A 274,059-nucleotide genomic window follows, 5' to 3' on the forward strand; every position below is an offset into this window, starting at 1 on the left:
CACATCAAGAAAGACTTACTAAACCCTACCTAACAAAACAGAGTAGTCAGCATATGCTGGGTAATGAAGGCAGAAGCGATAGGTTAAAGTGGGATCACGGGCAGTGAAGCAAAGGACTTGTGGATGCCTTACTCTAAGAAAAGCCATGCTAAGGACCTGCCTTCATAATACAGCATGAAATTGTCATTCTGGCAGTCTAGTAAGCTGTGTTTCACACTCGGAGAGTGCTACCTACCCAGAAACAGCAGGACATATTAAAAAAGTGCTGTAAGGTAAATAAGGGGAATATAAACAAAGTCCTTTTCCTATATCTCTTAAAGAAATCTGATCTTTATGCAACTCTTCAAGGGTTCGAGGTGGGGACGGGAAGGCTGTAATTTTTTTTTTAATTTGACTAAGTCATTTTAAGGTCATTTGGATAAATACCATGGGAGTCAATGTTATCTGTGAGCTGCCTGACAGGCTTTGTGTTGGACAAAATCCAAAGCACATGATCCGTAATGTCTCATCCAAGACCCACTGTGAAGATACATCCTTCAGTAGAGAAAGTGATACAGGGAGGCAATTTCTGGCAAAAAAAAATTCCTTTCTCATCATGCAATCATCTCTCTTTGGAGAAGTCATACTTAATTACAAAAAGCACCCAACTTTTGTGGTTCTCGGTCTTTGAGGATACAGAGAGATGACTTGCTGTCCAGAAATGTTGAAATCTGTATTGAATATGGGCTTTTGAAAGAAGAACTCTGTGTATGCCAAAGCATTCACTATGCACAAAAGGGTTTACGCGTGTGAATTTAACACAGTGAATGGTTCCCCTTGTTAGAAACCCCAGAAATTACCGTGAGACTGGAAGCAGTCCTAGGATGCTTTCTGGTGTTGCGACGGTTTCCTACTCCAGCCCCCGTCAGCTTTTTATCACTGATGAAATGGAAAGCAGTGAACCGGGCATACGAAATAAGCCACCTTTCTTTGGCTTTCGTTTCAAATTATGATTTTTTTTTTTTTCGAGTTTGGGGATGGGTCGTGTAGCACGGTATCGATCCCTTCTTTCAAAACCCGGAGGAGGAGCAGCTCTGCAGCCTTCACCGCTGCTGTGCTCCCGGCAGAGCCGCCCTCTTTCGGCGGGAAACCTCCCAATGGCACCAGCTCTGCTCCTTCCCCTCCTAAACACTGCGTCAACCTGATAGCTCAGTAAGCACCAGATTATACTACACTAATAAATTTCTTGGCAAAGGACTTGATTTGGCTCCATCTAGTTCGATGAAAAGTGGTTTATTAAGTTAAGTCAATTTGCTTACCTAAAATTTGCTGAATATGTTCTTGCAACATCACATGTTGAATGTCCTTTTAAAGGCTTGTGCAAGAACATCTGTGAACCTCCTGTGTCAGAAACATCTCATCAAAAGTATTAGTCCCTTAGAACATTTTCTGTTCAGTTTCTCTGGGGCTGCTGCAGAATCTAGCAATGTGAAAGCTGAACTGGAAATAAATCACGAGGAAAAACTTGCACATAAAATCATGCTTTATAAGTGAATAGCAATTCTAGACCTGATAGAGGATGCAAACCAGACCATAAATTAATCCATTAACATTTTAAATTAGCAAATCGCTCTGATTTTAGAAAGTGTCAGCTTCTCGCTGCTTTACAGAGGCTAACTGGTAGCGATAATCAGCACCAAATGACCTCACTGGCCCATTCAAAAATGACCAGCCTGCATTTCCAGACCAGTACAAAACCGGGCAGATCTGTACCCATTCGGGTCAAACTGGGAATGAGATTTCTCCGACACAAGGAGCAGCTGGCTGTTTGCAAACATCCAACTTTACAGCAGCTTTTCCGGCAGGCCGATCTCCTGCAGCTGCCAACTGGAGGAGATGGAGATACTGATGCTCTCTGCCAACTCCTGGCTGGCAATTTTTCTACACCGCAGAAAACCAAAGCATTTTGTGAACTCTTCTTGTCCCACAGCAACCCTAAAAGAGCTGAGGTGTTAAAGTATTTATTAACATAATTGATTCTCAGGGTTTCGAACATTAAAATTTAAAGGGCAGAAACCTGAAAACTGCTTTTAACGCACAGGTAGGTAAAACCTACCAGCAGGCCTTCTCGGTGCTTTCCTACTCCTCATACACATGTGCTTGCAGCGCTTAATTGCAATGCGATCACATCTAGGACTAAAAAGACTGGCACACTCTCAAGCAGACTATTTAAACTGCCCAGCTGGAGATGCTAGGAAATCGCGGCTCCACCTAGGTTTTATCTGCTTTTAGCTGCCTGCCACTTCGTGAGTCACAGCCCTTGTGTACTCACAGCTTTGAATACCTAAGCCCCGTTTTCAAGCACAGAGCCTTGCTTGACCCGTGATAGCAGCTGTGGCTTCAGCGCTTGCCCCCTGCCTTCTGCTGCTGGCTCAGACACCCTACGCTGTCCCTTCCAACCCAGGGGCACAAGCGTGGCTGCGGCTGCACAGTGAGGTGCCCGGGGGGCCAGCTGGGCTGAAAAGCGCTGGTCCTCCCTTTCTCCCCATTTCGCCTTCGCTGTTTTGCAGCTGGATACATTCCCCAGGCTAGAGCCCTGCACCAACATTGACAGTGGGGATCACACAGAGGCACCAGCTGAAGAGGAGGAACAAGGGACTTGGAATAGCATTTGCTGAAGGGAATCACTGAAAATACGACCATCAAGTAACACCCTGCAGAAAAATAAATTTCCTTCTGCTCACTCATACACTAGCAGACTTCACAATCACTCCCCAGGGTTGACCGAGTGAAATGTTTATTCCATAAACCCAGCAGTGCCGAGGTGGGGAGAGACACCTAGTCACTCCCTCAGCACTGCCAGCACCAAAGTGCAAAGCAGAACATGAAGCACCAGGGGCTTCTGGTACCAAAGCGTTTGGCACCCACAGGCTCTAGATGTCTAAACACAGAGACAGCCAACAGGTGAACAGGCCCTTAGGAGAAACTACCACGAAACTTGGGTCACCCTACTTTTCACATGCAGCCACATTCACTGATCACTTCAACAGCTGCATGCAACTCTCGAGCCAAGGACTGCTCAGGGGTCCACACATTTCAAGGCAAGAAAGATTGAGATTTACATGTGGCACAACTTAAAAAAGTTATCAGCAGGCTATTTCTGTGAAAAAAATGCAAAAATCTTTTTTGATAAAAGAATTACAATCTTTCATCACCAATGAAAAATGTTTAGATTCTTCACAGGCTTATGAGTGTCTGCAAGCTTGCACTGATGCCCCCCATTTCTACTATTAGTCTAACTTTGTCTTACAGCTGTGAATTGCTTTTAGCATGTTTAGCAACTGCCTCTTTTCTGTCTCAAACAATCTTTCTTGTTTGTCATTATACATCTTCTTATTCATCTTACAATTGTTTTCCATTTTGGAACAACTCTGAAGTGCAAGTGCAATTTTTAACCCATTGCTATAACACAGTACAGTATTATCTATACACAGAATGCTGATTTTTGACAGACACTAATTCAATTTTCTTGGATGCATATACAACAAAAATCTGACCCCTGACCCCAAACTGTATGCAGTTTTCAACATCATCCAGCATTCACATTCAACTGTTTTTACTGAAAAGCAATTAAAGAATATTTTCATCCCTTCCAGTAACAGCAAGTTTAAAAAGCAAGTTGCTTTTTAAAAAATTGTTTTGTTGGTTTTTTACTTTCCATTTTATATCTAGTGATCCACAGCACACATGAAATGGTGGTTTGCAATGAATGAGGGTGATTATTCTTATTTTACAGGGCAATGGACAACATTGATATTCCCTGGCACAAAGGACAGATTTTGTGCCAGGAAACCATCACATGAAGTGTTAAAAAAAACCCAAAAGCATAAGCATGGCACAGTTAAGGTGCTAAAGTACAGGAATTTAACAGCACCTTTCCAAAAGCAAAGCCTGAATTTAAAAACCTTTAAGAAAAAAATACAAAGTATATCAGAGAAGGTGTAAATTTAAAATATTGAGTGGTGAGAGAGAAACAAAGAACAGGTAATCAAAGATGCATGCATTTCTGTTCCACTAAGAATGGTAGATACAAGACGACCTCTTTGCTAGAAGAGAAGGAAATACATAGCACAGAGAAAAAGCTAAAACAGGAGGCAGTATTTGTGGTAATGTTTACCATAAAAGGGTAAAAACATCTTCCAGGTAAAATACAGAGTTTGGCATTAACAGAAAATGTTTGTTACATAGCAGCTTCAAAAGGTGGCTTATGGCTGGTATCCACTGATGTGACCCAGAAAAAACAAAATAGAAAGAAGAGGAAAGATGTTTTTGAAACTGTTTGAAAATGGCAACAATGTTAAAGAAAATAGCAGGGATTGAGTAATTTCATTTTTGTTTCAAGCCTGTGTCCTGCCAAAGTCACTTAAATAACAGGAAGTGTTTGCAGCACATAGCTGTTTATCAAAGTAAAATAGGTAAAGAGGGAGCCCAAGGGTAGTGGGACTTCTAGGAGGGAGCAACGATTGGAAGAATAGTGCAATGCAACACCTAATTCAGTTAAAAAAAAAAACTAACAACAACAACAACAGCAGCAGGTTATGGAGTAGCTCCAGATAGACTGAACTAGATTAGGGTTGGGGCTCCAGACAGAACCTACTCAAATTGAATGTTGCCCAAAAAAAAAACCACCAAAAAACCCCACCCAGCACTCAGGCCCTGAAATAGGGAAGCTGTGAATATGAATAATCCTTTGGCCTATACAGGGCCTAGAAATTAATGCAAATATCACAATTTACTTAGCAGAAGGGGAAGTAGTCTAGTTATATAAAACAATTCTCAAAATAAATTTTAAAGAATGTTCGTTGAAAAAAATAGATGTACGCCTAGCTTCATTGACAATGAAGGTTTTATTAGCTTTAAAAAAACACCATCAAAAGAAACCTGTCCTATTGATGGAAGAGCCATGCCACCCAACTTTTCCAATTTTGTTAGATATAATAAATTAAGGAATTACTCCCACAGACAGCATCAGGAGAAAGCATTTCATATTAAATGGCCCTCACGTCTCTCCTCAGAAGAGATTTTTCTAGGGAAGGAACTGCTAATAATTAGGCCATCTGCCACAGTACTTCAGTATCAGAAAGACATGAAAATCTGTCATAGCTCTAAGCCTAACCAACTTCAGTGTTATTTTTACTGTTTCTCCAGTGCCACAGCTGTGTACAGCATTCTACAGACTAATACAAAATGGCAGGTTGCTGCTGAAGGAACTGACAGCCTGAATTAAACACGATGTACCACCATACAAGTGAGACTGGAAAGCCTTTTTGAGAAAGGGCTACCAGAATTTAAAAAAATAGAAGGGGGATGCTTTCACTAGCTACCTAATTAGCATTTTATATAGATACACATGTAGTCTTAGAGTTTTCTGCTAGAGTAGCTTTTTTTTTTTAAATTACAGGCAATTAGCTACATAAATACATTTTTGGGTTGAAGGGGAAGATAGTGTTGTAAAAAACAGACACTTAGGAAAAAAATAAATCAGTTGTATAATGCATATATGAACAGAGAAGATATCCCAGCCAGAGCTAATGGAAATTAGCTTGTCAAAGAGATGACTAGGCAAAAGGCAATTAGGGAAGATAAAGCTGTAGAATGAAACCTCCAAGCTAAACTTTGAACCTCAGGCATGGATGGTGATCACAGAGTTACAAGACAGGGTGGGAAGCAGTGTAATTGATAAAAGCAAGAAGGCAATATAGAAATCAGGAGACGAAACAGTATTGTACCCAAGGAAAAAAATCCAAAAAGTAATGCAATAGGAAAATGATGTCCACAAGGCAGATAACAGCATCTGTGTGGGGAAGACAAGAGGTCGAGCTTACTTAAAGGGATGCTGAACAGAGAGACAGGGAAGTAGCAAAAGAATTTCAAGTTAGCTGCATTCAGTTAGCAGCTCAATTGTCAAATGGGAAGTAATCATGTGTTATTTGAGGATCGTTATGTTAAAGGCCTTAAAACTGAAAATCCTCAGAAAAGGATTTTGAGGTAAGAGGCATCAAGATAGAATCCTAAAGGACAGAGAGGAATTACTTATTCAAAGTCTGATGAGTCTTAGTTACTACATACATGATATCATATGTATAAAAAACATACTAAGGTTTTAATGACCCACTCATTTAGTCAATATAAGTACTTCCCTCTTACATTTTTTCTATGAAATAGGCTGAAACAAAAATTTTTAAAAATTCTGAAGTAGCATGCTTGTTTTACTTTTTACTACTTTAATACTTAACTATTTCCTCCCATTGCCTCAAATTCTTGCAAGAGTATAAAAGCCTGCAATAGTGTACTATTTTTCCAAACTTTTTTCATACTACGATTACTTTTTTCATAGCTATTTTGGAAGACTGACTTTAAAGATGCAGATACTTTTAACGTGAGTTAAGGGCTGCCTTCAAAGGCATTAGAGCAGAATAACATTGTACCCTCTAAATTCATCCTATCTGTTCTGCAGAAGTTTTAGGGAAACCTTGCTCACATGAGTGCAAAAGCTTTATTAGAAGGCAACCATGAAAAAGACTCGGAGCTGCAGCACATGCAATTCCCTGCCTTTCAAAGCTTCAGCTATTAAACCCAAAGACATTTCAGAACTCCAGAGCTAGATAATTTTCTTCTAACACCTTCAAGAGCACAAACTCACCCCAACTGTGGCAGCAGAAAACTTCCAGAGCCAAACATACAAAGGCCTTACGCTGTAAGGTAATGGGAAAGGTAAGATGGTAAATGCACAGATGGGAGTCTGGACATTCACCTGGGCCTGCCAGAGAGCCTGTAGCTGCTGCTCAGTGCTCAGCTGCCATCAAACGACCACAGTGAAAAACACTCTTTCAAGGACCATATTGCAAAGCTTTTCAGGCTGCACAGAAACCTCCTATTTTCCAGCAGTGATTTGGACTCCTGTCCTCCTCTTCTGTATAGTGTAGACACAGCACCAACCTTCCCCTTCTCCTGCGTGAATTCTGCTATCTCTATGGGAAGAGGCTAAAAAAAGCTCGAAAGAGCCAGTAGTGGGTGGAGTGATTCTGTTTTTCATACAGTCTGTTGTGCAACAGCACCATCCAGCTGTCAAAAATAATAATGAAACATTAATGCCACTATCCAAATTTGGTCCTCATTCCACAAGCAAAATGATTACACCCATTAAACAAAACAAAACCCACAGGTCTTTTCCCTGCTTCTGAATTATTATATTGGTTCATTGTGTTACATTTTCTGGGTTAGTACACAAGACTACTTCAGCAAAACTAAGAATTCAGCCCAGTTTATTTCTGCCCAGTAAGAGTGGCAGGCTACAGCTTACATCAGTGTTTCAGTGAAGTACGGAATGTAAGCTCTCAGGTATGAGGAAAAGACCATTATCTTTGGCACACAACCAAAGACAGTTAATCACACTACAAAAATTAATGGAAAACACTCAACCATTTCATACATAAGGGCCTATGTTTTAGCTATCGTAACTTACCACTCTTGAGCTTCAGTATTGAAAGCAAGAACAGCAGCCTCTAGTGAAGGGGGGAAATAACGATGAAAACTCAGACTTAACTAATGGATTACTCTAGAGAGGCATTATGACTTGAGGAAGAAAACTTCTTGCTTTCCAAGATTTTTCATGAAGTTGTATTCTTTGACAGTAACTATAAGGCACATGCAATGGAAATAAAGGAATAAATGGCATTCCCTACAACAGATGACTCACTGCCTGAATTAAATCCATAAGGTCACTGCTTAAATTGCCCTCAGTTCTTCACTAAACTCAATTTTGTCCTAACACCTGCAGGGAGCTTACCATGTGTGTCCACTGATGATCGGGAACTCTAATATTAGAATACTGTTCTTGCATTACATTTGCCTTAGCCTGTCCTGTGATCCCACATTCTTGCATTGTTTGATACCTGGAAGTAGGGAATGAATCTCCTTTTCTGACTTTCAGAAGTCCAGTACTGCTTTACAAACACTCTACAAAGCAGTACAGGGTACCTATTAAAAGATAAGTCAATCATCCTTTACAAGAAAACAAAACCAGTGGGAACTTTCCAAGTAAATATTGGCAGGAAAAAACTGTAAATGCAACAATTAACCTAGCAGAAAGGGCACTTCTATACTCAAAGAAAACTTGAAAGGAAAACCTAAGGTAAATGACTTGACTTTAAGGAGCTTGAGCTTATGTAAGGAACAATCAGCAAAATCACACCAAGAGAAGATGCTGTTTTTCTTGCATAGAACTAAAAAATACAGTAGATCTTAATGTAAGTCCAAAACGTAAGAGCACAGCAACAGGAAAACAGCAAGCACTAGAATAGTAGCCAAAGGCATAGGAGCAAAGAACACGCCCAAAGATACAGCAGAGGTGCCAAATGACAAATCTGTGCCAAGTAGGAGAGAAGGTGCCCTTAGACAAGCAAGGCAGCAAAACCAGAAGAGTCCAGAGAGACAGCCCCAAGAAGAAGGGGACAATCAGCTCCCCCAAAACTGCAGATGAACAAGAAGATCGAAGAGAAGCATGGACAATGGGGAAGTGTTATGGCTAAGTTCGACTAATGAAAGCAACGAGTTCTCCTCTCACCAAGACAGGGAGAACAGAGAACACAAGACCTCCAAGAGGAGCTGTATTAGAAAGTCATTGCAGGACTTCATTAGATCAGAGACAGAACAAAGTTACTAGGGAAAAAAAAAATGTTGGAATGAGAACAGACTAAAATGCTTAAATTGGTAAAAAAGTATTGGTGCCAAATGGGGGGGGGGCACGGGGGGGGGGGGGGGGAGACTGGTATGTAGGAGGGTACTGGAAGAAGGTGGCAAGGAGGTGGTGGACAAGAAAACCTTTGAATCTACAATGAAAGTTTCTTCTCTGTTCCCCCCCAAAAAAGAAAAATGTCAGCAAAGTTTGAATTTTAAGTGCAGAGAAAGTAATTTAAAGAATCTGATGATCTTCACTGAAGAAAGTCTATTTCCCTTGCCAGGAACTGACTAGAGAACTTGTGACACGGCTTGGAGGCTGCACAGCTCTGCTCAGAGAAGTGCGTGCTCAAAAGGCATAGAGTTACACATTCATTCCAGTAACAGAAAGGGTATGATCCATCAATTTCAGAACTCAGATGTCTAAGGAGGACAGACAGAAAGAAGAGGAAGAGGAAAAGCAGATCTCCCTTAGTTTCTACTCAGGTCAAATAACAAGGGGAAAGGTGGAAACAGCATAAAAATCCCACTAAGCATGGAAATAGGCCTCCAGTGGAAAGAAGCAAGACAAGCCAGGCAGAAGGAGAAACAGGAAGCCGTGTCGTCTTTCCAAAACAGTCTAAATAGAGAGACAACACTTTTACACCATCTTCCATGAGGTCAGCCAGAGTTCTGCCAACTTGATCGCAGTAAGTCCTAAAGGACTTCACATGGAACTTGAGCTCATGACAGTGTTTTTTCTGTTTTACCACAGGGTGTGAGCTTTTAAGCCAGGACACCTGAAAGCACTAAAGGTAAGAAAACTGTGTTACCACTAGACAGCAACCCATTTACACTTACTAGTTGTTCAGTTTAGTTAAGGAATCAATCCCACTGAAGATTAGAGTACCTGTTCAAACTGAGTTTTGTAGTCTTGTATGAGTAAGCATTTCCAAACCCAGGGCTTCAGCTGTCCAGAGAGTCTTAGATAGACATACTATAGTTAAACCTGCCATGTCACTCAGAGTATATGTTTACATGTCTACAAGTCCCCCGGCCTCCCTGCCAGCAAAGTATCTACTTACTATCCACAGAAGGTACTATTCAGTGCAGACCTGAGGAGTTCAGTTCTATCTTCATCAACCTCTCTAACCTTGTAACAAGCAAAGCTTGCAGATCTGATTTATTGGAAGCTTCTGCTGTTACTGCTGAGTGCAGCGGCAGACCTAACGACAAGCTTGTTGGATTTGGGATTTTAGTTCATGAACAGTCTTATTTAAACCCAGGACACATAATACAACTCATGGGAAAATAGCGATAGGATCATACATGATAAATCCAGAATATTAGGCAGAATAGCTGGATACAAGACACACATGGCACATACCAGTCTCTCAACCTGCTTCATCCTTACAGCTACGCTGCAACACTCACCGGCCCCCTCTTTTCAAACATACTTTCTGTGAGTCCCATTAATTTTATATTTCACAGCAAATTAGTTTCTACTTCCAAAGTGTCTAGACATAAGCTGTGTTGATACCCGTGTCTTCCAGTGAGAGGCCATGTTCCTATGACAGGGAATATGAAGAAAACCAAGAAGTTCTATCCTAGAAAGCTCACACATTTCAAAATTTAAGAGCTTATTTTAATCCAAGATACAGCAACTGTAAAGTCCAGTTCATAGAAGGGCAACTTGCTGCTGATAAGTCTTCATATGTGCAATGAAAACAGTCAATGCAAGTTTCTAGTCAGTAGGGCTTCCCCATTGATTCCAACATTTTCTTTCTTTCTTCCGCTGAGGGCATCTCTGGTCTCACACCATTTCTTCTCCTTTGCATCATAATATCATGCTGAAAATAGAAGAAAGTGACAGTGAGAACACAGATTTCTCAGAAGCCTCTGCCTCTGAGCTCCAAATGAGTAAGGTTCTTTAATAGAAGTACTCTTCATATATCAGGAGCCAGATATGTAAGTCTGATTAGCTGATAACTAAATGTACTAGTATTTAATTGAAGATATCTGACAAGTTTACCTTGCTGCTTCAGAAGACAGTGAAATGATAGTATTCCCATTACACTATATAAGACTAATGTGCAGCTGTCTGTAAATAGTTTTTTGGTAGTTTGCACAATTATTTAAAGGCTAATCTAAGACTCTTTACTACTACAACAGAAGGAAAGAAAATAGCAGACAACAGTTCAACTGCACAAAGTTCCTATGATACTTTTCTACTGCAAGAAAAAAGGAAATAAGGACACCACCAAATAAGAATGAACTCTTCCTAAGCTTTATCTTAGGTTTTAACTTTTTACTTTAGTAAACATGACCCAAACCAATGGAAAAACAGATTAACTTACCTCAGAATTTTTTCATTACATCCATTTAAAACAAAACTTATTACTAGAAATATCTGACTCAAATTCAGAAGGAAACACACCAGGTCCTGCAAGAACACTAACTCACAATCTAAGAAAGGGTAAACTCAGGAGAATCAAGTGAAGAACTTTGATGTGCATCTGCTTAAGTCTTCCAGCAACACACACGGAGACTACCTAGGCCTGTAAGCCACCGTAAAAACAGCAGCAGTCAGCACTAGCTAAGTCTGAAGAGTTCAGAAAGCAGTGTGTCAGAAATAACATACTTAAAGCAAAGCATGGAATAACATTTAGAAGATCTGCCGCACTTACCCAGAATTTTCTGCAGCTTTTGTACTTCAAAAAATAAGCAGTACACATATCCTTTTTATAGTTGTTGTCATCCAAACATTTTCTAGAGGCATCTGTTTCCTTTAATAGGGAAAACATACTTCAGAGCTGAGGGAAGTTACTGTACTCAGTGTCTAAAAATTCTAACAAGTCCCAGAATATCTATGAAGATAGGAGGCAGCTTCTCAGATGAAAGAATACTATCAAAGAGAGCAGAGGAACATCTATCACAGAGGATAATCAGTAATTCCAAGCAATGACTTCATTTAGAGATAATAGACATTAGTACTCTTCAAATAGTAAGGATAGAGTCCACAGAAGAGTTGTTTACAAGGATGCTTGGTGTAACCCACAAAAGGCTTTTAAAAATCAACCAAGCTTGTCTAACCAGGATTTCAGGCTCTAGTTTTAAGGACAGAAAACTGAAGAGATTGCTATCAGTTGTATTACTCCTATTTATGCTGAATTACTGGTTGTTATTTCACACTTGCTATAACAGATGATTTTCAGCTTTCCCCATCTTCAGACTCTTTAAGAAACTTTATGCAAAATGCCAATGCAAGAGTGCTATCCATAAAAAAAATCCCCTAGAAATTGCATTATTTAACATTGAAACATACAAACAAAAATCCCAGTTTGATCATCTTACCGCTACACATGGATTTACATCATGGTCTCTAAGCTGTTGTGCATGCCTGGACATTCTAGACAGATACTTGTAACTTGGCTAGAAACAGAAAAGAGACAGGTTAAGTATCTACTTTTAATAGCAACTCGGGATTAAGTCTGAACTGCAGCATGTAATAAAGGCCTTCCAATAACACACAGAGTTTGGTTGTCTTTAAAAAAAAAAAAGCACCACCACCACAAAACTTCTTTTGCAAAATGTTATTTCAGAAGCACTAACAGCAGGACAACTCAGGCAAGTTCAGCCTGTCACCAAGACCACTTACTCCTTGATAAATTCCTGCAGAGAATGAAGCCACTGCAGTGACTCTCATACCAACCTGTCATATCATTGAGGAAGTGACCGTGTCTAGGAGAAACAGCTCCACAGAAGCCCTTTGCAGCCAACACACTGTAGACACTTCAATTAGTAGTGTGTGGGAGCAAGGCACAAGTAAGCTTTTCCAGATTTGTGCCTACTCCTTAGCTGGATCACATCTCTATCTTCACTGAGCTTTCCCAGGTGTAACAAGTACCCAACCATCTCCTGTGTTGCTGTATCAGATACTTAACAGAAAAAGAAATGGTTTCAACCACAAGGAGGGACCAGATCCACTCATACTGTGTATGACAGCTTGAACCACGTTTTTCACCAGTTTAGTAGTTTGACACTGACTCTAGGAACTGTAAGCTTGAGACACACAGTTCAGTGCCAAGAACCTACACTGATCCAAGATGATGGCATCAAGAGGAACAGTAGACCCTCATTCCCTTTACTACTTCCCATACGTTGCCTCTGGCAGACATATGGCCATGCAGGTATTTGTTCCAAACAAATAGTACATCTAAAAAAAATTAATGTTGACCAGATGACTGAGCCAGCGCAAGCAGAAACACAGGGGTGAGGAAAAGAGCTCTTTGCAGCAAATTAAAGTACAGCCGATTAAGAAAACTGTGAAAGAACATCCTTGCTTGATCTTTGTTTGGTTTGGTGTTTGGTTTTTTTTTTTTCCTAAAGACATTGCTGCTAATTCTAAACTTAAACCTGTTTCTGCTCACATTAGAGATTGATAACTGCAATTCTGCAGTAAAAAGCCAGTTTGCTTGGTATCAGCAAACAAACAAAAAAATCAAATACTGCTCTTAGTAGCTCACAGACAGAAAACAATGTTTTAGAGGAAGGTTCTTCTTTGGGTAGGAATAAGCTATTCCAGGTGAATAAGCCTTAGATTTTACATCCTGTGCAAGTATATTCTCCTGGTGCTTGGGAGTATTTTTTTGCATTCCGCATTATCTTTTTCTGCAAATGGGCCTTTTAAAAACCAGCATCAGGAAACCCTTCCACTTCCCTTTGAGAACTATCCAGCATTTAAGTTAACTTTACAAGCCAGGCAAATGTTTGCTTTTTTTGTGGGTGCAAGAGGATTTTTGATCAGGCACTTCCAACTTAAATGGAAACACAAGCATGTAGAACATTAGCATCATCCAGGCTTCACAGAAGTAGGGGGGAGGAGAAGTAGAAGGAAACAAAAGCAGCATATCACAATGCCTCATTTAAGTCAGACACATAATTTTCAGAGGTTTGTTTGTGCCTGCATTACAACTCTCCCTCTCTCATCGATATTAGAGGTGTAATACCATCTAAGCAGACACGTCTCAAGGTGTACAGTATTAGACTGACTTCAGCCTTATTCTCTGAAAGAGTATTCCCGAGTCGTAGGATGTGTCATCATCAGCGTTCATTACACAAATGGCAATTAGCATTTTCAGTTTGATTATACTACCAGAGTCTGCAACCATGCCCAGTTAAGGAACAATGCACACAATACATTAAATACCTACTTAATGAACAGGCAGTTCAGGTTCTCATGAAACTGCTTAGTTCAGAGTAGGTAACTGCTTAAACACGCTTAGCACTACCAAAAAGATCTGATAGCTCCCGCACATGTTCCTCGCTCCCCCTCTCCGAAGTACTTCAGGCTTTGAAACATTATCAGCTAGAAGGGCAGGCAGGTCACACCGAAACGCTGCTGTGGGACAGAAGCAGCAGTCGAGCAGGAAGAGATCTTTCCCCCCAGCTTTTGCACATGCACAGGCTTCCTTCCCTTCCTGCTTTCAGATTACAGGTCTGAGCCCAACCACAACCAAAGGCTTGTCTATTCCGCAGGTCTTAATTACGCTTTAACACATTAACAGCTGTAAACTGTACCACAGAGAAATACGTTTGTTGCTAGCACTCTTTAACCCTAGGGCTTTTTCAGTTCATAAACCATCAGGATATTTTTCCATGGGCTCCCTCCCATTGAAAAGCTTTTGGCTTTTTTAAATGCATATATACATACAGCACTGCTAATTATGCCGCCATACAGACCAGCTTATTAAACCTTAAACCCTGGAGTGAAGGCCGTATAAAAATCCTACGGTTTTTATCGCTATTACAGCAGGACAAGCAGGGCGGGGGGAGCGGAGGCAGCCGGCGGGTCCGGGCGCTCGGCAGGGCTGAGCTGCCTCGCCCGCCTCAGCCTCCAGAAGAGGGCTGGGGGGCAAGTCAGGTGCAGAGGGGGCGGGCGGGCTGCCACGGGGCCGGCCAGCGCCGGGGAGGCGCCGGCGCCCGGCGCCCACCACCCAGCCCCTGCCTCCCCTCACCGGCGGCGGGGGAGGGGGGGGGAGGCCGGAGGAGCCCCGCGTCCCCTTCCCCCCGCCTCGCGCGGGTAACGGCCGTCGCCCCAACGGCCACCGGTGCCCAACGGCCGCCGGCCGGCGCGCGCACAGCCTTCCCTCAGCACCACCTGCCGCCAGAGAGCGGAGCCCAGGCCCCGCCGCGCCGCCCCGCAGCCCGGGCCCCCCGCGCCGTCTCCCGGCTGAGGCAGGGCTCCCGCAGCCCGCGGGCAAAGGGCGAGCGAGCCTTCCCTCCCGCCGGCGGGGGAAGGGGAAGTGGCGCCGGGCGGCGGGCAGGGCAGGCGGAGGGGCAGCGCGGGTCGCCGGCGGCGGCGGCACTCACCTCCGTCGCCGGCCGTGTCCGCGGGAGCCCGGGGCGGGAGGGGGCAGCCCGTCTCCAATTCGAAAGACGTCAGCGGCTCGGGCAGCCCGCTTAAGTACGGGCGCAGCCTACCCCGCTCCCGGCCTCGCGGCTCCCCCCGGCCCAGCGCCGCCGCCGCCCACGCCCCGGCGGCGCTGAGTGGCAGGGCCGGGCGGCCAATGGCGGCGGCGGCGGGCCCGCCCCGGCCTTGAGCGGCGCCTCCTTCCACCAACGGAGCGGGCGGCGCGGGCGGCAGGCGCCGGCGGCGGGGCGCGGCCGCGGCCCTGACTGACGGGGGGAGGCGTCCAACCCGCGGTGCGTGTGGGCGGCGGGCGGTGTGGGCGCGGCGTGTGCGGCAGGCTGGGCTGCACCGCAGCGCATACACTACAATGGCTGCTGGAAAGACGGGAAAGCAAACAATTTCCAGGCCCGCCGCGTCCAGCCCGAAATATGGGGAAAAAATTACAGAAAAATCGGAGAACACTGTAAAGGGTGGAAACGGGGCGCAGAGGGGATGCTGAGGCTCCCGCGGTGAGTCTGCTGCGGGTTTGGGGGGCAGGCGCCGGGGTTTAGCAGGGAAATATCAGGGTTATTTAAATTATGAAGGGGGAGGAGGAGGAGGAGGGGGGAGAGGAGAGAGGAGCAGCGAGCAGTGAGGAAAAGTTTGTGTTAACCATCCCTCCCTTCCATCCCTCTCCCCCCCATCTCCCGCAGCCCCCCACCGCCCCGCGTCGGACCCCCCCGGAGGGGGAGAGCCGGGGAGGCGAGGCGAGGCGAGCGGTGCCCCCCCTTCCCCTCCCTCGGAGGGAGAAAGAGATGATTTTCAGAAAAAAACCTCTCTCAGGAGTTTCCTCCACTCCTCCCCTCCCTCCCCGCGGCGCTATGTTGGTTCGCGAGCGAGCGGGCGAGGCAGCGGTCTGCCCGGGGGACGGCAGGAGGGCGCGGGGTGCCCGCCGCCGACCCCCGCGGCGGGCCGGGGCCGGGGCCGCGGCGGCGGCGCGGGGCAGGGGCAGGGGCAGGAGCTGGGCGGCCGCCCCCTCCCCTCCTCGCCTCTCCGGAGCCTGTGCTGTGAAGGCAGTGACAGCGGCGAGAGCGGCGAGAGGGAGCGGAAGACATTAGAGACCGCGGTGCCGAAAAATGAGGGAAAAAATTAATATAAATTCGCCCCCCGCCTCAAACCGGCCGAATTTCGCACAGAAATTTCCCCCGTGGACCCGGCTACCCGTGGGGTGTCCCCCGGACCTGGCGGCTGCCTCTTTGGGGGGATCCGGAGTGACTTTGGGGCACTCGACCCCCCTTCCCCGTCGTTTTTTGGACAAAAGTTTTTTTTTTCGTAATAAAGAAACGAATTTGCCTGCTCTCCCCCTCCGAGTGGCCCAGAAGCTTTTCCCTTCCCCATCGGTGTGTGTTTAGAGAAAAGTGTGAACCCAAGTAAGTGCTGAGTCGTGTTGCATTGGGGAGGGGGGTTTGCTAACTGAAAGCAGGAGAGATCCGGAGAGAGAGAGAGAGAGAGCAGGGACAGCTTGTTGTCAGTATCATAAACAACCAAAATGGAGGGAGAACTGAGGCATATAACAAAATAAAAATCAGAAAAAAATGCCAAAAAATACCTAAAAATCGGGGCTGCTCCCCCTTTTCTTCCTCAAGGTAACAGAATAAAACCCATGTCTTCCCGAGACCGTTTTAAGGTTTCAGGGAGCAAGGAGTTAATATTTATTATTTTTTTTGTTGATGAATTCTTTGGAAAGGCAAAAGCCTTTTATAACTCGCCACCGACAATGAGAAAACGTGAAAATCGCTTTCAGGGGAGAGAGGTAGGGGGAGATGATAGTGCAGAAAGTGCATAACTTGGGGGTAATGTGGAGTGATCCTAGATAAGATAAATGCTCTATGTGCTGCTTTATAACTTCCTTTTTTAATGCCTTTTTTTGTATGTTTGGTGGGGGTGTGGGGATGGGGGCTCTTGTCTTTTCCTCTTTTTTTCCTTTCTTTTTTTTTTCTTTTTTTTTTTTTTTTTTTTTTTTTGGACCGGAATGTAATGCCTTCGTAGTGTCACTTTCCTGATCTAATTAGGATGTGTGAGGCAAAGAGTAAACCTTTCCGGTTTATAAAGTGCATTTTCGTTGCCTTTGAATTTCAAGTTTTCCTGGTGGCTCCCTCCTCTATTTAAACTGGATTCTTCAGAGTAGTGTGGGGTTGAGGTAATGCTCCATAGGGAAAGCAGAGAGGGCTCAGGGGCAGGGCACCTCTTCTGCGGGTGGTTGCTGATTTCCCTGGCACGTTCAGTTCACCTGTTTGTCTCCTACAAAGAATGTATTCTGCAGTCTCCTCGTTTTATTTATATAAAATAATGATGCCTCATCTCGCCTCACATTGAAGTTAATGCGAAAGTGCTGCTGATGTTGGTTCCACGTGGGATCAGGGACATAGCAGGGCATTTTAAAGAGACAGCTGCTCTTTTCCTGGGGTTATCATCACCTCTGCAGCACCTCTGCCTCTAGCAGAGGGATGGTTCGTTGTTTTTTTTTTTTTTAATGGAAAGGTATCAAATCGGCCCTGGTCGGATAAATTAAGGCAGAATAATAGGAGAAAACGTGCAGATTCGTTTGGATCAAAGCAATTCTTTTGTGTGTAGCAGGTCTTCAGGGGAGTTTTCTCGGTGTGTTAATTAAAATGCTGTGTTTTGGAGAGCGTTTTTTGGAATGGCTGTTGCAGAAATGAAATAGTCTCAGGTTGTTTAATATTAAAACCTAGTGCTGGTCTGCTAGCTATGAATTTCCTGGGAGGAGACCTATGTGCATAGGGCAATTTCACAGACATTTTGTAAAAGTTGTGAAGTGCATCATTTTTACTTTGAATAAATTCAGTTTTCTTGGGGACACCTGGGTTTGTTGAAAAGTATTGTAAAGCTTCTTCTATACTTAAATCTTCTGAACAGTCCCAAAAGGTTTTGAAAGTAGTGAAAATAACTGTAGGTTTTAATTGGCCAGGCTAGGGGCTTTTTACAAGTACACCTTGGCTGTGTAATTATAACATCACTTGGAAGAACTGCCTCTGGCTTTGTTTAAAAAAAGAAAAATCATCCTAACTGCGGTCTGGTGTCATGTATATGTGTGCATGTGTGTGTGCATGCATGTTTTTTAGCATGGGTTCTGGCTGATACAGTTTTTTGCTTAATTTTTAACTTGTAAATGTTTAACTGTAATGATGTGAAATGCTCTGTTTGTCCCTATTATCTCCTTTGTATTTTAATTTTCAGTGAAATATCCTATTTAAAAAATTAACATTGCCTCTTAACATGGCAATTTGATATCTTTATGAGGAGCTATGATGTCTCCTTTACACGTGCCTTGTTTTTGTAGCCTTTGTATTTAATTCTAGATTAAAAATTGAACACAGGTATGTGGTCCTCGAGAGGGAAGATGGGGTACTGAACTTGCAGGGAGGCTATTTCAGCAAATGTTTTATTTGAACATGTGGAAGTCGAGCATCAGTTGTGATAGCCCTCTGTGTTGAATAGCACGTGTTTGCAAATGATCTCTACCTTTTCTGCAAGAGTGACCAAAGAAGCTGTTGTACAGTGGTTGTTGAGTAGGGTAGTCTTGTGGTTAGAGATTTTGGAAGAAATCTCGAAGTTTTCCAGTGACTCACAGTTGTGAAAATTAAATCACATTAACTAATCTTAGGCTAGAAAAAAAGGCTCATTAAGGAAGAAAAATTAATCAGTTTGTATAAAGGAATGAAATTGAACATTTTTCCAAAGCTGTCTTTTATGGTTTAGAGATCTCTTTTATAGGTAGCAAGAATTCATACTTCAAAGTTCCTTTCCAAATATTTCTTACACTGATCTCTTCTTTTTATTGATTGAAGTAACATTATCCTGAAATGCATAGAAATTTGATAAATTAATAGCAGTACACCATGTGTTGGTGTTTTTAATGTACCAGGGTAGATAGATAGTAGTAGATGTACAGAACTAACTTTAATAAACTAGTTAATGGTACTGAGAACAGTATTTAAGAACTCTTCAAATACTGTGTCTGTGGCCATCAGTATGAAGTGTTTAAGGTGTTACTACATTTTTACCTAATTAAGAGCTTCTAAATCATTAGTATTGTAATGCTGAAAATAGGTATAGGTGCTGGTAATAACAACATGAAAGAAGCGCATGTTGTGCAGTATCTTTCTTGACTTACAGTTATGTATTACAAAGTAAATTCAGTGTATCCAACCAGAGTACAAAACTCAGGACATAGGGAGGAGGAGGAGGAGGAGGATAGGGTGTTCTCACAGAATTTGATACTCTTCTAAACTGGGTTTAATTTTAAGGTATAATCCAGATGGTGATAATAATAGCAGAAGATAAATGTTGTTTAGGATTGTTTTTCACAAACTTACTTAATCTCTTTTTGTAGAAAACAGAATTCTTCTTACAGAGATGATGTGGTGTTTAATAAAAACAGAAGTAACTTTCAAAGCTTCCTTACTTCTAAGAGTTAAGATGATCTTCTCTATTATATGTTGCTCTGGTTCTATACATGATTCAGTGTGATTTTTTCAAGATTTTCTAAAATTAAAACACCTGTGGAAACAAATACTATGGGCTGTTGTTGGTAAAGTTACCCTACTTTTTGTAGGTAAACTGGGGAGCTGTAAATGTATTAAAATCCTTCTTAGATACTTACCAATCCTATTCAATAGTGTTTAAAAGTTAGTAACTACAGTATTCTACAACAGTACAGCAAATACAGGAATCTAAATTGACATGCATTCACCTTTTCTCGAATGCTTAGTTCAAGTGTGTCTCTTGGTGTGTACTTTTCATTTAGTAGTTATCCTGAAAAATGAGTTTCCCAATGTAGAACTTGGAGATTTAAATTAAGAAACTTTTTAAAAGTTTGTGTAATTCCAAAAGGCACTGCATACAAAGCGCAGCCACTTCTAATGGTCGTCCATCTCTGCAGCTAGTCAGTCAAAATGGTGCCCTTAAGTCTCCTCCTTCGAGGGTAGTGTGTGTGTTTTAAAATTAATGGGTTAAAGAGGGCACTGCTCATGTTCTAAATAAACCACTGTTTGTAACTGTTCAAGGTTATTTTGTTAAAAGAGATGTTTTATTTCAGAGTCTAAAACATAAGTTTTTTAAAATTTTGTGTCTGTAACCTCTTATACCTTTAAAACCAGTTTTTGTCAGCAAATACATTTTGGGGAGGGTTCTTGAACAAGTTTATCTGTTTACCAAGGGGAGATATTCTGGAAAATGTGAAATATGTTAGAGCAATTAGATCATTCTCAAATCAGTGTAGAGTTAAAAAGAGCTAGCAGCCACCACCACTGAAGTGATAGAGCACTTGCTCTCAAGGAGATATTCTACAAATATCTGCTACTAGTGAGGATTTAGCTGGCATTACTTTTGAAAGAAATGTGCAGTATCTGTCCACTGAACTGTTAAGCATCTTTAACCAATTACTAAATGTTTAGGTAGCCTTAAAAAACTATTTAAAAATAATTCAAATATTAGAACAAAGTAACATTTTGTATTGATCAAATGTAAAATGTTTAAAATTCTGAAGGGTAGGGGATTTTTTTTTTTGCATTTATATGAGCATTTAGATAATAGAGAGTTGTGTGTTTTTCCTGCTAATCAAAAAATCACATCTAGAATTTAATTTAAATTTATTTTGATTTTTAAATTGTGAGAACTTGTAACTTGAATGTAAAACATTGATTAACTCTCAATATAATCACTTATAGAGCTGCCTATATTTTATTTTTATTTTTTCAAGGAATATAGTGACCCTTTATCTGAAATTGAATAGATTGCAGTTACTAATGCATTTTAAATGAACAGTTGTCCAGCAAACATCAAATGTGAAAAATTCTAATTGTACTCAAGTTTTGAAAACCTCATATTCAACAGAGCTAGTCACCATTACTGCAAGTTCATTTTTACTTTTATTTAGATTGGCTTGTTAAAGTATTTTTTTGTCTACTTTGGTATCAGTGTTCACCTGTTATTGTCTCATCTTAGAAGGATGAATTAGCACAAATGAATAGAATTAGAGGGTTTTTTAAAATTTTTTATAAGATACAACATGCTTTTAAAAATAGTTATGTGATAACAGTTATAAAGGATGGGGCCTTCTCATAGGATATATTAAAATTGTTAATATTTAAACGGACCCTGCATGTCTTGTAAACAGTTACTGTAGGATCATGGCATTAAAATTAACCACTGTACATAGCGGGGTTTTGAGATGACTACATAAGTACATACTTGACAGTGAAGAGTGGGAAAGCTTATATAGTTATTCTCATGTTGAAGGAATAAATCAGTTTCTATTATAGCCTTCTTTGTAATAACTTCTGTCCCTTTCCTAATGCACTGTCTGTCCAGAGTGTAGAGATACCTTGTCAAATACAGTAAAATACGTGGCCAGAGTGATGGGCTATTTTACACACGCCCAACCCTGGCAGTTTTGATAGACTTACGGGGGGCACGAAGAGAGTAGAATGTGGCCTGATGTGCATAATTTGATTTTATTTGTTTAAAGGAAAGGAAAGAGGAAGAAAAACCCAGGGCTGACCTAGTATAAAACCAAAAGCTGAGATAGATAAAACAAATGAATGTAGACAACTGTGGCTGTAATACACAGAACAGTAACTCCAAACTCTGAAGTAAAATAGCTCAAATCAGCTTTGAGAAGTCAAGTGGGAATCAGGAAAGTAAAACCTAGCGTTGCCATCAAATGCAATTAAGAAATAACTATGTAAAGGAACTTGGAAAAATGCAAAAAGTGTCTGTTACAGTAAACTGAATCGCTATAATCTTCTTTTGCACTTAATGTGCTAAATTCCTCTCTCAAAGGAGAATATCCCTAGAAATCAGATTAGAAAGTGTTTAAAAGGAATTATTTGTCAAAGGTTGTTTTGGTTTTTTTTTTTTTTTTACTTAAGTTAGGATAACTGATAATCTCTTCCATATTGTTGTAAATAATACTTTATTTTATATCATTTAACCATGCAGATTGCACATAGACTTATGTATCGTACAGGTAATTTACCTGGTAGCCTGACACTGTGTATCACTAACTTTCACCCTAAAAGCTTTTCTTTATGGTTGTGGGTCACATTACACTTTGGAGACTGCCCACTCTGAAGTATTTATCACTAAATAAGATGTAGATGGCTGATTATGTCTTATGCGCATTTGCTGTGAATTGCCAAGTAATCGAAAAGCAAGGACAATGTCAGAAAGCTTATCTTGCCGCTTCATTTATTGAGTATGTATTTGTGTACTACAGGGCATCATACTTGATAGTGCATGAGTTCTCTGAAAAGCCCTGCAAATCATCTGATTCTAAATTAATGAGATCTCATTGCACTAAATGTTTGAACACCAGAAAGACCCTGTATATGCAAATCAGATTGTACTGTCCCAAGTGCTTGTCGCTTCTAATAAAACTGTTTATTGTGTGGTATATGTATTTATCATGAATGGTACATTTATAAGTAATACAAATATACACATGCACATTTTAAGGAAACATCTGGCTGTTTAGGGAGAATGTCATGTCTTTTGAATCAGTTGTGATATAGGAATTTTTTTTTTTTAAGAGACCCTTTTGAAGGAAAGGCAGAAAGAGAGATTCTGGCAGTTTACTATTAAATTTTAATCAAGCCTGTATAGTTAGTAATAAAAGATTTACAAGTTTGTAAATGTTACGTTTCTTCAGACTCTTACTGTCACATGTGGAATTTTCATTTATACTAATTGTGCATTTACTACAGCTGCCTACATGCAAGGGTTAATAATAATACTGTACTTATCACATGGAAGTATAGATACAATATAAATGTGTAAAAGTGGAAATTGTGTACAGCTGTTCTTATGTTTTCGTTGGATGATACACTACAAAGGCATAAATTTATGGTGTTAGCTACCTGTTCTCAGTTACTGGTGCTCATCCCCTCACAAGTACTTTAGGAAGAGTGAGTATTAAACTAAAATAAAAAAAATGTAAAACCCTGTCAGGGTTTTGTGCTCTGTTTAAAGCTAACCATAGACATTGTTCAAGCTTATTTTCTTCACTGGCAGTTATTGTGGTCAATACACGCATAATTTGTTTCATCTAGGACACTAGGAAACTGTGAACCATGTAGCTTAGAGAAGAGCTTAGACATAGCTGATCACAATAAACGCCAGTTAATTTGAATCTGTAGATCTTTTTTCCCCCTCTGTGACTTGACAGTTTTTCTTTAATTCTTTTGAATACTGGGATTGTGTTTAGACTAAACCACTTCTAATTATACCCCAGCACAAACATATAGCTTATGGCTATATTTTAATCAGTTTCAGAAAAAGTAATAAAAATATTATTGCATCTGTCAAAGGATGGTGTTGCTACATGCTATTTTAAATGGTGTTTAAGTACAGTTATAAGCATACCAGTACAATGAAATCAGCTCTTTTCCTAAACAACAAAGTTACATTATTTGTTACTTAAAAAGTTACCAAGAATCATAATATGTTAATTATCCTAATTATTCAGGCTGTTTTTAATATGTGTTGAAATGGCTTTAAAAAGTATATATGAAATATTTATATCAAACTCGTTTAATTTCTCATTACTTGTAAAAAGTAATGTTTTCCCAGTTGTAATTTTAAAGGGTTTTTGTCTTAGCTGCACAAGTATATCCTTTTCTTTTGGATACACTCTTTTCTGAACCCAGCAATTCTTTCACTTATTTAAAACTCTTTCATTCTCTCAGAATGAACTTGTGTCCCATTAAGTGTTGATATTTATCATTTTTGTAATCAAAAGTTGTGCTGAGGAGTGCTGTGGAATTAATTTGTGCTGATGATGCTACAAGTATAAAAATTGGGTGTAGAGTAAGGTGGGAAACTTAATCATAGTGATATTTGGATGATGGGAGTACTCCCAAACTGGATGAACTTTTAAACTAGCCTATGAGGAAAAGATGTCAGATTTTGCAGCCTTGTAGCATTAATCAAATGTTTGGTATCATTATTTCTCATAAGAAATACTCAAACACAATCCTGCCATCAATTGCTGTAGAAGGCAAACAGAAATATAGATTATACTTTCAGAAATTATAAACTATGAAATAAGTTTCTTGGGGGGAAAAAAATGGTTTTAGAGGTCTCCCCTGTAGTATAATAGTATTTTACCTTTGAAAACTTCACCACTTCAGAATATTTGAGAACAAGTTAAGTCCATGTTGAGTAATACATTTTGGTTTCTAGTACAGCTTTTATCTATGCATCATGTAAAACAAACTTCTTACTCTTCATTGTACTTAAATATTTGTACTACAAGGAGAGTTCATTTAAGCAGTTTGTAACTGCATTGATTACTCATTCATTTGATTGGAGTAGAAAGGTGCTTTAGTTTGGGAAGGTTGAATATGTATTATTATTTTCTATTTTTCTGTAGTTTGCCTGATAAAAATACTGAACATAAAAGGAGGCTGCATCTTTCTTCAAGCCTTGAGTGAGAAGGGAGGTGTGGTCAGGAAGGGGCTCTGATGACTTAGACCACTGCCCCTCAGTCTCTCAAAATATTTAAATCCTATGAATTTGTGGTTTCAGTCGCACAGTAGTGTTGCAACCTCAAAACTGATAATACATTCAGTTATCTTGAGATGAACTCCACAGTTCTTCATTAGGCAGGCTGAATTCCCTAAAGGTTTTGTCTGAATAAGTGAGTATTGGGCTGTTTGTTCCAGTTTTCATCAGGAATCAAGCTGTAGAAAGTCTCTCAACTCTGAGCAAACCCTCAAAGACTTCATGGGTGCCCTAAACCTCCCCTATTTCTGTCATAGTTTTAGTTGTTAAACTGCGGTTGAAAGTCAAATAATCCTTTCTGCTAAGCATCTGACTTTTATCATAAAGGAGGTAGTTTTGATATTTGGTGGTAGTTTTAGCATAAAGATTTTATGTAGGTAGCTTAGCAAGAAAGCTTGAAGGCAGGCATAAATTTGCTGTCAAGTTGCAAGTGCTCTGTAACTGTTATGTGAAGTAGTACTTAAATCGCATTTGTTTCATTGAGATAGTAAGACTCGTAGTTGGAAGAAGACGGAGCTTAACTGATTGGTTAATTCTTCCTTCCCAAATATATGTAAAAATTTGCCACCGTTTTTGCTGCCAACAGTACTCTGAAGGTTATCCATCCATATATATATATATTTTTTTTTTTTCCCCCAAACTTTTTGTAACTTAGGCCTTTGTGGGAAGGTTAAGAGGTCTAGTGGATGGAGATCATGTATTTGTATCCCTCTTACGAATGAACTGTTACTTAGCAACTTTGTAAATTCATGATGTGATTTTTGCGTTTGGGGGTACATCTGAGAGAATATGTAGTCAACAATATGTATACTGCCCCCTGCCCCATGCATGGCAAGGCTCAGGCCTGAAGAGCAAATATTCTATATTCTTGCTTTGGGTGTTTTTAGACTGGTTATGTGGAGATAAAAATTTATTCCCCCCCCACCCCCCCCACCCCCCTTGCATTCATCAGTTGTTTAGGAATTCTGTTTCTTGATATTTTTTGAGTGTGTTGCAGTGGCTGGCAAAGTTATTAAATGACCTGAACTACAAAATTTGTAGATAGAAGAGGGAGACTTTTTTTCCTGTCTGATCTTGACCAGATTATTTGAAAGTTTCCTTGGCCTCTTCAACAATGCTTTGCTATAAAACAAAATAAATTAAATTGAACAAACAGTCAATAAAAATGCATGTCCCAGGTTCCTCTGGCAAAGCTTATTAAAATCCAGTTGGATGCTAACAGTTCTTCACTGTGACCTCCAAGATATTCAGCCTCTACTTCATGCTTTCCAAATATCACTTCCATCTATCAAGTTCTAGGTAGGTCATTAGTAAATGTACAGTAATAACTGTATAGTCTGTAATGCTGACATTTTAAGCCTGTCTCAGAATAAGAGATCTATGTTAAAGTTGAAATGCTTCTCAGGGCGCAAGTGGTATTTCCCCATCTGTTTTTTTTGTTGTAACATGCATTTGAGATTGTTTCAGGTGGCACTCACAAAAAGGAGTGATCTTTCAGGTTGTCAAGAATCAAGCTGTTCAGGGTTTTATAGGTTAAAACCAGTATTTTTTTAAGCATCATTCGGAAACTGGTGGTCATTGAGGGTACATCATGGAACAGTAGAGTCATGTGCTTCTCAGCAGGGGATGCTGCTTAATGATGGAACTGCAATGTCCTGAATGTGGAAGGAGCAGACCTGCAGTGAAGGATTGGTCTCTTTCTACAGTGTGAACAGGGAACTGCTTTACTCTGGCTTTTATAAATAAATTACTTATTTGGAATAAGATCAATCCTTCACTCGCTGACTTTTTCATTTTTTCCTGCAGTATCAGAAATGGGCACTTCAGGATGATTTTTACAAGTCTGTCAACTTGAAAGGGCAATTAATGTAACCGCATATGAAGTTAGAGTATTTGAAAAGGAAAAAAAATCCGTTTACTAAAGATCTTGGGAAAATATTTAACTGTCTTGAAAGCAAAAAAAATAACTACTATACTAATCTGATGATATTTTCCAACCAAGTAAATAATACTTAGATGTCATGGGAGATTCATTTAGCAATAGCTTGGATCCCTCAGTAAGGAAATGTGTGTTATAGTAATATATTTATGTAAATAATATATAATGTACATTTAGAAGAATGTAGTTTTCGGTAACAAAGCTATCAGAACTTGATTGAAGCAAAAAAAAAAAAAAAAGTTGTGTCAATGTACATCCATAACTTCTTTTTTTGAGGTAAAAAGGTTAGGTACCTAGACATGCATAGGTATTCGGAACCCTGCCATGATTATTTCTGGGAGCTGTACAAACACAAAGCTCTTCTACTACATTCAGATAGTACCTGATAAAGTGCTTTCTAAGGTTAGTGAGTTTGTTGGTTTTGTGGGTTTGAATTCAGAATTAAAAGTGACCTATAGAACAGTGATATGGTGCTGACTCAGTAGCACACAGTATTTTAGTCCAGTGTTGGAAGTGCGTATTATAAAACCTGAATGTACATGTTACATGTCTTTGGAATTGACTTTGTAGTAATGTGGATTATACCTAGGAAAACAAGTGTTTTGTTTTGTCAGAATTACCGTTTCCCTGTGGTGTATTTGCCTTTAATTGAATTCTGCTCTGTGATTTTTTTTTTCTTTTTGTTTGCATGGAATTGTGCTCATGCTTTTTCCTCCAAATAAATACAAATGGCATTGTACTCCTGCTGTGATTATTATGCATAACACCTCTGACTCAGCAGATCAAAAGTTATGTTTATTGGAAAACAGAATTAACATTTTATAATTTTTTTAAGACTACTTAAAAATAGCTGTGTCAAAAGAGATTATTCCTTTAACGTGCTAATCCACAAAGCCATCATGCATCATTCTGTAGGCAATGTTTTTATTCCAGGCAGCTACCTCTTACTAGAGTCTATGTGAAAGGTTTCAGGTTGTCACAGAAATATACCCATAAACTTGAATTCTTAAGGAGAGGGGCTTCTTTAATAGAATGCCTAATATGTGCATTATCAAATTGCAGCCTTTTTTCCAAAGAATTGTTTTCTATGTCAGCATGGTTTGGCCTGCTTTAAGGCATTCTGGTTATTCAAGACAAATGGTTGATTAAAAATGGCATATGCAAAATCCTTTTCTCAGTGTGGGGGGTAGGAATTCCTAATTTTGATGTAGAATATTATGTTGTGATAGCCAAATACCTGAATGGAATGCTATACTGATTATGGGAAAGATAGAAGAAAGGAGGATGAGAATTTATGCCAGCTGGATTGGAGACTCTGAGATTCATCTGGATTAGTAGTTTCAATTGCTAATCTTGCCCCGTGTTCCTCTGTCACTTTGTTTTCTGAAGTTGTATTTTCCTCGTTCAATTTTTGTCATTGTATACTGTCACTGTGTAGAGAGTCACACAAATGTGGGAAACAGCAATACTGACTTGGCAAAAAATTCTGTCAAGTGCAAAAAATGCAACAGAAAAATATAGTTCTGCCTTTTGACTTCAGAAAACTTAGGTGTTACTCGTAAGAACAGTAGATATGTGTGTGTTAGTCTGAAATTTGACTGTAGGTTGACGGCCACTGTGTATATCAGCGACTAGAATTTTTAGGTGTTAAATACCGATGTGAGGAACTTGCTTGTACTTGGTTGAATTACAGTGCAAAGTTTGCTGAAACAGCTTAGCAATAACCATTTTAATTTATTTTTACACATGCTAATTCAGAACGGTACAACATGAGTGAAAAGTTTAGTTGTTACTACTTGATACTCTGTTCTGGGTAGTTACGGAGCTCTATTTAATGTTATCTGACAGATTAGAGTATTTAACTTGAAAGTGTGCTGCTGCTCGACTGGCGAGCTGGGACATTGCCTCCTGTGATCTCCTACTGGCAAGAAGTCCGGGAAGACCATTTTAAGGCAACCTTGGCCGTACTTGAAACTAATAGAGTTAGGTAAGGTTTGACGTGCTGCTTTCTTCTTTAGGCACACTGAAACACCTTTTGCAATTTGGGCCAATATATTTTTGAACTGGAGAAGTTTGTTTCATATAATCTAAAAGACTGCTCGGTTTTGGTGCAATTAGCTCTGTACCTTGAAGTATGATTCCGTGGAGTTTTTGTTACGCTGGTAGTCTTATCAGCACGTATGACCAGAGTATAATACGGTGTGTCGTTGATCACTTCCGTATACAACCATCTGCAAAGGACAGTGCTATAATGAGACGCAGGGAGAATATGGGAAAGAAGATAGTATGTGATACAGAGTAAAATGAAACGTCGTAGGGCCTACGCTGAGGATGCAGTGACAGTCCGAAGAAGATTATCCTCAGAGTGTTTTGCTGTAAGGCTGTGTACTGTTTGTGATAGGACTTCCTACGTAGTGCCGATGGGGTATGTTAATACATGAAGTATTTTCAACAAGGCGTTTTATGTATCAGTAGACCGAAGTGCTGCGTGAAAGTAACTATGCCAGTCTTCATGTAAATTGTTTTTAAATAGACTGTTGAATAAGGTGGTGTTCTGAACAGTCACAGTTTAAAATCCTGATAAGGAGGGAATTGTTGTAAAGTGTTTTGTTCCGAAGCTGTATACTGAATCGTCCTGGCAGATAGAGTTCTTTGTTCTTCCAGGGCTGGCTTTTCACTGAACAATTAGATGAAGTTACCTACATTTGAACTGACTCCTGAAGTTAGCCTAACTGGAGTGAAAGCGATAATGCTGAAAACCGGTACATAAATCACTTTGTGGAGCTGGGTGGTTATAACTGCATTAGTAAAAAATATGTTCTTTGACTCACTGGTATAAATTTAAAAAAAAACAACAACAACAACAAAACACCTAGGGAGTTTTGTGTGTGATTAGGATAGGGTATTACTCAATTTGTATGTAGGGCCAGTGCAGAAACAGAGAATGCCTCTAAATTCAGCAAGTGGTGTGTGTTGCTCTAAAGGCAGCAAGTGACTCATGTGACTGTCTTAGCAGCTGGGCAGCAAGATTAGAGAGCTACTATGTACACATTCCCTTACTGAGGGGTCCAGGCTATTGCTAAATGAAGTTGTAGTCCTGCCAACAACTGAATAATGAGCATAAGAAAATATAGTAAATAAGTGTGTCATCAGGTTAGTGCGGTCGTTATTTCAGACAGTTGTTAAAGTGAAGAAAAAAACCCAACTTTTCCAAGATTCATATTTAAAAGATTTTTGTCCTTTTTTTTCCAAACGCTCTAACTGCATATGAGATTACATGTTAATTGTCCCTTTCAGTTTGTAGATTTACAAAAGTCATCTTGAAATGGCTGTTTCTGACACTGCAGGGAAAAAAAAGAGAACGTTAGTGAGTGAAGAATCTTATTCCAAAGAACTCATTTATTTGTAAAAGTACTAAAAATATGCTTGTATCATGAAGTATTTTGATTTGAACTGAAATTGGCAAAGCGTATACTTTTTGGTCACTTGCTAATTTGAAGACTTATTCATGATGTTATTCCTCATGTATTTCCTAATTGTAAGAATTTGGGAAGTTTGTTCCAAATTGTCTTTAAGTTTTCTTGGCATGCCAGTATGGATTAGTGGAATATGTATTTTTTTTATGTTTTTTAAGTTTTGCTAATAGAATTTTTTTTTTTTTTACTCAGATACTTGCTTTTCTTAAGAAAGTTGCTAAACATTTGTAATGCTTTGTCCTTTATATATATGTATTTACACTTACACATTGCTATTTCAACTATTATTTATGGATGTAAACTCAAAACTGTCACCCTGTCAAACACCTCTTTAGGACTAACCCTCATAAGAACTCCTTTCAGTCTGGAAGACCAGAAGACATACGCTTGACTGTTGCAATCAAGTAAATTGATACAGAAATCAAGAAGACAGGAATATGAAGTTCCTTAGTGCTATTTATAGTGTCAACTTTCAGACCATAATTATGTTTTAAAGATGAGAATGTATGTACTGAAGAGGAGCTTTTATATTTAAAACGCCGACACAGATAAGAGGTCAAGCCCATGATAAATTACTTACAGTAAAAGAGGAGCAGAAGAGTGTGTGTTCCTAGCCATCCTCACTGTGTCCCACTGCCCTCAAAAAGATTAAACTGTTTGTTTGTTATTCTGCTTCAGGTTTTCTGGATCTCTGCTTTCTCTCTTTTCCTGTCTAGTAATGACTTGTTTCTCATCTTGTTATTTTTTCATGTTTATTCCAAGCTTGTGCAGTTTTCCTCAACAACAGTTTTCATTTAGATCTCTAAGAAAAAATGGAAAGCATAAAATAAGGTTGTCCAGAGTTGTCAGTGCATATGAAAACTACCTTCTCAAGGTGGACCATCATTTTAATAATACTTCAAAACATCTTGCTGATCTGGCCCTTTTCTTTTTTCATGTGTTTAAATTTCTTCATAATCGGGTCTCTTACTGTTTAGTACTTTGAATTCTTTGCTTTATAGGAAATGTTCAGTTTGGGTTTTGTTTTGATTCATCCTCTCCTGAATGTTTCATTACTACTTTTTTTAATGTACCGTTCTCCCATACCAGATTGCTTTTCTACTCTGCTTTCATCATTTTTCAGTCACGTATTACTCATCAGTTGCAAAAGAAAAATGTTTGTGTTCTTATTCCTGCACCGCTTAGTCTGATGGTGCTCTGTGATATAGGAGCACTAGGAAACAGAGCGATACTTGTGTATTGCTAAGTAGTTCATAGGGAAAGCACTAGCAGATTGTGGCCAAGGATATACCTGCAAAATATGTTGATCCTCTGACTATTTGAATGCTTCAGTGAATTCTCATGTGCTGTTCTTAACACATTCCTTGAGATGAACCATCAGAAACGTTCATCTGCCAACAGTTTCAGGTCCTGGGTCTTGCTGCCCCGTGTTGTGTGCCGCAGCAGCTTCTTGGGCTCTGACTTCTCGCCCCCCAAGGAAGAACTCTGTCGTAGTGGAGGTTGTGTTGAGCTGCTTCCCTTTCTTCTGCAGCGTGCTCTGTTTGTTTAGAGCACCTTTTGCACAGCTGGAAGAATTATATAAAATAAACAACTGTCCCGGGAGGATATTTGTGTGAACTTGGACTTCGGCTTGTTTGTTTGTTCCTTTCAGAATTACGCCCAAAATTTCTTAGCCACAAATTTGTGCTGCTCCACTGAACTGAAGAGGGGAAGCATCTTCTCATGGATTCTAAGGAGGAAAGCTCTTAAGCTACCTCTAGCCAAAAATACAATATTTTCTTTAATAAATTTGATTTCCAAATGACCAAGGAGGAACAGCCCAGCAAGATCAGCCAAAAATATCTCTTATTTGTGTGAGATTTCCTCTTGTAAGTAGGCATGGTTTAAGAAAGGAATAGGAAAGATTCTTGCTTGATACAGTCCTTTTCCCCCTGCTCCCTCATGCCATTCCATCCTTAGGATGGGGAATCATCGTGGTGTTTGCTTCTTAGCAGTGTTAGAAAAACATGGATATTTTGAAGAATTTGAGGTGCTGTTTCTGATGCTACTTCTGTCCTTCTGGTGGGAGTTTAGCAGTGTTACTGTGGTGGCGTGTGCCACCTGCCCAGTATGCTTTCCTTTGACAGGAAGGCTACAACTAAGAAGAAAAAAATGGTTTGGGGGAAGTTGGTAGCTGTTTTTTAAAAAGCTCAGCCTGTGCTCTCTGACAGCTTTTCTTAGGGCTAGAGTTGTAGTCTCACCGCTTTCCTTGCACCGGGGGACGCCTGGCAAGTTGGCTGGAAGTTGTAAGTTGATCAGAAGTAACTCTCTAGCTCTTCAGTTTCAGATGTGATCTTGCCATTTGGTTCTTTTAAGGAATGATGAGCTTCCCAGTGATGAGAGAGAATTTCAGTAGTTGCCTTTGGAAAGAGAGAAATCTTCGTTCTGGTATCCTCTGAGAAAGCAAGCCTTCTGGGGCAAGCTGAAAAGTAAAGCATGGGAATGGTCGGAGCCTAGATAACTGAAGCGCTCTTCTCCAGTAACTATAGATACTGTGGTCTTTCACAGGAGAGCAGTGGACAGGAAGAATGTTTGTTTCTAAGCACTGATGACCGGGTAAGAATAAATAGAGCTAAAGGAGGCTTTCGGAGTTGTGTTGCTTTGTTCATGTCTTAAAAAAAAAAAAAAAAAGTAGTAGCATCCATTTTTAGGATTCAGTGTACTACAGGCTGAAAAGGAAAACAGCAGGCATCTGTCCTTCCCCTGACGAGCTTACAGCATTACTCGAAGGAGGAGAACGGAGACATGTGGAAAGGAAAGGGGGAAAAGCAGTTAAAGTACTGGTGGTTTCATATATGCACCCTGTTTAATTTTGTATGTTAATTTAACAACAGTGGTTGACAATACTGTTTTTAAATAAAATAGTAAATTCAGCTCATTTACACAAAGGCGAGTTACGTTCCTCTCAGTCATCACCATGGGTGCTCCTATGCTATCCTACTTTTCAGGCCCTGGATCACTGAAGGCAAACACCCCGTAGGATGCTGGTTCTCAGAGCTGTATGTATCCCGCAGATGGGAGTTCACAAGCCAGTTTGCTGGCTGGAAACTTATACATGGATCTTGACAATGGAACATATTTATGCAGAGTTCTGGTATGCTCTCTAGCACGTTTGATGTTTTGCTTCAGGCTCTGGATACTTTGAGAAATCCTGCCCTACAGCCACAGTCCGTACCCTCGTGAAATACCTAGCTGCTTGTACATTGTTTCTTGTGATGGAGAGACACTACTTGCCCAACCTGCAGCATGGGACTTGTACTGTAAGCACCTTGATACCAAAGCAGGAGAGCCTGCAGTGCATTTACAGGATAAAATGCAGAGTGAGAATAAAGTAAATGGCTCTTGTGATTTTTCTGAGGTTTTTTTTTTTTTAAGAATCAAGTTTCTGTGGCATTTTTTGGGAGAACCTATTTTGAGATTACTAGGCCGAGTTTTTCAAAACCATTGTCTTCATAATCTGTTTAGAACGCAGCTTTCACTGCCTTCCATTGCAGCTGCAGGCACTAAGTATTTCTGCAAATCACTCCGTGTAGACCCATGCCAAGGACCTGGAAAATTAATGACCTCTTCTGTAATGTTCAATTTAAATGACACAGAGATCTCTAGTAGAATCTGAGTTCTCTAGGACAGCGTTCAATTATCTGACTCAAAAGATTGGTTTCTGAATGACTAAAGGGCTTGTGGAATAAGTAATCAAGAAATTGGCCAAATTTGGGTAGAGTTCACAGGAATGACAGCTCTACCACTACCCCTGTCTAATTTCAAGTCTCCATCCCAAAGGACAAGGGTTCAAAACTCTAGGAAAAGGGAAAGTAGGAAAACTCTGCCAGAATCTTTTGACACAGACAAAACTTTTTTTACATTAACCTTTATTTTTTTTGAAATGGCTGTACTGTTTTGGAAGAATAAAAAGTAAAGAAACAAAACACTGAAGCAGACACTAACTTGTAAAATTTCAGCCCAAACAATGGCAGTTTGGCAAAGCCGTAAGTTGTCTTACGTAGAGGAGTTTGTCTTACAATGGCAAGCGTTTGGCAGCATGGTGAAATGCGATCCTGTTCCTTCTGCCAATAGTAAAATATGTTGGATTTGAGTTAGCATTAGTACCTACTGACAGCAGTGTCGGTTCTTGTGCAAATTAACCAAGGAATTGTCCTGCTTTCTGTTAGGGAACTGTTATCACAGGTCTTACCAGCCCAATCGAGGCCTGAGATGACAAATACTATTTTTAGTCAACCTGATAAATGCTGGTCAAATTCTGTTTGCATTTTATTTAGTAAGAATAATTACACTTGTGTGCATATCAAAGCCTGGTGTTCTGACAGTGGCAAAACCAAAGGTGTGGTGAAAGGCACGGGAGCAGGCCAAGCGTGTAGGGATAGCTTTCCCAGGGTGTTCTCCTGATCTTCAATAATTTGCTTGTCAAAGGCTTCCTGAGCCAGACATGGTGGGTTTGTATTTACTAACTCTTACTGGACTCTTTCTATGAACTTTTTCCTGTGACCTCTTGAGCCTTTGCAAACTGTTAAGTGTCTAAACACCCTGTTGCAAGGAGTTCCACAGCAGAAATGTGGAATGAAGAACAGGTACATTTCCTTCTTCAGCCTGTGTCTTGGTCATTTCATTTCACAACTCCAGCTCTTTTATTGGAAGAGGCAGTAACTACCAGCCTGTTCAGCTTCGTCTGTCAGTCTCTAGCCACTAATGCAGGTGTGCCTGCATGCAGTTCAGTTGCATCTCCCTTATTTACATGTTTATTGATTCCTTCAGAGAACTGCACTTGCTTCATAGAGCTTGATTTTCTTTTCCAAAAGTTGTGTTGCCTCTTCACCAGTATGTTGTGTTTGTTCATGTGCCCTCCCACATCCCCCCCTGCCTCCCCATTCTTATTCAAGTCTGTGCTGACTTGCCTGATGTAGACGTCAAGCTTACTATCTGTAGTACTTCGGTGGACATTGAGAATTGTTAGGAAAGAAAGAAAACAGGCAGCAATCCATGGTGTGTCTTCCTTCTGAATACTGTACGAAAGATACATGTAGAATGGAGAAAATACAGGACAAGGTGATGAATATGAACAAAGTAGTGAAACCGCTTTCATGCAAGGAAGGCCTAAGTAGGCTTAGACTTTTCAGCCTGGTAAGAGACTACAAAAGGGAGAGTACAGTAGAGGTTTCGTATCACAGACAGGGGATCATAAAGGAGTCATGAGTGGTACAGGTGGGATGAAGGAGGAGGAAAATTATTAACTGAGAGGAAAGAGAAATAATGGGAGGTGGGTTCAGAACAAGCTAAAAGAAAGCCATTGGGAATAAAATGTGCAATTAAGCTGTGGAACTCATTGCTGTGGGATGTTCTAAGTAAAAAAGCTTACATGGGCACAAGAGGGGACTGGCAAATTAGTGGAAAAGAAGGAAAATTGCCCAGGAAGTCCCTAAATCACAAATGGTGATACTTCCCCAAAATACTACACGCTTGCCTTCCTCATGACCTGCTGTTACTGAAGCAAGGATGCTGGGCTGGGTGGGCTTCTGCTCTGACCCGCTAGGACCATCGTTGTGTTCCGATGAGAATTCAGGGACCCAGAACTGGAATAAATCACCCAGAACTGGAACAAATCTGTCTGTGAACCTATAGAGATCCTAGTTACATTTTTTCCTGTTTTCACATCCCTATCTTCTGACATGTAAACTTAATGCCAGTGTTTTGTTGGCTAGGAACCCTTTTAATTTCCAGCCTACATTTACTTACGATAAGCTTACACTGATTCTTTATGCCAGTCCTGCTGATTGTCTCGTTGGTGTACTTACTGAGACCTTTTTTTTTTTTTTTTTTATTTGTCAGCTGTTTTGTTGTGCTATCCCAAATAATTTTTTTTGTGAATATGTATTACCAGATTTATACATGGTGTTCTCAGCATGATCTTGGTAGTCTGCTATAGTGGTATCTATATGTCCCTTTCTGCACTGCAAATACAGCTGCTTTTTTGAATCATTGTATTTTTTCTTCTGAACCAGCTCTCTTCAGTGACTTTCACTAGCTCCTTATAGGATGGTTATACACAAACTTTTTCCTTATCTGATGCTTCCAACTAATGATTTGTCACTTTCCAGCAGAAACCACTAGTCTCTAAGTGTGTTACTCTGTCCTTTGTTGTTACTTTTCATCCTATTTCTGTTGCAGCTGTCCTTAAGATCTGTTGCAGTTTTTCTTGTGTGTTGTTTCAGTCTGCATTGTACTTCTGGTACCTCCTAGTTTTGTATTTTATACACATTTTGGGTAGTGCTCACTTAAAGGCATTAAAAAATTCTAAATGAAAATGTTGAATCAAAAAAGACTGAAGACCAGTCTTGGCAGAAGTCCATAAATAACATCCTTCCACCTTTCAGAAAGAAATCTTGTTGTCATCTCCTCTTGATCTGCTGCTTTTCTTGCCATACTATTCTTGAACTAACCCCTCTCAGTTCAGCAAACTACTGCTCAGGTGGTAGTATATCAGATTTCTTACTGAGTGACACTAGAACTGTTGTGCTTCCTTTATATAAAGACTATTTTGTCATGTTGAAGAAAAGTTGGATGTTTGACACAGTTCAACTTTAAAAAAACGTGTTACGTTTTATTTGATTTGCTCTTTACCTTCATGTTTTCATTCTTTCTTTGAAAACATGCTCCAAGCAAGAGACCATGATAACATCATAAATTGTATGTCCTGATAACTTTTCTCCACCCTTCCTCAATATTGAAATGAGGCAAAAAGTATTTATTTGGATTTGATGCTGTTCTGAGACTCTTCCATCTCATTACATGGCAGCCTTGCTTCCTGTTAAATCAGAAGATAGAATTTCAACATGAAACGTAATGTTACATAAGTATAGTAGATACTTTTTTTTTCTTTTTTTTTTTTTTAAGTTCACCTTGCAGAAGGTCTCTGTGGTTGGTAGCCATCTGTGGTGCAGAGGACTGTAAACTCCTACCTTATTGCCACTGCAGTGGGAATAGTGAGTTGAAACAGTTGCTCAGTGCTTCTCTCTGTTGTGATAGTAGATGTTTGGCAGACTTAGTTCTGACCAAGTTTATCCACGGAAATACACGCACCTCCACTAATATGAACTTAGTAATTTAGTACCTCTCATCACCCCTGCTAAGGTGAGAGCACCTCACAGTGTGGTGATACCCCATTAGCCTGTTGCGCTCAATCTGTTCTGCCAGGTTGGTTCCCCTCGCCGCCTTCTTGGAGGTTTGGTCTGCAAGACAGAGGTGATGCCAAATCCCCTTGTTTAGCAGGGTGCTGAAACTTCTGCTGTTCCTGACTCTGAACGACTGCTCAATCCGGTTAGTGCTAAGAAACCATAGAAAATCTGTGGGTCCAGTTTTTTGGTGATTTGCAGTTCAGGCTAGAGCTGCGGGAATCCCAGCCTGCTCATCCCTGTACCTGAGATGGCTCTTCTCTGCCTCCTCTTGTACTGGCACTAATCGACTCCAAAGACTTAGACTGCACGGAAATGGTCGGCATTTTTTCTCTAGGGTTCATTTGACCGTTTTAGCTCTCTAGGGTTCATTTGACTGTTGTAGCTCTCTGGCCTGGTACACTCTGTGGCCAGACAAGCACCAGTGCGAGAAGGAAAGGGAGGGAGGAAGAAGCACCGTACCTTGAATGGTTTCAGTGCAGAGGCATGCTCAAAATAACTATGCTCTGGACAGGCTGACAGAGTGCTGTCCTGTGCTCTGTTCAACATGACAGCTGGACAGATGTGTCCATCTCCAATCCCAAAGCGTTAGCCAAGAGCTGTCACCTGCTTCCTCCGAGCTGCTCATGGGCGCTTGAGCCTGGCACTGCTTTCGCCACACAGCCCGGCCTCCAGTGAGGAGGTGGCTTGTGCCTGGCCAGCTTGGGGTGTTGGCTGGGCACGTTTATCTCTGCCTATGGTCGACCCAGTAAACAAGGCGCTTGCTTAGGTGGAGTTCCATAGTTCTGGGGGTGGGTGCTTTGCTTTTGGGATTGGGTCCAGAGATGAGAAGGTAACTGCAGAAGCTGCTTGCCAAGGCAGCTATCAAATCTGATGAGGGATCAGGCCTTGAGGTTAACTGGCAGCAATTATCTGTACCATAGCTAGATCCATGCTGAGTGATTCTTCAGTGTTTTGGTTTGTCTTACTTTTGGTTGGTTTGGTTTTTGGTTGTTTGGGTTTTTTGTTTGTTTGTTTGTTTTTTAATAAAAAAGGTGATGTCTCACAATGCTGGTTTCTGTGGCCCTGTAGTTCAAGGGAAGTATCAGCCCTTGTCTTTGCAAGTACAGCCTTTTGGGTACAAACCTTAAAGTTTTGGTGATAACTGTGGTAACAATGAGACTGAAATACAGATGTCTCAGATGTTCTCATGTTCCCATTTGGGGTACAGGCTCCTCTGAAAGCACCCCTCTGCTTTGGTAAGGAAACAAATGATTTCAGAAAGGGCCACATTGAAATCATGAGGCCATTGTACCTGTTCTGGTAGCGTTGTGTCATTTTTCTTAGCCGTTCCTTCACATAACCCTAGCTCTTTTTGACCGTTTTGTATCCAGCCCTTTAGCAGATGTTTCCCCCAGCACTAGTCGTGGTGGCAGCTTGTGCTAACTGGTGGGGCTGGGAGAAAGCGGTGTGTTTGGGGAGAGGGATGGAAGATTATCATCTCTACAGGTCAGAAAGAAGTGTTTTGTGTGTGGTCAATAATATGTAACGAGTGTGGGTTAGTAAGATGAGCTTCCAGCTCTCTCTGCAGGAGAAGGGGGTGCATACCTTTCTTTACTCTGGCAGATTTCTGTGATGTGATATGATACGAGGCAGGAAAGAAATGTAATTTCTACTAGCCGAGTTTCTATGTGTTACTTTCTCATGTGTTCTTAGTGATAGAAAGCTTGGGTGGATGCCGTGCTGTTAGACTGTATTACCCAGTGTTAGCTGGTCATGAATCCACACTTCGTGTTCACAAGTATTTCTTTTTTCTTAAAGACTGCTTGTTTGTGCAGTTACAAACACTGATGGCACGGGCTCGAGTCTCCACATCTCCCTTGTCTGCCCTCTGGTACTCAGATCTGGGTAAGCAGGGCAGTCGCGGTTTGAAATTTGTAGTTGTAACATTATCTGTTAGAAGTAAAGAAAAAAAAATCCTGCTAAAACAAGTAGTGTAGACCACACTGGATCTGCTTCAGATAAGCCTGTCCATTATTGTGTGCAATTAGACCAAGTACTTTAAAGGATTAGTAGATATCATATTTTAAGAGATTGTTTAGCGGTAGGAAGTAAGGCTGCCAGTGAAATTTTTCTTCTAGAGTCCAAATGCAAAGATCTCTTATTAAAATTTATCCAGTTGTTTAGCTTTTCTTAACAGGAGGTTCATAGGTCATAGAAACAAGTGCGGTATGAAATTTCAAACCCAATAGTCACCTGCTTTTAAAGAAAAATGGTAATATTCCCTCATTTTAGAAGGCAATGCAATTATTTAACTACTGCTTTGTGCTGTCAAAATATGCCCCTGTTTGTTTACACTCGTGTGTATTTGAAACTGTTTTGATTTTTGTTTTGTTAATTTTATTTTTAGCTGTAGAAGCCTGTACAGGCTCCCAAGGATTTCACTGGCTTTCTTTCTCGCCACTTTTTCCTAAGAAAAGGTGACCATACCAAGGCTGTGAATAATCCTCTCTGTATTCAAATCTGTTGGACAGTGACTGTTGCCTTGCAGTTTGTTAACACTGCTGCTTTGCCTCTGCTTTGCTTCATTTCACTTTTTAGGCCCCCTTCTCCTCTTCTCAGGATTCTCCGTTTTGGGGATTTTTTACCAACTTGTCACCTGCCAGAGAAAGGGGGTCAGGAGGAAAAGATTGCTTTCTTATGACTGTTTTACTGACAAATCCTTGTTGTTCCTAATCCACCTATAATTTGTCTCTGTTTCCTCTTCCTTAATCTCCGTTTGCCCCTATCTCCAAACCTCCTCACCCTCATCCTTATCACTCCTCCCTCCCCGATCTTTGGTTTTGGAAGAAGCCAGGAGGAGTGGTTAGATGCCAGAGGAGCTCAGTTATTACTTACACAGGGAAACATCATCCTGTCCAACAAGTATGCTATTTGTAGCCTTGAGGGATATATCTAAAGGGCACAGAGTTTCCACTCAAAATTTAAGTAGATTAGATTATGTATACATATTTGTTGTGACTTGGCAGGTATCCCAGTGCCCGAGGTCTTAAAGCATATACTTTGCTATACTCGAGGCAAGCTCAACTGCATGTTTCAAAAGATGCTCTGGAGAGATGGGAGGCTGCTGTTTGGAGTTCACAAAAGTGTTATCCTCTCTAGATCTGATACGACACAGGAATTCTGACTACTGTTCTGTCTAGTCCTGTATTTTGTCTTGATATTAGCTGCTATCAGATGCTTTAAGGGGTGGTATAACCATAAGATACAGAGGAGAAGGTCCTCTCTTATTTAACCCTCTGCTGGTTTGGATTTTGTCCTGAAAAAAGAGGGTTGGTATTATTTTTTCTGAAGCCCTCTTGAAATTGTATTATTATTCTGGATGATCCAGTTATCTATGTAAGTCTTGTCTGTCTAACTGTATGCTACCTTCTGGCAGTAAATCTCACAGGCTAATACTTTGCTGTTAAAAAATAAAGTGTTGGTGTTTAGTAGTTTAAAATTTGCTATGCTGTGGTTTTATTGAATGTCTCTCACTGCCCTAAGAACAGATGAGACCATCTGAGCAAGTTACTCTACTGCTAATGATTTTAATAGTTTTATCTTGTCATCTTGTTTAAAAAAAAGCCATAAAAATGCAGCCCCAAAATTCAGGTGCTGCAGATATGCTGGAGGGAACTGAAGTTAAAACAGCTGTATTTTATGAAATTCTGTTTGGTATGGCACTTTTCCTTATAAGGCCCAATGACCAATTGTTTTGATTATTTAGAAGGAAAAAATTCCATGAGAACTGTTACTGAAAATGACTAACTTGGCATTAGTGATCTGTCGCTCTCTTACAGCATTTGATGCAATACTGAAGTGAATTAAGATAGCTGAAATGTCCAGTTAGCCACTCAGTGCTTCAGCTGTTCCTGTGTGACCTGTTTGTTACATTTTCTTGTAAATTGCTGATGATATCTGTAAATAAATACTCCTCCTGTTTGTAGTGGTGTCTTCTTAACATCCAGGCCTTTGTAAATAAAGAACAGCCTCTGTACCTAACAGCTTTAACACTTGATTCACAGTGCACAGCGACCTATGGGCTTTTGCAGTGAGGAGCTGAAGTGATTCCTCAGGTTTTGCCATTAGAGCAGTGAAACCTTTGAAGGAGGAGCGTGGTGCTGTGATTGCTAATGGACGGTGGAGGATCTGCAAGAGCGGAGTGGCTAGGGCTGCACGTTAGAAACTAGGGATGGTAGGGTCAGGTTGCAGGAGAGGGGCATACTTGACAGAGAGGTAGGCTGGATTTAGTTAAGTGGTTTTGTTTCTTTATTTAAACAAGGATTTGAGGTTGATAAAAATGCACTAGCTGATATGCAGTAGATATGAGCTGCTTTTGCTCAAAATTGCAGAGGGGTACGTGAGAGAGATGGGACCAGGACTTAGCAGATCTGAAATGCATGTACACCTGACCCATTCTTTTGGCATCTCAGTGGCTTAGAGAAGGTATGCTTGAAAACAGTTACTACAAGTGCTCAAACCCGTTTGTGTTATGTATTAGTCTCTTGAAAGCAGAGGATAAGGAATAATCTATTGTGGGGATTTTTTTTACCTTCTGCATGGTATTTTTCCTGTATGTTTGAAAAAAGTTTTGCTCTAACAAACAGAAACTGCATGCAAAATTTACTTCATTTTCTTTTTTTACTTCTATTTTGCTTTTCTAAGAATGGAAACATAGGATTCACTCAAGCAGAAAATAAGTAGAATTGTCTCTTTGTGAACCTTAAAACGGAGGTAGTGACAAAGAATGTCTAGGGTGTTGATCACTGGCAAATAATTAACACAAACAATTTAGTATGGCTTAGTCCACAGTCGGATGTTAACTTGAACACACTTCAGTTCCTCTTACAGCATCATGTGTCCGTGCTGAACTTAATTCTCGAAGTTATATCAAAAAGGACTGCTTACTGTAGTAAGTGCAGTAAATGCTTGTTGCAGTGAGTTAGCTTCCACTCTAAGGTTTGTTTGGGTTAATTGCTTATAATGTGCTGGAGTTTGTATTTCTTCCCACCTGGCTCACTACCTATGTCCTTCTTTACTCCAGGATCATCCTGACTGGAGGTAAATGCTCCATACATGTTGGCAGGTAGCCAAGAGTGCTGCTTTTTGAGGCGGGGGTTGTAAGCAAGTTGATTGTAACGATTGATTAGTTTTGAAGAGTCTGCCAAGGCTCTGGTGGCCTCTGATTGATATATGTCTGACCCTACTGAGATACGAATCGTTATGGGATGGACAGGTACAGGTCACTGCCCACATAAACGAAAGTGAGAGAGCGCACCTGGACCCGGCCTCGGGGATGAATCAACACAAAAGGCCACAAAGGATGTAGCAGAAGACAAAGAAACACAACGGGATTCTTGATCAGTGCCCTCATACGTGCTCTGGGCTGTGGTTTCGCAAGTGACATTGCCACTGAATCCAGGAGTGATTTATTTTTTTTTTCCCCCTGGATGGTGCGCAGTGCCACAGCAGAGGCCCGAGGTAACCGGGTAAAAACCCAGCAAATAAAGGTCAGTAGCCTCACCTATGCCATAATGTCCAGCTGGGCCTGGGCCTGCTGCAAGCACTGTGACTCATCAGACGTGAACAATACCCAAGAAACGGCTACAAGATCCTGCAGAGGCTGGAGGAGGAAGATGATCCAGTAAGTATTGCATGCCCAGTTGCACAATAACTTCACAGGAGGGTTTAAACTACTTTTTTCTGGAGCGGAGCTCTCTGGCTCAGGTAGCAGCCTTCCCCTTGCCATTTAATTTATCCATTCTCAAACTTAGATCAGACTCTTGTTATATTTATTTGCTGTGGGCTCCTTGTCCACCCAGATGCACTGACACTCACTGGCCACCTCTGAACTTCTGCACTCCAGCTACTATCCCTACATCTCTTAATTTCTCTTACCCTCTCACCCAGAGTAACAACCTTTGCTGTTGGTATCCCCCACCCCAAAATTTTGTATGTCAAATCCAGCAAATTCTGTTCAGTCTTCACTCAGCTACCCTTGCCTAGTTATCAGTCCTGCTGTACTGAAGGACTTCTCAGAAACTTTAGTGTGTCAGCTCCCTTGTTACCTCCATGTCTTTTCCTTCCCCTTGTTCTCTGCACTCTCTACCCTCTGCATAAGAGATCCATCCCATGAGGAGCGGCATCAAGTTATCCTCACTGCCCAAGTCTTTGCAGCTCTGTCCTGTAGCTACCTTGCCCTGTTTGGGAAGCCTGGGGATCTCCAGGAGAGAGGTGGCCCTGCTCTCGGTGCCGATGTCACTAGGGAGCACGCTACCCGCTCCCTGCCTGCCTTGGGGAGCCCTGGGGCTGCGGGGAAGGCACGAAGCAGCCCAGCCCAACTAGACACAGCAAGGAGCATGCTTGTCCCAGCTGAGCCAGAGCCACAGCACGGCTCACCTCCACGCTCCCTGGAGCTCAGCTCCTCATGTGGGTGCAAGGGGAAAGAGCTGGAAGGCTGGAGGGAACGGCGTGTTTGCGGGGATGCGCAGATGGAGAGGGCGGATGGTGTTATAGGGGACCCTGTGTATCCTCCTGCTGCTGCCTGTACCCCTGCCCCTGCGATGTGTCCTTCAGTTTAACAAGCGTTGGTTTGCCTTCCTCCCAGTAGTGTCATCTGTCGCATCCCTGCTGCTGACTCAGGGCTTTCTCCAGTACCTGACTGCACAAATGCAGAGGCTCTTGAACACACTTTTTGACGCCTTTGCATTTTTCATATTGCCTTTTAATTTTTTTTACTCTTGCTCCCCTCCCCAAAATGGCACCCTCTCATCAGTCTCACTTTAAAGCTTTAACGGTATATTTCTTTGCTGTGCCAAGTCCCAGGCACGAGTTGCACTTTTCTGCCTCCTTTCTCAGCTGATTTGATCTCCTCTCGTTTCCTTCTCGCTAATCACAGCCTTCCCCAGCTTTGGTTATGCTGCCCCCCTGCTCCAGACCTTAGTCATGCTCAGAGTGTTTATAAATCTTAATGCAGTCTCAAATATAAAGCTGTGCTGTCACGGAGTTTCATTAGCGTGCTCAATCTTTGCTGAGGGTGAAGTACACAAGGAATTTTGAACTGCTTTGCTGTTCTAAAACTTCTATTTAGTAGAGTGAGCTTGTGTATACGTAACAACTGCGGCAGAATTTGCGTGATTTTGCAGTGTATTTTACAGTAATTTATAAGAATGAAAAGAGTGTGTGGGAGAGAGGTTTGACACGAACATTGCAGGTAAAGGTGGTGTTGGGATTTTTCCTTTTTTTTTTCCTTTTTTTCCCTCTTTTTTTTTTTTTCCTTAAGGAAATGCTCCTCTAGCACTTCTGGATGAAACTTGTCGATAGGTAGCCTTTCAGTGTATTATCGCAGTTTGCCTGTTGTCTTTATAAATGAAGCCCTTAAGCACCCCAGGAATTTGCAAGGGAGTAATATCCTTCAGCATGCGGACAGCTAGTTGCACATGTGTGCTGTTACAAATGTAATGCCTACTGGTTTTTTCTTTAAAAAAAAACCAAAGGCAGAACCCTTTATACTCATGCCTATCCAACAGTGTCTGACCATTTCACGTTTTGAAACAATAGCAAACAACTTACCCCATTACTTATGTCCCAGAAAAACCTACAACAGCATATGTAGTATGTGGAAGTAATTTGGAAGGCATCTTGCAGTTTTGAAGGGAACACAGTGAAAAGAAAAGTTGGGGGAAAAGAAATTGAATGTGATCATGAGGGAAGAAACTAGTTAGCAGTATTAAAATAGAATTTGTAATGAGTGGGGTGACGAGTAACATCTTTATTTTTTCTGATTTCTCTTAGCACATAAAAAAGCTGCAGCCCATATGAAGAGGGGAATTATTAGCTAAAAGATAGCCATCAGATTTCAGAAGATATACGAAAGGTGGATCTGAACCTTGAAATTGTCAGCTCAGCTCAGCAGGAGGTTGCAAAGGCAGAGTGGTGAAAGGAGGGTTTCCTGGAGAACTACCAGAAGATTGAAATGGATTATGCCGTTCTGGAAGGGGTCAAGAAACAGGCAATACAAAGGTGCTAAACATAAACAGTTGTAACAAAACACTGGTCAAGCACATTATCTCCAACACCCTGTAAAACGTAGAAGATGTTCCATATTGAGACCACTATGTCAGTTGAGCTAATTAGAAATGTTGCCTGACAGTATTCAGGATCTTGTGTACATCATCTAGAAGAGCACTCCTTGCACAACCTACTTTGTTTTTAAGGTCATTATTTTTTCATTGAAAAAGCACCATCAGCTAAATCAGTAAATAAATTCATTTTCTAAACACCTGTCTGAAAAATAATTGAACACGTGACTATTGTAAAACTCATCTCTTCACAACTTTTTAAAAATAAAATTAAACTAAAACATACCTTTTGATTGCAAATTTTTTGCTAGCCTACAGCTCCTTTCCCACAGCATGAAAGGAGCTCAAGCGTCTTGTTGGAGAGCACTTAGAGGAATACGTTCTCCAGGACCCACAAAAGCATCTCCATTTCATGTTCCCTTCTGCCCTCCAGGATTTTTTCCCATAATGTGCACAAAATATTGATGCATACCATACAGTCATAAGACTGTTTTTACTCCATCTTTTTTGTCTCCATCTTCCTTCCACCTTTCTGGAAGCCTGCCCCACTGGCAGTCTGCAGCTGTTGAAGGCAAGTCTTGCATGTGTTTTTCTCCCATCACTTAATGTAGGCTTGGAAATCAGGGAAGCAGAGTCCACTAAGTTACTTGAAAGAAAGGAGGAGAGCTCTTAAATGCCCTGGTGTCTTGAACTGTGGAGAACGAAAATTACCTTGCAGGACACAGGTCTTTCATCGTAGACCACCCATTATTAGTATTGGTGAACGCCTACTGTGATAAACTGTGTCCAGTAGGACTGTGAAGGAATATGCCACTGTGTTGATAAAGTCTTAAGCCTGTGTGTCTGGGAGGTGGATCTGGGGTAGAGCAGGGCAACAGGTATGCGTCTCACCACTTCTGTGCAAGTAGGGAACCCTATCCCTTCAAAGCTATCTGTGCCCTCCTGTGCATTGACAGACATAGAGAAACCTCCTCATGCTACTGTCAGCCTTCCTGACTTGGTTGCCCTGCCAATAACAAGCTGATTACCTTGTAATTTAACGGTAAATTTGTTTGGTGACTACATCATTGTGACATTTCATCAGGCTGACAGGAGCTCCCAGGAGCTTGGTTTTCTGTTCGTGCAACTCCAGGGCAGAACCTGTGTGGACTTCTGGCAGGTTCTGCCTTTGCTGCCTGAAACTAGTCATTGCTGCCACTCACCTGAATCCAAAAAATTGTGACTGTTCTGCATACTAACTGCCTGGTTTCATCTCCCTCTGCTGCGTTCAGTCGTGTAGCTCTAAATCATGCATGACTGCTTTTAATTGTTCATTAATCTGGCATCACATCTCAGAATTCTTAAGATGTGCACCCCAAATTGCGTTGCATGACAAACTGAAGCAGAGCACTGTAAATGAACCGCTCAACACGCCAAATGGGAGATGGGAACAAATGCAGAGCTACGTACTTGCCCCGTTAACAAGGATGTTCTCATAGCAAAATGGCACGCAAACACTCTGAAGTTACTGTAATCAGAGTAAGCTGATGAGGTGTATGCTAACATTATTGCATAGACAAAGCTGGTATGTATGAACAGAGTCAGAAGTACGTGCAGTGTCTGCGCTGCGCAGGTTCTGAAAGGCTCGCTGATTACAGCTTTGAAGAGGGATTTGCTTTGGTATTACCCTAAGTATTCTGCATCTTTAGTTATCCTTTCCTAAGGCTTTTGTGTTTTAACTCATAAGGTCATTGATACAATCATCCAGCATCACAGTTGTAGCAGTAGTAGCAAAGGCCATCATGACTTAACATGACACTTTTTATTTAAAGTTACAATAACCTACGAAGTATTTTCTTTTCAGATAGCACAGCAGTTCCATGACTGCAGAGTGTATTGGAAGATTAGTGGCTGCTTGGAAACCGGGCACTCTTTCTTACTTGTTGCCTTTCTTTTGGGGGCTGGGATAAGAGGCAGAGGAGGCGGGGCAACCAGGATCAGTGTTTTAATTGGAATAGCTTCAATAAATCATATGAAAATCTAAGGTTACGAAACAATCAATGCTAAACCCTGTCACAGTTTTTGCCCCCAGGCAGTGTTATTCAGGCAGCGTGATTCAGGGCAGGACTGGGCTTCTGCTACGTTCTTTGGACAGCCGTGTAGAGTTACCACCTACACCTGGGATGCAGCATATGTACTGGGGAGACTACCCTTTCTTTCAGTCACTTCATTTCTGTCTTCACGAGTTGTCATTTTGTCCCAAATGTGAGCTTCCCAACCATCTAACCTAACCTCATGAGGCAAATCTAAATCTCCTGTGAAGGGTCTTGTCCTGTTGCAGTCACTTCAGCTTCTATGTGGTATCGCAAGTTTTCAAAGACTTCTTCCCACCACCTTGCCCCTCTTATTTGAGCTTGTGTTAGCAAGATGGGTAAGTATATTCCTTTTTTTTTTTTTTTTTTTTTTTAGTAGCAGACAGAAATTGTGGTAGGGTAGAGGATTTCTCCAAGCCCAAACGATGAATCACTGGTCGGATTATTGTAGTCCCATGTTTTCTGACTTCTAGTCCGTGCTTATTTTACAGACTTTGCTATTTAAAACCTGTCGCTGCCTTCTGGCGGTTCCTTTGTGCTGTCTGCCTAGCAGACCTTCGAGTGAAATTACTGAGCTTTTTGGTAAGTTTTACTTTTTCAGCTTAAATGAGAGCACAGCAGAGAGTGGAGTGACTGGTGGCTGCTTTTTTCTGTGCTGTTCCAGTTCAGACCGTCTCTCTCTGACTGAGCAGAGGTCACTAGCTGCACAGGGTTATGTTGTGTGGTGATATATACGAGTGGAGTTTATCTTGAGTTCACTGGTGTCATTGTGATTTCCACCTAGCAGACCAGAGCACCAGAAATCCTTTTACTTGGCCGAGTACCGAAACTGTTAAAAACACCTTGCATTACGATTCAAGTTAGATCACTGTCTCAAAAAGTAAAACTTGTAGCTTCCTATCCTATCTAGTTGTGCTCTGCAACCTAATTCTGTTGTTTAAATGGTACATCCTAAAGTATTACAGTTGAGAAAAATCTTCTGAAATGTTAAGTGTGTAAGATCATGGTTTCAGGGGTGGTCTGGGCCAGGCAGGCCTGCACCAGGCAAATCTGAAATCTGTACCAGGCAATTTTGGTAGGTTCTATAATAAGACATAGCATTGATGGCCACCTGGGTAGGTATGATTATGTGGGAAAAGTCAAAGCAGCATTTGTAAGAGAGTCCTGTCTTAGGGAGTTGGAGTTCTTTGGAGGCATCAGCAAGAATTAAAGATGTTCTGGTTCAGAAATCAAAGTGAACTTTATCAAAAAGGCTTTTTAAGGAAACTTAGGAGCCATAATGTAAGAGGGAAGGTCTTTGCACAAGTAATGACAGATTAAAAGGTAGGATCAAAGGGTGGAAGTAGAAGGTCACTTCTCAATTAAAGGAGGGTCCCAGTTACGTTCCAGAGAGATCTGTACTGTTCGTCACATTTGTAAATGGTATCAGTAAGGGGATGAGCAATTGGGTGAGCAAGTTTGCTATGAAGAGAGCCAGCTGTGGAGAACAGTAGAAGGACATTAAAGTGCTGAGGACTGTGCAACAAAATGGGTGATGAAATTCAGCGTAGATAAATGAGGATAACTGAGGAGCACCAGGCAGAACAATCCTGATTATGTGTAAGGTTATGAGTTTAAGCTGAGCATTACCATTGAGGATTAAGATTTGGGGATTGTGATTGGTGATTCTGTGAGATAATGAGCTCATCGGTCACCAAAACACAATCCAAATGTTAGGGGAGAGAAACACAGAATAAAATTGAGAATGTCGTTACAAGAGTGTATGGTCCAGTTGCCTCCTGAGTGCTGTGTGCGCTTCTGGAGCCTTCATCTCAGAAGGGATTTATTAGAACTGGAAGAGGCTTAGAGAAGGTCAGCAAGGATGATGAGCTACATGGGGTGGCTTCCATATGAAGAACACTTCTGTAAACTGGGACTTTGGTCTGGGAAAGGAATGAATCGAGGGCAATGCCATGAAGATCTGCAGAGGAAGGAAGAGGCAGACTGCCTTTCAACCACTGCCTTTCAAAACAAGAACATACACAGTTAGGAGGGAAGGCAGATTCAGAGCCTTCAAAAGGAAGAGGTTCTCGATAAAATCGGAGAGACCTGTGGGATGACTTTTCAAAAGTATGCTGTAGATGTTAGAAACTGATACAGTTTCCAGGGGGAGCGTGGACTATTGCTTGGAAGGGTGACGTGCTGCTGCAAGTTGCTAAACTTACAGAAACCACATATGGTTCATGAAATCCCTGACATCAAAGTAGCTGGAGATCAGAAGAGTATCAGTGAGAAATATCACACGTTCGTGACCTGTACTGTCCTTTTGGCTATTACTGGAGGCAGAATACTGACCTAGATGTACCGTTAATCTAGCTCACGCACCTAGTCTCATTTTAAGATGTCTTGGGACAAAGAAAAATAACGTTCCTTATGAACATCAATTAATTCCTGATCATATTAGTGTATAATCTCATAGGCACCTTTAGGATGTGTGTTTGTGTTTACTTGTACATACGCAGGATTTGCTTTTGATTTTATTATTAAAATGTCATGGTCCTATATGCAGATTAAGTAGTAACCAAAATTTGCTTTCACAGAAGCATCATCACTTTAAAAATGGATGCAGATTATTCTTGGGGGGTTTGGGGGGGGGGGGGGTGATTCCAAAATACGTGAAAGCACTTTTGCAGGTTTTAGGCGTTCTAACAGTAATTACAGTATCAACGTTATTTGTATCACTCTCCAAAGTTTTTAGAAAAACATCTATGCAGTGCCATAGAGATTCTTAAAAAGCCCATAAAACCACAATCATCAGATGGGTTAACTCTAGGCAGCTCTTGTTTCCTTTAATTTAGTATAAAATCAGGAATCCTTTGGAACATTTAGTAACCAAAACTGAGCTCTCAAGATTTAAAGTGGACCTAAGTAATTTGAAACATGGAAAGCCCACAAAGAGATGCTGGATAGTATTGTGATTTTTTTTCTTTAAATTACAGACTATTAGGTCATGATAAAATAAATATTGGTAAGTTCATGTTCTACTTTTCCAGAAACCTAAGAAGAAAAAAAAAAAGGCAGGCATGATATAATTTTTCTTCTATATTCTGAAAAAGGTTATGTAATACTCTTTCTAGTGTAGCATATTATAAGAATGAGTTATTTTCTAAAATTAAAAAGCTGGTTGTCCAAATTTTATGACTGTAGTACAGCTTTCAAGAATTGCGAAGTCTTATGATCATGAAAAAAAAACCATGTTGTATCTAATAGTCAAATCTATATAAATACCTGTTTCTGTATAGTGGTTACTGTACCACAGCAACCTAGTGGTTTTTTCCTCCAAATGCTCCTTAATTAATAAAAGGTATGTATATTTAGCAAATGTTTACTAGTTGAACCTATGTGTTTACTATTGGAATCTGTATATTTACTGCCCAGAAGAAAAAAAAAATGGGCTTAATCATTTTAGTGCATTTGTTCCCCTTGCTACCCATATTTCACACTAGTTTGAAAGGATCAGGGTTTTCCCTTGTTCAACTTTATGCAATTTCAGTAAGTTTCTCTGTTTTGTGGATGTTTTCCAAAAAAAACTGACGATGACTTTGTTCAAATTTTGAAGTGATGAAATATCTTAATTCTTGTATGTTTCTACCTCCTATATAATACTCTTTGCAGCATAATCATTGTTCTGCACACAGGAGATATTAGTAATGTGCTGTCACTAACAGCAGACTACAATGGTTGCCTGGTTTTAGTTTCAGTGCTTATGTTAATTCATTATGTTCTCAATGTTAGGCTGTTTCCCCAAGGGGTAAAGTCTTATGTGTTATTATCTCTAAGTCATCCTTATGTTTATACCTAAGATCGCTGGATAGATATTTTCACTGTTTTGCCCACATCATTCCGTTTTCCTGCAGCAGCTTTCACAGGCAGTTCTGCTGCATGCTTGGATTTGGTTGTGTCTTCCTGCAGCCTGTACGTGCTCTTGCTGCTGTCCTACCATGCTCCCTTGGCCAGTCCTCTATACTGTAGGCTAGAGCTTGAATCCATGGAGAAGGATTTCTCTGAACTCAGCTGCCTGCTATAAGGAGAAGTCCTGAAGTTCAAGATAAGATAAATACAGCCTTGTATATAAAAAAAAACAAACCAAAAAACGTCTACCTGTTCTTTTGTGGTTAGTTTGCATATGTGCAGGTGCTCCCCTTATATGAAACACTGCTGTATGGTAGGGCCAGTGCCTACATCTTTGAACCAGTTATTTACAATAACTGTTGCCCAAAAATGCAAAAGGCCAAGCGGCTTCACTTACCTCTCAATGCCATCTCGTGCCCCGGGGGCCTCAGCATGGACCTCTTTGTCTTTTCACATCTCTCCGTCAGCTTGTGAGAGAACAGGAGCTGTAAAACCCTGGGAGATTCCCAGCTGCTGTCAGGTAGCGTACCTGGTGGCTCTCCCTCTCACTGCCTGCTGTATGAAAGGCCACGATGGCTGGAGGCAGAGCTCTGGGGGTTGAGATCTGTGCAGTGCCGTGTTTATAGACAGTCGTGCCAGGTGTCTTCATTGCGTAGGGCAGAAACATGTGGGTACATGTTGCTTGCTGTTCAAATCTCTTCCAAATTGCACAGTAAAACAGGCAGAAAATTAAATGAAGTATCACTTTGTGAAGGTGCAGGCACAAGCTGCTCCTGGCCTAGGCAGGCTCCCTGGTCAAACCTACCTTCTGGTTAATGGTTTCACCCCAGCAATGCCCATTTTCCCTCTTTCTTGTCCTTCAGCATCAAAGCCTCAGCTTGAGCTTCCAGATGTAGGAGAACTTGGGCTACAGAGAATCACCTCCTTTTGTTGCCCCTTTCCCCCTCTGGCCCCATCCAGCCAAGAACAAATGGGGGAGAATCAGCATCTTCCTACCAAAGACAGGATTCTCCTTCTAAACGTGGGCAAAGGTGAACAGGTTTCGCTGGCTGTCTCCTTTAGAGTGACGTGCTGTTCAAATAAGATGTGGATCAGATGGCCTGCCACGAACAGTGATGTAGACCTCTGCATCACTCAGAAGACTGATTTTAATTCAACACAGAGAAAGGCATGCCAGAAGTCATCAGTACTTCAACAACAATGGATTTTTCTTACCTGCTTGACTATTTCCATTGATGGGATCAACTTCTCCAGCTGAGATCCTCCCTTACTGAAAGCTAATACTCTGTAAGAGGGACCACTGGAAGTCCCGGGTTGGCAGCTAGACCTTCTGCTACCTGCAGCTACTTTGAGAGGAGTCTTCTGCTGCAAAAAGTCCAGCATTTTTCTGCACAGTCAGTCAGACCTACCACTCGCTCCGAAGTCAGTGCAAGTGTGCAGTAGGCAGATTGATCCTTGATGATCCAGGAAGGATGGCTGAGCCTTACAGTGCTGCAGTGTGCTGTCCTGGAGTGGTGCAGGTTCTTTGCCACTTACACCCTCAGCTCCTTCTAACAACTGTCCCAGCAGAGGTGTCTGAAGGAAGGAGGGTTAAATCTGCACCTCCACAAACTGAACTGCCTAGGGAGAGACTTGCATGTAAGCCCACAGCACAAGAAAAGCAGGAGGAGGCTAAGTGGTGCTCCTTCTTTGGTTGCCTTAACCCGGGGGTAGATTCCTTCATCTTCAGGAGCTCTGGCAACATTTGCACAATTTTAACAGCCCTGGCTGAGGGGCAGATGTTCTGAGATTTGTAGTTCGTTCTGCTGCTCTGTAGTGGAGGTGCTGTCTGACTGTCACTTTGGCTCTTCTGAGCCACGGTAAGTGGCTATACTGACTCTCTTGCTGATGCTTCCTCCAACTCAGCTCCCCCAGCTATCCCTGACTGCTTGGACAGAGTAGGTTTCCTCTGTCAGTACTTTTTTTAGTCACCTGATACAGAGAAGAAGAAAAATGGTTGTCTACACTACAGTAATTGTGGCTGTTCCAGGCACGTTCTCCGTAGAGGCACCACAGGCGATCTCTTGTCCTTTGCTCTGAAGAAGTCTTTACTGTTGGCAAACCTGAGAGAGGTTAGATTGGGCCATCCTCAGCTTAGTTTGCTCCATCACCGCCCTGAGCAGCAGCAGCTCCTGGCTTCTTTGGGCTGCACGTGTTCATCCTCCTTCTTCCCAAACCAGGATGCCAGTCTGTGTTTCAGCTTTCCCATCCTCACACGGTGCTCCCGGCTGGGACATCAACTCTTGCCCACATATTTCTCTCCCATGGCCCTGCTCCCTTTCATCAGCCACAACACACTTTGCCAGCTCCCTCACATCAGCATCTAAAACCCTGAGACAGGAGCACAGATTTGGGAGCGGCAGGGCTACAGCAGCCTCTGAAGAGGGAGGTTGCCACTTCCCAAGGCAGCGCGTTGGTGGCAGTGGCACATGTAATTGCTCTTGCCCCACAGCGTGAGTGAAGAGCAGAGCTGGGAGCTGCCGTTGCTGCAGACCGCGTTAGGTGTTGGGATGATGTACGTGGCGCAGTTCGGGAGCCCTTTGCCTTACACCACTGCCGGTAGCGGTCGGGAGGGTTCACAGGCACAGCCTGGATGGACATTACTGTCGTCAGAGACCTTGATCCTGTTCATGTGAGTGCATGCTCACCTGGGATCTGTGTGGACAGCACTTCTTAAAGAATCACAGTTTCCATAGGGTAAGTAACCGCTTTTCATTTTGTTTCCTTAAAGAAATATTTAAAACCCGGGATGACTCTGTAATACTATTAATCAGTTCCACCATTCTTATGACTAATGTTTCTAGGACCCCTCCTCTGGTTTAAAAGTGATTAATTTCAGGAATTGAAGTGACATTCACTGTTCTCTATACAAGGTGCAATGACAGTTACTCTGTTCTCAATACTGGGTTCTCATTATTGCTTTCTTATTTTGAAAGAAAATAACCATGAAACTGGTGTTTTCCTTTATTGTGCTTGGGCACTCTTAAGAAAAGCATGAAATGCAGGTTAGGAGGAGGATTATTGGTTGTATTTGTGTAATGTATTCATTATCCTTTTCGTTTAGACATCAAATAATGTTTTAAAACTTTTTCAAGTGCAGCTATTTTTTCACATTTTTGAAGATGAACTGTGAATTGTGAAAAAAAGGATGTTACTCTTTTTTAATATTAAAACCAGGAATAACTTATTTATCTTAGGGTTTGGGGACTTTTTTTTATTTCTTTGATTCCTTAGATAGTAGAAATTCAAATACTGTCTAACCTGGAATTATCTGGGTGTTTGGACAGTTAGCAAAATTAGTGCCTCATGGATACTGGAAGGTCTGATAAATTCTAAGAATTATAATCTGACAAATAATAGAAGTCATATTTTGGTACTAGTTCCCAAGTGGGTTTTGGGCATGTGCATATGACAATGCTTTTTGCGTGATGCTTCTCTACTTCACGTGGAGAATAATTTGAGCTTTGTTATTTGTTAAAAATTGTTCCTAGTCTCATCTAGTTGAGAAGAAGGCTTAATAACAGTAAAACTATACGCAGTTATGAGAAGAATGGTACATCTTTGTCCAGTATTCTGCCTCAGAGATTTTCTAGCACCAAAAGCTTCTGAGAAAGGTGGTCTAAAAATCAGCATTATCGTGGACAACTTTTGTATTCTGTGCGTAAGAAAAAGTCTTTTATCCAATACCTGATTTATTGTCGTAAAGCATAGGAATTTTTTTTATTTTCTGTTTTCACTTTATCCTGTCAAATGTAGCAGATGTTTTCATTATTCATACAAACTTATCCCCTTTTGTGTGTATGTTGTTAAGCTCTTTGCTTAATAATGGTTTTGTAGAAGTTGAGATCCCAGCTAATTGTAAGTATAGCATTGCCCTCATCTGGATCCATGGCATTGTGATTTTGCTATATTCATAAGGTAATGAATAAGAGTACCTGACCTTCCTCCTTCATTCTTTTCAGCATTTTAACTACATCTGGTGTTTATCTTGCTTATTTACTTGTTCCAGTTGCTTCCGTTGCCCTGATACAATAGTCTTTCCATGCCTCTAATGGCCTGTCTCTGAAGGCATCTGCTTTTTGCTAGAGCGACTTTAGATGTGTGGTAAGAATTGAGCACCATAAGCATTTAAAAGAAAATGTTGAATACTGTTGAGAGGGCATTATAATATTTTAGATAGAATTTGGTTTTTTTATTCCAAACAGGAAATAGTCTGTAAATACCAATAGTGGAGGGACTAAGTCCGTGAGGACTTGGTCTTAAATATTGTCTATGTATTGTGAGCTACGTTAGTAGAAACATCTGGATAATGAAGCTCTTCCTTTCTGCTGCAATAGTGGAAGATGCTGAGATAGGCATCACAGGGTAACTGATTTATAAGGGTCTTGGTGGGAGAGGGAGTGAGGAGTCATCAGCATTTTCTCCCTGAAACAAGGTGATTTGGGAACCTCCAAAAGAGGAGGTGAGGGTTGTGCCCCCTCTCCTGCTCATTAGCTGAAAACAAAGCTTTCACTTTTTCTTTGAGTACTGGAGCTGTTTCTGCCTCCTGCCTGTACGTACAAAGCCCCAAATAAACGCTCCTCAGCTGTCAGAGAGCTTCAGTCGGTTGCTCTGAAGCACTTTTGCCTTTAATAGGTGTTCAAGGATGCCGGTTTGCTCATGTTCATGCTTAACAGCTAAGGAGGCTGGGGCTGTGCGAAGCTGAACTCGGTACCAAAAGGAAGAATACTTTACTGGACTGAATGGGAAGGGAGAAGGGAAAATGGTATGTGCGGGGGGAAATGTTACCTTACTCCGGGGCTCCTGCCCAGATACCTTCAGCCTGCTGTGCCACATGGGGTATGTGTACTGTATAGGGCTTCGCCCTTACGTATCTGGAAGGTTGGAGGCGATAAACCTCCCCCTTACAATGAGGCGCTGGACATGTTTTCCGCGTGTACCTGTGTCATCCAGGAGGCCTTCTAGCAAGAAAAGGAAGACATGCTGCAAATTTGCAAAAGGATGGTGGCAGGGAAAAGGGAGATATAAGGGAAATTCCAGAAAGGCCCTCTGGATTTGCTCAGGCACACCTAGACTTGCCCTCTATTGGGATTTACCTGTAGCATGTACATCATTAAGAGGCTTTATTATTTTTTTAAAATTAATTTTATTTTCCTTTACAGGTCACCTTTTAAGCTGCTATTTCCTGTATAATTAAGCAGAATGAAGGCATTAGGTTCTAGTAAAGTTGGGCCTAATCCAGAAATCTTCTCTTATTCAGTCCTTTCTGAGTAAGAACCTCAAGTCTGGGCCCAGCATTTTACATGTTTCGCTATTATTTCTAAATTATTTGTGGTCTGTGGATTTTTTTTGTTTTGTTTTTAACTTTATTGAAAACTCCTTTGCTTTTGTCTCATTTTATCTCTCTATGTGTTACTGTCCAGCGTAGTGTTAGTTGAAAAGATGTAAGTATACTGCAAATTGAAGTGCATAATTGCTACTGATAATGCAAGACCGATTGATTCCTACAGTTTATAATTAACAGTACATAATGTTCTGTGCATGGGTTGGATCTATCCCTTTTAACTTTTCCTTTCCGATTCTTTCCAAACCCCGGTCTTGCCGCATCCCAGCCTTTCTGAATATACTGGTTTCGCTGGAGTCTAGTCCATTCTTCCTTTTGTTTTTCAGACCAGTAAAAATGGGAAGTACTGGATTCTGGTTTCCTCCAAGAAGAGTCAGCGGAACTGGTTAAGACCAAAATCTGAGGACTTTAGTGGGCAAACATCAGGTGTGCATTGAACAGAGGCTGCTTTAATCCTGCTTTAAGTATATGCTTCTTTAAAAATAGTACTACATATGAGCTTTTGTGTAATGTGTTTGTTATATTTGATACTGCATATAATCATTCATCCTGCAGTTGTGAAAGCACCAGTAAGAATGAGGATTTTAAGTGATAATATGTTGAGACACAAACAGGCAATATTACTCATAAAATTCTTTCAGCTGGTCTTTGGAAAGTGTAATATTTGAGGATCAGTGTTTCTTTAAGTTTTATTTCCATTGCTCAGTCTATATATCCACAAAAAAAAGAAAGTGGTTATTTGCTATTCAGAGATCAATACTGAAGTTCTTAATTGCCTCATCTGTTGAGAAATGGTACTGAGATAATAGTGCGTACATGTTTTTTTAATAAAACACTGTCATTGTTAAAGGTTGGATCCACACTATATTTGTTCTAATGATGCATTTTTAAGGACACTTAAACACAGTTCAAAGTCAGCTTAATTAGTTTTGCTCATAGAGGAACAAAACCTGAATTCCTAATGTATGAGAACATTCTGAGTTACATCTGGTACAGCAACTAGGTTACCTGAAGTTTTGGAGAAGATAACGGTAATGTTATATTGGCCTGAATATAGGATGGCCTCCAGCCTGAGGTGCGATCGCATTGGGAACAGGAATGAGAAGTTGTCAGAGTTGTTAATTTAACAGTTAAGCCTCATATGCTGTCCCACAATGAACGCTGCTTTTGGCCTCCCATCAGACCCTGCGTATCACCCTTCTGCATGGCCTAAGACCCTTCATCTCCCCAGCCTGATGCACATTCAGTTCCTCCCCGCCTGCCCCCAGCGTTACCAGCTTACCCCTATCCTCGTGTCCCGAGATGTTCCCGACCCCCATGCAGTGCTCCCTGCACCTCCCTGGCCCCACAGCCCCGTCCTAGTTCTGTCCGTTGTGCCTCCCCGCGGCAGCTCGCCCTCCCTCCCCACATCCCACCAGCTGTGCCTGCTTCCCTTGTCACCGGCTGGGCACGGAGGCCGCTTGCTGCTGAGCTCTGGACCCGGCACGGTCAAATTAACCACACTCCCCTGCAGCAGACTGCAGAGGAGGTAGTTTCTTTGCCCTTTGCCGCTGATGCTGCCTGCCCCTCTCAGGCTAGGTGTGGATTTGGCAAGGAGGCGAAAGGGGCCGTAGCCCTTTCTTACCCCTTGAGATCATAGGGGCCTTAGCCATGCAGCGAGGGCCACGGCTGGTGCACTGTCGGCTCTGTGCGGCAGGTCTCGTATAGGTGCCCGTGTGGTATAGGTACACCCTGTGTAAGCGTAGAGTGGGTTGGATTTTTTTTCTCTCCCAGGATTTCATTTGTGAGGAGAGATTAGGCTAAACCAAGATTTCGTTCTATATTCAGGCCAATGTGCATAGTAGACCAGTGTGTTTGTTTACAAGAAAGCACAATTTTATTATGAGATTCTAATTAAAGCATATATTGAAAAATCAATCCACAAATTTATCACAACTTTGATGTGAATCAGACCCTCCTTTTGATTACATTGGTGGCTCTGTTGAAGTCTTTGGAACTGGTCTTCATTTACTTTTATTGCAGAAACACTTTGGTCTCAAGTCTCCAAACAACTGTTTCATTTTTTCACTTACGAGCTAGAAAGCCGCTTATGAGACAGAAAATAAAATTAAGCTGATTCTTTGAAGACCTGTCCATGTTCCCACTCATGGAATTGATGTCTCCAGGCTTCGTTCCATGAGTGGGAATGAGTCAGAGACAAATCTGAAATTATAAGAGTCCTTAAAGAAACACCTTTTCTGTTACTGGGTATCTTTAAAGAGGTTAGTGGTTCCATATAGAATTTGGGGGAGTAAAGGTGGTCTTACAAAACTTCCTGCTTAAAGAAAGTAGCATAGTTTAACCTGCCATTGAAGGACTATAGGGCTGAAAGGCAGCAGATTTCCATCTTGGTGTGCCAGTGTTTCATCTTGTAAAGACAAGGGAAAAGTTTTGGGGAGGAGGGAGGAAGAGGCGTAGACAAAGAGGTACTCTGTGTACACGTTTCAAACGGAAATCTCAGTCCGAAGCTTTCGTAAAATGCAGACGCTGAGGAGGCGCATCCCCTTCTCCCCTCCCTGCCCTCCCACCCTCCTGTCCTGCGGTGCATTCAGAAAAACACAGGCTCTCCTTCCTCCCCACTTGCTTCCAGGGCCACACTGGGGCTCTTGCAAAGGCCGTTCAGTTTTGCCCCCATTGCACCTGGGCGCTGCTCTCCGCTCCCCTCTGGAGCGGTTGGCTCCCGTCTCTGCTGAGCCTCAGCTGGGGAGAGAGGACAGCTGAGACAGGGGCCAGGCTCCTCCAAGCTCTCCAGCCTCCCCTCGCTGCCAGCGGGGAAGAGTCCCTTTTGTTGATCGGGGAGGTGGTGTTCGCTTGGAGCAGCTGCGGCCTGGTGCTCCCTGCCCGGCTCCCGGCCGCCTGGCTCCACCTGTCCCAGCAGCTGCTGGCTTCCCCTGCCCCGCTGCCGGGGGCCACGGGGGCCGCTGGCCAACGAGCCCCCGGCCTGGCCGCTGCCCCCGGCCTCGGTGCCGCCCAGCCCAGCCGCCTTTCGCGCAGCTGCCCCAGCAGAGGCCGGAGCAGACGGCAGCTGCGAGCCGCGACACCCGGGCCTGGGGGGGTGTTGCCACTTTTGAGGGAGAAAAACCAAATTTTGGAGCTTCCCAGCCCTGCCCAATGCTTGCGTTGAGCGCCGTCCTCCCGCCGTCCTCCTCCTCGCCCCCGCTGCCGCAGACCTCACGCTCGACCCTTGTGGCAACGAGTAGCGCTGGATTTTGGTATCTAAAGTAGCAATTGTGCTCCAATGATGAGAAAAAGCTGTCAGCTACCCCTGACAAAGGAGGGCTGTTGAGCACCCTGTAATGGCAGGCGCCCAGTTGCTACTATACATTACCAGATGATGAATTTAAAGCTGTTCACCCGCAAGACAGACGTGAGCGTCATGCACCTCCTTTAGCTGAGAGCCTCTGGTTTAATGCACGGTTTGCCATGCCCCAGCAGGACTAAGAGCCTCTGTCCTGAACTAGCCTAAATCTCAACACTTAGAGCCCCTACGTCTTGCAGGATGGCCTGAAAAGGGTGGGGGTCTCTAGTGCTGGGCTGATAAAACCCTAATCTATCTCATCTATCCCTAATCTGTGGGATTTCTGTTGTTAATACATCAAGTTGCTGTTAGCAGAGGGTAAGTTTACAGGAGAGTTTCACCTGGCGTTAGCAATCATTGGCAATGCGTACATTTTACTAGAGTAGATGCTTAGATGTGCAGTAATCACATCGAGGAGGTATGCCCCAGAACATGAGCTTTGCCCCCCCAGACTGTCAGCATGGGTATTGCTGCTTTTCACGCAGGTTTTCAAACATTTCGAGGCTTACAGGTTTTCACTTCGATAACTGTGTGTGTGCATATATGCGTGCATGTGTGCGTGTGTCCGTGCAAACACCACAGGCATGGCTTTAATTCCTTTGAAATCCAAAGCTGCCAAAAAGCCGTCTGGGTAGGTAGGCTCTTTGCCTGATGCCTCCCGGAATCTGAGGGAAACTTTGCTGTTCTCCATCAGGGCTTGAGGGGAAAGTTGTGAGGTGTGATTTCAGGGCATATGTGGATCTGTTCATCCTGAGCAATGCATTTTAAGAGTTGCAGCAAATAGTGTAAAGAAACCTACAGGTATTACATTAGACCAGCTGAACCTAATTTTATTTTTAAGTTTTATTCAGAAGCATCACATAGCAAGTAAACTTCAAAATCTAAGTTTAGTTACAAACTAGTTGTTTCTTATTTTTTTTTTCCAGTCCCCTTTTGCTTTCTTTTACGACCACATGAAACTTGAGAAGCCATCTAAAGCTAAATCATTTAGTGGAGTTGGGCAATTCCCAAGTGTCCAACAAGAAGGCCTGGTTTAGGCTGCGATGGCCACTGTCATTCCTGGTGATTTGTCAGAAGTAAGAGATACCCAGAAAGTCCCTTCAGGGAAACGTAAGCGTGGTGAAACCAAACCAAGAAAAAACTTTCCTTGCCAACTGTGTGACAAGGCCTTTAACAGTGTTGAGAAATTAAAGGTTCACTCATACTCTCACACAGGAGAGAGGCCCTACAAGTGCACACAACAAGACTGCACCAAGGCCTTTGTTTCTAAGTACAAATTACTAAGGTATTAAACTCTATTTATCTTTCAGATTATATTATCTATTTTATGTTGGCCGTGTTAAGCCGTGTAAAAGTATATATTTGTGTACGCCTTCAGCTGATTGCAGAGAGGATGTGTTAATTAAAGTAGCCATTGGATTGTTTCTAGAATTCTAAATTACCTAAGTTTGCAAGCTAATGTCTTTGATTTTGTTTCTTAATTTGTTTTCTGCTTTTGTTTTCTGTTTGTTTGTTTGTTGTTGTTTTTTTTTTTTTTTTAATGAGCATAGAATTTTCATTTGTATAAGGAATTGTCACAAGAAAAAAGAGTATGGACTGAAAATTTTTTGGCTATGGACTTTTACACGAGTACTTTCATACTTGCCCATATACCCCTGTTACAGTAGCTAAAACCCACCAAAACTAAAGTGTCGATTTAAGAGAAATGGCTCGCGGTTTGCTATATTTAAATTTGTCGAACTGTCATTGTAGTGTCATGCTTTCAGTTAAAAGGTTGTGTTGCAAAGAAGCCCTTAGTGTAGTATTTAGCTGCCATTAAAAAATGAGCACGTGTGTTTTTTGATCAAAATAATTACTTACAGAATATATCTGTGTTTAAAGGCATATGGCTACTCATTCTCCTGAGAAAACCCACAAGTGTAATTATTGTGAGAAAATGTTTCACCGAAAAGATCACCTAAAGAATCACCTACATACACACAATCCCAACAAAGAGGCCTTTAAGTGTGAAGAATGTGGAAAGAACTACAATACCAAGCTTGGGTTCAAACGTCACCTGGCTTTGCATGCTGCAACAAGTGGTGACCTCACCTGTAAGGTATGTTTGCAGACTTTTGAAAGCACAGGAGTGCTGCTGGAGCACCTAAAAACTCACGCAGGCAAGTCATCGGGTGGAGTGAAGGAGAAAAAACACCAGTGTGAACACTGTGATCGTCGGTTCTACACCCGAAAGGATGTCCGTAGACACATGGTAGTGCACACTGGAAGAAAGGACTTCCTCTGTCAGTACTGTGCACAGAGATTTGGGCGGAAGGATCACCTCACACGCCACATGAAGAAAAGTCACAACCAAGAACTTTTGAAGGTCAAAACAGAGCCAATGGACCTTCTAGATCCCTTTACCTGCAATGTTTCTGTGCCTATTAAGGATGAGCTGCTTCCAGTGATGTCTTTACCTTCCAGTGAACTGACATCAAAGCCATTTACAAACACTTTGCAATTAAATCTCTACAACACTCAGATTCAGTCCATGCAGAGTTCTGCGTCTGCACACCAAATGGTTGCCACATCGTTACCATTGGGAATGCCTTGTCCAATAGATATGGAGTCTGTCCACCCTTCTCACCAGCTATCGTTGAAATATCCGCTTGGTACTACCTCATACGCAATTTCTATGCCTGAAAAAGAACAGCCATTGAAAGGGGAAATCGAAAGTTACTTAATGGAGTTGCAAAGTGCTATGCCTTCTTCATCCCAGGATTCTCAAGCATCTTCATCAAAACTAGGGCTGGATCCACAAGTAGGGCCACTAGATGATGGGTCTGGGGAGGTTTCCCTTTCCAAGGGCTCTGTTCCTATTAGCGAACCTCTAAACACCCCATCATTGGACTTTTCTCAGCTGTTCAACTTCATACCTGTAAATGGCCCTCCCTATAATCCTTCTGTTTCAGTGGGAAACCTCGGAATGAGTTATACGCAAGAGGAGGCACATTCTTCTATGACTCAACTTCCACCACAAACCCAGGATCCACAAGATCCTAGCAATAGTATAGGTCTTGGGTCTCTGCACTCGTTGTCAGCAGCTTTCACAAGCAGTCTAAGCACAACCACCACCCTACCACGATTTCATCAAGCTTTCCAATAGGATGTACAAAGCTGGCTTGTTACTGTCTATTTGTAGAAATGCCTTAGGTGACCATTTTTAACTTAGTGCCTACTATAAGACATTATAAATTCTCCGCTTTTGTACAGTACCAATCTCATGAAGCCAGTAAGAAATTTAAATTAACTTTTTAAAAATGTTTTGAAAGTGTTTATTCTCAGCTGTGTTTACTTTGTTTTTTTTAAAAAAAACAGTCTCATTGTATTGTTTTCATTTTCACTGCCAACTGACACATTTAAAATGTTCAGTAGAAAGTCATCCCAAGCAAACTCTCAACACTCATCGCTTTTTAAAAACTTTTTCAACCATACCAGCTATTCTGTTTTATTGATGTCAGTGGTAGAACTACCACTTTTACCTTTGAATATATTTTAGTACTTGCAAAGAATCCAGTTAAAATATGTATCACAAAGGTTCCTGAAGATTTGGGAAAAAAATTCTCCAGTCCCTTTCCAAACAAATCCTATTCCCAAATGGTGACGCATCTGATCTGTTTTATAATGACAAATCTAAATTTTTAAAATAAATATAGAATTCAGATTTTTCTGAAAACTTGTGTGTGTATATATAGAAGTCAGTATATACACATGTACATATATATAGCATTTTGACTTGTATTGAAGTCATTATAAAAGGTGTTAAGAATTTTGCCATTTTCTGGCTTAAATTTTTGTGGCCTGTTATGGATAATGGAAGAAAAAAAAATTAGTTTAATTCTCTAAAATCATGGCTGAACAGAATTTCAACAGAATCTCTGCTTGCCTAGATGACAAATGTTTCAAGTTGAATTTGGAACTGTGTTGTTGTGCTTTCATGACTCTGGTAGAGGGAAACAGGCAAAATTAATGGCTGATCTTGAAATATAAAAGTGTTGTAATTTAGGAATGCAGAATATTTTGTCGCAGTTTTTGTTTTAATTCTTAACTTGCTGTTTTTTCTCTTTAGTAGCATAGAAAGAGTACTGCATAGGAATCTTCCAATAGTGTATTCACATTTGTAGGCATCAGTCTTCTCCCAGCTGCCACCGCCAAAGGGTGGATCAAGTCCAGCCAGAAAGTGTGTATCTATTTTCAGTTCGATACTAGTGAGCAGTCAGAGAGTGAATGTAAATTTGCAAATACCAGGTTTTGGTTTTGTTTTTGGTTTTTTTTATTGGAATGATCTTTTCAGTTGTGTTACATGGTGTGTTATGTCCTCCTAAGCAACAAGTTAGATGTTAATCACACTTTCTACACCTGGGTACTTGGTTAGGGACTTTTTGCCCATTGCCAAGATTTAAAGACAGGACTCTTAGGAGTGAAGTAAAAGCATATTGCTTACACCACTTTTACCTAATGCAATATATTCTATTCCCCAACCCCTAATAACCAAAAGAGGGAAAAAAAAACCCCAACCCTGTGATGCATGAAAGCAAACTAGATTTGCTGTAGTTCAACAATAACATTCTTTTCCTTGTCATTTTTGTACAAGGAATTAAAAAATAGAAATCACGTACATTAATATCTGTCAAACAATAATGAGGATTCATACAAGGTTTTAAGTGGTTAAACTAAATATACTTCACAGAAACAAAAGTTGCTCCCATTTAAGGAGCTCATGCTCCGGATGTTTTATCAGTAGCTCCTACTTTTTTTTTTTTAATTCTAGGAGCAATATGCAGGTGTAGTTTTACTATTTTATACATATGTGTATTTAAATTTTATTACTGAAAGATAACATTTTTATAAATGTGTTTTGTGTTCCAAAGGCATTAAAATAAGGATGTATTAATAAGGAATATACCTTTTGAAATTCTGCAAACTACTCCTAGATTTTGGGTTTAGGAGCATGTTATCTCAAAGTGGGCTTTTAGCTCTGCTTCATGACTGCTTCCTCTGGTTTCTGTGAAACAGATTGCTCGCTTACTTACATCTTTAGTTGAATGATTTGTTCAATATTGCTTTTTTTCTCGTCACCTTTCTAAAGGAAAGAAAAACACAGATGAACAGAGCACAAGGTGAATGCAACCGAATGTAACTTTAGTTTACATCAGCAACCATAACGCATCTAGGAAGAACTCGGGTTTACTCTCAATCCTTTCAGTCGATCTGAGATGAAGGTAAACGGACTTAATTCCTCCTGTGGGCCATGTCCCGCGTGGAGCCGAGCATCTGCAACTCCCCCTGCAGCAGAGGAAAGTTGCGAGTACTCGGTGTCCTGCGGCTGGCCCAGCAGCGTGGTCGGGCAGCACTGCCCGTCCTGGGCAGCCTCTGGCACAAAGATTTCCAGTCCGTAGCGACTGTTTATCAGTCTCAGTTGCTGATTAGACTTGATTAAAAAAACAAAACCCAACAGACGCTTTGCCAACACCCGTTTCTTAGCGCATAGCCAGAATCCTTACTACTTTGTTCGTGCCTTAGCTTCCTGAAAAGGGATTGACATTTCATTTTGGAGTTAGACGTACATTTCACTTGAGAAATAGGGACCTCAGACAAGATATTGAACCTCATTCAGTCAGGGTTTCAGTGGGTGGCTGCGCCGAGTGTGTTGGCCGCTGAACTAGGATGTATGGTAATGTGGAAGCAGACTGACACTGTAAGCAATACTACCACCACCGGAGTGCTTTTGAATATCGCTTCAGCAGAGTCGATATTGGCCACTACTAAAACGTCAGTTTTTAAACCCTGTTTTCTTGATTTCAGATGGATTCTCGGTGGGAGGGGGGAGGGCTGGCTGATCATGCACCACTCTTTGTGCAACTTCTAAACTTCTAGTAAGGTTTTTTTTTTTAAATATATATATTTTTGTGTACTTGTTGCTTGTGCTTTATTTAGTAGTAAATTTTGGAATAGAGTGATTTATTGTTAATTTGGCAGTAGCGGTTTTTAAAAACCATATACTGACTGAAACATGAGCCAGAGCTGATTGCTTTATTAAGCTAATAATGAATGTTAAGAGTACATATTTTCAGGATCATTTGCCTAGTGAGCTAAACATGTATTATAGGCCAATATTTTTTAAAATAAAGCTTGGTCAACCTCTATGTTACACATATTACAAGATATAGCACTTTCAAAAAGAAAACCTAAACCTTTTAAGAAAATTTCTTACAGGTTATGCTTTTTATTATAAAACCTTTTATTATAATTTGTTTCAAGTGCCATTAGATTACATATATGTAGGCCTTTGGTATAATGCTTTGTGTACAAAATGGTAGACATTGTAATTTTAAACAGGTACATTTTTACAGTGTTTTCTTATCAATTTGCTATATTGCACAGAACCAGTGTGTCTTTCTTAAGGGTTTTACAATGTTTTTTACTAGGTTTACATGTTTCAAACTACACTGTCTTCTACTGCCATTTTGAATACCAGTCAAAAAAAAATTAGGAGTTTGTCCTCACCAATTGCAAACTGTGTCCTCTGGAGTTCTGGATGGTAAACTATGGCAAAAATGTTTAACATGCAGTATTTGATACAGATTTTTTTTATCATACCCTATCATCGCTATGCTGCTGTCTGACGTTAACTTAGGGCCTGATCCTGCATCCGTAAAGGCTGAGGGGAGCAGGATTGCATCCTTCGTTATGTCTGTCTCATACACTGGTTTAGCAGCTCATCCTGTATTCTTCTCAGTCTATAGATAAGCCTCTGAAATAAATGTACTTATCTGGTATGTAGTAAACCATATAGGCTTAGCTGCCCACCCTGCATCCTCCCAGTGTACAGTTAAAACCACAGCCTACTTAGCATCACGCTCAACGTACAAGTAACGCCACAGTAGTTCAAAATGTGTTTGGATAGTCCCAAAGCTTTCATGCAATAAGGGTGTCTTACTTTTGTTGGAAGGCAGTGTCTTTTGATAACAGTTATCTAGCCCTGGAAGTGACACAGAACTATTGCTAATCATATGTAAACACTTTTCAGTATAAGCTTCAGTGGTACAGTTGAACCAGAGTGAATGTTTATCTCCTCAGAAACACTCCTGCAATATTGTTATATTGGATCATGCTGCTAATGTAACTTGGGATACAACTCCTCTCATGGTGCTACAAACCTCCCTGTCTCATGCAGATGTATTTTTACCCATAGAAAAAAGGACTATACTAGACCTATAGTTGTATGATATATTTTTATACTGTGACTTAATTTGTCATTAATGAACTTTGTGCAACACCACAATGTATTCATAAGCACTTGCAAAAGTAAAATTTTGGACATGCAAATTTAAACGCTGACAAGCCCAGCTCTTGTTCACAAAAATAGGTGACTGCTAGTTAAAATTAAATATGGGCTTTTTATATGGTGTGGAGTGAAGAACATGCTATATATTACTAAAAGCCTTTGAATTTAGACAAAAACTGGGAAAAGTATATTGGGGAATGGTGACACACCCAAACCTGACTTAGATTGCTGAAATTTTATTTTTAGCTAGTGGAAAAATTGTTTGGACTTGTATGCTAAAATGTTTTAATGATAAAAGTTTTGAGTCAAAAGTAGAGAAAAAAAAGAACACAGAAAACCCTGCATTCCAGACTGAATTTGTATATGTTTCTTGCATTTAAAATTTGCTATCCTGTGATATGGGAAATCGAGTTGCTTATCATGTATATGTACTTTAAAATGTATTCACAAACTACTGTTGTATTTGTATAAAATATAGACAAAAAGATTGCATATATATTTTTGTGTATAAGCTCTGTAAAATAGCAATCACATTATGAAGCTGCAGCAGAACTTCATTTTAAACATTCACATCCAAAGAAACAGACTATTTATTGTCCACATACCCTGATTATAAAATATACCTTGCTGCTATTAAACAATAGTGCTGCAGCTTCTTGTGGCCTACAGTGTTATGTTTGCTGTACAAAAATATGTGAACTCCACAAAATATATCAATAAAATTACAGAATGGTTTTAGTTAATGAATAACTTATGCCTGGCATTTCAATAGATAATCTTGATCTGCATGTTTGGGATTACAATGAGTAATTACAGAATACATCCAGTCTTGCTGGGTGTAGTTATTCTGAGTTTGCAAAGGTATAACTGTCTTTCTAATTTATGACTGGTAAAATGTCAGTTTTTCAGAAAATCTTAAAGCATAAGTATCTGCGTTTCATGATTTCACCAAGGAACAAATTGGATGATACTACTGTGTCTATGGCAAGACAGATCTGAACTGAAGGAAGCAATTGAGTTTGCCATCAAATTGCACTTTGAAACGCTGTGAGACACTGGAAGGTGAGTTTGGGGTTTCCGTAGTGGGACCGTTCATTTGGGAGATGTAGGTGAGTGATTCTCCATCACTTCAGATCAACGCAAGTCATTTACATAGATTGTTGTAGGTCGCAGGATGAACTGTTAAGGTGTGGCATGCACTGGACACAGTATCTGGGTTGTCTCTCTGAAATATTTCCAGGAGGAGCTCCGTTGCGTTGACCCCACAGACCTCCCGTGACGCTGCCTGTGACGCTGCCGAAGAAGTCTCACTCTAATGCAGGGGGGAAGAGGTGCTCTGCAGCCAGACGAGCAGCCCGCTCACAGCTGCGGAAAGTTGCCTCTCTGCTGGTTCCACAAGGTTGTTCCCTAGCGTAGACTGTTTGCCAGGAAAGTAAAAGACTAGCATTTCATGTTTCATTGCTTTTCGGAACATATTTTGTTAACGTCTTCAGCATTGTCTGTGTTTTCCTGCTTTTGGGTTCCTCTCTTTTCCAAGTCTTGACTTTTTAGGTTTCTTGCTGTAACCCAGTCTGAGAAACGATTGTTATAGAGAGTTGTCAGCTTTCGCCTTCTCTGTACACAGACATTTTTCCTTTCCTCTGAGCTGACTTATCACTTCTGTGTCACAACTTTCTAACTTGCTTGAGGGGGTTGGCCTTGTTATATTGAGAGTCAAAAGCGCTACAGATGCTCTAAGATATGAAATACTCTGCAAAACCGTTTATTCCCACCTCCCGCCCCGAGAGGAAACCTCCCCACTGTCTCGCTGTCGTAGCTGGTCTCACCTCCGTTACTGAATGAATATGTCCTCCTTCCAAACGGACACCCTCTAGAAACTCCGTCAGCCTCTGTAATAAGTGGAATAGGGTTGCACAGATGATATCTCTTGTTATATCCAGAGATCTCCTGGTGTAGTCCTTCCAGGCCTTCCCTTGTTAAATTCAGAGCCACAGGCATCTTCCCTTGTCTCTCCTGTAAGCACCCCTTTCCAAAGCTCACGTAAGTAAGTACAGAAAAATGGGCCTTCGGTATTCTCTATACCTGGTCTCACTGTCCTCCAGAAGTGGAAGAGAAAGACTACTCCAGTTTCTTCCTTCACTCTCCTTTACCTTCCCATGTGTAAGCATGCCCTAGGATAAAGAATGGGGTTTTTTTGACAGAGAAATCCAAAGCTGTGATGCCGAGCTGCTGCTGCTCTAGCAAGAGCTGAGCAGCTACATGCTGTTGGCTTCCCTGCTTTGCAAATCAAAACATTGTATTAAATCGGATAGAAATTAAAGTGTTCCAAAGTGGCAGTTGCTGTAGTTGGCACAAGGGTTTGCCATCACAAACAGGCAGCAAGTAGGACAGCAAGATAAGCTCTCTTACAAAATTTAGTCTGTGTTGAAAAGTTTGAGAAGTATATTAGAGGATTAACTGCTGCTTATCATTATTAGCTGGGGCTGTTAGCAGAAAACCAGCAATGCTGTATTTCTGTGTTTTGAACAGCAGTGGAGATAGTGGTGTTGAAAATGACAGACCCCAGCAGCAGCGTGAAGTCTCAAGTTCGTGCTTGCATGCTTTATCCCAGGTAATTCAGTATAAACTTTCTGTACTCCTAATAAAGGCGTAACATCTTGCCCAGTATTTTTATTTTTACATAATTACATTTATTTCTTCTAATGGTCTGTGTGTCTTCAAGAAATGAACATTTTCAGAGAAACAAGTATTTAAAAAAATACAATTAACAGTTGTGTCCTTCAATGTCATCGTCATCCCATGACCTTGTCTCCTTCAGGGATGTTTGTGTCACGAAATCACCAGCTGCAAAGCTAGTTTGCCTCAGAGGGGACTGAAGAGACATCAGCTATCAGCTGAGCACTCTGAAACCAGAACTATAATGATGCACACTGTGGCTGGTTTGGAAATCATTTGAATTGATCCTTGATAGTTTGCCCATGGCACTGATTTTCACTGTTGCAGTGAGCTGCAGCGTACAAAGAAGAATGGTTTAGTGTCACTTTCATATAAATCGGTCCGATCTCTGCTTGACGTGTGTAAAATAATGCAGAGTACCTCAATAGTCACAGTTTCTGAAAATGAGTACATTGCTTAAACTTTTGTATGTGTATGTATATATACATATGTATGTGTGTGTGCGTACATGTGTCTGTATGCGTGGGGGGGGGGCAATTTGGAGAAGTTGAGAAATGAGTTTCATTTTGTTTTGGTTTACTTCAAAAAGTTTAAGTCTACAGTTTTTGTATTTTACAAGTCCAAAATGAATCATGCAGTTTGCAAAGTTAACACAGCATGTGGTTTCCCAGGCAGGTGGGAAGAGTTTCTTCCATATACTTGATTAATCTATGAGAGACAGCAATTTATCTATGGGGCGCACAGACTCCTGCGAGGAAGGTGTTTGTCAGCTGTACTTGTGTAGTATTAGATACAGTTTCAGCAGAAAAGTTCTGTAGGCTGTGCCTTTGAAATTAAGCTCACCTCTGGCTTATTGCCTTTGTGTTAAATCGTTACATACATGGTCATGGATAAATCCTTAAGTTCCCTCACAAGTACTTGCATTGAAAATGAAAATAAAATACAGACTCTGCATGGTTAAGGGGCATGCCATAAATGCCATCCGAGCTCTAATACAGGAATATCAAATATCAAACAATAATGACAAATAAACACAGACTAAACTCCCAAACTCACTGAAGTCTGTCCTCACCTAAAAATTGTCTCCTCTTATTTTGTCAGTGTCTGGCTCCTTATGCCAATAAAGTATTACAGGATTGCCCCGTAGTTCATGTGCTCTGTTCAGCTTAGGCATATTTTTCTTCAAGCAGTATTTTTACAAGAAGCTTCTGCTTATTCACCGATGCAAACCTTGTAACAACGTACTTGAGCTGTACGACCCATTTTAATCAGGCGGGTTTAATACTCTCTAACTTAGGGCAACCTCTGATAATTTGCTGTGGCCCACCAGAGCGCCCAGGCCATCGTTTCAGAGCCACTGAATTTATCTGATCCTCTTCCCCTCTTTGCAACTCTCCAAAGGTGTGGTGTTTGCAGGGAGCCCCCACGTTTGCTACGGCGGTGTATTTAACACAGAGTGACAGAGCTGGGCGTTATCTGTGTTAACGGGATTGTACGAGCTGCTGGGAGAGACTGACCCCTTTTATACTTCAGTCCTAGGCATCAGCATTAAATCCGCGGTACCTGGGAAAGCAGCTGTCACCAAGCAGTAGAATAGCACTAACGTTACCTCCTGCGCCCCTTTGCTGTAGGTGATTCATTTTTCTCATTAAAGCATTGGGGCTGTTATCTAGTCCTTAAGCTACGAGTCTCGAATTCCACCATTATTTTTGTCATCTCCCTGTGACCTAGCAAAGTCAGCTTTGCTCCAGGGGCAAGACTGCAAAACCAAATTTGGACAATTTAGCTGAAAATACTGCATGAGGTGCCTGCCATATGACCGCAGTAAACCTGCCAGGATAGGTACCCGGCTTTGCACAGCCAGAAAGTGTTGCTATGGGTCAGAGCCTGTATTTCACACTTTATCGTTTTTATCCCTAAGTTTAGATTGTCTTAGCTTGTTTCAAGGTGCTTTTTTGCAATTGTGATGTTAATCCACAACAGCCGGTGTGCCATGCTAGTGCCTCCAGTTAAAACCTCTGTGTGTTCAGGTAAGGAGAGCCTTTGCTTCATGCTCTTGAACACACGGAGTAACCTTACTGGGAAGAAAAAATGCATGAAGCAGCTGTTCGGCAATGTGTGTTTGAAACTTGATCTTATTATTTATAAATCAGGGATTAACCTTCTTAAATGTTTATTATTATTATGTCTCTGTTCCGAAGATCAGCTGTAAAATAGCATCACAATTCTTGCAGGTGTATTATTTGAATTTGGGTTTACCTCTGACTGCTTTAATGAAAACTTGCTTCTATTTGCTATTCCAAGGTGTCCTTTGTCTCACCAAAACAATCAAACTCGAAAACACGAACTGGATTCTTTTCTGGCTTGTGCTGAAAAAGTGGTTATTCGGTGGCCTATCTTCAGAGCAAGCCTGTGTATGGACTGGCTTCAAATAATGATACTGCTTACACCTGTGTGATTGATCATATCAGAACTGCTTTCAGGCAGCTCTGAATATCATTTGAGATTGCTGAGGTGTGACTGGAAGCTGCATTTGGACCATGAAACACTATATGCGTCAGGAAGAATATAGGTTCATCACCAAATCCTAAATTGAGATCACAGGCACTGGCAGTGAATGGAGAAAAGAGAGAATTTTGATTTAAAACTGGGAAGAAAACCTCTCGGAAATCACTAAGGCACAGGCTAAGGAACTGTGTTACTTTGAGAGTAGGGCTGTAATTTAAGTACTGCAGAGATAAATTGGACTCCATTATCAAGACTGTAAAGTAATTTAGTAGAAACACAATGCTACCTCTATACTGTAAAGCAGTTCTTAGAAGCCCCTGAACAGCCAGGCCTTCAAGGCTTTGTTACATGGTACACCAAACAAATACACAAAGAAATAAAGTAATGATTGTGGAGAAGAATATCACTATACAATCTTAAACTCTCTGAAGTCAGTTCCAATCCCTGGTTCTGTCCTTTTCTTGGTTCAGTCAAAACTTTGGCTGTTAAGAACCACAGCAGTGCTGTACCTTGATCAGAATCAAACGCTGGGGTTTGGTATGTGCCCTCTCTTGTGGCAGGTTACATCCACATCACTTTAAGGCCCTCGGTATTGGGGCTGACACCTTCTGTCCAGCAACTCAACGAACAGCAGTAGTAACGAACAGTAATGGCAAACAAAGAGTTTCTATATTCTTGGTAGACAAGTGAAATATAAACGAGTGAACTGAGCGAGACTGATTCTGTGTTCCTTCTCAGCTGGAAGCACAGATGAGGTTGGGCAGCTGTTGCAGCATGGGATGCACAGGCATGTTTTACTTGTAGAAATACAACATACGAACCTGGAACAACACAGACTGTGTGTTTCCCTCTTGTCACTTGTAAAAGTTCCTGTTGTATTCTTTGTTGATGACTTCTAGCTCAAACAGCTTCCTTCTTCCTTGTGGAAACAGCAGTGACATGGGGACAGGGTGGTTGGAGGCTGCCGTGGGTTCCCCTGGGGAAGGGTGGCTAGGGGGGAAGGTGCAGCTTGTCCCCAGCAGCTCTGCTCCCCTCCGAAAATGTCTGCCCAGGCCATGCTGCGGCCCCCTCCTCCGGCCTGCGGTAATGCTGGGGCTAAATGGGGGGCTGTGAAGTGTGGTGAGGGCATCTGACAGCAGTTGTGTCTCGTGGGAAGTCACTGGGCCGTGACATCAACTGGATTGCAGGAAAATAATATTTATTAAGAATAAAAGCCTGCTTGCTTGTAAATCTGCTTTAATTGTGTTCCCGTTGAACTGGATGTCCCCTGCTCCAGACCTCAGCAGTCAGTTTGAGCCAAGACAGTAAGTTATATTAAGGCTGTTTAGATCCCAAAATGTGCCTCTCTTCCCGTCCAAAAATTCAGTGTGTTCCCCAAGAACAACGGAACATGGCTGCCATGACAGGGGCAAAACAGAAAGGTTTCTAGCAGAAAAGGATAACGGGAAAATCACTGAAAAGGGGACAACTGGAAGGAATGGGGAGGGGGCATGGAGTTTGAAAAAAATAGTATGAAAGGTCTGCTATATCCTTCCGGACAAGACTTCAACCAAAGAAATTTGGGAACAGCCCTAATCCTAACCCTCTGTTTTATGAACATGGATTTTACTACTGTGTTCTGCAGCATTCAGAATCTCAGTATAGGCTCCTATAGTTGTCAGCTTGACTCGGACCCTTCATCCACGCATCCTTCTACCTACTCCTCCTCCTCAACCAACTTTCCCTTTGAACTTTCTCTGCACCTTCGCCTGGTGAAAACAGGTTGTAAGAAGTGAAGTTCTTGGAGAATTTACAGCAGAGATTGTCTCTCTGCTGTATTTATATACTATATGGCACAGAGGTCCATGGCAAAATTAGAGCCCGAATGGCTCTCAGAAAATAAGCATTAAAAAGATCCTTTCTCTTTCCAGTATAATTTCATCTACTTATTGCAGTTTTTCATTTCCATTACAACTTGCCTGCCTAGAAAACATTCTCTGCAAAGATTGGAAGTGATGACTTTTTCACATAGAAGCATACAATCACACTGCCGCTGAGAAAAGGAGTGTAAAACACCCGTTGTCTCCATCGCTTACTTCACTGCATATTTAAAACTACACTAAAGCTCCTTTGGTCTTCCCCCCAGCCCCAAAGTGTCGCTGCATAACGGATGGTGAAGCAGTGCCTCAGGCCAGATAGGGCAGCAGCGGGGTGTTACCTGGCTGGCTTCTGCTTTACGACAGAAAGCTCGCAGGGTGTGATAGCACCAGAGGAGTCCAGTCCAGGGCCCTCTTGTAGTATTAGAGTCCTTTCTGGGAGGGGCAAGGAAAGAGGAGCCTCCTGTTGTCAGGCAGTCCCATCTGCAGGGACTGTCCCACCCAGGGCCATTGAGAGGCCCTCTGGCATCCCTAACTCTTTGCACTCTCACTTGTTACCAATTCCTACAATGCATATCAGCACCTATTTATCTGGTTCTTCCCCAGCCTATCTGTTTCACACTGGCAGGTGATAACCCAAATTCCCCATTCTCATTCATCTCTGGTCCAAGTTTGCTTCCCTGTGAATAGCGATGGCAAATTTCTCCTGATAGTCGTAAGTCTCGTTACCAGGGAAGATCTCCATCGCTGATTCGCTACAGAGTGATGACTTTGAAACCCTCTGGCTGAGCTGACCTAGAGTTGGCATAGGGTCAGAAGATGTCTTTGGGACATTAGGTTTGTCTGCTGAGGTGACCACCAGAACCCTTCTCAAGGTGGAGAACAGTCCAGTTCTGCTTGCACATGCTCTGAGCACCTCTGAAACCTCCCTCGGTGCATCTGTGCTGCATCCTACTCATCCAAAGAAGCAAAACAAAAGGAACAGAAAACACCAGGAAAACTCTGCAGGAACTGCCTGCAGAGCCCATGCTGCCCAGAGGTAAATGCTAGAGAAACAGGCTCCGCCAATCTTTGAAGTCCTGCAGCAGGATCTGTATTGGCAAAGCTGTCATCCAGAGGAAGGTTCTGAGGGGCGAGGAGGCGGGAAATAGCTTTCCAAGATATTTGTCAACATGTACAGAAAGATACTTACTGGAATGTTCAAAAGCACGTAGCTGCATAGGTCCCATAAGGGTGCTCTGATGGAAGGGCAGTACAGCAGGTACCAGACACTAAGGTAGTTAGTATGAGCATGGCGAATATGTGAAAGCAGGGTCAAAAGAGCAAAAGCCCCTCTGAAAAAAACATCAGGACCAGCAAGACAAAATTAAGTTTGTTTGATTTCTGCCAGAACAGCTCCGTAAATTTAGCAATAAGTTTACTAAGGAGGATCTAGAAATAAAATACACACCTGTAGTAACTGTGTGAGGTCTGATGGGAAGACAACCAAATCTTTATGTATAATTCTATGTACTGTATCCAATGGATGATACAGAGCAATCATTTGTCTTTGTGCTGCTAGTAAGCTTGCTGTGCTGCATGGGCAGAGTTGAGCAGCCAAACCATTCTCCTTGTCCCAGTCACGTTTAAGTGGCAGATCTCTATGAACACACTTTTATATTCAGTTATGCCTGCCATAGGCTCATTAAATGCTAGCACTCACCATTTCAGCTGCTCCCTCTGACGATGACTTCGAGCTGTTCAATGCATCTGATGATGATCATTCTTGCCTGGAGCCATGGTGAAATGCATTTGCCAATCACTGCTTTGCTTACTGCCGGGGCATTTTGCTAGAGGGGCAGAACATCTTTTTTTTCTCTTGAGATTAGAAATTATGTGAAATACATGAGAGTTAATATTTTTTTTAGCTTTAAATCCATTTACCTTGACTTCCTAGAGATTTACTTCAGGGTTGGAGAAGAATGTTTCCAGGTGAGCCTGATTGGGTTCAGCTAGCTGTGACAGATGCAGTTCATTTGGGGGAGGGAGGGAGAATGGTGAAGAGAGGATAAAAAGCTTTGGAAGCCACTGTAGAGTCCTTTTTCTCAGGAAAACTTTTCAGTCTTCTGTCTTAGTAACTGTCTGTTGTTTTCTCCATCTTATTATGCCATCACCCATTCCTCTTAACTGTTTTCTGCCTTTGGAGTTTTCCCCATCTGCGGATTTGCGACCCTGCAGCAGCCCCTTAGTTATCCCTGGCAAAGACAGCAAAACCTTCTTGGGGGGAACTCCTTCTGCCAGGACTCGCCGCTTGCCTCCGCGCCTGGCCTGGTGCTCCATTAACTGGGATCAGCTCTGCCTCCTGCAGCTCCTGGGCTCTGGGGGCTTCGGTTCTGTCTACAAAGCCACCTACCATGGTGCAACTGTGGCTGTGAAGCAGGTGAAGAAGAGCAGCAAGAACCGGCTGGCATCACGGCAGAGCTTTTGGGCTGAGCTGAACGTAGCCTGGCTACAGCACAATAATGTGGTACGTGTGGTGGCTGCCAGCACGTGTGCCCCAGCCAGCCAGAACAGCCTGGGCACCATCATTATGGAGTACGTGGGCAACATCACCCTGCACCATGTAATTTACGGCACTGGGGATGTGTGGAGACAGGGTGAGGATGATGAAGGAGGATGCGGAAGGAAGGCCCTGAGCATGGAAGAGACTGTATGCTATTCTTGTGACATTATGACCGGCTTAGCCTTTCTTCACTCACAGGGCATTGTGCACTTGGACCTGAAACCTGCAAACATCTTCATCACTGAGCAGGGAGTGTGCAAGATTGGAGACTTTGGGTGCTCCCAGAAGCTGGAGGAGGGCTTGTCCCAGAGTCCCCACGTTTGCCAGCAAGGGGGCACGTACACACACCGTGCCCCTGAGCTCCTCAAGGGAGAGAGGGTCACTGCCAAAGCAGACATCTACTCGTTTGCTATCACCCTCTGGCAAATTGTCATGCGAGAGCAGCCCTACCTGGGTGAGCGGCAGTACGTGCTCTATGCTGTGGTAGCCTACAACTTGCGCCCTTCGCTGGCTGCTGCCATTTTCCACGAGTCACCGGTGGGCCAGAGGCTCCAGGGCATTATTAGTTGCTGCTGGAAGGCTAATGTAGAGGAGCGCCTGAGCGCAGCACAGCTGCTTCCCAGCCTTAGGGACCTCAAGGGGAGCCTCTAGGAAAACTCAAGACTCTTACCATTTCTTTTATTGTTGACTTTTCTTTCCCTCCGCCTTTCCTCCAAACATAGTGAATTTAGCCCTTGTGTGATCTTAAGGCTTTGTTGCTGTTTTTTATACTTAAAAAAAAAAAACCTAACGCTTTGTTATAAGAAGATTATCAATAAAGAGATTTAACAAAACTGTGGGTTTTTACTGTGGGAGGGGATAGAGGCAAGGATCAAGATGGTGGCAAATATGACTGTTTCTGGTTGATCTGTTGTGTGCTGCCTTGCTCAGGGAGAAATTGGGGAATGTGATGTGCAGAAAAATAGTTGTTTTCAAATAAGTGAAGTACAAAAAAGGGCTGCTTTTGGAAGAGTCTTTGTACATAATACCTTTTGGCATTTCCAAAACATCAGATATGAGTAGTTCTTTACACTAGCTAGGTTTGAGCTTTTCCTCTTCATTTACCAAGGAATGAGTATGCATCACAAATCAATGAATGCAGAAAAATAAGTGTAGAGTGTCAGTGGGTTTTTTCTTGTTCTTAGCTGTACTTAATTTCAGTAAGTATGCTGTTTCTGAAATGGAAAATGTGAACTACCCAATCTCCCCATTGAAATAAGGAATCTTTGTCGGTCTAAGGCTACTAAGAGTAAGAAGATACATTAACAACCTGTGCTTTTATAAGACCACCATGGTACCAGGTGTGTTAGTTGCAACTTGCTAGTTGGTATATTGTAAACTTTAGTATCTGAAGTATTATAAGAGCATCTTGTGTGGAATAGGAAGTTCCCAGGCTTTGGAGGTACAGGGAGAGTTTAAAAAAAAAAATTGGGAAAACACTAAGGGAGATGTATAGATACAAAAAAACCCTCATAAATCAGGGTATGGGGAGGATTACTCGCCCTTTGTAATGCATGGGTCAGTAATAGACAAGATACTGGAAGTACTGTAAAGGAAGATTGCTTAAAGCAGTAATTGTGATATTCTGCCAGTGCTCAAAGCATACAGTATTGAACTATCCTCTGTGCTGCTTATGTCTTATCTCCTGTCTTTCCTAATCTGGTTGTAACGTGTCTGGGAGAGGAAGTGCTGTAGGCAATGCCGAAGATAAAGAGCTCCAATCCCCGATTTATCGGAACTGATAGTTATAGATCTGTCGAGATCTCAGCCCTTATCTGGAGCTACAAAGCTCCGACTGCTGTAGCTGATATTGCCATTCTGCTTCTTTTTAAGACAGGAGAAAGAGTGATGTTTCAGTCAAACTGTTTTTCTTCTTTCCCTTCCTCCCCTTTGCTTCCATTCTGGAAAAAAATCCCAAAGGAATTGAGCCAGTTTCCTGATTTCTGACACACATCTGTTCTTAGCCCCGTGAAATCCTGGAAATGAGCAACTATGTGAATTTGAGATGATTCTGTAGGTCTTTATGGTATTTGCGCTGATCATTGAAATTAATGGTTTATAAAGCATATCTAAGCTTAACTATTTCTTGCTCCTCTGTCCCCCTTAAGTGGAACTGTAAAATGCCAGTTGGAATCAAAAAAACCCAAGGTAAATTCTGGAATAGATTTCCTGTGTTTTCTCTGTCAAAATAATTATGCTATAGAACCAGAACTTATGGTTTTTCATGTTGCATAGCAAGAAATATCTTATAAAAGTTGTCATAATAAGCCTATTACCTTTTAAAATGATTGCCTGAGGGCATATAAGACAATGTTGGATAAAGCCATTGGCATGCCTCACCTTAACACCGAGCCTTACACAAAAATGTTTCTCCGGTCTTCAAAATAATGTAATAAAAATGGAGTCGAAGTTTTTTAGTAGCTGCTAGATGCTTGTGTGTTGTATTTATTTTGCCAATCTAGGCAGCTTGCTGCTTAAACTGCTAGAAACTTGATATTTTGTGCTTAATGATACTTTAGCATGAATAAGTGCTACTTCAGCCTCTGTGAAAAATCAAGCACCCTTCAAATTCTCTGTTATACTTGACAGAAGAATACTGGATGGCCAAGACCTGCTCGTGAAGCGTAATCAACTCTACAAATGTCTCTGTCAACTTTACCATCTTCTCTTTCAAGAGGGAGTGAGAACTCTGCACAGCACTCAAGATGTAGGTGCATCATACTCTGCTGTCATGATGAGGTTCTCTATTTTTAAGTAACTTCTAAGATTTGCTTTGCTGCTTTTTGCCTGCTAATGACCATTGAGTTAATACTAATCAAGGAACATCTCAAGCCTGATAGCTCAGAATCCATTGTTTCATGTGATAAGGATTATTTTGCCTGTTGGCCTCACTTTACATCAATTTACCTTGAATTTCCTTCTGCCAGTTTGTAGCTGGCCCTTGCGTTCACTGTCCTAAATAACTCCACCATCGGCAAATTTGTCTGTCTTATGGCTCACCCTCTTGCACTTTGTTTATGAATGTGCTGAGCAGCACAGAACCCTGTGAAACACCACTGGGCACTTTCTCTAGTTGAGAGAACTGACACTTTGCTTTTATCCCCTGTTCCTATCTTTTGACTTATTTTCTCTCTTAAACATGCCTGCTTAGTACCTTTTAAAAAGTTCGCAGTGAAGGATTTCTCAAATACCTTTGGAAACCCAAGGGAGACATATCAACCAGCTCCTTATCTGCATGCTGTTGGTGGTCCTAAAGAATTCCAATACAATTCAACACAATTGTGAAGCACAACTCCTTCCAACCAAATCAATACTGGCTCCTAAAGAAATCATAGCTCTCCATGTCTGTTAATTCCTTTAATATAGTATCTGCTCATGTATCTTGTACAGATGTCAATCATGTCATTAAGTTATTTCTTAAAGGCTTCCATGGGATATGGTCCTGTAGAGAAGAGAGACCCAGGACACCCGGTTGATTTTTTTAAGGATTGCCTTCTCCAACCTCAAGATTGGTCTATCCCAAATGAACAGAAAATCGAGCAAAGGTAGCAGGATGCCTCCAAGGGTAAATAAGGAGCTCCTGTTTAAACTCAAACATGAAAAATAAACACAAAAGAGGTGGAAGCAGGGTCAGATCACCCAGGAGGAATACAGAGACACTACCCAAGCATGCAGAGATGGGGTCATAAAAGCCAAAGCCCATCTCAAATTCCATTTGGTAAGGAATGTGAAGAGCAACAGGAAAGGTTTCTACAGGTATATCAGCAGCAAAAGGAAGAGTAGGGATAATCTGGGCCCACTGATGAATGGGGCAGGGGAGCTGGTGACAACACGAAGAAGGCCAATGTACTCTTCTGTGGTTTCTTCACCTCGGTATTTAATGGTAAGGTTTGTGTTCAGGAATCTTGGGCCCCTGAGACCAATGAGAAGGCTGGAGCAAGGAAGACTTAGCCTTGTTAGAGAAGAATCAGGTTAGGGAACATTCAACAAACAGGACGTACACAAGCTCATGGGACCTGATGGGATGCACCTACAAATGCTGAGGGAGCTGGCTGATGTCATTGCGAGGCCACTCTCGATTATCTTTGGAAGGTCATGGCAGGCAGGGGAGATTCCTGAAGTCTGGAAGAAAGCAAATGTCACTTCTATCTGCAAGATGGTCAAAAAGGAGGATCTGGAAAACTACAAGCCAGTCAGCCTCACCGAAATCCCTGGGAAAGTGGTGGAACAAATAATTCTGGAAACCATTGCCAAACATATGAAGGACAAGAAGGTGATTTGGAGTAGTGAGTATGGATTTATGAAGAGGAAATCATGCTTGACCAACCTGGTAGCCTTTTACAATGAGATTAGTGGCTTACTGGATGAGGGGAGAGCAGTGGCTGTTGCTCATCTTGACCTTAATGAGTCTTTCGACACTGTTTCCCATTACGTCCTTATAGAGAAACTGATGAAGTACAGGCTAGATAGACAGTGAAAACTAAAAACTAGCTGAGATGCTGGGCTCAAAGGGTTGTGATCAGTGGTTTGAAGTCCAGTGGGAGACCAGTCACCGGTGGTGTATCCCAGAGATTGATACTGGGCCCAGTAGCGGTTAATATCCCCATTAATGACCTGGATGGTGGGACAGAGTGCACCTCAGCAAGTTTTGAGATGATACAGAATTGGGTGGAGTGGTCAATGCCTCAGAAGGTTGTGCTGGTCTTCAGAGCGCCCTTACCAAGTTGGAGAAAACGGCCGATGGGAACCAACGCAGAGAAGTGCGAAGTTGGGCGCCTGGTGAAGGACAATCCCAGGCACCAGTACAGGCTGGGGGCCAACCAGCTGGAAAGCAGCTTTGCGGGAAAGGACCTGGAGCTCCTGGCAGGCACCACATTGAACGTGAGCCAGCAATGCACCCTTGCGGTAGAGAAGGCCAACAGCATCCCGGGGTGCACGACCAAGGGGTTTGCCGGCTCTTTCAGAGCATTGCCAGAAGAGATTATTCCCCTCTGCTCACTCAGCACCGGTGAGACACATCTGGAGTGCTGTGGCCGGCTCAGGACTCTGCCGGAACAAGAAAGTCATGGATGTACTGGACCAGGAGCACAGCGGAAGGCCATTAAGCTGATTAGGGAACTGGAACCTCTGCACGTGAGGAGAGACAGAGATGGGACCGTTTCACCTGGAACGAGAAGGCTCTGGGGGCTCTCATCAGTTTGTATAAATACTGATGGGAGGCAGTAAAGATGGAGCCAGGCTCTTCTCAGTGGTGCCCAGTGACAGGACAAGATGCAATGGACACAAACTGAAGGACACGAAACTGCATTTAAATGCAAGAAAAAAATTTTTTACTGTGAGTGTCAAGCACTGGAATGGGTTGCCCAGAGAGGTGGGGGATTCGTCATCCTTGGCGATATTCAAAACCCAACTGGACACAGCACTGAGCAAGCTGCTCTAGTTGACCCTGCTCTGAGCAGGGGGGTGAACTGGACAATCTCCAGAGGTCCCTTCCAGCCACAAAAATTCTGCAATTATAATAACATTTATAGATGCTTGAGTTTCAGACAGCTCCTGAGTTCTCCCACAAAAATGCTGCTAGCATGAGCCTGTTTTGTGTTTCCTCCAGGGAGATCACAACTGCAAGGAACACACTTTGATTCTTTGCAATGGCTTTGTTGTCTTGGAGGGGATCAGGTTTTGATGATTAGGGGTTTTTTGTTTTGTTTTTTTTTTAAAAACCTGACAGCAGTAGACTGCCAGAGAGGCTTGACAGATTTCTTGTTCTTGATATTGTGAAAATTATAACTTATGGGGTTTATGGTAGTTCCCTGAAGTTTTTTTCCATCTATTTTCATACTGAATCCACCAGAGTTTTATCCTTTCCGTTTTCTTCATCTGGACACGGCTTCAGGTTTTTAAAAGATGCCTTCTTGCTTCTAAAGCTGGCATAAAAGCTAATGAGTGTAGCCGCATATTGCTCTTTAACTTTGTCACACTTGCATACCTCCATGTAAAGTATTAGCAGAAGGCACATGATGCTAGCAGAGCAATTGCAGACATTTGTGTTACAACTCTTATGGGATTTTGTTCATCCAAATTTTTCCCTAAGTCTTTCTAGAAGCCGGTTTTGTTCTTTATCTCTCCTTCCCCATACATATGTATGCAACACAGTTCCAGATGATTAGCAAGACATAGTTATAAGTCAGGATAAACCTTAAGGGTTATTTGTACCTAGTTGATTTATTCACTTCATTCCTGGAACTGATCACCAGCAGCTTGATCAGCCTAAACAGAAGATTGTCGAAGGCCTGGAGAAAGCACTACAACCAGGTAATTATAGTTTATCAACATCTTGCTGTGCTTTCTGAGCATGAAACACTTGGGAAGCTGGTGCTGAGGATCCTTTGTATGGCTGCCCCAACCATCCAGCCAACCAAATACAAAAAGGGACATCACTTTTTCTTTCTGTGGACTAAATGCCGTGGCAGGGTATATATAAAAGCATAATGAGTTTGAAAGGCTGAACGAGCATTCATGTCCTGGTCGGCACTCTAGGGTCTAGCAAATTTGGAAGTATGGGATCCCGTATTGCACAGATTTAGATGATGCAGCATCAATGTAAGTCTGGCCACAGTGGTATTGTAATATGTCTTTGGGCTGTGCCCTCTAGCCCTCTGCCAGCCAGGTATGCTCTATTCAGGGCACGAGTTATCTGATGCTAAGAACAGGCTGGTCCTCCTCAAATAAGAGTGACCATGCATCTTGACTGTGCTCTTAGGAAGGAACAAAGCCTCATTTGTCCCAACTGGTAAATGTCAAATCTCTCATGTCTTACCATCAGCCCTGTTCCATAGCTTGATATAATTATTTTCCTTGGAAACTAAACTATTCTTGTAATTAGGGTTGGGGTTTTTTTTATAGCAGCAACTTAGTGCCATTTCTGGGACCCTAGTATGCCATGTCACGGCGGCCATTTTCTCAAGGTGAGTTGGTTTTTTTTGTTTTCTTTTATGTTCTCTGTTCATACGTAACACAAGCTGCCTTTCAAACTTCCAGCTCTGCAGCACTGAGAGCTAACTATTCAAAACTAGGTGGGTTAGCTCCTGCCTCGTAGCAGTCTGGGGTCACCACAGCCCACATGGAAACTTCAGCTAGTTCTCATCAGTCTCCCAGTACCTAACTACTGAATCTGGCTGCATTTACTAATTTCAGAAAGTACATATAAAGAAGATACTGTAAAGTGCTTGCATTCTCATGTCTAGTCATCAACAACAGTAGCTTTGGACATATTAACCATATTAGAGTGCTATATTTTGTGCTGTCTTGGTTATACAGATAGCATTGTCTACCAAGGGAAAGCACAAATTAACAGTTCTAATTCTGGCCTTTTTTCCTTCTTTTATAACTAATGGCATCCACCACCCCCGACCTCCCCCACGTGTCTCCTCTTTTCCCTCAAATGGGCACATGTGCAAAATTTGACAGGATGCAGTTAAGAAAGAGGTTTTATGTAATTTTATCTAATTCAAACTGAATCCCCAAATAAAAGCCAATACTAGTTAGTGCTGAAATGGTCTTAGGTCAAAATTAAATTTTTTCATCCTTTTCTTCACGATGAAAAGCAACTTCCACATGCTCTCTTGAGTTCTGTGAAGTTCAACAATTACTTTAGCAGTCAAGGGATTATAAGAAAGACAAGAAAAGATGGCTAGAAGTATGGAAAGCATGCAGTTCTAACAAACAGTTTCTAGGAGGAGTGAGAAAGAAGGAAAAGAAAAAGCATGGAATTATAATTTTATCATTCTGTATTACTCTTCACTTACTATAGCTATTACTGAAGGTTTAGTGTCTTTGGTTCCCAAATAGAAATATCAACAGACGTTTCATAATCAGTTTTTTAAAAAGTAAGCATAAGCTACAATTCTGATGCTACTGTCTTTACTTGGGGGTGGGGTGGGTGGGAGTATTACAGGTAAACATATTTGGTAATTAAGCAGGGAACAGTTATCTGTTTCTCTTTGACATAGCTTCTGGCTTCCCATCAACAAGGAGCCTTCGTAACTCTGCTCCTGGCTTGTGCTGTTGTTTGCCTCTCTTTCCTTGGAGGCTTCTTCTGTGCTCACTTACTTCATATTCTCTTTTTTTTTTGTCCCTTTTTTTTTTGTTGTCATGCTTTATCTCAACCCAGAAAGAAAGAGGTAACAACACTATCTTCAAATGATAAAAATACGATACAACTTGGGGGCAGGCACATCCTTAATACAGAAGGTATGATGGGAAGCATGAAGATGTAAGTGTGAAGATGTATGGGTTGCTTCTGTATTCTGTGGTAAGATATATCTGCAACAAAGAAAACAAAACAAAACAATGTTTTACAGAATATACCACAAATATTAATAAATTCAATGGGACTTAAGTGGATGCTTAATATTTGACTTGTATATCAATTTTTGCAGCATTAGCATCTGTGTTTACAAACTCATCCATTAGAACAAAGATGAAAATAGGAGTAGAAAATGAAAGGTTATTTTTAAAATTGACTATACTTTGAACATTTTACTTACACTTTATTTTAGCCATTTATCTGCTGCAAATACCTTAATGCAGTGCTCAAAGAGCCTCTTTCTATGCCTCAGTTAATCCAGCTGCCAAATATTTGTCTGCCTGTCAAATGAAAAGCCTTAAAACCAGTTAAAGAAGGCAAACGGAACAAAAAAGTCTACTGGCGTCTACCCCAGTCTGCCATCAGCTAAGGATGCCATGGGACAATTTGATAGTAGAGGCACCGTCCGCCCCTGGACTCCTCCGAGCACGAGGCTGAGTTGCGCTCCCGACCCAGCCTGAGGTTCAATAGCCCGAGTGTTCAGCAGAGCAGGGAGGTGATTGCATTTGCCTTTGCAGGGCACCTGGGATAACAGGGTAATTCATAACTTAATAAATATTCTACTGCACATGTGCCAGGCTACAAAGAGCAAAGTAGGCTGCAAATTGGAAACGTAAATGTCCAGCTCTTTTTAAGTTACTCCCCCCAAAAGGGCGGAAGGAAAACCAGTTTTATTTTCAAGCCATGTATTTTTTTCTCAACCACTTACTTCAAAAATGGTGAAAGGGTTTTGATTCAGATGTGGCACAAGTGAAGCTGGTCCCAGAGACAAGTATAGAAAGTTGCACCTGAACAGAGACAGTAAAAAAGCTGACTGTAAATACGGGAATTGATAGGCTGGGGGGGCTGGATTTTTTTTTCATAGTAGTTAGTAGTATATAATACAGTAAGTTTAGAGAGATATCATATACTTTGGCCACATCCTTGTTTCTCTCTTATCTAACAGTTCCATTAAAATGTTTGGTAGATAACACAAAAGCCACACACAAAGCTTTTGAAGGAACGTATCATTGCACTGACGTGCCAGTAGACGAATGTCACCCGAATTTCTCTTTGTATAGAAAGTGACGGAACGTCTCCAGACCTCCCTTAAAGTTGACAATCCTTGTATAGCTTTTGGGAGTGAAATGATTGCTATTAGGTGTTTTCCAATTTAAAGGGGAGAAAAAGACTATTCTTAAAATTTAGTTAATCATTCCTGTCAACAGCTGACTTCCAGAAGAAATAAATTTCTTTAATTTTTTTTAAAATGTTTTCACACTTGCATAGTTCGTTTCAAAAGCTGTGTATTGAATTGCAAACAGCATTTGAAAAAGTGTCCTAGCCATAAAAATTAGCACTACCTGACAAATCATAGCAAGGGTAATATGAAAGAGCCATTTGCACAGGGAGACAAGGGAGGCGGCTGGAGGAGGCACAGAGACAAGCCAGAAACAGGGAGAGGGGAGACACCCCCAAAACCGCACCTATTTGCTACAAGACTTTCAATCAGTGAAGCTCTCATTGAAAAATAAGTTTATGCTGGTACGTGAATTTCTGTGTTGTATGCTAGAGCTACCTGCCCGCTGGACTGTCAAGGCCCTGCATGACTTAAACTAAGGTCTTGAATTAGTGCTTAAAATTAGACAAGGACACTGATTCAGTTCAGAGCCGTCACCCATTACCAGCAGGTTGTAGCTTGTTAACTTGTTTAGTTGAAAGAAGCATAGCCTTCCCCTCACTCCCAGCCCCCCAAAAACCCAACTGTCCTGGCCCACCAAAATGAAAAACTGGCTAATTTTAAATGCTCTGCAGACCACTACCAGCCCCAAAACTGTCCGTGAGGTTTCTTCTTTCTTTTCTTGATGATTGCACTATGTGCTCATTATGATGATGATTAGTTAGTGCTATACTTTAATAACACAAATGATTCAGCAATGTATACTAGTACACAAGTAATGGTGGATTCTTCATTGGAAAAGAAATTTCTTTTATATACAGAAGATTTTAAGAGTAAAAAGCTCAGTTTTCTAGTGTGTTGGTTTTTCTTCTTTTTTTTTCAGGAAAGAGGAGAATCAACCCCTAGTATTTGCATAAGCATTTGTGCCTGCCAGAACAAAGTGATTGGCCCTACCTCACCTCAGGAACATTCCACGAGAGCGTATGAGAAGCCGTTCTTCTTCTGAACGCATAAGGGACTCTCAAAAAGTAAATATACCTGCTGCAAGGGTGCGGGAAGGGGGCCATTGCTAGAACAAAGTACCTGCTGGGTGGTCTCAGAAACATCTTCCAACGGTCATAATTATTGAAAGATTATTTTGTAATATATGTATTTTGTACGTAAAAGAAAAACATGAGAACACAATGCTGAAAGAATTACAAGTATTAATATTTCGTGAATTTTTTTCAGGAGGCATGGCTACCATACTCAAAACCACCTTCCATATATACCACAATAATTAATTTTATTTGCCTAAAAATCGAATGCTTGACCACAACACTCTTAAGCGCTAATACTATCTTTTCCTCAGTTTTAAACCAGTAGACAATACTGCTTCCCTTGATCTGCGTCTGGAAAACCTATTGCTAGAGTTTTCACTGTGCACAGAGGTAGGAATGTTGGAAGTGCGACTGTGTGCACGTACGTATAGTTGCTCTTACAACATTTAAGCGATTGTTGCAAGGGAAAACAGCTTTTCTATTTTACAGTATTTCCTGGGAGACTAACCAAACCATATTCCATATGTGTAACAATGATGTGCTGTAGACTTGTGTGAAAGGACTTCTACAAGCCCTGTTTTCATTACAAGTCAAGTAGGAACTTCTGCTGTGTATTTCGGTGGAAGAGAAGCTTCATAGACTTGCTTTACTCTGCTGTAAGTTCTCTTAAACAGAACTGCTGCGTCTTCTATGAAATAATAGCATTACAGACTCGATGATGGCTGTTCCTGCCCCTCTACTGCAACCTCATAATTTCTATGTAGTAGGCTGCAGCTGCCGCTTTGCCACATTAGCTTTTTAGAGAAGTTAGCAAGCCCTTTGAAACCAAAACTTCTTAATATTTGATGCCTCTTGGATCACTTTCATGTTATGTTGTGGATCCGACCAGCTGTTCTGAACAATCACAGTGTAATGATTTCCTCTGTGGCTAATAATTCCTGTTTCTAAAGCACATCTTTAACACCACAGTGTCTCCTTTAGTTCCAGGTCCTACATTTTATGTTATTATTCCTGTTTCTGTCAGGTTTTGAGTAATTTAACTTGGTTAGTTCACACAGGGTCAGGTCACAACAGGGGAAGCATTACTGAATTGGCCTTAGTCTTTCTTTGCAGACTGCAGGGTTGGGAAGGGCATCTCTTCGCAAGTCCCTCAAAAGTCAATGTGACACCTGGATGTAATTTAGATAAAATTGTGAGATGCAACTAATATCCTGCTCTAATAGTCCTGTACCATCAAGATGGCGATTCCCCCTTGCTTTAAATCTCATCATCTATGGCAAGCATTTGCTAAATTTTGTGCTTGCACATGTTCATCATCTGAAAACCAGTTGGATCAAGCATATCACAAGGAGGAAACTAATTTTAAAGGGATGAGAAAAAACTTCTCAGAAAAAAAAAAACAAACAAAAAACCACAATGCAGTGATGCATTCTATATCAAGAGAAGTTTTTCCTCTAGTCGTAAGGCAGTGTGAGGTCAGGATCATTCCTTAAATTATCCCTGCTCCATGACAGAGAGGCAGCACAAGCACCGTGAAACAATTCCCTCCTACTCTGTCTCGCCAAAGAATTAGATTAGATTAAACTGGTCTTTGGAAGAAAAAAATGTGATCAGTGACTTCATAGTAGTGAAGTCCAGTGACTTTCAAACAGTAGACAGAGGGTAATGGGCAAAAATATACGTGGACTACATATATCGGTAAACATTACCACTGTAAAATTAATCAGCTTTTTCTTCCTCAAGGATAGACATCCAACCATGCAAACACCCTGCTGCTGGTAGCTTCCCACAAAGTCTTCGCAGGAGGCAGACATAGGGAGGAAAGACAACTCCGAAGTCTTTATTAGCGCAGTATTGCAAGAGTTCGTGCGCACCAGTGCGTACCGCTAGTTCCTAACAGCTCCGAGTACAAAACGTCCGTAGAGTAGCCAGCGAGGTAAGTGTAGCAAACCAATCTGTGTCCTGGAAGCCATTTCCAATTCAGTTGGTAAAACAGCTTGCTATGTTCAAAGAGTCACGTGGATATTATTTGACTAGATGCAGCTTTTCAACATGTGCTACGAACTATTGCAGTCTTCTTTACTTTCCAAAGTAAAACAGACCACTACAAACTGTGCCAAGTGGTGATGCGTCAAGTGGCCAGATCTGGATTGGAGAGATTTGTGTAGTTTGGAATATTTTTTTTATACTTGATTAACCTTTCCACACGTGAAGTCTTCCAAGGTGATTTCCAAAATGAAAACCGGATGCAAAAATACCAGTTTCGTTCGTGTGTTCTGCTTTCACTGGATGGATGCTGGGGATTTTTTGTACGGGAATTACATGCACCCCACTTGGTAACGTGGCCTGGATAACAACAGATGATACAGGAGGAATGCGAGTGTAAATAGCGTGTGCAAACAGAATACCCAAACTGGCATGTTCTGAGAGGATGTTTGCCCAAAACCTGATAACGCTAAGAGGAAATTAACAATAACAAAGCTTGCTTAAGATGACAATCACCCAGATTAAACAGTAACCAGGGGATTAAATTACCAAGAGCCTTTTGAGAAAAGAAGTTAGCTTGAAAAGCAGCACGAGAATTTGCGATTGTTGGAAGAAACCGTAGGGTGGGAAAGCAGTACCAGAGCAGCAGGCATCACTGCTTCCAAGGCCGGAGAGCACCCTCCCCATCGGACACGGTAAGTAGCTGCCACTCCATGCCCAGTAGAGGCTGGGGGGCTGACAGGACGAGGCGTAGCAGTAGGGACCCACCTCTCAGGAGCGCGTGTGGGAACTCACAGGGTGCGCTTTCACTGGCACGTGGATGAGCTGCGCAGGTACACACGCCTACATCTGCAACAAGAAGGACTCAGAAACAGGGGAATCCGCACGCCTGAAATGGGAAGTATGCATTTGTAATCCCCACTTCTTACAAGAGAGGGGATGTGCACAGGGCTGCGTTAATATGTAAGTGGGATCAGTTGTAGAAGGAAAAATAAGAAATTCGTAGGTGCTTATTAACACTCTGTAAGCATCTAGTATTGTGATTTCTGTTGTATTGCCAATATTGATCCACAGTATATAGTTCACCAATAACTGGCAAATTATGTGTTGCTAATCAATAAACTGCCTTAGTGCCATTAAGACTATGATCGTTGCACAGTTATTCTCTGCAAAAAAGTTGCTGTTTTATTATTACAAATTTGACAGAAGTGTCACATCTGCAGAGCAAGGAGTGGAGAGGCAACAAACATTCTTCCAGACAAGCAGAGAAGGCATAAGATGTTTTTTCAAATTGACGAATTAAGACTGAACTAGGGCAGGACAAATTCAAATAATATCCTCCTGAAAGCAGCCCAGATGTACAATCCTGTTTCAATCCTGAGTGTTCAAAGACACATTGCAGTGATGTACTACAGATTTGGTGTCACTAGAAATGCTGTAGCATATTAGCAGTTAAATATTTTTTGTCACTGTGATTTGTGTCAGAAGAACAAGGCAACACAGGCTGACAAAGGAGAAGTTTCAGGGAAGTCATGCTTTAAGCAGGTCAATATTAGAAGCCAAGTGTATTATCTGTCAGGCATAAAGTACATATTTAGAAGGAACGAGCTTGCAATAATCATTATGAAGGTCACGCTGCCCATTTGAAAAAGTCTCTTAATGATCAATATTTGCGGCAACATTCGTCAACAGTAAAGGAGTCCAATAAAGCACAATTGCTCTTTTTCTGAGTCAAGGATCTAGTTCATGTTTTGCATAGCTACATAAAAAAAATTTAAGGTAAATAGAGCCTAGTATTTTAGAGGGGGGTTGCATTTTTATATGGTGAACTTTAGTTGCCAGTTAGCAACTACCCAAATCAATCTTTAAAAAAAAGGAGTCTTTTCAGTTCCAGTGGGTTTTCTGGAAGTTTCAATAGCTGAGGCAGCTGTAGACACAGTAAATACAGGTGTTCAATATCTAGAGAGGACAAAGAGATATTAACAGGTACTAACTGCTGAGCAAAGAAGTTGGAGGAGAGTTCTGAGACACGATACAAGTGCATAACTTCAAGTTAACGTAAGAGGATCAGCAGATACCTACAATTAAGACCAAGCAGATGCTGAAGCGTTTCTTAAAAGGCTTGAAAATAGCTTTCGTTGGATTGCTGCTGACTGATTTAGATACTCCACCATCTATCGATGATTTCCTGAGAAGCCTCGAGTATGATCCTGCTTCACAGGTATTTTATGATCAGAAGTTCAAACAAAATCTTTAGAAGTGTGTTCAGATTTCAAAGACCTTGGAAAAGGAAGTAATTTTCAAAGTAAATAGGAACATATTTTGGCAATATGTTAATCACCACTGAAAGCAAAGACTAGAGGCATTAGGCTGGCATAACCCAGGTAGCTTCCAGGGAGCTGCCCACATCAAATAATCACTATGAAAAATGACAAAGCAGATTTAAGAAAACTACTGTGAGCCCTGCCAAAACCATCCACAGGCCACCTGTGTGAAATAAGTAGAATAAATCTACTCAAAAGAATGGTGTTCACAAGCCAATTTGCAAAGCCTGTGGAGTATGTCTGTCCTTTGAACCACGCAAAGGCGCAGAGTTCAGCATTCACCAGACAGCACAAGCCTCCATTTCAAGAAGTTTTTACAATACTTCAGAAGATGCTGAGTGACAGCAGGCACGTGCTTGTTCAGTTAACTCTTCAGTCACACAGGTAGACTCATATCAGGATCTGCTCTTGAGTTACGACACCTCTAGCACTACAAGAACATCTAGGAGATCTCAAAGATCCTTTTTGTCACACAAAGAAAGAAAGACAGAAGGTTAACTGACATCTAGACTAAATGGATTTAGATTTGTAGAATATTGGGACATCTTTTCTGGATAGAAAACCTGTATAATTTAGCCTGTCATGGGGGGGGGGGGGGGGGGGGGCGGAAAACTTCCCAGGCAAAACTTAGCAAGATTAAATGCAATGGCATTAAGTAGCTAAAGAATCAGGTGACCATTCATTTAGCACAAAGTAAAGATGTTCAGGTTAAAATTAAGCAAAGGACCAAAAACCTGACAAGAACCTAACTCCCTACACATACATATTTAATTAATAAGAACTGAATTACTAATTTGGAAGCATAAATTGAATCTAATTGGTTTTACTATAAGCTAGTAGAAAATATAAAGATAACAAAAATATTCAGATCATTACTCAAGACTGTTTCTGAAGGACAAACTGGTCAAAGCAAGGGAGACACCCCCCCCCCCCCCCCAGTAATCTATAAAAACAAAATAAAGTCAGAAAGTGTCATGAATGCACATAGAACAATATTCTGAGTGGTAAACAATGAAATTAGATATTGTTTCTGCTACAGACTACTAAGTCATGTTAAAAGCATATCTTGCTTCTTAATCATTTACCTGCTTAATTATGTGACATGAGGAACACACTCCTGGAAGATTCATCTAAAAAGCACATGCCAACAGTGCATTTATATGTCCAAACTCACAACCTCATAACTAAACTGAAGTTAGCATTAGCTGGGGAGAAAAACCTACATTAAAACCAATACGTAACCAAAAAAAAAAAAATCAGACTTCATACAAAATATGAATCAGAAGCTAAGAATGACAAAATATTCAGAAGGTAAGCAAAAAGTTTTATTGACAATGGATGTTTATCCATGCAAATAGCAGGAAGGAGTTGGTTTCTTTTTTTTTTTTTAATAGTGTATTTCAGAGAAAGCAGGAAGTACAGATAAATTTCTGTTCTACATTTGTGGAGAACAAACAACATTATATCACTGAATTCTAACAATAGCTAAGGAAAGCCTTAAACACAGCAATATAAGTAAGACGGTTTTTAAATCAGCAGCTCCAGATAGCTTACATCCAAGAATTTTAAGAGCTGGCAAAGGAGCTGTTGTGTGCTGTTAATGTACATTTTCCATAAGCTTTGAGAAATCTGGGGAAGCCCAGAAAAAAAAAAAATCTCAAAGAAAGCTGAGGTGGTGCCAATACTAGGGGAAAAAAGAAGTAAGAAAGGAACAAATTCAGGAACTTACTGTCAACCTTGCATTAATTCCAGAGAAAGAAAAAATACTGAATACTTGACACATGAACAAGAAATAACTGAATAAATTTTACTTAAGTTACACAGCTTAAATGTATGGAAAATGTATCTTTTCAGACTGACTTTTTTTCTCATGCAATTAGAGCATACATTTGGTAGACATCAGGAACAGTGTTGCTGTAACATGTTTGTACATTGACTTGTTCAGTAGGACACTGAGAAACTGGCATAGTTGTGCACATATGGTTCATAGTAAGTAAATTAAAACTAAAGTTACAGGTCTGGGTCATCAGGAATCCGTCAGACATTGCTAATTGAATCCCACAGGCATTAGTTCTTGTCACCAAACTATTCAATATTTTATCTGGAAGTAAAGTTTACTAAGAACATTCATAAAAGCTCTAAGTAAATAACGTAGCATGCTTGCTGACCGGGAACTATCTAGATTACTGGAAAATTAAGTGTTTCAACATGACCAGTGTGAGGTCATGTATTTAAGAGGGATGAATATAAAACAATTCTAGATGGAAAACTTCGTCAGGAAGTAGTTGGAATAACCGATAAACATGAGTTCCTTATGCATAAGTGAGTTCAAAATCGTTAATATAATTGTTAAATGGCTCAGAAATCAAACCACCAGAAAACAAATGCTGCTTTCACTGCAGAGAGGAAGAGGCCAGAGAAACAGGACTATCACCAAACTAGACTTTTCAAGCACTGATCTCCATTGGCAAAAGACATTGCTGCATTTCAGGAAGCAGTGATAGGATGACCACTTCTGTATCTGTGTTTAGTGGACCTGATTTAACAGAATATAGCATCTAGTCCAAAGCCGTTATTAGTAAACGAGAGATTTCAAAGAGCAAGTACAAACGATCCAAGTGCAAAACAAGTCTAAAATTGAGCACCACAATGGAATAATTGGCATACAAACGTTATCTCCATCACATGAGGTTTAAGGACCATACGAAGACCTATTCAAGTGTGGGGAGGGGGGGGGGAGGAGGAATTATATTAAGTGCAGTGTGATAGCTGAAAGTAAGTTCAGATTAAAATATCAAGGAGTCTTTTTTGAACAACTGTAGTAATTACTAAGTTTCCAAAGGTGGCAGTAGTTTTGCTAACAGTATACATGTCTATGATTACCAGACAACTGCCCCCAAACTAGAATTAAAATATTATTTTTAAAAGACAACCACAATGACCTTATATAGGCCATCATTTCATAACGTATAACATGTTTCTGCAGTCAGATAAATCTCCCAAGTTGTTGAGAAACAGGCATGCTGTCAGCAAAACGCTTGTTTTGGGACTGACAGTTACCGGTGTCCAGGCCAAAGCAATGACTGTTCTCATTAAAAGCATACCCCTCCAATGCCCAATCTGAATAAAGGGACTTCAATAAAAAAAAGAAAAAAGTTCTTACATTCGGGAATGAATGAAACCCGCATTTTTACTTAACGTTGCTTAGAACGCCTGTTCTCACACCTCCGCTTTCAGTAGTGACTGAAAAGAAAAAAAAAGGCCGAGATGGGGAGGGGCTCACGTCCCTGGCAGCAACGCAGACCTGCCGGCACACCACACCCCCCAAGAGAAAGCCGAAAGCTACCGGTAAAGGCAACGAGGAGCGCAAGCTGCCGGCGGGGGACCGGCGCTCTGCCCCACAGGCCGCCGGCCGGGCCCGCCGCAGGGGGCACGCAGCCCCACCAACCGCGCTCGCCGTGGAGACCGGACCCCTCGGCACGTCCCGTGGCGGGCCCCGGAGCTCGGCCCTGCCTCTCACCACCGAGCCCGGTGCCCGGTGCCCGGTCCCCTCTCCCCCGGCGGCGGCCGCCGCACAGGTGACCAGGCCTCCCCGGCGCTTCCGGGCGCCGGCTGGGGGTGAAAGGTCCCGCAGCGCCCGGATGGAGGCGGTGCCGCTCTCTATATAAGCGCCCCGCCGCCGCCGCGCCCTCCTCTCCTCACGCCGCCCCGCCGCCGCTGCCTCCTGGCTCACCGCTGTTCGCTGGGCCGCGCGCCGCCCCTCGCCCGGGAATAAGTCGGTCAGGAAGGCCCTGCTGCCGCCATGGTGAGGCGGGGGGCGCCGGGGACGGGGGGTAGAGGGGCCGCCGGGCCGCCGCCGCCTCTCGCTGCCGGCAGCGCCGCGTGGCCGCCAGGCCCGGGCGGCCGCATGCGCCCCGCCGGTGCCGGCCCTCGGCCCCGGGGCAGGGCTGCGGGGCGGGGGGGCTGAGGGATGCCCCGCTGCTGGGGCGGCTTCTGGAGCGCCTTCCCCGAGCCCCTGGCAGCCGGGGGCGCGGGTGAGGCGGCCCCTCGGGCCGGGGCCTTGCGCCGGCTGCCCCCACGGCCGGGCCTGCAGGGAGGGCGGTGCGTGAGGCCGGGGCGCAGCAGGCCGCGGCGGCCGGAGCGCTCCCTCCGGGCAGAGCTCCCTCCGGGCAGAGCTCCTATTCGGGAGCGGCGCCGGTGGCGGCGGGGGGACGAGCTCAGCCCGGCCTCAGTGGCGGTGAACAGGCCTGGTGCGCTTGCCCTAAAAATCGGCTTTTAGTAGAGGAATGCGCGTCAGTTAATACGACAGGTAGTATCTCATCAGCCTGATAAGTACCACGTTTCATTCACGGGTTTTTAAGACCTTTCTTCCTCTGTATTTTCAATTTTATTTTCTTTCATCAATTCACTCGGTCCGCGTTAACCCCTAGTTATTGCAAGCGCTTAATTGCCCAAGCTCTTCACATCGGTCTCCTGAGCGGCCGCATTAGTCTCTCTGGCCAGATGCCCCTTTTTGTTACGTTGTTGCTGTTTTATCGATATCTTTGTTGCTTAATTCGTGGTGAGGATAAGCTGTAAGACACGTGAAATGCGAAATGTGTTTATTTTTGAGGACGAGGAGTATTCGTGACTGGACAGCCTGCTGTATGTAGGCAAACCAGGGAGGGATGTTCTTGCAGCTTCCCACCACCAGATGCAGTTAGAAAAAACACTAAAAAAATTGCTTCTCCTCAGAGCAGTCAGGATTTTGCCCTTCCTTTCTGTTCCTACCACTTCTTCCATGCCACTGTACCCTTTGAATACATCATCTAGTCCGTAGAATAAAATAGTCCCATAGCTAAATTGTTCTTTATGCTCTAGAAGTCCATTTTTAAGAGGGTGCAGGTAGTGTTAGCTGGTGTTGACTGTAGTGTCTGATATTTGTAACTTCAACATTTTAGGCGTTTAAAGATACTGGCAAAGCACCTGTGGAACAAGAGGTAGCAATTCATCGCATTAGAATTACTTTGACAAGTCGCAATGTAAAATCACTTGAGAAGGGTGAGTGATACTTTCTTTTTTTTTAACTGGGTTAGCTTGTTAGGTAATGAATGATATATATGATATCATGTATTGCAAAATACAATGTATTGAAACCAGCTGTAATTAAAGATGTTGGCGTTCGCCTGTTTGTATGTGACTTGGCTAACAAAGTCAACCCAAAGCGCTGACAAGTAGATTCTAATTTAATTTTTAATGAAAGCTACTGTTTGGGGTTTATCATCACGCTGAAAACTTCATGTCATAATGATTAACTTAAGTGAGTGCAGCGTCTTCCCTTTAGTTCTTGTGTGGGTTTTAGTTGTCACTATTTGAATGTATAAGAACTGAAAGGCACCGGTTTCTTGACTGATATTTTGTCACTCTTGTTACAAAGAGTTTAGTTTAGAAGTTTTATGTTCTTTAAGAAATTATTTAATCTTGTTTAGGAACTGGCTTTGCCAGTGTTTTAATCATATAATGTAAATGTTGTAGAATCACTGTTTGATGCAGGATCTTCAGGCTGATAACAGCTTAAATACAGTGCTTTTGCCTACTGTTGTAACATGATTTTGCTAACCGTGGTGTAACACTTCTGCTTGTATGTGGTTGGCTATGAGGATAACCCTTAAAATGAATGGCAATGATCACTTCATACGCTATTCTGAGCCAACATCTTGTTTGAAATCTTGACTTAAGAAAACAAGCAAAAAAAATACTCACAAACCTGAGCTATTTTGTATTTTTTTTTTCAGTCTGTGCTGACTTGATCAGAGGCGCTAAGGAAAAAAACCTAAAGGTGAAAGGACCTGTTCGCATGCCCACCAAGGTACTTAACACTGTTTTCCTGTCTTAAAAGTTTGGTTTTTTTCCTGCAAATGTGCACTTAAAACATATTTTAAAAAAAAAAAAGTTCAGATGAAAAGCAGTACTACTAAACTGAGGGTGACCCAGTGTAAACGGATAATGACTTCACAAGTTGCTTTGACACGTGGGGAACTGTTTAGCGCAAAACATGTTGAACATGGAAGGGGCTTTTTTGTCCTTGAATTTATTTTAATCTTGGATTTTTTTTTTAATTAAATTGAATATGGGGAAGGAGTGTTAACTTCAGTAGAATATAACTTAAGAAGTACCTTTCCAATGACGTAGATACCATACAGTAGTTGTAGGTGGATTGATTTGATTGTAGGTTAGTCTTCTGTATGCATCAACTAAATACCCCGTGTTTTATGATTTTTCTTCAGACTCTGCGAATCACTACCAGGAAGACGCCTTGTGGTGAAGGTTCCAAGACCTGGGATCGTTTCCAAATGCGTATTCATAAGCGGCTCATTGACTTGCACAGCCCTTCTGAGATCGTGAAGCAGATCACTTCCATCAGCATTGAACCAGGTGTAGAAGTTGAAGTTACTATTGCCGATGCCTAAATGATGGTCATCGTTGAATAAAGTTGATTTACAAATTTTCATCACTGTTTGTTTTCATATGTGTGCCAAGAGTCTTGGGTAGCCCTGCGATGATTTTCATGAAGAAGGACAACAGAGATCATAATCAAAATGCTGTGTGAGAGGATTGTGTGATATTTAAGGAAGAATATGCCAGTTGTAAACATCAGGAAGGTGAAACTTGGGCATCATAGTTTCATTGGAGGTTGGTGACTGTATGGACATGCAGCACTTAAATCCTTTATGGAAAATATATTTTTAATAATTTAACTTTGGCTGAAATCTTAGTCTATACCCAGACAAACAGTAGTATTAAAATTGATGTTCAGGTAAACTAACAAGTTTTCAGTTCTTGGTTTTTGCCGTACAAGGCTGAACTAACACTTGGCGTACTTGGCTTTTTTTTTTCTCACGCTTTTCTTTGTCAATGGAACCTGAGGATGTTAGTTATAAAACTTCATAATTTGTGGTGAATACGTTGAATTTAGCAAGTTCTTTCTTTAGACTTGTACATAGAGTCGCAAAACTAAGCTGTGGAACTCTCTAGTTGTCTTTCTAGGTTTAGATTTCCATAGATTTGAATATTAAAGGTAGTGTTAAAGGTAAGCTTCATATGTAAAGCAATAAACCAGCCATTGTCATTGCTGCTACTTAGGCCTCTCAAGCTTGGTGGTGGGTTTTTTCTTCTGCGAACTAATCCTTAAAGGAATTATGATTAATTGTTAAACCTACAAGACACAGAGCCCTGAGTTAAATGAAAGAACACGGTCTCATCCATTTAAGATCAGGTTGCTGCTCCTGCTTCAAGCATAGGAGAGAACCTGAATTCTACTTAAACAAGCAGAAGTGAGGAACCAGGCAGTCGTGTGAACCTTGCGGTCCCATTTGTATTTGCTAAGATCTGACACAGTGGCCAAAGCTTGCGCTTTCTTACTCAAGGGATTCAAGAGTCCCTCACCTGCCCACTTGTCTTAATTGCGTTAAACGTAAAGCTTTGGAAGGATTCTATCCCTCTAGTTAGCAGGCTCAAGAGCTTTGGTAGAAGGGAGAGGTGAGAGACTTGCTTGTGTTTACACACAGTATTGTGACAAGCCTGCTTCCTTGGGGAACATAACAAAGAACTGTGTGAGCAGAGGGAAAACAAAAAAAACCTGCGTCTTCCTAAAGGTCAGTTTCTGGTAATACCGTACAAATGTGAGCTGCCTGACAAATACTTCTAGCCTTAGTTTTAGAATTGTTTGTATTTTATGGGGTGCTCTGAAAAGCATGGTAAGAACTTGACTCTGTGTCACCAGTCAGGTTAAAAGGGGATAAACCGGGGCGGACAAGCAACAGGCTGGAAGTGTTACTAGCTGAGGCTGACCGACCTTTCTGTGTGATTAGTTAGTAACTTTCCCCCAGGTCTTCTCTCTGCTTAACCCAATAGCCTGCTGACCAAAAGCACCTGGAGGATCTGGGGAGGGGAGAGCTGGCTAGCTTTGACGTCATTTGTGTCTTTGGTCCTTGCTGTTGGTCAAAACATAATAGCTTTTTCATGGCTCGCAGCTGGCTGTGTCTCTGACTTACACAGCACCCCTTAAACATATAAAGTCCCATTCGTGTTCTTCCAGCAGCTGTGGCTCTTTAAAATCAAGTTTTCTGTTGACTTTTGAGTGTGTTTCTCTCTTTTTCACCTGCCTCCAACTTAGGTTTAAAAACAAGGACAAAGACGCCTCTGCCTCTGCACCCGGGTCTTGCACTTCACAGGGAGGCAACTGTCTCCCTGCTCTCTGAATAGGCAGCCTCACCCGTGAAGGTTTCCCACTCTCTACCGTCTGCCGGCCGAAGGTGACGGAGCGTCGGCCCCCGGTCGCGCCCCGGGCGGGGGCCGGGTCCCCGCTGCCCGCGGCGGGGCCGGGCCGGGCCCTGCGGTGCGCGGTCCCCTCCACCTGCCACTGCCGCTCTGCCGTTGCCAACCTGAGCGGTTTGCGAGTCGTTGGCCTCCTACTTAGTTTACGACAATACCGCGTGGTGTCGAAGCGGTTACGTAAGAGGCACGGTAACTTTACATAACTGCTCTGATGGAAACATTTAGGTATCTGCGTCTTCCCGCCCCAGCGCGCTCGGTCAAGCGAGGCACCTCTCCTCTGGCCGCTGAGCTGCCGCTGTCGGCGTCGCATTACGCCGCCGCTCGAACCCTTTCCTTCTCCCCGTCCTTCATTAAAAACGATAAATAAATCTGCGCCACGAGCACACGCTGCAGACGCCCCCCTGTTGCCGCCCCCCCCCAGGCCCCGGCGGCGGCTCGCGGCTGGCGGCCCCGCGCCTGCCTTGCGCTGTGCGGCGGCGCCCCCTGCCGGGCGGAGGGAGCCGCGCCTCTGCTCGCACCGGCCTGTCCGTCACCGCCGCTCCACCCCGCCCTCTCCCTCCCGTTCGGCCAATCAGCGGCCGCCTTCCCCCCCGCCCAAATGCTCCCTCCGCCGGCCGCGCGCGGGTGTTTGGCGGGTTCCCGCGCGCGGCAAGGTAGCGGCGGTTGGCGCCTCAGCGCGGAGGCCGGGCGGGGCCGCCGCCGCCGCCCTGTGGCCGGTGGGCCGCCGCCCTTGGGCTGAGGAGGGTGCGCCCGTCGGGCGATGTCCGCCCGGTCTCCCCGGGCCGTCCCTTCCCTGTGTGTGAACGGGGCCTCGTCTGAGCCGGCGGTTCGGCGAGGCAGGGCGCGGTGGCCTCGGGGCCGAGTGCGGGGATCGCGGGCCTGGGCCTGGCGGCCCGGTCCCTGATACCTGGCGGGTGTTGAGCCTTCCAGGGGCGGGGGTTACAGGCGGTGGCCAGCACTTGCAGGTGGATGAGAGTAATGCCCAGCAGGGGCAGTTAGTTTGCTTTCAGTTGCACGTTTGTTAGTGTAACCCAACTCTCAGTTGTCTTTTTAAGGTTCCTTCATACTCCCAAACTTCTTTAGAGGACCTTATTTTCTTCAGAAGTGCTTGTTTATATGCAGGCTACCCTGATCTCTATTTTGCTCTCTGTGTATTTTTGCCTGTTATGTGAGAAAATTATGGTTTGTTTTTTTTTTTCCCCTTACAAGTTTCTTTGCACAGAACAATGGATGATGATGGGAAAAGCTATGTTTCTGCAGAAGTATCTGATATGTTGGAATCAGTTTCTTTTCTGAACGTAGCGGGTAAACCCTCACCTATGGAGTCAACAGTATTGCCTAACACAGAGGAAGAGGAGGTGTGGATTGGTTTTGTAATATGTTTTCTGATTATGGCGTTTTTTTTTGGTGGGGTTTTTTGTGTTTTTTTTGTTGTTGTTTGTTTGGTTTTTTTAAGCTTTAATTCTGGCAGATATTTCTTTGGTAAGAACTGCTGTATTCCCCTGCCCCCAAGATGTGTTTGATTCTTCTGCTTACTTCTCATTGCTTACAAACAACATAGCTAGTAGCGAACACAGGTGGTCGATGCTACATGATGTGTTGTGCTAAGCTTTTGAGAAAGAAGTAAAGGACTTCAGTAATTGCACTTTGAATGTAATGAGACAGTACCGTTCTTTTTAGTAAGCTAAAAAAGGATGTAGATCTTTGTTGAAAGCTTGCTAGGTACTTGGAAATAAAAATCTATAATGCTGTGCTGCAGTATGCTTTTGAAGATAGTATCACCATCTCTGCTGTTCTAGAATGGTAGGTTTCCTGATTGACTTCCCTCAGGTGACTTAATTTTGTGCGATTAGCAGAGTGCTGGTCATCGGAGGGCTGTGGAGACCTCTGGTAAATCCATCTGCTGAATGAACAAGTTGCCAAAGTAGAGACTTTGAAGCTCTGTGAGAAAGGAAGGAATGCTGGGACCCCTCTAAGAATCTTACTGCTATTATTGCTTTGCCTGGATAGGGAGAGCTTTGTATAATGGTATGGGATGCAAAAGCCCACCTTAGCAACTGAGAACTGTGTCATGGTTGTTACTGTGAGGAAGATGAGGGGCTAGTGCCTGGATGGTGGTAATGAAGCGGTCTCTTGAGGCTAAGAATGTCTCACTCTATTAACTGAACATGCTTCATACAAAATGGAAGTGCAGTACTGCAGAGCAGCTGTTAGAAAATATAGCTTGAATTCAATACAGAGGGAGACCAGAAGGTGGAAGCAGTGCAGTTTACGCCTGCAGTAGTGTGCTCTTTTTAAATCAAAATCTTGGCTTTGTCACAGAAGAACGCTGGACACACACACACACACAAAAGGCATTACTTAAGGACATTAGGAGGTAAAGAAGCAGAAGAAAGGGTCTGAACTTCACAAGGAAGGAGAAAGTGAGGCAGTAAGATAAAATAGGAACTATTGCATCAGAGATGTATGCTGATATGATTTGGAGGTGGTCTGTTTAAAAAGTGGCCATTATAACTGTGTATTTTTTTTTTTTTTAATGAATAGGCATATCAACCTTTGAAAGTCTTCTTGAGAGTGAGGCCCTTTTCTATAGCAGAGCTTGAAAACCATGAATCTCAGGTTAGTTGGACAACTAAGAAATAAGTTTTTCTTCTCCCCCAAAGAACACCTAGTATTGTAAGCCAGGACTTTCTTTTATAAAAGCCATGTACTGCTTCCAAATAGAATTAGTGGATGCCTGGATAAATGTGATTTTTTTTTTTTTGTCACAATTTTTACTAATTTGCATGGTACAGAGGCACACCTGTAGCTCTGCAAAATTCCACTGGGTACGTTATTTAAAAGTTGGTGTCACTCTTGACTCTGTACAGTGCTCAAGAAATGAAGGAGTTTCATGGAAGAGATTATGCAATTCTAGGAGTAATTCAGGTATCTGACCCTTGAGTTTCTTTGGAATGCCTGAATAGTCTGCTGTCTCATCCCGGTGACTTGCTGCTCAGCCTGTCAAATTTTTCTATAACCTCTGCAGTTTATACTGTCAGATTTGGATGCTTCAGTGTGTTACACACACATAAATGTGCACATGCAAACACACAGAAATACTCCTTCCTCCTCCCTGCGCGCCCCCCTGCCCCCCCCCATTGTGAATACTGATGCAAACAATTAATTTAGCTGTCCTTGGAGGATAAGGTCTCTGCAGCGTATCTCTCAGCCCTCATGTTTGCAGGGTCTTACAGGCTCTCTGACAGACCTCTCGTTCCTGACAGGTTCAGAGAAGGATTTAATATTAGTTCTAATTTGATTGTCAAAAATGTATTCCTGCATTTAATCTGCCAGAGTTGGAACCTTCGTATTTTTTTCACTTGGATTTGCCCTCGCCACCCCCCTCAACTTCCATTCACCTTTCCTTAGGCAGTTCTTGTTGAGTAGTGTGCACTGCCACAGTGCTTCCTGTTTGGTATTATTCAGCAATCTGAGCTGCTGTAAGGGTAAATTGATTTACAAAATCAGATTGTTTTACGAGTTGTTTGGAACAGGAAATTTCTGACTACCTGACCATTAGTGAAACTACTTGTCCTTAAAAGCTGGGAGGGAGAAAAAGAGTAAGTGTTGAAGTTTGTACTAGATTTTATTTAAAGTTCTTGTCTTCGTTTAGTTCATGATGAAATAGTTGAACTTCCGTCGTATTAGCTGTATAACCTGTTTTGCCTGGTATGAAGGCTTTTTCCTCAGCCTCCAAAAACTAAGAATTCTTGAAAGATCTTCAATGTCTTCAATGTTTTATACTCTCTTAACTATCACGTGAATCTGTGAGGAAGATGATTGGTAACAAATGAAAAAAACAAAACAAAACCCCAAAAAACCCAAACCAACCAAACACAAAACCCTTCTCATTTCTATAACCAATGAAAGATCAACTTAATTTTTAGGTCCTTTTTTCCTCCCTGCCATAAGTAATTTTCAGGAAAGCATCTTTGTTCTGAATACGCAACAAGAAAAGAAAAAAAAAAAATAGAACCCGAGCCCTATTTCTTACAGCTGTAGACTGATGCTTTAAACAGAGACAATGAACAGGTTAACTGATCTGTTGTGTCTTACAGAGATAATGATTTACGCAAGTAAAGCTTAAGAGCTGTGGATGAAATTCTGTACTCTCGATACAACTGCCAGTAGTTCTCTGGAGTCACCGGCTGGAGAGCAGGAAGTTGTGTTCTTTGGATATAAGTGATGTGTACAGTGCCAGACGTGGTCCAACTCCTGCCAGCTTACCTGTGGGGTTAGCTGGGGGAGGCAACCAGGGGCATGTGTTACCAGCTGCATTCCAGCTCTGCAGATCTGACAATTTCAAGGCCTCTACTCAGGAGCATCTGTGAGGCCGGTGGCAGCTGATGGCATGTGCGGCAGATGTTGGATTTTTTTTGTAGCTCTCTAGGATTTAGTACATCTGACCTGTATTCCTGTACAGGCAATGTGGGAGGAATGCTAAAGAGTATATGGGTTTAGAGCCTGGCCCAGTGAGCAAGTGATTAGTGTAAATTCAGTACCCAGCTTCTTAGAGCTGCTGTACCAGTTGGTAAACAGACTTGTTAATTGAGACTCGTGGAAAGAGCAATACTTCTGTACATGCTACACATAGATTATTAGTTTTACCAGCTCTGGCCAGCCTCTGAACATAAATGCCAGATTTAGTTACAATAAATCCTTGCAGCTCATGCTTCAAGACATTTTTAAACTATACTGGTAGTTTAGTTTGTATTTTTGGTAGCCTGTCTGGTGTAAAATAAATTTTCCTGGGATACTGCATACTATGTTTATCTAGTTTGTGAGTGCTAGGTAACTGCATCTTACCTTTGCTTAATTGAGAAATAGCAATCAAATTACTTGAAACTAACTCAGTTTTCTTCATTACTGATAACACCATCTATCAACCAAAGGATAATTCTTCAAACTTATTTTACTTTATTTATGCTTGTCTTAGCTTGTTTCACACTGAAAATGATTGAAGTGGAAAACCAGTGGATTTCTATATAGCTTTGTTTTCATAGCTAGGATTGTGCAAGCCACAATCACAAAATACCAGGGTTTAGAAAGTGTTTTAAAAAAACCAAAACGTTGCTGTAAGGAATCCTAGGAAAGTTTTATACCTCTCAGAAAACTCCAGATGATTGCCTTAACTTTTTGTACACTCTGGCTTTCACATGAAGTGGATATATCTGTAGTTGCTACACACCTCAAGAGAGATTATGTGTAAATTTTGCAACTCTCTGTAGCTCTGGTAAATAGATGAAAACACTAGGGTTTTTGTTGTGTGGGTTTTTGTGTTTGTTCCCCCCGATAGCTTTCTTCCTAAATAATTTAGTGTGGTGTTTTTGGTTTACCTTGTCTTGTTTTTTAAGGGCTGTGTAACTATTGAAGATGCTCAGACAGTAATTCTTAATGCACCCAAAGAGTCTTCTGCAATGAAAAACAGTGAAAGAGGGATTGGTCATTCTGTGCACAGGTTCACCTTTTCTCAGGTAGGCAAACTTTTTTCTAATTTTTAGTTACAGGTTTTTTTTCCTACTGTAATGATAAAAATTGAATTTTCTACTATATCATGCAACATGATTTTTTTTTTTTTCTTCTTTGAAATACATGTGGTGGTACTTGCCTTAAAAAAACCAGACTGCTTATTATTTACTGATAGGCTGTCAAGAAAGCTGTATTACAATGGAGGTGCCTAGATGAGACAAGGAAGCTTCTCTGGTAGCTCTGTTGTTTTCTCTGATTAGATGCCACAGAATCTTCTTGTAGGCACAAACTTAAAGTGGTTCTGCTGTTCCTGCAGATGCCCTCATCTGGGAAGTGTTACAGGAAATCACCTGTTTAAAGGGACTTATCTAAGCGTGTGTTTAGGGACTTAATTTTGAAAGAATAGCAGCCTAACTGCTTAAACCTTCTATACTGGAAGTAAGTTTCTTAACTCTGTTACCTACTGCAAGAAATTCTGTTCTTACAGTATCAAAACATAAACAGCTGCAGGCATTCAGCCATTTAGACCATTGTAATGTTGATCTTCTTATCAGTTATGGGTGACTGGTACAGAGTGAGGAGGGAGCTGTGCATCACTAGCAGAGCTCTTGAAAGTATCCACTAAGCAGTATGTGCTTAGTAGCATTCTGCGTAGTTTGTTTTAGGAGTAGGAAAATATTCAGAAATAAGTGCAAGCCTGAGTGCCTCTCAGAATTAAGCAGGCGTCCTATGAGAACCTAACAGAAAACGTTGAATCAGAAGGGGTTCAGGCAAGACAGAAAACTAAGCTGGTATCTCCTACTTGGCTTGCTCTGAAAAACTAATTACTATTAATCAGTGCTTAATATTTTGATATATTAAACTACTTTGTTCCATTTATCACTCCTTTTTTTCCTTTTTTTTTTTTTTTTTTCCCTTCTCCAAGGTCTTTGGGCCAGAAACTACTCAGAGCGAATTTTTTGAAGGCTCAATGAAAGAGATAGTAAGAGCATATGTTAATGGAGTGAATGGACTGGTGTTTACTTATGGGGTTACAAATGCAGGCAAGACATTCACTATCCAAGGTATAAAATGTTTGCCAAAAAGCATATATAACAACCAAGTCAAAACCCAGTGACAAGTTTGTATGAATGTCTACATTTTATTTTTTGTTATTTTTAAGGGACTTCAAAAGATTTTGGTATTTTGCCTCGCTCACTTGAGGTGATTTTTAACCACATAAGGGGAAGACATTACCTGAAGATGAACTTCAAACCATATTTGAGCAACAGTGTTAAGAAACTAGAAGATGCACAAGTTAAGCAAGAAGAAGCCATAAAAACTGCTATTCTTGCATCACTGAAAGAGGTCAGTGACCAAATACTTCCTTGTTACTGAATGAAGCTTCTTAAAAACTTCCTGTCTAACAGACTATCTTTAATAAAATCTCTGTTTCACTATTGATTCTTTAGTTTTATCTAAATCTACAGTATGGATACTTGGTAAGCCTTAAAATAATGAGGCAACTGGCTGTTTTTGGAGCTCAGGGTAAACTGGAAGAACTTTCTGCAGCGGGCAGCACACAGTTCAAAACAAAAACCATTGCAAAGCCTGGATTTCCATAGAGGTGCAGTTCTGACACTCTGGTGACACTAGCCCTTGAAAAGTCTCTGGGAGCTGACCTATCTAAAACCTCCTTGTTAAGTCAGTCTTCTTTTGGGTCAGGTTCCGAGACTGGATCTCTGGGCAGTTGCTCAAATTCCAGTACTAGCTCAGGAGAGATGATGGCAACATCTTAACAGGGGCAGCGAAGAAGACAGAAGAGTCCCTTTTGGTGGAAGACAGTCTTAAGGCAGATTAAAAAGTTGGTAAACCTTTGATTTACGTAATTTCACAAAGAAATTTTTCTGATACAGCAAGTGAAGTGAGATGCCACAAAATGAATTTCCTAAAAGGATTACACCCTGCCTTAGAGGATTGTATGCATCTTTAACTCTGGTCTCTGAAGATTGTAGGTTGAATAGAGGAGTCTTTACTGTGGCAGCCTCCTGTTCTCATTATCTAGTCATTTCTGTTTCCAGTGTAAGACATGGGTCTCACCAGAAAATGGGCACCCTTGTGTGTGTGACTGTTCTATATTTCTAAGCCCAGCTGCAAATTGTCAGAAGATGTCTGGCTTTTTTTTTTTCCTTATGTTCACAACATTTTCAACCTGAACTGTGAGCCTACTGCGTTTTGGGATTATCATTCAAAGCAACTCTGAATGAATTCTGGGAAGTATAGAAGTAATGATTGACTGGGTTTTCTTTTTTCTGTGGTCTTTAATGTTGTTAAAGTACTCCAGTTAGCTCTGAAAGAATATCCTTCTCTAAATCAAATTCATATGTAAAGTTGCAAACCGAACTTCATTTAGTTTGAGTCTGGTGAACTTTTAAGGAAAGACCTCAGGCGAAAAATCAAAAAGACGCTGAAGATTGCATATTTATTTTGAGAGTGTCTTAGAAGCTCACTCGCACTGTGTATGTGCAGGGGGTTGAGAGTCTTAAAGAAAAATTGAGATGGTCAGGAGGAGAGTAAGTAAATACTTTTGAAAGCTTTATGAAACCTACCAGCTTGCAAGAAGGAACAAGCAGGAGCTCAAGCTCTAGAACAGGAGGTTAAATATCTTATTTTGAAGATAACTCTATGCTTTACAAATATTCCTTTCTGTTAAATCACAGTCTGACTTTATTAATAGTTTAGTTACTGAATGTTGCAGTAGGTGAGCTAGATGCTGAGGCACTACAGTGAAAAGCAAGCAAGACTCCGCCATCAGGAAGGAAAGGTAAAAATGCATCTAGAAAATAATACATGACAGGACCTTGCTTATGTGTTATGATGCTTCCATAGTGATAGCTCGGCTATCCCCAGTACTGAAGCTGTGCTTCTTGATAGCTTGTGAATAGCTTCGCTGTTCGGATGTTCGCTCAAGCTTGTAATCTGAGACAGTACAGTTTGGTGGGCTTGGTTTTGCTTTACATGGATTTCTGTAGGCTCTTTTCCCAGGCTCAGTTTACGTGTCGTGCAGAAAGAGCCTGCTGTTGCTTTCATTCTCTCAGTTTAAACCGCTCTGAGCTACTGCAATACCCTTGTATTTAATGTTCTACTGTTTATGTTCTCTATACAGTACTGCTGCAAAAACTCTTGTTTGGCCTGGTTCACGCCCTCTCTTCCCTTTACTTTGTCTATTCGCTGGATTAAATACTGGGTTTTACTGGATTAAAAGCTGTTTTACTTGCATTCCTATTCCCGCCTGTCCTCATATTTGCTATTAAATGTCAGCTTCTGTCACTGGCAAACAATGTCAGTTCCTGTTCCCACTTGTTGTTTTCAGGCAGTCATCTTCATGTTCTTTACTGTATTTGGTCTTATGATTTGAGGAACAGTATAGCAACATAGCTAATTCACTCAGTTTTGTTGAAATACCTTTACAAAAACTTACCATGTGCACAAGTACTGTGGTACTGGGTTTTTACATTCCATTACATTTTTGACATGCATAGATGTACCATGCCTGTCAGTCCCTTACCATGCTGTAGAATTCTGCTTTGTACTTTACAAACAGAATGAATAGAATCCATACTTGTGGTTATACTTGTAACTACTCAAGCAACATAAACATATAGACAGTGTAGTCTTTGCAGAATGGTCGTTTATAAAATAAATGACAACAAAATTGTATGCTATTTATCTTTAAAATGGAAGATCTGAAAGTATGGCTTCATACTTTTCTGTTTGTAAAATTTCTGGTTAGGATATACCAAGTGAGTAACACAGGCATCAGTAGACAATCCATAACGAACTTAGTACTGCGTTCTAATAGCTAGAGCATTAAGGTTTACTTCTTTGAATCTGTTCCCATCTTCTACTGTAGGATGACCCTCTATCAGAATTGGGTTTTGGGAAATCAGGGTGAATGCCCTAATGGAAATTTATATCAGTGTATAAAATACGGGGAGGGAGGTAGCTAGTACACGGAGATGTTGGAATCTCTAAATAGTGGGCGTTGCTACTTCATTACACCAGTTTTCCTAGCGGTAATTTGAAGCCTATGCTTTGACAAGTCTTGGCAGGTCTTTAAATAATTTTGTTGATGTGAAGAAATTCAGAAAATGTATGTACTTAAAGAAACTGTGCTGTTGTCTATACAGGATTTTTAATGGCCTTTTAATTCAGTCTGAATTAAACCAGTATAGACTGTTGGTTTATCAGATCTTTAAGTCCTTTATGAAGCTATTATTTCACTCTGTCTGAGGTCTTAAAGTAAGTTTGACTCAAACTCTCACAGACCTGACACAAGCCTGTGATTTACAAAAGTGATTGGCAACAAGCAAGCAAATTAGGAATCCCTGCTGCTTTAGTCTCTCTGTTGCCCGCCACCCTGCCATCTGCCCCTGAAAGAAACTTGCTTTTCCAGTTCTTTCGTTGACAGATACTGTTCAGATTTGTCCAGTAGTTCATAAAGGCATTCTGGGCTGTCGCAGTCTGACAGAGGATCTTGGTTCTCCCAGAACTGTAAAGTAAGTCTACTATGTTAGTAGCAATTGGGCTCCAAAACAGGTTGCTGGGAGTAGCAGAGAGCAGTAATTCTTGTGAGGGAAAGAGCATTTATTGATTTTAGTTTGGCATTGTTAAAAACATTTCATTTGCAGCCAGAGAAAGGGTGGCTTAACACTTAATACTACTTCAATATTTAAATCTTAAATACAGGAATTAGTCTTTTTTTTTTTTTTTTTTTTTTTACTTCTGCTATTCTCATAGTCCATTCATGTGGATGTAACGGTCTCTTATTTTCTCAAGGAGACGGAAAGCATCTTAAATACTATTACAAATACATGTGATATGGAGTCGGCTTCTTCCAACTGTACTTCACAAAGTCTTCCTGCTGATTCACTAGGTAAATTAAAGTGGAAAAAAAAAAAAGAATAGAAATTTAGGAATATAAGTTGGGTAACTATTGGTGGACTAGAAAATCTCTATACTATACTACAAAGTAAATATATGTAGTTTTTAACCAAATTTTAATGGCTCAACTCAGGAGAAAGAGTAACAATGTAAAAATATTTTGATAGTTTTGCTCCTTCTGGGGGAAGAGGGGAGGATTAGTTCTGCAAAGCTAATGTATAAGCTGCTGGAAGCTTGTGGTAGAGGGGGGCAATAGCTTAGAACTTGGGCATGTTCTGATTACAGGTGACTTCTGAGAAGTTTGAACATCCTTGGGTAAACTCAAAGTTATGCAGTACTGTGTGTCTCATTGTACAACACTGATATATACAAGCCACCTCCTTTTAGAAGGTTCTATATACTGCACTTAAAGTTTATCAATGAGTTGTTTGGTCATTGAACTCTTTCTGTGTTTTTGGTTACCAGAGAACAGCTTTGTTCCACTTGATGTATATAGGACTGATATACACCAAAGAACACAAGCCTCTGTGTGGATTTCCTTTTGTGAAATTTATAATGAATATGTGTATGACCTATTAAATGTATTATCTACATCAAAAACTCAGAAACGCAGAGTCTTAAGGATTTGCGAGGATCAAGGAGGAAATTCTTATATTAAAGGTAATAATACTGTTTTATGACCTTGGCAGTTTCACAGAACTTCTTTGATGATCAGAGGTGTATGTAAACGGTCTCTTTTCACAGACTTGAAGTGGATTAACATTCAGAGCACTGAAGAAGCCTGCAAAATACTAAAAATAGGTAACAAGAACCGAAGCTTTGCTTGTACTAGAATGAATGAGCAATCAAGTAGGAGGTTTGTTCCTCTAATTATAAGCATACTCTGTCTCCTCTTTTAAGGGGAGGGAGGAGGGGAAGGGAGGAGAAGACTTCAGAATATGTTTGAAATGAGCCACTCTTCAATAACTTTAAGACTTTCCGTGATTATTCTGGTTTTATTATGACATTCTTCCAGAAGAAAGCTAGGGGAGGCCCTGTGGCTTTAATAGTACTGGACTTGGGTTGATATTCATGGCTTTGGACAACCAAAAGGATCAAATCACATTTTTGAATGCCAACAGGGCTATACATCTTGGCAAATGCTAATGGTGCTGAGTGGGAATGGCTGTGTGAGGATGTTGAAGGAAAAGCTGGATAATTCTTCATCACTGACAGTATAATTATTGGAAACCTGGAGTCTGTCAGTAGGGGATGTAGGAAGGAGCAAGTCATGCAGTACCGTTCAGTGCTGCTACATTATCTAGATGCTTTTAGATTGCTGTGTTCTAGCTGAGCTTACTTGGTATCTTAAGGATTAAGCCTCTAGCTCTTACCCAGCTCTGGGAGATGGATCAGGGAGAATCTGGTTTGATGGAGTGAGAGGAAATAAATAGAGGAGGTGGTATACTTCCTGTTGAAAATGCCTCCTTAGTTGATTTTAATGCCCTCTTCTTAATTTGTCCTTTAAGTGTGGAAGAGCTGTGTTGTATATTTAGCTAATATAATCATACTACGCCTGCTTTTTCTCTAAAAAGCAAGAGTTATGCTGTTCTGAATTGGCTAAAGACAGCTGCCATTAAATTTCATGCTATGATTCCACCTGAATTTCACTCAAGCCTAAAGTAGTGCAGAAAAGAACTGTTTTTCTGGTAGAGTTTTGTGCCTAGAATGTCCTCCTTTTGCTCCAGAGAATATGCTGACTTCCACTTAGCTTGTTTCTAAATTGTGGTTTTGTTTGGAGTGTTTGGGGTTTTCTTGTTTTTGTTTGTTTCTTTAGAAAATGCATTCTTAAATTGTGGGTTGGTGCTGAGGAGCAAAGCGCTGCTTTAAATATATACTAGAGAAGTTTGTCTTCTGTGCTTCCTGTTTTACTGGATAAACTGGGGACAGGGCACTTCCAGTTCTGGGATTTTCTCTTTTGTTTCAGAGAGAATGTCCACAGCAAAATTACAGGACTGTCAAACCTTAACTTATTCCCTCCCCCCTATTTATTTGTAAGAAGTTAATTCTTCAGTTACTGAGTTCAGATACTGTCTAAAGTTTGTATGTGAAGTGGCTACCTGAGTACTCATCTTCTGATCAGTAGACTTAAGTGAACTAGCTTGTTCTTTCTCCAAGACAGCTTGTAGGCTTCATGTGATGTTTCTCCCTTTCCTGCATTAAAAGAAATGGAAAGTCACAAACCACAATTTATTGCTGCTTTTTGCTGAATGAATGCATTGCAAAGGTAACTAATGTAAATTAGTGAATTAGTTCTTGTTCTTTCTTCAGCACTGAACTTTCTGTAGCATACAAATTTTACTTTGCTTCAGTGACTGCTTAATTTTCATAATTGTGGTTATTAAAAAGGACTTCTTTCCATTCCAGTCACAGTATATTTTCAATCAGGCTACTAAAGCTAACTGATGAGCATCAGCCACGTGTTCTTGGAGTTTCAGAGTAAGTGAATGCTTCAGCTGATTACCAAAATGTAAATATTTTAGAAAAGTTGATAAGGTGTAAGCATGCTAAAATGGTCAACTTCCTTTTAATAAACCCTGTGGGAGCCGAGAAGGAAATCAGAACTGGTTGCATAAAACTGACTGGAAACCTGATAGGGACAGGCATAGAAGTGTTTCCGTGTCTCTCTTACTCTGTTAAGGTTTGGTTGAAGGAACCTGTTAAAACTCCGTCGGTAATACATACATTGAGGGAAATATATGCATATTGTCTTACGTAACAGGGAGGTGGGAACAGAGTAGTACTATGTAATACCACACTATGTATTCTGGTAATCAGAATTCAAATGGATGGCTAATAGATGCCAATCTCTACAGCTGGAGCACAGCAGCTAGTGCAAGCTATGTCAGTGTATCTTTCTACTTGGGGACCAGACTAGAGTTTATGGGTTGCATGTTTGTGGCAACACATTTGACGTGCTCCTAGAATGCAAATTCAAGTCTGTCATCCAAAAAGAATGCAGGTGATGTGCTCTGGGATTGCTCCATGGTACAATCCACAGTAAGAGGTGATTTGCTTAAGAACTGTTCTGCTGATCTAAAATGCTAATGTAAGTGCTAAGTCCTTACACCTCTCTGTTCTTTTGTGATTTAGAGGAAGTGGCTTGGAGCTGCTTGAAGCCATTTAATAGCTTTTTCATTTCTTTTTTCCCTGATTAATTGTGCATTTAGCTTGATAGGGAAAAATGAGGACAGTCCTGTAACAGAGTGTTTAGTTCAGTCGTGGCTCCTACTGATTTCTCTCTTGTTTCTGCTGAGCAGAGCTGGTAATAAATATACCTCACTGTGAGATAACACCTTTTAATGTCAGATGTTACAGTGATAAATAATCTAAGGAAAGATAACTTGAGAAAATGACTGCATCTGTATTCCGTGCTGTTCCATGTCTTGGTGTATTCCCCTGGCAAAGCTTGCAGCAGGTGTTAGGTGAATGACGGAGTTCGTATGTTGCTTAAGGAAGAAAAAAAGTTCTTCATCTTGTACTGAAAAGGATAAAGATCATAAGATCATAGCCTTTCACACAGTTGAAATACGTGCCTGATTAATATGTACAGTATTAACATGTACTTATTTCAACTGTGTGAAAGGCTATGATCTTACAAAGGTGTTATTTTATGTAAATAAATGTATGTATAAGTGAGTAATAGTTCGGTTACATAAATTATCTAACTTCCAGAGCTTCCTGTATTTCAAAGGCTTTCTTTATATTAAGTAAAAGTAATGAAATTCCTTGATTATCCAAGATAATTGTCTCTGATTGTAACCTATTGTACCACGAGGGACAACTCACTTGCCTGAGTTTAGTAGCACTTAATTGCTATAGCCAAAGAGCCTTAAGGTGATCTGGGAAGGACTTCTGGCCTCTTATTTGCAATATGAAACATTGTTCTGCATCCGAAAGAGGCAGGCTGCAGCATATTGACACCTACTACTATCTTGCAGCTCTATCTTTATCCTCTCAGCGCTGGAACTGGTGAAGGTGACGGTCTCAGTGTTTCTGTAACATAGCCTCGCTATGCAAAACTATTTCAGAAATCCCTCTTGTCTTGTCTGGAAGCATGCACTTTAGGGTTGCAACAAAATTTAGGTTCCTAAACTGAATTCTTTGTGTAAGAATGCTTAAAAAGTTTTAGATGAAGCCTACCAGCAGACTTCTTTGAACGTGCCAGATAGACTGTCTTAGGAGCAGCAATCTTGTTCAAGTATCTTTATGTGCAATGGGAAGATAGGTTAGTGCTGTTTATCCTAAATACCTTGCGTAGTGCGTTTCACAAAAAAATGTCAACATTAAAGTACAACTTGTTCTGTGATCTAGGTAGGCTGAAATGAGTCACTCATTTACACTTTAGAGATATAAAGAAGTAAAAAGACATGCAGTTCTATTTTCATACTGTTTAGAAATAAGTTTGTATGTGTGTTCTGGATAATTCTTTCATGCAGGTTGTCTTTCTGTGACTTGGCTGGATCAGAGAGGTGTAATAAAACACAAGCCTTTGGAGACAGACTAAAAGAAGCAGGAAATATTAATAATTCTCTTCATATCCTTGGAAAATGCATTGCAGCATTGAAGCAAAATCAAAATCCGAAGTAAGTGACAAGTTGTAAACAACATGCCAAGTTTTAGGTTGAAACCCTAAGCATTCCTTTATGTTTCTGCAAGGGATTCACATGGTCAGAGGAAAATACAAATCTACAAAATCTTGTAAGCTGCCTTTTTTCCAGATGCCACTGGAAAATCTGAAATGAACACTCTTTCTCTGAAACTGTTTTTTTTGTGGAGAACAAAAAATGGGAATTAGCAGCAAACTACCAAGCTTTTTTCAGTGTGTGCATATGAGCAATATGCTTTGTGTACAGATCTCCTGTTTTGTCCTCTTCCCTTCCACCTCCAAATTACACAGGTGGACAATTCTGTATTTAGCCTTTGGCTTGTTCCAGGATCTGTTTTTCAACACTAGGGAGCTGTAATGCAGACACTTTCTACTTCTCTTACTTTTAAATAATTTGTTGTAGAGCTTATGAGATCCAGGAAAGACCTTGCTCTTTGATGTGAAATAGTTTAGGCTTAAATATGAGCATCCTGCTGGTTCTCTTTCCTGAAAGAGAAACAGAATTAACCTAAGTTACAGTATTGCACAGGCCTCTTACAGTTTTTTTGTTCCACAATTTTATTATTCTTTTCTCCATGAGGATGAAGCCAAGCTATATTCCATTCAGAGAGAGCAAATTGACTCGTCTGTTTCAGCCATTCTTTTGTGGAAAAGGCAAAGCTTGTATGATTGTAAACATCAATCAGCATGCTTCCACATATGATGAAACACTGCATGTTATGAAATTTTCAGCTGTAGCCAAACAGGTAAGAGCGCATCTACTTTCTCTGCTATTCTGCATTCTTCATTACTATTGGTTTGTGAAATGATCAGGTTGTATGAACGTGAGTGTGATTAGGACTTTTGATGCATCATATTAATTCTTCTGCATGTGGCTTCCCTCTAAAAGGCTTCTAGTAGTCTTGCCCATCCTCAAACCTATTTGTGGTAAGAAGCTAAGACAGCTGCAGCTGTGTCAGTTCTATACCATAGGCATTCTGTGTTTTTAAAAAAAAAAAAACAGGTAGTCAGGGCACTTTCAGATATGGCTGGTTATACCATATATCTGAGCAAATATAAGATTTTTTCATTCAAGCTTTTGATAAATTGTTTAACCTGTGTGCAGTTAAGCATCTGTTGCACAAGATGACAATTGTTCAAAACTTCTTGGACAGCTAGTAGTGGTAGTAGCTTCTTATTTTGTAGTCTGAATGAGATCTCTTGTGCCTGCATTACTCCTGTTTGGCTAAGTGTGAGTAATTAATAACAAAGAAAAACGGGAGACTTTTTTGTAAGTTAACTCTTGAAGGTAGTGTGCTCCTCTCCTTTGAAGGCAAAAAAACTCTGCTAAATCTACATGCTTTCATGCTTTTTCTGCTAGCTCTGCTTGTAAGCCTTCCATTACATTCAGGACTTGGGGCTGATGTTTGGTCTTAAGTTTATTCAGCTTCCCTAGAAGCTGCCTCTTGCAAGGACTGGGATGGTGAGTTATACTGTGTTTCATGGCATAAATAAAGTCCATTTCTAGTGTGGAACCATGGATTAGTTCTGACACATTCCAAGGCTGTAATGGCATGTCTAATATGATCTGAGAGAAAGACTTTTCTAATTCTGTTCAGCTGCAACTTTCGTCATAAGGTGACGCATGCACTGAGGATCAGCTTCTCTGATATGTTGTCCTATGACACACATACTTAAAATCTTTGACTCGTATGAATTGTTGAATCCTTGTCACAGTATTTCAGGAATGAGCAAATGCTTTAGGGATTTGCGGCTTTTTGGTAACTTTCTAGGAAACCACACCAAAACCTTATATTTTAGGGGGAGAGAAAACACCTTTCTAGACAAGCATGCTGAGTTAGTAGATAATATTTCCCATTTTCACTTTGTTAGAGTGCTAAAGTCTTATATTCGTATGGATAAGTGTTTATCTGCTAAAAGCCGTGTAAAATTTTGTTAACGTTCTTGCAATAATTACACTGTAAATACAACAATGCATTCATGCCACTTCTTCCTAGTATTCTGATATCTGCAATATTGACAGCATTGACAAATCAATGCATTCAACTCTGGATTTTCCAGGTAATCCAGACAACCCTACCCAAAAGTTTTGGTTACTTTCCACCCAAGTTAGTTGGAGGCGATGGCAAACCTGTCATACACTTCGATGCTAACACATCTGTAGATGACTTTCCTGACAGTACTGAAACCTCCGCAGAAGAGGAAGTGGACATCACCATTCTGAGTCATGAGGTAGATACACATCTACTCAAAATTGTACTCAAGAAAGCCATTGCTATTAGTTCTAATATTAGAATCTTTTACCATAAGAGCAGTGCTGGAAGCTGTGTCAAATGGGAACTGTGAGCTTCTGCTCAGTGTCAGGCAGACCTAGACTTAGCGGTCTAGTTCTGAGGGAACAAGTGTAGTTGTGGAAGGCTGCCTGCGGCTTTCTAGTTAGGTCAAGTGCTAAATTTGGAATTCAACTGATTGCTCAACAAGAAGAGTAAGGACGCAGTATGTGTGTTCAAACAACTAAATAATGTTGTTTTATACTCTTTTGGGAACAGCAGGAACAAGTTAAGATGAAGCATTTTTAAAACAAAGCTATATAAGCTAATAGCAATAAACTGTAAAAATCAAGTAGGCTTTATGCTAAACCGTTGTAGAAATTAATATTTAAATGCTAAAACAGTAGTAAACTTTTTGATAGCAGAAACCATCAAGATGGAGAAAGGTTGTGTTTGCAGTAGAAACTGATGTTTGAAAATATTTAACCTTTAGTGCAGCCCCCCCTGAAAATATAGGCTTGTAGAAATGCCCTCTGTGGATGGCTGTCTGTATGAATATTTCATTTGACATGCACACCAATATGTGTTTCTAGCTTGTTTTCTGAACTGAAATATGTTAAATTTAGGATCTCTTGAAAACTACAGAGAACCTAAAGGAGAAGCTAGTTGCAGAAAGGCAAAGTAAACTCCTTCTGGAGGTGAAGATACGTAGAGAGATGGCAGAAGCAATGTTCCGACAGCTGTTGGAAACAGAGGAAGCCTGGAGGCAAGTCATATTGCAGTCCTCTTCAAGACTGAAGGGATTCCACATACATAAATGCATACATTTATATATCTGTATATGTATGTATATACATATGTATATGCAAGACATGCATACTCATGTCATTTAGAAAAGTTAGGACTGGACAGTTTCAAAGCTTCTGATGAAAAGGGAAGAAGGAACATTAAAATAAACTTGTACAGATCAGCCTCTTCCCATGTAGAATGAAAAAGGAATGCTGCTTTCTGTTGAACTTTTCTCTGTTTAATTTGTAATTACTGGAGATTGTCCTGACTCGTTATTGGTGTTTAGCAGATGTGGAAGACTGTTACAGGTACCCCACTGAGGTTTGTGATAGTTCCGAAACTTACACTTGGTCATGTTACTATGCATGCATGAGCTTAAGGTAGTTTGGTAGTTTGAAATGTATCTCTTGGAGCTCTCCTGGATTCTTGCTCCTGGGTGACTTATGAGCCATTGTTAGCTTACTATCTTATAAATTACTGTGGCTGCCTGCACTGATGTTACTCATTTGGGGATTTTTTTTCAAGTGTGTCCAGATTGCTCAAGCAGAATTCACTTCCTCTTAAATCTTCTCTTCCTGAAATCAGTTTCCTGCCGTTTGAATTGCTAACAGAGACTAACCCCATGTTAAGTTGCCAGCTGAACATACTATGGTTTAACACCTGCACTGACTTTAAAATTGTTTGGGTGCCTTTGGCCAAACATGTGAAACAGCAGTGATGCTTTTTGTCTGTTGAGGTGATGTTCTGTGTCACTGCTGGGGAATTTTTTTAAAATTGTGACAGGAGTAATGTGTAATGTATTGAAATAATAAGGCAAAATGAATTTGGCATTTATCGTTAATGGAGGAAAAAAAAAAGAATAATGTGAAAGACAGTGCCTAGAAATATGCTTCAAATATCAGGCCTAATTGGGTGTAGCCATATCTATCGCTACATGTTGGTGGATTTTTTTAATAAAACTTTTGTTTGACAGATCTTAAGTATGTGTTCTCCTATAGCACTTTTCTTGGTATATGGCAAGTAGAATTTATGCCTTGGGGCAAGTCTGTATGAACATTAAGAAATGAAAAGGAGAAACGTGAGGAAAGTACTTCTTGGTCTCTTAAGTTTGCTATTTATGATTAGATAAATAACTTTGATATTGCCACTTGAACAGATGTAATCAAATTGTAATTGCTGGAATGCTAATATATTAAATAAAACTAACATGTTCTCCTCAGCAACCGCTTGGAAGATATGAAAGACAGTTTTGAAGAAAAATTGGAGAGCAAATTTGAAATGTATAAAGAGGCCATCAAGAAACATGCATATGCATGTGCAATGGAACAAATTGAAGACCATTATGTTCCTATAGAAGAATTTCTAGCTGAACAAGAGAAAGTTGAGGTATGACTTGACTGCCGCTAAAAAAATGCCTGCTAGCCTCTTAACTGTAAATTTTGCTTTCCCTTAACAGAATCATTCGGGAATCCTAAATGTAACACTGAACAGTCAAAATAACTAGCAGATCAGCCTAGCGGTTCAGCCTAGTGGTTCTAGTGTCCAGTGCTATGGATAGAGATGTCTTCTGTCTAACAGTATGTGTAGTGTATACCTAAACTTCCTGATCTTTCAGGGCACAGTTCAATTAAATTCAAGTTATCTTTATCTCTGTAGTGCAATGATTGGAACACCTAGAGGGGTGATGTATACAGCAGTCTGGCTTTGTGAAGATCCTTGGGATTGTAGGGTATAGAGTTAAAAACCTAGTCTGAAAGGGCTGGTGGGAAATTCAGTACAGGGTAGATACTGTAATTATAATGCATCTCTGCTCTGAAGGTCTAGAGGGAGGATTGTGGGATAAGAAACTGTGGTGAGAAATCAAATTTTATGCAGGAGAGAACTTAATCTCCTGAATGTACTTATACCTAGAACTGCTCGGAGTTGGCATCAGTAAGTCGCTATTCCTTTTGCAACTGAGCATCTTAGCCGTGTGCAACTCATCAGTCTTTACTTCTAGCCTCTGCATAGATAGTTAAGTGCACCCAGGCAACGGATGAGACCTGTGTGTCTCAGTCTTTTCAGAAGGTCTGTAGTGGAAGATAGAACAATTGTGGTATGCACCAGAGGTGCTTTCTCACTGCACTCTCCTGTCCAGGAACTGATAAGACATCTCGCTCCACTGCTAGGCAGGTTCCTTTTAAGAGGGAAGTGGATTTCTGTTGTAGGTTGTGATATGTAAACATTTCTGCTTTTACAGCTCTCGATTCAGGTGCTGACAAGCAACACTGTATTGTGTAATGGCCTCTATTTTTCCAGCTCCTTCATGCTTTTTTTTTTTTTCTCCCACTTAAACTCTGTTTTTATGTTCACTTAAGCCCTAGCTATACACCATGTTGGGGTGGAGGAAAAGAGTTTCAATAGTGCCCTCTGTATTTATAGCTGCTTCCTACACAGGGCACAAGGCTGCATAAGGGAAGATTCAAAGAACAATATGGTCTTGGTAGCAAGTCAGATAAGAAACTGATGAAATCGCTAAGATGTAAAATTCTTGACTGACAAACAAGAGCACAACATGAAATCTGAGCAGGCAGCTTCAGATAACCAGAATTAGATGAATAACTTTTCTTGATGATGACTCTTGTTTGATTTCTCACTCTGAAATACCACCCTAGCAATCTGACAGGTACTGAAAAAGAGATTGACATTAAAACTTTAATTCTATGAAATATGTTCTTCCTTATTTAGCAAGCTAACTGGCAGCAGTGTTTAACACAGATGCACTGAAGTTTCCTTTCTGCTGTATGGTTACCTTTTAATACAGTTTGGAAATCTTCAGTTGACTCCTGTGTAAAGTAACTTCCTCCTAGAAGGTCTTGTATTCTGTTATTCCTTTCTGTGATTTCTCAACCATAACCATCACAACTTCCACCTGAAATGATTTTAAAACTGAATATACGTGCAGTATAATTGAAGGACGTGCATCAAGTTAAGCAGAAATTTAGACAAATTCTACTGTGTGCCCTTCTTTTTTCCAGGATAGAGAGAATAAAATACTGCAATTGGAAAGGCAACTTGATGAACAGTCAGGGAGGCTGTTGGCTGTGGGAAGTCCGAATTCAGATATACTGACTACTGAAAATAACATGGAACTAGGTAAGAATCTAATCTGGATATTCAAAGTTCAATTTACTTTTGGTATTGTGTATACACGAGCAAACTTTTCTTTTGCATGTAGATCTTGTGAACCAGACGATGAAGAGAGCCAATGAAGGACTGCAGAAACAATGCAAAGAGAAAGAAGAGGTAGCTCTTGCTTAGTATTTAACAAATCTGGGGATAACGGTCTTAAACTCTGGCATGGTTCAATGCTTAAAGACCTGCACTGTAGACAAAACCATGAAGATTCCTGCAAATGGGAGTCAAGTGTACAAAAAAGCCTTTGTCCAATTGTGGATGACTTTTGCCAGAGATTGGCTGTGTTCTGGCTTTGCTCTAGTTTGTAAAGGCATCTGCTACTGTAACAAGTCACATGGTGAACATGATGCGAGTTGGAAGTAGGGAAGTGTATATAGTTCTCTATTGGAATGTGTGGTAAACACTGCTGCCATGACCTCAGTGCTTTCCTTTCTGAAATGCTGCCTGATCATGCACAGGGGAACAGTTACAGAATCTGGTAACAGTTTAGATCTAAAGCCAAAATAGTACCTTAAACCAGTCCTTTCTGTAAGTACTGAACTTCACTATCCTCTTAAACTTAAGTAAAGGGTAATCTCTCTGTTCTTCAAACAAACAAGATCCTCGTCTTCTGAACAGCATATAGAGCTGGAAATTAGGAGCTTCAGGCTGTGTTATGGAAAACAAATATTAATAATTTTTAGGTACGCATTTTTAGTCTATACCTTGAATGAACTTCTTGTAAGGCTACAGTTAGTTTCCTGTGTTTAAAGAGGATGGGGAGGAGGGAAGAGATGACCCTTGTTCCCTTTACTAATAACAAATGGGAGTAGGGGTTGGAGAAACAGTTCCAGCTGGTTCTAATAAACCATGTAAAGGGAAAGTGAACTTAAATCCCTTTCTATTAAGAAAGAGTACTCCAAAAATAACTTTTTTCCTTACCAAGTTTAATGTCTCGTGTTATGGCCCTGGCATTTGTTTTCCACTCCTGTTCTTGACAGCTCTACATCATTTTCCATTTCCTATGTTAATTTCAAATTTTGATGCTAGAAAGAAACTTTGGGTTTTATGCTTGATATGGGGATACAGTATTGATTGTTTTGTGTGGCTAGAGCGATGGGATTGCTGCCTGGTAATAACTGAAGTGAGAGCAGTTTAAAGCAGTTGGTTCCATCAGTGCCCTTCTGCTGCTTCGCCTCACATATCTGTGCATGTGTGATGAGTAATTCACTACTTTTTTCTTTTTCCCTCCCATTCAGCCATTAAACATGGGCAAAAGTTTATTTTAGCAATCTAGATATTTTCCCTCCAACCTTGTAGAAGTAAGTGAATGATGCAACATTAATTTTGCGAGTTTCACAGTTTCTTTTTCCTCTCAAGACTTAATCACCAATATTCCCGTCGGAAAGGTGAGGTCTTCTGTTGTAACTGAGCTCCAATTCATTATATGAATAGTGTTGAGATGACAGCATTCTTTTAACTACCCTTACTGAAAAGGAGCAGACTGTTCCAGAAGTAGCTTAGTCTGTGTGGCTGTTCTTTGTTTGACAGGTCTGTGTAAATCTAGTAGCTTCAGCACAATAGCCCTTGAATGCTCCAGCTGTATTTTATCACCAGAAATGATGGGCTGGGACATAGGAGGTTGAGAGAAGCAGGCTTTGTCTTCATTGCTTTGATCTTGCAGTTTGCACTGTTCAGTATTAAACGGAAATGCTTACAGTGTCTGTATGAGTTCTAGTCATAAACAAAATTCACATAAAATATGCTGTCTTGAACTTCAGTGTGTATGGGCTTTATTTGCAGCTTATAAAATCTCTGAAGTTCAAAATACAGAAATTAAATGAAACCCTGCTAGAAGCTAACGAAGGCTACAGAAAAATGGCAGAAGAGAACAGTCAACTGAAGCATACAATCATGCTCAAGGTTTGTCAACAATTTAAAAGCAATTTTAATATGGCTTGTATCTATAGTTGTACTGGATGTTTCTTCATCTTTGTACATGTAAAACCACCGTTCTGTCTTATGGGACGGAATGCCATCCAGAGGGACCTGGACAAGCTCAAGAAGTCAGCCCATGTGAACCTCATGAGGTTCAACAAGGCCAAGTGCAAGGTCCCCCACCTGGGTTGGAGCAACCCCTGGTATCAGTATAGGCTGGGGGATGAAGGCATTGAGAGCAGCACTGTGAAGAAGGACTTGGGGGTGCTGGTGGATGAAAAGCTGGACATGAGCCAGCGATGTGTGCTCGCAGCCCAGAAAGCCAACTGTATCCTGGGCTGCATCAAAAGAAGCATGGCCAGCAGGTCGAGGGAGGTGATTCTGCCCCTCTGCTCTGGTGAGACCCCACCCAGAATACTGTGTCCAGCTTTGGGGTCCTCAGCACAGGAGGGACATGGACCTGTTGGATTGGGTCCAGAGGAGGGCCACAAAAATGATCAGAGGGATGGAACGTCTCTCCTGTGAGGAAAGGCTGAGAGAGTTGGGGTTGTTTGGCCTGGAGGAGAGAGGACTCGGGGGAGACCTTATTGCGGCCTTTCTGTACTTAAAGGGGACTTACAAGAAAGACGGGGACAGACTTTTTAGGACTTGTTGCGAATAGGACAAGGGGTAATGGTTTTAAACTAAAAGAAGGTAGATTTAGACTAGATATGAGGAAAAGGTGTTTTACGATGAGGGTGGTGAAACACTGGAACAGGTTGCCCAGAGAGGTGGTAGATGCCCCATCCCTGGAAACATTCAAGGTCAGGTTGGATGGGGCTCTGAGCAACCTGCTCTGGTTGAAGATGTCCCTGCTTATGGCAGGGGACTTGGACTAGATGCCCTTTAAAGGTCCCTTCCAACCCAAACTATTCTATGATTCTGTGTTAGCGTAATGTTTTTACCTAAGTTGTTTTTTTGCCTGCCTTTTTTCCATCCCTAACTTCCTGAATTATGATCTCAGAGCTCTTGTGTTTCACTCCTTGACTTTCTATCTTGTAAGACAAGACTCATTTTTCAGTTTAAGTGATAGACTTGGTCAATAGGGTGACTCTGCACTGACAACTCTTGCTAATCTAAAGATGTCACAAATTATTGTCAAGCAAATAAAATACTACTCAGGACTCTAGTGGTGAAGTATTTGGCTGAGGGCAAGCAAGCTGTCAGTGCACAAATGTTAGTGCAACAAGACCTAAGGGTCTATGGCTTTGGAGCTATACTGACACTCCTGCAGAGGTGGCCAAGCTGGATAAGAGAGATGGGCAGGTAAACTACTTAATATTGAAATAGAAGAAATCTTTCCTTCAAAAGCAGGGACTTCATAAAGCTGACAGCATCTGACCTCAGACATCAAGTAGATTGCTAAATAAAAAAAAAAAAATTCGAACTCTTGACACTTTGCATCTATGCCTCATTTGTAATCTGCAAATGAAGCAAGGCAGGAATAAGACTGCTTAGCGAAATTTTTCTTTGAACATTAAATTACCTTCTGCATGCTCTTTAGTCTAAGTCTGAGACTGAAAATTATTCATCTTGAACTTAATTGCTTCTAAGACATGGGAAGGTGACTTTTTGTTAACCACAAGGATTAGAGAGCATCTTTAAGATGCTGTATTCTGCCCACTCAAAGCATTTATTCAGTCCTGGTTAGCAGACTTACAACTACAATAAGAGTTTTGATCTGACCAGTTTTGCTTTCAGTAATTGCAGCTTAAGACAGGAAAGCCATCTTTACTTGGTTCCTAAAGCAACAGCAATTCTTTGCATAGTGTGGCTAAGCATTTTAGCATCAGCTTCTTCAGTCAGACTTATTCTCTAACTAGCTCTGATGGCCCTGTAGTTTCCTGTTCTCTAAATTACATAGAAGTAATTCAGAAAAATGAGTACTGAATAGCCATTTGGCATAGTAATAACAGGGGTGTTTACTGGTATACTAAAATAATCTGAAACGGAAAATTAACTACGCGAAAAAGACTTTGAAGTGTTCACGTACCTAACAGAACCTTATCCTCTTAGGATCAAGAAATTAATAGTCTTCAGAACTGGGCTAAACGTGTTCTTGAGCTTGAAGAAACAGTGTCTTCCCTGCAAAAAGAACTTGATGAACGGAAAAAGCATTTCTCTGCAGAGGAGCCAAAACAACAAAAGCCCAGGAGAGGTTTGTTGGCTAACCTGAAATCCACAGTAGCAGCCACTACTAGCACACCTCTTGGTAAAGGCTGGGGGAAGTACGAAGATGCTTCATCCCCTTCAAGAAAACAAGTACTGTTGGCTCATAAAGCAAAAGAATAACATTTGATTAATCAGTGTGCAATTACTGGGCTGCTTTATCCATCTTAAACTGTCGGTAGCTTTCTCAGATGCCATCTTCACTGTCATGCTAACTGACAGAAAAATGTTTAATACAGAACTGTTTTAATTGAATCAGGGTTGAATTTAGAGCTATGTAAGTATAGACCTAAATGTGTGTTTTTACTGTTGATATGGGGATGTGATTTGAGAAATAGATATATATAATTTTAATTCTTGAGTAACTGCTATCATGGTCTTCTATACTGATAAATGTGTTCATGCAAAGTGGGATGTTCCTCATCTGCTGGTCTTGTTACCTTTTTAAATAAAGTATTTAATTTTAATTGTTGATTCCTAGAAATCGGATGCCTTGTAAGCTTAATCTCAAGTAGTTAAAATAGCTTGGTTCTTCAGTTAATATTCTCGCTTTGGCCTGGAAACTGCCATCTTGGGACCAAACTAAGCAAATTGCTAAACATAAGGCCTCATAAGAGGCATTGAAGTGAGGTCTTACCTGGCTCCTTGCTACTTTTCAGCTAACTTGGCTTTGTAAAGGAACTTGTTTTAATATAATTTGAATTTCCACTAAGAATATGCATTAAACTTTGAAAAATCTATTTATAATAAAATTTTCCATTGCTAAATTAAGCTCTGACTGTTCATTTTATAAAGGTCAGAAAATTGGTGAAATCAAGATAAAGTAAGATCATAAGCTTAGATGCCCAATGATTATGGTGATTGACATATGATGTTCTTGAGTTGAAAGAATCATAGCCCTGATTATATTACTTACTTACCTTAATCTGGTAACTGAAGGAAGGAAGACTGGAGCATGACGAAATTTGAAGTAGCTTTCTTAGAGCCATTTCAGTCAGTGATGGTAAGAGGTTTTTTTCGAACTACTGTGAAAGTACCATGCCTGTAAGTGCTGGAGGATTGCTTTAGAACAAGGCAGAATCCATAAGGAAATTGGATTGACCAGTCGCTGTAATGCTGTTCCTCACAGTGGAAGGGGATCCCGTTCAGAGGGAGAACCTCACCCTCCCTGTGCAGACACTAGGTGGTGCAGCCTTCCTCTCCGACACTGAGGACAGCCCTTCGGTGGTGTGACTGGTCTTGCCGGGTCTTGGAGTTTTGGTTTGGTCTGCGCAAATGCAGTGGTAAGTGATCACTCTGACATGTCTTTAACCAGGCTGGAGATGTAGCGCTTGAGCCAGTGCTGTTCTCGTGTTTTCAACTGTTTCTGTTAAATACAGGTTATCCAGCTCCAGTAGTTCTAAAGGCCTATAATCCCTCCAGGGTAGAATTTCTGAACTATTATTCTACTCCCACACAAACTATTCCAGCTATTAAAAAATATTTTGGTATAGTTCTACAATACACTCAGTGCTGATCACTTGAATAAGAAAGCTGTAATGTACAAACTGCTCTAAGAACAGCAATAGCCAAAGAGAAGTTAAAGTAAATCATCAAAACAGGCTAATGCTGGAACCTTTCTATAGCACTAGATCATTTGCAAAGGTATTACACCTTGACAGTCTGCCACTTGTCTGAGAGTGTATGTTGGCAAGTTTCTATAACAGTAACTATAACCTCTTATTCCCTGAGCAACTGCTGTTTACGTGTTCCCTCCTACTTCCCAGAGCTCTTTGGCTGGCTACAGGAAATGGTTTGAAAGACAAGGTTATGTTATCTTAAGCTATTTTGTTTTCCCTTAAAATAAAATGAAGCCTGTAGTGAAGTGCTGACCAATTCTCACCTAATGTTTTCCAAAGAGTTGCAATGGACTGTGTTGCTATTACATTAAAGTCTTCTGAGAAATTGTTTTAAAGGACAGCTGAGGTCTGACTTTCTTTTTTCCTGCCCTCCACACCAAAAAGAAACCCTAACAAGGATGAAGACATGGCTGGTTCAGTCCTTTTCAGCTTCTCAACGCTCAATGGATTTAAAGAAAGCAGATTCTATTAATATTTACCATTGCAAAATAATCTTGTTAGTGGTGATGAACAGATGTTGCCCTGTTCCACATGAAGCTACCACTCTCGATAGAACATCAGCCATTTGTTTTATCTCAAATTACTACCATACAACTTGCTTCAGATTAAGTGTTTATTAAAATTAAAAATCACCGTACAATACACGCTATTTACATATTTAACTGGTAGTCTGCTTAAACTACACAGTTTGACTGAAGGAAGCCAATGGAAAAGAAAAGCAATGAATATTTATGCTGTTGAACTTCAACTGCAGGCACACTGAAGCTTTATCAAACGGGTTTTAAGCTTCTGCAAAGTACCATTGCCTAAATAATTGGGCTGAGGGGTGCCAAAGATGTACTGGGTTTCAGGTGTAAGAACCAGTGTCACTTTGGGGGAAAAAAAAAGTAATCTATGCTGTAGTTACATTGCAATTGCACTAGCTCAGCTGTTTTGGTAAGTAATTTGATGGAATAATTCAATATGTAGAGCTTGGCAAACTGCATTCACTTTTATGAATTAGGTTTATATACTGAGCAACAACCCTATAGTGTCACTGCAATGTAACTTGGTATCTTACTGCATATTTCCACAAATTGTTTTTGATAGTGCTAGGGCTAGTTTTAGCTTTGAAACAGATTTGAGGTTAGTTGATTAAAGCAGCAAAAATATAAGGAATATTCTTGAATAATCACAGAGAATTAAAAATTAAGATAAAAATACTTTCACTGGTAACAACAGTCTCAGCAACTGCAATGAAAGGATAAACTTCCTTCAAACTCCTGTGCTTTCCCATGGACTTCAGATGATGACTTTGGCCTTGTGGGAAAGCGAAGGTTGAATATGGAGTTAGGCGTGATGCTGCTTCTGCCGTCACGTGTGTTCATATTGCACTTCCGCATATGTGATGGCTGTGCAATGCTTTGAAAATTATTTTACATTTAAGATGAGTAATACAGCAGTAAACCAGAATCATCTTCAGTGTAAATAATTACATACATAACCCTTCCTTTAAAGGAAATGATGACGCCGGTTAGGAAGTCTTACAAGAGGTGACAGTACTCCAACTACATATGTGAAATAACAAGGATATAAAAATAATTTTCACAATATGCTGTATTTCAAAAAAAGATGATTTAAGAACATCACCATGTCTTAAATCTGTAAGTTCTCCTTCATGACTTTTTCTTTTGAAAACGGCTGTTCATGCATCTTCTCACCCCTTTTATAAACGTCTCCTTGTAATGTATTCCATGACTTAGATCTAAGAAGGTGTTGTCAAACTGTACCTGGTGCATGATCGCTTTCCTTCCTTCTCCCTCCCCACCCCAAAAAGCCTGCTTGGTTTGAGATGTTTCTGCAGATGCAAAACACAGAGTATTTAAGGAGAACTTCAATCTCTAGGGGAACTGTTTTAACCAAAGATAAACATTATTATTTCTCTGCAGAATATACTCTTTCCTTCAGCATTTCAGCTTCCACACTCGGTTAAGACATCCAAACTTGTGAAGTAATTGGTTTGAGCAGTCTGTCCAAATAATAGTCTGTGCCAATGATCCATGTTAGTAGAAAAAGTGTTCTTTGTTCTATGGCTGTTGTTGATACTGCCCTTCTGTTGCTGTGTAGAAGTCATCAAGCACACTCTGTAGATAATCAAATGTTGGCCTCTCTTCTGCTTTGTCTTTCCAGCATGTTTTCATGATATCGTAAAGCTCAGCTGGACAGGTTTCCATGCGTGGCATTCGGTACCCGCGCTGAAGAGCAACCATCACATCAGAATTGCTCATACCTTCAACAGAAAAAGAAAATTTTGAGCAAATGATGATCTCGGTTCCTAAACAAACAATTTTTTCTTTTTTATTTACTTCGCTCCAAAGATCTTCACCCAATAATACAAGGGTATTACTGCTTATTAAAGGTAGCTACTAATAAGAGTTCAATAAACAAGGCTGAGATGCGTTCTGGAACTGAGGGACTTGCTTTGAAAACCCTGGGGGAAGATTTCCATTTCCCCAGTTGACTGTAGCGACCTTTTTAGTGCCAAGATGGGGGAGATCATAATTCTTGTCTCCAGAACCAGCTCCGTTCTGTTCCTTTGACCAGTCCTGCCACCGTTTGTTCTGCTTCCAGTGGTGGTGAGATTCCCAGCGAAAGCCCACCCTGGCACCAGCCTTTGTCTCGTAGGTGCAGAGCTTCTACCCTGCTCGTGGTAGACCCCATCCACACTGAGATGTAGAAGAGCCTACCTGTTTGACCACGCTCCCAGCCACCCTGCCCAAGGTGGTAACACACTTTCAGATTTTCTTCTACGTCAGCATTTGTGTAAGCGCTGCTGATTGCAAGACACTGAATGTTGTCACTGGAGATATTGTAACTTGTAACAGGCAATTTCCCCTCCCTTCTTTCTCATCGTATTCCTATTGCGCAAAACCATCTTGCCAGCTGTGCTGAGCTTTGCTTTGTTTCCCCACTATGGTTTTCTTTCAGGGGATAAGAACTCTAATCACCAGCAGCGCGTCCTGACCCTCACATGCCAACTAATCTCACGTGAGAGAGGCCTGCCCTGGGCTCCATCCTCCTCCTCTCTTTTTTTTTTGCCCCACCCCCCTCCCTCCTTTTTTAAATCCTTGACCAATTGGTTCACGGAATGATTTCGACAGCTCCTCTCAGAAGGTCAGCTATGGCAGGGCCAACAAAAAGGCTCACCACTTCCTACCCAGAAACCTGCCTTTCAGCTTGTCCCTTCCTCTGCAAATCTTATGCAACCCAGGGGAATAATTGTGCTAGGATTACCTTCTCCAGGACACAGACTTTTAAGCTTTCTGTACTCCGGTGAATGCTGTTTCTTCCGATGGCTTCAGCCTAGATATTTGCTACCACCAGTGAAGACTTTCCCTCTATCGAGAAGGGTATTCCAGACCCCACAGCTGCTGGCTGCTCCTCAGGCTAAATGCTCCCTGTGGTGCAGTTCTGCCTAAGACTACAGTTTCTCATGGTTTTTCTCAGGCAACTCAGCCTCCAGTCAGGTCTGTGCGTGACATTCACTGCTCCTGCTCTCGCCAGTTCCCCAGAGGTGCAGGGAGAGCAGCTACGCTCTGCTGAGAGGAGGCAGGAGAGGTCCTGCTCCGAGCAAGGTCGGCAGCAGAGATGCAGATGTGGTGACTGCGCAGCTCTTGCTGCAGACTGCGCGCATCTTTGTACGTCTTATCTGACTATTAAAGCTACGCTTTAAACCACTTGGCAGGTAAGGACACATCTGAATTACAACCAAACAACAACTTTATCCGGTATAACTACTTTGATTATTCAAGATTACTATGGTTCATATAGTTGACTTCAGTTCAAGCCTTTTGGCTTTAACCTGTTCTAGAAATACTGTCAGCCATGAAATCTGAGTCTGGATCAGAGTGCTTACATCTTTTGTATTTTCAGTTACGCTTTGGAAGGAGGAGTGACGTTTTTCTGAGCTAACATTGCACACGTGTGTAGAAAAACAGTATTTTGAAGGTAGCTGTGGAATGGCATGTTGTCACAGAATAAGGAATTACTGCTATATAAAGACAAAATAAATATAGGAAGAAAGTCGATAAAGCATTTTATAGAGAACAGTGATCTGACTGCTTAAGCTTAAAGAAATGGATTGTATATAATGTATGCAGTGAAACAGTTAGTTATATTATGCAAAGGCTTAGTTAACTGTGTGTAACGCATGAGGACTACTGCTACTGGGTTCTGCGCAGAATGGGGCTGATTCTGTGGGTTTAAGTACTTCATAGGATTGTGCTTAGATCCAATGCCTGCAGGACTGATTGCTTGTTACATTCTGAATGCCAAGGACAAAGCCTGTGTTTCAGCTAACTTGCAAGAAAACTATCTGGTAAATAACCACTTCACAAGACAAAAATGAAAAGACTTTTATCAGTATTCCATAGTAAATACAATGTCATGAACAGACTTGCATATGTTTTGCGTTTTATTTAAAACAAAAAGGCTTACCTGTCTACCCCACAGTCCATGTGGTATTCTCCAAATAGCTACTTGTTTAACTTTTCTTTTTTTTTTTTTTTTTTTTTTGTGGCTAGAAAATTACCTGTCTTATCAAAACTACATCCTAATCAGTAAAAGAAATATATCCCACGTGCATATTCGGTACACTTACACCCTCTTAAATGTTAGCAAAGGACATATTAGCTCTAAAGGTTCGGTACATGTCTGTTAATTTACACTATGGTACCTGTTAAGTGTCACAGATAAAGACATATTTGCTTATGTTAGAGCCTGGGAACTTGTGTGAATGCAGTGATGTGGAGGAAGAATCCCACCATATGGAAAGCAGCATATCTTGTGAAGAGCAGCTGACATAACTGGAATGCAAGTATGGATGTTGTCACTATTTGACATACTATATAATCTCCTGGAAGTTAGTTTTAACAACCAATTCAACTTACTTGCCCAGAGATTCAGATACTTGTTTCATATTTCAGAGGTAGTTCCTGAAACTATGGTCCCACTGATTGCTTTGAGTTTCTCAGTAAGAGAAACAGCTGTTGGCCTTTACCAGCAAAGGTCACAAAAGCCCCAAGTTTCTTGGCTGGAAATGCTTCCTACCAAGTTGCCTGCCTAGATTTTCCTCACAGGTATTAACTACTTGCCGGTTTCAACTCAAACTCTTTCATACGCAGCTTTATGCTGAATACTGCATAAATATGCATAAATACTGTCTAGTTGCTGGAGCTGGGTAATAATTGAAAATAATATTTTGAAGCGTTCCTGTTAGAACTGAAAAATCAATTTACTGTTTCTCTCCAGTGGCTGCTGGTTACAACCTATCACTAGGTTACTCTTGCCATGCTGGGGTAATTTGCCCAAACCTGTCACATCTCTTCATGTAAAGTAAATTGGTCACCCATTTATTTTGCTGTCCTTGTGATTCTTCAGTTTCAACTTTCAGTTTAATAGGCTATTTCAATTTATACTTCTATTTAAAATAGACATATATCCCTCTTCCAGTTTAATCCAAACAATGCCTGCAAACTATTAAAATCTTCCTGTATGCAGTCAAGAGGCTTCCGCTTCTAATTGCTCATCGACAAATGAATCCACAGTGAATGGCCCATTTATGGTGCTCATAAAAGTGATCGCATATTAAAAAAATATTGCCCAGACTTCCTCTAGAAGAGAGATTTTCCCACAGTAGTAGAGCAGTACAGTGTCTGCTGTACAGATTGATTTTTTTTTTTCTTAAAATAAAAATATGATATGTTTTATGGAGGCAAAGAGGGAGCAGACATAGCTGCAGAATTAAGGATTGAATTGGGGGTTGTGTTTTTGTCGTGCTGGTTTCCAGGTGAGCTCGTAGGTTTGCTCAGAGAAGGATAATTTTCAAGGCATCTAGACATAACCTCGTAAGCCCAGCTCATCACAGGCAACTGTCTGGATACGTAGGCGTGTGCTAACGGGGAAAAAAAGTATCCCGACTGTGGGAAGCACCAGGCGTTACTCGGCTGCATACAACTCCCACCTGATCTTTCCTGGCGACATGAGCAGTGTTTAGAATAGCTTTGGGAGGACCTGCTACGCCATCACATATTTCATAGCCCTTACCTAAAAACCAACCCGGAGCATATGTTTAAACACTTAGCTGTGCAAGCAGCCCTATCATCTCTTGAAGTTTAAGGGGGCTACCCTTGAGCTTAAGTGCTTTCCTGGACTGGAGCCTTACCGAGCAATGAGAATGCCTTGTATGGAAAGCTGCTATGTTCTTCCATAACGCAGTGTGAAGTTGGCCGCCATCACCCCTTCCCCGCTGCCCAAGTCTCATGGGAGGTCTGGTCTCCCTGTGCCCAGAGGTGTTGAGCCTACTGTCGTTTCAGGACCCGGGGCTCGGGTCCCCCAGGTCTGCCCCTTTGACACCTCTGGCAGTTCAGGATGCAGAATTCCAGCTGCTCAGGACATGGTGGTGAAAATGCTTTCACTGTGTAAACAGCAAGAGCTGCTGCACTGGAAGTGCTGGGAAAGCTTTGCTTGGATGAGATATCTTCTCTCCCTTTACTGCCTGTGGACTGCAGCATCCTAAGGGTTCTTCTCATAAGTCACTCCATCTGTGAGATGGCAGCACAGGTGGATATGGCTGTACTTTCCCCATTTGCCCACAAGATAAGAGAATTTTGGTTCATTTTCCATAACCTCAGTAAGCTTAAATGAATGCAGTCTGGTACCCTGAGTTAATCAGCTATGCCTGAGATGCAACAATTTTGTGTGCAAAAATATCCTTCATACAAGTTGTTTCTGTGTGCTGGAAACATTAATATGTATTTTGTTTAACAGAAATAAAAACGAAACGTAAAGCACGTAACCCTTTCGCAGCTACTTAATGCAGCTATGACTGATGTACTCTGTGGTCTCAGACCTGAACCATAGGGAACAATGAAGAGCAAATATTCCTAGCTATATACAGCGCTGCTTTAGGGTCTGCTTTCATGTTTGTTTAGATTAGCTACCACTGACAAATTATTACAGCCTATTTGCTTGTGGAAACACTTTCTTAGCACTTTCACGTATTACAGAGACCGTGCTGCTGAGCGTAAAGCCGGGATCTGTGACAATTCAGCATTTGCTGCAGTTGCACTTTTGAATATATAAAAATGACCACTTGTTCATGGTGCCATTAGTCTGTTTGCTAAAATTTACCCCAGAGAGGCACGTGGTTTACACATACGGTGACTATAAGTTTTCAAAGCGATAACATTACCTGCGAGACGTTTTCCAAATCACTGCTGTCGCTGCTGTCAGATGCCAGCTCTTTCCCTGCGTATGTTCTTTGCTTTCTAACACCAAAGTATAAATACAGAGTAACGGTATAAACACAGGCCCATACCTGGATAAGGAATCTTTCCATATGTAACGATTTCATACAGGAGAATCCCAAATGACCACACATCAGATTTAATAGTGAAAGATCCATAGTTAATTGCCTCTGGTGCTGTCCATTTAATAGGGAATTTCGCACCTACAAAAAAGCACAGTCTCAATCAGTCAGAGGCAAATTTAAACACTCGATATCAAGTCACTACAAGGTCTTAAACGACTTGCCTACGATACCCGTAAAGTAGCGAAGTTGCCAGCAACTCCTTTCTGTCCAAGAGTTACCAGCAGAGATGTGCTGCGGGATGCATGTTGCCACACTACACGGCCTGTGTCAGAGGTGCAAATGAGATGCTGAAAATTGCATAGCACCTTTTGACTCTTAGGCATGGTGAATTTTTGCTAAAAATACAGTCTCCGTTTTCCCTTCTGCCCAGTGGTCAGGCAACAATCTTACAATTCCCATCACCTGCAACTTCACTAGACTTTAACTAACTTTTCCTATTTTAACGGAAGTCTGTCTAGCTTCAACAGACACTTTAACACATTTCACATTCAGCCATAGATGCAAAAGCAGTAGCAAGTCATATCTTAAAATACTGTCTTTCATGTCTAATTAACTGATTCAGAAAATCCCATATAAAAGCAAACTCCTTCCAGTTAAGTAAGAAAAGTTCAAGCAGCCGTTGTTGGGGAATATTAAATCAGCTCTTCAGACAAAGAAGAGTAATACAAGCAGATTCTCTCTATGCCCTTTTTAGCCTGCTCTATCATTCTGGCAGAAAATACCAGGTAAGCTAGGAAACTTTTCTGAATGGCAGAAAACACATCAAAGAAATTCATCATAAAGAATTTATAACCTGAAAGGTTCATTTAATCAATATACAATGTCCAGAGGTAGCTAAAAAAAACCACAGATAGGGGTTCTGTACCTCTGAAAACTGCTTAATCTGACCCTTGCCTCTGATCTATTGAATTACTGTTCCCCAGGGACTGCTGAATAGCTCACCTTCCTTTAATCTCAACTGTAGCGCATCGTTCTCTTTCTTCCTCATACCTTAGTTCTTCCCCCCTCGTCCTACATTACCACAGTTTCCATCCAGACTGTGTGAAAATAAGAAGTAGTGTCTTTAAAACAAGAGGGGGAAAGCCAGCCAACAAACCTACTCTGCAAAGTTACCCTAATGCCATCTGTGCATGGAAGCATAAATAAAAACTTTTCACTCCAACAAATTGACTACGCGCTTCTTGAAAGGATCCTTGACAACATTAGCAAAGCACGCATGGCGAAACCCAGACAAATATCTTTAATGGTAGGATTTCCCCTCTCGCCAGTCCTGACCCTGCTGCGATGTCACCTCCGTCCGTGTGCTGAACAGGGACGTGACCCAGCCTTCCAGTGTCCCTACACGTAGCAGCAGTGCTGCCCAACACGCAAATCAGCGCTGCAGCTCCTAAGGCAGCTTCAAAAGACAACCCGGTCTGCTAAAGGTTTTCTTGTTACCAGCAACTACACCTGCTAGGGCTCCTTCCTTTCCCTAAGGGAAAGGAGGTGCATGTGGCACGTAAGGATGTGAAGAGAAAATAAGATCATATTTTCTTGGCATTTAATTCAGTGGGATGGAAGCTGTGGGTGCGCAATTAATTTGCTCAATTTAGAAAAATTTGCGTGCAGTTAAGTACTCTCAATTTTATTTGTTCTTCAAATGTATTTAAAATAAACTTCTCAAAAAGCCTGGGACGCACAGAAAGGTTGCTTGTTTCCTTATTGTTTTTAAAAGTTGTCGGCATTAGAATGCTGCCTGGGAAGTTGTTACGGCATTTTCTGTCCTTGGTGACCATGTTATTGTTAGATACAGACTCACTGCCTCCCAGAGGCTGAAGTTTTAAAGACAAAAATAAAAATACATACCTTCCCTTGCTGTATATTCGTTGTCTTCGATGACTCTTGCTAGTCCAAAATCAGCAATTTTGCACATCAGTAAGTCCGAAACCAGAACATTCGCTGCTCTCAAATCCCGATGGATATAATTTTTTCTTTCTATGTACGCCATCCCTTCTGCAATCTGCAACAAATGAAACAACAATTTTGATATTTCAACACCATCAGCAGGTCTGAGCTCTCTGTTCTTTCAATGTATTAGCAAAGCCACATCCATTTATTCCTTACCAGTATCTTTGGAGCAATTTTTAGATGGAAGCAAAGAAAGGGTGATTGCCACACAAAACTTATGTGTAGATGCAGTCCTGCAAAACTATACTTACAGTAGCAGCTTCAAAAGAATTGTTTGGGTGACTAACGGCTGGCAGGATTAGAGATAAGTATTAGAGACATTTCCTGAAACAAAAGCTTAATTAAAATATTCCGAAGATTTCTACTAAAATATTCTCTTCCCTAAATTATTCAACAGTTTATTTTCCAAATACTAAGAAAATGGAAGGAATTAATACGTTAAACAAGATACAGATGTTCTTTTAAGGACTGATGAAGCAACAGTGCAGATAGAGTGAAAAAAAAAAAAAAACCCAACAATTTTCTATTTACCCAGCATAGGCCTAGACAATCGGGAAATAGTTACTAAGATAGGGAAAACAACTTTATCTATTTTCTTCTACAACATGTACCTGTTCATACACGAGGAGCATTTGGCAACAGCCAGCTCTCAGATACAATCATAAGCAAATTTAATTTGTATTTCAGCAGCCCAAATTAATTTCCAACCCAAATTAAAGATGATTAATGTCTTCAAAATATGCATTGGGGAAGATTTTTTTCAGTATTTGCCCAGATTAACTTCTTTTTTTTTTCCCCTAGAGAAAAACATATTACTTTCCAGAAAAAAAGAAACTGAAAGAATAGTTTCTGAAGTCAGAGCAATAAAACTGTTGGGTAGATTGTATTCTGTCCAAAAGTTTAAGAAGAACTAGGAAAAAAGAAAAATAAACCCAGTGCTTGTGAGCTGTCGGTTTTTCTCTCCCTTGTAAGACTCGGGTGATGGGCCATTCCCCGGCAAGGCCCACGGTCCAGCCCGCGCGGCAGGTACCTCTCCGGGGTGCCCGGGGGTGCCCGGGGGTGCCCGGGTGGGGCTGGGGAACGCGCAAGCCCTCAGATTTGCTAACGAATCAGCAGTAAAGCAGTAAGGGGCCTTCTCCAGTGCCAGTCCCCAGCACACTCATACACGGGCTCTTTCCTCTCCACCTCAGGAGAAGACAAGTGCATGGATCCCTTCTCGGCGCCAGAGGTGATGGTTTCAGCCGTGCAGTAAAGCAGGCAGGGGCACCTGACCAAATCTTAAGAAAACATTAACATCACTTCTGCTTATTCATTTTTAAAAAGTCCCCGAGGGGTGCTGCGAAGGCACACACTGCCACCACTTACAACACAAAACCACACGGTCTTTGTTCCTCTTTTTCAGTTTAGGCAATGGAAAAATAATGCCACTCGCCCTCCCACCTCCTTCCACTGTGTCTTCTTACAAACCAATGTATTCTTCAGAGCAGAGTGTTACATTGCCCTTGTACGACGCAGGGAGGGTCTCACACTAAACCAGAAAGAAACTCCGGTGATGAAGAGAATGAAGAACACCTGCATTTCATTTTCTAGAAATAAGTAAGACGTTTTATAACGAAGGAAGCAGCTACTAGTGAATAATTGCCACAGAGAATCTTACTAGAGACTTGCAGACAAAACAGAAGAGTAGTATTTGATTAGAGCCTGCTCTGCCTCTCTCTCCTTCCCATGTGATTACTTGGGTTTGGGGAGGAATGAGAGACGAAAGGGAAGGTTTTGCTTTAAGATCAATGCTGAGATTGGACTGGCCAGTTTGGCAGATACGACCAAAACACAGACAGGTTCACTAACGTCGCCAAAAATACACCAGCCATCACAATGGAATCAACTTTCCTCCTACTTCCCTGCACGGATTTAACATTTGGGTGAACTGCTGGGTGGGGAATGAAGAACCACTTCACGAAAGAGACATTTGTGCTGGCAATATTTAGTTTCCAAGTCCAACCTAGCAAAGCCACTGGACAGACCATTTTATTTCCTCTTATTTGTGCCAGACTCGCTGAAGTCATCATCTGATTAGTCACAAATGAAGAATGTGACATCAAACGATCCATTATGTTTTCAGCAAATACAAGCTATATTTCTGTGAAATTCCAGGACAATAGGTTTGGCTGCATTGAATCATAGAAATTCAAAGAAGCCACGTATGTGCAAGCATTTGGGCATGCAAAAAATTCCCGAGTAGGAGAAGAATAATGGGCAAGGAATTTTGAATGGGAGAAGGAGGGGAAACACAGCAACTGGGCAACTGAATTCACACATCTGGTCACGTTAAACCTTTGCTCGTGGGAAAAGAAAAAAAAAAAAAAAAGAGGATTTTTGATCAAGGGAACGGGTGCCAGAGCCCACGTGATAACTTTTTATGATAATTGTTGGGTTTTCATTGCCAAATGATATGTTAGAGAAATTCATGGGAACAAAAGAAAATTAAAGCCTTTTTCCCCCTATTTTAATGATCATTGGTACCTGTCAAGACTGTTCGGCTACATGTAACTACTACTCAGAAGCAGGATGGGAAAGTTAATTTGGGCTTCTGGGATATGTTTTGTGGCCTTTAAGAGAGGGTTCTGCCCTACACTGCACAAGTGTTACCACCAGGAAGGGAGCAGTTTCACCTTTAATGAACTACTGACACACTTCTAGAAATACCCAAGTTAAATCCTTTTAAAAACAACCAACCAACAAAGCTCTAAATGCTAGGAACTATGCACCCAGGGTAAGAATGGAAGAAATAAATCACTCCACAAGACAGCCTCTGTACGGTAAATCTTCAGCTAAAAGTCACGCAATAAGTGAATGACTCGGAGCCGCAGCTCTGCAGACAGCTCTGTCACCCATTTGGGGTGGGATTTCAGCTGGCAGTGCTCTTTCCTCTCTGTTTCTCCTCTTTCTACCTGTACAGCAGGGTAATTGCTTAACTTTTTGGAGCTCTTGTCGGTCACATCACAAACAGGTATAAAACTCTTTCAAAATCCTGAAAGAAAATAGTAGAAAAAGCGTGGCACATAGGATGTTGCTTTGAAAACATGCATTCCCCACTTTCTGACCCATTCTTTTAGCTTCTGAAGGTGTTTGGGGAAGGAGGCAAAAGCAGCAGAGGGCTTTGAAGTAGGGAGGGGAGAACCTACTGCCACAGGAGAGCTACACCTTCTGAGAAGCAAAAGCACTTGGTCACAACTCAAAGACTTCCTCGGTGAAACGTCCCAGCCGGCATTAAACAGCACGTAGAGGGACAGGCAGTTCTGTGCTTTTTTCCACAAGGTGAAACTCAGTTGTTGTTTTGGTTTTTTCTGCAAAACCAGAGAACTTCTGGATCCCTTCATAGCTCTGTTTTTCAACTCAAAGACATGCTTGATTTCAACTTCCATTCCAAAGGTCTGTGATCCTCTTTTGCAAGAGTTCTTTCAAACAAGGCATGTTTTACACATAGTTTGCAACGCTGTTTCTTCATGCAGAGAGGAGGTTATGGCAACATGCGTAATGGAGTCTGCTTGTGCATTTCTAGGCTGTATGTAAAAATGTGGAATACTAAAGAGGCTGGAGGGGTTTGCTTAGGGTCAGCCTGATAGGATGTTTTTACATCATGCTGAGAATGCATTATATCATGTTGAGAAGGAAAATTAAGTGACAGGGATCATGAAACAGAGTGGAATGAATATGAAAGGGAATGAAAGAATAGCAAAATATGAAGGGTGGTTTTTTTTATTAGGAAAGCAAGTTTTAAACAACCTGGAGGGCTGACAGGTACAACTTCATGGGGAAAAAAGTCTCAGGAACAACCACACCGTCAAAAAAACCCAGCAATTACAAGTGCAAGGGTAAATCACACTTATTGTAAAGAGTGCTTGACAAGAAAAATTTAGATAGAATAGAATAGACTATTTCAGTTGGAAGGGACCTACAACAATCACCTAGTCCCACTGCCTGACCACTTCAGGGCTCAAAGCACGTTAAGGGCATTATTCAAATGCCTCTCAAACACTGACAGGCTTGGGGCATTGATCACCTCTCTAGGAAGCCTGTTCCAGTGTTTGACCACCCTCTCGGTAAAGATATGCTTCCTAATGTCCAGCCCGAAGCTCCCCTGGGAGCAGCTTTGAACCATTCCCACACATCCTAACACTGGATGCCAGGAAGAAGAGCTCAGCACCTCCCTCCCTGCTTCCCCTCCTCAGGAAGCTGCAGAGAGCCATGAGGTCGCCCCTCAGCCTCCTTTTCTCCAAACTGGACAAGCCCAAAGTCCTCAGCCGCTCCTCACAGGACATGCCTTCCAGCCCTGTCACCAGCTTTGTTGCCCTCCTCTGGACACGTTCAAGGACCTTCACATCCTTCTTATATTGTGGGGCCCAGAACTGCACACAGTGCTCAAGGTGAGGCTGCACCAACACTGAATACAGCAGGATAATCACCTCTTTGACCGTCTGGGTGTGCTGTGTTTGATGCACCTCAGGATGTGGTTTGCCCTCGTGGCTGCCAGGGCACGCTGCTGACTCATATGGAGCCTGCTGTCAACCAGCACCCCGAGGTCCCTTTCTGCAGGGCTGCTCTCCAGCCACTCCTCTCCCAATTTATACTTGTGCCCAGTGTTACTCCATCCTAGGTGCAGAATCCAGCATTTGGATTTGTTAAATTTCATCCCATTAATCATAGCCTAATGCTCCAATCTATCTAGCTCCCTCTGCAAGGCCTCCTGTCCCTCAAAAGAGTCAGCAGCACTTCCCAGTTTGGTATCATCTGCAAACTTGCTAATGGTGCATTCAACTCCTGCATCCAGATCACTGATAACTATACTGAACAGAACTGGCCCTGGGACTGAGCCCTGAGGAACACCGCTGGTGACCGGTCACCAGCCAGATGTAGCCCCGTTCACTACAATCCTTTGAGCTCTGCCCTTCAGGCAGTTCTTCACCCAGTGTACAGTGAACCTGCTCATCCTACAGTTGGACAACTTGTCCAGAAGGATGCTGTGAGGGACAGTATCAAAAGCCTTACTAAAAATCCAGAAAAACTACATCCACTGCCTTCCCTTCATCCACTACAGAGGTGACCTTATCATAGAACGATATCAAATGAGTTGAACAGGACTTTCCCTTTGCGAACCCATGTTGACTGTGCCTGATGATTGCATTATTCTGTCAATGCCTTTAAGTAGTACCCAGTATAATCTTCTCCATAATTTTCCCAGGAACTAAGGTTAGACTAAGAGGTCTGTAGTTCCCTGGGTCTTCCCTCATGCCCTTTTTGTAGGTTGGAATAACATTGGCTAGCTTCCAGTCAGCAGGGACCTCCCCAGACTCCCAAGACCTTTGGTAGATGATCGATTTGGCTAAATCTTACATGGTCAGAAACACCTGAAAATTATAAAGTCAAATAACAAAATATAAAAAAATCCCCCAATATGACAAAAATCAGAAGATCCCACCCACAAAAAGTGCTACAAATAGTAAGTATAAGCAGGGAAACTAGAGGTGCATTAGTCATAGGACAAGACCAATGAAAACATTCACATTAAATGAATGATTAAATGATGGAGAAGACTACATGCAAATGCTACAGAGAAATTTTTAAATGCCTGACTTTGCTTCAGTCTCCACGGAAAGGGCCAAGGGTGCACACATGGTTAACGTGAATGACAAACGGGTAAGAACACAGAGTGGAAAGGGGAAAAAACTGGGTTAGGACAGTTTTTGTGGATATAGGTAGCTTATGAGACACCTGAAAACTATCGGTAAATCCAAACTCACGCATCCTTACTCGCCTGCAAAGCCAGTAAGCAAAATGGTGAAAAAATATAAGTGATGAATCAGTATTCAAAGTTGAGCCTAGTTTTTATTTGGTTACAAATGAAGTCAACTCTGGGAAAAAAACAAAAGGGTATGACTACAATTTCCAAAATAATGAGAAACAACTAGGCTAAGAACCTCCCTAGTCCTCTCCAGCCCTATTTTATCTATGATTTTAAACCAAAACCATGTAGAAATGATTACTTAGAGATGGTTTAGGTATACTTTTACAAGATTTCCCTTTGTGTTGACAGATGTGGCTTTTTACTGTTTTCAGGATCTGTACTATAAAACTACACGTGAAACCTCAGGCAGTACAAGGCAAGGATTTGTGCATAAAGGCAGCTTTGAAATTCCCTCCATATTGCTGCTGCCTGCGAGACAAGCGGGGCTGAACCACTGCACTCGCTCCCTGGGACTGGGATGCCGCCCCTGAGGGTCCAGCCGTGAGCAGGACACCCTGGCCACATCCCTCGTCCTTGGCTCGGCGGGTGAGGGACGGTGGCCTCAGAGGTGCTCTCGACTGCCCACCAGCTCAGGCCCAGGACTTGGCGGGATGCTCCTGCCAAAGCGGGTAAAGCAGCCTGAAAACCAGACTGGAAATGAGTCCAAAGCACTTAGGGTGGGAGGGAGCATCCTGCTGGTGAAGTTTAAGCAGAGGAAATAATGGAGCATATCCTGAGGTTCACATTGCCTTAAATTTGGTAATTCTCGGTTCCTAGGGAAAAAACAGTCTGCAGTTTTTAAAGATTTGAAGCAAATAAGTGTTATTGATCTGGACAAGATCATCTTTCATCTGGGACTAACCAAAACCAGGCTCCTTTCAACAATGTCCAGATGCATAATAAAAGAAAATATACTTCTTCATCACAGAGTTTGCAAAATGAGAGTTCATCTTCATGTGACTCTCTGCCTATGAACAGGGAGTAGACCCTTTGTATCTGGCAACTGAAAACTGTTGTGTAACAGTCACATTTTAATCTTCAAGTGATATATCAGTGTAATACCAATTTTCAGTTTGCAGCAGTGCTTATCCTAAAGGTGAGGTCAGGAACGGCTGCAAAAACATATTCCTCTTGCTCCAGCGAAGCAGCTATGTAGTCAAAGCAGACCCACAGTGAAAAAAGGAATTATTAAAGTCACGTATATAATTATGCACTGGAGCATTAGAGGGTATCATTAAAAATGAAAGAAACCTGAAAAGGAATACGGCAAGACTGCAGTGGAAATCTCCCAATGCCAAATAAGTGTTAACATTAATTCTGATTTAGGACTTTCCCTTTTCCCCTTAAAAAAAGAGAAGAGATAGGGATTAAAGCACTGCATCAAAAATCTCTACTAATTTTATTCTAAATTTATTATAATTTTAATTTGTAGCCTTAGAAGGCAGAAAGAAGAGGACAAGAGTTGCCAATGAAGTTGTAGATCATAGAAAAATTAATGAAAGTATCAGTGCTGCACGGGAAAGATGACAGACTGTTTTTGTGACAAAGCTTTGACCAGTTTGAAAGGTATGATGTGAGTATGTTCAGTAACAACTGATATCATTTTCCTAACTGTGCATGTGTGTGCTACATGGTAGATAAAGGATTTGCATAAGAAGCAGGAAGAGTTTACACATGCAAAAGGTTCACTGAATTTGCGTCATACATTTTCAGCAGCTGTCATCAAACAGAAGCAAGTATGATTTCAAGAACTGTGAAACAAAGAATTGGGAGCTCTTTAGGTAAATTAGCTCTGGGGCACGACGAAAACCAACTAGTAAAATCCAGAGTTTGCCCGTCGCTTTAGTGCTGAAGGAGCTAGGCTCCTGCCTGCAGATGACCAAAGGGAATATGGGCAATGTCCATGCGGACCATCTTGGCCTGCTGCATTAGCAAGATTTGGCAGTATAGCTTGTGGACAAAGTGATGAAATTTGCTTACCCTCCAACACATAACTGGGAACCAACAGGACCTTTGGGTTCCCTGAGCCTGCTGGCTGAACTGACGGGCAGAAGCCCCAGGAAGGGGAACTGCTTGTCAACCATGTCAGCTAATGCCTGCCAGACGTGTGACAGTTGCAAGACCAGCTGATGAGGTTGCCATGCTGCTGACCCACGCACCAGCAGTGGTCACGCAGGCAGGGAAATGGGCTCAGATTTTGAGTTCTCCATATTCCTGGCTGTTTCTGGCATGCCCGACATACTGACAATTCTGCTTACTTTTACAGGAGATGCCAAAGCCCTGCTCTGTACTGAAGCAGGTAGTATGTGCTTGAAGATATCTTTGCAAACCTCAGGTTCCTTTAAAACACACTCCTTTTAGAGATGTTCACCTCTAATGGCCAAAACCATCTTTGCCAGGGCATAGCTAACACTAGATTTCCCCAGCCTCTATTCATATGAATTAATTAAAACACAAAAGATAAACTTCAGTTCTTTCAGAGGGAAGATTGCTTTCAAAACTGGGCCGGACCACTTTCCTAGCAAGCATTTTCTTGCCATGTCTTCCACTAGCCTGATTGCATGAATTGCGATTGCTACCTACAGCAAAAAAAACCATAAAAATCCTGAATCCACAGCTATACGCTAAAGTAGTCACTAGATGTAAGTGTAACTAAATAGAATCACAGAATCATAGAATGGTTTGAGTCGGAAGGGACCTTTAAAGGGCATCTAGTCCAACCCCCCTGCAATGAGCAGGGACATCTTCAACCAGAGCAGGTTGCTCACAGCCCCGTCCAACCTGGCCTTGAATGTTTCCAGAGGTGGGGCATCTACCACCTCTCTGGGCAACCTGTTCCAGTGTTTCACCACCCTCATCGTAAAACATTTCTTCCTTATATCTAGTCTGAATCTACCCTCTTTTAGTTTAAAACCATTACCCCTTGTCCTATCGCTACAGGCCCTATTAAAAAGTCTGTCCCCAGTACTCAGCTATTGCTGTCAAAAATCACAATCAGTGAGTGTGGGTGTTAAGCTAACAAAATAGCACAATCAGTATAGCGGAGTATAGCAAGATTACTTGCTTGAAAAATGCTATCTTTTTAAAAGGTGTTTATTTCACCTGGGGGAGCAGTCCTTACTTTTCTTTTTGCAAAATCAGAATGTTTCACCGCTGGTAAATGCAGATTTCTTTCAAGACTGTTCAAGGCAAAGGTGTTACAAAGTTGGCGAGTGGAGCACTAACAGCAGCCTGGCAATGGAAACACCAACCCGCAGCGCTCTTCAACACCACTTGGAAAATGGGCTTCAGCTGGGGGTTCATGTTCAACTACCTGCACTACATTCTTCAGCTATCTGACAGTCACAGAGACCACATCCTCCCCTCCCTTTCTTCCATTCCCATTCCCTCCTTATCTGACAAGACCATTGTAAGGCAGCAAATTACATTCCTCTGGATAAAAAGGCAACATACTCAGTGGAACTCCTCCTTGCCCATTTTCTTCCTGCTGTATGACAAGTCCATTGCTAGTGTACCTTTCTACAACGGGTCGGGTTCTTTCAGCAATTTTTGTTGCAACAGACGTCTCGTGCACACATGTGGATGTGAGTCAGCCAGCTGTGCAGCATGGTTGGGAGCAGGCCAGCCTCGTGCAACATCGCAGATGCACGAGGGGAAAAATAAGCCAATCCTCAGCTACCATTTGTTGTATTTGCAGTCTTTCTGAGAAGCTGGGATAGTCTGGTAAACTGCCTTGCCAGAATGGTGTGATTAGACAGTCATGAAGAGCTCAAGCGTGTGTCCACCAACCAAGGCAAAAAAAAAATATGTCTGATCTTATTTAAGTGGTTCACCATGAGCTTCCTCCCATGCTTTTTTTTTTTTAAACCTCTTCTGAAACATAACTCTCCAAATTTCTTTCCTCTTAGGCTGCACAGGGAGGTTAACATCACTACTGTAAGAATAAATTAGTGTTCCATTTGTACAAACCAGAGTCATACCAAAAACACTAGACACATTTTATGTTCTCCTTTATATACAGCTTACATTCTGGAAAAGTGTCATCCACAGGTCTGCAGTAAAATTACCAGTACCTTAGCAATAGGCCAGCAACATTTGAAAACATTTTCGTCTGTCTTTTGCCCTAAAGACCCATCAATTAACATTCAAACTGTCAGAGTTAGAGAAGACCAGGGGAACATCTGTGTTAGTCAGAGGGAAATCTCTGGTCAGAGAATGACATGCAGCCTGCAAGTCTATTCCACACACTCCTGTTATTACCCAGTGGCTTTAAGGGCTCTTTACAAATGTGCTCAAAAAAGCTACAAATTCTTTCCATAAGAAAAATCCCAGTATCTCTGTTCCAAAGTTTTGTTTGGGCTGCAGCTAGAAATCCTCAGAGAGGCCTCCCTGAACATCCCTTTAAGATCACTCTGCAACTCAATGCATGGCTTTGCTCTCAGGAATTTCTGTTGATAGTCTACATCTTAGGTGAAGAGAGGGACTTCTCGTATCACCTGTGCTGCACAAGGTCCTGGCCTCTGAGGCCAAGTGCAGGAACTGGCTCTGAGAGGTTGCTATCAGATCAGGGTGACAAGCGATGTCCAATTCAAGTGAGCTGACATTCAAAGCTTTGTAAATGACAATCGCTGACCCCTGTCATCTTGCGAGCGATTTACCCAAGTTGTACACAGTTAGAGTTGCTCTCTAGTTCATTAAGCTTTTTGAGCCTTACATTTCTGAAACCACAATATTAATTTAAAATGAACACAACATCCCTAAGTCCAATAAAAAGGTCTGCTATAAAACCACATGTGCTTTCCTCTCCACATCCTGGGTCTCCTTTCATATCACTGCTCCCAGATGTTCTTCTCTCCCTTGAATTCTACACACTGTTTTCAAAGCTACATTTTTTTTCCGCCCGCTGTTACTCATCTCTCCAAACCATGACCTGAGATCCAGCAAGTTTTCTACATCTACAAAGCTTTTGCCCCACTAAACTCTCAAGGACAAGTTACCCAAAGACTTCAGAAAACTTAGAATGCCTGTAGGTACACTGGACCAACAATCGTAGCAAAACCAGCTCCTGCATTGAATCTATGTTATATAAAAATCTATATTTGATATACTGAACATCTATATAACCATATATGACAACGAAAAGTTAAAGCATGTTATTATGGGCATTGCCCAAGTGACAGGCTTGGGGCATTGACCACCTCTCTAGGAAGCCTGTTCCAGTGTTTGACCACCCTCTTGGCAAAGAAATGTTTCCTAATATCTAATCTTATATTTATTTATATAGCAATAGTTACATAAAACATTTATATAATATTCTTACAGTGATTTTTTGGTATAAATCACTAATGTTTTGTTACATCTTTCAAAGCTTTCTCATCTTCCCTCATGAATTGTAACAAGTTAGTTTAATAGAGTACAACAGTCTGCAACTGCTAATGCATATTGAAAACCCTGAAAGGTCGGTGAAACAATAACCTATCAGAAATGCCTTCATTACCTATTAGTAACATGAACTACACCTTGCAGAAGCACGATTCTTACTCTGTTTTCTTATATGCCTCCCTGGACATCTGATGCTGGCAACTGTCTGAGGTGAAACACTGGGCTCCAGGCACCTTGGATCCAGGCTTTGACACATAAATTGCTCTGGGGTTTCTCTCTACAGATTTCATTTATGACATGGGATAACTCGGTGTATTTTGAAACAATCATCTCTGTTCATAAATCAGATACTAGTACCTGAAACATCATTTGATTAGATTTCATTTATTTCACAGTAATCTACATAAGAATTTGAAACCAACAATAGTCCCTTGAGGTTAAGAGAAGTTTGACCAATTGACCTAACTTGAGAAGTAAAAATGACACATTTATTAACATCGAAGGAATCTCACAAGCACAAACTCACAAACTTATATTTACACTTTCAACTCACAGCCACTCGAATTGAAAGCAGCCTTTCCACAAAGGAAAGTGGCTGTGTACCACTGCCATCCAAGCAGGTCACCAGCAGTATCTAAGAGTTAAGCTTAACTTCACATATTTCCTTTGAAACCTCTTTTATCTATTCCCTCCTTTCAAGTAACCTTATTTACTCAGACCAAAACTTATTTGAAAATTAAATTCTTTTTTAATGCAAAAAAACTCAGGATGAAGTTGCCCAGCATGAGTTTCAGACAGAGAGAGAAATAAATCCCATTAATTTTGAGCATATTTCTTAAAATTTACCTGAGCAGAGAAGTCGATTAGCTTTGGAAGCAACAATTTACTTCCTTCATCACTCTTCAGAAAATCCAGCAAACTTCCTGTTACAACAGAGAAAGATTAAGTCAGTGCAGCTTATTACCAAAATAAAGGTCACGCCAGGTCCCCAATTTTCTGGATCACAAAATTTTTGCAGTGAAGTGTTCTGATGTATTTTCAAGCTGACTACAGCAAGGCAGTCTCTTTAAATGATTTAACACCAGTAACATCCAAGTCAGCATGTCAGGCATCCAAGTTTTGCCATTTTCCTGGGTGCAGAAAACCCCCATCAGACCATACCTTGTTGAGTTTGATAAGCACCCTAGCCTAGTCTACGGACTACCAGGAAAGCCGCCTAGGAGAATCACACATATCAATCCTTTCCAAGTCATAAAGAATAAGTGGCTCAACACTTGTTTATGAAGTTATCCGCAGAATTGCTTGAAAACAGAACAAAACAAGAAAAACTACCACCCAAGACAATCTGAGAAGGAAACCTCGCTCATTTTGTGTAGTAATGCTCTAATAAGGGTTGTCTTTTTCTAGTAGTGCAGCCATCCTTGCAGGACCACTCATCACTCACGTTATTACACATGGATTTATCAATTCAAGGGCCACATAAGGCAATTTCTAAGGTTTGTTTTAATTGCCTTGCTATGACACCAGACACAAAAAGTTAGGTAGAGAGCCTAAAGGAACCAGAGCTATTTTGGGGGTTATGCTCTGCATCCGAAACAATTAAAAACACTACATTTAAGAACACTGTAAAAATAGTTTATTTCACAAATGCAGCAATGAATCATAAAATTAAAGCCTCAGCCCTCCTCTAGGATAGGTGCTTCTTCACTTTATATCAGAGCATTCAAAAGAATAATGCTAAAATCCCAAGTTTTCCTTTTTTATTCCTTCCTTCTTAAAGAAAGGGGACTGGTTTATGAGAAGCAGAAGAGTTTACTAAAACATTGTTTGCAGACCCAATGTTGTTCTCACCTTTAGCCATGAATTCTGTTATAATATAAATAGGTTCTTCTTTGGTCACTACAGCATAAAGCCTAACGAGCTTATCATGCTGAAGTGTTTTCATGAGGTTGGCTTCCTCCAGAAAGGCTTGCACAGACATTGTTCCAGGCTTCAGAGTCTTCACAGCCACTTTCGTGCTGTTATGATAGTAACCTAAAAGGAGGGAATACGATCAGTGCACTTGAAGTCACTCTGTGCCGGAAAGTAGGAATTTGTAAAGCAGGTGAAGTTGGATTCCAGTAATAGCTAAGAGCCTGAGAGCAAATGCCAGATGTAGCACAAATATTTATGCTAGAATTCCTTTTTATTTTGCAACTGATACAACACTGCAGTGAAAAATAATCGATTCCCTATTTTAAGAAATCACTTATCTGAAAAAAAAAAAGCAAGCAAATTATCTTACTTCATATCAAGTTCTCATTTACAAGTAGCCCATAAAATATTCAAACAGTCAAGAGATGTTTTAATGAATGTCCACATAAATTGTCTCAGACTCCAATAGAGTCCATGGATTGCTTGCAAGATTCTGGAGCATCTTTAAATACTGTGATTATAACCATTTTATGCATGCCAGTCTCATGCTTATAATCCTTTCTGTAACCCTCAGTGCTCAAAACAGAGCATTACAGGAAAGTGCAATCAAATGAGGATTCTCATGACCAACAAAGATACGCTGCCAGGACTGCAATCCTCCAGTGTTCACAGCAAGATTTACAATGTGATAACTTCTTATCACATAGCCCATGCCAAGAGTGGAAGAGACTGGCTGTTTCATTTCTCTGTTTATCAAACCTTCTAATGTAATATTCTAATTATATACAAAGCAACCATCAGTAAGGAGAAAAGCAGTGAATTACTTCCTGCTTTAATGTTTTCCAAACATAAAATAAATGCAAAATAGCATTAAAAAAAAATAGAGTAGTAAGCACTGATCCTAAAGGTTATCTTGTGAAGGCATTTAATTTGAAAAATAAAAGAAATAAGAAATACAATAAAAAAAAAAGAGAGAGAGAAAGAGGGGGGGATATAAATGCAACTCTTGTCCCCCACCATACCCACTTCAACATTGCAAAAGTATTTCTCCGAAGAGGTAGAACTTTCGTGACTCAATGAACTAGCCTCATTTCCTTATTCAGCAACAGTCCAGACAGTATTACCACAATGGATACACCTCTAAATTGGAGCCCACAATTTCCTTGTACTGTTTATCATCCTAACTTAAGAAATCAGTGGCAAAGCAAGGAACGAGTTTCCAGATCTTAAAGGATTGTTCCAACCACTGCATCTTCTCTCACCTTTTTTAAAAGAAAGATCATCACCTGAGAAAAGCCACTATGTCTATCACAAAATATTCACCTGCATGATTATTAAATATATTTTTTCCAAACATGGTCAGGTCAAAGCTTAACAAAAGATATGCCTCTAAATGATCTAATAATAAGAAACAACAACTACCGGTCAAATCTGCTGTTAAAGCTCAGGTAATACAATTTATATCTATCAGAAAAACAGATGTTAAATATTATACAAAATATTCTGCTTAAGAAGCAGAAAGCTTATTTGTATTTGTATGTGCTTATCTAAAGCAGAGCACTAGTTCCATTCCCAATTTATTGAATACTCAACCGAACATACTAATTAATATCATTATTTCTGTGAAGCAATTGTGACCAACACACTTCATAGTAACGATGTAACAGTATTTTACATTCACTGAAGAGATCCATCAAATTAGGGTTCTGCTTACAGAAAGTTTGTATTACTACACCACCTCACCCATACTGACGTTTTCTGTGGGAAAATGGTCTTCCTTGACCCTCTGGTGGTAACACACAAAGCAAGTTAGAGATAATTGAGCCTGATCTCTCTCATGTTCATTTATTGGGAGGGATGGGACACCAAAACACTGAGGAAAGGTAGTCATGAATTCTATGAGCACACACAACAGTTTGGAAAAACTGGAATTTGTCACCTCTCTTGGCCACCCATTACCAGCAAAACCAGCTTTAGTTTGATTTGGGCTGAGGACCACATCAGACCTGGAGCAGGCAGCATCTTTTTAGTATGCGTTTGTACCACCCCAGTTTAACGAAGTCCTAGTCTTCATGTCAGGTCACTTATCGTTCCTGTGAGAACCTCTGTGGTAGTTTCCAAAGCTCATCTGCTTTGCAGGCACATTCTTACTGTACAGGTAAGAAACTGCAGCCTTTTTGCAGGTGGAGGGAAAATTGGTGACCTCAAAGTGCTTCAGCTGGTGCCAGCAAATGTAATGTTCAGTCTGCATCACAGAAGGATTCCAGTGACGCACAGGGAGCTGTGGGGAGGGGTGGCTACAGCACTGCATCACCCCTGCTTCGTACAGTACCGGCAGCTCTGAAACCATCTACCAACATCTGCCTTGGCTGAACTGAACCTGGCTCCAGGTGTAAACCCAGCACTTGCTGTGCCTCGGTATTCCTTACCGTACAATACGAATGAACATATGGTCAGTTTGCTGCCTAAACACAAATTCAAAAAGACGGGTAAGCAATGAAATTCTTGCTTACATCTAGAACACTCTACCTAAAATTCAGATTCTTTGCAACTAACATTCAGCTCAGGTATGTACTGTAAAAATCCATTTCTGATACTGATGAGATGTACCAGAAAGTTTTCTTAGTTCATTTTAGATGCCTTTTATTTTAATAACAGTATTTCTGCGGTATGATTTTCTCTGATTTTTCTAACAGCTGCATAAGAAAATACACATCCAACATCTGTATTATTTATATTTAGTTTGGGGGTTACCAAATAAGAGAATCTTTTGCACCTGAGATGCAAGCAAAATGTGTCTCATTAATAAAATACACTATAATGGCTCCATTTGGCTTGTTAACTTTTCTCTTAGCCCTGCTTGAGAATTCTCTTCATGGATTATTAATACCACAGAACATTACGGTTCACATCATATCAGTGCACACTAGGGACAAAAATGCATAAAACATAGACCCTGCTCTTGCAGTGCTACTCTGGTTCATCACATCACTAAAGAAGCTGCCCAGATGCATTGAACTCCATGGTCAAAAAACCTTTCATACCATGGCAGGAAGCAAGTCTCTCTGCAGTTTAGACCTGTTAAAAATTAAACGTGATGCAAGCAATAGTACGCAAGTCTGAGGAATGTGATGATGTCTTACACAGAGAGCCATGTTCTTCTCTACATGTTAGAATAGAATCCTCCAAAAATTGTTAGTGTTTCAGGTATTTATTTTGGAGTTGATTATGATTATTTTCACAGAGCAGTATCTTGGACAGCCAGGTTGCCCCCAGATTCTTGCATGGGCTTAATCAGGCTAAGCTGCGATATGAATTTATAACAGACAATAATGAGGCTGAGCCTACCATTTCTGACCAGATCTCCAGGACTGAAGATGAACAACTTTGTGAACAAGCCTACAAGATGCAGCTTTCTCCTTCCTCTGCTTTCACAGTAATTCCCTGCAAGGTCATACTGGGAACAACTGGTTTGAGCTACAGAGATATGACACTGTTAGAAGCCAGATAATATCTCAGGCCATTATCACTGCAGGAGGTACTGGGGAAGAGACTGAAGAACAGCAGCTTCTCTGCATCCTATTGCCTGTCAGCACATCGCTCCTCCTTCACCAACTACAGCCATCACTCAGCTGAAGAGCAGAGGAATGCAAGAATAGCTCCATCTCCAGCTTACTTCCATACAGCCCATTAAATGTGAAGGCAGAAAGCACAGGCTGCAGCTTTCTAACCACTTCCACGGTGCGGTGCATAAGATGTGAACACAACTCTGCCATGCTGTTTTCATCTCTCATGTCAGCAGAGCTGGTGCCCAAAACACACACATAAACACTAACTTGGTAGTCTAAAACCAGAAAGTCTTTATACAGTGTATAAAATCACACACAGCTGTAATGAAGAAAGAAATTAAATGCACTTGCAGTGATAGACAAAACTGGGAAATAATGGTCCTTTATAGCAAGTTTTCTTTATGTAACAGAAACTCTTCAGAGTTGGAAGAGATTCACCTTCCTGCTTCGTAAAGCGACAAAGATTCTCTGCACAGGTCACACAGGAGCACAGCTGAGTGCTTGGGGGATATGGCGGCCTGCTTTTTGTTCCTAGGGTTTTCTTAGTCCCCCCATAACATAAGCTAACTCCCTCCAAAATGTGCAAGAGGAAGATGTCAACTTGGAAGCCCAAAGAATATACTTATGGACAAACTAAAAAGAAAAGACTATAAAAGACATGCTGGTGTATCTTCACATTCCAGTAACAGTATTATCTCTGTCTTCCCATATATCACAGAATCACAGAAGGACTGAGGTTGGAAGGGACCTCTGGAGGGCATCTGGTCCAACACCCCTGATTGAGCAGGGTCCCGTAGAGCCGGTTGCCCAGGACTGTGTCCAGTAGGCTTTTGAATATCTCCAAGGATGGAGACTCCACAACCTCTCTAGGCAACCTATGCCAGTGCTGGGTGACTCACACTGTGAAAAAGGGTTCTCTGATGCTCAGAGGGAACCTCCTGTGCTTCAGTTTGTGCCCATCGCCTCTGTGGTCCTGTCACTGAGCACCACTGAGAAGAGCCTAGCTCCATCTTCTTTGCACCCTCCTATGTATTTACATACATTGATGAGATCCCCCCGAGCCTTCTCCTCTGCAGGCTGAAGAGTCCCGGCTCTCTCAGCCTTTCCTCATAGAAGAGATGCTCCAGTCCCTTAACCATCTTTGTGGCCCTTTGCTGGACTCTCTCCAGTAGCTCTGTATCTCTCTTTACTGGGGAGCCCAGTTCCTCTGAATGTGACACTGTTCCCTCTGAAACCACAATTCTAAGTACCCTTTATCAAGAAGAAATTTGCCTAGTAATTAAACCATGGAACAATATTTCTCTCTAATTCACACTATAGCTGAAAAATAATTTTGTTCTATATGAGGAGAGAGCGTAACAACTAGCTCTCTAATCAGGAGAGCGTAACAACTAGGCTATTTCTCAGTACCTCTACGTAACTCCTGATGCCCCTGGTTGCTCATTACAACACACCATGTTTGTTGATACCCTGCACCACACAGCTGACCTAATGCGTCTTTTCCAGGTTGAACTTCCTTGGTTCTAAGATTAACCACGCTCCTGACTCGAGAGGACCTGCGCCATGCAAATCAGCTTCTCTCGCTTCAGAAAGGAAGCGGAGAAGAGGAAACACAGCGATCGCTTTCACAGTACATTAATTTTTCTCACAGGGCAGCAATTCAGATGCAGGGGTTAGGCCCGATGTTAAAATAATGACACGAACAAGAGGAAACATCTTGAACCAGAAACACCCTTTTAAAGTCTTACGCCTTGTCTGTGTATGTGCAGAAGTAGTCACTTCCCAAAACGATCTACGTTTTCAAGCAGGTGATTACCTTCTGCCATAAAGTCTTTCATAGTGTTTCAGTGTCAGTTAAACATTTCTTGCCTTGGTTTATTAGGCAGAAAAAAACCTGCACAATGGCTGACGCTTGTCTTAACTAGTGTGTAAATTGTCACTCATGTATATCATAGCTAGAGGGTTTCTTTAGCCTTTTCTCATGAAGGCAGATAAAAGGCTGAATTTGGCTATATTATACTACAGACATGCGCTGCTTGCATTTTTTACATGATTGCACCTATGACTGAATTAGAGCTTTCTGATTGACACTGTAGTTGTGTCTGGAATTTGCCACTCAAACAGCAGCACTCTATGCTTTACTTTTCTAAATGAGAGCATCTCTTTAAAGCAATGGCATTCCCACCAGCCTGCCACACTCCTGTGGGTCATCAGAGACCCCCTCACAGCTTTGCGTCTTCTAATAAGTTTTGGGATACGCTTTTAAGTTGCTCAGAAATTCCGTGCCTCTAGAATCTTGTTAAAACAAACAAACAAAAAAAAAACCCAAACCAAAACTTGTTCTATTATTACAATAACAATTTTATTACTATTTAAATATAGTCTCCAAAAAGGAGATTCAGAGAAGGGTTGAGACAATGATCTGGCCTGAAAAAGCACTATAATGAAGGCTTAGGGAAAAAAGTATAGTTTACCTTAAATAAGATGGCAACCAGTAACGAGTGTGTAAGTAATGAATAGCACACTGAACACGCAATATGGAACACCCAAAAGAATACTCAGATCCCTGAACAGACAGCATTTCAAAAGCAATAGGATTAAATATGTTTGCAGAATGTGATTAGACAGTGGTCATAGCCCCTTGCCACGGGAAGTCACTGAGGCTGAGAAAATAAGATCGTTTATATGCAAAGCTAATTATGGTTGTAATAATTAACGCTATCATTTTTTGCTGGGTATATATTAACATTTACAACTTGTAAGTGTTGTGACACTTTCATGATTGGGCACCTGCATGGTAGTTTAAGGCAGGCGGTGATCGATCTCTAATCTTCTTACTATGTAAGTCACCTACTTTCTCAGCAGCAATCTTGGATTAAATGTCCCCGTTTTTCACCCAGTACGGTAGTCCCACACATTATATTGCAGCCCCTTCTTTACCAAAAGACAATGAAAACTCTATACATAATTCACTAAAAGACGTGATTTCTTTCTATTTTAGGTTCTTTACCACTTTCTGATTTGAAACAAAGTTCCGAGATGCCCACTGATTTTGAGAATCAGGAGTCACATCTTCCTATAACCTTCTATTTCCCCCACAAAACTCAAGCAAAAAAAAAAACAAACCTATTGTCGTCAACCCTCTAAATTACAGTGCTTACTCACTGGTTGTTTTTTTTTTTTTTCCTTTAAAAGACACCAAAGGATTTGTTCCATGATATATTTTCCCCCTTGCAAATCCTGTCTCCTCACGGGAAGGTATGTTCTGGGCCTGACTGGGCTGTTTTACACGTTTATCGGACCAGGTTCATGTCTACTATTACTCTGAATGACTCTGAAATGACACTTCTTTCAGCAGATTTAAATACTCTTTCCAAAGGAATAAACTTACCCATCCAGACTTCTCCAAACTGACCAGCTCCAAGTTTCTTCACTAATTTAATTGATTCCCGTGGAATTTCCCATGCGTCTTTATCCCATGGTTTTTGAGGCTTGGGACTAATACAAGCTTTTTCCAACTTTCTGCATAAGCCATCTGATTGCTCTGGTTTTCAAAGGAAAAACAAAATACAAAATCTGTTACGCTTCTGTGCCTTATGACTTGAGACAAACATTACTTAATTACAGGTGTGCACTAACCAGCTCAAAATAATTTTCGAAATAATCAGGTGTTTTGATGAAAATATAACCTTTCTGGTGCTTTCACATAACTTTAAGCACCTCTGAACTGAAATTTGGTATTCAGAAACAAATTTAATAAAGAAGCGTCACATGCATCTGGTTACCATCAGATTATTAAGTTTTTTTCATACAATTCATACCAACTAAATAAAATATAAGACCTGCTTACTGACAGTACGTTGATGAAGACACACACTGGAGTCAGGGCTGGAGCCTGTATTCTGAATTTGTCATTAAATTTTCTTGTAGCATTGTTTCAGATGCATGTGCATGCAAGCATAAGTAGGTCACCATTATTTTTTTTCTCCAGATACTGATCAGCTACAACTTTAATACAAATGTAGAATAATTCTCAGGTTTTCCAGCTGTGCCAAAGAATTTCCACACATCTAAAAACTCAGAGAAATCTCATGGCCAAGTCCTCAGCGTGGCTTTGAAAAATCACAATGTGATTTTCTGTCCTACATTTTTCGTCTTCTCTGTCTTCCCAGTTACAAGACTAAAAAACATATTTTGGAGCTATCCACAAGGAGGTTATGCAGAATGAAAAGTCACCTTTGTAGCTAAAACATAGGTAGAAACTCGTCCCCTCCCCTTCCCCTCCCCCCTTTTTGAAAATGTTAAATGTATACATTCGATGCAGGTGCAATTTTCTTTCCTTGAAGTCAGTGGACTTTTACTTCCTTCTAAAGGCTGTTCACAGTAAACAAACAAACACACAATTTTATAGGAAAAATAAAAACAATTCCACACTCAACACTGCAAGAAGACATTCACAAGTCTATACGTATTTCTGCTAACTGTGAATACAAATTTACTTTCAAATACAGAATTTATTTATTTACAGTGCAGTTAATTCTTACTGTAGTTTCATATCATCATAACTTTGATGAGGTGTTTTATAAAGCTATTCTTTATTTCACAATGGTATGCCACAGAGCAAGCAGTATTAGGTCTGCTTAAGATAACAACATTACTTGGGTTCCAACCAGTTTTACTTTATCTTTGATAACATGCATGCCTGGGTTATTTAGGGGGAAAAAAAAAAAAAAAAAAGATTAAAAGGTTCTAAACAAAACAAGAAAGTATTTATTTTCCTTTACAGGAAATAATGGCTGTATTCTATTAAATAATCCACTAACTGATTTAACTTACTTTGATAATGTTTGATCATATCATTGATGTTGGGAAAAGTTATTCTTGGAGAGATGTAAAATCCTCCATTGTCTAGACTTCTAATTTTGTAGTGCTTAATAACATCACCATGCTGTGGATCATAGTCTCTTATGGAGAGAGAATAGCTGCCTGTGGATAAAGAAAGAATGGTCATTAACAGATAGCAAAAGTCTACAGTGTCCACGCATATACAGCTGAGCCTAACAAAATCACCTTTCTGTCTGTTTTTCTTTTTACTCCCTTATTTCCTCAAAAAGCATTTTGCAATCAACATGAGGAAGTTAACCAACAGCCGGTGCTGAACTGGTCACTGAAATGCTTACAGTCACGCTTTCTTTTTCAATCATATTCAACAAAGTTAGGAGTTCCATAATCCAGACAGCTCTCCGTCCAACGCCCACTTCTGCAGAAAGTGCCCCCGGCTGGAGTGGAACCAGCTGGGAAAGGGAGGCCGGGGCTGTCACACTCCTCAGGCAGAAGCTGAAATTCGGAGATCAATGTTTCGGAAAAGGAACACGCTGGATGTCATGGGCCAACTAGCGAAAGGATAGCTTGGAGATGGCTTGAGGCACACAGGAGGGAGGGCAGATCTGTTAGTCCTAGGGAGCCTAACCTCAGCTGGGATTTAAGATGGGACAGCAGAGCGTCTATCCTAAACTACAGAGCTCTTTGTTTCTTCCACTCATACAGCTCTTGTTGTCCATTTTCAAGGCTCAGAAACCACCTCAGCCCCGTCTCTCTCCCCACACACAGATGCAGTGACAGAAAGATTTTGAGGGTACTTTGCCTTACACCCAGCAGCCTGTGTTTAATTTAGATCTCTGTCTTCATTTGAGAGCACAGAAACAGCGACACGGGCCCATTACAGAGAGCTACCTAATCAAGAATCTGCAGTGTTAGGGCCAGAGAAACCACCCCTGTGGAGAGGACAGACATACAATCTGCTGGAGGGATTCATGCATCTTCCTCTGGAGGATGCCGTGTTAGAGTATCCAGTCAGGGGGAATCCAGTCAGGCTGCTGTCAGAGTCCAGACGCTGGGGCAGAACCTCCTATACTTTTCTGAAAGTCCCAGCCAAAGAGTCTGGAGACTTCACTAAGCTTTTCAGTACAAAAAGCTCTGTCTACAGCAGAAACCTTTACCAAAAAGCTTTCAGAAAAAAAATCATGCTACAGCGCAGAAGTGTAAACCCTCATTATGCACTAAGTACATTTTAAAACTTGTAGCAATGGATACAGACCCAATAATGGAAGACTATAAAATGCAGCATGTACTGTTTACAGTGAAAAGTGTCTTTCAATAAAGGAATATCAAACATTAGGACGGGAAAAAAATCTCTCCATTCATTCCTGCTTTCTGTCAGTGTAATCACACACACGTGTTTCCCACCCCCCCCACCCCCCATCTCAACTTTGGGTGTAAACCTGTAAGTCTCTTCTCTCTTTTCCTGGTGATTTTCTCATCCTTCTCACTCCTACAGAACTGCAGAAAATTCACAAAGTAGGACACACTAGGACTACTCCACACCCAGTGCCACTTGATGCCAATTTTTGTGAAGACAGACTGTATGTTTTTAACCCTACTATCCATTCCAAAGTAACCCACCCCAAAGCCTACCTTTTAATGTTTCACTTTCCCTGATAAGGAAAGCTCCAGGACTATTACCAGGAGCCAGGAGTTGTCTTTCGGCATCTTTTCGGGTTATGTCTTTGAAGAACCATCTGAAAAATATTTCCAAGAGTTAGAACCCTTTCTTTCCTCCACCCGCAAAGGATACACCACGAGGGTGAAGAAATTTGCCAGTATTTAGAGCCTGGGAGAACTTACTCTTCTGTTTCCAAGGTGTTCACTTTTGCTACATAGTTGCTGGGAATGAAGCCTTCCTTCCTTGTCGTGAGAGATTTTGCTTTCCACCATTCTCCCAGCCTGAAAAACACAAACAACAGTAGTACACACAGGAAAGGAAAATTATAAAGTGTTACTTGGGTTCTACTGTGCCGAGAGCTTTGCCCGTGCTGGAGAGAGAAGCAGCATCTTTTCTCTGAACTCAAGCCCCCGGAGGAGCCATTGGCTCCGCAGGATCAATGTTTGGTTACCAAGGGCAGCTGCCAAGTCCTACCAACAGCTCCATGTGCATTTGTATTTTCGCATATAAGGCAGCTCTCTTACCATAAATACACTCATGTTATGAGTAGGATATAAAAAAATTATAAAGGGAATTAGATGAGTCCAAAGAAAAACTACAATACAATCAGTACTGTCATACTTACTCCTCAATAACTTTCAATTTTTCTCCTTTTTTGAAGGACAAATCGTCTTCATGAATGCCATCATAGGGATACAAAGCTACCACAATGACTCCATGCTCCTCTGTTTCTACAAAGACAGAAAGCCAAAGGCACATTCACATTATTTTGCAGGCTGACATGGGCATAGCACACAGCAGTAAGATTCCTATGAAAACATACCTTCATTGATAAACCTCTGTCCTGGTAAAAGCTGTTCTCCTGGATTTGCCTACAATAAAATATGTCCTTAATTAAGCAGTTTTAGATCTTTGTGACAATCCTACATTACAATTACACATTATTCAGTTGCTTTGGTATCATCTTATATGTCTTAAATTAAAAGGAAATGCTCCAATCTTTTCCCACCATTTTTCAAAAGTGAATTACAACATAAAAGTATAATAAGTCCCCACTAGATTTTGCATTGAGCAGCTCAGACCTCAGGAAGGCGTGACATAAGCTCTGGGGAAGAAGTTCACAGCTTTGTGACTTCTGCTGAAGAGGCTTTAGCCAGGGCACTTTAACAGGACAGTTATTAACATGCAGCTGTCTTGCTTAAGAACTACAAGCACGGTTATGTTGCTAAGATTGTGCACGGAAAAAAAAAAAAAGAGTAATTAAAAGAAAATAACGGTAGCTTGTGATGCGTGCACGTTGACTGAGAGCACGCTGAGTCCACTGTGTCAGGCGGTGAGAGGGGAGAGGAGGGTGTCATTCACACCCGCAGAGAGCGCGGCTCCCGAACAAGGGCAGGCAGGAAACACAGTTTCCTCAGCACGGTAGAGAGGGTGGGGAAAGAAGGTACCAGTCAATCTGCAAAATAGCAAACCCACTTGGTACCCCACAGGATTCCCCTTCCCAGCACCCTTCCTTTCCAATGCCAGGCAGCACACAGGGAACTGCCATTAGCTTGTTCCTCCTGCAGCAGAGCGCTGCTCCCTTCACCACTGCACCCTCTGCTCCCCTCCCATCCTTACCTACGCAGCTTGTGCAAGGTCGAGTAGTGGCCTTCAGTGAGTAAAAGGAAAGCTGACTACAGCTGATACAGAATCACCCATGATTACCTTAGCCTTTTTAAATCGAATAATCAACACCTGGATCCCATAGCTATGAAAAAAAACCCAACACCGATGCTTTTAAAAATGGTTCTAAACTACAGTTTTTCTGAAGTCACCTATCATTCTTCTACAGGTGTAGCTATATCTAGATCAAGCGTTGCCAAGGATTACTGTTTTCATGCAGAAAACTATGACAAACATAAAGTAATTAAGTAACAAACCAACAATTTTTTTTTTTTTTATTTCTTTAAGTACTTATTCGTTGAGGGTGAACTGCACAACATTAAAAGCCCAATTGTGGACTAATGATCATTTGAATTTCTTCATGCATGTGCTTTGGATTGAAATTTAAGTTATGCCAGTCATGCTTTGATCTAGCTACTGGAATTCTCCCCTGAGACTATCTACTTACTGGCCTTTGCTGTTTATTGGACGTTGGATCCCTCACATAAATAGTTCGTTCAGTTTTACGTACTGGTTGATTCTTCAAATCTAGCCCATCTCCATGCAGATTCTCTTTCCTTTTTGATTTTATACATCCCATATTTCCTGTTGGAATAAAAAAGGTATTAAACAAAAACATTATGCTATAAACCAAGCTGTTTCCCATGCAATCATCTGGGCTATGCAGCAAAAACGTGCTTCCTTTTCATACACAATAGTTCATGGGGAAAACAACTGAAGGTTAGGAACACACGCTGAAAGCTCTCTTCTGCTGCAAAGGAAAGAAATTACTTCTTGTCTCAATCCACAGATGAAGTAAATATTTCAAAATAGTTATTTACCATTTTAACATTTTCAGATTTATCATCTTTTCTCCCCAATCTGCCCCCCCCCAACCCCTTATATCTTTCTGATACTTCTGTGAGCTTCAGAATAGATAGAAGAAAAATATAATTACTGTAGTGACAACTTATTTCTGTATGTTCTAGAGAAAAGGCTGCTTTGGAAGATGTAGGAAAAAATTCCGGTCCAAGTGATGAGAACTGCAGCTGGAGTTAGCAATGCCTGTATCTCCCCACTTCATTTTGCGTATGCCAGTCTAGCAGGGAGCTCCGTTTGATTCAAATCCCCGTCTCACATGAGCCTGATGACTTGTGCAGTCCCACCTCCATGGCAGATACGTTGCTACTGTGACCTTCAGTAATGAATCTCCTTGTTCAAACAGGCCTGTTACAGCAGTCTAAAATAGCCGATGTGTGTATCAGTGACGGCAAATCACCACACAAGTATTTCTTCTTCAATACAGTTTAGAAGGATAATCCTTCTCTCAGGATGTGCATCCATGCTAAATCAGATGAGATACAGCTGTTAGCATCTGCATGACTGAGACCTGACTACTAATCCCATGATGTAATTATATAGTACCTCAGCAAGCTTATATACAACATTATCTCTATATTCCTCCCTCAGAGGAGAATAATTATACTTACTCTTCAAAGAATTCACTATGAATGCTTTTCAAACCCCTCCTTCCTTCCTCTCTCCCTCCTTTCAGGTCAGTGCTCTAATGCTAGGTTCACAGTCACATTTTCCCTTGCAGGCACACACTCTCACTCCCCCCCCCCCCCCCCCCGCCCTAATTAATCTTTAAAGCCAGTTCTTTGAAGAACAATGTAAAACCTAAAATAAGAGCTCAGTGCTCAAGTAAAGCAGCACTGACCAAAACACAGCTGGAGAAGCTAAAGCAGACTGTAACACCCTATACTACATCTCATTTTCACCTTCATCTCTAGGATAGAAAAGGTCATCACAGTAAACAGTTAAAGTAGTAGAGTAGAAGGGTAGAAGAGTAGTCCACGTGCAGACACAACTGTTTCAATGGGATGGTGCCTTACACACCCTACCCTCATAGGTAGGAAAATTAGCCAGATTGGTCTGGGTTCATATTAAGACTTGTACTTTTGTAACAATACTGGTAAAAATCATAATCCTATCTGACTATAACAATAAACTAAGGCCACAAGCACTCCCACGTGGCAGGTCTCAACATCCCACATCACCTTCATTTAATCTCCCATCCTGCCACTGAGGAAGCACCACATCATGACAGATGCAATGTCCTATCCACGGGCTGAACGTTTTCTTCTGAACATGAGAGGAGGGTACCTCCTCTCCTACCGTTTCTGCAAATTATCTGTCACCTATTGCCAACAAATCTTGGGTGTCCGTAAGATTTCAGCAGTGATGCAGTGAACTGTGATACTGGTTTAAAAGCAGCATAAGAACTCATCGCTCCCCTTCTTGTCTTCTCTTGAAATAAAAGGAATCATACAGAAAATCAATAGGCATTGATCAGGCATCATCATCCCACAGAGGCAGAAAATACAGTTTCCTCTTCTTGTGTGTCAACATTTCAGTGCTCCCATACTCGTTTGAAGGCACTGGGGGGCACCTTCAGCCAGGATCTTCCCTTCGAAGCAAACATCTTTAATGCTTAATTTTAGCTTGTGAAAACACCCATTGGGAGATTTTTCCAAATTCTCAGCTCTACGTGGGTTACATACTAGTTGTTTTGAAATATTTTTTATTATTATATTTATTATATTTTATTATTATATTTACTATACTTTATATTATATTTATATTATATTTATATTATATTATTGTATTTTATTATTATCTTTATTATATTTTGAAATATTTTTATTATTATTTTATTTATTTATTTATAATTGTGAATATATAGATGGCTCTTGTTCTGTAGTTAATGGTTCATAGGAAATTTCTGTATACCCACAGGCAGACTGGTGTTCACATGCTCACCCTAGACCTCATGAAGCCCAGTGTTTAATTACCTGCTGTATCTGCAAGGTTAGGTATTTAGCCACCTAAGTACTAACCTTTTGCTCTTGAATAGTTCTGCTTCTACAGAACAAACAGCTAAAGTGGAGAACATAAGGTAATTTGATCTAAGTTGTCAGCCAAAAATCCCTTTCCCTATTGCTGTAAGAAAGCTGAAGATATCTTTAGAGACTGCAGCTTGCCCAGTGCCAGTGTAAACTCAGAGAAAAGCATTTTTACTCAGATTTTTTTCTGCAGCTTAAAGCACAAGAACAGCTGTAACTTAAGCCTGCTGTGAGGTTGTGCTGGTAAACTCAAGGTTAGCATTTGTTCGTGACAGTAACAACAACGGATCAGCAATGCCAGTGTGCAGGTGCTCCGTAATCCCACAGAAGACCACTTGCTGTCACGTGAAATCACACAAATACAGTATGTGAGATAATACGTGTGATGGCACCAAAGAGAAGATCCTGAGCCTCATCATGAAGCACTGTTGGTTTTTTTTCTCCTCATGGAGATGAAAGCCCGTAGTCCTCACAGGGCTTAGCTAGGACATTAGCAAATAGCCCCAACTGTTGGTGCTGAAGCCCATACCTGCTTCAAGGGGGGTTATTGCTCTGTTGACTGCAGTATAGTCCCAAGGACTGAACATTCAGTAGGAGCAAGACCATAGCAAGGGTTTATTTAAAGGTAAGCCCTGCACTGCATCTTCCTAAAGCAGTCCCCTTCTTTCACTCCGAGTCTGCTCCACAGCATAAACCACAGCCTAGCAAGTGGAGGCAACTGCTTCAGGACTGGGATCCCAATCTAACTAAAATGCTAAGGTAGACTCATCCTGAGACTTTTAGCTTCTTTATAAAACAAGCCTCTTAAATCTTGCAAAAGAAACATATGAAAAATATGCAATAACATAAAACGAATGTTTGGCACTTAATATATGCCAATGTAGTTAAGTATATATAATTTAATATTTAATTTTCTGACCTTATGTTATTTCTAAACAAGTATAGGCAGACAATGGAGACAAAGCATAAACAAAGTTGAAAAATAGTTTTTAAGCAGTAGAAACTGGATCAATGAGCACACGGTTTTTTGATAGTGTGAAACGAAAGATTTTTGAACTCTTCAAAGGCTGCAAGATCCTGTATTTCTGTACATGCTAGCCCTCTGTAAAGCTGTGTGCACTGGGTTCCGGACTGCACATTTAAAATTCCATAAGATCAGTCCTATGTCCAAAGCAAACGTAACTGTCTTGGTTTCAAAAGCTTCTGCTCAGTGACCGCTCAGTTCATCTGCAATGACAGATGTACTTGATTCCAGCATAGTATTACACATTTTTACTGAAATCTGATCTGGGTCTTTACCAGCATTTTGAGAGTGGCATCAAAGTAAAGATTCATAGGACCAGTATAAACAGCAGACACTGATGGGAGAGTTTTAATCAACACACATTGTAGTGGATTTCAAAATACAAAATGCTATATCATTTTCAACGTTAACTTCACAAACGTTTGACCCTAGCAAATTACTTATACAAAAAAGAAGCTTTGAAATACAAAATGTGTATGCAGTGTACATCTTTCTTAGTTTATACAGTAGTCATAAGGAAAATCTGAAGGGGGGAAGTTCATTCGTGCATAAATAAAATATTTCACTCGGTGTAAAATGTTTATTTGCATAGCACTCTGTTGCCATATCACAAGGAGCATCAAGGAAGCATTTTGTGCAGATATAAAGAGAAAGAGAACATGTTAAGCAAAGAGCAATCCAGAGAGCGCAGCATCGTTACAAATGAAACTATGTTATTGTTCGTCAGAGAGAAAAATAATTTAGACATTAGGGGAAATGCTGTCAGCCCCTACTTAGGCATTTCCCATTCCAGCGGTTTTGCAATACAGGAAACACTACTGTTCATCCATGCTTTTTATTTGTTGTCCTGTCCACAACTCTAGACATGAAAGACAGACATTGAATTAAAAGGAGCTCTATACAACATAGCTGCTAACTTTTATAAACAGATATCTAAAAAGGTAACAGTTTCTCTGTTAGCGAAGAGCATATTGTATTTCATGGCTAAAAGGTAAGGGCAAGTACTTGAGTTAACATTTGCAGCATGGTGTCAAGAATCTAAGTGCAGGCACCCTTCGAAAAGCTACAGGAGTATCCCTAAGAACCACCACACACAGCCTCTGCAGCAGGTTGTTCCACAGACACTGATTTTGATGTCTACAGAAGCATTTGCCTTGAATTTTCCCTCTGAATCCCCTATTTCATCCTGCTACAGTGGCACATGGGTCTTGATTCCAAAATGGATTGAGGAGGGGTGGGGGTCGGAAACTAGTGCAACATTTTTCCAGGGTTAAAAACTGCTGTCTATCCCCCCAATACTATTGCTTTATCTGCCTTTTGCTACATTACCAGCAGAGTAATGCGTCTAAAGCCACTGCAAGCAGTCCTACTTCCTACTGCAAGCAGTCAAGGTTTGCGTGACCATCGCCTGGCCATCCGCCATCAGCAGCATTTGAGGTTTCGTTTCCTCCCAGCACTTACCCTTTGCACCATCTACAAAGCCAATCTCATTTTTCGTTTTGCTCATGGTCACAACTGTTCTCCTCCTTGTGATTCTGTTACATACAGTATTTACGGTGCACATTAGAAACTATTTCCTAAAAATCCACTTGACATGTCTGGGCTTTTCTTAATCGAAGTCATGTCTTTGTGAAAATGATTCTCAAATCCTCACAGATTTTTCAACAGTTTAGAGTGGTTTCATTTTAATCTTTGCAGAAAATGCAAATTTTGAAAAAAAACCCAACTAAAATAGAGGTTACTTTGGCTTTTCCAGTGATAAAGTAACTTTTAAAAGAATTAGAACTACAACATTGAGTATATAAGCAACTCTATTTTATCAAATAAATATCTGTTTTTCAAAAGGTCAGTAATCACGTACATAAACACGAATTTTGTGGGTGGCTTAGGCGTTTAACAGATATATACATATGTATTTTAATAGGTACATAAAATAAATTTGTATTCAATTACAAGGTTTATAAGCAATAAACTCTTCATTTAAGCCACAGAATTTCTTATGTACATATATGTATATAAAAGATTTTCCTTAGCAGTACAAATAAGAGAGAGACAGTGCATTAAGAAGTATAAAGAAAAAAAAAAATTAAAAAAATCAGGGCTCCCAAATTATTCTGAGTCTTGAATGTTGCTCTATATTTAATCTTCTGAATCAAAGAACAGGAAGCAATTGTTTACACGTATATATATAAAAAAAACCAACTGGTTTTAAACCTGGAGCTTTAAAACAGCTTAGACAGCAGAGGGGTAAATATTTTTTTTTTAACTTCTCTTTCAAAAATTTAAAATAATATCTTTTCCCTCCTCTGTTTTAGATGTTTCATTCTGGCCTTTAATGGCAGCTGGTTTGCTGCTACTTCACAAGTTATAAAGCCAGAGGTAACACAGTGATGCCTTCATCAGCTCTCCTGAATAATAGAGAATGTGAGACTTCTCTGCATTACCTTCAAAGTCAAGGCAGAAGTGTCTTGAAAAACAAACAAACTCAGAATGATCAACTTCGATCTAAAACTGCTGGGGAGGAAGAATCGTAAGCCCGCTCTGCCCAAAGATAAAAACACCTGCTTTCTCAGTACCCCATCCAACTTTCTACATCACTTCAATCAACTGCTCAAGTCTCCCATTCCATGAAAAAAATGGGGAAAATCTTAAATTTAAGGAATTCATTTATCTTTACGTTTATTGCTGACTTCCACTTGAAGATCTCTTTCCACATCATCTGTGGTACCTGAGTGTTGTAATGGCCTACTATACCTCTGTTATTGGGACTATGAGGAGAACCATCTCTGAGGGGCCTGGGAAACCTGGGTTCATTTCTGACCCATCATCATATGGTGCAGAATGGCAAAGCAACCTCCAAGGAACACAGAGGAGGAGTTTAATTTGAGGTGGTAGAGCTCAGCAAAGCCTCATCAGTACTGCTCTATACACATTTGTGCCAGTGAAGATGTGCTACTAGACCGGAGTGAGAATAAGAGTGACAAAAATAAATTATCTGTGGTTAAGAGTAATGTGAAAGAATTAAACTGGAAAGCAACTGAATAGAAGTGGATTCCTATTTCTTGCCTGCCTCAAAAATTATCAGTTTTGGTTTTGTTCAGCCTTGTTCTTATACGTGCAATCCATCACATGTATAAAATATCTATATAAAATATCTATCTATATAATAATATACTATATAAATATAGTATTATAGATATACACACATTTAAATTTTACTTAAGTCTTGACTGCCTGGTAACTTTCATCAAACTAGACTCTTGCAAACACCGAAATCCTGGGTCAGCATTCATCTTGGGCTTGTTTCACTTCCTACATCTTGTTTTTGCACTGGAGACCAACTATGGGAACTTAAGCAGCTTGTTCTTCCCTTGCCCTTCTGCTGAAACGGTTATGTATGTCTCAGTCACTCCTTGCCTCAAGTATTTTAATCTCTTTTTTTAATTTAGCTTATTTCTATAGGTCCAGATTACATCATCTCTATGCTTCCCAAACTGAATTTATCCCTTATATGACACACATATACATGGGCATACACACACACACACATATATATACACACACACAGGCACAAATCACCATGTGCTCCCTGTGATGCATATAAAAAGGAGCATGGATAGCCTAAATCTACTCAGTGTTCAGCTATGACAGACTTGCCCAGTGTAAACTCCCATTGTTCCTGTGATGTGAGAAGCAGTATTCCAGTTGACAGCATTTTTAAAAAAGGAGAAAATTTGGGGAATTCTTTACCCGCTTCAACATTTTTTTGGGAAAAGGTGAGACAAAGCTGAAATAATATTTTGACACACATATCTGTATAAACATGCAAAGAAGAGAAACAAGTTAATCCTCAGAGTAACCATCAAAACCAAAATATTACTGTAGTGGAAAAGTATGCAACAAGCACATTACTGTGAGATTTTCTCAAACTTACTCTCATTTAAGTCAAACCCTCAAATTTTCCAACGGTGCACTTCTATCAGAGCAAGATAACAGAGCTGTCGAGTTTATCACCCATGATTAGAGCACAGGACTAAAAATTACTTTCTGGGAAAGGCAGACCCGTTCTGAGCAGCACAATCACATCGTACCAGCTCAGAAGTGAGTTTGCCACGCTCCATTTTCAGAGAGGTTAATGGGAGGTGGTGGGGAAGAACACAATATTATTGCTGAAAGTTTTCAGAACCTCACTCCACTTGGCCTAAAGCTGTCTCGTAATTCCCAGTATTAAGCGCGGTTTGGGGACAATAATGGCATTTAGCCCTTCATCCTCTCAGGCAATTAGGAAGAAGTCACATCTCTGTCAGCCTCTTTTCTAGGCTTTAAAGACTAAGCCCTCTCAGTCTTTTCCATTTCCACTGGTTATCCTAGGAGTCCTTCTCCACGTCTGTTTCAGTTTGAACTCACCCCTCTTAAGGACAAGAGGCTGGAGTTGGGCAGGTGTTCCAAGATGACTTTCAGCAATGCCTTGCAGCAAATAGTATTAATATTTCTTCCATCTACAGAAATATGTAGCCCAATAAATTCCAGAAATTAATTTATTATGTTCACATTTCCATCACACTAGCCTTTTATAATCATCTTGCAATCTGTTAAGACATCCAAGTTTGTCTCATTTTTCATAACGACAAACTGTTGTCTCGGCAGACTTTCATATCTCCAGTGGTGTGACCTTACACCCTGATATTAAATTTCTCCCCATTATTTTGCCAGACCATTCTTTCTGCACAATATTCTCAGCTGCCTGTGTGTTTCTAATGCCTCCTAATATCACAATGGTACTCCTATTTTTCTTCATTGCAAATGAAAGTATTAAAAAAAAGTCTCAATGCAATGGTACTGTAACATTAGGCAACAGAAAGTGGTCTTGCCAAGAGTTTGGGGAAGTGCAGCAGACAGGCACCACTACCCTGTTCAACTTCTTTCACAATTCCTTCCTTAGCAATTGCGACCAAGACAAATTCTACTTTGTCCATGCTATCTCAAATTATTTTTTACGGTTTTCCTGTATCAGTCACAGAAAGTATCACCCTATCAATCACCTTCATGCTCTCCAACACTTGCATTCCTACTAGAGTTATAAATCTGTCACGTTTCCACTTCCTCTGCAACATTCAGTTTTAAGCCCTGCACGAGTATTTCTGCTTCTCCTCTTCAGAGCCTATATTCCAGATACTAGCGAACAAATATCTCAGTCCAACTAAACCAACCTGGGCTGGCAGAAACCTTTCTTGAACTCATTACCAAGCTGACTACTGTTCTCATTGACATTCTCGACGCCCATTCTTCCACCCTTTGGTGTCCTGTTTTCCTTTCCCACATTGGCCTGCATATTGAAATCAGGGGTAGGACCCTGCAGCATTCATAACTCAAGTCCACTTCTTAATTTAAACATTTTAAAAATCAAAATTCAGGGTGGAACAGGGGAAAAAGGTGTGCTGCCATCTGACTATATTGGAAGCAGACTGTGTACTACATCATATGGCAAAAATCCCCCAACAGCTGACATAAGAACAGGAAACTTTTGATGAGATAAAATACCTAGAGCTGCTGTACTGATGCTGTATTGATGTGTTTCTGGGAAAGGCAGACCCATTTGTTCTGAGCAGCACAATCTAATCGTACAAGGAAAAAACTTTTCTCCTATCCCGCCCCCATTTTTAATTTTTTTTTTTATTTACTAGACCAAGCATTTTAGCTATGCAACAACCAACATTAATTTACACATTGCTATACTAAATGGAAAATACGTGATGTAAGTCATGTATTAAGTCAGACTTAAGTCAGACTTCCAAGTATGAAGTGATCCAATACAGTTATATACAAATCAGGTGTGCTCAGGCAAAGCTTGAGGATTATGTACTTCCCTCTGCAGCCTTTGAAATAGGAGTGCTTTGGTAAAACTAACTGTATCCGTTCAGGTAAACAGTTTTCTATATTCAAATGATACTAATCCACAGTCCAACCTTTGCCTGTCTTTTTAGGACTCTGGGAAGAGGATAAGTTTATTCAGTGCTCAGCTAAATGATACATGACCTTTGTTGGAACTCATAAATGATAGCATAACATATATAATAAATATCAACATAGTTAATGACATGAAAGGTAGCTTTAACAGAGGTGGGGAGCCTTGACCACGAAAGAAGCATCTTCTATTTTTCTGTAAATCCACCACAGTTTTTGCCTAGGTTTGTCAAAAGCTTGGTTTCATGCAGGAATTTTGGCAGTGGTGAAAAAAAAAAAAAACATAAAAAAATCAAAAAGAAACACTGAAAATAACTAATGCAATCATGCTAGTATAATAATGTTATAATGCTTGCAAAAGGATGAAAATAAAATTCTGAAACAAAACATTACATTGAAATGAAGCGGAATATAATTTATACAAACTACTGATCCTTGTTTATTCAATTGAAGAAAAATACCAAAACACAAGAAAGTTAATCCACACAAGATTGTAATTTTGTTAATATTGCATAATAGACTTTATATATTATGAAAATATTCCAGATTCATGTAGTCAGTATTTTTGGCACTAATTTTAAACCAAGTCTTACATTAAGCTAACATCTGTTTTCTGACCTTGTAACACTCGTTTCATTTTATTACAATCATTTGCCTCAACTGCATCCTCCAGAATTTTGAATCAATATCAACAATGAATTAATTCACTTTGCCAGCCCTAAGGCAACCGCATCTTCCATTTCCTCAACTTGTTTCCACTGTACTATATCTTTTGAAGATAGGGGAAAAGGTCAAATAACATCTTAATTTGACATAACAGAATAAATACTTCTATCAAATTCTTCAAAATTTGAAAAAACTGTACCAACATGTTAACCAACTTAAAGGGAAGGTTCCCAAAATACTTTACAGACTTAAAAGTGTCATGCAAACTATAAGTAAAAATGTCATTTCTTTTCTAGTAAAAAACCTCAGTAATGACAAACAGCAGCTCCACATAACCAAATCTCCATTTCCAGATGAAAATTTGGCCAAACCACTGCATTGAAGAGGATCAACATTTTTCTTAAGTATTAGGAAGTATCTCACTCCAGCTAGCAAACCCCAAAGACTATGTCTACATTCCAAGCTGAGTGTATCTATAACTCACATACAATTTTTTCAGCTTTAAATTCATCACTTTGGCCAATAATGGCAGTGTGCTGAAGTTTCAGTACTCTAATATTTGCTCTGAGCTTTACAGATGTCCATGTCTACTAGTCATATAAGGATCCTTCTCCCCTCCTTTTAATGCCTAGAGCAATCACTGTGGCATAAGAAAATGAGAAACTACCCATAAAAACAACAAGGTGTTGGAGTGAGGTCCAGGAGTAGCCCAAATGATGTCATCCTCATAACAAGTGACGTGAGAGAAGGGCAGAAGGACAAGTTTCACACAGTTTCTTTGGAGAACACAGATCGGGACCTATTCTTCTTCACTCCCAACAGTACTTACCTAGCTCCTCACACACACACTTTCCCACTTAAAACAAGGTGTCGTTAAGAGGCACACAACAAGTGTTTCTATGTCAGTCCAAAAGGTCTAGTTCATACACACGGTGGTTTTACTCAGGTGTTGATTTCAACATACCCATCAATGTACTTGAAACCGCACAAACAAATTACACTGAGCAACAAGTGGCCCTGCATGAGCTACTGTGCAGTACCCAATGTCTGCGTTTACTACATGATACATGAAAGAGAAATGAGAGTTAGGTTCTCCCTGTTTCATTGAGCCTCAGAAGACAACATGGGATGAAGTGAGCAGCTTGCTAATGTTTAGTGAGTTTGGGGAAAATTAATCTCTTTCTTTAATATCATCACCAGGCTGTTCCCCAACTAGCTCTTCAACTGAAATTTGTCACTCTATCCGCCCCCAGGCGGACATAGGAAGGCACTAGGAAGGTGTATTTGCAGGTAGCAGTAGATACTTGAAACCTTCATCTCATTCAAGTACGGCAGCTCAACCTCCACATGCCCAGACAAATGTATTGACAGGACATTTGTTAGGGAGAATCATTAATAGCTACTATGACTAAGGGGAGAAGAGATGGTTGTTTATGAACATGGCCTTCAACTAGTTAAATATGTTGTTGGCAATAAAGAGTCTTTTGCAGATGTGATCTCTTGCTTTGAGATGTGCCTGTAATTCAAACCCATTGCTATACTGTAAACAGAACTCAAAGATCATGAAATTATCACAACATGTCAATGAAAGCATGATGGAGGACAGCAAATTCACAGCCAACAAGCCCTGATGAAGGTTTTGAGGGTGGCCTCATAGAAAGTATCCCACTTCTCTTTGGGTTTATCTTCTGTTTTCAGTGTGTTTAATAAAAGGGGGAGCAGATCATTAGTGCATATTAGCTTTTGTTCTCTGAAATTCAGGTACCCATATCCCCATGGAATAAATCGATTATTATAAACCTTACCTGGCTTTATGCATTCTACAATCTGCTTTCAACATGGATTAAGCTAGTTATGACTAAATTAGTGCAGAATGACTTCTGTGTCAATGGATCCTAACTCTGTAGCAGCCTGATCATTTTGTAACTCATATTAATTTGCACCATGCTGCATTTACCATCCTGTCCCATTGGTCAGAGGGCTTCTTCATCTGCTCTCACCTCCATGTTTAAATGCTGACATGTACTTACGACCAAACTTGCAACTTAAACATAGCATTCTTGTTATAATAGCATCATATTATGCCTTGGGCACCTGTCTAAAGCACTGAATTTCACAGAAGTAAAACAGATATTTTTTTCACCCTCTTCAAATGCCAACATATAGTTCAGTTGAAAAAAAAAAGAGTTACTTCTCCAGCAGATGGTTTTGTGTTTCATTAGCTGTACAGCATTACAGATATACACAGAGGAATCCTTCTGAAACACAGGCCATTGCACCGGGGTATGTAATACTGGTTCTAAGAATGAACTCTAAGATCGGATGAAAATTTGGGGTTAAATCATTCATGCTGACGTGGGCTGACACTGTTACTCAGAGTCCAGTTCCTCCTGGAAGTTTGCAAACCTTGGACAAGTTTTCTTAAGTCACAAGAGGAAGTTGCAAGAGTTCTCGAAAAAAATCAGACAGTGTCGAATCCAGTGCCAGTAAATTACACTAGCAGAAATGAAGTTTTGTGCTATTTAATCTTTACAGGCATACTAGAAGAACATTCAGCACTAACCATGTGAGTATTCCTGTGAGGAACCACCTCGTCTTGTTCTCACTGATGTAAGTAGCAGAACCTCCCTTAACTTCAAGGGTGTGCAATTGTACTCCACATTCTGGCACTTCACAGAGGTCTATTTATAACTCGTTTCTTTTACTTATTTTTAAACTCTGCGTTAATTATATTCCTTTGAGGGCATGAATCTAAAACAGGCATGTTCCAGTTGATTTCTTGCCCATCTTAGTAAACTGTTCTAAGCAACTGTTGCAGTTCAGGATACATTCAGGGGCACCAAAGGATATTGTCTGAGCCAACAGTTTGCTGCAAATATGATAAATAGAACTAAAAGAGCTATATCATGAGCAATTTTTGGAGGGTTTTAGATGACATCCTTGACCATCAGGGTTTTTTGAATAGATATGCGTACACTCTGCGTAAGCCTACCAAACATATCTTGAAGGACTGCAGATTGCCACTGATTCAGGTCTGAAAGCCTGGCACATAAAGACAGAAGCACACTTTAACTAAAGTCTTGTGAACCTACCTGCTCAAGCTGGGGTGACGGTAAAAGTGTAAAAGGAAGGATGTCACTGAATGAACATGGAGTAAGAATTCACATCCAAGTTTCTAACCGTGCTTTTCACATTTGTTGCACACATGAGCGTGAATAAGAAGTTTCTCTAAAGTTAACCAAAATTAAAAATATTTTACATTCTTCCTATTTTCAGAGAGGAGTGAGAGTGGGAATCTGGAAACTCTCTTTTGAGGGAGGGTTGTGAATCGCTGGTGTGATGGTTCACTTGATTGTTCCTGCTTCAAACATTCTAAGAAGAACTGGAGACCCTGGATTTTAAACACATGTATGTCTTTGCAGATGATCTTTATCGAGGGCAAGAATGAACACAGAGTTCCCCAAATCACTGGGACGACAGCTATGCAAGGATATTAACTTGACTGAATTTCTTTTATATTTGAGAGAAGTTATTCCACACTACATAGAAATTCTGAGTGGAGGACGGACTTGAAGAAGCATGTTGCATTTGCTCAATATGTTAATTTATTTCATTTTCAGAAACTGATTAATACTTTGACTGCTGCTACTGTTTTGACTTTGCCTTGACATTTCTTGTTTTCTCTCTCTAAAAACAACGAACACTGCTGTATTCACAATGTATCATTACTGGATTGCACAGCATTTAGTATTTTCTTTTGTTTCTAGTCCTGCTTAATGGTCAAGAGCCTTGCAATTGATAGCAGATGAAGACCTAGCAGTTATGACCATAGCCAGTTCCACTGATCCTGTAAGTGACTGCAGACAACTTGCAGGAGCTCTACAGACTTTGAGAGACTCAGGCCAGGACTTTCTAAACAAAGTGCAGGACACAGACCTTAACGAGTAGGACAACACGCATGATAATTTTGACAGATTTAGACTCACGGTAACCTGGAAGTCCATGACAAGGATTATTTTCACATTCATACTGCAGACTGCAAGAATTTTACACCACTCTTATTACGACCATACTGGCTGCTCATTACAGTTTATGATCTTTGTAACTTCAAATATCAAAGATAGAGCTCATAGGCAGGCCACGTGATTACACTGTACCTAACAAAAACATCTTAGACTGTGCACAAGCCTGGTTGTTTATATGCGACTTTAGCACTCATGGCCCATGCAGCTAACTTTCCAAGCAAGAAGTAAGAACGACGAATCAGTGTTCACAATGCTCACCCAAGTTTGTTTCAGAACTGTAATGAGTCCACAATGAACTTAGAATTAAGCACTGTGCAAAGAAGATGCTTTAAAAACCAGTAAGGCTGCTTCATTGTTAGGCATGCACGGGAAGTTCTCAGGACAACAAAAACCATATGAGAAAAGGTGTAGGAGAGGAGGCTGAAATCCCTGAGAAGTCAGAATTGGGGTGGATGCTAAGAAATAAATGAAGAGGGAAGACTGCAGAACCAGAGAGATAAAAGGAGAAAAAACAACCAAATAAGAATGCAAAGGATGATAATTAACGGGGCAGAGACAATTACAGTCCCTAGGAAAGCACATAATCTCACTCACTGTGACAAGATACAGAACACGTAATGAACATAATATAGTCACATCACTGAAACTGTATTCTGTACTCAAAGGAGAAATTACTTCCCTGTGTCATACCATACCAAGCATCTTGATATTTTTGCTTTTATTGCAGGAGCAAGGAAAAGGACTTTTCACCCATCTAAACCTAGCAGAAGACTGCCATTGTACATAGTCAAATACATTGCAGAAGAGAATACTGTTCTGATCTCTGATTCAAATAAGCTATTCAAATGCTGAATTTTGCATTTTCTGCCACTCGTATCCAATGTCCTCAGACTTGCTCAAATGCTCCATTGAGAGCAGAAACATCTCACCTGAAGCACCTTTTTCCCACTTGTTCGCTCCACCAATCTGTTTTCTGCTGGTGCCGGCTCTGCTGAAGTTGGTTCTTTAAAACTTGCACTGCCTTCCCAAAGCTAAATTTCTTAAGTTTCATTTTCTGTGGGGACAGACCATACGGGGCATGTCGACACTGAGGAGCACAGCACAGAAATCCTGAAGCAAGAGCTCTTGCCTTAGCACCACACCCCCACCATACCAAGCCTTGGTTTCTTCTTCACAGGCCAGCACACATGCCAATAAACCCATGCTCTGCTTCCGTGAACCAGGTGGATTTACAAGGAGGGTCAACACTGGCTCAAAAACCTTTTACATGTGCCACTACACAGCACAGAAAAACCTCCTGCATACAGCAGAAATGAAACTTGACCTGAGAAAGTCAAAGAAACATCGGAGAACGGCAGACAAAGAGGTAGCAGACAATCCACGCTGACCATCTCCAAGACAGAAACTGACCTGTTTCAAGTCAGGTTGAGGTCACCATTTTAAATCAGATGTGGTAAACAGTGGTAGTCGGCTTTAAAGAGAGATCACACCTACACATAATACATGCTCTAGATAGAAAAGTCTTGCTGGCCATCTATAGAAGTACAAAGCTGCCCTTTAAGGAGGCACAGGCTTCTTAAAACACTGTGAAGACCACGTCAGCACTGCCAGGTTGCTACTCCATTGGACTTCACACCTCTTCAAGAGGCTGGGGGTACATACTTCTGGGCATGTATTCCCTGATACGGTAGCAGAAGTAGATTACAAATGATAATTAGATTATGAAAGGTGCTGAGAGTTATTTCTCTGGTGGAAGGGGAAAAAGAAAAGTTATTGCACAGAGATCTAAATCAAGAGATGAAATAAACTGTTTATACCACTGACAGTCCTGAAGACAAAGCTGGGGAGAAAGAAACAACAGAATGATGCTGGGGAAAAAAAAGAACAATGGGAGAAGAGAAAAGGAAACAGCGGTAGGAAGGGAGTACAGCTACAGCGGGATAAAGACTGAAACATGGCTTTTTCCAGGAAACTGTGGAGAAAAAGCCCCAAACAAACAGCACGTTATTACTAATGAAGACATTTGAAACAGTGTGTCTCTAAGACTTTTTCAGACACACCGGTAAGCATCATGGCAGAGGGACGGGAACCGCTACCAAGGAAATTTAGTGGGAGATTTTCAGAAGAGGCAAAGTCTCCTGGTCAGCCCTAGTGACAGTACTGCTGATCACCACCTGCCTAGCAGAAACCATCAATCAGGCCATCTACATCCCAAGAGAAACTGGCTTTGCGTTTACCTCAGTATGGCCCGGTGCTTCTATACTGGTGCCAGGGCAGCTGCTGCAATCCCTCTCGCAGCCAGTGCAAGTACAGCTGGAAATCAGTGACAGAGCAAAGACCTCGCAAGACAGAAAAAGGAAGACAAAGTGCCACACCAGCAATACAACAGGGGAGTTGCTTAAAAGGCAAGTTTTCCTATACCCCTTGTGGGCTGCAATGCTTCTCTCTAGCCTTTACATAGTTTGGCAGATCTTTTGCAATGATAGGTCTGTAGTTACAAAAATGTACTTTGAATCCTATTTGCATGCTCTGCTACGCCATAACGACACATTCAAATGACTCTTGCAATGTATTTTGAGCAAGTTGAACCCAGGACATCCAACATAGGATTTCCTCTTTCTCCTGCCCATCCCCTTCCTGTGTGTTTACGAAAAACTTTCACTTCCTCAGAGGTGCTGACACCAGCTCTGGCCATCCCTTCACCCTGCTCTCCAGCTCTCGTCCACTCACACCTGAATCACAGCTACCCTAAGGCATTCAGCATTTACTGAAGGGTTTTAGAAATCCCATCAAGACACATGGCATGGCTGGGGTTGCCCTGGAGAAAACCATTTTCTGCCCACTGGCTCTAACGGATGTAAGCCTCGCAATGCTGGCCAGGGATACTTGAGCAGGCAATTTCAAGAAATGCAACAGAGGCACTACTACCCAGATCTTTTCCTACTCAGTTGATACTATTTCTTTGTCTGAACAGAGTAAAACTTAGTCATAGGTCAGACCTACTGATTTATAAATACATTATCATTATGTAGGAATTCACTCAAACATACTCCTTACCTTTTAATATTAATTTTGTTCTAAGCCCCTAGTACAGTCATACATGGAAAGAATAAACCTGCTTAACAGGCAAATATAGTTCTTCACTAACTCTTGTAATACCATATTGTTTCGGTTTATGCCCAAGAAAAAGCTTGAATAAGATTTCGTCAAAAAATTGATCAAACAGCTTTCTATACACCTATCTGCACAAACTAACGAAGGAAACATGAAAAGCAAAGCAATATATTACAGATACCACATCAGAAAGCCCACTTAACAGATTATGTTTTCACTGACAAACTTCCTGAAACAGCTTTCTGTTAAACCAACAAAGGAGTAGTTAAGAACACATCGCAGAGGGAGTCCATTCCCTCCAAACTTTTCTCATGTCCAGACTTGCAGTAGCCTTCCAAAACAGAGAAAAGTGCAGAAAACACCATTCCAGCAGAGTAGCTGCATCCCATACTTCAGCCCCTGTGGTGAGCTATCACATTTTCCAGCTTAAGATCACACAATTTGCTATCACAGGCACTTTCAAGAAATGGCTTGGTCACAAGAACATGCACAGTAAAAAGCATGCCTTTACAAATTAAAGTAGCAAATTCTACAACGTATCAACCACAATTTAGACAGGAAGAAGTAGCCTCATGCTACACACAGCAGAGACCATAGAGGAAGAAGGACACATTGTTCAGACTGTTTATCATTTGAGTCCTTTGAACTGAAGAAGTAAGATAGTATGCTGCGCAAACACAGGAACCAATTGTAGATACTTAAGATGCCAGCAGTTTGAAAAAGATAGACAATGCTGACCTAAGGGATAGCAAATACTGGCCAGAATGGTGCTAGTCCACCCTTTTTCCCCCAGAGAAATAAGATCTACCCATTCCCCCCTTCACCTTTCCCTGGTCTCCTCCTCCTTCCCTCCCCAGTGAAGTGTCACTGTCAAAATACCATCTCTCTTCTGACGTTCAGCTGACAAAAATAACTCATCTATTTACCTCTACGAGTAGTTCTTTAGGGCACACAGCAAATACAAGTATCTCATAAATATTTGGAGGAAATACTTCCAACACAAGATGAATTCTGCCTTTGGATTTTGTTCCGTGAACCCACATTTTCAGGAAAGATGCTGAACACGACTGTGAATGATTCAGCCTCGGAAATTACAGTATTTAATGACAATGTCAACAGGAAATGTATTTGAATCTGGCAAAAATAAATATGAAAGCACAGACCTTTCCATCCTTCCCCGAAGGACAATTAAGTTTAAACTAGGAACAGTCACACTAAGGACAGTTACATTGTATTTGCCTTTTATTAGTAGAAGCTGATTTCTTTGAGAAGGTACCATTACTGTTTACAGTATGGCAGTCTCCTCCTTGTATGCTTCACTAAGGACTGTTTTCATACGAATGTAATTTTATATTTTTTATCTACATAGTTTCCTGTGGCATGGCTCGGCAAGTCTGGAAGCCCTCTCTCTATACCACCTCTAGCACGCCCACACTCTCATGAAAGAGGGGACACAAATAAATGGGAGAAATAGGAAGTAGGAATATGATCAGCAGGAGAAAAATCCTAATTCTCAGCTGGGAAACTGGTTCTTCTACAGAATGGAGCTGTTTTTCTTAGAGACAGAAATCCTATAGGGGTAAAATTGGTAAAATCACTTAGCAGTGTTAGGTTAACGGTTGGACTTGATGATCTTAAGGGTCTTTTCCAACCTTGACGATTCTGTGATTCTGTGATTCTGTGAAGATAACAATAAATAATACTTAACAGAATCATGTGATTTGGTGTAATTATTTACACACTTGGCTCCATAGCTTCATAAGGAAGTATCACCTACTGCACACAAAGCTCACACAACCCTCAGGATCCCCGGCCAATGGATTCTCCCCCCATCCCTTCTTTATTCTTCATCTGCTTGTTTCTGTGTTCATTCAGTTTTGCAATCGGCTCCCTGAACCCCAAGAGTACCACTGGCTCTACAATTCCCTGGACACAAGAAATAAAGTCACTCAGTCACTCAGAATATGCACATATGGAAAGGAGGAAAGACCTCACCCCCTCTCCAGATCACCTAGCCCTTTGAGAAAAATAAGAATTGGCTCATGGTCAACATGTTTCCATCCAAAAACCTCAAAGATGCCCATTAAGATTCCAAATAACATGCAAAGTACAGATAGGAAAACTCCTTTTTGTGACAGAAATGGAATCACATCTGAGGTTAAATACTGCAGTTCTTAAACTTTTCTCAATAGCGACAGAGAGGTCAAATGCTGCTCTCTGATCTGCAGCACTACAAGGGCCAGATGTAGTGTCTCTGGTCTCATGAGCCACCCCACTGAAGATCAGCTACTAAGCTGAGCCAGGAGGACCTTGGACCTTTTTCATTGCCCATTTTAGGAATGGCTTCCTACAACGCTTGCTGTTCCGTGATGCCATTTATCTTACAAGAGCCAACAAGGCCATAGGAAGATAGCTCACTTCAATTACATAGATAAAATGGGGGGAAAAAGTGTTATGAAAGAGTTACTTATACATTCATAAATACTTACATATTTATAAATACGTGCAAGAAAGAATTTCACATTTATGGAAACTCTCGTTAAAGGGTAACAGTAAAAACCAGAATATTAAACATCTTAAAGGCAATGGGGTTTAACTTCATATGCAAAAATTCCATAATTCATTGCATTGTCAGAAAAAGTCATTGTGTAACTCCACTGGTCAAGGAACTTACAAGGAAAGGCGTAAGTCTTACCTTGTTCCCTGTATATTTATATAGGAAAAAAACCCTCATTTACTAAAAAAAAAGCTGTAGGAGAAAAGCAGAGTAATTTCAAGTCAGCCAGCTACTGTGCAAACAAAGATGATCGTTCTACACCATTAAAGTTAAAAAAAAAATCTCAACAACACACAATTAAAATAGGTCTTTATGTTATTAAATCAAGAATTCTTTTCTAGCTAGTCTGTACCTCACAAAGCTGAAATGAAGACAGAAAAAAGCTATAAATCTCAGAAGAGATCCATAGAATGAGACACCTGTTGATCTCAGAGTTCATTAATTTTAATCCTTGCCCAAGATTTCATAACATCCTATTAACAGTATCTGATTTCTAGCCTGTTGCTACTTTTTGATTTTTTCTCATCCATACTTCAGTGCTGTTGATGGCACCTATTATAAACATACAAAGTCCCAACACATAAAGGATAAGTAACTCCTACTCTCATTCAATATTGGGTTGGAAACAATTCACACAAGCGCAATTTGACTACCCCTTCGGTAAAACTGAGCTACATTTTCCCAACATAGCTTTGCAATTTCCCCACAAAAATCTTCCCTTTTTTTTTAATAACTCTTTAGTGATACTATGATGAGTGCAGACTTATCTACCTGGCACTCATACTTTACAGGTACTTGCAACTAACATTAAGATTTCTAAATTACAGAAGTCTTCCAGGTACTTTATGGGATCAAGCTAAAAAATGTGATTTCCAAATTGTATTACGATGAGCTAAAATACATTAAGATTGGTCAGACTGTTTCTTTTTTTCAAAGGTGGGAATGAAAGGCAAGAGATGGGATATTGATTTGGGGTTTCAGATGGAACAGCAGAATAAGAACTCAACCTTTGTGCTCCCTATGTATACCCACAGTAATATGATCTGGCTAAACAAGTTTTAAGTGCTAATCTCTTTGGTCTTTAGTGCCGACAGAGGGGAGTGAAGCAGCAAGATGAGTTCTTGCAAACCCATTCACTGCAAGCACATAAAAGATGCAATTTCAACAGAAACTCCCAACTGCTTTACTGAAGGTACGGCATCAGCTAGGGAGATCTAGCTTGACTTTCAGATCCTAAATTAAAATTGGAAGGAGAAAACCCCTCAAGACCATTCCTTAGGCATACAGTACCATTACAACAGTAGTCAGCAAGAAACATCATGTGCCAAATACCACAATACCATTTTCTCATCTTTCTTTTACGCTAAAGCACATTTACACATACAGTTAAGAGGAAGCAGCTTTAACACAGAGGACGCTCCAGGAATTACTGTCCTAGAAAAAAGCAGTGTTAGAAGGAATACCCAGAGGCCACATTCTCTCTCCTAAGTCAAGGCTATCGCCTTGTCTTGAAACCCCGACTTCAAACTTTGATCAGCTAATTGTACGCGCTTTCCCACACGAAACAGCCAGAAGGCACCCGAGCCCTCAAGATCATAGCAGGAGCCGGGCAAAGCGGCAAGAAGTAAATCATGCTTTTGAGAATGATTTTTTTTTTTTTTCCCCCCTCAAATGCCGTATTTCCTTCAAGACCCCATCCAGTCCTACCGGGAAGGTCAGGCGGCAGCAGCACCTCCTCTGGGAGGCAGCAGGGAGGGCAAGCCGCCCCGGAAAGCACCTTGTACCGCCGTGCTGTGCCGTGCCGTGCCGTGCCGTGCTGGGGGCACGGAGGCAGCCCGGCCGGGCACCCCCCCGCTCCCGCCCGCCGCAGCCCCGCAGGAGAAGCCGGGAGAGCCGGGGCTGCCTCCCCCCCTCCGCCGGCCGCTCCGGCGGGGCGACGGGCGAAAGCACTTACTTTCCCGGGTGCGAAAGTTGAGCGGCAGCGAGGGAACTCCACGGTCACCGCCGGGGCGCCGGGAGGGGGGTCCGGGGGGCGGCGGGGCTGGCCTCGGTCTGCCTGCGGGGCGCGGCGCCGCGGTCCCGCCGGCCGGGAGAGGGGGGCAGCCGGCGGAGGAACCTCGCCCGGCCGCCGGCGGTTGGCTCGCAGCCCCGGGGCTCACTTCCTGGTGCCGGGGGAGATTTGCATGCGGGGCTGCGAAGGCAGAGCCGGGCGAGGGAGGGAAAGGCGGGCGGCGGGGAGCGGGCGGCCCCTGCCACCGGCCCCGGCGGCTCTCGGCGGGGAGGAGCGGCTCCCCCGGCGGAACCGGGGAGCGCGGAGCGGAGGGAGGCTGCGGCCGGGGCGAGGTGGGGCAGGAGCTGCCCCAGGGGGGTGGGGGGTGCCGCTGGGCCAGCGGAGCTGCTGCCCTCAAGGAGTGGGCGCCCCTGTGCCCCGCAGCAAACTTCAGGAGGCGAAGGAGCCTCCATTAAATGTTATAACTAAATAAAACCCTGTTACTCTGAGAGGCAAAGCAGAAAGGTCTGTCTTGCTCCACCAACAGCCCTAAAAGCCATCATGAACTTTGCCAAAGCTCAGCTATCGCAACTCCTAAGGTCCATTGGAGGCTGGGTTGGAAGAAAGCAAAGAACAAGTAAGGTTATCTTTTTTTTTTTTAAGAACTTTTTACTAGCCTGCTGAAAAGTGAAATAAGATCTCATCGGTCAGCAAAACAGGAAATACGAATGTGCGGACATGACACCCAGAGGATGGAGCTGAAAAGCTCTATGAGAACTGGAGTCAAGATGTCACGCGTACTGCCAGACCACCTGGACGAGTCTGGGTCACGGACATTTCAAAGTCAGAATTTAAAAAAAAAAAAAAAAAAGACATTTAGGTTTTCCACATCAACTGTTGAAGACAGTGGAGCAGGTTTTGGGAACAGAGTGGTACAAGATGCTCAAAGGTATCTCTGTACCCTTTCTTGAAGTCCACCACCAAGGCCTAACAAACTGGAGCTGGAGCAGACTGAGGAGCTGGTGAGGACTTCCAGCAGGCCATCCAAATAGCTGGAAATGAGTCAATGCAGCTCACACCCTGTGGATTTAAGAGAAGAACCTGATTCATATCAGTACTCTGGCACTGATGTAAAGGCCTGCCACACATGGTCATGTGCAACTGGCACAATCACTTCACTGTATGAGCTGCAGTTCTGTCTCAAGGCTGTGGCTCCAGCACAGGCCACTACCTAGATCCCTCAGTCCGTAGAAGCAGTCAGACCATAATCTGCCACGTTTCTAAATCAGTCCCAGATGTCCCTGGGCATCTGTAGAGGTCTGAAAAGTGGAGGGCAATAGTTGCTTGTCTTCTTTGATTTATATCATCAATGATTCAAATAACGTCATGTAGATGCTCAGTATAAGACCAGCCTCTAAAAATATTGTAGGGTGAGACATTAAGGTACTCCTTCAAGTTCTGTTAATAAAAAGTTGCTAAATGTTTTCTCCCTTCCCCCAACTTATTTAGAGGTGTTTAAAAAGAAAGAAAAAAACCTACAAAACATTTCCCCCTATGAAAAGTTTATACAAAAAGAAAACATCAGATTTAATTGACATTGTCTCTGGGTTTGGGGATTTTTTTTTCGTTGGAAATTTGGATTCCAAAAGTTTATGCAAAGTGAGCTATTTCTGTTTGGAAGTGCTATCACAGAGGGTCAAGAGAACGTACTGGCAATGCCTCATGTTTCCACTTCCCTCTATAGGATAAGTACCTCCATCTCGTATCTTTCTTCTTGGAGGGGAGAAATGGTGCACAGATCCCATATCTGTCTTGGCCTCTCTACTTTCCTCCCTGTTTCTTCTTTCCATTATCAAGTATTGCGGTGGGTTTAAAATTCACCTTCTCCTATCAAAGCATTACTGTAAACAAAACAAAATTTGGTTTTATAAATGCATAATAGAGTCTAGCAGTCGAGTAAAATACAATCATCTTACCTATAATGTAAATAATTTGGAAAAATAAAAAAAGTGCTGAATTACCCTTAATAGGCTGCTGTGCAATATTAGATTGAGAAGACATAGCACAAACTCATCAGTTCTGCCCTGAAAGAACTAATATGAAGAACAGTTGGAGTACAATAAATACACTGTGCTTTATAAGAGGAGAAAACAAAGACAGGTTGTTAGTGTCATTTGAAATGTCACGGTTTTATGCATCCTTGTTCCCACTGATAAGAGGACTATATACAAAACCTACCTTAGAAAGCGTAAGCAGGAAATGAACTCTCTCATTATATATTCACCAAGAAGGAAAAAAAAAGCTGGTTCCAGCCTCCCTATGTCTCCAGATCTACTGTTAGTCACATGTTTTAAATGTCTTTTTGTATAGGTCAAGAAAGAAACTTCAAGCCTGTCACTGAAGTGGAAGTCCTTGTACAAAGGACTGTGAGTCATGGCAGCCAGCTAGCGTTCATGCTCAGCAATTGATTTTCCGCTTTGGGCCGGCGTGACTCCCAGCCTATGTCTCTACTGTTGAATTAAGCATGGCTGCAAGACAGTGCTCCAAGGCAGTGCTCCAGTACAGAGGCCAACCGGCGCTGTAAGAGTCCATGTCCGTGCTGTTAAATTCTCTTGGCATCCAGAACATGGGGAGTACACCAAACTGGTGTTTGAGTAGTTCCTGCTCAGGTTACCTTCCAGATCAGCTCTGGAAATTTTTTGAGAGTGGTAAGTGGCCTTGGCCAGGGATCAATCCAGCAATTTGTCAGTAGACTCAGAGGAATGTCCAGGAAAGTTTCCTTGAGCACCGTTAATTACTGGCCTATACATGGCCCTGTAGACTCCAGACCAATCCAGCTATGCACTCGTTTAGGTAGCTGCTGATCCTGGTTTGGATTGCGTCTGAGAGTATGAAGTGGCACAAACTGTAGGAGACAGTGGCTCTGGGCAGTAAATCAAACTTTGTCATGGGCAATGAAAGCAGACAGCAGACCACGCTATGTTTTTATATATTCCTTAATCTCATCGTTGCTGAGCACTTTCTACAGTATGCTAGAACCCAGAAGCAGAGCAGTAATAGAAGAATACTAGTAAGTCATGAAAGCGTAAATGGCACAGCCAGAGCAGTAGTTTGAGGGAGATCCCAAGGAACACTTGGGTTCATTCAACAAAAAAATGCAGGGAAAAGATCACTTTGTTCAAAAGCAGATTTACAAGGATTTAAATTCTCCATAGAAGAACAGGGAAAGAGAGAGCAAAGATACATGTAAAACTAAAATATTAAGACATCTGGCTTTTCTGAATGAGCCAGTGTTTTGGAAACTCGTTCTCAATTTGTTCAATTTGTTGACATAGTAAAATGTCTTTTCTCTGGAAATCCCAGCATTTACATGGTCACCGCTTGCATTGTTTTTCTGTATTTTATTTCTTCCTCAAGGGATTATCATTAAGTAGTTCAAGTCTGAATTGTTAACCTGCTTTGTAATAATGTAGCAATTTTTAAAAAAGTAGTGAAAGGTGGATTATAAAAAAATGAGATCCAAGTCACATGCTCATTCTTCACACAATGTTGCTGGAGAGAAAAAAAAAAACAGAACAAAAAAGCAGTATGTTTTAGCATTTGTTTTAGCATTCATTTTAGCATTAGAGAAAACCATATTGACCTATGTAAAAAGAATATTTACAAATTTTATTCTAAGAAATGTGCTTTTCATGTGATAAAGACAGTTTGCTTTTGTTTGCTTGTTCAAAGAAAAAGAATATAGGAAAGAAATGTTACTTTCAGGTGTGAAGCAACAAGTTAATATATTCTTATGTGTGGGCATTCATCAGTTCCTGTTCTTGTTTCCAGTTTAGAGCCTGGGACAATAAGTTTTGTGCACTAAAGAGAAACTAAAACAAACAAACAAACAATCTTAATTTTTAACTGTAGTTCCATTAAGATTGTTTGAAATGTATCACACATTAATTTACAATATTGACTAATTTTATGGCTAAAATTTTGGAAATTATTTAAAAACACTTCAGGGATTAATGCACAGGTCCCTATATTCGCTCAGCTTGCATTTGACCTGTTGTTTAGGCTAATGCTACACCTACTCAGCAGGTTAAATGAGGGAAAGCTGGCATCTTTCCTGTAGACAGTGGTCTGCCTAATGCTCACCCACTTATATTTTATTACACTGGTATTTTCTGGCCATAAATCCTAAATACACCCTTTTTTGTTTCATCTTGTTAATTCTAATTCCCATGAATGAGACATAGTAATACAGCACATCGAAAAAGTGTTTGCCTTGAGATACTCTAATTCTGAAAGTTAAAAACAGCTGCTGCTTCTGTGTCTTTGCTGATTTTAAATATTTTATTTGCCTGCTATTACCCGTTTTTATACACAGGAATCCTTCCCATTCCATTTCCACTTGTTTCATGGGTGTGAGCAGAAAAATTGCTAGTTGGCAAATCAAAACGTGTCCAATGCTGGAAGATAGTTCAAGAACCAGTTGCAATGAGCTAGGTTGTGTTGGTGGCATGGCACTGGTGCATGTCCTGATGGAGGCTGAAAATGGCCTACATGCATCCTACAGAATATCCCGATTGCCTTTCTGTAGAAATGACAGCTCAAATAAAGGGTCGTCTTGGTTCTCATGAATATCATCTTACTCACAGAGTCAAGAAAAGCAGCCGAACTGATGGGTTCTTCACAGCTCATTCAGGTAGGCAATAGTAAGGGTGAGCTGGCAAACAAGTAGTTCCAGGAGCCCTTTGCTTTCAAAGATTTGTCGCCATTTGCAGATATTCTTATTGGTCTGAAGAGGCTGCCCACACTATTAAAGAATGTGTTTAAGTTATGCTTAATTTAGTACACAGTTCTGTGATCACTAATACTTAATTACCTGAAAGAACAGATTTGAGCTAATTCAGGAGCAGGTGTATGATCATTTCAAATTAACAAGATTACACAGTGGTGATATATTTGTCTGTTTGTTTGTTTGCTGCCTTGCACTCCAGGCATTACGCCTGGTATCACCCACCTGGATGATGGGTGTCCAGCCTGCATCTTGCCTGTCCTGCACCACGTGAATTGCTAGTTCAGAAGCACATGGTGTTTCTGGAGGCAGCTTCCAGAGTGGTCTGATGTTGAAGTGTCTGATGTTTCCCTTTCCAAGATCAGCCAGCTGCTATGGAAAATTTCCTTACAGAGAGGCACTGGACCACCATTAGCATCTTCGCTGTGCAAGAGCAATGCAGTGTTCAAGCTGCTCTTGCACAGCTGCAGTAGCAGTAGGAAGGCAGTCCTGTTCCTGGTCACAGTCATACAGCAGTATGAGGCATCCCTGCATCAAGTGCAGCTTTCATTTTCGTCTGGGACAGTGCAGAACATCAGGCAACTTATGTGGACATTCAGTTAATGAAGTCAGAGCTGGTAGCATTGATGAAAACATTTGGTACCAATTAAAGTTATCAACCCCCTCCCCTTGTTGTACAGGGTTTGTGAGAAGTAGCTCTTATCTGGGACAGAATATAGTTATCACTGGAGTGCCACTGAGCATCAAGAAGAAGGTTGCCTAGGTTATATGAAACCTGGGAGCACCTAACTTTTGCTGGTGCATTACCTGTCAGCCTGGGCTTGGGAAGGTGACAGTCACCTGTGTGAGTTAGAAGGTCACACCTGCCACCCATAAAGTTCTCAGCCTGCACCCTCTGTGGACATGGAGGACGTGTTGGAAGGCTATGCTACCTGTAACAGCAACATGGTAGGGTGATCTCTTTATTCCATGTCTCCTGACCCAGCACAATTTTCCATCAGCAGGAATCCCAAGAAGAGCCATCATGGATCATTACAGGTACTTCACGGCTGACTGGTCTGGCAGGGCACATGGCACTCACATCTTTCATATCTCCTGCCCATCTGATGCTGTGCAGCCATGCCAAGTACAAACCTGCTGCTGAGCCCATTTGGACCGATGGAGTGCCTTAATCACCTTAATACTGGATGAGCCTGCTTACCTCATCCTGCATTTAGCAGCAACCTAGCTGTTGCTAGAACCTCTTGCATTACCACCTCAGGTAGGGCTTCAAAATGGCTGTGCAATGTGTCTAAAAGGATGCTGGAGGACTACCAAACTGCCCTCTGAACCAGGCTCCTGTTTGCATGCTGTGTCCTTCACAAAAACCCAGAGAGCCAAAAGAGCAGATGGTGGCAGGGTAGGAGTATAACAAGTGGAACTACAGCCAGTCCCTCCACCAGCTGCAGCTCACTCATTTCCTGTGAAAACTGGGAGGGTCACATTGTCAGGGACAACCTGACTAATTGTTTTCTGCCGAGTGGTTGACAGCTGTTTGCTGTAACTTGAAATCATGCATATGTCGGACATGAGCAGTAAATCAGCTTTTCTCTGGCTTTCCTGTTCCCAGTTGCTGTTTCCCCCTGAAGCCCTTTGTATCCCATTCTTGGAGCCAAGCCCTACTGGCTTTGAAATCCCAGCTGCGCCGTCCCGTCCATTGCAGCTCTTCAGCTCTTTGCCCCAGGCTTTGAAATGTTTGAAATGTCAACCCTTAACATCTCTGATGCCATCCAGCCCTGCTGTGAAAGCCCCCAAATAAGGGTCTCAGCTGGAAACATGAAAAGTAGGGAGTGACTGAAAAACCAAGGCAAAAAGAAAATCAAATCTTGAGCAAAACTGGACACAGCAGCTATTTCCAGACATACTTGAATTGAAGTGTGGAAGATAGGCACTGCCGGAGTTCTTTTCTGGGTTCAGGTTGTAGCAAGAATCTCCTACAGTGTCTCCTGCTGGCAATGCCTGCTCTATTAGGAGTTGTTCCTTAGCAGCTGCTGAGCCTTGGGTACGTTTTCTGCTGTGGAGGTGTTCAGGATATGAAGGGGTCAGGAAGGCTAAGTCTGAGATAGCAGGAGCTTCTGAGGGAGTAGGAATTACTGATCTTCATTATGGCCACTGCCAACCTCCTCTGAGTCTATACTGGTGCTTGTGATCTCAACAGCAGCTGTGCTTGTCACCTGGCTCCTCTTTTTGGATGTCCTAGGTTACTTACTTTAGTCTGGGACAGAGTCTGTTCTTTCTTATCATCACAACCACCTCTTTCCTGCATCTACACATTTGCTGCCACAGAACTGCCCAGCCTCTTGGCTGTTGTGCACACCCTGTACTTGCTGTTCTGTTTTCTGCCACAGTGAGCAGAATTGGTTTAGTAAGAGAATAAAAGTAACCCTTGTTCTTTCCTTAGCTAGACAGGTTGTTAACATTTTCAAAGGTCGTTTGAAGGCCTACACCAGCAGCTCCTGCTCTGCCTCGATGAGCTCAATGGTTGTCAGCTTCCATGTGCACATTCTTTGGATAGGTTGCTCCTAAGCCATGAAGGGCTGTGGATTGGAGTCAGTGAGGGATTGCAAACCTACGTTAGTGTTAGACTTGGGGGAAAAGAGACCTCCTAGGATGTGCGGGAGCATATACATTTCTGAAGGATGCATGGCGTGATCTACTGCCTTTGAGATAGAAAATATGTGGACTTTCAACAAGGTGGAGGGCAGTGAAGGTGGATTTCTCCACTGGTGAAACCTCTTCTTCTTTACAGACAAACCTATCTCTTGATAATGTGGCAAGTGGCTCTTTCCAAGGGAGGGACGTGCTGGGGATAAGAAAGCAATACTGGGACATACTGGGCTCACAGACCTGGAAGGCTTGCAAGAGGATGACATGCAATTCAACCTGACACAAAGTATGGTGGTGCAGGGGTCAGAGGGACACTCTATGTGGTAATGGGGAGGTACCATATGGCACAGCCCTGGGACAAACAAAGGCAGAAGCCTCTGGCACAAACTTAGGGGCATGCAAGAGTTAGGGAGCAGCATTCCTCACATACTAGTTAGTTTGTTAGTAAAGCATTTGGGACCAGAATGAATGCCTAAAAAATGCTAAGATAACACAGGAAAACTAAAAAAAGCCTCCTCAGAGCATTTGGGGTGGATGGTGCTTTCAGATACCAAGAGTATTTCATTTCTCCTTGGCTGTCTTTTCCATGTAGGCAGGTTTTTGTGCTCAAACTTGTCCTCTACCTTAAAGGTAGTGACCTCAAGTACAACTAAGTGAAACCCTAGATTCTTTGCCATGGAGTCCCTTTTCTTCTCTGAAAGTATGTGTATATCCCCACTCAGGATACAGTCCACCACTGTAATGACAGTAAACCTGTCAGCACCATCTCACCTGTCCTTTACTTTCCATTGTTGCCCCTAACCACCTAACCACCTTGCAGATTTTTTTTTTTTTTCTTGCAGAGACATGTCTTTCACCCTTGACTTTCCCAAGTCCCTTTGATGTCCCCACTGAAGCATCTGTGGGAAATGGTGAATTGTATCTTGATATGTATTGCCTACAAAGGTCTGCAGCATGGTGCAGTGTAAGGGGTGGTTTCTGAGGAACATCAGCTATATTTATGGCTTGCGTAGATTTATGGCTTGACTTCAGTTAGCTTGGCTATGAGTCAGTGACAATGCTGTACTGGCAGACTGGTTGTGCAAATGCAGAGGCAAAGGCAAGGGTTAAGGAAAAGATCTGATGAAGACATCTGATGCAAGGCAGGAATCTAGGATAAGATCTATGACAAAGAAGCCTGACTGGTGAGTGTCCATTAGAGATGGCCAATACATGTAAGATTGCAAGCTTGCAGGTGACATCCAAGGATCATTATCTTTGAACAGAATGATACGGGCAGAGGCAAGAGAGCATTGGGGCAGACTCATGGGATGGCGCTAGCTGTGAGAGAGCCACTGAGTTTATACTACAGCAAAGCCAGCTTAAAACTCATTGATATGAATTTAATCCATCAAAACTTTCTACTATATGTATCAGGGCAGTGCTTTGTATTAAACAGCCACTGCAATTTTGGTCCAGTAGTATTTAAAATGAGGTTTACTGTTGTATTGAACCACAGCCTTAGAGGCAAGGGTGCCACTATAAACACAAATCAAATGTCAAAAGCAGTTTAAGACTGAGCTGTGGGGCGATAAGGCTAATCTTGTAGATGGCATGCATGTTAAGAGATGTCTGATTAACTAAGTTAATTTTCATCCATATGAAGTAAAATGACAAGCATATGAACATTCTTTTTCTGTGGTCCGTACTGTAACATAAAACTTTATTAAATAGCTTCCATGAACAAGTCAAACAGTTCACACTACTAACACGAGGTTATTAGTGCAACCTGCAACTAGGTTCCTCACATGTGCACACATTTCTGTCACTAAGGCAGCCCTCTTTCTCATAAAGGGTTAAATTTAAGTGAGCTGGTACTCAGAATTAAGTCAAGTTTGCTCACAAAAAGAAACACAGAAATGCATTGTGTAGTCCCCCAGTGCACAGAAATGCATACATTACATTAGGTGTGAAAATTGCCTGATGATAAGTGTGGCTAATTTGCTATTTGTGTATGTATATCAGCATTTCTTCAGGTGCAGCTGTGAGGGTGCTTGTGAAATGTGCAAGCTCAGAGATAAACTGAATGAATCCAATCTCTAATGTTCTTAACTAAAGTGTGTGAGATGTGGTAGATTCTAATCTAATTCTAATCTACTACCTAAATTGCTGTAGAGACAGTTTTTCCAACCTTACAATTTGTGCTAAATAGAGCTGATGAAAGTAGATAGAAAAAAATATTATTTGGGACCTTAATATCTCTTAAATGCTGAGAAATTGAAAGGATGATACGTCTTTTCCAGGTCTTTCACCTCCCAGGCAGGCCACCAAAGAGGGAACTACAAGAAGAGTGGAAGGTATCTGAACTGTCCAGAGGAAGGTAAGGGACTCCCAGCACCTTGGATATCATCGCCAGAAGAGCTCAGCTGGATTCCATCTCTTTCAGGCCCTTAATTGGCCTCAAATGGGACATAGCTGACCATATCTGACTGCACGTTCTCCTACTTCTCTGATTTCCTGTTAAATTTGGCATTTAGACTTCATAAGAGTATATAGAGCTATGAAGATTTTAGCTCTTTCTGTAAATTTTCTAATGCTTTTTATTGATAACTTTATTATTTCAGTATAGATCACAGTTTTGAATAACAGATCACATTTATTTAGATGATTAAGCAGATTGATTAGTCATAAAAAAGTTTTTAAAAGTGGAAGAAATCCCACCCACAACAGAGATAGGTATATGCTTCATAATTTGCAGGTATAGCTGAAACTGTAAAATATCTACTTGACCGAGTAATAAAAAAAATGAGAAAAAACTATCAGACAATCCCTAAAACCATATACCGGATTAGATTTATAGGTAATTATGCATATGTTTTCTCTAAAAAGGTGAATGTCCTTTTTTAGAATGAATAATATGTGCACATTTTAAAACATGGTAGCTATTGTCCTGTTGCTCAGTGACATTACTCGAAATGTCACTCTGTTTGCTATCACCTGTGCACAAATGTAGTGCATTGTCAGGGACTGACATTACCCGGCCTCCAAAGCAGCTGCCTGCCCTGATGTGTCAAATCAACATCTGCCAAGTATGGTGCGGGGGTCACTGAGCAACAGCCAGTTGATCTGTCAAGCTCATCATCAGAGGAACCATTCACAGCAGTCCCAAAGCAGTAGAACAAATTTCTATGAGTGACAGCTACAGCCCTGACGACCATTTTGAGCAAAAACGGCCAAGTGACTATTATGCCACTAAGCTAGAGAGCGGCTTCCAGAAGGTGAGGATGATTCAAAACAAACGGGAAGGTGGCTGCGCAGCAAGCTCATGGCCATGCCTGCTGCAATAAAGAAAATCAAGGAATTGGAGCCTGAGCATCCCTATCTGCCACCCCCATATCTCTGTCTCAGAGTTGTCTTACTTAGACATCCATGTTCATTGGGAGAATAAGCCTAATGCAAAACCCAGTATCACTCACTTTTCTTGATAACTGTCTGATGTGAACAACCTCCCATTCCATACTCTGTAAAATTCATGCACACTACTGCAAAATTAATTAGATTTTTAGTAAGACATTTTTGAAAGAAATCCATGTCAACACTAACCTTTAAAATGAATCCATGGAATAACAGCTCTCTCAGATGTAAGCTTTTTGGGCCAAATTCTTGAGATGCTCTAGAAACAGAGTTACTACAGGGCACAGCTGGAACTATGTGGCCACTTTCCTCGTGCTATTTTTTTGCCTTCCCACCTTCCATTTCCTTTAGCATAGTGTCCTAGTTGCTCTGGGCTTTGCTTTTTGAAGGTTTTCCTCCCTGTTCTCTTTTGTCTCCTACTTTTTCTCCTGTCCTATTATCTTTTACCTTTTCCTCATCAGGGATCAATTTGCAAATTGGAGCAGGTCAGCAGAGGGCTGCAAAGATGATTAGAGAACTGGATTGCATGATGTATGGATGAGGGGATTGAGTGCACCCTCAGTAAGTTTGCAGATGACACCAAGTTGGGTGGAAGTGTCGATCTGCTGGAGGGTGGGAAGGCCCTGCAAAGGGACCTGGACAGGCTGGATCGTTGGGCCAGGGCCAACTGTATGAGATTCAACAAGGCTAAGTGCCGGGTCCTGCACTTCGGTCACAACAGCCCCATGCAACGCTACAGGCTTGGGGAGGAGTGGCTGGAGAGCTGCCTGGCAGAAAAGGATCTGGGGGTGTTGGTTGACAGCCGCCTGAACATGAGCCAGCAGTGTGCTCAGGTGGCCAAGAGGGCCAATGGCATCCTGGCCTGTATCAGGAATAGTGTGGCCAGCAGGATCATGGAGGTGATAGTGTCCCTGTACTCGGCATTGGTGAGGCCGCACCTCAAGTACTGTGTTCAGTTTTGGGCCCCTCACTACAAGAAGGACATCAAGGTGCTGGAGCGTGTCCAGAGAAGGGCAACGAAGTTGGTGAAGGGTCTAGAGAACAAGTCTTATGAGGAGCGGCTGAGGGAACTGGGGTTGTTTAGCCTGGAGAAGAGGAGGCTGAGGGGAGACCTTATTGCTCTCTACAACTACCTGAAAGGAGGTTGTAGCGAGGTGGGGGTCGGTCTCTTCTCCCAAGTAACAAGTGATAGGATGAGAGAAAACAGCCTCAAACTGTGCCAGGGGAAGTTTAGGTTGGATATTAGGAAAAACTCCTTCACCGAAAGGGTGGTCAAGCATTGGACCAGGCTGCCCAGGGAAGTGGTTGAGTCTCCATCCCTGGAGGTATTTAAAGGACAGATAGACGTGGTGCTCGAAGACATGGTATAGTGATGGACTTAGCAGTGCTGGGTTAATAGTTGGACTTGATGATCTTAAGGGTCTTTTCCAACCTTAATGATTCTATGATTCTATGAGGAGAAGCTGAGATCTGTGTTCATCATGGAGAAGAGATGGCTCGATGGAGGTCTGATTATAGTCTTCAGCTACTTGAAGATGTGTTATAGAGATGAAGGTGCCAGATTCTTGGAGGTGTGGAGTGAAATGATGAGAGGCAGTGGCCAAAGTTACAGCAATAAAAATTCCAGATGGATCTAAGGAAAAATATTTTCGCCATGAGAGTAGTTAAACCTGCAACAGGTGCCTAGAAAACCCGTAAGGTCTCCATCCTTGGAGATACTCAAAACTCCTAGACAGGGCCCTCAGCAACCTGATCTGTCCTTGAAACTAGCCCCGATTTGAGTGGGAAGTTGGACTGCAACCTAAATTATTCTGTGATTCTGTCTTCAAATGTCTTTGGTCTGCTAATCTCCATTTTCTTAAGACCTTCTCAAATAAGCTTCCCTTTAACCCACCCCACTCAAGCCTTTTGCCCTACCTGGTCAGTCATCAGCAACACTGGCCCCAAAGTGAGACCGTGCTTTTGATTTATGTGCAGCCTTTCCTCTCTGCAATTTTCATCATGCTCTCCCATACCCAGTTGTCTTTCATCTGGAAGAAGTTTCTTTAGCTCTCAGTTGCTCTGCAGGTAGTGGCTGGAAGAAATCTATTGAACAATAAGAAAACTGTTGAGAGAGTTACACCCAGCTTGTTGCGTATGAGGTTGAGTGCACCCATCCAGGTTGCATCCAGATGCTGTGCAACTATTTAACTGCCTGATGTTTGAAATCCAGGTTTAGAAATACGACTCGACATTCAATTTAGTATAATGACAAGAATAGCAAAATCCTGATAAAAAAACCATTAAAATGTAACAAGGATATTAAGACATATTTGTTCTCATCCAAGTACATCCCTAAGGCAAAATGTACAAAAAAAAGACTACTATTTGCATAGGTTTAACCTTGCCTGCCAGCGCAAAACTTCTGTGCTCCATTTAAAGTCCAAGTGACATTTAAAAATCAAAAATCAAAGTAGCAAATATCTGACAACTGCATGGTAGCTGTAGTCAGTAGTATATTGTTTCTTGAAAGGCGAGTTATGAATAGCAGTTGCGGCAAGAGTCTGGTTTTGACTAACAACAACGATATTAACTTGCTATTATGGCACGCAGGGCAAAGTTAAGGCTATTTGCAAGCATGCAGAGAAACCTAACAAGCTGATGCATCCTGAAAGAGTTAGCCCAGAATAGAAACTGCTTCGAATGATAAAAATATTTAATTATATCACTTAGAAATGTCATTGGCCAGACAGATCCGCCAGGCATGGCAGATAAAGTCTTCAAGGACTAAGTAGCCCATTTACTTTTGACCTCGTGGCTTCCCCCTCATCTATGCAGTGGAGAACACGAATGAAGATAAACAGGAACTAGTGTGGGCTACTTCTTTAAAAAGAGAAACACCAAAAATCTCTGTGAAGGAGTCCCATGGGACTCCCACTGCTCAAAGAAACTGTCAACTTGAATGAGACAGCCAGAGGAAAGGGGGACTCAGTGGTGTAGAGGACTTCTCCATAGAGCAGCCACACTTTGATGGCATGTGCCAGGAGGGAGCTGACAAGGATCTCCCAAGACTTTGTGGACCCTCAGATGGGGAGTGTGTGAATGTGATGAGATCTGGGGAGAAGCTAGAGCCCCCAGCTATGGGGGGAAGCTTCAGCCAGGTTCCACACTCGTGACGGGGAGTATGTCGGCCACGCTGTACTGTAGCAGGACATGAAGGCAAAGAAAGGGAGAGGCAGGTGTTTGTGAGGCACAAAGACGTCTGTAGGACAGTCTGATGATTATCGTTCAGCTGGCTGTGAGGGTGAAGGGAAGGCTACGCAGAGGGGGGGTGTTCGACCCAGCCTCGGCTCCAAGGCGGTCAGGAAACACCTGCACAGGACAGCCACGCTGTGCACCTACCTCTGCCAGCAGCTGCCTACAGCCTTCTGAGGCTGAGCACAGCAGCCGGGATCAAACTCCTGTGCAGAGGAGTTGTGCAGCATCTGCCAGAGCCTCGTGAAACCGCAGGCACAGGCCATGGCTGCTGGGAGGCAACACCACATCACCTCCCTAAATGCTGCCGTTCTGCGGCTCCAGGCTCCCTCACCCAGACTGCCCAACCCCAGGAGACTGGGGCAAAGCTGAGCCGTGAAAGGACAGTTTCCTTTGTTTCTTTATCATTTTCCTACTTAGCCTGTCAACAACAACGTGAATCCTGAGGAAGGTTTGTGCTGTATTTAAGGAAGGGGACAGTGGTGACCTCCGTATAAGCCATCCACAGTGATGCATTTTGGCTAGACTGAAGTAGGCTAGATATGGAGAGCTGGTGGAGAATTACGCACTCTGTTGTGCAAAAACCAGCATGCTGCTTCTGAATACACTACTGTGTAGGCTTTGTGAGTATTACACTTCTTGCTGCTTCTTGACATTATCCAGTTCATGGGTTCCGTTGAAACAGGCTTTACAAAAATAAATAAATACAATGATAAATGTAAAAACTAACAGCAGCATAACACAAACTCTCTTTCCCTTCCCAGCTTCACTATTTGTTTTCTGTGTCAATTTAAAAAACCTTTTCAATTAACTACGCAGAAAATACTCACTATTTTTGTGAACCAGCTCAACTGGTTCGTCAAAGATAAAGGAAACAAGTACAACCCTAAACTGGTGTATTAGGTGTGCTCTGAAGTACAAAGAGAAGGATTACAGTGATTATACCAGACTGGGTGATGAGAACATAACACAAAATTGATACCACAATCACCAACAACAAACATGGAAAGCAGGTTAGTAGGTAAACTAAATAGCTCCTAGCTATTACAAAAATAAAAATACCATCTGGAACAAAGCAACAATTTCCTGTGGCATTTTTCATAGCATGTTTTACTAAGCCAGCTAAATCAAAGGTTTTAGAAAACAATTGTGTGAGAAAAATTAGGAGAGGAAGATAAGATTCAGGTAATATTTGAAGAAAAGCAGGGAAAAGCCAAGTCATTCAGGAAGGCTATGCCAATTAAAAGGGAGAAAAAGAAAAGGCTCTACACTACTAGTCTTGAACAGCCTCAAGAGAGGCTACAGAGCCTGAAGCTGGATGAAAGAAGAGCTCAAGGCTTAGAAGGGTCATGAAGAAATTGACCTTTACCTTTTGGCCAAGGCTGGAAAGTAGTGTTTCAGGTGGTTCCTGGAATTAATAGGTTAAAGCTTTTTCACCCACACCAGCATTAGTTACTGTAATAGGACTTTGAGGTTTGGAGCTGGGGCTTTTTGAGGATAAGTAAACGTACATACATGTCTACAGTCCCTGCCCCAGAGACTTCCCAGTCTAGATGTAAGGCATGAATCCCGATGTGGAAAGCAGATAGGGAGTGGAAGATGTTTTGTTGACAAAAACAGTTGTGAAATAGATGGCACTGGGAGAGGGCAGGAGAATTGGTGATTGAAAAGTGGAAAAAAAGAAGTTTGCCAATATAAAGAACAAAATGCCTGCTGCCAATATACCTGTGACCAGATCAGGAAAAGACTCAAAGAATGAGGGAATGGGAGAAGGGCATAAAAGGTCTACAGGGAACTTCTCACCCTGAGGAAAATGTTGATGTAAATAGCAAACGAAACCACAAAGCTTCACCTTCATTGTTCTGCCTCCTGAGATTGTATCTGTGTGGGAGGGAGAGGAAGAACAGTGCCAGAATTAAATCTGCATGATAGCAGTTAGACACTGACTTTTCCTCATTTCTCAGATCATGAAGTTATGAGACTTATTTATTGATAGATTTGGTTCCTGGTAATTATTAATGGCGTTTATTGAAACCACCACCACCACACCTGAAGACCACTGTGCTATGTACTATGTAAACACAGAAAGGCATTTCCTGACACTAAGTAAAGGGTAATAATAATAATAATAATAATAATAATAATAATAATAATAAATATAGTAAGTGGCAATGAAAAATGAAATAAAATCCTCTATACCTCAGTAACACATCACCATTCAAGTTTCATCAGCTAACTGCTTCTGAGTGTCACAGTAGGGACAAGTCTTGAAAAGGGATTTTGAGGAGGAAGATGAATTTCAGGGGATTCCAGTTATTTAATGTGAAGTCATGCTTCCAAAATTCTGTCAGGAAATATTACTGGAAGTTAGGCTTTATTAATTTGTTATCTCTCCACTAATTCCTTTTCACTTGGTCTGTCATCATAAATCTGTCTGTGTAATTGTTGGTGATTATCTATGTATACACACACACATGCAAACTGTCTCTCAGGCTTACTCTAAGATTTCTGGCTAGATGTTTATCTACCTGATATCAGATATTTTTTTTCCCAAGGCCTTTGGGTAAGATCAGATTGACTTTTGATAGATCTAAGGTTCAAAGCTCTGTTTGTACTTGCAGATAGAGTAGAAAGAGGAAAGCATTTTTTTTGCCAGTTTTTCAGCTTTTCCTTCTTTCTCTGTTACTGTTAAATATGCCAACTCTATGACCAGAATTATTATGTTCTGATTTATTGCTTACTTTTGTTGGGAGCAGGATTTGTTTTACTTCAGTTATGCCACTCTTACTGGTATTCTGGTCAGCTGTATCCCCCTATCAGCATCCAAAAGAAAGAAGAGAAATTGCTTAGAAATTATTCTACTGGCATGCAAAAGCTACAAAAATGGTTGGGGGACATTAGTCTCAAAACCGTGGGTGAGAGAAAGGACTGCTGGCACAGAAACCTCCCATCCAGGTCTTTTCCAGGAAAGCTCCGGTGAAGACTCGTAGGTACATTCTCCCTCTGATGCTAGTAACTCCTAAAACTTTTCCACGAAGCAAAAGGCTCAGCAAAATAACATCAGCTTCTCTAACCTCCCTCAGGAGGGTTTGGCTTTGAATTCCCTGCTGCTGGCCAGGAGGAGACCACAATCTGTCTGTGTATCTCAGTACCAAGATGGGTAGTCACCCCAAGAGGTGACTTGTGACTTCCCTCTCCTGATGCAGGAGAGGATCTAAGCATAGAGGAGAGCCCGGACAGGACTCCACTGCCACTTTCTTCCCTACTTCACTATTAATGTTGTAGGGAAAAAAAGTAGAAGTTAAAGAAACTGCAGAGCGGTTACAGGATGTCCTGTTGCATTTATCTAGCGATGCAGGCGAATGACTCACCCAAAATATTTGATGATCGGAAACTATTATGTTTTTCTTTCTTTCTCACATTCCTTCCTGAAAATATCAAGCATTCAAACTGTGAAACATGGTTAAAGGAGACATCTTAAAGCTGTATGAATTCAAGGAAAGAATAAGGAAACTAAGTCTGTCTTTGAAAGCTTATCATAGTCCAGAAAAAAATCACATGACAAAAATGTGCCTGCCCATCTCTGAAAGATGTGTTACAAGAAAGTAAACGGTGTCATCCACAACACTGGAAAAAGTCCTGCCCAGAGCATATTCTTTGACATGGATTATATACTGACCTTTTTTTTTTAATAAAAAGATGTCCATGAATGGTTAGTCATGCCAGCCACAATTCACACCAGCATTATCAACCTTAAACTGTTCCCAATTCATGTTTTATGGACATAAACGTGGCTGACTGGGGATGAGAGCAAAGACTGTTGAGGATATTTCATTAGGAGCCATTTTTTTGTGTGATCATGTCTAAGAAGCAGCCAAGAAACATTAGGCATGTCAACCCAGGAGGAATGAATAAAGGCTCAGAATGACCATCAGATGATTTTATTTACCTTCAGGATTTAAGACTGTCTTGTTTCATATTTTCTCAGCAGTCACAAAGCTAGAAATTTACATGTGATTTTTTCATTGTGTTAATGAAGTCAAGATTATCATGTGGTTAACCGATTACCATCAGCCGGAGAATTAAGAAAACATCAGATCCCATGACATTCATGAGATTGTGAGAGTTGATAGGACCGGCTCTAAGCATACAGAATTATCTCTACATGCTAAGCTTATTTTTAGTACTGAGCGGTCAGCTATTTCTGAGTAAACTTTCTACCTCTCTCTTTTGCTTATAAGAAGGAATTTTTCAGTGCTATGCAATAGAGAAACAGATAGGAAATGGCAGTTCCTGTCCCAGGGACAAGGCAAGAAAAAAAGTGGGAGGCAGAAGAAGAACAATTTAAGCAGCTCAACAGCTTGGCCAGGCACCGAGCTCTGTTCTGACTCTCAATTCAGAGCCTTGGACCCCAGCACCATTTACATAGAAGATACTGTTTTATAAAAGTCCACTGGATTATGCAAAGCAAGGCATAACTAAAGGCAGTCTAAGAATATCACACTTAAAATGCACAAAGTCTGTGTCTTAAAAAGTCCTTTTATGGGCCTTTTCCAAAATAATAGCTCCCTCAGGCTCAAATGTCTCATACCCAAGTAAAGATTTTGTTTAATTCATAAAGAAGTTGATTTGTCTGCTAGATTGTTTCCCATGGATCAGCCTGTTCGCAAACACAAAACATACCGGCATCCAGCTGGGTGTTACTGCTGCCAATTTCAAGACAATAAATGGTTCAGTACAGAGCAAAATTCAAAACTTCTATTCCACAGAGCAATAAAAGCGGTAGACATTGCCTACTGACTCACTGCCAGAGTAAATATTACCTACTGTATAAGTTTCCATTCAGAGCTTTCATCAGGTCAAAGTACAACCACAGACATTATCAAGCTTTACACTGCATTAAAAGAGTTTTTCATGAATGACTGAAAAACATTTTAATTACATTTTCAAACATATTACTCATTGCATCTTAACGAGATACAATCTCCCTCAACAGCAGTGTATAACGGGTTGGCACTGTTCTCCTGAAGATAGGGGTTTTTTTGGGATGTAACCTTCAGGGAAGAGTTAAATGGCTTCCATGGCATTTCTGGCACCCCAAAACACGTGTCCCCAGCACATAAAAAACAAGGGAAAGTGTCTGAGTTCAGCACATTTACAACATGGCCCCTGGCAGCAGCCAAGCCAGGAGCAAGGTTTTGAGCTTACCATTATTATTTGGATGTTGTTTGCTTTAGTAATACACCCCACTACCACAGAAAGGAGGATGTGTTGGTTGTACGCAGTAAGTGGACTATTGGTAGGTTAGGTTAGGGAGCTGTCTCCTAGTGTTGGTGGAGACACTCACTACAAATAGACCTGCTACAAATCAAATAAATGTGCTAGAAATAGGAGAATTTGTATATTTTTTTCCTTAAAAATAAACCCAGTATGTTCTAGCCTTGTCACATTTAACAAAAAGTCAGTTTGGTTCTTTCTGCACCTTCAGTAAATCCATGTACCAGTTCACAGCTTCATCTTGCAGTCAGAGCAAGATGTCCTGTGTGCAAATACACCCAGGCACCGATCAACAGACCTGGTTCTGTCCTGAGCTCCGGTATGGCCGTTTCATCTCTCCCCACATGGGCAGTTAAATGGAGGATGCGTTTGCTATTTGAGCAATTTGAGCTATTGCAAAGATAGAAAAACCCATATCAGCTGTGAGGAAAAACCCAGGCTTTGTAGTGGGTCTGAAATGTGAAGGGACTTTGCTGATGGCAAACCCAAGGTGTGAAGCGAGTTTCAAACCTGATGACTTGTCATAATGAATATCTGCCAGCAGCAACTTTACTTTCATACTGTAAGAAAACCAGCTGAGATGCTTTGTCTGGCAATAGGAGAGCAGCAAGCTTCTGTGTAGGTAACAAGGTAAACAGGCTTTAGCTTCTGAATTATGTGCATGTGTAGTCTGGTGAGGAGGACAACAGTTTACCTAATGAAATACAGTTGACTGTACCACAGTTTGAGGGCTCTAGGTATCTCCCAATCATTACAAAGGCAGATTTTGATTGTCTCTGAGAACATTATATTCCCCAGCCGGGAGATGGACCATAAAATGCATATAGAGCCTCCTAACAAGGCTTTAAAAGAAATTAATTTGATTACTTCTATTAGATAATCCAGTCTCTTTTTCTCAGTTCAATGCAAGTCCTTGTGGCCCATCTCCCAAGGTTTCAGCTGGTCTGGATTTTTTTTTTCTTTCTTTGGTTTGTTCTTCCTTTGAAATGTCCCTTTAGAGCTTTCTCCAGTGAAATACCATAAATTTTTCAGGACAACATTTTTCTGGTTTAATAACATACTTCAAGCTGTTGCATCCAGCAGTGCCACACTATCGAATCCTCCCCTCTCTTTGCTTTTATTGACTTGCTCTGCTACTTTGCTTCTTTTTAGGTCAGACTCAGATTTTTTTTTTAAGGCAGTTTTTAAAAGCAAGACTTTTCTCTGCTCTACCCACTGCTCACCAGCTTTGTTTTCAGCTAGATGGGCACGCATGGCGTTTTCAGGCTGCTCCGTGCCGTAGCCTGGCAATGATCTGAAGTGTCCCCTCCCGGGACTGGGGAATGCGTGCACAATTGGTAGGAAACGTAAGAGCGGCCCAGGAGGGGCTAATACAGAAGCTGTTCATTAGGGCCGCTTCAAGTTAATGATGTGCTCGAGAGCAGCATGCCAAGGGCTGGGAATTTCTTAGGGACTGTGTTTTTATTTCAGTCAAAAAGAGGCACTCCTTTGCAAGACATATCATTTGGTGGGAGAGAAACTCTGAAGAAACAACAGGAATGAGCCACAGAAGAAACAGGGGCAGGAAGGATGGTCTTTGGGACATCAAGAGTTAAAACTAGGGGGTTGTAAACTATTTATGGAAAAGAGCTAAGAGCTTTGTGTATGTGGTAACCAGTCCCAGCTCTTGGAGCCATAGAAGTGGCAGAATCAAACTCAGAATGCTAATTACTGTAACTGAAGAATGAGTATACTTATTATCTGATATAAAGCAATTTTAGAAACACCCACAGTTTTAAAATAATAGTAATAACAGTAATTGAAAACATGAACTGACAAGTCACTAACAACCCATTATATCACAGCAGTGTGGAAGAGCCTCATATCTTTACAAAGCACCCTTCTGTCAGTCCTTGACAAATATACACACTTCAATGTGGTCTAAAGAGCTGCTGCACAGAGGATGGTAAAATATGTCACAGCCCAACATCCAAATTGTGGTGTTTCTGCCAGGTCTTTTTGTTACTGGAGTAAGGTGGAACTAAAAAAAAGGTATCAGTAGCTGGCTTCAAAAAGACATACTGGTTTGTCCAAACAGGTTTGTCCCTTGGTGTAAATCAAATTAAATTTTCTGAGCTACTTGTTTTCACTTGGACCCAGACAGGGGTCTCAGGCTTCTCTTATTTGGGCTCATATGGGATAGGAATAAAACTTAAAGACACCAGAAGCTAAAAGGATGGCCCTATTTATCACACAGAGGAGCGATTCAGAAAGTGTGTTGCACAGAGACTCGTTGCTTGAGCCAGAAGTCTCAGGTAAGCACCCTCTCCCCAGGTGTCTCCTGAGTAGAGGCAGGCAAGGCGAGGGAGGAGGACACGAGTCCCATGTTGCTCTCTGTTTCCTCAGCCTGCCTTGAAAGGGAAAAAAGACAAAAAGTTTTGCAAAGAAGCAAGAAACTTAGTCAAATACAGCCTGGACGTGGTAGGAGGAATAAAAAAAAAAAAAAGCTTTCTTTTCTACCGGCCATTCTTGTCTTCATTTCATGGAATTCAATTTTTGGAATTAGTAGCATAGCACAACTGAGAAAACAGCTACATAAAAATTCCCCCTGCCTATTCCACATTGGCATTCAGGAGCTCTCGGATACCTTACCCTGTGGCTGCCCATGGAGAGTGACAAGCAAAAGAAGCAGGAGGAGGAAGAGGGAGCATATTTGCATTCCTTGTACTTTCTGATTTTGGAATTTTAATCTGATATAATCTACAGGATGATCCATCTCTAATTAGCCCCAGAGCTAATGAGCTGCAAGAGCGCTGTAAGTCAGTTTGTCTTCCTACAGCCCTTCTGTGCGCCCTACACTAAGAGCAGCTCAGCCACATCCAGGCTTGCCATTTCCTCCAACCTTAGAAAATGAGATCGATCTGGACCCTTGTCCTGATTTTTCAGTTACACAGAGAAGGCTGGGGAACTGGGGCCTGACTTTGTCAGCGTTTTCCCGTGAGCTCGCACCAGGGCCGCGATTTGCAAGTTTCCATCTGTGGACAGACCCAGCCTGCTTACTGCCATGCACAATGCGGTTACGCTTTGCTCTCTCCTTGTGTCTTTCCGGATGTCTGCCATCTGGCAGACCCCGCTCACATTTACAGTACTCTCCAAAGAGGGTGATGGATTTGCTTGCCACCAGCCGCACAAACACACGCATTGTATGGGGCTGGCTGTGTGCCTGGCTTCTCCCAGCTATAGCGTAGCCCACCCATTCCGTACATCTCAACCCGGATGCATAATCAGCTTAGTATACAATAATAATTCATTCTTATTTCAAAACAATCTTGCCCTACTTGCTACCACTTCATTAATTTCTTAGACCGAGTTGCATCATTTCTTTTCTGATTGACACCCAGCAGCTCCACTTCTGCATCGCAGCTCCAGAGCTGCACTGTCCCGAGCACCCGCAGGCGTAAGGACAGACAGCATCCGTGTGCACTCGGTGGCTCACAAGATGGAGACGAATGGGAAGCGGTGGAGGTAGCGTGTGAGATAACCTATCTAGATAGCTGTGGTGTTTACATAGCAGCATTTGATACTTTAGGAAAACCCATGGTAGATATATAATTAACAAAATAATATTTATTATTAAATTAATCTCTGAGCCAAGACCTGTAAGGGTGGTGCATATCTGCAGCTCTCACTTGATGTGACATATAGATTTAGTCCATAGAAAAAGCCATAGATAGGAAAGAATGATAATTTTAGAGAGGCAGGCAGGATTTGAGTGTTCCCTGTCCTGTGCTATGCCAGTAATACTCCAGTTCCCCGCTGCCTTTCGCTGCTTCAAACCAGCCTTCACGGCTCAGAGCAGGAACAGCCCTGTGTGCCCCACATTCACGGGGACCTTGCCTGCAGCTGGTGGGCCCTGTTTTCACAGTCCCATCTGGGACTGCTGTTCCCTAGAGAATGAGAAACTGGTAGTTTGCCAGCCGGCCTGAAATCACTCAGCTCAAACTGAAATGAATTTTAAGTGAAGGCAAAGTGAAATTATATTGACATGCAAAGTAGAAGTGTTCAGTTGCTGTCTGTAGAGACAGACAGACATAGAAATAAGGAGAAGAAGCACAGATGTCTAGCAGTGATTTTTTTTTTTTTAGCTCCAGTTGGCCCTCCAGTTCTTCCAGCTAGAGAGCATCGGGATGCTGAGCTGGACTTCAGTCCCTGGGTAAGGCACTTGTTATCTCTAGGTACCCCCAGACTGGTAGTTCAATTTGGAATCAGAACAATTTTTTAAAATTAATTTTGTGGTTGCCCCCCTTATTGTGACTCACATTGCAGCATAGTCTTGGAGTGTGCAGCCTGGATTCCTGCCACGGGAAATGTAGCCAGAAGATCACTTTGACCACCAACGTGCACTCAGCCCACAGGACCGGATTAGAGCTGCTCTGTGATAAAATCCCAGTGACGTGTGCTGCATGGGGCCTCCACACCCGCTGTTTTCCTCTGGAGCTCCCTTCCTAGGGTGCTGCATTGACCATGTCGACCTAGCTGTAGGAACCTCTCCTGCATGGCTGGACACTGATTTTGGGACTGGAATCTGGGTTGCCCTGGTAAGAAGGTGACATGACAGAAAGAAACCTGAGAATCTCTCTTCGGCTACAAGGAAGGGATTCAGGGCTCATGCTATCTGTGGTACCAAGTAAGAGTTCAGCTACAATAACCAGGCATCAGCAAGAAGTCATGACTTCAAAACTTCTACTGTATACTCTTATATATATTGTTTATTCACAGCTCTTTGTGTTAACCCCCTATGGTCTTAGCAAATACATTTTATAGTGCAAGCAGCAAACTGCAGCACTGCTATTTTCTCTTACGACCAGAAAGCTAACAGTTATCACATCTCAGCAGCTAAGTGTCACCGCCTCAGGCCACTGACTCATTTTGACCTGTTTTTGATGAAAAACTAACCAGGAAAGGACAGCGCAGGTGCTAGCCCACATAGATGGGGGCTGGTTGCCGGTTGCACTGCCTCCTTCCCCCAGCTTTCTTCAGAGACCCGTGGGGAGCTTGACGTGTTTCAGATGCTGTGAAGAGGGCACCTGGTACCACCCTGCTGCCTATTCGGGTCACATTGGCCCATTATTCTTTACCCCCAGCACAGGACAGCTGGCTCCCAGGCCTCCCAGCTGAAGCATTTTTCTCCAAAACGCATTTTGCCTGGTGTGCTATGGCGCTTGGGAGTCCTGCTGTGGCCAGCACGGAGCAGCTCCTGCATTTACTTCCTCTGTGATAAGCTATGGAAAATGATACTGCTGGTGGGGATCCTAGCATTGCCGCTCAGCATGTAGTCTCAAAAACATGACACCTGTCACCAAGGTCATCTGATCACTCTTCTCGTGTAAATGAAAAATAAAGTTCCCTGCACAGCCTGAAAGGCAATACAAAACTCATATTGCAGTTGACGAGAGGAAAGGAAGAGGCAGTGGACTCCAGCAGGAATTTGATCTTTTCTTAGTATTCCTTTATCTAAGTTATTGTGAATTGTCACGGATTTTGCCATTCATCTTTGCTCACGATGGTCCTGCTGTGCAAGGCAGCAGCATCTTTAGCATCAGCAAACCTGTGCAGTAATCCAGGTCTGCTCCCAGGCATTCCCTCAAACACCTGCACTAGCCTGGGCAATCTGCCTTTTTTTTTTTCTCTCTTAAGACTCATGAACTTTCTGCAAGACTGGATATCTATAAACCGTGATCTGTAAATTCTGGCTTTTTTTATTTCTCACCGAAGCAGTTGACTTCCAAGCTGGGACCCACTGCTCCTTGGAATTCCTTCTCTTGGCAGTTTTCCCAGGTCCCTAATCCGCACCGCTTATCATGTCTGTCCACGTGCTCTGAGCTGGCCAAATACTCAGGTTCACTTCTCTCATGGTTCATAGCTGTCAAACAGCTGCTCATCACTGCTTCCTCCTCTGCGCTGATTTGAGATCATGAATCTTTTAGGGTTTTCTGAGTCTTCTGTGCTGGCAGAGCTCATGTTTTTAGCTAACTGGACAGTGTTAGTTTTGCCAAATTGGATTTCTTCTTGGCAGACCTTAATTCTGCAGCCACCACATCCATTTGTGAACCAGCTTTCTGCTTGCAAAGAGATTAAATGATTTCTCCACTTTGAATATTTATAACAAGCGACAATAATTAAGTCATTCTTCTCATTAACGGACAAAATAAGCGTGCAAGAAGTCAGACTGTTTCCTACTTCAACTTCTTTATAATAAATGCCCCCAGTTCTTTAAACAAAGCTGATAAATCAGAGCAGCAGCAAAGACAAGCAGCATGGTCAATCCCAACTGCTGAAAAATCATCTCAGCCTCTCTCCATCTCTGTGCCTCAGGCCAAAACATGAGGTGGACCTGCCTAGGAAGCAATTTCAAAATAGTTACATTTTGGACATTCTTGGACAGGTCTTGTTTTTGTCTCAGCTGTTTTTTTTTTTTTTTTTTTAACTGCAAGGACTACAGATTTATTTTTAGATGAAAACTCTTTTTTTTTCAGACAATGTTCTTTACAAACTGCATAAAAAAATCAAAAGACTGCCAGTAAAGTCAGGAAACTTGGCAGCAAGAAGCAAAAGTGGACACAGTGTCTCTTGCAGAAGCTACAATCCAGGCACCATGGCATTCAGCTCTGCAGCCTCAACACAGCTCTGTTGGCCCCGTGCTCTGTCCTGCTCCCAGTACTCATCTCGTTCCTGAGCCATCAGGAGCACTTGCTTGCAGAAGACGTCCCGCTCTGCATTACATGACCACAAAGGTGGTTCTCAAACCTGACTCTTAACAGCATCTCTTCTAGACAGGGTTAATGAATACCCTGGCTGGTAATTTCTGCATTAGGTGAAGAACCTTCACGAGACTCGCTTTTCTTCGGAGAACTGAGCTTCTCGGTGTCACGCCCCACCACTAAAACACTTCCCGGAGTGTGGTTTCTCCTGCAGCAGGAGCTGCAGCCCAGGGTTCCCCACACAGCCGCTTGTGGGGAACTCCAGTTTCCCGTCTGGGGACCGTTGCTTTCCAGAAGTACAGGTCTGAGCCTGAGCTGCAGGTAACATTGTGTCTGCTGGGAGCATCCAAATGCTCTGAGGTCCAAGGGAACCTGGGATACGCCCAGCTGCAACTCTCACCCACTGGAAATCATTCCCGCACTGGCACAGACGTTTGGCACAGGCAGTCCCCCCTGGACTGACCCTCTGGGGTGATGGGCTCTGCCCATTTGGAGTTTTCTTGGGCAAAGCTGTCCGTGTTTAACCTTCCTAGGCAGACTTTCAGATTAAGTTGGCATATACTGGGAAAGCAGAGCGTACAATTTACCCCCCCTGTTTGACATAATCATAGGCTGTCCCGGTGCCTGGAACAATTTAATTAATACCTTAGGATGGGTTTTGCTGTCAGATCATAATGCTGCCTTTCACAAAAGCTCTTGCTACTGTCACCATCGCTGTGTCTGACACTGTGACCATGTGATGAACCCCCAAAGCTCTAAGTAGCAGTGCACTGATATGATAAATGTATTTATTCAACCTGCAATAACTATGCAGAGGAATATCCTTTCTGATGCCCATTCTTTGGCCACATTTTTAGGATAAAAGATTGGGGAAAGGTATTTCATTACTCCCAACATGGCAAAGGCACACTGTGAGCCTCTTCACTCCTGTTTATGCAGTGCTAAAGCTCTGGTGGTGCACTCCCCTAATAAACCACAGGGGTTTCACAAGAAGGTTGCAGCACAGCCTTGAGAAAAAGGAAGAAAATGAGTTGAGCCACAGAGAAAGACAGGAAGGATCCCGCTGTCATCAAACCCAGACTGCCTCCAACAGCACTTTTTTTTCCTCAGCGGTCTGAGAACCCAGAAACCAGGAGTGACGTTTCGGGTTTTCAGTGAAGCCCGTGCTGCTGGGAAGCGCTTTGAAACCTGCTCCGGTTTTGGAACATCGAGAGGTGATGGGCGAAGACCTCAGAGATGTGCCGAAAGGAAGAGCTCAGAAAAAGCATTTGTGTGAGACTTGAAGAAGAATGCACAAGGGGCTGATGGCAGAACCACGCTCCTTGACACCCAGAGATACCTCTGTCGTGACACGTGCTAAAAAGACACCGATCCTTCGGTCTTTATATGGAGAAATCCGGGGCTGACTCAGCTTGGTAGGAGAAGGTAAATGGTGAGACCCTGCTGTAGGTTGCAGGGATTGTTTTGCAGAGCTGCGTGTGCAGCCCAGCTGGGGAATTCCCTGGTGCAGGGAAACCCTCGAGCAGAGCCCAGCTGCTCTCACAGCTCCCAGGTGGGCTGCTGCCCTCCCCACCTCTGCCCTGGCCAACAGCCCTGCTCACAGCATCGCTCAGGCACTTACCAGAGCCTCGGGCATCTTTAAGAGACACCACAGGACCATGCTGAGTAGAGCTGGAAACCAAACCCTGGGGTGGACGAGCCCTGTTTGCAAACTCAACCTTTTCCTCTGCCTCCTCCCTTCATGGTTGCAGCTGGGATTTTCAGTGCTTGGGTAAATCTCCAGCCTCACTAGATTCAATCACTCCAGCTGGTTTTAGCCATTCCTGATGCTTCCTTTCAGCTAGTGATCCCTTCTGCAGCCTCCCAAGTAACAAGCTGCTTTTTTTTTTTTTTATTAATTACTTTGGGCATTTGGGGGACTTCACTTAACTGAATCAAGACAGCATCATTCTTACAAGTACTTCCCCGGAGTGTGTGAATGGGTAATACACTGGTGGAGCAGGCTGGACGACTTGACATCTTCACTGTCTGACAGCTGAAACAGGAGAGGGTCTGAATCGATTTCAAGTCCGGTTTTAGAGCATTTATTCCTTCACCACTGCACCACACACTTGCAAAAATATCTGTTCTGCTTTCATACAGAAATCTAAAACTTCCTTGATGCTGAAAATCAACTTTCTTTAAGTACTTTGGACTGCACCAAGATATTCCAGTGGCAGGAATACCAAGACTTTTTTGTGTAGGAAAGGCTAAACTAGCAATGCTAAATTAGTTCATGCTATGTGTTAGGACTACCCTCCTTCTTTGGTGTTTGGAGGTGGGAAGATTCTTGGCAGGGGAGGGAAGGACAGTTAAAGCAAACAGTGAGTATGAGGCATATGAAAGCAGAGAGAGTAAACCAAGCGAAAATGACCCAATTTTCTACTGATTTGTTCAATGAGTTACTGCAAGTAATTTTTTCCTTGTACTATTTATGGGGTTTCCCTCTTCTGAATGTTACCATGGTCACTGTGGTGTAGTATTAATTTGTTTATATAGCTCCTGAGTTGCACATATAGAGCCAGATGCTACTTCAGAACCACTACACTTGGGGAAGATTTTCTAAAACCTGCACATTAAAACTTCATGGAACGGTGATTTTCTACCATAACACTAACAAGGCCTCCTTCACAGAAGGGCACAACACTGACTGGCCTGCCACAAAGAGATGGTTGCTCAGCGTCGCTGATGCTCTGCTCCCCTTCAACCTGCAGTTAGGCTTCAGCCTTGTAACGTACTTGTTTTAACTGTATCCGTCAGCTTCTCTTCATACCACGCACCAGAAAAACAAACTGATGGGTTTGGTTTAATATTGGATTTAATTAAGATAAACCTAAGGGATTAGGAGCTCAAGAGCACAGTGGAAAGTACAAACCAGTATGTATTTATTGTATTTAGTCCAAATATTAGTTCACTTAAAAAAAATCTGCATTTTCCTACAGCTTATTTTGTGGCTTAAAATTGGTGAAAGACCAAACCTCTGGGAGTATTTACTTCACAGTAGCAACATAACTTCTTTGTAGCCTAACGGATCATACGCAAAATACTACTCTAATCCCAAAAGGGTATTAAAACTCTGGGCGTGAGATGTCCGGAAATTTAACTGCGGCTCAGTTACTGCTGCGTAACGGCTCGGTTACTGCTGCGTAACAGCCCATGTTAACTTTATTTCTACAATACAAAGCAGAATAACGTTTTACAGAAACGCACATCATGAATGAAGCTGTCCTCCATTAAGTGTTCGTTGGTTGAAATTACTAACAACGCAGTAAAAATACTTGTAGATGTATTTTAGGCTTAACAGATTGACTGATTCACAGCCTTGGGGAACTTCACCTGTTCTGTCTAAGTGGGAAGCTGAGGGCAAACACTTATCACAACCCAGCAGAGCATATTCTGACTTCGAGTTGAATTTAAACAAAAAAATAAAAAAGACGACCTTTTGTACTTGTGGGTTACAGAGAGGAACAGCCATGAACAAGGATATTCTTCTGCTTTTGGCTCTTCATGTGCTTGCAAAGCTCAGCAGAGACCTTTGATAAATTGTTCCTTTTAACCAGTAAGTTCATTACATTGAAAATAAACATTAAAACAGTAAATGTTGTACCTTTCATGTCATATTTCAGCTTCCACATTTTGAATCCTGGGCACTGAACAAAATCTGACTACATTCCTGAAGGTAAAAGTAAATTCATTGGTATTTCTCCCATAGAGCTTTCTTCTACAGCAGCAGCAGCGAGATCTCAAAATCCTTCTAAACCTACTCCTTAACTTTAGGGAGGAAAAGAGGACCAAAGAATAAGACAACAGTATTTCTGTAAGCAGCAATAAGCCCAATATAGTCAAATTTTAGTGTACAGAGTATTGTGACATACACAGTATCAATTAATTTATTCTTCATATGGCCTCATGACTCTCGGATTTTTTTTTTTTTTCAGCTTGTAGTGAAAATTTAACAGCATCATTACATTCACGTGCCACTGCTACAGCAGGTTTGGACCTCCTGTAATACTAGCACTCTTGCCAACCTCCCCTGCCTCCTAGTAGCAAAATTATAAGGAATATTGAAGAGGAGATAATTTCTTTCCTTTACAATTCCCTTTAAATATTGACACAGGGGCTGGCACTATCACAGCATTTCTTTCTCGCTGTAGTACAGCGGCAAAATGCAGTGATGCAAATTAGTCAAATTATATTCAAAGAAATCTAAAATACCTTACATGAAGCATGAATGTAATGGTCAGTAAGAGTTTAGCACTTTACTGTCCATCCAGTACCAGACAAGTTAGAAAGAAATGATGTCCCAAGAGCCATTTTACAGCACAGTGAACTTGCAGCAAGTCAGGTTGCGTACATGTTTTTTAACATCCCGTACATACAAAAACACTTTGGTCTCCTAACCGATTTGAAGAGTTGGATTTCATTCCTTATGGGGGAAAAAAAAATCCTCTTATTTGGTTATTCTATAGTTTTGTTTGTCAGCACTAATGCGTGGTTTAGTGCTTGGTCTCTGCTGCCTTCAGCGTTTTGCTGCACTCCAAGCAAAGGAGAAGCAGCACTAATTTATTGTCTTAGAAACTATATTCCTACACTCTTACTTCAAAAACAGGCTCAAAATTGATCTTGGGTACTTACTCTAAGTGCATTTCAGTGCCAGTGCCATATCCATGCCCTAACCACTTCTCACCTGCCTCCTGTTCTGCTTGGAGAAGTGCCCAAAAGCCACTCTTCCCCCACGTGGGAGCGGAGAGCCCGCACTGGGGAGAGCCAGGCTCCCTGTGCCCTCCCTGAAGCCTGTGCAAGGATCCAAAAGGCCTCAGAAAGAGGAGAGGCCACTTACCTCTCTGGTTAATGAGACAAACCTCCAGTCAGAAGGTTTCTTCCAAATATCTTTGTAACCAAGAGGGTTGGCAAGGAGGAAAAAAATAAAAGAACAAAACCCAGAGGGCAGAGCCCTGCTCCCAGCCACAAACATGCCCCGCTCTCTGCCTGTGCTGCAGCACTCACTGTAAGAAATGCATGGACCTTCATCCTGCAAAGAAAAGCTGAAAAAGTTTCCCAGTGAGCATGGAGCCAGAGAGGTGAACTGCAGTTAACCTCTGGTGGTGTACCTGTCCTTCTAGTTCCACCTGATGTTCAGACGCTTTTGTTTCTCTAGCACAGACAGCAGGTTTCTCAGACAGTTTGTTTCTCAAGCACATGGCAGCTTTCAGGCTATTCTTTTTGACCCTCTGAATGCTCAAAACCAGAGCAAGTACAGAAGTAGCACACGTAGGAGTTGCAAAGGAATCCTGAACTCCCCTTCAACTGGTTGGGCTTGAACCTTGCAAGACTGCACTTTATAAAGATCTTTTTTCCGACATTGACAGCTACTCTACATTTAGAATTTTGTCAAAATTATAATAAAACATTTATTGACAGTAGCAATAAACAGAACATTATCTTTTTTAAACAGAAGTTAAAGCGGAAAATGGCTTTAAGTCATTTTTGACCAGCCAGCTGTACAAAAGCTTAAGCAAAGCAGCAGTCAGGGAGGCTGGGTTTGGAAGAATCCACACAGAGTTCAGGAGATGTCATGCCTTATTAGATCACCAAAATAAGCTGTTATTGTCTTCAGTTTGTTATTGAGAAAATTTTGTTCTATTTCAACTTTCCCTCCTGGCCCTGCTAAGGAAGCAACCTGAAAAACACAGAACAAAAAGCAAAACAATCAACGCACAGGAAAAGAGGCAAAACCCCAAACCTTTTATTCACGTGAAATACCACAGAAAACACATCTTTGGCTCTGTTAATACTGGTGACAATATTCCTTGACATCTAATGCCTCTGGTCCTCTTTCAGTGTCTTCTTTTACTCACAGAAGTGGTTTGTGGCTTTCTTGTGACTGAAAAATCCCCCTCATTCCAAGCCATGAAAATAAGAGGACTTCAGAACTAGAGATAAATAGTTATTGTTTCACACGCTGTGCTGAGGCGAGAAATGCTAGACTCTGGTTTGCAGGGTGAGACACCCAGTAGCGGCAAAAAACAAGCTGTAAACTGTGCTTTGAAGGTGTCAAAATCCCAAGTTTTGGGAGAAGAGTAAAACCAAATCCTGGAATTAGGAAGCATAAAGGTTGCACTGTAGAGTGTGTGTGTGGGGAAACAACCCAAACAAAAGCAACCCCAAAACCCCAAACACGCAGAGAAGCTCACAAATACCAGTTACAGTTTTTTGTTGTTGCTATTGCAACCAAAAAACCCCGCTGTTGTGTGCACTGGAGTCTCAGGCAGTGTTGAGGGTAAGGCTGAAGGCAGCTGAGTAACTGCAGGCAGGGAGAGCCCGTCGTCAGGCAGCGCTGGTCCCAGCTCTCGTGTTTACAATCACTGGAGTGAGAATTTCACCGTTCATGCTCTGTTGACTGAGCCTGGTGCACACCTTTAACGCTTAATGATTACAGACAGACAACATTTTGCAGCGGACTTTGCATTTTGGACTGGAGCACGCGACACTCTCCTCTCCTGTTCCCACTCATGATGCCTAGTACCTCTTTGAGGGACACCAGCCATACAGGCTACCGATTTCTCACCGGGACACGCTGCATAGCCAGAAGGAAGAGAACACCAAAATTGAGCATTGACTGCTTTTCTCCCCCCCATCGTGGACCCCGAGGAGCTGTGCTGCGGTGGGGGTCCCTGCTCCACAGCCCGTTCTGCTCCATGCTGCTGTCTTCCCTGCCTGCTGCAAGAAAAGTACTTCTATAGTTCCCTACGCAGGGAAACTTCCCTAGCAGACCTAAAGTGATCAAGGCCTACAAGCCTGCAGTAGACTTTAACTGATCTTTTCACCAAGAAGTCTGTAATGTTAGCAGCTGAAACTTAAAGTTCAGGTTGCATTATTGACACTTCTAAACTCCTCTGAGACTTAACTCTGTAATGCAGGTTTAAATATAAACATGCTGAACTTCCTCTGTTCTACTGTAAGTAAAAAACCAGCCTATTCTCAGGAGGAAATAACAGATTAATCTAAATTATACTTTGAACCTTTATTGACTTGCCCAGAAAATTACCACACTTACCTAAACCAAGCATTTACTTTTCTCTTTTGTTCCCCCCCCTTTTCATTTTTTTTTTTGTTTCTGCAGACAAAAACAAAAGCATGAGCAGTTTCTTCATTCTTCAATTTAATGGTAATAGGAAAAAAATCTCCACGTTCTTGTCAAAGAGGAACCTGCCACTTAAGTCAAAAAGCAGAAGCTGGCTGACTTATAAATAGCACAAGAATCTGAAATTGGCGAGTGATCAGGAATGTTAATTTTACAACTTATCTTTTCTTACTTGAAATCCTAAAAGCAGTTAACATTGTGGGGCGATCCACATTTTTTTTTTTCATAGCAAGATGTTAAGCTTGTACTTCTAATTTATTACGAACATAAGCTGGAAATGTTCCTTCCAAAAAGCGTTAGAGGCTTTGCACTTTATAGTTAATGTTGTTCTACAATACTAATTGGATTAGTCAACTTCATATAAGAATATTGAAATTACTGTCTCGGGGTTACATACTCCCGCTTTCAGGGCACAATTTGTGTCACTAGCGTACCTAAGTATGACTAATGCATTGATATTAAACACAAGTGTTTACTAAATATTTCTCTTAGAAGACCAAATACAGCAAAATGCTTCATCGGTAACACAGGCAAATGCTGCTCCTCTACTGAGGGGTGGCGCCCACCGAGAAGTTACATACGCTGCGTCTAGTCTCCAAGTGTTAAATCCAGGGTAACTAAGACTCATTTCAAATGACTACTAAAAACTATTTGATAGACCCAAAAGTGGCAAAAACCTGAATAAGCACACGGGTGTAAGCTCCACGGGGATGGATCTGGCACCGCACGCTCCTCAACCCCCCTCCCTGCCCCGATATTCAGAGAAGAGAAACGCAAATCCTCTGTGACGATGCTTATTTGTAAATTGCTGGAGACTGCACATTTAATTACGTAGGAGTTGCCATGTTTTCCTCAGAAGGGCTCAGTCAACCCTGACAGCTTAACGAGGGAAAGCTGCCATTCACCAAGCTTCAGAAAGGTGCCAGCTTGGTGGAGGGACGCCCTCTAAATATAACAGCAGATTGAGGAACGATGCTTTGAGAAAAACAAAGGTGCTCATCTATTTTTAGAAATACCGACACGCATCTTGCGTTTTTGCAGTGAACTACAACGGTGAGTACGGAAAAGCTTCTCAATTTCTTTTAAAAATTGGACTAGTCCAAAATTTGTTTATTTTGCATTTTCCTGTGCAAATATGACGATTCCCTGCTGGCAGCTCCCCGCGTCCTGGTTAATTCTTCAGCCCAAACCCATGTACTCAAGGGGGAAGATATTGCCTCCTTTGCTTGCGCTGGGTAATTCTGCACATGCCACACGCCTCCCCGGGCAGAGGCAAAGGATGCCACTTCAGCTGATGCCTCCCTGCATCCCTCTCACCTGGATGCTTCATCCTTCAGTTCAGCGACTGCTGATGGAAATAGTCCACAGCTACAGACACGGCCACAGAGTATTAAAAAAGTAGCCAGCAGGTTTGGTCTCAAGTTTAAAATAGGAGACATCAGAAAAGAACTACGAAAAGGGAAACGATCATGGAAGATTACTTCAGGAGCACAAGTTACTTAAGGTGCAAACTTGCTTTATAATGTTCAGGTGTATTTCTGAACTGAAAGGTTTTCCTGCTGGCCTTACAGGTTCTTTTTTTATCATACTGAAATTCCTTTAGTAAACTAACTTCCTATCTGTTCCAGCCACTAACTAAGGTAACTGTGGATAAAAGGTTTATCATCATTTTTTCTCCCCTCCAAGAAACTTTTCTGGGGTATGAGAAATACAAGCTTTTTGACTTGATAGGCAGTCACACAAGGACACTGTAATTCATTTCATTTTACAGAACACTAGGAAAAAGAGGAATACCCTCCCCCCACAACCAACCTAAAGGCTAGAGGAAAAAAAATCCCAACCCAACTTGGCAAAAAAGGGCAATGGTATTCTTTACACTGAAGGTAATGAAACAAAATGCTCTCAGGCAGCATTTTTCAAAATGTGCAGGTCTGCAGGTGAATTATGCCACTGCCACAGTAGCACTGCCACCCTTTGACAGGCCAGAGATTTTTTTTTTATTATTTTTATTATTTATTTTTTTTTAAATCTTGAGGTGGGCAAACTACAATTCAGTATTCAAGTGCTATGAGCTTTAGGAAAACTGAAGTCCAGAAGTGCCACTCTGGCTTGGTGCATGCTGGGAGTATCTTCTGGCTTTATCTTTTATCAAGGACGGAGAGCAGATTTGAGTTTAAAGCAGGCTGCTTAAAAGCTGCCATTATTACCATGATAGTCACAGCTGAAATGTACGCAATTACGTTCACTTAGAAATGATCAGCCTGCAAAACACATCAACCCACAGTCATTTACCTGCCAACTCCTCTAATACCCAAGCATCTTCAAAATGCAATCAAATTAATTTAAGTTAATCTCCTGGTCTCTCACTCCCTGCTTTACTCATTGTTATATTTACTCCTAAATAAGCATGACATTGCTTGGCAGGTCCCATTTGGCCAGGTCTCCAGTCTAAAATCATAGCTAAATGAACAGGGCCAGTGGTAGTTTTACTAGTCAGCCTCTCATCACGTTTCTTTATTGCAGAGGTTATCAAATATTCTTTTATTAAACTGCTCTCTCTGGTATGATTTTCTGTTCTCTGAGTGACAGCAGATAGAATTAAAATAAATAAATAAATGAGTTTCACCCATCTTTACACTCCCTGCATTGACCAGTCATTTGTAACAACTGGACTTTCAAAACCAGAAACACAGCAAACATCTCCCATCCAGGCACTAGACCTGAAGACAGAACAAGGCTTTGATGTCTAACTCTAGATTCTCTCAAAATGGACGACAAAGATGAGGTGGGAACAAAGGCAAGGAAAAAAAAAAAAAAAAGTACTTGCATGATGTGTATTCTTTGTATGACTATCAAGGTCAAGAGCACTTTGCTTAATTCTGGGCTCAGGGAACCACTCTACACACTAGACAAGGAATAAAAAGGTAACTCGTATCTTCTGGCAGTATTTGGAATACAAGCCAGGTCTGAAACACCAACATTTAGGACAGCAAAAGCTCCAAGAACAGTGACATTTCAATAAGTTAGGCATAGCTATCACAAACAACAAAAAACCCGAACACGCGCCTCCAAAACCCAAAAACCTCTAAACCCAGGAACCTATCCAATTTATAAAGTTTTGCACCAGTCACCGAATCTTTAAATAGTAAAGACACACACAAAGTTTTCAGTACAGAAACAGGAAGAGGTCTGAAAAGTGACTGGTTAAAAAAAAAAAAAATATCAACAGTGCATAAACACTAACGTAAACCTCTCCCTGCCTCCCACCCTGTGTCAGTTCTTAAAAACACAGTATCTTGAGTGAATAAATGCAGCCCATAAGATCTTTCTAGTGGGGTTTTGTTACAAACCTATACAACACCAAGCAGACTGCCGGTAGGTCAGCTCATGATGGACAGACCTACAACTGTCGGGTTACAAATAAATCACTAGCTAGTTTAAGTGGAGAGAGGCTGCCAGTTTGCATTATGATCCCAGTTTATATAGTTCCATATACAGCCAGAATCACATGGGAGAATACCATAAATAATATAGATAGTAGAGCATATGCCTGTGAACATCTTGCTAGTGCACAGCATGTATCACTTCCCACCGGATCTCCCACACATCTGTGCAATGTTGCACCACGTCCACCATGCAACTGCTCTCACGCAGCGCATCCTCCCAGGGCCGCTGCTGTTGCGTCCCCAAGTAGTACGCCCACCGTCCTGTGCTCCTCTAACAGACCCATGCTCCTCAAAAGCTGGATCGGCTTCCCCTCTCAGCAAGGTTCAAAGAACAGAGACATTTTTGAAAACTCTTTCATCCATCAGAGTGATGTGGTCACGGATAACGTAGGCTGCAGTGCTACAGTCTTGACTCATGTTCAGAAAAAACCCAGTCTTGACTGAAAGTTAAAAGACAAAAACAGATTTTCCTTTGTACAGGCTTAAGGAACCCTTGAGGTGCTCTTTAAAGTTTTAAGGACACAGAAAAACTCCTCCTGCAGATACTGAGCAGTAAGTTATCTGCAGCCATCTAAAAAAAAAAAAAAACAACCAACCAATCAACCAAACAAAAAAAACAAACCAGCAAACTATCAACCTGACAATGTTTGCCTGTCATGCCTTTCTGCTCATAATTTTAAACGCAAGTATCTTGTTTGGTCTGCCAAATGTACAGAATTATGGTTGACATGGGCAGCAATCAACAATTAACAGTTCTCTTAACCACCAAGTTTATGTTAGGAATTTACTCCAATACTTTATGAAGTGTAAAACTTCGTATATGTTTTGATGAAGAAATACTACTCAAAAATGGTTAAAAGAAAGAAAAATATTATTATTTGACATATATTACCCAAAAAGCAGCATTGCTCCTCTCCCTCTGTTACCCTACACTATTACAAGGGCCAAAAATAGCTGGCTAAAAAAGGGGACATTTTGCAGAAGTTTAATAGCATTATTTTAAATAAATAAACCAGTTCCTGTTTATGAAACTGGATTGGATTGTGAAGCAGACTCACATTTTGAAGAGGGGCTGCTTTTTCAGTCATACCACTTTTGAAAAGTGCTTGACACTTTTTTTTTTTTTTTAGATCTTTTCTCATACCCCATACCACCAAGAAGCCTGCTAGTGTAAAAACTGTAGAGCAAGTTAATATGGTCCATGATGTGACTTCACAAGACAGAGGCTATAACTGTCTGAACAGAGCCACACTGCCATATCCCTTCTAGGGATCTGTATTTAAGCTTCAACTCACCTACACAGAGACAAAGGCTTCTGGACACTGGCAAATCTTTCTCCAATTGCGTTGTTTTTTCCTTTGTCACAGGCTGGATCTTGGAGAGACCAAAACTTTTCTATCCCAGAAAAATAGCTCCCAACTTGAACAATAATCAGGCACTTCACTGTCAAAATCATCTGCAATTAGCAAAGTCACTCATGTTCTGTCTTACGAGTAGACCAATATTATTCCAATAGATTCGCTTGCTCTGCTATAAGAGTCAAAGATTGAAATGTTATCTGAAAATTGGCCTCAATTATCCTGCTGTTTTAATATACCAACATGGGACCCAAGATTAAAACTTGCACTACTGTATGCTCTAGATGTTAAACATGCAACATCTCCAGCAGCTAAAAATCAGAAAGTTTAAAGATAATGCCATGGTAAATAGATAAATGTATAAGACTGTCTTTTTCCTAAAAGAGAAAAATCTGTTTCTGAATTAAACCACCATCTGTAAATTTGTACAATATGACTGTCTTCAAAGAACTGCTAAGAAGTTTAGGATAATCACCAAGGCACAATACAGTATCTGAGCAGTTAACCATCCACAATGAGGATAAGTAATAAACTCCCAATTCCTCAGTATTCCATCTCTCAAACTTCACTAGGCTGGTAAAGATGCTGATGTGGCCATCTGTCTCACAGCATACCAGGTGACCAACATTTTAGGCTCATCAGTTTATTGGGGGGAGCCATCATGCAGCCAGATTCCTTTCTGACCACCAGCGAGAGAACAATACCTCAATGGCAGCACTCACACGGCTTACAAGAAGAGTCAGGAGGATCGCTACGTTAGTATGTGAGGGAATGTTTTGGTATCTTATGTAGCTGAGTGTGCCTCCTGCAACAAGGTGAAAAGAAGCTATCCCACCATTAGGAAGAAGGTCCTACAGCAACAAATCCCAGGTTCCTCCTCCTTTGCTGCAAATATTAAGATACAGAAGTATTACCTGGTACAGAAAACAGTCTGTGCAAGAGATCGGGCTACGTGGGATGAGTCCTGGTCCCTGAGGTGAGTACACACTCCCCACTCTGCACAGTGATGCAGAGTACAGCTTACTAAACACTTCATAAACAACATTTAATCATTCTGTCTCAACAAGCTTGCTTCTCAAGTCACTCATGGAGGTCTGTTACATATTGCTGGAGTATTAAGATGTAAATGTAGGATCTCCTGCAGATATCACCTTTCTTCCCCTTGATCTGGTGGAAATGAACCAGCCAAGGAGGGGAAGGACGCTGGGGAAGGTTGAGCATTCCCTGACCACAGGTTCACTGCTGCCACTAGAGTCAATCAACAGCAGAGCAAGGGGAAGAAATTTATTTTCGTCCAAATTTTGCCAAGGCATGCATATTCACTCTTTTATTTTTTAATAAAATCAGCTTAAATTAGTACCATTAATTCTTCTCATAGAAGGAAAGAACAGTTTTCAGCTACCCAAGTATTTATCAAGTGTTTTCACTCAATTTTGCTGGGGTGTAATTTTGATTTAAATATGCAAGCCTATCTGAAACAGTGATTTCTAATTCTTTCCTACTTTGTGGGAATTCTAAGTAGGTCAACCTTTTCGCTTTACTTTTCAAAAACACCACTGGCAGCCAAACACAAGTTTAGCCCCCCAGAACTGAAGCAGTATTAATATACTTCTGACTGGTAGTTTCCACAACTCCTCCTCTTTTTTCTTTTTTTTTTTTTAAGGGCTGTGGAAAAAAAACTTAAAGACTCAGATGTAAAGATGCTGCAAAGAGATGGGTACCAACAAGGGTGTCACACATGAGCTACATAACAGGCATGATTAATAAAACAATATATTTTTATGTATGTACATACACATATATATGTCCTGATTATTCCTTAACTAGAAAGAATATTTTGAAAGATTGATTCGACCTAAAAATGGACCCGTATACAAATTTTCTAACCCGTATACAAATTTTCTAACAAGTACACGCTTGTAAACAAGGAGATTTGATGCAATTAAGGGAAATGTTTCACATTTCTTGTAAACGCACTGACCATATTCCACTGGTTCGCTGCTCCCTCTTGAGGCAGAAGTACAGAAGTTCGTTTCTCCTTCTCCACCTAAACTCTGTGCATTTTGTAAGGGAATTCAAAGAACCTCATCTCTCTCTACAAGACTAACTACACAGAAAAGGCCATGCCTGCAGACATGCTAAGCACTGTTTTCGCAATAAAATCATGTGCAACAAGGCTGGATGTCTTGTCTACCAATAAAGCAATGAACTCGGAGCCCTCTGACACTGCTAGGTCAAGGTCAGCTACCACCTGCTTTCACACCAGCAGCAGGATCCCTATTCTATGTTAGCTATCTAACTGTAAAAACCAGCACATATTTTCCACTAAATTTGCACCACCTTAGCTAAAGGTTAAACAGCATTTTTACTGTAAGGTTGCTTCTAACTGCTGGGCATTTATTTCCATTTTTGCTTGAGGTCCACTGTCAGACAAGCAAACTTGCACTGATACATTAGCTTACAGTCAGTATAAACATCTTCATGGAGGTTTGCAATGGCAATTAAGTCAGCTTCTAAATCAATTTTAATTGCCAAAGCACACAAGCACACCTCAGTTGTAGATTCAAGCCAGTCAACGAGAGACAAGAGGCAGAGTAATTCAGTTTTAACAACTTACATGTTAAGCATGTTAGACCACCTCTTCTAGGAGCTAAGTGATCTCTGAAAGCCTTACATGTGTGTATGAGCATACAGTTAATTTTTGAGGACACAGAAGAGGCAAATCTTACATGCCTGAGCAATGTCATCACAAATCAAACTTAGGTTTTTAAGTTTCCAATCAAATCTAAGGCATCAGATAATCTGTTCAGCAAATATTGCCTTATCCGAGTTATTCAGTTTTCAGGTATTAATCTCCTGAAAAAAAAAATGTTGAAGATTTACTTCATCAAGCTTTTATAGGCCCCTAGAGTTTATGGACTACATTCACAAGCCACGCTACATCACTACACCCTAGCAGTGGTGTCCACAGGCCCTTGCCAAGGAAGTTGTTGCAGCAGAAGCCACCTTATCTGGTCTGTGAGAATAGTAAGATGGATGAGAACTGTGGGCAAAACCATGAGCAAACGGAGAAGACAACTGTCTACACTAACCACTAAGGAACTTCAATGATAAATCTTCTTTTCTTCTGGAGATGCACAGTCCTGGAAGTGTAGTGGCAGTAAATTCAGAAACTTCACTCCTAAATACAGCCAGAGATGATGGCAGCCAAACCCATAACCAGTCTCCTATGGACCAGAGTATCCACTAAGGTCACGTTTGGGATGGTCATGTTTGACACACCTCTGTCCACATAGGATTAAGACTACATTTCCCTAAACAGTGTGCTAGATTCATGTTCTCTTTCCCTGCTCTCAGATCACGAACCTTTAGTGGTTTTTTTTTCCTTATACTGGCACAATCTCTAGAGAAAGGCATGAGGAGCTGATTTCTCTTCCTGAGAGTAGCCCATAGCTTGGACGACTGAACTGAGCCCAGGCCTCCAGCCACATGCTGGAGGCACAAATTTAACCATTTGTGTAAAGGCAAACCCATGGATGTACATCAAGGAACACTTAGAGCACATCAGCAACATTCAGAGCCAACCAGACCAAGACGTAGAAATGGCAAGACACCTAACCCAACCATCTAGAGGTGCCAAGCTCTTCTCTAGGAATAGGTGCAAGCCTGTGCATAGTACTCTTAGATGCTTTTGTGGGAACGTAAGTGAAATGTAGATACTTTTGCCCATTTACAAATCCAGTAAAAAGTTCTCATGGGCAGAGCAGAAACCTGGTAAGGTCATTCTTCATCGTGGGAATGAAACATTTCATAAAATGCAGTGGTTAGAAGTTGAAACTAGAGAAACTCTGCCTAAAATTAAGGTCCCTGTTCAAAGATTCGTAACCCACTTTGACATTTCACCAGCCTGAAATGCAAAACACAACTGAATCATCACCTGCCGTACAAACAGTGCTGTGCATGGTGCGGGCTCATAGTGTGCTAATCCTCAGGCCATGTGAATTTCAGCCTGTTTCTCAAGCCAGCTGTTTGCCACCAACAATTCTGCAAGCCATCATGTGGCTTGAGACCCTGCCTGCTCTAAGTCAGACACAGCTTTTGGAAAAGCAGGAAATAATCCTGGGAAGTTCTGCGGCATGTTGCAGGTGAGGAGAACATCTCACTGCTCCCTTCTTTGCAAAAAGCTACGAGACATAATTAACATAGAAAATACACAGAGGAAACTAAACCAGACACTCAGGGGAATTGTTACAGTCATCTAACTACTTAAAAAAAAAAACTCTCACAAAAATCTCTAATACAAAAACCCCACACCAGTGAAACAAACTGTGTGCTTATCATGTCAGTGATGCATCCAACTGTCTAATCACTGCAATGCAAGCAGCCCATATAGAACCACACACTTGGGTGGACAGCATCAGTACTGCCTCTGGTGGCATGACATTTGTCTTTGATCTGCTAATCAGCGATAGTAGTGATTGCAGGCTGAACAGTGATTTCCTGCAACTCCTTCATAAACTGAAAGCCATGAAAGTTTAGGACTCAGCAACTTATCAGATAGTAAGAGCTGGTTAAAAACTTTTTTTTTCTTTTATAATGATGTATCTGTTTGGCACTCAAGAAATCTACTGGCTTTGGATCTTCTAAAGAACCTCCAATCTCTTGCTTTATGAAGAAACAGTATCAAAATCATGGAAATAATCTACTACTCCCATTTCTAAATATATCAAAAGTACTGCAAACACAGAAATCACTTAACATAAGGTCCAAACTTAAAACAAAAAAAACCCCCACATTCAGCTGAACAGACTAAAAGTCTTAAGTTTGTGCTTATAATACCTATGCTTTAAGCCAGATGAGGTTTTTGCAATTACCAAGCCCTTATCCAGTAACACACCTGGTCAATGTCAGCATTCCGAGGTAGAAAATACACAATATTGTTGGTGATTTTTTTGGAGAGCCTGAAAATTTCAAATGTAGAAACCAGTAAAGGAAAAAAACAAGAATGGGGAAGTTGCTTTATATTCATTCATTTTGAAGGTATGTCCCAAATTCTGTTATTATGCAATTAAATTATAGGTAGTCTTCTGGGTGTGTGAGTTAGATATTCTTCTGAAATGCAGAAATTAGTATTGTCTAAATGCAGAAACTCTATTTCACCATTATTGCCCTAGAAAGTAGAAAAAAAACAACAAAACAAAACCTCACTCTTTAAGAAGATTTAACTGAACTACAGAGAAGTATTTGAGAAATTTGAATGTAGTTTATAGCTAGTACATTGATTTGATATTTGTTTTCTAATCCATTTCGTGGAGTCTCTTTCACACATACATACAAAGATTTCCTTACTCTTACAAATATCGCTACGTTTTAGCCAAAAAGGAAACAACTGAGATTATTTTGGGGGCAAAGAAACCCACCACACTTCATATTTGATGAAACTACTATGCTACTACCTCCCTGGATGAATGAGTGCTCAATACCACTGTTAATACGTTAGTATGGAATTTTATACATTAATTAAAAGGGTTAATGTTTTGCTTGCACTCTTCTGTGATTTCCCAAGTCATAGGCAGGTGCTATGATTGAGAATAGTTTGAGTATGATATTTTAAATAAGATATACCTTTTATAAACCAATTAAAAAGTGGAATGAATGACAAAGTCATAGCTCACGTAACTAATTATTACCTATATATACACACCACATGGCTATTTGATTACTTCAGGGTATTTTAATAAAATAATATAAAGGAGTTAAAACTGCTGAATTAATGCTTTAAGTTAAGAAGCTACTACAATTCTCTAGAAGATTTTTTACTTTTAAGAATAACTCTTTATGACCTTTTTTTTTAAAAAATAATTAAAATATTTAATTTTAGGTGGTCAATGTCATACAGCTGAGGTTGGGGGAGGCGGACTAAACAAATGTGGCACATCTGGGACTTCACCTGCTGGTCATATCATCCCCAGTCAGCCAACTGGACATGCAAAGCCCATGTCAAGAGAGGGAGGAGAAGTAAGAGAGAAAACTGCTTGTAAACGACTGAAAAATCACAAGAATGCGTAACTTTGAAAGGATATCCATCTGGGCAAATCATGGTTTGGATATCGAAGATTTCGGCAGTGGCATAGTCAGGGCCCCCCCAGGGCGGGCTGAGGAACACAACATCTGCTTGCAGGTCAGCAGCCAGCACCATGAAGTCTCCGCAGATGAATTCTATCTGATCTGCCACGCCATATACCTCAGCATTGTTGCGCGCAAGACTGAGCTTCTCAGGATCAATATCAATAGCGATCACTGCAAATGAGAGAGAGAGCAAACGCTCATGTTGACGTGAGCTGTGAATGCCACTCAACCACAAAAAGGACGTTTCAGGAGGAAGGTGTTCTTCTGCAGCCACCAGATACAAGTCATATCTATAACCTATTATTGTGCAGTGAGCGACTACTTCAGTTTTGTAGGTCATGGTAGACATGTAGCTACAGTTCCTCGGAGGGGAAGGACATGCCCTTGTGTGGCAAGAGCAGAGGTTCCACCAAGAGCAGAACCGCTGCATTTACATACCAGCAAGGGAAGCCACGCAGCCAAGACTGGGAAGCCTCAGCTGCTGTTGCAAAGCTGGGAAGCTTCAGCTTTTGGCAGTCATACATCTTCTACCATGACAATCCTCCATCTCAGCTCAAGCAGTGGACAGGTAAGGCTGTCTGCCTAAGAGAGGAAGTCCTTCTCGCTTCACTCTTGGCAGCAGCCTCACAGCTTAAATGGCGTCAATTAGAAACTTACTCTTCTCCTTTGTTAAACATTTATCTGTGGCTGATCGCATTGTACTGAAAATTGAGTTTTAAAAAAACCACCCAACACAGCACAAGAGAGGTGATACAAGGGCAGTACATAATCATAGAAATAACAATTTAGCCAGGAAATACAAAAAGATGAGTGAAATTTAGAAAATATTTATAGAATGGATCATAGCCTACCAAATTAAATGCAGGAGAAACTACCATTCGTCTTGCTCGGAAATTACTCAGAAGTGTTAGATGAGCTGGTATTTTACCAGAGTGTTTGATGAGCAGAGGAATATCAAGCAGTCAATGTTTTTACAGAAAGCATTCTCAATGTTTCACTGCAATTTCATTAGCTGGCAACAGGAACTTAGACTAATATTAAGTTATCATCACTTTTCTGTGTTTGGTTCTGCTGCACCTGCAGGTGATCCCATTCAAGTGTTTTAAGTACTATTCACACGTAACCTGCTTTTGAGTACAGACTTGGCGTAACAATTGGGAAAAGCAGCAGCTTTGTGGCTTCTCTGCAGGTTGGCACTGCAAACAGAACTCGACCTTTACCAGCAATCTTCAGAGCATCCGACAGACTAGTTACTATGCCACGTATAAATAACTTTGACTAGTACAACACAAATTCAGCTCTGACTTAAAATAGAAAAGCAGTTTCGTAGGTCCCTTTTAAAAACAGAAAGCTCGTGCTGTGAGTCTGATGAAGCAAAAAAGCTTCTGTTGCTTCAGAAGCACTGAAAAAAAAATTATAAAAATCAGTGAACGAAGTGCATGCCCAGATTTTTAGGGAAAAAGATTGAAGAAAAAATAAACCGTTATATACAACACCTGCTTACCTCTTTTTGAGGTCAATGCAAACTGAATAGCGTTTCCTCCAACCCCACAGAACGCATCCACTACGATATCACAGTTGAATGACTGACTAACGCGGATGGCAATATGCTCAGCTATTTTCTCAGGAGTAACTGAAAACCAACCCTCTGCAAAGGAAAGGGAAGAAGTGTATTTTTGCCTCTCATTTCAAGGTCACCTAAATTAAAAACAAACAACCTACCCACACACAAAACTGAAGGTTTACCGTTAATCCCAACAATTTCGGCTTAGCACATTCGACCAGGAAATACAGGCTTTAAAGATGATAAACTCTGGTCAGTCCAGCGATTTGCTAAGCAAACAAAGTCTCACCGAAGCAAACAGATATGCCTGAATCTTGGTAAATGCTTTGTTGATCTTGGTGCTGCGGATTCTGGCTTATCAAGGCCAAGTCCACTGAGACAGCTACAAAAAACTTTATACATCACAATTATACTTTGTAACAAATAAAACCAGAAATATGTTCTCTCTTATCCGACATGTTATTTTCTTTCAGCGATGTCTGGTCTGCCAAATAGTCTACGTGTTTATGTGGGAGAGCATTAAAAGTTAAAGGCTTACAAAACCAACAAACCCAAGATACAAAAAAAACAGTAATCCTAATTCCTCCTTTACCTATAAATTTACAATTTGGAAGTGGTTTCCATGTAAACAGGGAAAAAAGTAACTTTGAAAGCGACTGCTGAAAGTCAGAACAAAACACAACAAAACTAGATCCATCAGCATATTTGGAATTTTCACAAAATTATTTTATAAAATATAGAAATAGAAAAATGTCATCAAGTTTCTGAAAAAGTCCTGACAAAGCACAACTTGGGTACAGTATGATCTTCGGCAAACATCAGAACTAATGCAAACTGCATGTCCCATGCTAGGGCATCTTACTGAAGTCCAAGACTTCGGTTCGCCTGCCTGCTGGGAGATGCAATTTATCCAGAGGTGCAAACGCACACTCAGTAATGCTCCTCTTATAAGAAAATCAGTAATAAACTGCGAGAAGGGCCACAGGTTTGGATACATCTTATACCACCAAGTCAGCGCACTTCGTACTAAACACACCTCTGTCTAGCTTAATTCCCTCGTCAAACCGAGAGAACAGCCGGTAGCGTTGTGCCCAGTACTTGGCCAGCTCTGGATCAGCAGCAATCTCAGCAGGTATAGCTCCCAGTGCAATTTTTTTCCTTCTTCTCCCTTTTTTCTCCTTCTTCTTTGCGGTAATTTTTTCATCTACAGCTGGAAGACACTGCAAAAGTTAACAATCACTGTTCTTGTAGGCTAGGAATGTAAATCGGTAGGTAGGTGAGAGTTAAGATATAAGATGCTCATGTTTAACAACACTGCTAAATGTCCTTCATTACTGTTTGCCAGATTATGCAGATTAGTGGTTTAAGTTAAAAAAGAGCATCCCATATTTCAAGGGAATAGTGTTACCTGACAGGTATCAGTCACAGTCCTAAAAATCATAACACTTCACTCATTTAAGAGCCTTGACAGGCTAGTCATCATCTTCAACTGATGGCAAAAACTCTACTAGTGAGCAAACAAGCAGATCAGAGACCAATTTAATGTCCTTATATAAATAAAGAATAAGACCAATCTAGACAAGAGCTTTACAGTAGAAATCTAACATAACTGAATTACTGTAGGAAGGATTAAACTATATGTAGAAACCTGAATAATCCTGTTTTCCTTTGTTTACAGTGTTAAATAGAAAAAGTTCATAATACAGATTTCCGCCCACCCCCCCAAAAAGAATTTTAACAACACATCCTCCCCAAAGCTCAGCACTATGCATCTGAGAACCCAAAACCTGATGGTCTGTGCATCTACCTGAAGTTAATCACCCTCATCCTTACAGGGGAAAAAGGGTGTGAACTGGAGACCTGTTAGATCATGTCTAGGATCAACAATGACTGTTTATCTATAAAAAATACTGCCAGTATTAAAGACAAGACCTGGAATTCTGGTGCTCCAGGAATAAGCTACTTCCACTAACACAGCTCGCAATCAGCCTCATTACCCCTTGGACCTAACAGTTGTCTTTGAACAAACAGAATAAATAAATACCACACAACACTGTAATTTGGGAAGGCAGTATTAAGTCTTCCCAAATTCATTTCCAGTTTCTAGGAAACTGAGGTACCTTGGCTGACATCCTCTGTCTCTGCCCGGAGATAATCGGGAATATCCAGAGAGACTAGCTGCCTCCCCGCACCCTGGCCATCGGAGCCGCCCGCTGCCGCCCGCTCTGCATCCTCCTCAAGGTTATGCGCTCCAGGTTCTGCGAGGGTCACGCTGGAAGATGGCGGCTTTTGGTTTTCAGGTTTTTTGGTCGCAGTCTGTGTCACGGTAACGCTTTCCTGATCCTCCGAGTCGCTGCTGGCGGACAACGCCTCCGCTTTACCCTGAGGACAGGCTACGTGGGATGTGGCTTCCTCCCCAGGTTTATTAACCCGCTTTAGGAACTCTTCCACCTGTAATTGTCAAATATCACAGACGATTAGATGGGGCTGCTAACCAGCTACCAAGACCACAGTTTAAAAGCCTTACAGTTCAAAAGCACCTGCCATGCATGCACTCTCTACCACATGTATTTTGAAAAAAGTAAAATATCCAGAGGCAAAACATTCAGAAGTCCTTAATCGTGCTCCCTCTTTACAACATTTGGAAACAAGTTGTCTTTGCGAACTAGATACCAGCTACTTGCAAAAAAGAAACTCCACAAAATTGACTGATAAATACAGTAAATCATTCTCAAGTAATATCTTAAATATAAATAGTCACACTTGCCACAGCACAGGTGACCAGGACTACTACTTTTTAATTAACTATGTTTTCTCTGATCTGCATTTCCAAGAAGCTGTACTCTGCCTTTCAGGTTAGCGTAAACAGGTAAAATTACCTTCATGCTTCAGTTGCCTCCCCTCCAAGATGTACCAAACAGTGCCTGTGCTAAAGGGTTCTGCTGCGCAGCGGAGAGCTCAACATTACATCCTAGCCCATGTGCAGATGCTAGTCCAGACTCTTCAAAGGCATACGCAGATGCTCACTTTTACCTTACGGTTGCTCTGAGTGGCACTAGGCCTGGGGCAGTTCCTTACCAGAAAGTCTGAGGAAATTTAAAACTTTTTTTTTTTTTTTTCCCTTCACATAATTAAAGTTGCCTTTAAACTATACTGGCCTCAGGTACAAGACAGCAATGGTCAAGCTTTTGATCAGAAATTACAGCAACAGGACTGAAGTTCAATACAATATGTGCTGTCACCACCAGAAAACAGTGTCTTGCAGCTGGGTGTTAGGGAATGCCAAGCATCCCAGAAGGCGGCAAAGTAACATTGAAAATCTGAGGTAACAGATTTTAAAGAGAGTCAACTAATAAAAATCTACAGTGAAAAAGTTTTTCTACTCATTACTAATTTCTAGAGTTAAAAAAAAAATATTAAGCATAAAGTTATAGGTGAAAATAAATGCAGGTAGAGGCATAAGCAAAAATGTTTATATAAATTACTAAGAACATGGAGTTACATGAAATACACTAACCTATACAAACATTTTTGTCTCACTGATGAAATGCCAACACTAACGAATGCCCTAACAGGCATTTTAAAATCAGAGATACTTTTAGTAACTATAGAAACCCACACACACCTCTAAAGGAATGATGCATGCAGATGTTAGGAATGACTCTCACCTAAGTTCGTCATTAAGCTCACATTACTTTTGATAGATTGCCAAGAGTCCACCAATGCCTCTCCATATCCACCCTAACCTAACTACACCTAAGCGGGCGAAAGGGTGGGGCAGGGAAGAGCAGTGGACTGACACTTAAAAAAATGCCACCTACTCTGGGAAATTAATGGTTTTTTTTCATTTTCATAATTCAACAACAGCTAAGGGAGAAAATAAATCTATGAATTACAGCAGCACTAAAAATTAAACCTACCTTCTTCAAAGTTTTATTTTTTTTGCAAGACATTTCGGATTCCTCTGTAAAGAAGATGTGTGTGTTTTTGCTCTTCCTTGGTTTACGCATATCCAAGAATTTGGACTTGAGTTTTGCTTTTTTCTCCAAGTACTGCACGCTTCGGTGGGTGAAATCTGGAATTCCACCATACCTGAAATTAAAAAAAAAAAAACAAAACAAAACCAAAAAACCTTAGTTGGTTAATTTCCAATCTGGAAGCTTTAACATGAATGTTGATGTCTACAGAAAATGATTTAGACTAAATTATTTCTTCATGAGACATCTGCTCTACTCTTAAATTATATGTTACTGGATGTAGCTGCAAAACAATATACCTTCATGGAAACTTTTAAATATTTTTATTTGAAAATGTTTACCCAAATTTGCTTTAGATTTTTAAATTATTTTTTTCTAATAGGTGTATAACTTCAGGTGGAAACAATTTCCCAGATCAGCCTGAAGAATAGGAAATGAAAAAATATCTTGATTAGTAGAATAAAACATGTTTTTGGTGGCTGTAAAGAACCTCCAAAACAACTACTTTTGTCTCCTGACAAATGCAATTAGGAAAAAAAAAAAAAAAGGAAATATGGGCAATTCACTTAAATAATTTTTATAAAGTAGAACAGAGACTGTCAACTATAAAACACACTCCTCTTTGAAATATATATATACATGTACTAAACAACTTGCATCTTGCAGAAGTGCTAGATCTAAGTTACAGTCCATCTGTGCCCTACGACTTTACTTCTACAGCGCTGACCACCACATCTTTAGGTCATACCACCAAAAATGAAATTTCACTGGTCAACACCCTAGCAACACTTTGTTAGTATTGCAACATTTTACCAGGATAAAGCAACCTCATTCCAATATGAAACAGCTATAAATTATGATCTAAGCTCATAACTGAGCTCCAAACTGAGAGGACCATTTGCTGTCAGAGCCTTTAAGCTCTAATTTAAGTAGCTGACCAGCCATTTAATGTTTATATAACTGCAAGTACCTTATGAGTTACACTTCTGGTTCAAAACACTTTTCTTGCTCTTTAAGTAGCCTCTGTAACTTTGCATCTCTCTCTCTAGCCAAAGGATGACAGTTTTGTTAAGAGCAGAGACTAACTTTGGGAAACATCTTCAAAAGTTTAACAAAATGGGAATGGAGATGAATGGTCTATTTGAATAATAAGAGAGCTGACTTGCTATGAAGAAACCCTGAGTTCCTCATAAGCAATTACTTTTGTCCTGTGCCACACTTGAAACCCAAAACAGAGCAGGTTTCCTCAGGATCTTCCACTGGGTTCTCATCCACATCCAGTTCATGGCTAGGAAAAAACATAGATGACAAAGTTACTTACCGTAAAAAACACTCTTATTTTACAGATATACCACTAAGAAACTCACGTATTGAAAACATTTAAATGGGGGCCTCAGTAAGTTCTTCCACACACTGCTGAAACTAAGCAAGGCAGACAACACCAGCCTATTCATATACATGAACACACACTTTTTTTTTTTTTTTTACCCAATTATAGGGACGTATGTCCTTCTATTTGGGTTATAATATTCCAACTACTCTGAATGACCTCTTAAAATATTCAATATCAAGCCCTGCATGAAACTGATGAAGATAGTGTTTGTTCACCCTATTTCCAAATTACCTTCATCATCTATTATGTTATCTATGTTATTATCTATTATTAATGCTATGGCAATGGCAAAATATTACAACAAAACCAAAGCTACATGATTAGCAGATAATAATTCCATCCATCCCTTCACCTTTGAGTTTGCAAATTTATTAGAGAGGAAGAGCCACCTCATCATCTTTGAGGCTATAAATTTTTAGAGAAGAAAGCCTGTGACAAAGCAGAGATGAGCTATTTTATGATTGCCATAGCACTAAACACTTTACTGGCAGCACACAATTCAGTTAAGCAATACGAATTATTTACTATCATTCTTGTATCGTCTTTGCTAATTAGACCTAGGTAAGTAAGCTGTCCTATCCAATTTAACAACCTTGTATACTTCAGTGGCACAAGAATAGTACCATCACTTTGCCCAGTCATCAAGGCCATACATTGTTTTCATAAAGCAACGGAAGAGAAGAAACATCCACCGCTTGTTGCCAGGTAAAGTCATGGAAGACTATGTGGTTTTGTATTGAAATTTTAACTCACAATCTCAATCAAACAAATAGTTACTATAAATCAGGAGGCTTCTGGACCTGGGCTTCTTGAGAAAAACGCTTGTCTAAATTTCATTACTTGCCTTCTCTTGACTTTGGCATGTCTGTATTCAGGAGGCTCTTCATCCTCATCTTCATCTTGGTCACAAGGCAGCAACTGTTCTTTGTCATTTGAATTCAAGCTACATGACCCCTGTGAACCTAAAAAAGATAGATGAGATCATATTTTCCTTCTGCATAAATTAATTCCTTATCTTCCTGTCCCCAAAGTACATCTGCAGCTACAGCTAGGTTGTCATACCTACCTGAATCTGACAAATAAGGCACAGGTGCCAAACACACATACCCTTATCTGTCTTTGTTTGAGGGACAACATACCCATACAAGCTTCCAGTATTAGTTACACTGTAGAGTTAATAATCTTAAGCAGGACCAACTTCAAATTACATCAGGTCTCCAAGAAAAATAAAATGCCTACAAGGTACAAGTTCAAAACAGTTTCTTCCTTGTGCGTAAATTTTGTTTCCATTTCATTAGCTATACAAAGATATTCACATACATTTAGTAAGAGAAGATTCCAATGCTCCTCTCATTTTTTTGTTGGAAAGGAGATTTTCCTTTCACCTCTCCCACTCTAACTCTACTGTAGGATCAAGATGGGACCACAACTACTTCTTTCTTCCTTAGAAAGTCACTAGCAGTGGACTCAGAGGTTTCCCACCAAACAGAAGTCCCGAGCTGCTGACACTTAGCTCGCGTGCTTCCTCCCCCCTCTTCAGCAGGAGAAGCCATATCAGGAAAGACCTTCCACTGCTGCTTACAGGGAACGCTGGCAGGAAGAACTGGCAGGCAAACGAGATGGGTCTCTCCTTCTTCTGCACACTGAACTGGCTGGCAAAAACGTCTCCCGCCCACTCTTGTACCTCCCTCACAAAAGCTCTTCCAGTAGTGTAAGGAACAGCCACCGGCTTTCACCGTACTACTACATTACCTGGCACTTTCACTTGTTAGCACTAGCTGTGACCGTATGAATCTGGGGTTGTAAAGACGACTGTGGCTCACTGCCTAATTGATAACTTAATGCTGGAAAGGACCTCTGGAAGACATCTGGTCCACAGTAACACAGTACAACAAAACAAGAGTTTATTTTCCAAGCATGGCATTTTTAAACAGAAGGCAAAAATAACCCCAAGCCCACCACTGCAGAACTATTTTTTTTCTCAAAAAGCTGTTCTTAAAATTTGTCAGGTTCATGAGAACATCAACCTGAGTTTTCATTCATTTTAGACTACCAGTGAGAAAAGATACATCAGCTGAATGGCACAGCTGCAATACCAATACTAAGATAAATAAATAAATGCACACTAACAGTGCTCTCTCATCACTTTCTGCAGTACATTTGAAGATTTATGAAGCACACGTTCTGTTAAAATCACTTCAGGCTGAAGAACACATTCAATATACAGGTTACAGAGGAGAGAGATCACCCAGAAAAGCAGAGAGAAGGAACCAAGTATGCAATCATTCCACAAAATACTTGACTGACTTTTTTAAAATGGCATAACACAGACATGCCCTTGTTTCTTATATATAACCACTCAGAAAAATTCTGGTAGAATCAATTTTGGCTGATTTTGTATTACCTGACTGATTAATACTTTTATTTTCACAAGATGCACTCCTTTTCCTGGTTCCTCCATCACAGGGCTCCTTCTGGCTTTCACTGTCCGATGAACTATGCTCTTGACTACCTTGGTGGGCTACTGTTAGAGCTGCACTGCTCTGCTCCACTTCCTCCAAATTCAGATTTAAATTACAAATCCCAGAGATTATTTCACTGTGGGGCTCAGCACCTGCAGGGAGTGTTTCCTCACTTTTGGTGTTAGAGGGAGACAGCTCCAAGCTCAGCACTTCACTCTGGTCAGCCCCTGGGCTAACCAAGTCCTTTTTTCCCGAAACACCCGTCTCCTGGGTAACCCCATTAGCTTCCACGTTGTCACCATGTGAGCTCTCGGTAGTCCATCCTTGACTTGTCCAGTACTGAAACTGTTCCCAGTAATACCAGTACAGTTCGCTATAATGCTGCTCCCAGTCTTCCCTGGTGTCCGGACTATTCCAAGGCTCAGAGGCTGTGGTGGCCTCAGACAATGAGGCCTCTTGATGCTTCTCCAGCCAACTTTGCCAAAGAAGGCCCTCTCCGTACTCGCTCCAGTACTTCTCCCATTTTTCTTTAAGTTCACTGGGTAAAGCCTCATTTGCCAGACTTTCTGAACTTTCACAGTTCCCTTCACTTGCAACCTGAGCTTTGCTGCTCTTCTCACATTGCTCTGTAGCTAGGGCCAGCTCACCAGAAACGGACTGGGTATGACCACCACAAGCTCGATCTTGGCATTCCTGGCCCATTTTAGCCTCATGTTTTTGCTGTAACTCTTTTTTCTTCTTCTTTTTCTTTTTCATAATCTTCATGTTACTCCTCTTTCTATAATTTTCTGTTGCCTAAAATATAATGGAAAAACATACTTAGAAGTCCACGATGTATGTGCAGTCTTTTCCTGTCCTCTCTCCAAGCACATTTGCATTTCCATTGTAACCCTCCCTCTCACGGCAACCCTGCTGTTAGCTTTATCCCCACAAAAGGCTGTAGGGTTTATGGGTCTGACAGGGCCCCGCTGCCTAACCCTGGCTGACATTTCTGAGGAAGTTGTGAGAAAGAGCTGTGAGAAAGTCTATAGAAAGACACACACAAAAAAAGCCAGCATTACAGACAGAAGCGTCTAGTGGAACAGAAGACACGAACCTGTTACTGAAAGGAAACACTAAGTTAACTTGTTGGTTTCATCAAATACAACTCCACTTGTTTCAGTGGGGCTTCCTGTGCTTACAGATATAAACAAGATAGAAAAACTTGCTTTTCTTGGATGTTTTTATCAGACAAATCTGCCAAGTTTTTTTCATAAACTGCCAAACTAAGTTTGGCAGGTAAAAAGGCAGCAGTGATGAGAGACTACAACCCCCATGGGCAAAAGACTACAAACGTACAGGTATTACTCCAAATGTCCCATCAGCTGCAATCCCTAGTTTTGTTGCACTGACAAATGCATAAGGTGGACTATAAAGAAGTTAGGGTCAGAGAACCAGCATTAATCTTTCATCCACATCCCTCATAATGTCATGTTAATACACACAGTGCAAAGCACAATGCTTAGTAGTAATCTAGTAAAAACATGCATTATTTTCTCATTCAACTTATTTGCAGTACTACTACACAGCAACAAAAACCGCATGTATACTTTGGGTTTGAAGTTGGCTGCCTGTAAGGTCTATTTACATGCCATCCATTAAAATAGCATACAAGTTTCTCCTATTTATTTACAAATTAATCAGGTCAGAACCATGGAGTGCTCTGCACAAAAGTACTCTCTCACCGCCAGGGAGGTCCATAAAGCAGACAATGTGGATATCCCACTGTCTTTTTCTCATCTGTGAAAAACTTCAGTCTTCCTCTAAAGTCCAAATGCTCCCTACGGGAAGCAGAGCACACAAGCCTCACTCCTGTCCTTTCAAACAGTCTGGCTTTATCAGCTGCAAGGGGTGTCTGAGAAACTAGCGTTTTTTATTAGTATCTAAAGCTAAATGGTTAAAGCGGACAGTGTGAACACATGTGCTCAGATTGGAGTGTATTAGTTGTCCTGATGAAGAGCATCATTACCATGGCTGTTCTAAATGAGCTCTCTCTAGTAGCAAGAGGAATATAGATAGGGAAGCACAAAGCACAGCCTGACCCTGTTTAGTCAGATTGGCAGGTGGATTTTACAAACTGGACAGACCACAGTGCTGTATGTTGTTACAAGTATGTGAGGCAGGCAGCTCAAAGCCAGCTCAGATACATTTCCATGAACTGCAGTCTCAAAAATCACTGAGGAGCAGACCTGTCCCTATGTCTGGAAACACAAAGTAAACAGAACAAATAAAGCAAATAAAGATTTACCACAAAGTCCCTGTGGGCTGACTGCCCACCAAACCGAAGAGGCAATCCCATACTCTTCATCAGCTCGGCCTCCGAGTCTAGTTCAACTTCTTCCAGGTTGAGAGCATGATTAGTATCCACCTTTAATCTCACACGGGGACAACGGTTCTCCTCCTCAGACACTTGTTCCTCCTCTGTTAACAAATTATATTAAGTGAATATAATCTGGTTCTGATACCTCAATACAACAGCATGGCCTACAAAAATTAGCAGAACTGCCTCTTAAGTTTCCTTTCCTGTTTAAAATTTTCATCACGAGCACCTTATTTTCTGCATCAGTAGAAACCAAAACTTAACTTCGACAGCCAAAACACTGCACTGGGTCTGGCTGGGAATGGAGTTAACTTTCTTCGTATCAGCCCATAGGGTGCTGTGTTTTGGATCTGTGGCTGAAACAGGGTGGGTAACATACCCATGTTTTGGCTATTGCTGCCCAGTGCTTGCGCAGCATCGTAACTTTCTCTTTTCCCCACTCTGCCCTCCCCAGCGAGTAGGCTGGGATGGGCAAGAGATCATGAGAGGGCACAGCTGGGACTGCTGACTTACACTGGCTGAAGGGATAGTCAATACCCCATACTGCCACGCTCAGCAATAAAAACTGGGGTAGAGGGTGTGGATGCTTGGGATCAACCCACCAGAAACATTCACCTCAATAACTTGCAGAGCGAACTACAATAACGCCCAGCAAACAACAGAAAAATTAGTATTAGGAAAAGAAAATTCTTTACAGGAGTTCTTTTGGCATGTATCGGAGCAAGCTTGAAATACAAGAAACTGCTGCTTTTGTTACAAATCTTTGAAAAATACACTAACAAAGATAGTATGATTTTACAAAAATGTAATGTGTGAATTACAGAACATAATTATCTCAAAAATAACTGATCAACCACTGCTTACACATCTATCAAATTTTTAAGCAACATCATATGTATATAAAATGACAAATATGACTGAGAAAGTAGGAACTATATATTGATGAAACTGATGAAATACAAAAGCTCTTGACACAGTTGATAAAACAGAAAAATTTAATTTTTTTTTTTGTCAGGATATATTTACTGCCAAATTATCACACAGCGCAAGACTCTTCTCTTTTTAACTGATTACTCTCACCACAATTCAGTCATATATGCACAAAAACCATGGTTTACATTCTCCTTCTTCGCTCCATTCACACTACCTCTATCTATCCTGTGCTATTCATTCTCAGCTTCTATGGACATTCCTTTCTGTTCAGACTCCTTCCTTTCAAATCAAGCTATTATACGATGCTGGAGCTAGCGAGACAGCAATGGAAAAATCAGATACCAAAGGAGCTATGTTCAGACAGGCACGTGCGAGGAATTTGGGAGGATGGAGCAAGGTGCTAGTGTTGAATCTGCCAAAGCACGCACCATGATTATTCCTAAAATACAAGCAAGTAGGGAGAGACTTACTCCTCTGGTCCTCCTCATATAATTCCTCATGTACATGCAAATCATAATTTTCCCCATCGGGGCTATTACTTCTTCTCTACTTCTGGCCCAGCAGATTAATCAGCAACAACTAATGTCCTAGGCTGGGGTAGAGGCAGCAGGAAAGTATTACTCCCAGGTAAACATTTAGGATTTGCAGGCCCTCCATAATATAATTAATTTTGAGCTAAGGAAGTTGAAATCATGATTTGACAGCAGGTCAGGCACTTGTGAGCTAATCTGCTCTGTGTGCCAGGTGGAGATTATGCGAGCTGGTAAGTCTGTGTGAACAGGAATAAGCATCGCACCTGGTTTGACACAAACTTCCACATCAAGATTATAGTAACTTGAAAGTAATGCAAGTACTAAGTTATTATTCACATCCATCCCCATAACAAAACTACTGAAAACCAAGCCAGAAACAAGACCTGCTATAGGTTAGCAGTTATACAGTCCTACTGTACCTTAAATAACCACACATAACTCACTTTAAAGTATAACTGCACATCATATTGCACAATACATTTTATTACCTTACCTGTACTGTCATTGTCATCTTTGACATAAAATCCTTTTAATCCCAGTTTATACAATTTTCGATCTCTGTAAAAACGAAGAGAGACATTGACACAGAAGGTCATCATTAAAACAATTTTTTTTTTTCCAGTAAAAACAATCATTTAGTGGAACAACCTCTCCAGGGACGTGGTAGAGTCCCCATCGCTGGAGGTTTCAAGATGCGATGGGACAGGGTGCTAGATAACCTCATTTGGGCTCCCTTTCCCACAAAATGCTGGCCCAGATGACCTTTTGAGGTCCATTCCCACCTGGGCTGCTCTGTGATTCTAAACACACGAAGCAAAGAAAAACATGAAAAAGGCAGCGCTTTAAAGCCTGACGTGAAAAGCCTACACGAGAGATGTTCAGAAAACGTTGCTGCTACACAGAATACCCGGGAATTAAACTTTTGGCCCGCAAAACCTTCTGCTCAAGCAGGTGGAATTTAGTGTCTTCAGTCCAAAACTGCAAATATTTCAGCCACCACCCAACGCTGAAGGCAGCTCATCCCTGCCATTGCCTCAGCTCAACACCGAGCGTGCTTACCGTCAAAAGCTCCGCTCACGGCCACGACCTCTCCTCCCCAGTCACTCCCCAATCACTCCCGGACAGCCAGCCCGCCAGCAGCGCCTCTCCTCCCCCGCCTCGCCGAGCAACCCGCTCCTCCTCCCTGGCTCGGGGAGGCTCCGGGCCCCTCCGCGCCCGTTTGGGGAAGGGCAGAAGGAGCCGAGCCCCGCACAGCCGCTGCCCCCGCCGGGGACCAGGCAGCGCTGCCCGCGCTCCCGGGGAGGGAGCGGGCTCCCACCGGCGGGACCGCTGCTGCCCGCCGGGCCGTGCCCGCTCCGGCCAGGGCCCCCCGCGGCAACCGGCGTTTGGGTGAGCTCCCCCCCGCCCCTTTCCGCCCCCTATAGCTGGTATCGTTTGGTAAACACAGCCTATAGGGACCCTTCTCTGCCCCTCCCGCTGCTGACGGCCGCGGCAGCACGGCGCTTCCCCGCACCCCCCCAGCGGAAGCCTCCCCCGGCCACGGGGGACGCGGCCAACGGGGGCCCGCCCGGCGCCGGCGGCGAGGCCGCCACTCACTCGACGAAGGCGCGGGAGCAGAGGCAGAGGATGCCGCCGGCCGCCCCCGCCCGCAGCAGCAGCTCCGCCACCAGCTGCCCCCGCGGGTCCTGCACCATCCCTGCGGGGAGACCCACGCCGCCGCCCCGACCCGCCGCCGCCTTCCGCCGGAACTGCCGTCAGCGCCGGGCCCGCCCCGGGACCGCCCGGCTGCGGCCGGGGGGCAGCCGGGGCCCGGCCGAGCCGTCGCGGGGGGCGCCCGCCGCCGCGGTGGTGGCGGGGTCTCTGCTCAAGGAGCAGCCGCTGCACCCGAATTGGGGGTTCAGCTTTTAGCACCCTGCTTTGCCTGTCGGCGTCCCAGGCTACCCAGCTGCAGAGGTGCTGGGCTTTTGGGGGCGCCTGCGTAAGGGCGGCCGCGGTTGTACGACTTCTTGTGCTTTCGGTGACTCCCGACGAGGAATATTTGCATCTCGCTGGCGTTCAGAGCGGGGAGAAAGGAAGGGAGGAAAGGACGTGGCAACAAAACTCCGCAACAAAAGATATTGCGGCAAAAATCTGGCAAAACTGGGAGTGGGAAAGAGGAGTGGCAAGGCTGAGCAAAGCGTCGTGGAGTAGTGACTGGAGCAGGAGAAGTAGCAGGAGAGCTTAAAATGAGGAGAGACCGGGGACGGGGCGGAGAGAGGGCGTGGAAATGAAAAGGAGACCGGGGAGCAGGCGGTGCGGTGCGGGTGAGGCGCTGGGGGCAGCGGGGGGAGCATCGGGAAGCAGCTGTCGGTGGTGCGGTGCAGGGATACAGGGAACTGTTCTGCCCACGGACTTCTTTGCCGTGGAGTCCTGCTTCAGGCACCGGAGCAGATACGACCTGGGAAAGCATCGTTGTGGAGTGAAAGAAACGGTTTTATTTGGGAGACCTGCTGGCCTGCTGTGAGAGTTGGGAGGTGTTTAGAAAAGGAGGTTGGTGGGAGAGGAGGGAAAGTGCAGTGCTGAGCAGACCATGCGGTGCTGCCCTGTAGCATCAGATTTTGTCCTTGCCTCCACTGCAGAGACTATATATGATGATGTGCAAGGTTTGAGAGATTTTCTGTATAAAACACTGAGTGATGGACTGGCTGTTCAGCTCTACTTAGATTATTCAGAGCGTATCTGTAAAATGCATGAAACCCAGGTCTCTCTGAAGACCATTACAAAGCCTTCCTAGGCATCACTGGGACAGGATTTCTCAGATAATAATTATGGACTTTGTGATCTCTTCTTACCTGCTAGCCTGCCTCCTGGACACTGGGAGAGCATTAGAAAGAAGTGTACCATACATGCCTGCGCTGCTTTTAGGCCCTCTGCAAAGTGTTTGCAGCTGGGATACTGGGCTTCACGTTAGCTACATTCAACGCGTGATGTGCTGTGCGGTTTGTCTGCTGTGCTGTCTCATTCCATTTGCATCAGTGCATTTTGGGTGACAAGGCTATACAGCCTCATGAGGATGCAAGATGTCCTCAGGAGTTGTAAGATGTTTCATGTAGGAAATATGCAACGGGGAGTTTGCAGGCAGAAGGACTGACCGTTCAGGTGACAATAGCACAACTACTGTCCAAGAACAAATTCCATCCACTTACAAACAAAAATCTTAAACCTAATTGTATCCTGAATCACGCACCATCTTACATCTGATATAACCAAAATTATTAGATGTCATCATTAGTCAGGGCTTGTGATACATCTGTCACAATACTAATTAAATACTTTAGAAATACAGGTAAAGGTTACATCAGTTGTAGCACTTGTATGGGCATAACTGCATCTGCAATTAGGATGCTATGTCGCCTTCCTATTTCAAAACTGAGAAAGCAGTAAAACAAATCTTTCAACACAAATTGTTTAGCAACAGCCATGTGCTGAGTGTTTAAAAGTTCAACTGTGAATTGTGAAATATTTTGAGAATTATTATACCCCTTGTCTTAAGAAAACAATACGACATTTCAAGTGCAATGCAGAGATTACTTTTGTATAAGAACAAGATGGCTGTTCTTTTATAATACCCAAGCCCAATATCCTGCAGCCCCCAGGAGGAGCCAGCAGCAGGTAAAGCTAGACATATGTGGGAATGCCTCCTAATCCTCTCCCATTCTCCAGCCATCTGCAGCTGATGGCATGTGGCCTGTTTAGTAAGACAGTGGATTTCTCCTCATGATACTTGTCCAGTTTTCCCCTGGACCCATCATCTAGCAGTGAGTTGCACTGGTCTATCAGCTTGCATGAGACGTCACCTTTTTCATTTTGAATGTGGCTTCACCCAGCTTCATGTGATGCTTCCCTTATTGGAAGTGTACGCGAGCAATTGGGTCCCTTCCAACTCGAGAGATGCTATGATTCTATGACTGCGTCACATTGAGTTGGTATGAGGTTAATATATCCTTCCACTGGCACCTGAAATGATTTACCTGATCCACAGGAATAAAGCCAAAGCAGCCAGCGGCTCTGTAGCCTGCTCCCCAGGCTGCCTGCCCTCCTCTGCCCGCCCTTGCTTTCCTCTGGCAGGTCCTGTTCTGAAACGCTTCCTTCTCCACTTCCCTCACCTGTTTCCTTCTCCTTGCTCCTTGCTTTCACGCACCATCTTGGGCCTCAGCTTCAAAGCCCTTCTCAGACCTATCTGTTGCTATTTTTTATTTTTTTTTCATATCTTAGGTGGTAGTAAAGACCTCCGCTTCCCAGCGATCCTGGCTTTGCCGCTGTTACCCGTGCTTCTCAGAACGTGACCTTGCCTCCCAGCTGACTTTAAATCTCTTCATTATTTCCTTCTTTTTAAATCCCTTTTCAAGGCTAACTTCTGTGGCAGATACTGACCAAATAACAATAAGTTGAGGGAAGATGAGAACAGCATCATTAGCTGTTAAAAAGAAAACAAAAGCAAATACATGCAATGTGTATAAAATAGACGATATTCTCACAGCAACTCTTACCTGCTCATGTAATTCTGAGCTCCAGCCTTACGTGCACATCTCCCTTCCCATGTATGAGAAGTGCTGGAGAAATAAGGCAAGTATTCCTGAGTCAAGCTAGGGTTTATTATATGTTTATGTAAGAACTTATAGAAAAGAACCTTCACTGTTTTCTTGGAGGAAATTATTGGACTATATATGTATCTGAATATAATCAAAACCCAAGTAGTTTATCAACATCTTGGTTTATAAGCAGATGATAAGATTAAGAACAGTATTTAAACATAGTAAAATGTTCTGTGTTACGTGTTACAAAAGACAAATAATTCTATCATCTTTCTGTAGTGGATAAGCTGAGGGAAATATTTGAGAGTGTTTAACTCAATGTACTGTATTCTCTCTTAGCAGGAAGGGATACATAGACCTGAACGCCATACATGAGAATCTCTAATCTCTGCAATTTATGTATTGGAAGAACCGATTCAGCTGAAGTATCTAGATGACTTTCTGTAATGTGTGCACTGGTTCTGGCTGATCCAAATGCTGGTTATGATGCTTTTTGTACCTGAGGTTTTTCTGCCTGGTCTTCTGTACCCTTTCAGTCTTTTGCTTCACATTTATAAGAGAAAGGATGGCTTAAAGGGACATTATTCCAATGAACTGTGGGACAGAAGGTGGCAAATGGTGACATATCTGTGGAACTTGTCTGGAAAATTATGGAATTGTAAGTGAGGGTTTTTTCTTTTATCTTGAAAATAGTGTCTAATAAAGAGGAAGAACTGGAGGAAATGGCAGTTCTCCAGTTGCAGATGTACACAGAAGGATGTACAATTGGCTTAAGCTTCAAAGACCCTCCAGTCCTCTAAAAAGCGATTTGCCAATGTATAAATGACCAGATACTCAAATATTATTTGTGACTTGCAAAACTAGAGGTGTCTCAGTATTATCTCCTTTTCGCTTTTTTTGTAAAGACTAGAGTCCACTGAGCAAATGCAAATCATGAGGTCCAGGTAGTTTGACATAGGATTCTGTGACCATCTGTGAGAGATTTTTTTTCTCTGTGTCAAAGTCCCCTTTGTCACTTAGATATGAGTGATCTGGCACACAAGAAAGTAATTTTATATGGCATCATTGTCTCGGTGAGAATTTAACTCTTACAGTCCCAAAAGCCTTGCACTTCTAATTCTTGTTCAGCACATAACATTTTTTTGCTTTTATTTTGAAATACATGAAGCTGTCCCAGCTAGATTCGATATTTTCTTTAAATGGTTGAGGAGCCAAACAAATGTTTCTAAGGACATAAAGCGAACATGATATCCAGGCATGTTATTTAGGTCTGTTACTTACTATGTGATGCATTTTTGATCCCCTAATTGCCTTCTTAAAGACACCTTAAGTCTCAGCCTTCTAGTAATGGGCAGAATCCTCTAATTATGTTGTAGCTGTACTCAGATTGTGTCACTAGACAAATCTGTGGGAGATGCAGGTTCTTGTAATCATTGTGGTTGCCTTAGCTGTTATGGTTTATTCAGCATTTGCAATGACAGTGAAACAATAACACTGTTAAACAGTAAATACTTTGCTTTCACAGAAGCAAAGCAATAGTGTTTAAGAGAAAGTCTACTGGAAAACAAGAAATAAAGGGGTGCTTCAGTCACAGCTCCACATCCTTTGATTCCAGGACAGAATATGAATTTTAATTGCTCTTATTTTTATACAGTGAAGGTTTCTGGGGTTTTTGTTGTTGTTGTTGTTTTGTTTTATTTTGGTTTGGTTTTGCATGTGTGTTTTTGTGTTTTGTTTTGGTTTTTTTTTTGGTGGTGGTGGTGCTTTCTTTTCTGCTTCTTTTTCTGTATAAACCAGGCCAAATAAGCATATGTGACATTTCACCAGAGTAGAGAAATTGCCACAGAATAGATAACTGGTTTGTGGCAATACCGGGGAGTCCCCTTGGTTATTGCTGGTACCATTAATTCCTACATGAAGAATCATCTAGCTCACACTTGGAGGCAAAAGCCAGAAAGACTAGAAAGATAACAGATAACTTTTATAATCCTTGTACCATGGATTTGATTGTCCCTTGTTCCATGTGTCTTCACAGCCCAAATGAATATTGTCAGTGCCTGCTGTCTTCAAAGCACCTTTGAATCCTGTGGGAACCATAATTAATTGGAACGGTACCTGTTTGGTCTTGCCAGTTATCAGACACTCTTAACCTAATACTTCTGCTCCTGCCCATTGTGGCCTTTGGTTTAATTTTTTATATTCCTTTTTTTTGTACGGTAGTACATGCAGTTAAATTGTATCCAGTTACATAGTCCTAGATAATGGACCAGACCATTTATTTTACAAGCGGACGCTATTCATTTGCGCTTTTGGAAGTGCTGCTGATGTCATTTAAGCCAGAGGAGACCACATCCTGAGACTGTGCGCACGTCGGGGACATCTTACAAAATTAATTTAAGGATGTGTAGCTTTAATTCTTCTTTACGGTAAAGTATATTTCTCTATGAATTGGGCTAGTTTTTGTAGGTGCAGCTTTCTGTGACTGTTCCTATAAGGAAGTTTTATAGTGCTTTATTACAGCTCTGTTTTCCAGTATAGCTCTGAAAATAATAACTTTATGCTTTTCTGTTGCTTACTAATTTTTGCTTGCAAGTTCACGGTTTTTGGCATTGTGTAAGAGTCCTAGTCATGGACCCATTATACAAAACAGTATGTACATACTGAGTAAAGAGATTGTTTCTAGTCTAAAGAGTGGGCAGCAGCTTTGTGTAAAGAATGCAAGACTTTTGTGGAGATTTATTATGCTTTCAGGCCAAAAAGCGGTGTCAAAGAAAGACAAATCAAAGGAGATGGCCATAGGCAAGAGCTTATAGAAGCAATTAATTTTTCACCTCAACAGCCACCACCAACCACAAAACAAGATCCTACTGGTTGAAGTAACTGCAGGGTAACAAAACTAATCTAACAGATATAGCCTCCAAGAATCAGGGTGGCAAATTAGGGACATGCCTTTGCCTATCTGCAGTAAACCAGCTTCATGTTAGTTCTTCCATAATAAAAAGGAGGTCTTCCATATAGGGGTTTTCCTCTGGCACTGAACTTGTTCCTGCTAAGGTCCTGACCTGCAGGTGGAAGGATGCCCTGCCTTGCACCTTAATGTCTGAAGCTGGGAAAGCTGTAGCAGTAATAGGCTGGACACTTGCTAGAGATTCTTTTTATGTTAAAACTTTAAATGACTGGTGACTTTATTATTTTCTTTCTGTTAAGTTCATAACAATTATATATGTATTTCTTTCATGGTACCTTTGGATAATATGGTTTTAAATTTATTTGCTGTGTTTCATGATTAGTATTTTCAGTAAAATTCTATGGGATATGTTGTTTGAACTAGTCATTGAACCATCTTGCTTCCCAGTTCATATTTGAGGATCCAAAAGCCTTAGCTGCATTTTTATTTTCAAGTTTTTTTTGCTGAAAGGGAAACTTTTATTTCATTCTGCTCTTTCTGCACTCTCTAGGCCCATCAAGTATTTTTAATTTCCTTAGTTGTGCAATGTGACTATGAGAAACTGTACTTTGTTCATCTGGGAAGTATTTCCCCAAATTCAGTGGTTTGATTGCAAACAACACTGACCAATGTGAGGAGAGTCTACCTACTGAAATATAACTTACAAATAAGAAATTTCATTTCTCTGTTACAAGCTCAGGGTAACCACATATAGAGAGGAATGGCACAGGAATGTACCAAACCAGCAACTTTCTTTGAGATGAAGAGCGGTATAATTAGAGGATCAAGAAGCAGCTTGTTAGTTTCTAACTACATTTACCCTAGGAAATGAAATAGTCAATCATCTGAGTTAAAGAGCTATTGTAACTTGAGTGTGATTCAGGGGTACTTAAGCTAATTGCTTACTGTTTTTTTAATAGCATACGACTTTTTTAGCATAAGGGAATGTGACAAGGGAGACTTGCTTGACTCACGGGCTTTGACTTAAATCAGGCTCAAAGTGATTTACTGATTAATTAATGACATGTAATTAGTGAACTTCACATTCTGGATCAATACCAGCGTGTCAACAGATAAAGCAGAGTACAAGACACTTGCAAAATGTTAAAAAGCACCTACAAGTTTCTAAATGCTCTTTTCTAACTAATCCCCCAAATTTCTAATCCCACAGGAGCACGTTCACATGTGCACACCCCTCTCTTGCAGGACGGGGAGGTGACAGGCGCAGCCCCAGTCTTTTGGCCGTGCACGTTCTGCTGCTGGAGATGGGGCTGCTCCCGCTTTGTGCATCGCAGTGCAGCTCCCTGCCGCCTGCTAGTCCATCCGCTGGCGAGAGGGCACCCCATGAGTTCCTGCACACACCCCGAGCTCTGGGTCCTTCTGCTGCTGCACCCCATCCTGTCAGCCCTGCTCTCCCCGTGGGACGGGGACGATGCGGTGTCAGGCCGAGACGGGGACGCGATGGCAGCGGGGTGACTCCTGGCAGCATCCGAGGCAGGGGTCTGGTTGCTGCACTGAGCACCTTGCCACCCCCAGGTCTCACCCCACAGTCACAAGTTTCCTTCCGTCTTTTATACTTCTCCTCAGGCTGACTCTTTTCTCAAAAGCCTCTTGGTAATGCCCTGGTTGCTGCTTAATCCAGTGGATGCCTATTGTAAACAAACATTGTCAATATTAGTTTCCTCATTTGATTCTCAGTTTCGGGGGAACCTCCTCTCAGACCAGGCAGTTTTGCGTGTCCTGTCCACACGAGCTGTTTACATTCGCACTGCTGCCATACCACCAGTTACTATCCAGGCCATGCTACCAGGACAGGTCCATCAGGAGGTTTTGTTACCTCAAAACTTGACTGGTATAAAATTACTATTATAACGTTTCATATTCTTGACAGGTGAGGAGCTTTGTCAGGTGGAAGAAATGCCAGATGGTCCATCACTCACCCTGGAGCCACCCCTGCTGACTCTGGCTTACTCAGCCAGAGCACAGTCTGGTCATTTCACATTTAAAATACCAGGGAAATATCTCCTAATTATTTATTCCATATGTCTTGCTGCTTTTATGATACAGGGAAGATTTCATGTACATAACCATCATTGAGAATGAACTGGATATAAACAGCAGTCCTACTTGAGCTCTCTATGGGCAAACTTCTTTGGAGGAATTAAGCTATTGTCAAATGTACGGTAATATGTCGGTAGCTAGAAGTGAAACTCTTCAAAATGACTTTACTGGGAGGGGGTTCCCTCCAAACATTGCCTGTATAACTGCATTTCCAGATTAGAAAATAAATGCTAAAGCCTTTTAGATGATGTATGTTATCTGTGTACGTCATGAATATAAAGACTGAAGTTCCTGCAACTACCAGATGTGTTTGGTTTTCTTTTTTTGTTTCTTAACAGGCAAAAACTGTAGTTCAGACTCTAAGAGACAGACATGAAAAACCACCAGAAAACATGCTAAGAGCTTTATTAGAAAGATTTCATGAACATCAGAAGGTTGACTAATATGTTGAAATGTTTTATCCTAAGTCTTCAAATTAATGAATTGCTAGAACTTGTAATATTTTAAAGAAATTTTAATTCTTTAATAGATTTATTTAAATGTATTTGTTTTTAAAGTCAAAGTCACTGTACTCATAGCTGATTTTCTTCTTTCTATAAAACGTTTGAGGTGTATTCTCTATTCCAGATAAGCTCGTACCTTCCTTGACATCTACTTGCCACAGATTTTAAGTAGCAGGGGCAAGCATTTGGTCTGGGTCTTGAGAAATTCTGTTCCTCCTTATTTTTATTTCTCTTGGGCTCTCTCTGAGGCTGCTTCTAGACAGGACAAGAGATGAGATGACCCTCTCTTATGGGGTGGGAATGTAACAGTAAAGTCACAGTGAGTTAAATTTTCATGTTTTTTGTTGAAGTGTTTTTCCATTTAACATCACAAGGGTTTCTGTCTATTTTAGCTAAACATCAAAAGACTTATTACCTGTTTTCCAAACAAGAGATACAGAATCAGGCAATCTGAATCACAGGAAGAGTTTAGTACTCTCAACTGTGTTTACTGTCTGTTTCAGAAAAAAAAATAAGTTTAGAAAAAGAGTTTGAGGCAGCATTTGGTAGGCCATTACTCTCATCCCTCTATTTTTCCATTAGTGTTATTTCCAATAGTGTTATTACTACATTGTTGGGTTTGTTATCAACATTTTTACCTTAGCATGAATTTATATTTCATAATGTGCTTGTTTTTAGCAGTGGTTTTAGCAAAAGGTACCTATATGATCAACTAGCATGGAGAGAAATTATCCTTTATGTTGCTACTATATGGGGATTAACAAAAAAAGGATAGCAGTTTTTTAGTAGTTTCATATGTACTTTTTTTTTTTTAATGAGAAAAACACAATGGATTTGTTTTCTTTAATGGAGTTTGGGTTTTTGCTTTTTTTGTTTTAATCCTCAGTAGCATAATAAATACAAATTTTATAGGAGGTTTAATGTGTATATTTTGGGCTCTTGTTAATTGAAAGGTTGGGCTGTTCTTTTGATACTGCTTTACACAGGTCCAAACAAAACTCATCAGTTTGCCATGTCAGGTTTTTAATTAGTGTGACTGTGGCATGATCAGACGGTAGTGAAGTTTGGATATGTGCCTTATAGGATGCCCCGTAAGCCTGTATTTGGTCTGGATCAGGCACAGTCACACATTTCTTCTGAATTAGAAAGAGGGAGAGAAGGGAAGGGGAAGGAAAGGGAGGGGAGAGGAAGCAGCCTTAGTCCTTTTCCTGGGCCATTTCTCTAAAGCCTTTAAGAGTTCTAGGACTTTGTCACGTGAACGCAATTCAAGACACAAGACAGGGCTCACTGGGCAGTCTGGACAGGGTGCCACATCAGGTCCTACCGCAGTGATTAGAAAAGCTGTTTCTGCTGGAAACCCACACTGACGATTTGGTTTTTTTTCCAGTTCTGTTATGTTAAATCATGCTTAAGTGGTACATTTATTCTCTGCTCTTCATTTAAGATGAAATACTGTATTCCCCAAAACCAGCGTAAATGCAAAACCATAATGAGTCCAACTGCTTTGGGGGGCAGTACTTTATTTGAGAAGTGGCTCATGGGGATGGATGCGATGTGCCATTCAACAGAGAGAAGGATGTTTTGGTATCTCCTAGCAGCAGTGGCTTGTAACCCTGAGAGAGGCTGGGGGAATGTGTTTTTGGATCATGGTGCTGGCCGAAACAGGTTTTGAATTGTGAGTAGGGAAGATTTCCCTAGTTGCTTGAGTCTTCCAGTGTTTGGAAAAGCAAAACTCTGTACTGTACGATAAAATTATTCACAGTTGTCTGATTTTACCAGCGGTTTCTTTTAACCTACAAGCCCCTAAACAAAGGCCTAAAGCAAGTCTATGGAAAGAAAATGCTTTAGAAGTCCAAGGCAGAGATTTTAGATCTGAAGAAAATTCCTGTTTTCAGTCTCTCATCAGCTCCACACCAGGGTAATAACCTGTCCTGGTTATGCTAGAGCAAATACAATGTAGCTGTAGAAAGAGGGATAGGATTTCATATTAAAACATGATTAGAATATGAAATGTGTGGTGGGTTTTTTTCTAGGCTTGTATCTGGAAAGTCCCCAGAAACCAGAAAAACAGATCAGAAAGAAAAGACTTTCTGTCCGGGCAGCTGCCACCTGTGTAGCTGTTGGTTGCTGGGGTTGTCTCAGTGCTGGCCCTGCTGTAGCTCTGTTGGTTTTTTCCAGTGTTACTGATGTATAAGGTTGGGTTCTCAAACACTTTGCAAAAACACAAGGAAGAGACTTCAGCATTCAGACTTGTATTTATGGTGGTTTGGCTCAGTGGCTAAGTTCTGCCAGGTTTACTACAAACTATAATAGCCAAAACACATTTGGCCTAATGATAAGCAGATCAGGAGTTAAGACATACTTTCTTGTAGCAAGGAGGTCTGCATAAAGCCTGAAGGTGTCCCCTATGGCCATCAATCATCTCTCAGTCTTTCCCTCTTTTACAGTGATGAGAAACAGCACACCTTGCAAATTTATCCTACCCTTATCCATTAGCAAACCTGTGTGTAAACAGTGTACATTAACCAATAATCCAGGGAGCTTGGCAGTACCTACTGAGACCTCTTGCTCTCAGGAGGAGGAACAGTATAGGGGAGGTTGATATAGATGGAGTTTCACAAATGTATATTGTGGCTTTTGCATACAATCATTAAAGCATTACACACGGACGTAGGAAAGGGTGAGATACAGGGACAGGTATCTGCAAAGATAAACTGAAAGACAGTAGCTAAAACGTGATTATGGGTGATCAGAAGAGAGACAGCATGATTCAGAGCATTAGCAAGTGGAATACAGAATATGGCACATCTTGTTTTCGAATTCATCCTTGACTAATACTTGAAAGCTACTGCCATCTTCATATGAGCTGTTTGCCTGATGTGAAATAAGTTTGGGATTAGCTTGGTTAGCCATGAGCACAACAACCATCAACATAGTTGGTGGCATTTATCCTTACTGGCAGCCTCAGGTGCTAGTTATGCCAGGAAGTCAAGCAGGACGGGGAAGGGTCAGGTGCTGAGATGCAATCACCGTTTCTGTTTAAATGCCAGCATGGTCCCTGGCGCAGTTTTGGCCCACGCCACCTAGCAGCCTCCCAGACAGTTCCTGGGCACGGTCTGGGGGACAGAGTTAGCCGCTGACTGTTCCCGTCAGGCAGAATGGATGAAGCTACCCTGCTGTGGGGCAGGGAGGAGACAGGAGTTCAGTCCCGTGGACATAAGGAGCCCTTGTCCTCAAGGCCAAGGAACAGCTTTTGTCCTGTTTGATTTGCTAATGCAGGTACAAGCAAGGAGACTGAATTATGTGGCCCTTAAGGTGGGTCCTACAGATCAGTCTTGAAGTACCAGCACAGGGAAGCTTGTTCTGCCACTGTATTTGCTGAACATGTTGTGTAGCTTGAAAAGAAAAAAAAAAAAAGCATCAATTTCCAGTGTGCCAGTCTGTATCCTAATCCCACACATAACAGAGAACCCTTAGATGTCTTACTGAAATCAATATGACAATTCCATATGTCTGTTTGTATGTTTTATATATATTCATACACATATATATGAAGTTCATAGATATTTGCCATGGCCTCACTAAAACCTATGAAAAAACTCCCACTGAATTCAAAAGGAAAAAGTCCAAGTTGTAAGTATGAATTATTTTTTTTTACCTACAAGGTGAAGCCCTTGTGTGTTAGAGCAATTAATTGTGGCATTGGAGTACCTAAGAAAGAGGAATAAATAAGACCAATAAATAATAACAAAAGGTAGCACAGTTAGCACAAAGAAAAGAATTTGCAGTCAAAGAAGACGACTATTCTTGATAATAAAACATAAATATAGAAAAATAAAGTGGTTTAATGCCTGAAATAAAATCCTTATTTTATTAGATGATGTCTGGAGGTGACAGTCACAGATCAGAAGAGACATAGATCTGAAACAGCCATGCATGGTGGGCCCTGGGCAGCTCCGCTCCTTTGGAAGGTCCTGGTGCTGCCCCTGCCAGGGTGGTGTAGGGTGCAGGAGCCCATTCTCCTTTCCCATGGGCTGCCTGCTCCACGGACAGGCACATTTCTCAGGATGTTTAGAAAATAAAATACATAATGAATTAAGTTAAAGCAGAAAAACTCCAAACCCTGCGGTAAAGAAAAATGCAAAATAAAACCAAACCTGACAAACACACAGAAACTTGGAAGAGAGGTCAGAGCGCATTTACAAGACAGAGAAAATATAAAACACAGTGATGTAACAGCCAGGAGGAATAAGACAACGCTGGATATAGATATCAAATATGGATGGAGATACAGATATATAAAAGGGAGAAACAGACATTACAGTTTTTGTCAGATGACAGAAAAGGTAAGTACTAGAAATAATATTATGGGGATTTTTTAGGAAAGAGAAGGGGTACTCTGTTTAAGCTGTGGTATTTAATTATTCTGGATCCTCAAGAGTAGAACAAAGAATGATAAATTATGTTTAAATAATAGAAGAACTTATTCCTGTAGAGATATATGATGTGTAAACAGCTTTTAAAGGAACAAAGAAAGCATGACAGTAATTTTCAGAGTCATTTCGAGTCATTCTTTGGGGGATCTGGAGAGTTATGAGTAGGCAATACTAAATACAGAAATGTGAAACTAAGCAATAAACTACAGACCTATTACTTCTAAATTAATTTGTCAGCAACATCTTAAAGAAATTAGTTAAAAAATGCATGTCCCTTTCTTTTGCTTATTCTTTCCATATTTAGGCAAGGTGATTCTGGAAAATAAAAGGATGTGTAGATGGTACACTTTAGGATGATCAGAAGCTCTCCCCACCAGGGCACTGGGAACGAAAGGAAATTGGCTGGCTGCACTGTGGTTTCAGTTTGTGGCTGTGATGGAAACAAAATAGTGGTTGAAGAGTCGAATTAAGAACAGGAGACAATATTTGTCCTGATATAAGAGTCTCTTCAACTGAATGAAGTAATGGTTCATTGAGTAACCAACGTACCAAGTCAGTACTGACCCCCCTGGCAGGCTGCTTTTATAGCTCAGAACACCAGAGTTGATGCAAACAAAAAACGTGTTTCTCTGGGCAGCGTCTGTACGCCCTGTGAAGGTAGGAGGAAGCACATAATGAGCGCCGCAATTTATCATTTCACAATGAATTGCATTAAAATTGGCTATTGGTTTCACTTTATCCAACGTTAGGCACAGCATAAAACTGATAACTGTAAAACTGTATGAGACACCAAAAATCAGTCCTTTCACACTCAGTTCAGCTGCAGGCGTTCTGGGAAGACAGGTCTTGCAGGAGGTCCGTTGTGCTACCCGAGCCAGGCATTTCAGTCCAGCCTGCCCTGTGGAAAATGCTGTGGCAATGGTTCAACCATACCCTGGCTGACACCCTAGTGCCTGTTACAGCCACGTGAAGTGTTTGGAGTCTTCAGAGCAGGCATTGTGTTTGGGGAAGGAAGGCTGGCTGGGGCTCACAAGGGCCCCCACACCAGCAGACGTTCAGTTCACACTTTGAATGTGCATCCAGCAGCATTAAGTGTTGGGGACTTTAGATGGCACCATAGGTTCTGTATAAGAACTGTGCAGAAATACATGCTGATGAGCTGTACAGTGGCTTTTAGTCCAGTTTAATCTTCATTTCAAAAAAGGGTGGGTTTCTGCAGGACCATTAAAAGGACAGTCTAGGTAGCTCAGTACCTCCCCTTACCACTTCTTCAGCCCCCTGACTGAGGAGCAGGAGCCTAAGGGAATGGATAGAAGTACAACAGGGTCATGTTGACAAGGAAGAACAGTTAGTGCAGAGGCAAGGAAGATGATGAACCAGAGATGAATGTGAAGATGGGCACAGCCAGCTGCCCAGACCTTGCTCCCTCCTGCCTCTCCTTTAGAGCCCCTTCTGACCACACTAAGCTGCTGATGGCACCCATTCAGCATGTCGCTCAGGTGGCATTAAATGTTAGTTTGCAGGTCTACTCGTGGGAGAGGAAGGATGATAGTGTGAACCCTGGGGCCAGGAGAGAGGTAGCTGTGCTGGAGCTGAAACGAGGCCACCACCAGGGAGACAGGCTGGGCAGGGAGGTCCCAGCAGGCTCCCTGGTGGTGCTTCACGTGATGCTGCTCCCCTGAGCTTTGGGGCAGATGGTGGAAGAGGACAGAGTGGAGGCTGGAAGGATGCAAGCAAAAATACCCTCAACACAGGGTAATACCAGCCTTGATGGGGGAGCAGCTTCTCCCACCTGAGAGCTGACCTCTTGGCCTCTCCCTGCCTTCTGAGGCTTGGTTGGACGGTACAAGAGGGCTCTGATACAGTGATGAGCACGGGGGGATTTTCTGTTGGTTGAGTAGAAAGGAAGTGGTTGGGGCAGCGGGTGGAAAAAACAGGGCTCATGGCATTTGGGCACACAACAGACGGCTTCAAAGGCATAAATAAGGGTCTTTAAAAGAGAGGAAAGATCTGAGACAAAAGCAGGATCTTTCACACACTGCAGGTACTGCGGGATGCTCTGGGCAAGGCACCATTTGAATCTATGGTATCAGATAAAATGGGTGACATCTTTATGTATCTGGGAAACGTCAGCTGTGCAATAGCTTATAAAAAAGCCTGCAAGTGACAGCCTGCTAATCTTTAGAGATTTATATGTAAGTGATGAGAGATTAGACTACCAAACTGATTTTTAAAATGAAAATTAATCAGACATGAGCAGACTATTCTGGAAACACCATCCTTACGGCATTTCAATAGATTTTGTAAGAAGTCCTGTAGTGTTCAGGCCAGAATAAGAGGAGATATAAAGCCAGAAGTCAGATGCACAGCATAGCAGTTCATGAATTTATTTTTCCTTTCAAATCAGTTCTGTGCTTCACTTTCAGCACTTAACAAAAAATCCTAGTAAACGATTTTTCACTGTGGAGCTCACTCAGCTCCCTTGCTGTTGTCAGTGGCATTAGGGCTGTCCGTACCACAGCACGGGTAGCTCGTGAGTCTCTGCAAGCAGGAAGTGTTTTGCCAATGGCTTTCAAAGATCTTTGCTGATAGCAGCATAATATCGGGTGCTACTACAGTGTCTGCAGGGAAATGATTATAGGTTTTGCTGCTTATCTGTTCCCAGTAGGATTCATTTACCCCAGCTCCTTTTACCTGTCAAAGCCTTATCCATGTTCTTTTATTACCTCTCGCTTTCTTTTTTCCTCTCACACGTCTTCATCCCCGCTCCTTAGCACAGTAAATCCTACTATTTATTAACAACATTCTTAGTTGTAATCTCCATTAGCAGTCCTGGGCTCCTTCCCTGGCTACTTTTGGCCTCGCTCATTTTGGAAAAGTACTTGCAGGAGAAGTGTGCAGCTTTGAACCTGGTGTTCAGAAGGTAAAAAGAAACAAAGAGCTTACAGTGCACTGGGCTGTAACCTGCTTCTGTGAGAAACTGCTTCAGAACATCCCATTCGTTTTGTTAATAGAGTGCTTTTAAAGCAATTTTGACTTGAAATTTCCAAATTAATGTTATTGCAGGTTTATAGTGACATATGTATTCTGCTACTTATTTTAAACCACAGCTGGTCAGAAAATAGGCTTTCATTTCTACCATTTATTTTTAATTTTATTTTCATTTTATATCTTTTTTTTTCTCCTGATTTGAGAACAAACATTTAAAAAGTACAGTCTTTTGCTGAAAGGGAAGTCCATGGTATGTCATTTCAAAAACTCAAATAGACTGAAATGTTTTCAAAGCCAGATATACTTCCAAACTCTCTAGCAGCCCAGGTTAATGAAAAGCTTGTCCAGCAGCATGTCCAAAAGAAATGGAAAAAAAAAGAAAAGGTTTGCTGGAATCTAGGAGAAGATTTCTTCTAAATTTATCTGAAATTTCCAAGAGAATACTCCTGTCTTTTAGAACCTGCATTTTCTGAAGAACAACATTGGAAATATTCTTTCAGATCACCTCTATTTAAAATGTGAAGCAATATATAATGAGTGACTGTAACTTCTTTTAAAATAGCTTGGTTTATTTAAAAATAAAAATATTTCCTGATCTTTGTGGTTGGTTTTTATTAGGAATTAGATACGAAGAGATGTTCTCTGGCAACAGATTTTTTTGTACAAAAGGGACTGTCCAGTATCATCTAGTTATTATATCTCCTTCCAAGGGAAAAATATATTAGGTATTCTTCTGGAAAAGGTATTTCTTTGAGCTGTCAGAAGCCTCTGCATCTGCTGAATATTGCTAAAATGTCACCAAATCCAAGAGAATGTAAAGCCTGTAACTGTTCAGACGTTGTACACTTCAGAAGATGCTGCAGGAAGTCTGTGAGAATTCTTGATTTTTGAGCTGAAAATGGAGGTGCAATCTCACATGAGGCTTTCAAACTGCGGGAAATTAAAGTCCCAGTGCTACCTAGAAAACAAAAGGACTGTTCATAGATTGCCTTTCTTTACCAATTTTGCTTTTTTTAAAAAGAAGTTTTAAATTGTGTGTGTTTTGCTTTTAGAGTTGCCCTTTTTATTAGGAGTCTTCTTTTGCTTCCACATTTCTGAATTGAGTGTAAATTTCTTTGGTCACCTTCCTCTTTGGACATGCATGTAAAATGTTTGCTTCTTTTTAATCATGATGACCAGAGAAGTAAAACATGAATTTTAATATCTCTAATAGGAAGTAGCTATCTGCTGTTGGTTGCACTGTATGCACAAATACCATGTTGTGCATAGGCCAAGAGGCAAATAAAATCTCAGGTGCAGATTTCTTAAGCAGGTTCTTTGCAAAGTGTAATGAAAAGTTTGATCGCGAAAATGGTTGACTTTTTATTATTAGGACGATCTGTGCTCAGTTGTGTGATGATTTCATATTCATCTTGTCAGTTTTCTAACTTCAGAATTATTCTTACTTCCCTCATGTACTCATTTATTTTGGTGTTATTTTTATATGTAAATTTAAGTTCCAAATGATAACATGGTACCTCTATTCATGTATTCATGAGTTATAAAAACTGGTGCTAAAAAAGCAGTTATTGAATTGGCTTGTAATAACTGCACAAGTGTCATAGAAGCAATATTATCAAGAAATTTTAGACCTCTCTAATAAAATGAACACTACACAAGCAAACCATGCCATATACTATGCTCTTGGTTTGTCTTTACAGCATTTTGACCATACTGGCATTCTGAAATGTTTGACTGCCAAGACTCAATAATTGCTGAAATATTTAATTCTTGACTGCCCACTGAATATTGATGAATGTGTACGTTCATTTCCCGTGTCCTCAGCATGTTGTAAGGAGTTAAATTGTAGGATGCCTTGCCTGAAGCTATTATTGGAAGTATAGCATTCTAAGCACCTGACAGTTTATGAACAGCGTGATGCAGAAACCACACTGGAAGGACCTTTGCTTATTGCTTATTACCACGGTGCTGTTCTTATAGATTACAGTTGATTTCTGCATTAACACAGGCTGGCTTTGCCACTCAGCAACTAATCACTTTATCAGCAGGATACCAGGTAAGTACTTCTGTGGTAAATAAGATGTTTACAGCCTGAATTTGTAATCTAAATTCAGACACCAGCCTCCATACCACAATATATAGAATGGATTTTCCATTTTTCTGTTCAGCATTTCACTTATGCTTGGTTCAGACACAACTACCGTCAGCTGGAAGAATTAATTACTTAATTATTTTTACAATCATTTGATGTCAGAGTTGCAAGCAAAAATGTGAACCATTTTAAATAACCTTTTACATCAGCATAACAAATGGATTTCATATACAGTAATTAAATCATGCCACACTGCTGTGTACAAATAGAAAAGGCAAATACAGGTTTTAAGAACTACGCAGAAGAAAAGGGTGACAGCGTAGCTTTGGCAGAAGCAAGAGTCCAGAGCCAACTTACTCAAAGCATGACCCAGACAGGAGATGTAATTCAGCCCAAGGATCCAGATTCAGCTCTCTGTGACCCAGGGTCCAGTTTGGTGCATCACATCTGTGGCTTAATGCTTCAAGGGGATTGTTTTTGAGCTTCAGTACAGTACATGAACTATAGCCATGCAAGATAAGTAAAGTAAAACCACAGGCAAAGTGTAGTTATTGAGGTGGTAATTGCTAGTAACTGAAGGAGAAGAAATAGCAAGAAAAAAAATAGAGAATTGGAAGACAAGGGTGAGCATATTAATCCTTCACTTAGTTGCATGTTAGTCCCAGCTCTTTATCCTTTGTGTTAGCCAATAAATAATGGCTGAGTACTCTTGAGCTGTGTATAAACTGCTCGTAAAGTCTCTCTGTGAATGATGAAATATGAACAAACCTGTAGAGTGAGAGTTATTGAGGGTCTCTCTATACTCTGCTGTACGTATACGAGACAGTCTGTCGTCCATCCAAGTGGCTGGATCGGTTAGAAAGCTGTGTGGGTTCTGCCTTCTGCCTTGTGATTTCTCAAGAGAGCAAAATAGACTTCTCTTTTACAGCATGAGCATATGTCTGTATCACATATGTATTTGCCCTTTGCAAACAGTTGCCAGCTTAGAAACATGCCTTGCTTATCAATGAAATAACCTGTGGGTTTAAGATCCCGTGATTCTACTTTTGTGTGGAATTACAGGGACTTTTTTAGTTTTGCAGGTGAACCAAGTTCACATTGCACATGCTTGGCACCGTGCTACTAATCTGCATATATTTTGTGTGTTTGATTCTTCTGTCAGTCTGCTTATCAGATATGTGATTGTATTGCTATTTCAGGACGAAGCATAGATAATCTAGTAATAATTTTGTACGCATCTTCATCTCAGGTTGTTAGAACTGACATGTCCATCATTTCTACAGTTCTGCCTTAGGAGCTGGTTTTATTTGAGCCTTTATCCCTTCTTTATCTATTCTTCCATGAATATATCTCAAGCAATTTAATATATTATGCTTATAGTATATAGCCATTAAGTATAGATCATATATAATATTATATTATAGATTCACTCCGTTTCAGTCCATAGTGGTAAAAAGTAGACCAATGAATTTATATTACCTTAAACACAAAGGTGTTCTTTAATACCAGGAAGGGGAATTGTATTTATTAACATCAAGGAGGTGCACCTAGAAGAGGGCACAAACAAAATGTTTTTTCTTAAGAATATAAGACATGCCGTACTACAACAGACCAGTGATTCCAGTTAGCCCAATATGCTCTGAGAGAGGCAACAGGCGATGCTATTCAGGAAGACCACGTGAGCCTGGCTGTTTTCTGCAGTCTTTTACCTTTGTATTTCCCCAGCATGCAGAAATGTATTAGGAGTGTTAGAGGGTACATTTCTGCCTGTCCTTTTTTGTGACTCTTTAAGGAGCAGTTATTCGTAACTTTTTCTAATCCCTTTTTGAACCTATTGACACCCTCTGCCTTTATGAGCTTCTTTGGCAGCAAATTCCAGAAGTCCACTGTCTGCTGTGTAATCAAGTATTTCCCTTTATCTTTATTTAACCAATCTCCTACTAGTTTCATTGAGCTTGCCTTAGTTCTAGCGCTGTGGGAGTTGATAAAGAGTTCTCCGTTCACCTTTTCTGCTGCCTTCATGGTACAGGATACAGCCCAACCACATCCCTCCCAGCCTTCTCCTCTGGAAACTGAGGACTCTCAGGTTTTTGTGTCGATGACAGCTGTTTCATCCTCTTGATCATTTTAGTTGCCTTTCTCTATACGCTTTCTAACTTGACTATGCCCTTGGGAGATACAGCTACCAGAACTACACAAATGGCTCAAAGTTTGGGAGTGCCATATTTTTGTATGGTCACAAAATGATACCCCCTGTCTTGTTTTTTGATTGCCATTAAACATTCAGCTAATGATTTCAAACAACTGTCAATGATAACGCCAGGATCTCTTTTTTGAGTTGTGACTCAAAGGTAACTTTCTTCAAAAAGAACTTGGCAACTAATCACAAACAAACAGCTTTCAATCATTGTAATTTGTCAGTAAAATGAGCTGGTTACTCAAGCTCTGTGAACTGATTTTGAACTACTTTTATTGAAAATATTGATATATTTTATTGAAAATATTGATCACTTAATACAGGGAATAAATTAAAACAGTGCAAATGTTACCAGAAAGAAAAGTATCTCCCTAATAACACTTCAAAATTTAGTTGACAGATAGGAATCTTAATACCAAAAATGTATGCATTCTAAGTTGTTAAGAAACATATAGAGGAGGCCAGTCTCTTAGGGCTAAACATCGCCTAAACTTCAAGACAACAGAGTGCAAAGTGAAGGTCTCATTGCACCTCCAGGTGGGAGTACCAGGATAAACACAGGCTCAGGAGTATCAGGATAAACACCAGAGAGCTGTGCCTCAAAGACAAGCCCTTCCTTTATAATCTTATTACTAAGATGAAACTGCATTAAAGGTAGAGGAGGTAGATACATGTAACTGGTCATATCCTATCTTGGCAATCAGATCTAACTGTAACTTAATTTTGTTAGTCTGCGGTTATCTAAACCAGTCTAACGTTACACCCTGTAGTCAGTTCTGCCAGAGGTGAGAAGTCCACCATTTCTACAGTTCTTGCTTACAGCCACTTCCTTTGGTTTTCTCTACTTCAGCATTGTCATGTGGCCTAACTTGGATAGAAACTTAAGAAATGTAATGTATAATCTGGCCTATTAAAAGGTCTATTACTGTTATTACTTCCCCTGCTGCTTTCTCTGAGAATGACTTGACTTGCTTTCTGGATCAGGTGCAGTTGCTGGAAAGGGATTAGATGAGATTTTATCTCACTTTCAAGAAAAATATTCTAACCAAATATGGACAAAGTTGCCCCAATATCTGCCTCGAGATATACAGGCAGATTTATAACAAAACTCTACTAGCAACATACAGGTTGAAGTGAATGTTGCAGCCAGTTGCAATACGTTGCTTATCACCAGAGAGGCTGAGATAAAACAGAAGGAAGGGTGGGGAATTGAATTTCATCTGCTTAAAGTAGATGACCTTTTGACCTAGATTAAAAAACCCCACATATAGAGTCAAACATGAAGGAGATTTTTTTAAGTTAAGAACTGGGAACCATATCTGAAGACCAAGTTCTGGAATAATGTCCTAAATAGAGTCCTGAGTGTGAAAAACCTAAAGGGTGTTAAAACTGAGTTTGAAACATTTTTTGAAAGATTATATCGGAGATCCTCAGAGAGAAAACTAAGTTCTTATGTATTGCATGTGTTACTACCTCCAAAACGGCAAGCAAAAGAGACTTTTATTTACATTTGTGTAACAGAATGCAAACACTGTAGTGATCTCGTGTTGGCTTTTGCTGCTTGTCTTTGGAGAAGGGCAGGAGTCTCTTCCCCCCTCTTTCCTAATCCTTCTTCCTAATTTCTCTTCCCTAACCCCAGGCTTGCAGGACAAAATCTCTTTGTGTTTCTACTGACATTAAAACTGCCAAGGTGCTCAGCATTAATCTGTTTTGCCAGAATTGCAGTCAACAGAGAATTTTTCCCTAAGTCAGTTTTGCAGGAACAGGTTTTTCCCACCATTTGGGAGTTTTCTTCAACAAATTCCTTCGTGTTGCAGATAACTTTGTCATTGACAACTCCCTTAATCTGTCCTGTTGTCATCCTGTGACACTTAATTGCTATGGCTCTTGACCTCTTATTAAAATTCTTAAGCTCGGTGATGTGGAAGCATCGTGTGTCATTGCAAGTGGAGCACATGCTCTGTAGGCTTCTTCAGTAGCCATCTGCCTGTACCTGAGATTTCTGGAGACTGGATTTGCCTCCATTATTCTTTTCAGTTCTGTGTTTTTTTATTACAAATGGTAGTTGAGTAGCTTGTTCCTATTAGGATTTTTCTTCACAGTGAAGGCTTGTTTATTTTCCTGGAAAGTATAAATTTCATCTCTGCTGATCACAGCAGAAATGAAACAGAAAGACAACAATATTTATCCAACCTAATTTTACATATTTAGATTTGTTTGATCCATCTCTCCTTGACAAAACAGACTGAGGAAACGTAACCATTGGGAAGGTTTGAGAAAAACATGTTGCAACAAAGCAGGTTTGATTTGGACATACAGATTACCTTTTGGACATCTTGCTTTTCTGAAGAAGGATGTTACCTAATGAACCAACCGTGGTTGGTTACTGACTCATCTCCTGCTTGAATTAGCTACCAGAATCCAAAAGGCTGTGAGCTACTATTCTGAATCCCTCAAAAGACTTGGACAATCAAAAGGGAGATATCAGAAAACAGAATTAGTAGAAGAGTAGTTAATTCAGTGGGTAGCCAGAAACAGACATATTTTAAAAGGAGGTTGAATGAAATGGCATATTTTAAGAAGTAAGAGAAGGAGAGATGAAGTTACAGTGTATTAATGTTGTACATATTTGGTCCCTGTAGTTTTTAAACTCTTCAATACAGATAAAATTCTGGTGGCTTTTCAATAAGCTTTATGTGGTTTGGCTAAAATTCAGAGTTTGAATAGAGAATGTTACAGTGCTAAGGTCTGGGGCTGTCAAAGAGATATCCACTCGGGACTAGATGCAAAATTTTTCTTTTGTCTGAATAAGACTGGATGGGATAAAAGCATTCCATCAGAGACATTACTCCTCTTGCTTGAGTAAAGAAAATCACTAGCTGTACTTCAGGGTCTTTGTTGTCCCTGGTGAGGGTGACCGTAGGTCACCCGCAAACAGGAGATGTTGGACTTTGAAGCAGTTGTGAGGAATCAGGCAGCCTCATGTCTCTTGCAGTTTCTCTACAGGCCAAAGAAAAATATAAAAAGAAAACCACCAAGGAAGCACAACTGAGCTTACATATATTCTTTGAGGAGAAAAAATCATCAACCAGATCAAATTTTTTGCCAAATGTTAAAAATCCCACTTTCTTAAAAGAAAAGGATTGTTTGTTGTTTTTTCTGTTTGGGTTTATTTGTTCAAAACTCTGATGTGCTTTGTTCATATGGCAAATGAAGTGGCTCTTATCTGTACTCCTGAGTAAGCTGTCTGTGTTTGCTTTTACTGAGCAATTAATTTTTAATGCTATTAACTGAGAAAAAGGCAATAAAAATACTTACTGTTAAATTAATTATCATTAAATTAATTATCATTAAATTAATTATCATTAAATTAAAAGGAAGAGAGAATTTACAAATCAAAATCATGTTCTTCAAGCAGGAAAGCAAAAGAAAGTGGAGCTGTGTATGAAAACTTCATGTTGCACCAATGTTGAAATTATGATAACAGAACTTAAAAGATATTTTCAATAGAAATTAATCTTATTCCTGATCATAACTGCTAAAGAAAAATAATAGTGTGAGAAGTGAGGATGTGAATTTATAGAAGATTTAAAAAAAAAAAAAGTTCTGGAATTGTATTTCGTCAAAAACAGTTAACAGTGCAATCCAGATTTAGCTTGTGAAAACTGAGGGAACTGTGTTCACACTTTTGATAACAAATCACATGTTGGAGAAGAAACATCCATGCAAAACGGATGCATTCACTTGGTTTCTCTTGCACTGATATATCAAGAGAGGTGTAAGATCAGTCCATCAGTTGCTCTTTATCAAGAACCTTGCTTGAGAAACTGCCATAATCTCAGGTTGACCAAAAAAACCCAAACTCAAAAATCTTCTAAGCAATCATGAATGAAATGTAATACACAGCCTTCCACAAAATATATTAGGAGATCTATACTCTTTGAGAGTATATGTTGTCCCTTGTGTAGAGGCTAATGCCATGGACCTTCTGGAGTAATTATTACTTTCTAGGAATGCAAGGACTGAGACCAGTGTCTTGTCACTTAGTGGAGCTGCATGAAGGTCCATGAAGGCAGCCATGAAGGCTGCATGAACACATATCTAAAGAACTGAGTACTATCCATCTGAAATAACTTAGGAAAAACACACAGTGGTAAAATGCAAAGAAGACTTAAAAAAAGTCCCCAAAACCAGAAATCAGTAAGACACATTTCTGGGAAGAGGAGGAAGCAAAACAACTCTGTGTGTTGTGGCTATGCAATTAATCAGGAAATTACAGATATATTTAAATTCACTTGTCAGAAAAATCTGTGAACCCATCACAGAAGTGGTCGTCAAAGAGCAACTTTAAAAATGCATTTTTACTCATTTAAGCCTAGATATATTTAGACAGGGAAGATTTTGCCAGCCAAGGTGCTGAGATTGTCTGAAGAACTACAAATGCTTTCTTGCAAGCAAGAAAGTATGAAGGATAGGAAATACGTTAATAGGAAAACACTCCCAATTAATGGGTTCTACTGGCAGACCCTAGTCCTGATCCCTCTGGACTGCAGAGCTGCCCACTTTCTCATTTAAAATGTGAAATGACTGTCAGTCAGAGACAATCAGAGATGACTGAACTTCCTTTAGAGCAGGGACAGACAAGAGGACCTCTCAGGGTCTCTGTATTGTATTTTTATAGTTTTACACTATGTCTCATTTTCTTTCCCCCACGGGAATTCCACTAAATTTTATGTGAACCTGCTTAGAATTTGGATATGATGTGATAATTTGGGAGGACAATAATAGGGTGGATATTCTGAGATCAGGATGCTATGAGTCTCAGCAGCCAGTGCTTTTGAACGTTTCAGACCACTGTTGTGATACCTGGCTATTTTTTTCAAAATGATGATCCTCTTGTGGCCATATGGCATACAATGTCAGAGATGAAAAAGACATTTCACCCTCCAAACCTAAGATTTCTTTTCATAACCAATTGGGAAAAGTGGCAGTTACCATCATATTCATAATTTTAGAAATGCCAGAGGAACTTCTTTAAACTTCACACAGTAATAGAACATGTCAATAGAACAGGAGTTTCTAACCTACCAGATGTCCAATTGTTGTACTCTAATGAATTTTGTCAGAAACTGCCTCTAACCTCCCTCAAAGTCTCCATTTATGCTGGGAGTAACCATCTGTCATGGTTTAACCCCAGTCGGCAATTAAGCACCACATAGCCGCTTGCTCACTCCCCTACGGTGGGATGGGGGAGAGAATTGGAAGGGTAAAAGTGAGAAAACTCGTGGGTTGGGATAAAGACAGTTTAATAGGTAAAGCAAAGGCCGCGCGCACAAGCAAAGCAAAGCAAGGAATTCCTTCACTACTTCCCATCAGCAGGCAGGTGTTCAGCCATCCCCAGGAAAGCAGGCCTTCACCGCGCTTACTTGGGAGGACAAATGCCATCACTCTGAATGTGCCCCCCTTCCTCCTTCTTCCTCCAGCTTTATATGCTGAACATGATGTCATATGGTACGGAATAGCCCTTTGGTCAGTTGGGGTCAGCTGTCCCGGCTGTGTTCCCTCCCAACTTCTTGTGCACCCCCAGCCTGCTGGCTGGTGGGGTGAGAAGCAGAAAAGGCCTTGACTCTGTGTAAGCACTGCTCAGCAATAACGAACACACCCCTGCGTTATCAACGCTGTTTTCAGCACAAATCCAAAACGTAGCCCCATACTAGCTGCTATGAAGAAAATTAACTCTACCCCAGCCAAAACCAGCACACCATATTACTAGCTTTCTCCAGCTTTAAACGTAAGGCAGGCTACCTTTTCTGAATCTGGTGCAAGGCCTTTAAGCAATTAATGTTCTTTTTAAAGGATTAGGAATCATCTTGTGTAAGATGAGGAAAAGAAAATCTTCACTAACAAATAGGAGTGGAATATGAAGTGGTAACCTTGTATTAAAACACATCTAGTCCTGTGGAATTTTGACAGATTATTTCAACAGACAGCGCAACTCCCACTGTTACATGGAGGGAAATACACCTGTAATGCATGTAAAACGCTTAGGACCTTTTTATGTGGTTTTGTATAATTTACAAGTAATTTATACAAACAAGCACTAAATAGAAAGGACATTAAGATTTGCCAATATAAAGTCTCAAATTACTAATCTTGGGCTCCCTACTGCAACATTAGCTGATCTCTTTGGTAGATGAACATGGCATAATTTTCCTCTCATATGATGAACATATTAATTGGTGCAAGTGGGTGCAGATGCATCAAGGCACTAAAGGTACTAAAAATGCTTTTGTTTTTAACATCACTGTTGTTATTCTAAAAACTTATTATTAAATAGGCTTTTTTATGAAACTCTTTAGAAAAAGAAGAAAAACCAAAAGCTCAGTCTGTATCTAGACATATATAAAGTACATAAAGAAAAAGAAAAATATTGATGCAGAAAGGCTCTATATAATGTCAACTGTTATGCAACATTATTTACAGGCACTGCTCTACCCAGGATGATTAATAAGATTATTTCCACATCTGGGCGGTGCTAATGGAAGAGTTAATTATTTGTTATAGCTTTGATTAAACTGTTTACGAAGTATGACTTTAATACCAGCTCTATGACTTATAGTGTCTAGGTAAATGACACTCCTATTGGTTTCAAAAGTGGTCTTAACCAAAATCAGTTAATGGTTTGTTCTCTCACTTTTACTTTAATGATCCTGGTAAGTTCTGACCAGGATACAAAAGGAGCTTGAATCTCGAAGAAGTCCCTGACTTTAAACAGCTTCTCATACTGGCCACATTTGTCAGGAGATGCTTTTTCACTGAGGCATCATCACATGGGGGCACTCCACTGAGGCAAGAAAACTGAGAAAATAAAAATCTACTCAATTTTTTTTTTCTTGTTGGCTACATTCAGCTGAACATTTAGGTGAACTGTCTTGTTGGGTGAATGATTCAGACAAAGACACCGTTCTGATAACCCTACAGGGTATAGGAGACAAGTGTTTTGTTAGGAGTCTTTGGACTATATTACTATAAAGTAGAACTTCTGAAACTCCTATTAACTGAGTAGGCTATCTAGCAATCTACCTATAGCTCATGATGTTGTAGACAACATCAGTGTAATGACAGCTGCACTTAACTGTAGACACTTCTCAGCAAATATCCTCTATTTTTAAGAGTACCTTAAGAAACCTATTTTAAGAATATAAAGAAAATGAATAAGAACATAAGAAAATTTATTTTTACTGTATTTGTCCTGATTCAGGAAATCAAAAAGGACATCTTTTTTCAGATACTCTTTGATTCATTAATTCAACTACGCGTTCTCAAATATAAATGGTATCAATTTCAGTAGCTTCCTACCTGAGGATGACAGGAGTAAGGACATCATACCAGAAGCAATGGTATTTTATTTGCAATATAAGTTGTTAGGTTTGGAGTTATGTGGATAACCAGTAGCCTTGATGCCTGGAAACAAGAATGATCTCAGCTGTGGGACTGAGTCACAGAGCACACAGACAGTCACAAGGCCTAGGGCAGCAGCTGAAAGAGGACATGAATTCAAGATGAAATCTGTAACACTGTGACCAAATCATCAGGGAGTGCACTCTTTAGGACTCATCTTTTAAATAACAATTACAGGTAATAACAGAGCATTTAAAAACATGTAGATATTTTTATAATCTTCCACCAGAATTATTTTGCTCCTTAGTGATGAACTAACTTTTCCTTATCCATCGAAGGTCAGTAAGCTAGGACTATTTCTGACATGAGACAGCCCTGAGCCTGTATCCTGTATCAAAGCTGCTACTGCGTTAAAAACTAGCCAGATTATGCCAACTGTTAGGTATTCTCAGAAGCAATGTAACTGGAGTCTTGAAGGTTTGCTATCCACGTGCAGGTTTGCACACTGGTGTGCCCGTCTTCAGAGCTTGAAGAGTTTTCAGTCTTACAGTGAGTATGTAGGTCACGATCCCTCCTGCTCCCTTCATGCCCAGCGCATGAGTACATGGGATGGAAAAAGTCTGCCATCAGCCAGACTCTCTCCTGATGCCAAAATCCCAGAATCTGTGCTCTTAGCAGATTCTGGAAGAGAAAGGAAGAATGGCAAGAAGTAAATATCCATAAAGGCAATACATTTCAAAGGACTGCAGCTGGGGGAAGTCACCTTCTTTTTTACTTTCAAGTGGCTGTTTCTATGCATGTTAACTTCACGGGAGACCTTCAGGAGCTGTTCACAGTTTCTGAGTGATGGGTTTCATAATCCCTGAGGCAAATAAGAAATGTGAAAGCCTTTATCACTAGTGGAAGTCCTTCTGGAGGGCTCAGTAGTGGTAGGGTGGTCGGAAGCAGTATGGATGGAGTTGCAGATGGGATGTGGGCAATGTGAGAATGGCAGTACACATCCTCAGATACACAGATACAGCTTGAACTCTGGTGGCATGGGCTGTGATGACAGAGGACACTTCCATCCACCTTAGCAGTGTCATAACAAGCCTCGATACAATCTGCTCTGTAATTACGCTTTCTCGGCGTGGAGGTGACTGTACCTCTGGATTTCTTGGCTGCTAATGTGATCAGCTTCCCAGGCCATCTGAAAAAAATAGTGTTGAGGAGGTAAAAAGAGAAGGCCTTCTTGATATCTGCAGCATACACCTCAGCCTCAGAGTTGCAAGGTTTAGGAAAGAGCACAGGTAATTTAATTCTCTGACTAAATTTTAACATCTGGGAAAAATTTGTCTCAGAGACACTCAACTACAAAAGAATACTACATTTGAAGAAGCAGCCACACTGGTCTTGATCTCTTCCAGCCTCATGGCAGCTGTTATCATTAGGAAAAACACCTTCCTGAATACGTGTAATGATGAATAAATTTCCAGGGGCTCAAAAGGTGGATCCAGGAAGGCTACAAATACTGACATCAAGCCTTACTAAGTGACAGTCTTTTGCAGATGGGAACAAGTTGGACAATCCCTTTAAAAAGTTGTGTATAATTAGATATGAAAATATTGAAGTTTATATGTTTGTGGAAATATTGAAATATAGAAATGCCATGGAGTGGCCTAAGATAACTACCAGATTAAATACCAGATGATATAGTTCTTGACTGACCTAATAAAATGGTAGACTCCTTCAATTCTAACCGAGAGTTCAGGATGATTAAAAAAAAAATTGAGCAGATAGAAAGGTCCAAGAACACATTGATGGATAAGCTGGTATATTTTGTCAAATAAGTTTCATGAATCCATTTTTATAGTTAGTGAGCACTTCTTTCACAAGGAAAGACCAAGCATTCTACAAATGCAGATGAGCAGACATTTGAGCCATTTTGTCAGGCATCTGTGGGTTGGGATGGAAGAACACCACAGAGTTCTGTGCTAGTAGTTTGGGAAGAAAAAGGCAAACTCCTGGGATTTCTCACTGAAAAAGATAGTGAAATTTCGTATGAAAACCACTTACTTAATTCTTCTTTCTGTTTCATCCAGAAAAAATTCTCTGGGAATATGCATGCTAAATTGTCAAGTACAATTTTAATCACGACATGCAAGAACATATCGGATTGACCAATATTCCATAATTTTCTCAAAGGCAAAGCTGGCAATCGGTGATGAGAATATTTCTGGCCAGTACTTGTTACCTGCTATCCATCTTCCTGTAACCAGGGACAAAAGAAACAGAACTACATCAAAAAGTGCTTTGTCCAGATGAAGGCTAGCATCCTTAACTGGAAACACCATCTTACCTCCCGCTGGTCAATGACTTGAATAGACTGTTCTGTGGCTCAGACTCCTTATCTAGAAATATCTTCCAGGAAACCACTTCAGGAATTCTGGAAAAAACCTCTAGTTATGCAGGCAGGAAAAGGAAATTAGTTCAATCCTCAAACAGGTGGAAGCAGTACTTATTACAGAATACCCTTAGAAGAAAATATGAGAAGGTTGATTTTTGTGATTCAAGTTATTTGATCCCAGGTGGCTGAGCACAGGCACATTCATGTGGTGGGCATGGGAATGCATATGTGTGAAAATACAATACATATTTTAAAAATGAACTGCATTTTAAATGAATTACATTTTCATTACATGAACTGCATTTTAAATAAGAACTGCGTATTTTTAGCACATCCTTATTTTAGACCTGTCTCTAAGACTGTGAAGAAGCCCTAGAGATATATGAACAGGGAGCAGCTTTTCAGGTGTCCTCACACTGCTAGAGCAGTGTAAAATGAGCTTAAATGTGGATGAGAACCAAGGATCCTGCTCTGTTGAATTGGCAGTGTTATTAGAAAGATTTGTGGCACAGTGCGTGAAGTAAAATGAATGCAGTTTAACACATTGCAGCATGTCTACTAAATTCAGATTCTATTCTAAAACATGGCTATGCAAAAGATTGTGCTTTTTCCTTCATGGATGGCTCTATTTTAGAAATCTGTTAATTTCTTTTAAAAAAAGCTTTTATTAGCCATTGCAGCTGTAAATGTAACCTTAGATACCGGCAAATCTAAGATAGAATAAAGTCACTGTGACGTAAATCGGCAATTTAATTCCTGGCTAGTCAGCGAGGTCTTCCAAAATCCTAGTTTGATCAGGTACAAAGTGTGGCTGATAACTGAAAATCTAGAAATTGAAAATCTAGAAAAAAAGAACTAAGTTCAAGAAGCACTTTTGTACTTTTTCTGAAAAGAAAAGGGGATTGAGAGACACACAGGGGAGAAAAATGGTTTAAAGCAGTCTAATTAAGAAAGTATGACGGTTTGGATTCACTTTCTTATTACTAAAATATAAGCTTAGGTTTTTTTACCATTTTCCAGGTTCCTTTCAGTAAATAGCATTGCTTTTGCAAAATTACTTGAAATCATGGCTTATTACTGTTTTATTGCAAAGATTAGTTCATTTTACATACTCCTGAGGAGCTCCTGAATTTTTTTCATGTGTCAGGAATTGAACATCTAAAATTGCAACAAAGAAAATGGATGTCTATCTATGATTACTACTAATTTTAATGGAATATTAAAGTGCTTTAATTCATCATCTTTCAATCCCTCCCAACAGACCAATCCTCTATCTTCTGAAACATCTGTTTGTTTTACAGAAGACTCATAACAAAATAATAATAATAATCTTGTGTTGTGGGGTAATCTCTGTCACTAGAT

The 274,059-nt window shown here is 41.3% G+C and overlaps 7 protein-coding genes, 2 long non-coding RNA genes and 1 other non-coding gene across 44 annotated transcripts; 6 read left to right on the top strand and 4 right to left on the bottom strand.

Moving 5' to 3' along the window:
* Positions 1-4,867: 4,867 nt before the first annotated feature.
* On the bottom strand, positions 4,868-15,311 carry CHCHD7 (coiled-coil-helix-coiled-coil-helix domain containing 7). 2 transcript variants are annotated; one of them, XM_087753076.1, is made up of 5 exons: positions 15,070-15,311; positions 12,410-12,635; positions 12,052-12,129; positions 11,385-11,483; positions 4,868-10,547 (listed from the first exon to the last, which is right to left on the bottom strand). In XM_087753076.1, the coding sequence occupies exons 3-5, from the start codon at positions 12,103-12,105 to the stop codon at positions 10,446-10,448; spliced, it is 255 nt and encodes an 84-aa protein (XP_087609202.1). In that variant the 5' UTR covers positions 12,106-12,129; positions 12,410-12,635; positions 15,070-15,311; the 3' UTR covers positions 4,868-10,445. The 2 variants fall into 2 exon arrangements, with proteins under 2 accessions (XP_087609202.1, XP_087609195.1); XM_087753069.1 differs by lacking the exon at positions 12,410-12,635 and having other exon boundaries at positions 15,070-15,301.
* A 167-nt stretch (positions 15,312-15,478) lies between these two features.
* On the top strand, positions 15,479-71,408 carry PLAG1 (PLAG1 zinc finger). 13 transcript variants are annotated; one of them, XR_015703687.1, is made up of 6 exons: positions 15,479-15,618; positions 57,086-57,185; positions 61,023-61,381; positions 61,978-63,367; positions 65,225-65,357; positions 68,325-71,408. XR_015703687.1 is itself a non-coding variant. In XM_087752982.1 (6 exons), exons 5-6 carry the CDS (start codon positions 61,140-61,142, stop codon positions 63,239-63,241), a joined length of 1,506 nt encoding a protein of 501 aa, XP_087609108.1. In that variant the 5' UTR covers positions 15,494-15,618; positions 42,794-42,976; positions 47,977-48,067; positions 57,086-57,185; positions 61,023-61,139; the 3' UTR covers positions 63,242-65,036. The 13 variants fall into 13 exon arrangements, 12 of the variants coding, with proteins under 12 accessions (XP_087609144.1, XP_087609074.1, XP_087609164.1 ...); XM_087752982.1 differs by lacking the exons at positions 65,225-65,357; positions 68,325-71,408 and adding exons at positions 42,794-42,976; positions 47,977-48,067 and having other exon boundaries at positions 15,494-15,618; positions 61,978-65,036; XM_087752956.1 differs by lacking the exons at positions 65,225-65,357; positions 68,325-71,408 and adding exons at positions 42,569-42,976; positions 47,977-48,067 and having other exon boundaries at positions 15,495-15,618; positions 61,978-65,036.
* A 2,590-nt stretch (positions 71,409-73,998) lies between these two features.
* On the top strand, positions 73,999-77,884 carry MOS (MOS proto-oncogene, serine/threonine kinase). Its single transcript, XM_087753056.1, has one exon. It carries the CDS (start codon positions 76,607-76,609, stop codon positions 77,654-77,656), a length of 1,050 nt encoding a protein of 349 aa, XP_087609182.1. The 5' UTR covers positions 73,999-76,606; the 3' UTR covers positions 77,657-77,884.
* Positions 77,885-85,228: 7,344 nt separating this feature from the next.
* LOC148057341 (uncharacterized) lies at positions 85,229-89,470 on the top strand. Its single transcript, XR_015703721.1, has 3 exons — positions 85,229-85,355; positions 87,452-88,264; positions 89,352-89,470. It is a non-coding gene; the product is annotated as an uncharacterized LOC148057341 (long non-coding RNA).
* Positions 85,230-95,422, bottom strand: LOC148057342 (uncharacterized). Of its 15 annotated transcripts, XR_015703711.1 has the most exons (7): positions 95,265-95,422; positions 95,082-95,161; positions 91,677-91,874; positions 90,233-90,483; positions 89,318-89,954; positions 86,119-86,197; positions 85,230-85,366 (listed from the first exon to the last, which is right to left on the bottom strand). It is a non-coding gene; the product is annotated as an uncharacterized LOC148057342 (long non-coding RNA). The 15 variants fall into 15 exon arrangements; XR_015703712.1 differs by lacking the exon at positions 91,677-91,874 and having other exon boundaries at positions 90,233-90,443; XR_015703715.1 differs by lacking the exon at positions 91,677-91,874.
* A 145-nt stretch (positions 95,423-95,567) lies between these two features.
* On the top strand, positions 95,568-98,408 carry RPS20 (ribosomal protein S20). Its single transcript, XM_087753084.1, has 4 exons — positions 95,568-95,723; positions 96,859-96,958; positions 97,693-97,766; positions 98,185-98,408. Exons 1-4 carry the CDS (start codon positions 95,721-95,723, stop codon positions 98,365-98,367), a joined length of 360 nt encoding a protein of 119 aa, XP_087609210.1. The 5' UTR covers positions 95,568-95,720; the 3' UTR covers positions 98,368-98,408.
* Positions 97,548-97,612, top strand: LOC148057343 (small nucleolar RNA U54). Its single transcript, XR_015700187.1, has one exon. It is a non-coding gene; the product is annotated as a small nucleolar RNA U54 (small nucleolar RNA).
* A 2,463-nt stretch (positions 98,409-100,871) lies between the features above and the next one.
* LOC104019788 (kinesin-like protein KIF20A) lies at positions 100,872-126,335 on the top strand. 2 transcript variants are annotated; one of them, XM_087735587.1, is made up of 19 exons: positions 100,872-100,887; positions 101,444-101,592; positions 102,779-102,853; positions 105,631-105,750; positions 106,671-106,809; positions 106,908-107,092; positions 110,564-110,660; positions 111,134-111,328; positions 111,413-111,524; positions 113,075-113,146; positions 115,147-115,293; positions 115,897-116,062; positions 117,378-117,548; positions 118,213-118,352; positions 119,596-119,761; positions 121,393-121,510; positions 121,593-121,660; positions 123,335-123,454; positions 125,525-126,335. In XM_087735587.1, exons 2-19 carry the CDS (start codon positions 101,461-101,463, stop codon positions 125,798-125,800), a joined length of 2,499 nt encoding a protein of 832 aa, XP_087591713.1. In that variant the 5' UTR covers positions 100,872-100,887; positions 101,444-101,460; the 3' UTR covers positions 125,801-126,335. The 2 variants fall into 2 exon arrangements, with proteins under 2 accessions (XP_087591713.1, XP_087591723.1); XM_087735597.1 differs by lacking the exon at positions 102,779-102,853.
* Positions 126,336-127,895: 1,560 nt separating this feature from the next.
* Positions 127,896-183,926, bottom strand: LYN (LYN proto-oncogene, Src family tyrosine kinase). Of its 7 annotated transcripts, none has more exons than XM_087753194.1 (13): positions 183,661-183,926; positions 161,983-162,056; positions 160,630-160,678; positions 160,432-160,537; positions 159,989-160,087; positions 159,779-159,882; positions 158,141-158,290; positions 156,696-156,848; positions 149,673-149,855; positions 148,668-148,744; positions 136,553-136,706; positions 134,654-134,785; positions 127,896-129,565 (listed from the first exon to the last, which is right to left on the bottom strand). In XM_087753194.1, exons 2-13 carry the CDS (start codon positions 162,049-162,051, stop codon positions 129,363-129,365), a joined length of 1,479 nt encoding a protein of 492 aa, XP_087609320.1. In that variant the 5' UTR covers positions 162,052-162,056; positions 183,661-183,926; the 3' UTR covers positions 127,896-129,362. The 7 variants fall into 7 exon arrangements, with proteins under 7 accessions (XP_087609320.1, XP_087609291.1, XP_087609299.1 ...); XM_087753165.1 differs by having other exon boundaries at positions 161,920-162,056; positions 183,661-183,924; XM_087753173.1 differs by lacking the exon at positions 183,661-183,926 and adding an exon at positions 178,273-178,343 and having other exon boundaries at positions 161,920-162,056.
* A 28,685-nt stretch (positions 183,927-212,611) lies between these two features.
* Positions 212,612-242,839, bottom strand: TGS1 (trimethylguanosine synthase 1). The gene is made up of 13 exons (XM_087753223.1): positions 242,706-242,839; positions 241,603-241,667; positions 239,572-239,744; positions 237,227-238,079; positions 235,667-235,784; positions 234,631-234,717; positions 233,373-233,544; positions 231,573-231,903; positions 230,489-230,662; positions 229,393-229,536; positions 227,841-228,059; positions 226,657-226,733; positions 212,612-215,491 (listed from the first exon to the last, which is right to left on the bottom strand). The coding sequence occupies exons 1-13, from the start codon at positions 242,801-242,803 to the stop codon at positions 215,375-215,377; spliced, it is 2,628 nt and encodes an 875-aa protein (XP_087609349.1). The 5' UTR covers positions 242,804-242,839; the 3' UTR covers positions 212,612-215,374.
* Positions 242,840-274,059: the final 31,220 nt, after the last annotated feature.

Source organism: Nipponia nippon, unplaced genomic scaffold (genome assembly GCF_047370975.1).
Source record: "Nipponia nippon isolate SJK-2023a ecotype South Korea unplaced genomic scaffold, ASM4737097v1 scaffold_1, whole genome shotgun sequence".
Taxonomy (NCBI): domain Eukaryota; kingdom Metazoa; phylum Chordata; class Aves; order Pelecaniformes; family Threskiornithidae; genus Nipponia; species Nipponia nippon.

What these genes read in the sequence shown, in the direction of transcription:
- CHCHD7 (XM_087753076.1), bottom strand. Translation starts at nt 12,105, where the DNA reads ATGTCCAGGCATGCACAACAGCTTAGAGACCATGATGTAAATCCATGT. An exon ending in ATGTAAATCCATGTGTAGCG is followed by an intron (nt 11,484 to 12,051) that starts GTAAGATGATCA and finishes TCCCTATTAAAG; the next exon opens with GAAACAGATGCCTCTAGAAA. An exon ending in AAAGCTGCAGAAAATTCTGG is followed by an intron (nt 10,548 to 11,384) that starts GTAAGTGCGGCA and finishes TTCTATTTTCAG; the next exon opens with CATGATATTATGATGCAAAG.
- PLAG1 (XM_087752948.1), top strand. Translation starts at nt 61,140, where the DNA reads ATGGCCACTGTCATTCCTGGTGATTTGTCAGAAGTAAGAGATACCCAG. An exon ending in TCTAAGTACAAATTACTAAG is followed by an intron (nt 61,382 to 61,977) that starts GTATTAAACTCT and finishes CTGTGTTTAAAG; the next exon opens with GCATATGGCTACTCATTCTC.
- MOS (XM_087753056.1), top strand. Translation starts at nt 76,607, where the DNA reads ATGCCATCACCCATTCCTCTTAACTGTTTTCTGCCTTTGGAGTTTTCC.
- RPS20 (XM_087753084.1), top strand. An exon ending in TGTAAAATCACTTGAGAAGG is followed by an intron (nt 96,959 to 97,692) that starts GTGAGTGATACT and finishes TTTTTTTTTCAG; the next exon opens with TCTGTGCTGACTTGATCAGA. An exon ending in CTGTTCGCATGCCCACCAAG is followed by an intron (nt 97,767 to 98,184) that starts GTACTTAACACT and finishes ATTTTTCTTCAG; the next exon opens with ACTCTGCGAATCACTACCAG.
- LOC104019788 (XM_087735587.1), top strand. Translation starts at nt 101,461, where the DNA reads ATGGATGATGATGGGAAAAGCTATGTTTCTGCAGAAGTATCTGATATG. An exon ending in TTCTTGCATCACTGAAAGAG is followed by an intron (nt 107,093 to 110,563) that starts GTCAGTGACCAA and finishes TATTTTCTCAAG; the next exon opens with GAGACGGAAAGCATCTTAAA. An exon ending in AGCATACAATCATGCTCAAG is followed by an intron (nt 123,455 to 125,524) that starts GTTTGTCAACAA and finishes TTATCCTCTTAG; the next exon opens with GATCAAGAAATTAATAGTCT.
- LYN (XM_087753165.1), bottom strand. Translation starts at nt 162,051, where the DNA reads ATGGGATGTATAAAATCAAAAAGGAAAGAGAATCTGCATGGAGATGGG. An exon ending in CGAATATACAGCAAGGGAAG is followed by an intron (nt 134,786 to 136,552) that starts GTATGTATTTTT and finishes GCTTTTTTGTAG; the next exon opens with GTGCGAAATTCCCTATTAAA. An exon ending in TGGAAAGATTCCTTATCCAG is followed by an intron (nt 129,566 to 134,653) that starts GTATGGGCCTGT and finishes TTTCTGTTGAAG; the next exon opens with GTATGAGCAATTCTGATGTG.
- TGS1 (XM_087753223.1), bottom strand. Translation starts at nt 242,803, where the DNA reads ATGGTGCAGGACCCGCGGGGGCAGCTGGTGGCGGAGCTGCTGCTGCGG. An exon ending in TGCTCCCGCGCCTTCGTCGA is followed by an intron (nt 241,668 to 242,705) that starts GTGAGTGGCGGC and finishes TCGTTTTTACAG; the next exon opens with AGATCGAAAATTGTATAAAC. An exon ending in CATGCCAAAGTCAAGAGAAG is followed by an intron (nt 234,718 to 235,666) that starts GCAAGTAATGAA and finishes GTTTTTTCCTAG; the next exon opens with CCATGAACTGGATGTGGATG.